The sequence below is a fragment of the Podarcis vaucheri genome (genome assembly GCF_965113315.1).
Source record: "Podarcis vaucheri genome assembly, chromosome: 2".
In the NCBI taxonomy this organism is placed as follows: domain Eukaryota; kingdom Metazoa; phylum Chordata; class Lepidosauria; order Squamata; family Lacertidae; genus Podarcis; species Podarcis vaucheri.
The window spans coordinates 54,809,005-55,063,861 of record NC_138760.1 but is presented as its reverse complement, the minus strand read 5'-3'; the positions used below and the strand labels follow the sequence as shown (position 1 = coordinate 55,063,861).

General features: G+C 44.4%; 4 protein-coding genes and 1 long non-coding RNA gene across 11 annotated transcripts; 3 read left to right on the top strand and 2 right to left on the bottom strand.

Annotated features, from left to right (window-relative positions):
* Positions 1-995: 995 nt before the first annotated feature.
* On the bottom strand, positions 996-5,833 carry LOC309526781 (uncharacterized protein). Its single transcript, XM_082213019.1, has one exon. The coding sequence runs from the start codon at positions 5,779-5,781 to the stop codon at positions 2,914-2,916; it is 2,868 nt and encodes a 955-aa protein (XP_082069145.1). The 5' UTR covers positions 5,782-5,833; the 3' UTR covers positions 996-2,913.
* A 697-nt stretch (positions 5,834-6,530) lies between these two features.
* Positions 6,531-50,429, top strand: ARHGEF37 (Rho guanine nucleotide exchange factor 37). Of its 6 annotated transcripts, none has more exons than XM_082213029.1 (13): positions 6,531-6,667; positions 29,388-29,596; positions 30,520-30,643; positions 33,200-33,347; positions 35,187-35,386; positions 37,209-37,339; positions 38,930-39,034; positions 41,796-41,906; positions 42,957-43,286; positions 44,402-44,530; positions 45,545-45,743; positions 46,922-47,097; positions 47,679-50,429. In XM_082213029.1, the coding sequence occupies exons 2-13, from the start codon at positions 29,396-29,398 to the stop codon at positions 47,910-47,912; spliced, it is 2,088 nt and encodes a 695-aa protein (XP_082069155.1). In that variant the 5' UTR covers positions 6,531-6,667; positions 29,388-29,395; the 3' UTR covers positions 47,913-50,429. The 6 variants fall into 6 exon arrangements, with proteins under 6 accessions (XP_082069155.1, XP_082069152.1, XP_082069153.1 ...); XM_082213026.1 differs by lacking the exon at positions 6,531-6,667 and adding an exon at positions 8,534-8,665; XM_082213027.1 differs by lacking the exon at positions 6,531-6,667 and adding an exon at positions 8,538-8,665 and having other exon boundaries at positions 45,548-45,743.
* Positions 50,430-82,095: 31,666 nt separating this feature from the next.
* Positions 82,096-122,615, bottom strand: LOC309526815. Its single transcript, XR_014216953.1, has 4 exons — positions 121,705-122,615; positions 100,048-100,099; positions 91,873-91,959; positions 82,096-82,293 (listed from the first exon to the last, which is right to left on the bottom strand). It is a non-coding gene; the product is annotated as an uncharacterized lncRNA (long non-coding RNA).
* Positions 122,616-122,720: 105 nt separating this feature from the next.
* On the top strand, positions 122,721-240,468 carry PPARGC1B (PPARG coactivator 1 beta). The gene is made up of 12 exons (XM_082213015.1): positions 122,721-122,853; positions 208,392-208,565; positions 217,537-217,749; positions 221,390-221,506; positions 224,636-225,794; positions 226,902-226,938; positions 227,615-227,679; positions 228,244-229,015; positions 229,914-229,983; positions 230,580-230,701; positions 231,421-231,575; positions 233,043-240,468. Exons 1-12 carry the CDS (start codon positions 122,770-122,772, stop codon positions 233,144-233,146), a joined length of 3,072 nt encoding a protein of 1,023 aa, XP_082069141.1. The 5' UTR covers positions 122,721-122,769; the 3' UTR covers positions 233,147-240,468.
* A 3,111-nt stretch (positions 240,469-243,579) lies between these two features.
* Positions 243,580-254,541, top strand: LOC309526795 (tripartite motif-containing protein 29-like). 2 transcript variants are annotated; one of them, XM_082213065.1, is made up of 9 exons: positions 243,590-244,233; positions 245,926-246,021; positions 248,061-248,294; positions 248,406-248,428; positions 249,386-249,522; positions 250,989-251,019; positions 252,087-252,118; positions 252,666-252,734; positions 253,331-254,541. In XM_082213065.1, the coding sequence occupies exons 1-9, from the start codon at positions 243,673-243,675 to the stop codon at positions 253,348-253,350; spliced, it is 1,203 nt and encodes a 400-aa protein (XP_082069191.1). In that variant the 5' UTR covers positions 243,590-243,672; the 3' UTR covers positions 253,351-254,541. The 2 variants fall into 2 exon arrangements, 1 of the variants encoding a protein (XP_082069191.1); XR_014216921.1 differs by lacking the exon at positions 250,989-251,019 and having other exon boundaries at positions 243,580-244,233.
* Positions 254,542-254,857: the final 316 nt, after the last annotated feature.

Here is a 254,857-nt window from a genome sequence, read left to right as displayed (position 1 = left end):
CCCCAGCTACTGCCTTGCTATGGCTACCAAATCGTACAGCATCTCTGCTCGGATTTCTAAGTTTCACATTTTGGAGCTGGCATAATAGGGTGAGATAATTATCAGTGCCACTGCAGGAACCTTAAAAAACACCACCACCATGCACATGCTTTTGCATGTGGGACCTTGTATTTCCCATGCTGCTTGCAGCTGAGTAGTTCTCTATAAAATTAGCTCTGGATGACTGCATTCACAGACTTTGCAGGATATTGCTTTCAGGACACCCATTCTGTGCTAGCATGCGCAAGCAACCTCTCCACTGCCCCCTCCCCCTTGCCATGCCATTATGTCAGCACTCTGCCCTTTATACAAGGGCACAGCCCCTACTAATAACTTCAATTCTGAAGTAGATCTGTGGCTTTCCTGTGACCTTGGCTGGTGCATTACTACAGGAGACAGGAGCTTGTTTATGAGGCTACTTTAGAGCTGCCTGTTGTGCTTTTGGCTGCAGATGAAGAGAAGGGTTTATGCTGTTAGAAGTCAAATGGTACACAGTGAAATGTAGGGACAGAATTCAGAGATAGCTAAATAGTAAACGATGGACTTCAAAATTTGCAGATCTCCATATTTTTTCAGTGCGGTCCTGCAATCGGCTAATCATGTGTACAAAAAGGCAAAAGTTTGCACAATTTCCATATATTAGTGGAAATAAAATTATGTTTAGGGAAATGGCTTGCATCCAAAAATGTGACCATTAGGAGAAATGAGCACTAGAATGCTGACAAATTTTCATGAGGACATAAAAATAATAATCTCATACTGTTGTGGAAATGTGACAACTGGCTTTAAGATTGAAAAAATGAGAAACAGAGAGAATCCAAAACTGTGTTTGAATGTCCTGCCCTCTGGTGATTTCTAGGATTCCCTCATGCCTGTCAGATGTTGTGCCAGAGATTCCCATTATGGTGTGCCCCAGCCCACAGTTTGGGAGTCACGTCTTAAAGAAAACAGACAAAGAGCCTCAAAACTTTAAAAATGCAGCAGCACAATATAAACAAAAAGCATTACACAGAAATGAAACTGGTAAAAGTTAATATGAAACAGCAAAACCGTTCAGCAGCACCAGTTGTTATTACCTGCCCTTCCCCCAGCAGGTCCCAGGGTGAGTTACAACAATTTAAAATTCAATATTAAAAAGAGTTGAAACAAATTACAGCCACAGGAATAGGCTGGGTGCTGAAAACACATATTTCAAGTGTCAGAGGCCAAGGTAAAGCAGTGCATCTTCAGCATAGATAGTTTCCAAACTATATAACGACTGTGCCAGATTCACCTTTGTGGGAAGCAAGGGTGCCAATTTGAACAAACTATTGGGGGGGAGGTAAGCCCTGCCTCACATAATTAGTCACATGATGGGCCACACCCACACCATTTGAATGGCAATGCCCATCAACTTGGGGGGTGCCCCCCTCAAATATTTTATGGGGGGGGCTGAAGGGACCTTGGCCCCTAGGAGTTGGTTCCTATGGTGCGTGGGGAATTCCATAGACCAGGAGCTGTGCAATCAGCTTGAATTTATCCCCAAAGCACTTTGGAATAAGTGCTTTGTAGTGCATATGGTTCAACTAGACCTACTTTCTGCCCCCAGAAACAACAGATTATATATCTACCCCAAATATGCAGAAAGTAGCATGAGATTTTCACCCCTCTCTCATCCCTGCTGATTAGGAATTATTGTTAGATCCAAACAGGTAGCTTTTATGACTCCTAGACAAAGTTTCTTTTTCCAATCAATATTGCCACCCCCCTTGTTTTGGAAGATCCCAGAGCAAAGGTTTGGTCACCTAACCATTTGCCCTTGTGATGTTTTACCTTTCTACCCCCGCTTGGATCTTCTGTATCACATTTACACCTGGGTGTTCCTTTTTCAGGATTGCTTCTACTCTAGAGCGCTTCATGGTGGATCCCATGCAATTACCTTTAAAGCAGGCGGCACTATAGCCATAGCTGGGGGGAAATGGCACTTATCTGAGATGACAAGAGGAGGGAAGGAGAACATGGTGGTATGCTTGAGAATTAATTGCACGGCACATTCATCTCTCAACAGAAGAGAACAACAAGAACAACAGCAGACTTTGGTAAATAAAGTTGTGTGCAGCCAAATATTTTTGAAGATACAACTTTAGTAAAAGGTTTATAAAAACCTGAAGTATATGCCCTCCTGTATATCATAATTCCATGCAGGAACAGAAAGGATTTTGTTAATTTTATTTTGGCATTGTCATGCTGGCTGGCAATGTGATTCTTTTGTAACTCTAGTTCCCATTTTATTCTACTTTCAATCTTTTGTGAGTATCTGTGGGTTGGTCTCCTTTTAGAACAAAATATGGTCTAGGAACATATGGTACGATGGCAGTTTAGGAGTGTCATTGTTTAGATATTATTTACCCACCACCTACAGTCGCCAGACTATTGCTACACATGTCCTTTCCTCGCCTGCCCACCCAGAGAGGTGGAGGTTTACTCAGAAGTAAGTCCCTCTGTGTTCATGGGGATTATACTCAGATGCACAGGATTGCAGCCTGTAATCCTATGCAAACTACTTGGGAGTAAGACCATTGAACATAGTGGCAATTGCTTCTAAGTAGTATGCATAGGATCAGATTGCAAGTTTGGATTTGCAGGAATCTCGTATCCTGCTCAAACCATTTCCCCACCACCACTGAATGCCACACTCTTCAGCTATATTTTTTCCACATCTATTATTCCATGAAAGAAAAAGTTTCATCGCAACTGGCCTTGTGAAACATACCTGATGGGGACAGAATGGTGGCTGTCAGTGCCAGTGGCTATTGTTGTTATCTGTTTGTAATGCCACTATATAAATGAGGTATAATATACATACAAGGCATTTCCCCCCACAGACTACTTCCTTTATGGCACTTCATCCGAAGCAAATCTAGGCAAAATGGGGTGTTCCTCTTCTTTTCCTTCACCTGTCTTCATAGCCATATCAAGCTTTTGCCAAAACAATGCAACTTTCTTCTCATCCTGGGGCCATTTGAGATATGTCTTCTTCCTAATAAGTTTTCTCATTCTATGGTAGGGTGATAAGTACTCGCTGGGAATGTCCTCCAGAAAAATGAGAATCAGGACATCCTTGTTTTCATCAAAAAGGCGAAAGCTGGCCACCTGGATCTCCTTGGAGCACCACTCACTTTCCAGGTAGTGGCGACTTATGATACAAATGGTTTTCCTGCTCATGTAGATGTTGTTTACAATATTTTCCAGGATGGACCGTCCTGGCTCAAAGTCTCGGTGATGAAGACAGAGCTTCCAGTGATACTGGTTTTCTAGCACTGGCAGAAGGTCATTTATCACCCACTCTTCATTGTGTGTGTTGTAAGAAAGGAAGGCGTCGTAAGCATAACCCATGACTCGCTCCTTCCTTTTTTCCCTTTTGTCAATGAAATATGCAAGTAGTAGGTGGTAACTGTAGATCATGTGCAACCTCCACTGATAAATGAAGCAGACGAGCATCAGTAAAATTGCTGCAGATGTGTTTGTGATATACAGGATAAACCCATAGTCAATTATGCAAGAAGACGTCTCAAAGGTCCACAATTTCTGCCCCTTTTGTGTTGAAGGGGAAGCACAGATGTACTGGTAGAAATGGAGCACCTGAGTTTTAGGATCCTTTAGTGACCAGTTGAGGAACATTTCATTACTACAGGAACAGGCAAACGTATTTTCCCTGAGATCTAGAAAACGAAGGGCAGGCAAAGCTCTTATTTGCTCTTTTGTGATAACGTCTATTTGGTTTTCAGCTCCTCTGAAAAGAGTTAACTTGGATAGGTTGCCATGGGAAACAAAGCTGAGTGAATTTAGTCCGTTTTTATTGAGGTGCAGTTCCCTCAGGTTTGGTACAGGCCAGAAGAGCATATTGCTGACATTGTTAAGAGAATTATCACTCAAATCAAGCTCTTCAAGCGTAGGGGTATATTTAAAAGTCTTGGGATCCAAAAAAGATATTGCCAAGTTGCCTGCGTGGATTTGCACAATGGACTCCAGTCCTTGTAAGAAGTTAACTGGAAAATTTTCAAGTCCGTTATGACGTTGGCTGTTTATATTAAATTTGTTTAAGGACCTTAGCAGTTTAAAGGGAGGATTGGCAAGCATTTTGGAGGACTTGTAACTGATATAATTGTTAAAAAGGTCTAGGTCTACTAAAGAGCTTAAACCTTGAAATAGCCCTTCCTGGAAAGTTTCTTTGGTGATCTTGTTGCTACCAAGAACAAGGCTCTGCAGGTTACTCAAACCTTCAAAGGCTCCAGGTTCTATAGCAGCAATCTGATTGTCTGCCAGGTTAAGAACCAGCAGAGAAGTAAGATTCTTGAAAACGTCTTTTTTTATCGAATCCAGTTTATTTTGCCTGAGTATCAGGGTTTCCAGATTCTTTAAGCTTCCTGGGAAAGGTTCGTTGATTTCTGTTAAAAGATTTATTTCAAGATTCAGTTCTTGCAAGCTGTGTAGGTCACCGAAGATATCTGAATGGACATGAGAGATACGGTTTCCAGTGGCATAGAGACTCTTCAAATTATTTAGATGGGCAAAGTCATCTGGAAGAATTCTATAGATCTTGTTAAAACTAAGATCCAGGCATTCTAATGATGGCATGTTAGAGGTAGCATTTGGCACCATAGTGAACTTGTTGTTTGCCAAAGAAAGAAGTTTCAAAGAATGCAAGGACTGAAACAGTGTCATTGGCAGCACTTTCAGCTTGTTAAATGCCATATTCAGATACCTTAGATGTGTGCAGTTTTCAAAGGCTCCTTCATTAACACTTGTGAACGAATTGTGCTGTAAGTTAAGAGTCTCAACATTTCCATGCCTTAGACATACCTGCTCTATAAGTCCATCTGTTTCAGTCAGGTGTAACTGGTTTAGGTGGATAGCCTCTAGCCAGGTGCAATTGATCATTTGGAGCACCTCTGAGATAGCTGGTGGTTTCATAGCTATACCTCCTAAAAATAATGTCTTTAAGCCTTTTAGGAAGCAAGGGTCTTGTATCAACCATACAATGGAGATATTAGGGATAGAGAAGGATAAATCAAGTGAAGAAAGGCTTTGTAAAACTGGAGTTGTGACATCAATGAGAGAAATTGGGTTATGAGATGCATCCAGTTCACGAAGCTGCTCAGGTACACTAATGATCTGTTTGGTTGAGAAATTCTGCAGATCATTGTCTTTGATGTGCAGTTCCTGCAAGGATTCCACTTTAAACACAGCATGCATAGCATTCATGGTATACAATCTGTTTGAAGATAAATCAATTACCTTTAATTTCTCCAAATGGGCAAAGGCATAAGGTTCAATCTTGAGTATTTGATTGCTGCCAAGCATCAAGACCGTGAGATTTGTAAGCCCATCAAACATGGAGCTGGAGAGAAGAGTCAGCCGGTTTGCAGTGAGGTTCAAGAACTCCAGGTAGCTTGTGTGTATGAAAGCACCTCCTTCGATGTGTTCTATTTTGTTCTGAGAAATGTTCAGAACTTGAAGGTGACCCAAGTTTCTGAAGTCAGTCCTCCACAGACTTCTGATTTTATTCTCAGACAAGTCCAAAGCATCAACTTTGCCAGGTAGGTGGGTTGGGACATTTTTCAAGTTCCTGTTGTAGCACAGAACTTTTGTTCTGTTCCCCAAGACTTCATGCACCTCACATTTCTCAAATGAGTAAGGTGTCACCTTTTGGTCTTGGCTGAAGAAAAGGAGCAGTGTTGATACAAGCCTCAGAGAAAACATCCTCCTTGTTGTGTAACTGCTCCCAGTGAGTTTGAGAGCAAAATGGGTAAATTGACACTGTGAAATATGTGCATTGCTGCATCGGAAATTCAGCTACTTACAAAATGAGAAGAAATGTTCCAAATGTGGAACATGAAAGTGCTGGCTCATTGGAGATGTGTACAGGAAGAAAACGGAACTGGTATGGCCAACTAGTTTCCAAGCCTTACTATAATTCAGTTGAAGCATGTACAACTGAATCATAGAATCATAGAGTTGGAAGTGACCATGAGGATCATCTAGTCCAACCCCCTGAAGTGCAGGAATCTTTTGCCCAAGGTGGGGTTCAAACCCACAACCCTGACATTAAGAGTCTCATGCTCTAACAATTATTGTTGTTTCCTTGTTTGCCAGAGCAATTTGTTTTACACATTTCTTAGTTGCTTGATGCTGTCATATGTAGATGTGTGGTGCGATCCTATGCATGCCTTCTCAAATTCAAGTTCTTGAGTTCAGTGGGGCTTACCTCCAAGCGTGTATAGCATTCTAACCCAAACAAAACATTTGGTTTAAGGTGCACCTTCCCAGCAAGAACCAATGATTTGTATGTACGGCAGGGACACAGCCTCTTAGGACACACGTAAACATCTTTAAATTGCATCAGCACAGGTGAGGGAATGTTTCCAGCAGAGCTTGTGCTCAAACAGGCTCAGCAAGATTTTCTCTCTCTCCTTCATAATGCGTTCTTTGCAAGCCTTCCATTCCAGACTTTTCAGCCAATCAGGAAAAGCAGAGATCAGATACCGCAAACTGAAAGCGACTCCCAGAGACTGGCGTCTTAGCAAATGTGGAGCAAAACATGGATGGTTAAACAGTGGAGATAACAGAAAAGAAGAGCACAACTAAGGTAAGCATCTGCCTGTATATATGTTTTCAAAGCTTTGGCTGTAAATAAAATGCTCCAAAGGCGCTTACAGACTGATGCTTTTTTGGGGTGGGATTCAGTCCATAGCTTTCAGCCTTCCCTTTTTTTGCTGGAAATTCCCTTATTCCAGTGCCGCTTCCCGCTGCTGTCCCAGATTGTTAGATATCCCGTAGACTGTCCCCAGGACAGGTGAGGCTGCTGATCCCTTATTTTCGAGGCTGCTGATCCCTTATTTTCAAATCTGAAAGTTGACAGCTATGATTCAGTCGCATACCAGCAAACTGAGGCTGTGTAGTAAAGTCTGACTGGGAGCTTTTGCACAACAAACCTGTTCCCCCCTAAAGATGGCAGTTTTTGCAATAATGAAAGTGATGCGAAGATGCACTCAAAAGTGTGGGATGGTGTCATCTAACTTCCCTGCAAACAAATCAGAATGAATGCTCAATAAGCAGGTTATCTGGAATTGACCCAAATTTCTGACACGTAGTGATGGAAATATTGACAGCTGCACAAATTAGAGGTAGGGGGTGAAATAATGTTTTCCAGGATCCGAGTTGAAGACAGGGATGTTCTATTAGCTCATTGCATTTCTTAAAACTTAAATCATTGAAGTTTGCCCCAACCACATTTTACCTTTTGCAGAATAGTCCTCTACGGTTTATTCAACACCAGTGGTGTATCATCCAGACATAAGGCCATGTTGTGTATTCTGCAAAATGTTCTTGACACCATTATTGGTGGGTTTGTTCTGCTTTAGTTTGTTCTGTGATACTTTTGTGATGCTATCACACAATTGCTGTGTGAAGCGGCTATTGTACAACAAAACTGGGATGAAAATAAGCCAAAACTTTTGTAGTACAGGACTTCAACAGGAAGTTATGGGATATGTACTGACTGGAAATGAAGCAGTGTGACTTCCCTAAAACAATTGCACGTGCAAGTAGTATGGAAAAAAGGATTGCCTTATGAATGCACATTAAAAAGGACTCGGGCCCATAACAGTTGAGGCAAGAGAGGCAGTCTTGCTATGGTGGAAGAATGTATGCTTCAAGCAAAGGTTGAGTAGATGCTTCCCGCCCCCGTCCCCCTGGAATCGGGAGTGTGGAGCTGCCAGAACACTTCCCACTTGCACATCCTGAAACAAGACCAAAGAAGAGGGGTGTCTCCAGACTATCAGACTTTTGCAGGAGGGATTCAAGTGCAAACTGGAACTAGGTTTGCACATTTAAAGTGCTCTGTCTCCCTAGCGCAACAAATCCACTTTTCAAAAGACCTGGGGTTTTTTTTTTTGCCGTTTGGAAAGTGGAGAGGAAATACATTGAAAAGCGTGCGATGAACTAATGGCAGATAAGACGTGTAAACACACCACGGCACATGTGAATGAGGACAAATGCAGGATGCCTGTTCATTGTCATATTACCACGCTTTAAGCAAATTGGAACGGATGCTCAATAAAGGTTGGATATAACCTAACCACCACTCCATGTAAGCTTTGTGCAAGTAAATCAGGATGAAGCTCAGTAAATAGGTTGGCTGGAGGTGGAATTAAAGCAAAATGCTGCTGAAGGAGGGGGCCTAGCCTTCATTTTTAATGGGTTACATGAGCATTCACCGTCTTAGGCAGCATGGTGAGAGAGCATTTAGTCTCCAAAAACTAAAGATGTTCAACCATCACTTGGGGGAAAAACAAAACCCTTTCAACATTAATGAGCAGAGCTGGGTAGTTATGCCACCGATGTCACTACAAAATAAATAGGCAATGAACTGGCCCAGCCACATACCATGCGGCAGTCACTATCCAAACACATCAGCTGGGGAGGGGACAAGACATTGCCAGTAACAAGATGTTGCCAGTTGAACAATGGGAAAATGTGATATATTTCCAAGAGAAGCATTACTTTCGGGGGCTATCTAATTTTAATGTATAAAATAATTACCTGAATCTTTGCAGCAAATGAGTGAGAATGCTTCATGGGCAAGGTAAGCATTAAATTGGCACTAGCCTAAGGAATGGTCTGCCGTTCTTCTACCACTGAAACTAAGCTTCGGTGGCAGGCAGGGGCGAAACATGACCACACATTTCACAGCGGGGATGATGGTGAAGTTTCCAAGAGTGCTATTTGCTGATTTCTTGCATATCAAATAAACAACATAGGAAGCGGCCTCCTATCAAGACAGACCGTTGGTACATCAGTCACAGTACTTTCTAAACTAGCTGGTGGAGACTGTCTGCGGTTTCAGGCAGGGTTTTCCCCAGCCCTATCTTGGGACACCAAGGTTTGAACCCAGGACCTTTGTTTGTTTGTTTGTTTAATTATTTTACAAAGTTGTTATTGTCATTCACCAGATCTTAACCTATTACAGTACAGTGGTACCTCAGGTTAAGAACTTAATTCGTTCTGGAGGTCCGTTCTTAAACTGAAACTGTTCTTAACCTGAAGCACCACTTTAGGTAATGCGGTCTCCTGCCGCCGCCACACAATTTCTGTTCTCATCCCGAAGCAAAGTTCTATTTCTGGGTTAGCAGAGTCTGTAACCTGAAGCGTCTGTAACCCAAGGCACCACTGTATTTGTAAGAATGGATTCCAAATATCATTGAATTTGTCCATGGCAAGTCTGTGTTTATATGCAAGTTGTTTGTATGTTGTGAGTTTTATAGGTCTTCCATCCAATCGTAGAAGGGAGCCGCATTTTTATTTTTCCAATTCACCAGTATTGGTTTTTGCTGTGGTAAGGGCATGAAGAGTCCACTCGTATTGCCCTTTTGTAAGGTTCCATGTGCTGGGTATATAATTCAAGAGGATAATTTCCTCTGTAAATGTAAGGTTGTTCCGTACAGTTCTGTTATTGGTTTCAGTTACCTTCTGCCAAAAATCTTTCAATATAGGACAATGGAAAAACATATGTTTTAGAGAAGTATTATCCCTATTACATCTCCAGCAGTTAGATACCTTAGATAGCCCTTATTTAAACAATCGTAATGGGGTCCAGTATATTCTAAATATTATTTTTTGTTGTATGGGCCTCAATTTAAGGTCCAAAGACACCCTTGTAATATCAGTTAAAACAGTTTCCCACTGTGTGGTGGAAACTGAGATCTCTAGTTCTTTATCCCAATCCTTTTTTGTGGAATATAAGATTTTCTCAGAAAGAAACTCACCAGACAAGCTGACCAGAGGAGGAGGAGCTTTCATGAGTGTGCACAGCTAAGTATTACACTGTTGCTTTTGTTTTGAAAAATTCCCAAACCCCTTTTATTATGACTATCCAAGAGTAGTGAGCAAGCTTTTGAGTACAACATACTGGTAAGTCTTTGATGTAAATGGTGTAGGGAGGATAGAGCGGTGAGGGATATGTTGCCTTGGTATTGAAGCCATACTGTCTGCCTTGGTCAAAAGTTCATTTTTATTGTATTGTCTTAGAAGAGGCATGACTATGGAGGTTGTCAGGAAGGATGCCTGCACTTTAGGATTTTCTCACTGTGCTACTGCGTAAAAGGCTGATCACTTGGGAACCATACTGCTCCTACTGTGAGCACTCTGGAGTCAGAACAGAGTATAAATCTGATACATTAAAAAAAAAAGTGGTAAAGCTATTACAAGTGGAGGAGGAATGTTAGATGCCAGATATGTGCAAATGTTTGTCCTGACTCAGGGAATTAATGTTGTTAGAAAGTTAGTGCTTTTTTAAAGAAGTACCAACTTTTGCATAAAGCAACATGGAGGTGGAACACTAATCAGGGGCAGGACTTGGAATAAGGCATGGGCTGCACAAGCAATTTGCTGAGCTTCAGCTATATACAGTATCATGCAATTGTTTGCTGATGCAGAGTGCAAACATACCTCAACTATCGCGCAAAATGTAAGGAGTGCTGTTGTAGAGATCAAAGTACAAGGGTGAACGCATGTCAGTTTGGAGATGGCAGCAACTTCCGGCAGATATCATTGAATGGTCTATGTACGGTGCTACATTTCCTTATTTACTTGCAAACAAGTCTCCATAAGCCAAGCGGGTTGGATTTGTTCCTTTCTTTACAGTAAATTTGCTTTACCCAACACATCCAAAGTACTTATACCCCAATCTGTGTCTCATATATAGAATAGTGTGTGTCATTCTTTTGAAGATCTCCATAAAAGTATTTAAATAGTTCACATCCTGTGGTATCTTGATTCCACCCTACCAGAAAGCACCAACAATCTGCTAGATAATCTGAGTATTTGCATCCTATAATTCTTTCTTGGATAGCTGAGGAAATTGTTCTCTGCTTTCCTGATGTTGTTATATATGTTGAGTAATGTGAATGATATTGTGCCATTTGCAATTAAGCATCATTCTTTCTAGCAGTGGCTGGAAGCAAGTGATTCAACAGGCGTGGTTGTTGGGTAGTGAGTGGATAGCATAGAAACCCCATTATGCTTTTTCCTTTGTGCATTCACCACAGAAAGCCGTGGAAAGTGTTGAAAGGAAGAAAGTGTATTTGGGGTACAAATCAACACACTAGGGGGACAGGAAGTGGAATGGCATGGTGGGGTCTGTGTAAAGCCCCAGATCAAAAAATAAGGCATTTTATTAAATAGACAGGAATCATGTTCACACATTTTAGCTGACAATATCCAACTTTGTACTTAGCATTATTATCCTGGCTTTTAAATATAAAAAAGATCATCACATGCAACAAGGAAATGTTGCATGGGTAGAATACTGCAGTGTTGAAATCTGTTCATCATGTTTATATGATACTGCACTTTGGCTTAGTGGTTAAAGCGTGTTGCTACACCTAGAGTTAATTGATGGAATATTTGAGTCATCATTTTCCACATGCCCAGCTCCAGCTGTTTTACAGTTTAGAGTGTTTTCATGAACAAAAAGGAGCAGTGGAATTGTTATTTTGGATGTGCAAAGGATACCTGTTATTACTGCCATTCTAAGCTGTCAAAGAATGCAAACTCTCAAGAATTTCTTGATCTTTTCTTTTTTGCAAAACTTTATGAAGTTGAGAGAAAGTGGGGGAAAGCTCATTCTCAACAGAATATTATTTCTTCTGTCAAACTATAAGCTGTCTGCATGACCACATACACAGAGAGAGAAATCTACCAATATACTGCAGGCCCTACTGCAGAGCCTTGTTTTTTCCATTTACTACTACTACTAAAGTTGTCACCAGGTGAGCCTCCCTAAGGAGGGCATTCCGTACACAGGGCACCACAACGGAAAAGGCCCCATCTGTAGTCAACACACACCTAAATTCAAATGGTGAGAGGATTCAGAGGAATTAAGCCCTCTTCATGAGAAGACCCTCCCCTGAAGAGGACGTCAGTGAGGGCAGAGGAAGCCCCAAAGAGACCAGAGGCGCAGCAGGACTTTGTTTAGGCTGCTCAGCCTCCCCACCTAACAGCTGGCATGCACGGGAGCACAGCAACAGCAGCCATTTTTCCATTTGTCCTCCAGCGTCCAGCTGGCCCCGAGCTTTCATTCTGGTTGTGAATGTTTATGAATACAGTGTTTTGGGCATGGATTGAAGAGAGAGTGGCAGAGAGGGTGTTTAGAGGTTTCTCCCTACTTGACGCAATTTCACTTATGGGGGGGGGGCAGAACTTAATGCCTGTATATCCAATTCTCCATTTCATGCAGAATGAAGGATACTTTAAAAAGCAATGTCCTCTATCCAACCAGGTTTGGATTGGAACCAGGGCTGTGAAGATGAAAGCCTCTACATATTTTTACCACTGTATCTTAACTGTCCAGTCTAGGCATCTTTTGGGGCTTTTTCTGTGGCTTAAAATGATTTCATAATATGAAAGCATGAATTAAAAGAAGGAACCCGTTTAACAATAGACGCACCTGCATCCTTTGCAATGCACAGTTAGCAATAAGAAGGGGAAGAAAAATAGCTATGTAATACTTTCATTGTTTAGCATCCTTTAAAATACGTGATTAAGAGGACGCTGAGAGCTCAGCGGAAGTTGCTAAAGAATAGACTTCTTGCTTTAAATAATGAGAGAGAAGCAAAACTTTCAAATGAAAAGGGAAGTGGGGAAAAGATTTATGCTTCTAGGTATTAATCATCAAGCTCTGCCTATAATTCCCAGGCTTTTTGCTCATCATTAAACTCAGACTGGTTCTAATTTAACTGGACGGGCTGTCTTCCTGCCTAATAATGCAAGGCTCCATGGACCTTTCCAGGTGATCATCATTTTGCAGTGCAATGAATGTGCACTTGTTACAACTAGCACCTGAGTTGTGGGGGAAATCAGGGTTTTCCAGCACCGAAACTGCTTTGCTTAAGAAACAGCATTTTTCACCCCAGCAAGTGCATCTACTGTGACAAATGTTACACTGATGTTGCAGGCTGCTTGAGTGTGGTGTTTATACCATCACAGACAGTAAACAGTAAAATGTCCCTCATCTATGCCTGTGCCATCTTGTTTTCTTTTTCTTTAAAAAATGGAATTTGAAAAAGAACTTTAAACACCATTTACTATTTCTACTGACAATACAATCCTTATCTACACAACTCATTTGACTCAGGAGCCAGTCAGAATAAAACACCAAGAACAGATATCTCAGATTTTATATATTAAGAGACATGGAGCAACACCACTCCCTGTACCCACAGATCTGTGAGCATTCAAATGTATAGGTAGGGCCTGCAAAGCAAAGGGATCCAGGCCCTTGGCTGGAGTGGAGAGACTAGCTGTGGATTTTACATGCAGATCTGCATACTGGTCTATGGAATAGGCTTGTTTATTCTCACTTGAATGGCACTTCCTCCCTCTCCGCCCCACCCTCCCCCTCTGGATCTGGCTTTGTCAAAGAGGTTTTCACCGAATCGATAAAATGTCCAGGAAAAGCCCAGAGTATGACAAATAGGGTGATTTTTTTAAAAGAGAAAAGCTGGTCAACAACTTTGCCCGGATTTTCACTTTTGGGAATGTGGCAACCCTGACTGTAGGAGGGGAGGGGGTTCAAGCCTCTTTCTAGGGAGCTCTCTGGAGCTTGTGGCAGCAAGCATCAGTTGCTGTATTGATACACACTGAGCCATGGGAGGATCTGATAGACAAGGTGCCGTGGGCTCTTCAAGGGAGTATGATCACCATGCATTAAGGTTTAGAGGTAATGTTTCCATGATGTCACCATACATTCCTGCGTGGGTAATTTGGGGGCAGTGTGCAGTGTTGTGATTGGTAGGTAATGGCGCAGTTGCCAGGGATGCTGTGGGAGTGACTCTCAGCGTTGCTGCATTATCTTATGTTCATACAGTATTGACATTGTTTACTATTTTTGGCTGCGTTAGCCAACACGGTGAGAGGCCAGGATTGTTTTCTATGTCCTCCTCCCCCATCCTTCTAGATGCGAGACTGCTTAAGGATAACCTTGGGGAAATTGCAGGGAGTAAAATAAATGGAAGGCACTGGATTGGGAGAGGAAGCTAATGGAAAACATAAGAGCCGGTGCTCTGTTCAGGAAGCAACAACCCATTGCAGTTACTGGCAACCTTAAGAGATGGTTTCCTATCAGTCTGATTAGCTGCATTTAAACTGCTCAATTGAGACCCTTCAAAGGATCAAGAGATGAAGGTTAATAGCAACCATTTCTGCCCCAGGAGAGAACAATTAGGTTTTCAGTGAAGATTTTCCATTCTTTTATAAAGTTCAAATGGGAGGAGAGAGATGTAGGACAGAGGATGCATTAGGACTAGATCGAATTGTGTGGGTGGTGGTGAAATTAGAGGGAAGGTTGCTTAAAATTCTGAAAGATAATGTTCTGCTGAGTGCAAGCCTGATCACCGAAGAGACCTTTATCCTATATTAAATGGGCAGACATCAGAACAGCCAAGCCTATTACAGGCTCCCAGCCCATAAATACACCTCTTGGAACTGAAATGCTGACATTTAATATGTTCTGCTCACCTCAGGTCCCCTATGCTGATATTCATTGACTTCTTATTTTTTTTTTCTTTTGCTGTTTATGCTGTGACCCACACAATTAAGGTGGTTAGATAGGCAGTACCACATGACACAGACTTTCCCCTAGTCTTTCAGTAATTTTTTATCTATGGAATGAGTGATAATTCTTTGCTATAACAGTGATTCTGTGTCTAGAGCCTTTATTGTGCATTAAATAATATTCATTGAAACAGAACAGTTATGTATATTTCTCAATTAGGGTTCTGTACGCATTCAGAATTCAGAAGCAGGTGTGAAAGCTCATTATGACTAAGTCAATAGATTAACCATTCTGCATCTCAGGCCATATGATGGCTTACTCAGGTGTAAGTCCCATTGAGTTCTGACGTGCTTACTCACAAGTGTGCACAGGGCAGTATTTGAAAGCGGGGAGCCCCCAGATGTTGTCAGCTCCAGCCAGCATGATCAGGAATAATGGGAGTTGCAGTCCAGCCACATCTGGAGAGCCACAGGTTAGTCACCAAAATTGAAAGCTTTAGCTAAATAGTAGGTGGAGAACATTTGTTGGGGCTGAAGGTTAAAGGCGAACTTTGCTTCTCAAACTATTTTGGTTTGGGTGTGGCACTGTAACAGGAAAAAGTAAGATGCCCTTTCCTCCCAATAATGAATGGTAAAGGTAAAGGGACCCCTGATCATTAGGTCCAGCCGTGGCAGACTCTGGGGTTGTGGTGCTCATCTCGCTTTATTGGTCAAGGGAGCTGGTGTACAGCTTCCGGGTCATGTGGCCAGCATAACTAAGCTGCTTCTGGCGAACCAGAGCAGCACACGGCAACACCGTTTACTTTCCTGCCGGAGCGGTACCTATTTATCTCCTTGCACTTTGACGTGCTTTCAAACTGCTACGTTGGCAGGACCAGGGACCAAGCAACAGGAGCTCACCCCGTCGCGGGGATTCAAACCGCCGACCTTCTGATCGGCAAGTCCTTGGCTCTGTAGTTTAGCCCACAGCGCCACCCACGTCCCACCAATAATGAATGGTAGGGTTTGCTTATTAAAATAAGAATAAGAAAATTGTAGAGTTGCAGGGGACCCAAGGGTCATCTAGTCCAACCCCATGCAATGCAGGAATCTCAGCTAAAGCATCCATGACAGATTGTTATGAAAATCCTCAAAGGAAGGAGAATCACCCCCCCCCCCGAGAGTACGTTCCACTGTCAAACAGTTCTTCCTGATGTTTAGTCAGAATCTGCTTTCTTGTAACTTGAAGCCATTGGTTCGGCTCCTAGCCTCTGGAGCAGGAGAAAACAAGGACCAAGTTACAATGAGTCTTGTGGTTTGCCATTAAGTGCAGCATTTTACTTTTATAAATAGCCAGCACAGACCAGGAGAGGGGAAGTTCTGGATCAGGACTGCAGCAGTGAGCAAAGGGTTAAGATCAGGGTTAAGAATCATAGAATCATAGAATCATAGAGTTGGAAGAGACCACAAGGGCCATCGAGTCCAACCCCCTGCCAAGCAGGAAACACCATCAGAGCACTCCTGACATATGGTTGTCAAGCCTCTGCTTAAAGACCTCCAAAGTAGGAGACTCCACCACACTCCTTGGCAGCAAATTCCACTGTCGAACAGCTCTTACTGTCAGGAAGTTCTTCCTAATGTTTAGGTGGAATCTTCTTTCTTGTAGTTTGGATCCATTGCTCCGTGTCCGCTTCTCTGGAGCAGCAGAAAACAACCTTTCTCCCTCCTCTATGTGACATTTTTATATATTTGAACATGGCTATCATATATTTTATATATTTGAACATGGCTATCATATCACCCCTTAACCTCCTCTTCTCCAGGCTAAACATGCCCAGCTCCCTTAGCCGTTCCTCATAAGGCATCGTTTCCAGGCCTTTGACCATTTTGGTTGCCCTCCTCTGGACACGTTCCAGTTTGTCAGTGTCCTTCTTGAACTGTGGTGCCCAGAACTGGACACAGTACTCCAGGTGTGGTCTGACCAGAGCAGAATACAGTGGCACTATTACTTCCCTTGATCTAGATGCTATACTCCTATTGATGCAGCCCAGAATTGCATTGGCTTTTTTAGCTGCCGCGTCACACTGTTGGCTCATGTCAAGTTTGTGGTCAACCAAGACTCCTAGATCCTTTTCACATGTACTGCTCTCAAGCCAGGTGTCACCCATCTTGTATTTGTGCCTCTCATTTTTTTTGCCCAAGTGAAGATCAGGCCCCCTATGCTGGGAAATCATGAAAGGAAGATTCTACACTGGGGCAACACCCAATTTCACAACAGATTACATTTTGCAGTACACACTAAACCTTAAAATCTACCACTTTCCTTAATATATCAGAAAAACTCAAAATAAGTTTTGGCTTTCTTGCTTGCTTATTTTGTTTGTTTGTTTGTTTTTTAAATACCGGTAGTTATTTTGATAAATAGAAGGTGACATGCTTAATCAACCAGAAGTTGGTGGACAGCTTTATTTAGAGGTTGATATCAACCACTATCTAAATGAACAAGGAATCTTAGGGTATTTCAGCTGCAGCTATGTCCCCTTGTTATCTATCTTATGGGTTTCATAAGCAGATAAAGGTAAAGGGACCCCTGACCATTAGGTCCAGTCGTGGCCGACTCTGGGGTTGCGGCGCTCATCTCACTTTATTGACTGAGGGAGCCGGTGTACAGCTTCCGGGTCTTGTGGCCAGCATGACTAAGCCGCTTCTGGAGAACCAGAGCAGCGCACGGAAACACCATTTACCTTCCCGCTGGAGTGGTATCTATTTATCTACTTGCACTGTGTGCTTTCGAACTGCTAGGTTGGCTGGAGCTGGAACTGAACAACGGGAGCTCACTCCATCGTGGGGATTCGAACCACCGACCTTCTGATCATTTCTGCAAATTCCATGGATCAGAAATAAGAAATGATGAATGAAAGGGGTTCTGGACTCAGAATCACTTCTGACAATCAAGTGCTTATGTCCCAAAAAACCCAAAAAGCTTTCTCTTGCAAGTAAAGTAGTCTAGTGTTGTAAGCAGTGCAACATAGAAAAAATGGACTTGAATGAAATTGTGACACAAAGTATCACATGAATTGGATCTCTGTTTCAACTCACTTGAACATACACAATATGTATCACCATTCTTACTAGGTGGTATTAAAACCTGTCTGAAAGTGAAGGGGAAATGGAAGTGTTATATCCTGCACCACTTTAATAACTCCACATCTGTGGCAAAAATGACCTGACTATTGGTGTATGTTATAGGCAACTGATTTTTGTCGCTACTTCCCGCTTACCTTTCGTTTGTTTTTATTCCTGAATCAGAACATGGGCTTGACAACAGATTGAATTTCCAGTCTCATAAAATTTGAGTGCATTGGAAATTGAGTACAGCAAGTGACCAAAGCCCCATGTGGTGGCATGGTATTCCATCATTAGGATGATGACACCAAATGAACGTTACAGTGGTACCTCAGGTTAAGTACTGTACTTAATTCGTTCCAGAGGTCTGTACTTAACCTGAAACTGTTCTTAACCTGAAGCAACACTTTAGCTAATGGGGCCTCCTACTGCCGCCACGCCACCAGAGCACGATTTCTGTTCTCATCCTGAAGCAAAGTTCTTAACCTGAAGCACTATTTCTGGGTTAGCGGAGTCTGTAACCTGAAGCGTATGTAACCTGAAGCATATGTAACCTGAGGTACCACTGTAAATGGAATATCACCTAAGAGATGTTAAGACCCTACTTACCTTGTCTGGGCACAGTGTGCTAATGACCTCGCTGCTGTGATTAGTTACTGCTCTTCTGTCACACTTCACATGTACTCATCTCTCTGTGAGGGAGGTCATTTGAAACGATAGCTTTCAGAGCAATCATTTTGCAAGACAAGTATCTCAAGATCTTGATGTTCTTTCAAATTGTTGGTTATTTTACCATTAGATCATGTGCATCGTAACAGTTTGAACAGCATGATTTACTGGAATAGAAGCAATTTAATGGAGACAAACAGACGGAATTGCTTAGATTCGTCCCTGTAACTTCTTTAAGAACCACGTCTTAAACATTTGCTGAATTGGGTGTGCATGAAATACTACATGCTCCCCTTGAAGCTTATATGGAAATAGTCTGAAACAAAACCATTGCTTTGTGCATAGAGGCAACCTGGTGCTGCAGGACTAAGGAGATCAGTGAAAGATATTAAGAATGTCAGTGCTAGAAAAATAATAAGATGATGTGTTAATGCTTTTGGAAAGCTCAAGAACATTTGAAATAACAGGAACAATCTCAGTAAAACTATAAAGGGAAAATATTCATTTGGTGTTGAGCCCAGTAATGCTGGGTTGATGAGAAAATGGGACAAAAAGATTGATCACAGAGATGGGCTAGTTGAACACATTAGGGGCAAGGTGACCAGATGGCACAAGCTATGAAATTAAATGGAAGGCCTGAGAATTCGAAGGAGGGTCAATAAATAACTCAACAAAGAGGACTACATTGATCTGGCCTCATAATGAGAATGGAGTGTCAAAAGACCGCAAACAAGAGTTTTTAGATTGCATTGTGTATTAATAAATGGAAAAAGGCCAAGACCAAGAAATATGTAGATTCTTGTGACTAAGGAGGCTTGCAAGTAAAATTGGATGGCAAGCAAAAGCCGTGAATATTACGACATTATATTGCTGTTCCTAATGTAATTGCTGGACAGCTGAATAGGATAGATAGCGGTGGGTGGTGATTAAAGAGGCAAAAAGTAACTTCAGCTGACCTGGAGGAAAAAGTGACAGTGATAGATTAGGCCTTCTGAGGAAATAGCACAAGCTTCGTAAGTTGGAAGGCTTAAAATGAGAGTCTTACCCAGCATACGGCCTGCATAGCCAAGGTCTCTTTCGAGCCCAAGAACATACAATAAGAAAATAGGACTGTGGGGCAACCTACATTCATATCCTGGCTATCCTAACTGACCTGTACTGACTATCCTGAGTTTTTTTGACCCAACTCTGGAGCCTCCTTTAATTGCTGGGCACTGTCAACCTTTGTAACCCGACCTGCCCTTCTCTTGGTTCTTTTATGTGACAAACAATTCTAGTATCATACCAGAGGTTAAATCACGATATCTTACTATTGCGGGTTCCTATGTTCAGTTACATTTGTCCACTGAGCATTCATTCAAGGATCTGTTGGCTAAAAACAGGTAAACTTGGAATCTAATCACCAGTGTGGGAGGCAATGCCTTGGGTGGGGAGGGGATGGCTGTACTATTCCTGCATGGAACATGGGAAGCTGCCTTATATTGAGTCAGACAATTGGGTGAGGGGTTTCTATACAATGACTGGCAGTGGTCCTCCAGAATTTCAGACAGGGTGTCTCCCACCTAACCCTATCTGGAGATGCCGGGGATTGAACCTGGGACTTCCTGCATGCAAAGCAGATGCTCTGCTGGGGAGTCACCTACCCCAGCTGATGAGGGTCATGCCTACAAGCATTTTGCAATCCTGTATGGGCTCGTCCACACTTCTGCTTGTCCCCTGCCTAGGAAGCATGGATCTGAGCAGTTTTCTGCTTGTTCCATGCTTTCCAGGCATGGGTCTGAGCAGTTTGGCCTTTCCCTCACTGCTTTCCCCTGGAAAACCTACTCTTTTGTGCTGAATCGGAACAAACAGCAATCCACAGAAAACCTGAGTGTCATTTGTGCCTATTCAGCACTAATGATTGGGTTTTCTGGGGGTCGGGTGGGCAGTGGGGCAAATGGAGGTGTGGATAAGTCCCATCTTTCTGCTTTTTTAGATGTGGAAGTCATTATGCCATGCTCACAGAGCAGACATTTTATGGCTAGCACCGACTGAACATTCTCAAAGTTCTATATGTGTCTACTGGTGGGAAAGAGTTGGTGATCTCTGCTTTAAAGTATGCCCTCCTGGTTGCCCAGTCCCCTTTTCAGCCCTTGGCTGTTTTTTTGTGTGTCCTGTTGACAGTGCTCCAGTGTCTCCTTCTGGGCCTGTTTTGGGATTTCCTCAGCAAATCTAATTTTTAATCTGCAGGCCTCCATTTGCATCATCCCAGAATACAAGGCTGCATCTAGTGCTAGAACTTTTAAAACATCAACATGTTCTTATAAGTTGCCTTTCTGTAGAAACCTTTTCGGATTTTTCCGGTAACAATCAAAATAAAATAAGCAAGCATAAGTAACAGCACAGCTGAAAACCAACAGCCTAAAAAGTAAAACAGCATACAGTAAAGAATTGTGTCAGGCTAGCAAATCCCACCCCTTAGAAACATGCAAGCTAAGCTTTGTTAAATGTTGTTGACATTAGATTTTTTAGCAACAGGAAGACAAATTTGGGAAGAAGATGCAAGGCAAATATGCTGAAGCCAGTGAATTAGATTCTACTGATCTGACTGATAGAACTGGGGGATATGCCGTTATGCCATTCCTTCTTCTCAACCTTCCCAGGTCACCTTGAGGAAACCTACCTACAGCCACACACACTATCACAAAACCGCCGAGAGAGCCAGCTAGGCCACGAGAAAGCCATGCCATCAAATCTGAGAAGCTTGGCTGGCTGGCTGGCTGCTGCTTTTTGGAGTCATCGCCTGTGCCGCCCCCGGCATGATTATAAAGATGTGAAATTTAATAAACATGAATTAAACATTAAACCTCCCTCCTCCGCTGGTACAATTTGTGCTCCTTCCCAATCAAATCTGTTTTGATTTGGGGCTATTATGGTGCAAAAACCTGTAATTACCAAATGCTCAGAAATCAGCCTCTAGGGAGAGCTTATGTCCCCACCTGTCAGGCATAGCGGCAGGAATACAGACCGCAGTTTATATACTTTCCGGGGCGTCTTTTCTTTTTAAAGCAAAGCCTGTTTGCTCATGGCTGTCATAAACCTCCAGACCATGCTTGTTAATAAGAGTAAATGAAGCTGCCCAAGGGACGTTGCGCTGATGCTGGAACATGCTGAGGGTTTGCCAGTTAGTAAACAGGCTTTGAGGGAGTGCCTTCGACTGAGAGGTGGCCTACAGCCAAAGCTCAGTCAGCTGAGTTGCTGTTTGTGGCCTGCACTGCTCTCTGCTCCCCACAGGATTTTCCCATTGTGTGTGAAGGTGTTTCTTTTTTCCTGCAGCTGGCCCCCCTGCCAGGCCGCAGGGCCCATTCATTTCCATCTAGAAATCTCTACAGCTGGCCTGCTGCCATCCTGGCAGGGGTTGCCGTGGATGCATATTCTCTTGTTTTGGAGCACTGTGAGCGAATACACTCATCTGACTCCCGCTTGGACTCGCACACAGCCTGTGTGGCTGCAGTAAACAGAGCAGCGGGAGAATGGCAGCGAGGGAACGGAGCCCGGCCTGGCTCACAGACACTTACTTGCACACAGCTGAGAGGGCCAGCCAGTCCTCTGCACACATAGACACAAACAAGCCTCTGCTTCTGCAGCTGGAACGCAGTGGGTTGATCATTAACTCAGAGGCGGCAGCGGCGGCAGCAGCAGCGAGGCAGCTTAAACAAGTCGAGAAGTCCCCGGCTAATTAGCAGGTAAGAATTAAGAGGCAAAAAAGCCAAGGAGAGCTGACAGCAAGCGCTTTGCTGATGGAGGAGATGTCCTCCGAAAGGGCAGGGGCCAAGTCCTTGGAATTGTGTGCGTCTCACAAAATCTCCCGGGCAGCCATTAATCAGGGACGGCTGTCTCTCCCTGCATGGATGAGTGGGAAGGTTGCATAACCACATTCCAGATCCTGCACATTCACTGACTTCTGCGGGGAAGAGCAGGTGCCTGTCACAGGAGGCGGGAAAAGGAAAAGCTGCTTTTTCCATAGTTTTTAGAGAACCAATATGTTTGCCACTTTTTTTGCTTTCTGGCAGCATCCCTGAGCATTTAACAGCTGCATGGCAAGTAGGGATTCTACAGGTGCGGTTGAGTTGTGGGAAGCATCGCATGTTTTTAAGCTCCCCCTCCCAATTATTAACAGTACAGAAGCCCTGCTTGGGGAAATGAACAACCCGAACTGGGTGGCAGCAGGACTCCTTCAGCAGGTACAGAAAGGGACTGTGGATGATGCAAGCTCCTGCCTGCCTGGTTTCTGTGTGGTGTTTGTACATGTTCAGAAAGTCCCTGCTGGGACTGTACCACTTCAGAGTGAAGGTGAGAGGTGGCATCTTTCTGCAGGGGCCTGCAAGACAGAGCTGTACCACCTGGCCTTTGGTTTAGACTCAGTCTGACCCTGATGTTTCCATCCCCTTATGGTTTTGATTTATGGGCTACTATTAAAATGAGGCTGCATTTTAAATTGTATTTTAGCCATATTTTAATTAACCTTTTTTTCCCTATTATGTTTTATTGTAATTTTATTGGTGTTAGCCGCCCTGAGCCCAGTTCTGGCCAGGAAGGGCAGGGCATTAAAAAAAAAATTATTATTATTATTATTATTATTATTATTATTATTATTATTACATACTTTCCAGCAGCATCTGGAAAAATAGTATGTGTGAGAGAAGGCTACATTCAGAGACCCAGACACGGCAGAATTTTGCAGGCAGGTGAGAGCCCTCAGTCATGGAATTCTCTGAAGTGGCATGTCCCAAAAGAGTCATACCACATGATTTTTCTGAAAATGCAGATAGCTTCTTCTATTGGGCAGAGTACTCAGCTTACTGTCATTATTCAGCGCTGTCACTTGCTTGCATTGGGCCTTCTCTCCATCATTTTTGCCATATGTTGATTGGAAAATTTGGGAGTTCTATAAAGCAGGCTGTTTCTCAGGTATATGTAGGGCCAGTGACTTGCCCAAAATAACAGACCAGTTCAGCAGGAAAGGTAGTATGAGTTCTTCCCTATTGACTAGCTTTTCATCCACCTCCAGTACTGTCAAAGTTATGCACTTTCAAGTCCATGTAGAAGCCTTCAGCCAAAGAATGGGCTGGTTAGTTCAGATCAGTAAGTGAAATTCAGCTTCCCAACATCGTTTTGCCCTTTGCTGCCCTCCCTATAGGGTTGCCATGTCACAATGTTCTGTTTTCACTGTCAGAGGCAGTATGCCTCTGAATACCAGTTGCTGTTGTGCTCAGGTCCTGCTTGTGGGATTTCCATAGCCATCTGGGCCTTTGGCCTGATCCAGCATCACTCTTAATGCTACAGTGACAGTAGAAGCCACAGCTGGATGCAGCAAGGATGCAGTTCTTTGTGTCCAGATTCCGGACCCAACAGCTCCTGTTTCACTGACCCAGAGTCTACCAGAACCATCATTATCTTTTCACTTTCTGTACCTGTTGTCTTTACATCAAACAAGAAATTTTGGCCCCGGCCTACTGTTCTCCTTATCTTCCTTCATTCTTCCTGTCCCATCACTTACAGTTTCCTCATGTGTAGGAAAGAGATGTCATTAGCTTCTTGAACCTTCTGTGGAGAGACTGCCATGAATCCTAATTAAAAGGAAAAAAACAGTTCTTCTTACAAACATTTTAAGAGTACAACTCCAGATTCCTACAAAAAAGAAGACCTCATAGTCTCCTCTCCAAAGGTCTCTTTGGCAGTCATCAAAATTACGGTATATCAGACATTTATGCAACCTGTAAACAAGCTCAAATTCAGTCACTTAATTCCACAACTAGATAGTTAAAATTCCTGCAGCATGTTCAAAATTTCCACTGTAATTTTCTTGTTTAGCCCAGAATGCTTTGACCTGCTTGATTACCCCCCTCTGTTCATTCTTCTTCTTCTTCTTCTTCAGCACACATCAGGTGGCCTCCTCAGGCCCAGCACTTGACGATTGCTTCAAAATCGATAGATGGTCCAGGGGAAAACAAACTCTTCCATACTGTGATGAGAGCTGACACAGGTTCAACTGTTATTTCTCTTGAAGATCTTCTTTCAGGGGTCTTGCCTTGTGATTCTGGTTGGAACATTTTGTCCGTGCCTCTCTCGCTTTCACTTGGAAACAAGCCTTACAGAGAGTTCAGGGAAGAAGCTATCAGTTTCATTTCCTTCAATTTTCTGCCAGCAGGAAAGAAATAAGACAAAGGGAGGAGGCAAGCTTCTTTCAATAAACAAGTGTTCCCCACTCTTTCTGTAACAAATGGCACATATTTTAAAATCAACCTCTTTCACCCTCAGAAATGTATTTCAGAAGGTCTGCTGCAAAGTTTGTAGAACTGAGGGAGGGCAGCCCTTGTATACTGGGGGTAAAATCCTTAGTAGCAAAAATATTATATTTTCAGATATTTGGACACATGAGTCTCTTCCACAGACCCAACTGCATATCTTTTTTGCTCACATAACAACAACAATGACAAAAGGCACAATCAAATTAAGCAATATCAGACTTGTAGATTTGACAATTCCTAACACACTATGTGCTGGAGGACTCCATATAGTGGCAGTGTTTGCACACTGCTTTAAAAAAAGAGTCAAACTTAGGTATGGTTTAAAGGTGACTGTGCAGCATGCTGGTACAGTGGTACCTCAGGTTACATATGCTTCAGGTTACACACTCCGCTAACCCAGAAATAGTGCTTCAGGTTAAGAACATTGCTTCCGGATAAGAACAGAAATCGTGCTCCAGTGGCGCGGCAGCAGCAGGAGGCCCCATTAGCTGAAGTGATGCTTCAGGTTAAGAACAGTTTCAGGTTAAGAACGGACCTCCGGAACGAATTAAGTACTTAACCCGAGGTACCACTGTACACAGAGCAGAAACTTGTGCTTGTTCACCCCTCCCCTCCCCTGCTCCTGCTGCTCTTGTGCTGCCAAGATGGGCCTATAGTCTCCCCCAAAGAGTGGGACCAACCTAGGTTATGTTCTTGTGTTTTTTTTGAGAGACACAAGACACAAGCCTAGGTTCAGACAGCACAGCAGGAGCAGGAGAGGAGTGAAGTGATTGTGATTGTGATTTTCACCCCATGCAGCAGCATGCAGCACATTCACCTTTCAGTCACAGTTGAGCTTAACTATGGTTTAAAGCAGGCATAGGCAAACTCGGCCCTCCAGATGTTTTGGGACTATAATTCCCATCATCCCTGACCACTGGTCCTGTTAGCTAGGGATGATGGGAGTTGTAGGCCAAAAACATCTGGAGGGCCGAGTTTGCCTATGCCTGGTTTAAAGTGAAGCCAGCATTCCCCAGAAATGCATCATTATTAATCCTTCCAGCTACAGCTAAACCTCTGCATCCACTGTAAGGCAAAAATGGCTGGCATCAAAACAGAAGGAATATTCAACAACCCCAAAAAAACAACAACCCCAAAAACAATAGGGTGAAAGCTTAGGGTGATAATGGAAAATAAAGGGGACTGTGTTTTGCCATCTGCCTTCATTACAATAGGAATATGCCTACCACGTCTGGCACCAACCTGTTTTGAAAGTTGATAGTATTAGTCACATATGTTGTCTTGTGTTATTACAGTGATGAGGATTATGCTACAGCAAATGTGAGGAACCTCTCGCACTCCAGATATTGCTGAACTTCAACTCCCATCATTCCTGGCCATTGGCCATGCTTACTGAGGCTGGTGGGAGTTGTATTTCAGCTACATCTGAAGTGCCAAAGATTCCCACCTGTGCTGTGGAATGCAACCATTTTTTTCCTAGCAGTTTTCTGTTTCTGTAATAACTTCAAGACAGGCAGTAATTGAATAGGTAAAGTTTCTCATCAACTTTACCTCCTGAACTTCCCTGTTGAACAGCTGTTAAAAGTACACAAACTCTGTCAATGTAGCAAACCTAGTTTATACCTAATAACCAGGGTCTTTATACTTTAAAAGGTACAGAGTTCCCCTTATGAGCCCTGATGAAGGGCAGCAGCAATCAGTTGATAGGTAGTTCTGTTGTCTCCATCACTAAAATACTGTATGGCCGGACTGCACCTTTGGAACTTTTACCTCCTTCAGAACCTTTAACTGAGACCCTGGACTCAGCTACCTTAGTAAAGAAAAAGCATTTTATATGTGTTTTAACACTCTGACACCAGATGGTGCTGTGGAGTCCCATCTTTCTCCAGCGTGATTTCCCGTTTACAACACGTTTTCCTGAAACGTTTTTTGGATGTGTCTAGATCCAGCCCCTTTGTAGTCACAGCACAGATTGGGAATTCTCAATTTTTGTGATAGTGGGTTATCTCATTACTTGTGCCTTCCCAGGAGCCTTTCTTCTGGTCCCAGGCCTAGGAACCCTGGACAGGATCTCAACTACATTAACCTATTTTAGAAATGGGCAGTCTCAGTCCATCCTTCTCTCTTTTTTTGCTTTTGCTTCTTTATTCCAATATCATCTCTCTAAAATGTCCATCAGCATAATGGCGTACAAACAGAACAAAAGGTTCCAGGCTTGACAAGTGCATCTGTTCTCAGGTAAAGCAGCCCCTTTGCAGTCAGAATCCAGGAGGGTAGAATAATGATGACCGGGGTTCCAGCTTTCTATTTGCTGCCTTTCTGTTGCATTAATAAATGGTGTTTGAATTATTCAAGGGAAAGGAAGCTTCTACATACGAGCCATCTGTGGTTCCCCTTGCTAGATTCAATAGATTTTAAAGTGTCTTTTGCAATAGCTAGCCTGCAGTGAATACAATTGATCAACAGCAGCAATCAGATAAAAATAACCCAGCACTATGGATGTATAGCACAGACTGGCACGCTGTTCAGAATATAATACTGTAGTGTAAAGACACGGTCTTGTGGTGTGCAGAAATCTTCTCTATGGTCTGTTTATTTATGTGGACCATTTCCATTCAGTTCTTAAGTCTTCTTCTTCTTCTATTTTAGGGGTGAGGATGCTATACACACAAAAATGTGCACGTTACTAATTTTCAGTAGGATATCCAGGGAACTTTTCTCAAGGTATACTGAAATTTTGTCAGCTTACAGAGAATGAATGTTTTGTCAAGTGAGAATATTGTTACACTTTTTTCAAGCAGTGAGAAATTCTAGGAGTACAATGCTTACGCAGGTTCGGTTTCTTTTGGAAGGAGATCACTGGAATCTTATGGGGTTCTGTATTATTCTGTATGGAAATCAGCCCTGAGTGTTCACTGGAAGGACAAATCATGAAGCTGAGGCTCCAATACTTTGGCCACCTCATGAGAAGAGGCGACTCCCTGGAAAAGACCCTGATGTTGGGAAAGATGGAGGGCAGAAGGAGAAGGGGACGACAGAGGACGAGATGGTTGGACGGTGTTCTTGAAGCTACCAGCAGGAGTTTGACCAAACTGTGGGAGGCAGTGGAAGGCAGAAGTGCCTGGCGTGCTCTGGTCCATGGGGTCACGAAGAGTCGGACACGATTAAAGACTAAACAACAACAACAATTATTCTGTATAATGCTGTACTTCTGTGTGATCATTTGGGAAATTGCCTTGGTCTAAATCAGTTGCTTCAGATCTATTTGGCTGTGTTTGGTTAGTTTGCAAATATTTTGGTTCCCTAGAAGGGTGACAGCCTACTGGTTAGGGAGTTGGGTTTGACTCTGGACTCCTTAACCTTGACAAGTCCTACCATGCAGGCAAAATCCCGGCTCTCCATCTGATTTACAGTCTTAAGAAAGTCCCAGCTCTGGGTGCAATCAACCAGAAATCGCCTTTAAAAAATGATTTACTTGGCAACTTTTGTCACTGACTTATTATTGATATTATTATTATTATTATTATTATTATTATTATTATTATTACTCCACCCATCTGGCCAGGTCTCCCCAGCCACTCTGGGCAGCTTCTAGCACATATAAAAACATATATTGGCAGTGCTGCTTTTGTGACCCATCTTAGATCAGCCCACGACCCAAGTAGTGGGTCCCAGCCCCCCAGCTGAAGTTCACAGCTTTACACTATTATTATTACTATTTATTGAATTTGTATATGGCCCTTAGTCAGAAGACCATAGGGCAGTTTACAACATACAACGCAAATATAACGTTGTATAGAAGTCCTTAGTAAAAGTCATACAACATGGGTGCTTTATGGGTAAGATGACACTTAAGCACTCCAAGAGCGTTTGGGTTGCCACTTTGGGCAACAGGATGTGGACGGCATAGTAAGGGAGTCCCTCACAAAACTTCTGGCTCCATTAACCCTCTGTCTAAATCTCCCAATTTTACATCAATATAATATTCTCCAAGATAGTGCATCTGTTTTTATTGAGAATAACATGCTGAATCCACCAATTTGTAAACTTTATTTTTGGGGTTTTTTAGAAACTTATTTGCAAGCTACACACTCCTCCTGTCCTGTCCTGAAGCACGTTTCCACATGCTAGTGAATGCTAAGTGGCTTACATGGGTGGCGGCAGAACCCAACCATCAAAATAGTCTGAAAGGCTATCTCACAATTCCAGGCCAACATCAAAATTTGCTCTTTAGTGATTTTATGTATATTATGTAGATATATATTGTAACTTGATTCAAGGGTGGAGATGTGTCATTGTAGCACAAACCACTTCAGGGGCATCTTAGGGGAACGTTATGCAATTCTCAGCTCAGGGTACCTGTTGTGTACTCATAAATGCTGGAATATAAATCTACTAATTCAATAAATTAAGACACCTAGTAACTTTCAGGGCACAGACAAGATTACAATAAGCAGCTTCCTGGTTCACAACTGAAATGTGATGGCATTGCTGCCCTACAGAAGCTCTCTGCCAATGGGTGGAGCAGCTAGCCTCATGGCAGAGCATAGGCAGTATGACATTTGCAAAATAATAAACCCAGCAGCATGTTCCCACTGAAGTGTAGAGTTAGAATGGGCCTGAAGATTATTAAGTGGATTATGTGCACTTATGGCCCGCCTTTTCCTCTTGTGTCTCCCTCTCTCTTTATAGCTCCCAATATGGCAAATGACAGCACAGATGAAGTGACAGCTGAGGAGACACCAGAGGCTGAACCCATATATGAAACTCTGACATTCCTGGACAAAACAGAGCAGAACCAACGGCTGGCTGTGGAGGAGCTCATCAACACAGAGACCAGTTATGTACAGAACCTTCAGCTGTGCATTTCAGATATCCGTAATCACCTCCAGAAGAAGCAGGTGAGGCAGATCCTCCACACCAGGGGGTGCCCACCCCAGACGATGATGCACATCAACTTCCATCATCGCCAGAATGATGGGAGTTGTAGTCCAGCATCATCTGGAGGGCACCAGGTTAGCTATCCCTCCTCTACACATTTCCATGGGAGTGAATCGTGCAGCAAAATGTTTTTAAAATCCACAACAGGCAATCTCAAATTCTGAAAACGACGACGCATTAAGGAACTTAAGAAAGCTAAGCATTTGTTCCTAGTAGTGAAATTCAGAACTTGGGGTAGGCTAAGGCCACGCTACATATTTAACAATGGATTAACAGTCAATCCCTCTTCACAGGGAACTCTGTGAATTGTAGCTTGGCAGGTGAGGGAAGGTTTCCTAACAGTTTGAAGCACCTTTCACAAACTACAGCTCCCAGAATTGTTTGGGGGAAGCCATGTCTGTTTAAAGTGGTATCATAGTACTTTAAATCTATGGTGTGAATGTAGTCTAAGAAGCTACCATGATAGTCGGTGTGTAGGCTGCAGTGTGAGATGCTTTGGGTAACAGTAACATCTTTGGGGAGATGCTGTACATTATAGACTAAGACAAGACAGTTCTTAAGCTGGTGCTATACCTTTCCCCAGTCCCTTCTATAGCAGTGCAGAATACCTGGCTATTTAGAGGTCTGTCTACAGATGGCCACTGGGTCCTGTTGCCAGCAAGTTTTCTCCTGCTAGATGGTGACAACTAAGCACCATCTTTGGTGCATCCGTTCTGCAAGGATGTGATCTCTGTTTCTGCAGTCCCAGAATGCATAGGTGTTTGATTCTAGATGTACCCTTAGAAGCAACATTCGGATTACTGTTCAAACAGTAATCATTTGCTCACTCATGGACACACAGAGAAAGAACTGATGCATTCTCCTAATCTATTATGCCTTTTAGCTACCTGAGATTGACCTGGAAGGACTTTTCTCCAATATAGATGATGTCCTGCACATCTCCAGACGTTTCCTGAAAGGACTTGAAGCTGCAATGAACCAGGAGCACGAGCAGCTCTCCCGTATCAGTGAGTGGGAATATAACAACCAGCCATCTGAGACAGATGTTATTAAATCAGTGATATGCTTTGTGTTACATTAACTTCTGTTTATTGCTAGCAATAATTGCTGTGATGCTGACCAGCCAGATGGATGGGATATAAAGATGATGATTATTATTATTAATTCCTCCTGTGTTTTCAATATTGATCCTACCATCTGTAGAAGCAGAAAATAATTACTCTGAAGGTGTTTACATGGCCAAGGAGCAAAACAAACTTTGGTAATTTGTGCTAAGATTCATAACCCCAAATCATGGACAGGACAAAGGTCATAGCACAGTTTCACTGGTAATGCTATTGCACTAATCCATTAAGAAAGGGGAACTATAACTACACTGCATAGGTTGCACTGCTAGAGCAGAAGAAGTGCTGGGAAATCATCAAGGTTGCAACCACTTAGCAGAACATAAAGAGGAGTCCTCAGGCAACTGCTACCTGAGCCAACCATGCATTGTTTTCTAAGCTACAGTTTTCCTGGGCTTCTAGGTCATTCTTTTGTGAAGATAAAACAGATGCCCTTTATACATTTCCCCAGCTGAATGGGAACTGCTTGTGTGTAAGGCATCCCCACAAAACTGGGTGAAAGTTGACATGGTTTCACCATATTTAAACGACTGATTGACTGCACCTTTCTCATGGAATTGGCACAATGCTGTGAAAGGGTTGCTAATTCTGGGAGTTGGGGTGGGCAGGAAAAAGGTGATCAAAACCTAGCCTTGTAGTAGGGTCCTAAACATTCTCACAGCTGCACAGGAGTTGCTCACGGACAAGTAACTCCCACATGTTTAGGGGAATGTCTAAAGGGCAGTATGGTCAGTACTAATTCTTTAGGTCATCACAACATGTTTTCATGTTAGCTCATTAATTATTATTATTATTATTATTATTATTATTATTATTATACCCCGCCCATCTGGCTGGGTTTCCCCAGTCACTCTGGGTGGCTCGTAACAGAGGACTAAAAACAGAATAAAATTTCAAACATCAACAATTCCCAAAAACAGGGCTGCCTTCAAACGTCTTCTAAAAGTCATGTAGTTGTTTATTTCCTTGACATCTGATGGGAGGGCGTTCCACAGAGTGGGTGCCACTACCAAAAAAGCGCCCTCTGCCTGGTTCCCTGTAACCTCACTTCTCGCAGTGAGGGAACCACCAGAAGGCCCTTAGCGCTGGACCTCAGTGTCAGGGCTGAACAATGGGGGTGGAGACGCTCCTTCAGGTATACTGGTCCGAGGCCGTTTAGGGCTTTAATGGTCAGCAGCAACAGTTTGAATTGTGCTTGGAAACATACTGGGAGCCAATGTAGGTCTTTAAGGACTGGCGTAATATGGTTTCGGCAGCCACTCCCAGACACCAGTCTGTTTGCTGCATTCTGGATTAGTTGTAGTTTCCAGGTCAACTTCAAAGGTACCTCCATGTAGAACTCATTGCAGTAATCCAAGCAGGAGCTAACTAGAGCATGCACCACTTGGGCCAGACAGTCTGTGGGAAGGTAGGGTCTCAGCCTGCATACTCAGCCTGGTAGACGCTGCCCTGGACACAGAATTGACCTGCACCTCAATGGACAGCTGTGATTCCAAAATGACTCCCAGGCTGTGCACCTTGTCTTTCAGGGGCACAGTTACCCCATTCAGGACCAGGGAGTCCCCCACACCTGCTCGCCCCCTGTCGCCCCAAAACAGTACTTCTGTCTTGCCAGGATTCAACCTCAATCTGTTAGCCACCATCCATCCTCCAACTGCCTCCAGGCACTCACACAGTACCTTCATTGCCTTCACTGGTTCTGATTTGAAAGAGAGGTAGAGCTGGGTTTCATCTGCATACTGATGAACACCCAGCCCAAAACCCCTGATGATGTCTCCCAGTGACTTCATATAGATGTTAAAAAGCATGGGGGGGAGGACGGAACCCTGAGTTCACCCCACTGAAAGCCCAGGGGTCTGAACACTCATCCCCCAACACCACTTTCTGGACATGGCACAGGAGGAAGGAGTGGAACCACTGTATAACATTGCCCCTTTCCTTTTTTAGCAGCATATCCTGTCAATGATTCCTTACTGGGAAAATGATGCTGATGGAATACAAAAGAGTTCTGCCATCTAATAGTTTGTAGAACAACTTCCGCGAGGGAAGAGAAAGTTGTCAGCTTGGCAGGGATTAAAACTTCCCACAGTGACAAGTTGAAGACTAGGAAGAGGACCCAGGTGGTAGGGAAGCTAAAGGTAGGGAGCCCAGAGCAAAGGAGATTGAAGGCAGTGGGTCAGCTTGGTAATTTAAACACTGGACTTATTGATGTTATGTTTCAATTTTAACTAACTTGCCGGCTCTGGATACAGGCTTTTAGTTTTTCATAAAAAGGAGAAGGGGGCCTCTTAAGTTCCATAGGTAAGGATCAAGGATTAATTGTTTAGAGGACAATTATTGCTGCTGTCACTTTGGTGGTTCTGAGGGTTTTCTTAGGCACCTGTCTCAGAGATGTGATCGGTGTGCTGCGGAATCAATATTGTACCTTTGCTATGGTAGGCACCTTATTCCAAGAGCTCAAAGAGGAGATGGAGAACGTCTATAAAATTTATTGTGGTGACTATGATCAAGCTCTTCTACTGCTGGAGATTTACAGGAATGAGCCAAGGCTGCAGAAAGAGATTGTGGATACCCTGACTGTCACAGTGTAAGTAGCTCCCTTGATAGTCAGAAACATGTGACCCAGACTTCAAATGTGAAATAGAAGTAGGCTTGTGAATGGTTGTCTACTTAAGAGGGAGCCAATGTGATGCTCTCCAGATGTTGTGGACTACAACTGCCATCATCCCTCGTTGTTAGCTATCCTGGCTGGGGCTGATGGGAGTTGTAGTCCAACAACATCCAGAGGGCACCACATTATTTCTGGTTTACTTGCCCTCCACAATGTATAGTTACTCCTCACATTCTTCTTGCTTCTGTTGCCTGTGTCATTGTTGGTGGTTAATCCGAAGGTCCACCAATGGCAATGAGGAACTGAACCAGGAACTTCTGTTTTTCAACCTATTCAGCACTGTGTTTCTGGATATGGCTAAAAAGATCATGGTCATGTTGTGATGCAGTGCCCACTCAGAGGCCCTGCTGCCTTTGTTACTTCTTCCCTCCATCTGTTGGAGAAGAATCAGTCCCAGGGTGAGTTCGTTAGCTAAACAAACATGACACTGTGTGTAATGAGGCAAGGACATCAGTCAGTGGCTGGCAGCATCTGTGTCCTTCGGGTCAGTCCATCACTTCAGCTGGCTGAGACTGTTATCTGAGTGACTGAGCACGGCTGTGAGAGGCGACAGTTCTCTTTTGCAAATGAGCAAGGACAAGCTCCCTAAACCAGAGAGTGGAAATCTGCCAAGGTCTACGCAGGTCAATGGAACAAAGCATACATTAGTTAACCCCAGCTAGTTTCTAGCCTTGAATCGGGGTGTGAGTGGAATCAGTAAGAGAATGAATCGAGAATAATGGGCAAGAGCAGAGTGCAAATATGGTCTATGTTACATCTTCCCACTGTTGTTCCATTAATTTCTTATAGTTCCCAGCATCCAGCATCCATGATGTGCCATGCATATGTGGCAGCATTCAGTGTTCAAGCCCGTACTGTGGCCTCCATTGCCAAGAACTAATGGCCTCCCCCCCCCCTGCAATTCTTCACATAACAACTGATTTATGGAATTCACTGCCATAAGGTGTTATGACCACCAGCTTAGGTGGTTTAAAGGATTGTACAAATTCATCATGTAGGAGATGTCTATCAATTGATATTGCTATGGGTAGCTATACTATCCCCATATTCAGAGGCAGTGTACTACTGAATACCAGTGGTTGGGGAGCAACAACAGGGGACGGCTCTTGCTTTTGTGCCCTGCTTGTGGTCTTCCTAAAAGTATCTGGTTGGGCACTGCTGAAACAAGATGCTGGAAGATGAAGCCTTGCACTGGTCACGGATGGCCTCATTCATAATGTCAATGTAACAGCAGCAAACGAATTCTCCAGGCCCTGCTGCATGGTGTAACCAGTTAACATGGCAATGATACAATCACCATGCACCATGACAGAATAACTAGGCACCAGGCAATGGTTCCAGTTTTCTTACAGGCTTCAATAAACAAACAAAATCAAACTAGTAGGGTACAATTACAGCATGGGCGTAGCCAGGATTTATGTTAATGGGGGGGGGGGGGGACCAAGCTACCTGTGACGTGATTAGTCAATTCATGGAAGTCAGGCCTATTGCTCAGTAGGGTTGCCAGCTGTGTCACTAGAATCCGCCACAGCATCATCCAAGTGACCTCAGCAAACATTTCAATTTCAAATATTCTGATTCTTTCTACTTTTAGTTAAGTATTTTTATATACTTGATCCCTTGGCTACGCCCATGAGCTTCTACCATAAGTAAAAGCACTAGTACTTGTACTACTAGAGAAACCTAGGGAATCACTAAGCTAGTAAGTTCTGAAGCCTGCTTAAATTTTGCTGTCCTTCTGCATCTCTTAAACAGGCCTCACATTGGGGCTTCAGACCTGAGCTTCTTCCTGGTGATGCCAGTGCAACGGGTCACAAAATACCCACTGCTGCTGCAGAAGATATTGGAAAATACCCCAGTCAGCGACAGTGCCTATGGAGCTCTCCAAGCTGCAGCTGCTGCTATGACAGACGTCAATGCCAATATCAATGAGTACAAAAGACGCAAGGAAGTAGGTGAGGGAAATGGATGCTCTCTGGACACCATCTGCTCTACTCCAGGAGCCCTGTACTGTGTGGGTGGTTTCAGTCACTTGGGCTTGTTTATTCTCCTGAAGCCACTCTGGGCATACGTTTGATGCCTCCTTGTGGGACTCTGAGGTCTACATTGAGTGGGTTACCAAGGATGGCTGTGTCTCAATAATGACAAGAAAAAATGCAGACAGCATAGAAAAGAATTTTTTTTTAAAAAAAAAGTTTGTATTGAGCTATGTTTTACTCTGAGTAAGCCCACTGAAATTAATAAACATTGCAAACTTACTTGTTTTATTTAATTATTTAATATAATTTATAAATAGTTTGAGTGTAAAAAAAAAAATCCTCACAGCAGTTTTCAGAAAGAGTGAAACAAATTTATCAGTAAAAGCAGTTTAAAACAGACATCTGAAACATTAAAATAATAATTAAAATCAGCAATAAGCTAAACACAGATTAAAATACATGCAAGCATTCTATATATCTTGGTAGGCTTGCCTAAACAAAAAGGTTTTCAGCAGGCACCAAAAAGAGTACAGTGGATGCGCTGATGTCAAACTTAGTTGAGTATCATTCAGTAACTCTAACGTCAGTTCCACCTCTGCACTGAGAGTAGTTTGCTAAACCAGCCCTAAGAAAATTAATAGGCTAAGAATCAGGAACCATATACTGACAATTGGATATGGATCTGAACCATCCAAATCCAAATCATTATTACGGTCATAGACCTCCATAAGTAAAAGCACCTCCATACATAAATGAAACATCCTAGATAGGCAATTGGCAACTGCAGAAGTAGAGGGTACATACACTCATTCTCTCAATTACAGTAGAACAGCATAAGATAAAGACACACAATAGACAGCATGGTCTCTTGATAGCTAATTTCTTGCTCAGTGTTATGGATGCCCACGCACACACAAACACAACCATGCAAACACATGAGGAAAGCACCCTTCCATTTTGCTTTGGAGCTGTTGCCCAGTTGCACCTGAGGAGTTGGGCTGAGTATCCCCTGTCGAGCTGGGAGCACTCAGCGGCAAAGTTAGCACTGAAGCAAAAGGGGCAGAGTGTGCCCCTTAACTGTGGTCTCAGAAGATGGGCACAGTACATGCTAAAAAAACCAAAGGCAGCCATTTTCTCTCATTAAAAAACCCCACAGTAGGGCAATTCCTTTTTTAGGCCAACCAAAATTTCACAAAACAGCGTGCAAGGTTTTGAGTCCTCTGCAACCCTTCACCAGGCTAGATGGTAAACAAAGCAGAGTTAAAGGGTAACAGGGAAGGGTAACAAAAAGAGACGAGAGGTGTGTGATAATCCCAATAATTAATTAATATGCTGCTTCCTTGAAAGCGGTCAACCCAATAAATATTTTTATTACCAATCCTTTTTGAATGCAACAGTTGTACTAATGTTGATGTACTAATGAAGAACTGTAACAGAGAAGCAAATAAAAATAAAATAAGAGAGAGAGAGAGAGAGAGAGAAAGAAAGAAAGGAAGGAAGGAAGGAAGGAAGGAAGGAAGGAAGGAAGGAAGGAAGGAAGGAAGGAAGGAAGAAAGAGGCCAACTCAGCAAATCCTTCATGGCAATCTCAGGGCCAGTTTTAATTGAAAGATAGCTGATACTTCAAAACAGAACAAGGTGCTTCTCCACCACCAAAGCAATGTCTCAGGAACTATAGTTTTCTTTTTGTATTGGGACAGTGTTCTGTATCACCAAATGCCCAGGGCATTCATTTCCACCTTGTGTAATGTGCTCCTTCCCTGTTTTCCTACCTTCTAACCCATGTGACATGAGAATAGCAAATAAATATAACAAGCCTGGGTATCTGACTCTGCGGGAACGCCTGGCTCGCCTCAACCCCCACTCCATTGCCAAGAAGACCACACGACTGAGCCGCCTCTTTATGCAGGAGGCTGGAATTGTGCCTAAGGTGAGTGCTCTGTGCTTGTCTTGTCTCCACTATCTCAGTTAAAGGGTGGGCTGGCAGCATCCTAGAGTGGCAAGGGAGGGTGAATTCAGGACACACACACAAACCAAGACTGGCTTTTGGAAAAGCATTCTTCTATGCCACCCACAGTTTCTATTTCATCAGACTGAACTCACTGACTTGGTGTCTTCAGGCTGCTTCATAGATAGCAATAAGCTATCACATATTAGCCTCTCTGAGCTCATGCAATCAGTTTTGGGATCATGACATCAACACTGAGGAGATCACATAACATGTGACCAGGCCCACATGTGACCTGGCCAGGGGTGTTTCTTTCATAGTTAAGGGCAACACCAGTAATTTGTGCAGTGTGGTAAGCGCGCAGAGCATTTTCCTGTCCTCATCGCATTCCTGCCGAGGTATCAAGCTCAAGGTGGTTCCTGTTTTACAGACGCTCAAGCCCTTTGACCCTGCTTAGGAACAGCCGATCAGTCATGAACCACAACGGGAAGCTGGGCTGGCAATCTGAAACGAAGTCATGGTTCTTTCCATCAGCAGAAAAATTAGCAGTGTCAGGGCACTGCAACCTGGTTTATGTGGTTTCTGAAGTGTGAGAATGAACTGAAAGAATCCGGGGGGGGGGGGGAATCCAGGAATTGCAATAAATCCTCTTGGCCTTTTTATTTCAATTTCTATCTGTATAGTTTTAAATTTAATCTCCTCTCTCCATGTCTAAGTAGTCATAGGAACATAAGAAGCTACTGTATACCGAGTCAGACCACTGGTTGGGTTAAGTCAGTATTGTCTACATTGAGTGGCAGCAGTTCTCCAGTTTTTCAGAGAAGGGTCTCTCCCAGGCCTGCCTGGAGATGCCAGGGACTGAACCAGAGACCTTCTGCACGGAAAGCAGATGCTCTGTCACTAAGCTACAGCCCTTCTCCATAATTCTTAATTTTTAATCTTTTTCTTTTTATTAGCATAATTTGAAAATAAAATGAAACCCTTCCTTTCAATATCCCAACTCTGCTGTTTATGCAGCAGGTATACAACAGGAAAATGTATTCAGGCACCAGGGCACTTCAGAGGTACAGAAGAAGAATTCACACAGCAAGTCTTGTATTAGGTATTTAGTTTCCTGCTGATCTAAGGTGTGCATATATCAGGAATGATGTTTAATTTCCTGGAAGACTCCAAAGGCGACAAGTGCTTGTTTTGTGTAAATAATAATAATTCGTTAATATTTTGTTCAACAGAACTTCCTCTCCTGTCCTTGTGCACCCCCAAAATCTGCTCCATGGCACCCCCAGCCCTCTTGAGCAGATTTTGGGGGTGGAGTTGCAGAGGACAGGAGAAGGAAGTTCCACTGAACAAGTAGAAGTCTGTCACATGAACAGAACGGCAGTACTGGATTCAACCCATTATTTGCAATATAAATGTAAAGCAATGATGCACAGGCACAGACATCACTATGTACTGTTGCTACCATGCCAACACATTTAGTGTCTCATCTTCTCCCCTAGCATTCTATAACTTAAGGCGAACCCTTTGCTGTCCATTGGAGCTATAATATAATTTCCTCTCTCTGGTCTTTAGACAAAGGACAAAGAGTTTGACACACTGGAAGAAAAGTTCCAAGAGTTGTCATCAGCTGTAGCCGATCTGAAGGAGAATGTGGCCTCTTTCCTGAGCAACACAGAGGTATTAATATTCATTTATCTCATGTTGAAGCTAGCTCATGGGATAAGTACACAGAGTACTCAGCAGGGATTTCTTAGAGTACCCTTGACAACCCATCATTGTCTCTGACAACGTTTCAGTAGCTGGTCAGAAAGTACTTGGAGAATCATGACTGAGGTCTGTCCATTTGTATCAGAGTTAAAACTTTTAGTTTGCATGTAAGTGCCTGGGCCCATTAGTTCTGATTTCCGCAAGCCACAGAGAAACAGCACTAATCCAAATTCAATTTGGGGAAATGAGTCTGCATGAGGGATCTAGCAGGAATATTTTTATGCTCTTAAAATGGCTGCAGATGCAGATCTTTACATTGGAGAACGTTTTCAGATGTGAGTCTGACATAAACACCTGGCTACACCTTTGGGGTCTTCCTTGCCATCTGTACATTTCAGGTTCATATCTGTGGATGGGATGCTCATCCACAATTCCTCCGGTATATTAACAGGTAATTGAAAGGAAAGGAGTAAGTATGAATAAATGCTTTTCTGGGAGGCAAGCTGTAATCTTCCTGCAGGAATTGAGATAGTTTCCACAAGTATAGATTTTGAAAGCAGATAGGGAACCAAACCTTAGGAAACACATCAATCTTTCTTCCGCTGAGCCTGAGAGATGGCCTGTGTCACAGTTTAACCTTTCATTGTAGTATTATTGCTTCATGCCCAGTCTGCTCTGGTGTTTTTGCTAGCAAGAAAATGAATCAGAAACAGTGTCCTCAAAGCTAACAGTGCTTGGCACATGCTGCAATCCCCTGCTCTTGAGATTCAGCATGTCAAACATACTCAGGCTCCATGCCCTGGGGGAGATCCTGTTGGAGGTGTGAATAAACTCCCAGGATTATATGAACCAAGGGCGGAAACAACCTGACCTCCAAATGCATTGTTTGGCAGGTTGACAACAGCTTTTAAATTGCTCTGCTTTTCTCTTCCTCATACATCTGCAAGTATCAGTCCTTGGCCACAAACAAAGAGCCCAGACTTCACCCTCAAGCAGTCTCAACATTACAGAGTTCAGAATGCACTTCTTGAAAGAGGTTAGACAGAGGGCTTAAACACACTTCCACTTGTCCCATGCCTGGAAAGCATGGGTCCAAACATTTTTTCCCTTGCCCCACTCCTTTCCCAGGGAGAATCCGCTCTTTAGCTGTAATTGGGAGCAAATAGCAATCCACAGAAAACTCAAATTGCCATTTGCTCCGATTGAGCTCTAAAGAGCAGTTTTCTCCAGAGGAAAGTTGCAGGACAAGAGGAAGTGTGGATGAGCCCAGAGTGACCAGAAAATCCTCCCACTTTCTTTATTCTCATAACTGATTCTGATGCCTTCTTTCACAAGACTCTATTTTCCTTAGGATAGATACATCCCCACACCAGATCTATCCCATAGGGGTACTTTGGAGCACAATGGCTGTGTACACATTGCCATCTTAAAGTGCAACTAGGCCATTCATTTTTCAATTTGGATCCACTGGGATAGCAGGGCCCAACTGCCTACTGAAACCCTTTTGAATGTAGTGAGCAGCATTTGGGTGGTGAATCTTTGCTGCAGTCACACACAGAGAGATGCTTGTAGGTGAGAAAATGATAATGTTATTTGTTTTAGGAAATACATAACATGGATGGGAAAGTTTCAAGTTCTGACCTAACTAATTAGCCTAGGAGGACAGGGCAGTCATGTCTGCTCCTTTGTTCTCTTAGAGGAAAGCAGGAAGATGACCCTCTTATCTTGAGGTTGAAGAGAGGAGTGTGAGGAGGAGCAGGAAGTTGTAAACAGGATGCAACATATCAGTCTAAGAAACAAGGGGATAGAGAAGTAGTAGGTTGACAGGTTAAAGGTACAGGGATAGTCTGGGAATATTTATGTTCCTCACTCTTCTTTGTCTTAACCCATGCAAATCCCTCTTCTGCAAATGCATCAAAATGCAATATTTCATTCAAAATGAAAGGGTAGATACAGAATAGATGTGGATTGTGGTTAACATTGTGTGTACACCACTTCCCAAAGCAGAAGTGGCAGCTCACTGGATGCAGAGGAAACAGAAGTGTGCCCATCTAAAAACACACTTGCCACTGAGAATTGGTGTGAACCACACAATAGGCTGCTTCACTCATTCTTGGAGTAGGTTACGTTTCTGAAGTAGGAGCTGGCTGAAATCAGAAAAATTTAAAATATGTTGACTTTGCTGTTAGTTACACAAAGTGGTGATTTGTGATCACAATTCGCTGCTTTGCAGATTCTATGGTTTTGGGACTCTGCGGAAGTTTTTATTGGTATACAATCAGCCTCAAAGTAATAAGTTATGAGACTTCAGAGCACCATCTAAAAATAGATTTGTTGGTACTAATGGCCCCATTCAGTCACATATTTCACTGATACTCTAAGCAGGTTATGTAACCAGAACAGAAAGGAGAAGAATGTTTGGACTTGAAGATGAAAGACCACCCAGTGCATTTTGAAGAAAGTCTCACGTCAGATCTTCCTTTACTGGATCAATGCCATAACTCATGGTTCCTCTCTCATAGCATTGTTAACTACCCAGTGTTTCGGAAAACCAGGATACAGATGGGTCAATTAATTGAAAATTAATTCCCTACTCTGGGACCGTAGGGAGCTGCTTTCTACCAGGTCAGAATACTGGTCCATCTAGTTCAGTATTGGCGACACTGCCTAGCAGCAAAAACATATCTTAATCACTTCTTCTTGTAATCAGGCTCTTTTCTTTGTCTCTTAGGCGTTCCTCAGCTATAAACCGCATGAGAACGAACTAGGAACAGAAGGAGGGACTATCCAACAATATTGCCAGCTTGCAGGAAAACTCCACAGCACTGTCTTTGCTGAGTTTGTAAGTAACGTCTTGGTTCTTTCTAGTTACAGCCTGGTTGTGGTGTAGGGAGGAAGAAAGTAGCAGATCTACCTTTCTCCATCCTGGCTGCTTCAGAGCTTTTCCATTTCCTGGTAGCATATTTGATGGCTGCTTATCTCTGAATCATCCAGAACACATGTTCTACTGCTCTACAACATCTGCCTTGATTCTACAAACACTGAAAGTTTGGCTGTTTACACACTCCTGCTTACTCTAAATCCAGTGCATCCCCACTGCTAGTTTAGGAAGCAGTGTGCACACAGCATTCACCACAAACCCATCTCTCTTCTATATCTACCCTGTTACTTCTTATGAAATACTGCATTCCCCACCACCACCAACTTCAATTCAAATTGCCAGGGGGGGGGGGAGAGACCTGGCTGTGTACATAGCCTTTGACTGTATTCTGACCCATGTTGCTCATTGTTGTAAAATGATTCCGCAAATCTTTGTTAGGAACTGGGTTCCTTTGGGCTTGGGCTGTTCGTGTTGCATAACAAGTGAGAAGGTGGAGTCTGGTGGTGGGACCCAGAGCATGTTCCTTCACCTTTTGGAGCAAGAATTCCTCAGCACTTCCCTAATGGAACCCCAAAGGGCCCCAATCCCCGATGCCCCTCATCTGCTGAGTGAGGGGAGGTCAAGATTTCAGAACTGTACAAGACAAAATTAATCCGTTCCGCGAGTCTCTTCGTCTAGCGGTTTTTTCGTCTTGCAAAGCAACCCTATTAGCGGCTTAGCGAATTAGCGCTATTAGCGGCTTAGCGGCTATTAAAGGCTTAGCGTCTATTAAAGGCTTAGCGGATTAGCGGCTAAAAGGCTATTAGCGGCTTAGCGGCTTAGAAAAAGGGGGGGAGTGGGGAAAAATCGGAACACTCGCAAGACGTTTTCGTCTTGCAAAGCAAGCCCATAGGGAAAATCGTCTTGCGAAGCAGCTCAGAAATGGAAAACCCTTTCGTCTAGCGGGTTTTCCGTCTTGCGAGGCATTCGTCTTGCTGGGCACCACTGTATTTGATTTTCCTTGCTTTGCAGAGGAGACGACTGGAGAACCTGGTGTACCTTCCGCTGGTCAACTTGTCAGAGACTCTGAAAGGGCCTCAAAAACTGATCAAGAAGCGCTTGGACAAGCAGCTGGACTATGAGGAATTTGAGGAGAAGAGGAATGAGACAGGCAGTGTGACATATGAAGAGGAGGCTGCCATGAATACCTATCTCGCCATGAATTCGCTGCTTGTGTCTGAGCTCCCAGTGTTCAACCAGGTGGCCCTGCAGTGGCTGGGGCATATTCTGCGTACTTTTGTGGCCCTTCTGAGGGATCTGGCCAAGCAAGTTCTCCAAGAGGCAGAACAGGAGGCTACCCAGGTAAAAAAATTGGAAGGGAGCATGAGGATGTGGGGTTATGGTGTTTGTGCCTAGAGACAACAGGTATGCTGAGGCAATGCACTATAATGTAAACCAGCAATAAAACTAACTAGTCTGTGCCCTTCTTTCACATGTTTAACTCACAAAACCGCTAAAACCAACTTGCGAAATACCTTATAAGGTATTACAGACAGCTGAAAACATGCAGTGTGGATGCTTGCTTGGGAGAGGTTCTTCCATAACATGGGCCCCACCATTGAGGAAGCCCTGCTGGATGCACTGGAAGAATGTACTACCTTAATAAATCAAAATACAGAAGAATAGCTCTTTTGGATCACACTGAAACTCTCATTTATTCTCCACAAGGAAACTGCACAAGCAGGTCATGAAGGCAATAGCCTTTCCCCAATTCGTACCCAAGCAACTGGCATTCAGAGGTATATTGCTTCTGAACATGGAGGTTCTGTATAGCCTTTGCAAGAAATAGCCATGGATAGCCCTAATCTCTAGAAATCTGACTAATCTTCTTTTAAAGCCATTTAAATCAGGAGTCTTTACGATTTCTGGGGGCAGGAGTGCATCATACATTAATGATGTGAAGAGGTGCATTCTTCACTGAGTGATACAGCACTCTTGGATTCTTCTGGGACAGGGAGAAATTATATATATATCTCCATCTCCGCACCATACATCATTTTATAAACCGGCTACTACAGAGAGCAGGACTTGCCTTGCAGTCCCAATGGCTATAGGAGATTACTTCCTTCTCACAACCTCATCCTTTCCAAACACAAAAGGATGCAATTCATCTCTGTCCCTCTTCCAGTGACTGTAAACAAAGAAGGAGCAAGGAAAATGCAAAGTAAGCGCTGGCAGAGACATATGCTGCACACAACAGGATGGACTTAGCTTGCAAACAGGATGGATATTTTGCTTGCTTTCAGAAACCTCTATCAAAATTTATATTTGTACATAAAATCCGCTATGAACCTCATCATTATCTTCTGTTATTATCTTATTTTTTTAACATAAAAAGTACATTTTCTCTGCTTTCCATAATCCACCCCCACCCACCCCCCAAAATCTCCAATTAATTATAAGATTCTTCTTTACAGCTGCCACACAGACACCTCCCTGCATCTGATTTTGGGAAGATGGTGAAGGACTCTTTAAGCCAGGCTGAAGCTCAGCTCTACTCCTACTGCAAGAAATTTGAGACTGTTATGCCAAGCTCTGTTGCAGAGGTAGGAGACTGATGAAGTTTAGAGGGTGTTCCTGCAACCTTTCTTCCCCCGCCTCTCCCACAACTCCCCAGACACAATGGCTGATTGATACATTAATATGTGGCATGGGCATAGGGGGGAAGTTACTCATACCAGTGGTGTTGTTGCTGCTATCCACCAGGTCCCCATGACACTTGCATAATCCTATTCTTCACTATATATGTCCTAGTTTCAGGCAGTAACTGGATTCCCACCCACCCCCACCCCCGTATGCTAATAAAATATTGGAATTTCAGTACTCAGGAACCACAATAATCCCAAGGCAAAATACCAAAACAAAAATGAAACAGAACCAACTCTTGGACAGGATCAGGCAGGCAGCAAAAGGCAGCAGGTTTCAGAATATCTTTACAGGGAAACAAACTGTCTGTTTGAACATTATAGTTTCTCACTCTTGCACACTAAAATATATTGTGGGCTGTCTCTCAGGCAAGGTGTTTGTATCCCCTGCATTCTGTGATTAACTACTGTGCATTTATTTTTCTTTAAGTAAACGTTTATAAAGGCCTTAGCATTAGCATTCCACAGCCACCCCCAGCCCAGAGGATCTCTGTGGAAGGAGTGCAGCTGTGAGTACAGAAGCAAATGCAAATAATTTCCTTCCCGTTTTCCCCTCAGAGTTTTTATTCACAGCTAAATTCTGCAACAGTATATCTCATCTTTAACCCACAAAATGTCTGCTTCCTCAGTGCTTCCCGGCTGTAATTTTAACTCTTATTTTCTTAAAAATAAAATAAATCTACCCCATAGGAAGCATATATCCTGTTAGGTTATCTGTACAAACCCACTGTTCAATGCAGTAAAATGTAAAGAATTGGTTCAATTTGCAGGATTTGTTTCATCATCTTCTAAGATATTTTGGTTCAGATGTGGCTGCACCCTACTTATGATGACTCATCCTCCAGTGCACTAATGTGGTCGCACAGCTGACTGCAGGAAGATGTTTCTGACCCACTTCTCCCTGTGTCTTTTCAGCAGCCTCTTAGCCCTGCAGAGGAGAGGAAAGTCCATTTGCTCATGAGCAAACATGGCCCAGAAAAGCTATATCAAGTGACAAGCAACACCAGCGGCAGCAAAAACATGGACTTAGTATTGCAGAGGGGGCAGATCGTGGCTCTCTTGCATGACAGAGACACCAAAGGCAACACTAACCGATGGCTGGTGGATAGTGGAGGTACGGTAAGGGTTGCAACTACACACCTAAACCTTTTATTTGCTACCAAGGACCTCACCAGGTCAGTACTTATGACACAGATCTCCCTGCCTTAGGGGGTGACAATTGCATCTGTCATGATGAACTCCTGCACTTCTAAATGGACCGCTACACTGCTGTTCATGGTCATGGGATGCCTAGGCACAGGGGTGCAGCTCATATAAAGTAAGGGAGCCCAGTGACCCATTGAACATACTGGAGGGGGGAAAGTCTTCAGGCACATGTGGGGTAGCTGGACTGAAGCATGCTTGATGCTCCCAGAAGGCTCCGTGTGTATCATCTAGCGCACACATTACTGCAGAAAAAGAAAGAGCAGCAAGTACATGGCCAACCCTGTCTCAGCAGCCACCCTGCTGCAATTGCCTGGGCCAGAACAACAACAAAAAAAGATAACTAGCTGAAATGTGGCAGGCCAGCTGCTAGTGGCAAGCCCATTAAGCTTAGGGGAATGGAGAGGATGGGCGGTGGCTGGCCTGCAAGCTGCCTGCTCCTTGTTTGAGCCTCATTGAGAACAGGGTCAGAGAATATCTACACCTTTTCCTTTCTTCCCAAACCCTCCTTTCCCTTTTTGCTTTGTGTCTTTTTCTGAATACTGCTCCTCTCTCCACCCCTTCCTCTTCCTGCACTGGTTTTCCTACCACTCTATTAATCTTTCTTTGTACTTTCCAAATTACTCCTTCCACCACTTGGACTCGATGGCCCTTGTGGTCTCTTCCAACTCTATGATTCTATGATTCACTTATTTCCCTCCCCCCCCCCCGCATTGCTTCCAAATCCTCCCCTTCTCACATCTTGTTCCAAGTTCCACCTTTCTCTGTCTTTGACTTCCTTTATTTAATTTGTTCCCGAGGTCAACATCCTGCACTTCTTTCTTATTCCTCCCCACCACTCTGTTCTTCTTTCCTTCCACTAGTACAAACCACACATCCTTTCTCTCTCCCACACAAGAGCAGTGCCTTTCTGCCTGCCTTTTCCCTCCCCGCCCATTACAAATCTTTCCAATAATGCCAAACCCTTTCATTCTCTTCACTGTATTTATAGTCCACCCATCAATCCAAATTATCAAAAAGAAAACTGCTGTACCTGATGAGAGGACCCTGCTGCTCAGCTTGACCATAATGGTTTTATGTGCCCTACAGGACCAAGAGGTTATGTATCACCTGGGAAACTCCAGCCATATCATCTAGTCCAAAACCAAAAACCCAGAATGCAGGTGTCAGTCCCAGGTGGTGGTGGTGGTGAACAGATGCATCACCCTTACAGCTTGCCCCAAGCTCCCAGCCCAGCACTTCATTTCAGGACACAGGCTTTACATGTGAGTAGAAAATTTCAGCAATGAATCTTCTTTTAATTCTTTTCATTCATTTATTCCCAGCATATTGTGGCATAGATACATGTGTTCATGGCTGGGCAGTGGTGGATGGAAGACATTTTGCGGTACTGTTGGGTAGATCTGTATTTCAGATATGCAAACTTGTGCAACCATCCCAATATAATGTGGGTATTATGTTTAAAAGATGATCTCGGCTGGTGTGACAGAAACTTGGAATAGCATAGCCTTGGAATAACCCAGCTACATGGTTTGTGGCCAAGGCATTTTGCTGCCTGAGGCAGAACAACCAGTGGTGAACCTGACCTCCTTGTGTGGGGTCCAAGTGGGCGCTGCTGTCCAACAACATCCAGAAAGCACCAGGCCAAGGAAGGCTGACCTGGCTACTGCTGTGCCATAAACTTCAATATGCCTGCCTACCTCTCCATGATATTCTCACAGCGGAGACATGCACCCCAGAGGGGTAGCCTAGTTTACCTCTGTTGCTGGGCAGCCCTTGTTTCTCCCTTCTCCTTTGTGTGGCATATGTATGCAGTGTTAACATTCAGTCTCTGTGCTTTCCTCAGGTAGTTGCTGGTTATCCATTCGCAGCCAGGAGCGGTCATGAGGTCAGCTTGCAAGCAGGTGAGCCAGTGACTGTGTTGGAGCCTCATGACAAGAAGGGATGCACAGAGTGGAGCCTGGTGGAAGTGAATGGCCAGAAGGGCTATGTGCCTTCCAGCTACTTGGTGACGGTGCCTATCCCAGAACCACCTGGATGGGGCTCACCTGCTTGGCCATATCCAGCGCCGCAGACATAGCCATAAGGAGGTGCTCAATTTCAGAAGTTAGCTGTGCTGTCACATACCTGCCCTTTCCATTTCCTCCATGAGACTTTTCATATTATGCAGTGAACAAAGAGGCAGGCAAAGGGACCAGCAGTTCTGTGGATTGACATGAGTATCAAGGAGGGATTCGTGTCCTGCACATATTGAAAAGGTGTGATTGGATATGGATGTGCGGCTGCTCATAGTGGCCTGATTTTTTGAAATTGTGTTTTCTTAACCTAACACTACTGATAAGATTCTTCCACAAGTACTTTGAGGGAATGTTCTCATACAGATGTAGCCTTAGGCTCATCACTGGCTTTATTTGATAAAGGGATGTTCACATGTGTCAAGTAAATTACAGGGACAACAGACTGATGTATTCATTCCAGGATAACCATCTCAATTGGCATCAGCAGGCCACCTAAACAAAGAGATCATGTGTCACAGGGCAATTGAGTGCCTTTTTTGCTTTTGTTGAAGTGATGTTCTCCTTTTGACACAACGTTAGTGGGGAAACAGCCAAAGAAACTGGCTCAGTGTTTTCCACTGATGTGCATGGTCTGCCACCTCCGAAGATGCTAAGCCCAGTCCTGATCTCTGATAATAAATCAGCTTTAATAAACTAGGCAAAGGTGCTGCAATATATGTTTGCTGGAGAGAGAATCATAATGTATTTAATATGTAGCCATCCTCTGATAGGCAAGGAGAAATATCTGGAGCAAAGTCAGATAACAAAGTCACAAGCAAGAAAGCATGTATGCTCTAGATAACTTTTATCTTTGGGTGTGGAGTAGTTGTCTACCTCTAGGAGAGAATACAAAGTATTATGGGGTTGTGGAGGAAGTAAGATGCCAGACCCTAAGGTCTGATTCGCACAAAACATTATGAATATGAGCTCTTTAATTCTTTTTAGTTTGGTTTGCTTCAGAAAGAGAAGTGAAGGCAAAAAGAAACATGAACTGAGGTCCTTCTCCAGGCTTATGAACAATATAACACAAGGAGCAGATGCAAATTGCTGCATGGGGCAGAGCTGCCAGACTAGCTTCCTGGGCAGGTGGGCCTGTTTCTTACTGAGGGAGAGAGAGAGCTGGCAGGGAGGTCAGTGTGGTGCAAACACACAGGCAGAAATCCTGGATTGGCTCCACAGGTGCATTTCTACTGTGCTGTTTTACCACAAGCATAGAAAAGAATAAACTAAGAATAATGATAAGAATATTGTCATCCATTCTCTGGTGCTGCTGCTGCTGCTGATTTCTTACTTGCCCTTCTCCATAAGGTCTCAGGGTGTGTTATAATATAGAAATGCAAGGGGTGGAATTCAGCTAACAAGCCCTGTAAAGTGGAAGTCCTGTGCAAGGACTTCTGCTTGTGCAATGGGGCTTTTCTCCCACTCCTCTCCCTTCATGCCCATGTGCCCCCCCAAAAAAATTGTCCCAGGAAGGATCTGGGAGAATCCCCCAGAACACTGTGCAAGGGGAGAAGAGGGGAGGAGTTGTTCTATCTGGCAAGCCAAAATGCTTGTCCTGATGGAATGATCACTTTGGTGCAGCGCTGAAGCGCTCTCAAGATTAAAATCGGTTAAAGCAATATACAGTCAGAAGAATAGGGTGAGTCTTTAAAATATATATCTCAAGTATCAAAGGCGTAATGAGGTGTGTCCTCAACATAGGCAGAAGAACTTGGAGCGAGGGAAGCCATACCTGTGAGATCACTGTGGCCTACAGGTATGCCTAAATATAGATGTACTTTCCATGCCGCCCGCCAAAATAATATGCTCATCCTTCCCACATCATGTCCTCACGATCATCTCAGAACGCTTTTGGCACCAGCATTGAAAACTGATGTCTTCATTGACCTGAGCGATCAAGACTATGTGAAACATTTAGATGTACTAATGCTCCTGTGTGTGGCTGATAATGCAGCTTATGCTGTTTAAAAATTTAGCAGGGGCTCTTCAGGTGTAGCTCTTGAAAAATGCATGGGATTGCTCTTTGATGTACAGCATTTTATGTGAGCTGGAGGACAAAGGAAGTGGAAAACATTATGTTGTAACTCACCCTTAATAGAAGATCCCTTGGGTTTGCACTGCACATCCCAGTGCATGGGCAGAAGTCGCTCCACTTTGTGAGAGGCTGGTGGGATGGCAGCCAAGCGTGGGTCTTCCTCCTCAAAGCTTCCCTTGGTTTTTTAAAACTCCAGTTGCTATTCTGTGTTCACGTGAACCTTGGCAGAAGAAGTAAGGTCCTCATCACAACACTAATGGGCTATCCAAGTCATATGAATTGAGTGTGAAATGTCTGAATCTTACATGCGGCAGCATCTGCAATCTGTGGATGCACCTAAATAAAGTGGTGGATGCACCAGTAACCATGGACGATGAGCCTGCTCCAATTCCTGTTTGTACGGGCCGTTTCCCTCCTGCAGTTATGTTTAAGGCACTTTATATTTACAATGTCTGTTTTGCACTGCATTGATTGCAAGAAGTAAAGAGTTGCTCCTCTACTCAAAGATGGCTTAGAGTTTTGTTTTTAAATTGTGAGTTCATATTACTTGTGTTGCATCCATGCTTACAAAACTGTTTCTTCCAGTAATCATGCCTGCTCCATGTACCAGCAAGTTCAGAGTTTCACCACCAGATGGCTCAGCTACCTCATTTGTCAAGTGAAAACGCCAGACAGTCCTAGAACTGGGTGCTTGCCTTATGCTTTGGGTGCTGATTTATAGAGGGCAAAATTTTCTGCTTGTTATCTATTTCTCCATAGGTAGGATTTTATTACTTCTTGAGAGAGTCTTATACTTGCTTCTAGTGAACCACCTCTTAGCGTAGCTTAAAGGCTGGTTTTCAGCTGTACAGTATCTAAATGGGAACAGAATATTGTGCTTCATCTACCTGCAAGCCCTAGGTAGTACCAATGCCTCTTGCAACAAAGCTGATGTAAATTCACTGAAAGGGGGAGCTGGGGGCTATGAGGGAAATCTAGTAGCCACTACTATTATAAGTAGTGTGAGAGAGCAGGATGGAGAAGAAGCAGAGAGGGAGGATGCTGCATCTGTAAAGCCACAGGTGGGTGTTTCTGATAATAGATGTGATAGATCAGCATGCAGTGTACATGCCTCTTCAGTTGTCCCTGAATCACTACAGCAGAACAGGGTGCAGTACAAAGTCATATGTAGAGTGACCCTGGGCCATGCAAGGAAAGAAGGAAGGAAGGGACAGACAGGAGAGGAAATCTGTTGTTCAGAACACTCCGCCATAAGTAACGTCATAACTCCCTTCCCAGATGCATGATATCAGGCTAGGATGCTTTATACTGTAATAAGATTCAGTTCAGGACTATTTTGCCATCTCTGCTGAGTCATTCTTGCAAAATGCCATTGCATTTACCATTAGGGTGAGCAGACACTCAAGATATATCTAGCATTATTGGCCAGTTCTGTGGATCAATCTACAGCTCCCAAAGTCAAGCAGATACTTGGACCCTTGCATAGGTATGAGTACCTTTCAGGCTTCTCACAAACAGGACAAGGGCTGCCAAAATGTAAGTGAGACTCAAATCTCATGTTTGTCTCAGGGCAGGGGCTGCATAACAAGTGTAGGGTTTAAGTCATCGTGCCCATTTGTCATTTTGGGGAATCTGTGATCGGGTCCCATACACACACACACAAACAGCTGTCTCTTCCACTCTGTCACCCACTTGTGTGTATCATACAGGGTTTCAAATGAAGTTGGCTCATTCTATAACTTATGATTAAAATGTATAGGGTGTTATTTATAAAAATGAATCCTACCTGACAGGAATGTTATGAAGATGGAAAATAAATACAAGTTACAATTCTCTTCCTATTGAAGGCAATGCAAAGGTTCCTTTTGTGTTTAATGGAGTAGGATTACAGCCCAAGAATGTCAAATGCACTATGTAAGTAGCCATATAAAATGGCTCGGCCACAAATGTCTGAAAGCTCCTCCTCCCACAGACCTGCCTGAGTTAAGGTCAGCAGGGAAGGGTCTGTGCATAGTGTCACCACCTGCTGTGCTTTGAGAGAAGGTGGCCATGAGAGTTCATTTCCTATGGAATGTGGAAGGGCCTCCCTTTTGAGTCTGATAATTGGCCAAGATGCACCTCTTTACCCAGGCCTTTGGTTAAGCAGGGGTTTTTTCAACCTTGATATATTGCTGTTCTGTGCTGCTCTTTTTACATTTTGCCCTTATCTTAGTTATCTTAATTGTGGATTGTTGTTTTTTTGTAACCCATCCTGGGACCATTTGGTGAAGGGCAAACCATAAGAAATAAAGCAAATGTGTCCAGGTTGCAAGCCAACAACCCTTAAAAATCATCACGGGAGAGCAGAGCTTTCAGCACCATTGACCATAATTTGGAAAACTGTTAGCAAAGTGCTCCCTAGGATACTGGCACCACTAGGTGTACAGTACAAACATTTCTGTGTCGTCATGCTGCACTGATGATAAATCTTGTAGATCCCCTTGGTCAAGAACATGATGACCACATGAGGCATATATTTTTTGCAGTTTCCTCAATAGGGACAGTATGCTGGGGAAGGAGCAGGAGGAGAATGGAAAGGGAGCCCTTTCAGGTCCCTCTCTGCATGTCCACCTCCTCCTGCCTTCTCTGTGCTGGTCACAGGACTCGGGTCTTTTCCAGTCCAGGCGGTTGGAAGAATAAAGGGCAGCATGCATGCCTTTAAATAGCTTGGCAAGGGCATACCCTTCCGTCAGGAATGCTCTGGCGGGCTTTACTGGAACGTGTTGTGTTTGTAATTTGGAGGGCAGGGGATGGTGCAAACAGCACTGGAGGCTGGGACAGAGCCTGGCCCAGCTGGTTCGTTCAGCTCACAGCCATCAGGACAAGGTTAAGAATCTCTTACTTCTTCACACTTAGCAGCATCTGTTGCTGCCCCCCACCCGGCTTCAGAGCAAGGTCGGGGCAAGGGTAGATCAACACTCCTTTCTGTCTCCCTCCAGCAATGTAGACTTTTAGCAGCCCAGAAGCTCTCCAAAGATACTACTAAGCTGCAAGAAGCCAAACTGTCTACTTGTCGGCTTAGGTTTGCTGCCTGACTCAAGGGCACAAGCAGAAAATTTAGCCTGATTTTGTGCTAATTAAAGGATGGCTTATAAGGCCTCACAAAGAAGAAGCCTGCAAGCTCATCATGGGTGAAAGGGACATAAGCAACCACCTGGGTGTGACATGGCATCTGACTGTGTAGATGGCACCTGGTCAAAGAGGGAGAATGGTGCAAGTGGTGCAATAAGGCTGAATTGCCAGTGCTAACTGCATATCCATCAAAGAAGGCAAGTATAGGCCTAGTAAATTTCTGACATGTTGGATTTGATGGACCATGAAGTCACTCAAAGTCATGTGGAGCCTACGAGCAAAAAAAGAACACACATCAGTTTCCAAGCATATGTGGTCTTTGCAGATGTTGTCCATGCATTATGGTTCACAATACAAATACAGTGTGTTTCTTCCACACAGGTGTTTATTGTGGGATGGGTGCTCCTTATGCGTGCCCACCTCCTTTGTTGGCCACTGGCATCCATCAGTCAAAGCAAAGCAAAATGCCATGCCACTGCCTCCTTTTTTAAATCCAGATCTACCCTTTCTGTCTCTCTCTTTTTAACTGCCAATGACCAGTTTGCAGTATCTGAATGACCCACTTGGAATATGAAGCCCCTGGCTGGAAGGACTCTTAATGTACTGAAGGGCACACAGGCTAAACCCAACATTCAGGGTCAGTATGAACAGTTGGCATAGCTGGACAACTGTTGCAGGCCATGGCTTGGCAAGGAGTATCCCACTGCTGCTCCTCTTCTCCCTGCTGCTTACTTCCTACCTACCCATAGTCGCCAAGTGAGTGAGCAGTTGGCAAGGGAAAGTACCACTGTCTGTCTACTCAGTTGTCTACTCACCCTAGATATGGCAGTGTCTATATATGTAGCTAAGTTATGGTTAAATGTAACCAAGACTCGTTTTTAAAACTGGAGATGGAGGGAGTCATGTTGGGTTTCCCCATCCATCATCTCTCTGCGCCCTTTTTTCATCTCCGTGTAATGTTTTTTCATGGCTGCCCTCACAAAGGCCTTAGCCGACCACCTTGGGTTTTGGTATCAGGCTGCGCTTGCACAAGCCAGGCAGCAGCTCACTTCACTGGGTGTCTGCCATTCTAGAAGAAGGCTGCCCTGGCTTTCCTTATTCAGAAAGTGTCCTCAGCACCTTGATGCTGACAGTGCTCGGAATGTAGCTGTGGGTAATGGCTGCAGCTATAGGGAAGAGTTTCTTTGCACTCCATGTTCTATCAATACGGATGCAACACTCCAATTACTTCTCCGGGAACCTGCTGCCCTAATCTTGTAGTTCAGTAAGCCAGCGCAAGAGGGAGTGAAGCCAAGGGAAAACAACAAATTTGTTGTAAAGAGTTAGGGTTAAGCCTGTAGCATCAAGAAGACAAAAAGTACTTTGGCACCTTAGAGACTAATTAGTTTATTGTAGCAATGTTGATTAGTGCATTCCAGGTACCAAACCGATGGCAGACTGTTTCAGATCCAGTCATTGCCTTTAGTCCTTGTATTTTTGCTTGTGCATTACCTGTGCACTTTATTTCCCCAATGCATTTATGGCATCAATAATTATGCAATAAATATGTCAAGGTATTGGCATCATATATTTTCTTTTTAAAAAATATTCCCACTACTTCCTCATACAACATCCCTCCAGCAAGGCAGGAACAGGAAAAGCAATGAAGACAATTCCAGTGAGCAGAAGCAGCCAGGCAATTCTGGCAAGCAACAGTGAAGAGAAGGTAAGGGGCCTCCTTAGCCTGGGCTGCTCAGAGTGAAGTTGAACAATAGGGCTTACTACATGCAAGGAAACAGGAAGCATGTACACATTATTGATGCTCCCTGATTGCCTGGGATCATGTGCTGAGGGGTGCGGGGAATGGTGTGAGATGGGCAACAGCGCGGGGGGGGGGGCAGAGACTGGAAGCCCATGTTCCAATACAAACTGTTCCTGTATTTTGAGATATATTGAATGTTCAGAAATATAACCAAAAAATAGCTTTTATCAACATATTGTAACAAAATTTCACCTTGGGTCCAATCCATACATGTATATTATTAGATGACACATACCTCAGTTACTCACAGCCGATCGTGTGAACGGCTTCCAATGAAAACTATTGATCCCCATTAAAATGAAGATGTATGTGCAATGTGTAGGTACTACGTAATCCAGGACAATGGCCTTAGGGGGATTCCAGACAGTTGCTATTTTAATGTGGGATTCAAATATGTCTTGGCAAATTCAGGTTCACAATTACTTGATTTGGAAGTCTTGCACAATGAACCTGCTTCCCCCGAAGACTGGACTTTTGTGATAAGGAAAGTGATAGGGAAATGCACTGGAAAGTGGGGGGGGGGATCACAGTTGCTTTGATGCAACATCATCTAACCTCCCCATGAACAAATCAGAATGAACGCTTATTAAATAACCATTACCTAATCAGGACTGATGCTCAATAAAAGGTCATCTGAAACCCTCCTCAGTTGCACACTGCCATATAGATACATCCCCATCCAGACAACATAGTCTTGAAAGGGATTGTATGTCGTTAATGTGAAAGTGATATAGGTGCACATCTGCATCCCATTTGCCCTCACCATGTGAATATGCTCCAGTAGTCAGCTACAGCAAAAGCAACAAAGAATCTCCTGGCATCCAGACTGGTGAACTGTGTGTAAACCACCCTGTGGCATGCACTGATCTCAATCCAGCAAGGAGATCTGTGTGCAGAAGTTTACTTCCACTTGTGAATTTTCCCTCCCAAATTGGGGTGGCCATGTTGCTTTGAAGTGAAATGAAATGAAAGAATTGTGCTAGATTTGTGAGAGCTGTTTTACACATCCAAGCTATCCCGATTTTGCAGTCATTTCTTCCACTATCTCTCCCTGCTATTCTTGGTATGGGACTGCATGGAGAAATATGAACTAGGCTGTACACAGATTCAGCCAGCAGAGGCCAGCAGCAATTCCCATGATTGTTGTGACTGAGAAAACTGTTGCCATAACCGAGGAACTGACCACCAGCCATTTGCTGCTTGTCTCCATGTACAGCCTAGTTTGTGCTGATTCTCCTTTTGCAAGGTGCTTGGGAGGAATCATGTGGAGAAGAAAAAGCAGCCAGCTTGTGTGTGTGAATTCCTATTTTGCAGTCGTAAGTAGAAGAAGGATGGACTTTGGGCTTTTGGAAGAAGCATTTAAAGCCTATGGATGGAGCAAAATTCAGAGAGCCAAAAAAATGGACACTGCTGCTTGCTCCATCTCTTACTTTACAGAGCAGAACAGTTCACTGATCCATGATTCCAAACATGGCCCAAAGTGTGTGTGTGCCCAGCATACATGTAACTGATAATTAAGGTAATCATTCCCATTATGTTCCAAACAAGCACTTATACCAAAGACTAGTGGTAAAATACCTTGTGTTAGTTCAACAAAGAGAGGGTTGTATGGGGCACATTAGTTCACCACAAGGTCTCTCTCGTCTCCTACCCACTCTTTCCTTTCCTTCTTAGTTCTTCCAACAATCTTTTCACTCCTTTTCTTCTCCCCACTTCCACTGTGGCTATTGAGACTCTCAATCCCCCCACCAACCACCACAGGGAAGATCAGTGTAAGAAGCAAGGCAGAAAGTGAAGAAGCTGATGCTGCCAAACCAGGATCTGGTAGGCAGCCCTTCAAGCCCGGCAAGCTAGGCTCAGCAGCAGAGCAAGCGTGCTTGTGGGTCAGCAGCATAGCTGCAGTAAAGATGGCATTAGGATGCAAGGGAAGCACCACGCTTTGAGCACAGACTACAAATGCTGATGTACTGGCCCTCAGCCAGGCAGCACATTAACTCAGCATTGCCGACTGATTTGTAAACCAAAGGTTCCCTTTTCCTCCTCTCTCTGTCTGTGGTTGGACATATATTCCTGCTCATCTAATTCCCCTTGCCATAAATGAGGCTCGAAGAAGCAAGGAACAGAGCCAGCATGGTAGAGTGTTTAGGACAGGGTTAGCCAATATGGTGCCCTCAATATGTGACTGAACAGTAAGTCCCATCACACCAGCCAGCATGGCCTGTGGCTAAGGATTATGGGTGGGTGTTGTAGGGGAGAGCCATAGCCCAGTGGCAGAGCATCTGTCTTCCTTGCAGAAAGTTCTGGATTCAATCTCTGACATCTCCAGATAGGGCTGAAACCCAGGAGAGCCACTGTGAGTCATTGTAGACAATACCCAGCTAGAGGGACTGATGGGAATGACTAAGTATAAGGTAGCTTCCTATGTTCCTATGCTCCAGCATTGATTTAGGGTGAAGGTTTTAGATGGGGTGACAGCTGGGTTTAAATCACTGCACAGCACTGAAGCACACTTTGACACTTGAGCATCAGCATAGGAAGGTATTTATTCCACTTTCACCTTCCTGAGGAATAGTGCATAAAATTTTTTGGAAGGCTGGTGTTACCAGTACTTGATCCAAGTGCTCCAAATTCCCTCCACATGGCACCCTTCTATCCAGGGCCATCACCCTTGGGGTCCCATTCAAGGCCCTGGCACCTAGAGGTCACACGCAACACCAAATCAACTGCTTGCCTAGCAGTCCAGCCTGCTTGCTGCATCCAGACTCACAAGAAACTTGTCCAAGGCAAACTGCTGCCTTATCTGCTGAGTGACAAAGCAGTAGGGTAAAAGCAACAATGTGGGGTGAGATTTATTATCCAGAAATGCATCCTGACTTTAATCCATCAAGTATTTGAACCATCTACTGTCTTTACTCAAGGAACATGACATCCAAGACGTGCACTCATTCAAGAAAGACTAGAGAAGCAATGTTTCCACTTAATACACTAGCCCACCATATCTGATTCCCCTTTCCACTAGCTATCTTCACCACTGCCAGCCTTTCACCTGGTCCTTTTCAATTGACTCCTGCAGCTCGCCTTCTCAGCTGACATTCCCCACCTGCCACTCACTCTGACTCCACCCACCAGTCCACCTCCCTCTCTTGCTCCACTTCTTCGCACTCACTCTTTATTCCATTGTGCCAGGGAGACTGGTCCTTGCTCAGCCTTGAAGCATCCTAGGTAAGCCTGAGTCAATCATTAGTTCTTAGTTAATTGTTTCTGCTACCTCACAGGGTTGTTGTATGGATCAGATGTGGAACACCCCAACTATGCTGCTTTCAGTTCCTTGGAGAAAGGGAATGATGGATGTGTTTGTTTAAAGCGTACGTATCTTACCCTTCAGGCAGAAAACGGTTTACAAAATATAACAGCATTACAGTCCCAGCCCTCAGGCATACAATGCAAAAGGCACAAGGAAAAGGGGATGGGGAGGGACAAAGCAAGCTCAGGCAAGTTATTGTTCTTATTTAAGGCAGTTACATAGTTCTGTTTATGCAAACTCCACCTGTCCTCCTAGAAAACTCTGCCCCTCCACTGCCGCCTGTTACCAGCAGGTAACACTGTCTAGGCTGGGTTGGCATGACTGTTCCTGTCAGACAGTTCTTCTCTGAGGCTTGACAGATGTGTGTTTATGGGTAATCTTTGGCGTATGTACCAAAGTCACAGACACTTTTGCAGGCAAAACACACATTAAGGCGTACAGCCTACAAAGACAGACACATCTCAAGTTTCCTATCAGTATGGCACGCTGAGATCCACTATGCCATGCAAGATAGTGGAACTCAGAGAAACTCCACCAAGAAGCTACATGTCCAAGACAATCCTAGAGAGGCATAATCAGAAGTCCCAACTGAGTTCAATGGGTAACCCTGGGTAACCTTGTGCAGGGTTGCAGCTTTACACCCTAAAACAAAACACAGAGTTAAGTGCACTTAAGTCCATGACTTCAACGGGTGTAAGCACTGTGGCCCTTAGGTGGAACTTGATCAAATGCATATTGATGAACCACTTGAGCTTCACAGCACATTGTTTCAAATCGGGACATTTGGCTGATAACGTTCTGGAAGTCTATTTCCCCTTAAAAAAGAATGACTCCAAATGTGCTCCCCCCCCCCGCCTCCGCCCAGCCCCTTTCCAGTCATTTTATATGCAGCAGCCAATTTATCACTGGATCCCATTTGGGAGTTAACTTCCTACAGATGAATTCTCAAGTACCCTTTAATGCCGAAATTTAACTACAGCGATAGTTATTTCATGCTGACGGTGTGCTAAGGCCAGGCTCTATATTCACGTTGGCTCTATATCTGTCCTGACTCCCTCTCTCTGTGCTCTTCACATGCTTCAGTTCTTTGCAGAAGCGATTAGTCTTCCTCCTCCCCCCCTTGCTCTCCCCCCCCAACTGCATTGACGTCTAGAAAGCTACCACACACACACACACACAGGTGGCTTTTCCCTCCAGGGTCATGCAATTATAGACAAAGAGATGTGCGAGCGATGAATTTCTGTCTGTGTGGATAGGACTAATTGGTCCCTACTGGGGGACCATCTACACGAGCTCGTGAGCAGAAAAGCACTGCAGGGGACACTCAAGTAGTGCTGGATGTACAATCATGGCAGAACTAGGAACGTTCCTCAAATTACACACAGCGTTAAAAGTGCAGAAACAGCTTTCTGTAAATGCAGCCTACATAGAAGAAGTAAGGTAAAGCCACGAGGACTGCAGGGATAAGCCTCCTGAAAGGAAAGAAGATCAAAGGGAAAGAGCAGAAAGGTCCATCACTTTAAGGTTTCTAACAAATGAAAAATTAGAGGCTGCTCTATATGCCGGCAGAACTGTCAATCAGTCCATGGAACACATAGTGTTAACTTTTATTGAGTACTTGGCCCAATTCTCATATCACAAGAATATGGGCAAACTGGTGTTTCTCCCACATACTACTTCTTTGCTTGACCCTTAGTCATTCCAGGGAGAAATAAGCACAGATCACTAAACACTGACATGATCTACGGTAAATCTAAGCAACATCACTATTGCTATGGATCCATAATTTGGTAGGCTCAAGGCTACAGCATGGAGGCCAACCCAGCCTTAGGTCTACCTCTGTGAAATGGGGAATGGGCATTCAGTTTTACAGAGCAATCCTGTGCATCCCTGAACCATGTCTCTGGTAACAAAATAGCATCGAAGGTCTGCAGATAACCACAGATAGCATTCCTATCTTGCCCCTTCCTTTGCCCCTTTAGAGCACTTTAGATTTGTGGTTGAACGACGTAGGTGGATTTATAGCTGGTTGACTGACCGAACCCAAAGAGTACTCATTAAAGGTTCCTCATCATCCTGGAAAAAAGTGACAAGTGGGGTGCCACAGGGTTCTGTCCTGGGCCCCTTGTTGTTCAATGTCTTTATAAATGACTTGGATGAAGGAATTGAGGGGGTGTTCATCAAATTTGCAATGACACCAAGATCCCAAGGATCCTCAGAACTCCATATGGTCTCATATCATTAGTGATCCCCCCCAACCCAATGGAAACCTTGCTCAGAGTTTGGTCCCCATTTCATCACAGGATCCCTCTGTCTTATTATACAGTTTCCCTTTGTCCTGACTACCTTCCTTCTCCTTGCTGCCTTCCTGGCTTGCCACTGGGCCTAACAGCCCCAGGTCCTCCATTTCTTCTCTCCTTTCTCTGTTCTGCTCTCTTCCCTTTCTCTCTTCTCTGTTCTGCTCATCGAGGCCAGGCAATCTCCTTCCCTCCTTCCTTCCCTATAGTTCCTTCATCTTCCTTCTCAGTACAGTGGTGCCTCGCAAGACGAAAATAATCCGTTCAGCGAGTCTCTTCGTCTAGCGGTTTTTTCGTCTTGCAAAGCAACCCTATTAGCGGCTTAGCGGATAGTAAAGGCTTAGCGGCTAAAAGGCTATTAGCGGCTTAGCGGCTTAGAAAAGGGGGGAGCGGGAAAAAATCGGAACACTCGCAAGACGTTTTCGTCTTGCGAAGCAAGCCCATAGGGAAATTCATCTTGCGAAGCAGCTCAAAAACGGAAAACCCTTTCGTCTAGCGGGTTTTCCGTCTTGCGACGCATTCGTCTTGCAGGGCACCACTGTATCTTTCTTCTCACCTTCCTTGCTGTCCTAGTTTCTTTGTCTACTTGCCTGGTGCCTATACTGGGTAAACAAAACAGGACACCCCTACACAAAAGTCCTTCCTGTCTCTTGCTTTCAGTGCAGAAGATTCAAGATATATGAAGAGGGATGAAGAAAGAATTCTATCCTACACTGTCTCCATTACTGAATATCAGCTGTGAAATTGTCCTCTTTGAGGAGCCACAGGGAGCAGAGATTCTTCTGTTAGCATATGTAAACAGACGTGACTTCAAAAATTAAATATCATTGTGCTGAGCAAATGGGCTTCTCTTCATTTCATTGATCGGTCTGCTCCTATTTGTACAGCAGTTGGATTGGAAGAAGGTTCAGCTTGCAGAATCATCTAGGGAAGGGAAAAGGCTGATATAATGATTATCTTCTTATGCCTCTTTGATTCAGGTCCTAAATAAAAGTCTCAGAAAAAATTCAAGGATAGAGAGCATATTCTTAGAACCCATCAGAGCACACCTTGTACAAGGTGAAGTACTTGCGACTTCATTCACCTTCTCAGGTTGGAAGGAATAATTGCTTCCATGCAATGACCCTCAAACTGCAATCCTATGCATATTTGCTTTAAAGTAGGGATTGGGAGACCTCAGGCCCAGGGGTGAAATGTGGTCCTCCAATGGGACTCTCCCCTCCAAGCCACACCTCTCACTGGCTCTGCTTTGCTCCTTGAGTGCTTTGAGTTGGTGGAAATATATTCAAGTCATTGTAAATTTCTTGTCCTTTTGCTCTCTTGACTTTTGAGACCTTTTTTGAGATCTCTGTGCTAGGATGGGTCACTGGTTCCTGAGCATGAGCCACATGGCCATGTGTTGGCTCCCCCATTCAAAGTTCAGTATCATTTGCATGAACTTGCCCAGAGGTGCTGTGAAAAGGGAAGCTGAGTAAGTATCCTTAAGAGGCTGGCCAGAATGAGGAAATATGTGGGGGTGGGGAGAGGATATTATTGTTTCAGGATTTGAGCAATTGGCACCTGAATTGGCTAATAAAGTGTGAAATTGGTTTCATGCTCTGCTACCTTCTTGGAGACATGCTGTCATTAGAGTTGCTCCCCATCTCCTCCCCTGTGGTGAGCCAGCTGCTTCCAACATCCTTTCTACTGTCAGGGACTGCCAGACGAACAGGTCAATCACTTGTGTCTCCTGGGCTGCTTTAAAACCGTTGCCAGGAGGCCGGCAAGGCTAAAGCGTCACTATCCCAGTGGATCATTCACTTCTACGCAGGTATACTTGGCCCGATTGTGCCTTCTTTGCTTGTTCTGGTAGCACTAGGCAGGAACTAGGAGCATGTCCCATACACACAGTTGTTTAACAATCTGTAGCAGAACATCATCCATGTGGCTTTTTGCTCATGAGCGTGGCTTTGCATTTCTCACTGTTGGCACTATAGCTGAGGGTGAACTGTGCTGAGTACAAGTTCTCTAGGCCAGCCTTCCCCAGCCTATCTCCCAGCACCCAGGCCATTGGACATGCTGATTGGGGTTGATGAGAGTTGCAGTTCAAAACATCCAGGAGAATAAGAAGCTGCCTTCTACTAAGCTGGTCCATTGGTCCATTTAGCCCAGTATTGTCTATACTGACTGGCAGTGGCACTCCAGGATTTTCAGACAGGAGTCTCTTCAATACCAGGAGAAGCCAGGGATTGAACCTGGAACTTCCTGCATGCAAAGCTGATGCTCTACCACTGAGATATGGCCCTTCCCCTGGAGGCCACCAGGTTGGAAAGCTGTTCTAGACTGAAGATAGTCACCCTGTAGCCTCACCTCACAGTGGAGTAGGTAGCAGAATAAGTCTTTTCTGCATTACATCAGGTCTTCCATTTTGTTTCTAGCTTTGTCTCTTCTACCAGCTTTATCAGTTTTAGCTGGAAAGAACCTGCTAGTGATTTCAATGGATCAGGAAAGGAAGTGGGTAAATTGCATATGGTCAATATATGAAATCACTGAAACTCAACGGAAGGTTGATCAACTTGCCTGTAAGTGGCTGTTGTGTGGCTTCAACAAACCTGCATCTCTCCCATACATCGGGCCAATAACCTTTAGTAAAATAAATGATTGATGTGAGATCCTTGCTTTCAGAGGTTCTACGTCCACTGCAGTTCACTGACTGCTGTTTGAAGGGGTAGAGGAAACTTGAACTTGATGATGTCACATCACATCCCCTTTGATGTCTAGCTAGGCCCTTATTCATGGGCACACTGGTCGGAATAATATATCATGCAGTAATCATCTCACAGAACCTTTCTTTAAGTAGCACATTTCCATATAATGTGTCCGTGAAGGGTATTGATTTCATGGTTGAATAGTTATGCTACAAGAGGAGACACTATTCTAATATTATGCTAAGCCAATTAAAAAACAACAACCCTGACATTCTTCAAATTGGCTTCTCCAAACCTTCAATAGTCAGACTGAGCACATACAGGCCACATATGCCTCTTTCATTAAGGACTCCTCACTTATAATAGGGATTAATTCCCAATGGTTCAATTTGTCTCCCTCTTCAAATAGGGTCAGAAACCATGTGGCCAACAGAGGAGGCACTTATTCTGTTTTATATTAGTGAACAAGCAAAGAGAGGAGCAAGGAGAAACAGAAGTAACGTCTGCATGCCTTGCCCTCAACCTCTGATGGAGACTGGAACTAGAGGTAGACACAAATGAATGGTGAGTGCAGCAGTGGTGGCAGTAAAGTGGAGGTAAACCTACCAGTGGCATCTTACTCAGGGGATACCCCAAAACTGAAACAATCACAGGCTATTTCATTCTGGCAGCAATCTAACTGATCTATTTAGGAATTTATACCACACTCCTACCAACCCCTGCTAGGATGGCTAATGGAGCAGGAGTCCAACAACATCTGGAGGTAGACCACAAGTTCTACATCTCTGGACTAAGGGAATGAAGAACAAAGCAGCAGTGAGTGCCTTTTACCTTTCATTCTTAGGCAACTGCTAGGGAAGCGATGAACCTTGCCTCTAACAGTGTTGTGGTGGTGGTTTCACATTTTGACCAGATAAGAGCTTTGGGAAACTTCATGAATCTTATATCTGGATCCAGACATGGGGTGGTATAATGAGACTTAGCATTTTGTGAGTGGCATTGACTGGAGCCAGTGGGACAGGAAAACCCTAAACTAGGGGTAGGAATCCATGCCCCCTCCAAATGTAGCTGGACTCCATCTCCCACTAGCCCCAGCCACCATGGCCAATGGTCAGGGATCTTTAAGTATTGGCAGGGAAGGAGGGCCCAGAGTGAGAGAATATGGCTCACCCCAAATCACACACAGAGAGAGCCAGAGAGGAAGCAATCTCCTCTTCTCTAGGCTTCCTGCCATTTTATCCACTGAACTGGTTGAGCTCCTTAGGTGGGCAGCCATCACCTTCATTGCTGTGTCATTTGTATGCTGCCTTTCCACTAAAAGAATCATGCTTACAATCAACCACTGCAAGAACCATTTCATAATAACATAAAACAACAATGTAGTAATAGCAAATATAACTACATACAAAAACAATAATGTTTCAGTACTGTAGATATAACAAGAGTACATGAATAACATTACACCTCTTGGCAATAAGCAGAGATAATGAGGGAGCTTGACAGTTTCACTCTTCTCATGGTGTCGCTCACAGCGACTCTCCTGCAGCAACTTGCAAGAGGCCAGAGGTGGAGCACCTCCTCCCATGATGTTGCGCCTGTGATGCAATCAGATCTTGGGATTATGAACCCTAAGGCAAATTGTTGAAAACAGGAAAAGTATAACCAGACTCAAATTCAATCCAATGAAACAAGTCCCACGTTTGGCATTTGCTTTTAATTCAGTTCAACTTGTAGACTTGAACTTTGGATTGTGGATCTGAAGCACGCACTTCTAAGCCAACCTCAGTTTGGTCACTCTGAGTTCCTGTGACGTTTCAAAGTGGCAAAACAACCCCACAACAGACCAAATTGCAGCAACATTTCTTTGAACGTGAAAACAATGTTCCTTGGCAGCCAAGAGTAACTTTATGCACGAGGCTGTCAGGCCTGTTCTCTTTTCTCTGCTGGCTTTGCAATCCCTATCTAGGGCAAAGATCAGATCGAGGGATCACTCAAGGACAACTTTGCAGCAGGCAGCAAAAAGCACCAAGCAGGTACTTGGGACAAAAATCTCAGTTGCCCTGCAGGTGGGCTAGCTTTTCAAGCAGCTAGAACTGCCGGACCTGGCTTGTTAATATAAGGGCTTTGTTACTATTGTCCCCATCCAATAGGTTCTACATTCATGTAGAGAACTGAATGCAGTGGTTTTTAAACTTTTTGAGTCCACAGCTCCCTTGACCAACTACATTCTTTCTGTGACTCCCTTGTGGGATACCTGGTAGAAACTGTGTTATTTTGGCATTCAGCGGTAATCTGGAAAATAATCAATAACATGAAAAAAATACCAACGAAAAGAAAATACAAAGTGCACCTTGAAACACTTTAGAGCTCTTCCCCCCACTAGGTGGTCAACTCCTCATCCATATGGAAATGCAGGTGACTAGGAAAATGTGGGTATAGAAGAGGGGAAAGTGGAGATAAATTAGTATTTATTTGGATTGGGGCAGGCAGAAACCAGTCTAAGGCCCAAAGGAAGAACAATTAAACCACAACCAGGGGAGAACTTCTCTCCCTCTCAACCCTCCATCTCTACTCGCTCCACTTAAGGAAGCCCCCAACCCCAACAGGTCCCCTGCTAGATCCCCATTTTTTTAAGAGTTTACCAAAAAACTCTCACTTCCCACAAAAAAATACTAGATGCCCCTTTCACCCTCTTTTTACTTGCAACCCTCGCTCTGTTTTCCTCTCAATTTTCCCCTTCAACCCACACACGCTATCTTTTATAATCTCCCAAATTGAACAAAGGGGCCTCCTTCTTTTTCCAGCAGGTAGAAAGAGATAGAAGTTGGGGGTGGGCAGGAATCAGGTAGCAGGAAAAGGCTCCTCCTACCTTCTTCCTCTCTGCTCAGCCCCCTCCCCCCACAACCAAGCCTCACACGTCTCAGTCCCCCAGAAGCCTTGCAGGGAAGGACGATCAATGAACATGTGCCAGTTCCACACGAAGTCTGGTTCATTTTAGGGATTTGTTTGTTTGGCTGTGGTGCACTTGGCTGTAGTAACAATCAGGAGGAAAAGGATTGGGAGGAAAGGAAAGGAGGCAGGGAAGAAAAATGCTCACTGCAGAATGAAATGTAGCCAAGCGGCGGGGATATCATGGGAGGTTTAGTTACCCCTTTCAGAAGACTTGGAGGGCTAGATCTATCTGTTAAGAGGAGCAAGGGAGAGAGTGATGGAGGCCAGGCCAGTGCTGCCCGCAGCTTCCCCCACCCATGGCTCCCCAGGGAGTCGCAGTTCACCTGGTGGAAACTGCTCCGTGGATGTAGCGTGTAATTTCAGTGATCTTTTCCCAGCTGCCATAGAAATGACTTGTCTGTGCCCTGTCTTCTGAGTTCATATGGTGCCAAAGTTTTTCAGCCTATGTGGGCCCCTCCAATATTTCTGCAGTAAAGATGGCATTGACCCGAGTACCTGCACAGGTGACAGAGGCCGCACCACCACAGAAGAAATGCTGGGATAAAATTGCAGTTGCGATGTGGAATCTTCCTGTTCAGGATGCTCCTTCAGTTCCCCTTAGCATCTGTTTCCCCCACTCCCACCCCTGCAGTCAGTAAGCATTCTGTCACTACTGAGCACGCTCAGTCTTCACTGGCCTGTTATTTGGGCATTCCATAGTTCCCTCTCAAATACTTGTCCTGAGAAGCCTTGGGGCCATTTTGACTATGTAAGGAGTGTAGCTTAGAACACTGAGGTTGCTTTTAGTATATATGAGGCTACCCTTTGTTCTCAGGGAGTGGTTTTGTGTTTTTCCAGCTCTCTGTAACAGTAAACCTTTGATCTGGTTATAGGCTAAAAGTCCACCATTAAGTACTGCTTTGTTTGAACAAATGATCGAAAAGGAAGATCTCCCTCTTCCACCACCCACTCTCCATTATGCATCAAGGCACCACAGAGACTGTGTATCATATTATAAACCAATAAACAGTTAATAATAATAATAAAAAAGAGGAGGACGACTGAGTCCACCAGGATTTTGGGCAGGCTGGAACGACAAAGCTGTTAGTGCTGCATAATTGAACACACTTGCCTAGGCAGAAGCTGCTGGCAAGTCCTACCTCCTGATCAAGCTGTCTCCAGGAAGACACATAAGACAGGAAGCTTCCATTTGCATCTGATCGAATGGGCCAAGCAACACCAGTTCCTCCGGGGAAATTGTATATTCTTTGGTGTAGGGATTAACTACATGTTGCTTGTATAAAGGTATGGAACATTTTAAAAGAACAGAAGCTGGCTGGGGTGGGGAATTTTAAACTGAAAAATGGCAAAGGGCAGGGGTACTTTATCCTTTCCTTCCATCATTTCTCTGCTCCCGTCTGGTTCAAACAGCAGGAAAGCTATGTCACCTGTACTGAAGAAATGGTGGGCAGGGAAAATATTATGTATCATCACCCTCTTTTCTCCCCTCCCGCTGCCCTGTTAATTACAGTTGCATGGAACATGCAGTAGTTAGAGTGTTGGGTTTAGACCAACAAGACCTCAGTTCAAGTCCTTGCTTGGGCATGAGCTTCTTTTTGTCACTACAGATGGGGAGAATCCTGGTTAAATATAAAAATTCCTGCACACAGTAATGAACAGTCCAAGGAAAAAATTAACCTAGAGCACTTCTCCTTGAGATGAGAGTTTTCCATGTGCAGGACAAAGGGGTTCTTGGGGTGTGTGGGAAGGTATGGAGAAGCTTTCAGCCATGTGACTTATTCCAGCCAGCTGTTGCACACAGTTCCAGACATAAGCTTGGGAGTCTGTGGGAGACATCTGTGGGAGAACAAGTGTAACAAATGTTAAAACTGGATGCAAAAATTCATGTGGGCACTATGTTTGACCTATGATTACAGATAATCATTAAGGAGGAGAGACCTTATGTATGACCCTGGGCTTGGATGACACACTAAGCCAAACTTGGACTTAGCTGCCATGCTGCATTGCGCTAGCATAAGTGAAGAGGAACAAGGCAGAGAAGAACTCCCCTCTGAGAGCTGGCACATACCTGCAGCCCTGGTAAGCCATAGTTGGGCTTCCCATGAAGTGCAAACAAAACCTTAGGCATCTCAGTAAGAAGTCTAAGAAACTGTTCTTACTAATTTGCTTGTTTTCTATGGCAGAAACTTTGGTTTTTTTAAAAAAAACTTGAGTGAGTATTGAATCATGTGATCGCTCACCTGTATTCTGACATGGTATCAGTCCCAAGAGGGAAGTTGTACCATGTGCTTTTTCTCAGCACAGCTAGAGTTGCCATATTTTGAAGAACAAAAATGAGGACACATTTTTTGACATCTATTTTTAACTATAGATCTCTATGATGACTCTACCCATGAAAAAGAGGGTGCGTCCTGGAAAAGGAGGACATATGGCAACCCTACGAAATGAATAGTCATGGATGAATTTGTCAATATCAGATTTTCTTGGTGGCTTGTTTGTCCAGTCTTAAGTTCAGTTCTGGACATTTCTGCATCTGTTTTGCAATTTTAAACAAAAGCCCTCGCAAAAATTCACCAGTATTTTAGTATGAATTTCTCCTAATACACATCTGTGTATACAATGTTATCCTAAATACACATTTTTATGCAATTTCCCCTAATATAATGCATTTTGGTCTATTGTTTTTGCATATATGCACTGATATGCACATTTTATTCTAATATACACTTTTTGTACACTTTTCTTGGGGGGGCTGGGGAACAGCATCATGAAATTCAGAGAAGTGCAAATTTCGCAGGAGAGCTGAGTTTTGGTTCTTGAATCATTTAGGGGGGATTCAGATTAGGCAGGACCACATAAAAATGTGAACCTAAGCGAATTTCTTCCCATCCCTGGAACTGAATTGTCGGCTGTGTCTCTGAAAAGCCTGCAGTCGGCAATGAAACGAAATCCAATCCCTGGACATCCAATTCTTCTGACAGATCATGTAATCCAACCCGAAGTTCCTGTGCTGCTCAGCTCACGTTTCTCACCTTTCTCCTAGACAGAGTTTTTCCTAGTCAGAGTAAATGCATTAAGAATGTTTCTGCTCCAAGGCATACCCATCTCCCTTACCATTACTTCCCACTTGTGTGTATGCTCTCCTCTGGATGGTGCACATGGGTGGCTGTAGGACAGTGGGCAGTTGGTGTATTTACTTCTCCCCTCTCCCCCCCAAATAATTCCAAGAGGATGCACATGGGGAAGTTTATCCCTCAGTGTAATGTACATATTACGTTGGAGAGGCTGTCCTTAAAAAGGTAAAGGTAAAGGTACCCCTGCCCGAAGGCCAGTCGTGTCCGACTCTAGGGTTGTGCGCTCATCTCACTCTAGAGGCCGGGAGCCGGCGCCGTCCGAGGACACTTCCGGGTCACGTGGCCAGCGTGACGAAGCTGCTCTGGTGAGCCTGCAGCAGCGCAGCACACGGAAACGCCGTTTACCTTCCCGCTATAAAGCGGTACCTATTTATCTACTTGCACTTAGGGGTGCTTTCAAACTGATCGGCAAGTCCTAGGCACTGCGGTTTTACCCACAGCGCCACCCGCGTCCCATGCTGTCCTTATGTACAGCATATCTTGTAGAATGTTTACTCCATGAAGTTCAGCAGGGCTTGCACCAGGGGTGGAAAACCTGTGGTCCTCCAGATGTTGCTGGATGATGACATCTGTCACCCCAACCATAAATATGTTTAGGAATGCAGTGGGAACAACAGTGACAATCAGGTGGAAATAGTTCCAAAACAAGGGGAGAGTATTGAAAAGGTGAAAGTCTTATTTGTACTGCCTTTTAGCAATCTTTGCATGGCTTAAAAAGGCGACTGGGGCTTGGGCTGTCATATACCCACAGGAGAGCTGGGAGTGGAGCTGAAGGGCAGCACAGCGGAGGCAGACATTAGTCAACCCAACACACACACCCTCAGTTCAAGAGTAAGATGAGTGATTACTACAGCTCCAGTTGAATTACAGAACAACAACAGGAAAAGGTCAGGAAGTTCGCCCACAAGGGAAAATGATTATGAGTTGGGGACTAAATCAGCATATCCATGAACTGTTAAAAGAAAATAATATATCTGATCTTCAAGGTTTGCATGCCTTGATGTTCAGCTTTGTGTTGCTGGGAATGGGACAGCACCCTTTCCCCAGATATTATGCTGGCTGTATGTGTTGCCTCAGCTCCATAGGTCCACTGTGCAACTAAATTGAGGTCAGTGACGGGGGGGGGGGAGGGTGCTCAGTCCCATAGGTCCACAGTGACCTTTCCAAACCGCCCTGCTGTTTGAAGTATATGCCGATGCAAAGGGTGGAGTTACGATGGAGACTTGCCAACTCTTAGAATATCTGAGAGGACTGTGCAAGAGAAGGAGAAGGATGACCAGACTCACCCTTTCACTATAGCTGTTCCATTATGTCATGGCTCTTAAAAGGAATTGGCAGTGGCAGTGGCAGGGGGGACGTGTCAGACACTATGGATTTTGCAGGACAGCTTTCTTTGCTTGCTTTCAAAAAGCACCAGCATTTTATTCAAAACCATTTAGTGCTTGAAAAAAATAGATAGCCATGTGGTTGCCTCTCACTGATGACCCTGCAAGAACCACAGTAGCATCTCTGCACTACAAACCGTTATCTGTGCAAGCCATTTCCTAACAAAAAATGGTGAGCTCTGGTCTAATGTTGTGCTTTATGATGACAAATAATGTGCTTGCAAACCATCTCAATGGAACAAGCTCCCTCCTTGCATTAGGGAGGCATGATGGGCTCTACTCTTGAGCTTGCCTCATGTCTGCTATGGGCTGCATTGGAAAACTAAAGAATATTGCAGCTGCTTTTCTTCTTTTGCTACATGAGAACGTAAGGAGTGCCTTGCTGGATCAGAACAAAGTTACATCTTTTCCTGCCTTCTGATTTTAACAATTGCCAGTTAGATGCTGGTGGGGTGACCACATGTAGGACATGAAGGGAACAACCCTTTAGTTTGTCCTTAGCACCTGGCATTCAAGGTCATTGTGCCTTGGAACATGGAGGTTCTATTTAGCTGTTAGGTAAAGGTAAAGGTACCCCTGCCTGTACGGGCCAGTCGTGTCCAACTCTAGGGTTGTGCGCCCATCTCACTTAAGAGGCCGGGGGCCAGCGCTGTCCGGAGACACTTCCGGGTCATGTGGCCAGCGTGACAAACTGCATCTGGTGAGCCAGCGCAACACACGGAAATGCCGTTTACCTTCCCACTAGTAAGTGGTCCCTATTTATCTACTTGCACCCAGGGGTGCTTTCGAACTGCTAGGTTGGCAGGCGCTGGGACCGAGCAACGGGAGCGCACCCCGCCGCGGGGATTCGAACCATCGACCTGTCGATCGGCAAGTCCTAGGCGCTGAGGTTTTACCCACAGCGCCACCCGCGTCCCTATTTAGCTGTTACATCCCCTTAAAAACTCTAAGCATGCATCTAAGAGATGCTTCCCACAATAAACATGGTATTTAGCCTGTACATTTCCCCTATTCTGCATGTAGTGGAAGGACAATATAAAAGCTCATGTACATAGTCATTAGAGAAGGGTCTATTTTATCATAATAAGACAGAACACAAGAAGATCCCTCCTGGATCAGGCCAGTGGCTCATCTAGTCTAGCGTATCCTATTCTCACTGGGGCCAACCAGATGCCTGTGGGAAATTTGCAAGCAGGACCTGTGTATTGCTCTCCCCACTTGCAGTTCCCAGCAACTGGCATTCAGAAGCATAATTGCCTTCTGACACTGGAGGCAGAACATGGGACTATTTATTTACTGATAAGATACCTTACTCATCCTTCACCACAAGGTCCCAAGGCAAGCTACAGCAGTAGAAAATGCAATTATAAAAACAGATAAAATCATTACAATTTCAAAAACACAAAATCGTTCCAAATGGAACAGAGAAGTGTAAACTCAGCAAAAGAGCGGGGTCTTACAAAACCAAGAATCTGAACCATCCAAGGTCATCTTCCTACAACTGGAGTGGGGTACCTGAAGCCCTCCAGGTGTTGTTGAACCCCAGCTTCCATCAGCCCCAGTCACTGTGGTCTATGGTAAAGGACGGTGGGAGTTGTAGTCCAGCCCCAGCTAGAGGATGCCAGGTTCCTTGTCCCTGCCTTATCAGGAACTATAGTGTGTGATGCAGCTTTACTTTACTATGTGACTAAGCACAGACCACTGATTTGACATGAACCAAACAAACCAGTTTTGCAATGAGAGCAACAAAAGCAGCAATGATGTGGGTCTGTAAGCCTCCTTCAGCATATTCCACATTGCCCCAATTCTCTTCTCTTCTCTCTCTCATTTGCATTCTTTGCATCTGGACTTGAAGAACCAGTTTTGAGCACTATGGATGCAAAGTAAATTGCTTTTTGCACCTTCAGGCAATGCAACATCTGCATGCTTCACTTTTCCTGGGAACTTTTGTTCCTAGCAGGCACATTACTCATTGCTTTCCTCTTTTAGAGAAGAGCCAGATGCACAGAGAGGGAGGAAAAAGAACACCATGATCAAGCTTTAGGCAGCTAGGCTGGTGTTTGGTAGCAAATGGCAGTCACATGAATTTGTGCTTGGGATGAAATTGCAATCATGCAACGAAACATGTAAATCAGGAACTTGGGAATCTGTGAATCAGCCATGGGACTTCTAAGGTTTGTAAAAATGAGGAAGACTGTGTCAACATTTGGAAATGCCCTTCTCTTTCCAAACCAATGGGACAGCCCATTTCCTGTCTCTGATTGCTTCAAGCTGTCAATGAATGTCTTAAGAAGTTAGTCAGCTTGGTAGGCGGGCCTGGACTTGCATTATGCCAAAATTAATTAATATGGATCAATACCAGGAAAGCTACCCTTCCCAGGAGTAACAAGTGTGCATGCACACGAAAGCTCATACCAAGAACTAACTTAGTTGGTCTTTAAGGTGCTACAGGAAGGAATTTTTTTATTTTGACTATGGCAGACCAACACGGCTACCTATCTGTAACTGGAACCCTGCCATTTAGTTAATGTTCTTTTTAAAAAACAACAACAACACAACCCTTTGTTTTATTCAACAAGATTTATATATCACTCAACAGAAGACCTCTAAGCAGTTTAACACAGAATCTGTGTGCTCCCCTCCTCCAGCACTATGGAGCACATCTGCCCTGACCGCTTGAAGAAGAAAAAAGGCTATAGAAGACATTGCCATGACCCTCACTGCAGCAGTGCCATTTCCCCGGTGGCAGGGCTATCTCAACTCCTATGCATTGGGATATTGTGTCAGGGATGCTGAAACCTTGTTAACACAATTTGAACAATTGCCAACCAATCTCCCCATGCGCTTTTCCAGAACTCCTCAGGAAAAGACATTCTTCCATGGAAGCGATTTTTGTAACTTCCTCCTGGTGGTAGTGAGAGTCTGGTTTCTCCACTCTGAATAGGTCAGGGTGCAAACGTTACCAAAACCCTATGAATGAGGCTTACAGGGTCTTACAAAGGACATAGTTCTCCTGCCTTGTTTACACTGTAAGCAGACTGAGCTCTTGTTTGAATTGTGCAAAAGGAGAAGTGCATTGTAACAATGCAGACGAAGCCTCTGCCTTACTTCCTGCTTTCAGTTTCTTTGCTTTTTAAAAATCCTGCCACTCCATCAAAGCATCCAAAATCTATTTGTCGATTCCACTTACTGTTTCTCTTTCTTGGGACTTTAAGAGAATAAAAAAACTAGGTCATTTAATATTTATTTTTAATGACTGAAACAGTAACCCTTCGACTGCAAATTGCTTGGCTCAGATCCCCATGGAATTTCACAAAAGCAAAACCAAGCAGTCGGGGAAGAGTTGTGCCCCATTTACTGCATCATGTTGATGGTACACAGGACATCAGATTTTGGTGACTGGACCAGACACGTGACTAAGTGCCTGGCTCTCCCCACCTCTGTGAATTTCTAATGTGAGTGATGCCCCTGGATCCATAGAGCCTCCAAAGAAATTATCTACAGAATTACAGAGAGGAACTGTGGAGGTCCTGTAGACCAACCCCTAGTTCAATGCAGGATGCAATTAAAGCATCACTGACAGAGGACAACCAAATCTCATTTTAAACACCTCCAGAAAAGAGGAGTGTGCCACCTCCTTGCACAGTCTGCTTCACTGTAAAACAGCACTTACCACTGAGGTCACACACTAGATTTAAATGCATGGTTTCTCCCCAAAGGATCATGGGAACTGCCGTTTCCCCTCCCACAGAGCTACAACTCCCAGTGCCCTTAACAATCTACAGTTCCCAGGATTCTTTGGGAGAAGCCATGTCCTTTAAATTCATGGGTCCATTTAGGTCTGAAAATGTTGAAGTTTTCCGTCATAGATCATGAGGAACCATTTCATATGGAGTCCAACCAATGGTTATTCTAACTCAGTACTACTGAACTGCCCCCATAATCCAGATCTTCAGGTTTTCCGAGCCAGGAGTATTTCCCAGCTGTGGAGATGCTAGATGGAGATGTGAAGGTTCAGATCTGGGGCTTCCTCTACTTTTAGCTCCACTTGATCTTTTTAGCAAGAAGCTAGGGAAACATGCACAGCAGCACAAATCTAGCATTTCTGCAAGTGACAGTGTGTTTTCTTGAGAAAATAAAAATATAACTGTAAATATAAACTCCAAGCTAAAAAAAGCTAGGCAAGAGCTTTATTTTGCCCCATAAGTTAACATTTTCCAGTTCTTGTGAAAATTCATCTGTTTTTAGCAATGTCTTGTGTGAGCCTATCATCCTGCAGCTGTTTGGGGCCCCATGCATCTGACTCAGTGCTTGCCACAAGAAGCTGCATATTTGATGGATGAGTTGAATGATAGAGAAATCAGGGACAAAGTAAGTCCTCTGTTAAAATGCTGCTGCTCTTCACCAGCAGCTAGGAAGCATGCATGGTTGTTATTGCCTGGCTGATATAGGAAGCCCACCCCAACTCTTGTGCTGCAATCCAAACCATTCATACTGACACTGTCTATTTGTTCCTTGTGATGGCAACATGCAGCCATCAAAGTCTAAATAGCTCCATGATTGATTAACTCTCACTGTCATTATTCCCTGATTAATCACTGCTTTTTTAACTGATCACCATCACCTATAATCTCACAACAAAACCAGGACCCAGTAGAGAAACAGATGATGATGAAGAATTCCCTCAGATGAGAGGTTGTGATGGCAATTGCGAATCTTCACTTTCCAATAAAAGTAGGCAGTTAATGGGCTATGATAGTCAAAGAGAACCTGTGGCCCTCCTGATATTGCCGGATTACAACTCCCACCGTCCTTCCCATTATGTTGGTAGGAGCTGATGGGAATTGGAGTCCAACAACATCGGGGAGGGGGACAGGTTCCTCAGTCTATGACAGTCCTTATTCTCCTGCACCAGGTTACACCTGCAAAAATTAAGAAAATATGAGAATTGGTTCAAGTGCATTGCTGCATAATGGTGGTATAAGTACTTGAAAAACACATAAATAGATACATTTGAAAAGGGAAGGTATTTGATTCTCATTTTTTAAAACAAACAAACCACAACTTTTCATCCAGATGAACTGACCTGCCCACCCTATCTCCTCAGGTGGAGAACCTCAGAGCCCAAGCAATGAGACCTAATAAGCCAGGCTCCAAAGAGTGTAACCAAAGAAACCGAAGTCTGGTGAGAAAGACTGAGCGATACTGGAATAAGAGAGTACAGGATGGTACAAGGATGCCCACAAGCCCATCACAGGATGGCATGGAGTATCCCTCTATTGGGTCAATAGCAATATAGTGAGAGGTTTGAAAAGCAAAGCCAGTACTAGAAAGAAAGAAAGAAAGAAAGAAAGAAAGAAAGAAAGAAAGAAAGAAAGAGTACAAATGGCACTAAGTGTTCTTTAAAGACGGAAGTAGATGCCATTTGCCTCTTCCTGAAATATTTGCTATGTAGCCATGGGCATTTATTGCAGCATTTCTCAGAAGATTTTTTGAATACCCATCTCATAAAAAGTGCTATCTTGGGAGCACAGCCAATGAACTTGTCGTGTCAGGGCTGTGCAGAGAAGCTAATATTTGTATTTGTTGTCAGGTTGCTGTAGCACAGAGTGTGGGGGTGGAGCTGGTGGGAAGCTAGTAGTTCTTCTGCCCTTTCCCCAGCTTCCACTCCCTGCTGCCCAGCTTCTGCACATACTGCTGCTTCTGTTCCTGCTGCCTCTGCAACATCAAGTTTTCTGGTGCACATGGAATGCTGGTGCACATGGAACTCTGGCAGTGTCAGTGGCTTGCCCACCCCAGGAGCCGGCAACCCATGCTATGCCACTGAGTGCAGCAGATTCCTGCTGACAGTGGCCCATAGGAACCAACCGCTAGCAGCTGAGGTCCTTTTGGCCCCCACCCAATAATATATTTGAGGGGGCTGCCCCCCCAAGGTTGATGGGCATTGCCATTCCAATGGTGTTCATGTACAGTGTCATGTGATTGATTATGCGGGGCACGGCTTACCTGGACCCCCCTCCCAATATTTTATTCAAGTTGGCACTCCTGCCAGTGTTTATCAGCTGGCCATCTTGATCCTGGAGTAAAAAGAAAGAGGTGAAAAAAATGGGAGTGCACTTAGAACATGGTCCTGACTCTTTGCTTTGAAGTTGGGTCATAAGAACATAAGAAGAGCCAGTTGAATCAGTCCAGCATCCTGTTCTCACAGTGGTCAGCCAGATAGCTAAGAGAAGCTGATAAGCAGGATTCATAGGCAGCTCTCTTGATGGCATGGCAACATCAAGTGATTGATATGTGGGTGGCCCCACCCAAGTGTCAAAGTGGCTCATGCCAGTCCCTGATCCTATTCTTCACCCCTGCCCTAAATATTCTAAACATAATTAGTGAGGAATCAAAATTCCAGCCAAAATCATCTGGAAGGGCTCCAGGACACTGATGTTGAAAAGACACCAGGAACCCTCTGGCAAGGAATCAGCAAGGGACAAAAATATCAAATCAGAAATAACACCATTACCTGTCAGAGAGAACTTGTGAAAAATTATCCTGTGTCAAATTACCCTGTGTCAAAACCAAATCTCAGGCCCCTCTGCCTTAAACACTTCTTAGGTGTCCTACATTGCATATGACAGTCCTCAGTTTGAAGGATCGTCAGAGAACCAGTCAGAGACTGGTTTAAAGATAAGATAACAATTTGGGACCAGGATACCTCATAACAAATCACTACCTGCAGTACAGACCAAGCAGATCTTATAAGATTTTCCATGGAGACCCTGGTGGCCATTCCACAACCACTGGACTGTCAATTCTCATTTTGTGACAAAGTGGAAGCAGGCCTTTTTGGTGATAGCATCCATGCCCCAGTATGCCCTCCCTTCAGTAATTCATGAAGTAGTGACAGTTGTTGTTTAGTCGTTTAGTCGTGTCCGACTCTTCGTGACCCCATGGACCAGAGCATGCCAGGCACTCCTGTCTTCCACTGCCTCCTGCAGCTTGGTCAAATCATGCTGGTAGCTTCGAGAACACTGTCCAACCATCTTGTCCTCTGTTGTCCCCTTCTCCTTGTGCCCTCAGTCTTTCACAACATCAGGGTCTTTTCCAGGGAGTCTTCACTTCTCATAAGGTGGGCAAGGTACTGGAGCTTCAGCTTCAGGATCTGTCCTTCCAGTGAGCACTCAGAGCTGATTTCCTTCAGAATGGATAGGTTTGATCATCTTGCAGTCCATGGTGACAGTAGTAACTTTTAAATACCACTTAAGACCCAATAGAAGGGATTCACCTAACCAGTTCCATCAGTGGAAACCCTCCACAAGGATTTCTGCTTGCACAATGTGGATTCCCCCAACTCTTCTCCCCACGCTTCCCGTGTCCCCCAAAATTGGCTTGGGTGGGGGGAGTCAGGAGAATCCCAGATCAGTGCTTTGCTTGCACAGACAGAATAATTGGAAGATCACAATGCTGAGTTTCATCTTCTATGTTTGCCCTTGCTTTCCTGGTCTTCAACTCTTAATTTTTTATTTTCATTTTGTTTTGTATACTGCTCGGTTTTATTTGTGATATGCAGTTTGAAAAATGAACCAGTGAGGCATTACAATAAAAGCCAAACAACAACATATTGGTTGTTCTTTCTCCACCAGATAAAAATGATCCTCCACTGCACCAGATTTGCCATCCTCCTCCTGCCCAGCTTCCCCAATCTAACTCAGCATGCACACTTGTATTTCTGTATCTTTTCCTTTATTACGATGCCTTGGTCAATATATTTCTTCATCCGTATGCCCTATCACCTGTTTCCACAGTCCTGGTCTTCTGTGACTGAATGGTGACAATCTGTGCAGTGGTTTCATTTTTTTTAACATGGTAACAAATGGGAATTAAATTGAGGCCAGCAAGCTCATTTTCGATCTCAGTCGCCGCCGTAATAAGATTTCAGAGGGCGTCTCACCCATCGGCTCTTCACAGCAGCTGTCTGTTTCCACTTGGAAAACGCTGTCCACTCTCTCTCCTCCTGCTGCTGTCTCTCCTGCATGCTTTTGCTGGCCTATTTGAAAGAGCCTTTGTATTTTCAAAGTCCTTATGGAAAAGCACAGACAGATAGCTACTTGAGTGTTCTCTTTTCTTGTTTATCTGAATCCATCAGGCAGAGAGGCTTGATTCTGCATGCAGTACCCCCTGGCAGTGGAAGGTGGCTGTCTGCTAATTTGTGCCAGCAAACTAAAGATCAGGATCCGGCCCCAAGCACTCATTCTGCACCAGCTTCTCAGAGGAGTAACAGCACAGCCCATAGCAGCCAGCCTGCATTTCTTCACTGATGCTTTAGTGCCAGGTCAGCTGCTGCAGCAGGGGCTGATATGTCCTCCAAACTCACACTAATATTATAAACTTTGCGGTGTAAGGGAGAAGCATTAGTGGCACCAGAGAGATTAAAGCAAGCTCAGAAATAGTATTTGGAGACCGGGACAGGCTGGACACCTGAGAGAAGACAGTGGTGTCCATGTGCTGAAAGAAAGGGATCCCATAGCAGAGCAGAGGGAGGAAAGCAATTTTTGGCAATTTTCCCTATCCACTGAAGCCACAAGTGCATTTCCTAAATCAGTTTCACTGGACTGGGAGACCCAATGGAACAGATCCAAAATTGTCTGGAGGAAGCAGGAGGTATCACCAACTATTTTAATTCTGCTTTCAATTCTGATGATGGATTTTTCCCAGAAGTGGATTGACACCATGAGATACCACCCAGTGAGCTGAAAGACTCATCCAGTGGAAGCTGAGGGCCTCTCTCTGCATCCTTTTTATGAGGATTTGTGCTTCTAATGGCATTGGGGTGGTTATACGTGATCCTTCTTACAACAGTGTTGCATCTGCAAAAGTTTCAGGACAGACATACTGATTTGCTTTGTCCCATAGCTTCCTGCTGAAATCATGTAACTTTTCATATCACAAAAGTTCTGGTTTCTGTTTTTGTGTTGTTCTGTTTTTGTTGTGCTATACCCTTCCAGACAGCAATGGTGCAATAACATCAGCGAAGCATCACAGAACAACTAAATAAATTTGTGGATACTCCAGCATAAATCCACCACTCATACACTATGCTTGCATCAATGGCATGTTGCAGAATACATCTGCAAAACAACAGCAGTCCAGCAATCTGGAGGGCCCCAGAATTTAGACATTTACTTGGCCCAATAATGTAAGTTCAATTCTAGTCTCTTGAGTCAGTGCAAGAGAACCACAGCAATTGCAGTACTCCTTGTCTGGGCAGTTTATCCTGTACCTGATTTACCAAGAAGCACTGAGGCTTAGCCACTCAGGACCTTTACAAATACATAATTAAAGTGAAACAAATGCACAACTGTCGCTCATTTGTTGTATGACATTCTGATGTCTTTTTTCAATGAAGTTTTTGCCTTTCAATGATTCCTTCCCCGTCCCAATTCCACCATCCTTCGCATGCTGCAAACAGCAAAATATTTTGTTACTGGGACAATGCAATTCTCTCCTAGAAAGCAGGATCACTGCAATGTGGAACGGTTGCTCCAGTGTCATGGACACCTTTTGAAGAGCACCATGATGTCATTGATAACAAATAAGGCAACTTCCAAATCCCAAACTTCCCCATGACACCAGACTTGCACTGGAGCTAAAATTGACCAATTTCACAGCAAAGTGAAAACGAAGTCTCTTGTCAGGTTCATCATCTTCATCTGTATTGCTCTATGTATTTTTATTTATGCAGAAGCATACTACTCTCAAGGCAGGATTTCCTGGCTGGGATGAGATCCTGCCTTCTAGTTCCCACTTTGGAAAGTAAGTTTTCTCCCTTTCATCGACTGCCAAATATCTGGTGTGTGTGTATCTGTGAAATAGCATGGCTATCACCACTGTAGCAAGCTGACTCCACATCTGCTATACATAGGGCTGGATACTGCCCCCTTGACTGTGAATTATGGCTTGCAGGGCTATCCTGAAAAGCCTACACAGCTGTTGTTGAGAGCATGTTTTGAACTGATCATTTGGATAAGCCCTTGGTCAGTGGCTGCACTGCATTACTTAACAGAAGTCATTTGGAGCTGGGGCTCTCGCAAGCTAAGATTGGTTCTTCATGGGAAATTATTTCTCAGGCCCCAGCAAGATGTGAACAATTTTTGGGGCAAGTTAGATGATTCAGCTGGAAGTTCTGACTGATGCCAGCTCATTAGCTCTCTCCCCTTTAGCTGTTCCACAGATATAGACCCGCAGTGGGGTAATGTTATACAAATAATATGAGTCTCAGTGTGTAAGATGTGCTATTAGGAAAAACATTTTCCTTTAAGGTAGCTTTTGTCTGATGGTACAACAGATTGTACCAAGACTAGGAAGAGTAAATGTTGTAGGAACTCAATTGCCCCCCTCTATTTTTTTTAAGTTGACTTCCAAAATACAGTGGAACCTCGGTTGTCGAACGCTTCAGAAGTCAAATGTTTTGGCTTTTGAACACCAACAACCCCGAAGTGAATGCTTCCGTTTTAGAACGCTCCTCAGAAGTTGAATGGCTTCCAAGGTGGATTACTCAATTTTCTCCATTGCAATTGCTGACTGGCAATTGTGCCTTGGTTGTTGAAAGTTTCAGAAGTCGAACGGTTTTCCGGAATGGATTATGTTCAACAACTGAGATTCCACTGTATAGGCCAGGTACTATAATCATATGGAGAAAGATCAGTGCAAAATGAGCTGTACACTTTCCCCAGCAGCCATAAACTCAAAGATGGAATGTCATGCACAATGACCCCATTCATCCACTAACCTTTCTCCCTGTGGTCATGTACGTGTGCACAGGCTCAAATGGAGTGTCTGAAATGGCATGGAATTAAAGTGCAGAGCCAAACACCAGAGGACGTGCAAAGGTGAATTTTATCAAGTTCAGTCACTTTTAAAGTAGTCTCATTTTAATGCATGTGAAAATGGGGTGTGTATATGTGAGAGAATAGGGATTATGGCCTTTGGTTCCACCCCACCAACCACTTTCTCTGGAGGGAATGCAGGGGGAAATCCTCCATCTCTGAAGTAGAGGATACGTGCTGTATTATTTCTCTGCAAAGAGGATCCAAGTTGTCCTAAGAAATAAAACCCTACATTGACTAGAATATATGTTTGTTTTAAAAATGAGTGATTTTCTATACCACATCCATAATAAAGTATTCATAAGTGGCATGTAGAAGAATAAAATAGGTACTTAATGTCAGTTGTGAAAATACCTTCTGAAGTTGGTGCACCTCAAAAACAATATTGTCGAATTTAAAAAGCTGCTGAAAAAGGCACCCAAAACAATCCAGGGACTGGAGAAACTCCCCTAGGAGGAAAAGTAACAACATTTGGGGGGGGGGGGTGCTGGACTCAGGTCCTGCTTGCAGGCTTCTCATAGGCTTCTGGTTGGAGGCTGGACAAGGTGGACTTCTGGTCTCATCCAGCAAGGTTGTTCTTAAGTTTTATGTTACACAAAAATTCAAGGGAACACACCATAATAAATGTTCTTTTATTGTGCCTTGCTGCCTAATTAACTAGTCATTTATACAATTTTGATTGTTTGCACATAAAGTTGCTGAATTTTACAAAAGTACTGTTTATGCTCTTATAACAGCTGTCTGAATAGCTGGACTCTCTGGTGAACGGATGTTTTAGGAAAAAATATTTTGTTGTTGTTACATCTGCTGGTGGTGGAAACCTAGAGTATTAAAATCTTAGATCATTGTTTGATTAAACCATCTCACTTTATTTACACCAAAGATCTTTGGGAAGCTAATTCTGCTTCATAATTTATTTACTGCTCATTGGATATGGATTTATTCAGACTATCAACAACATGAAATGTTTGATTTCTTTTTAAAGCAACAGCTGTACATAAAACCAATCTGGGTGTTAATCAGGGAAGAAAACAAAGTTCTGCTCTCTAGGTTGTACAGGGATTTATGTCCCCAGCAGTTCCTTGGGTCTGTTTTGGAAAGGATGAATTGTTCAAAAGGAGAAGCATTTCATAAGAACAAATGAAGAGCCTCATCTAGTCCAGCATCCTCTTCTCGCAGTGGCCAACAAGATGCCCATGGGAAACCCACAAGCAGGATCCGAGCACAAGAGCACTCTCCTCTCCTGGGTTTTCTAGCAACTGGTATTCAGAAACATTACTGCATCTGACTGTGGAAGCTGAGAATGGCCTTCATGTCTTGTAGCCACTGATAAGGCCTGGAAACGATGCTAAGGGAGCTGGGCATGTTTAGCCTGGAGAAGAGGAGGTTAAGGGGTGATATGATAGCCATGTTCAAATATATAAAAGGATGTCACATAGAGGAGGGAGAAAGGTTGTTTTCTGCTGCTCCGGAGAAGTGGACACGGAGCAGTGGATCCAAACTACAAGAAAGAAGATTCCACCTAAACATTAGGAAGAACTTCCTGACAGTAAGAGCTGTTCGACTGTGGAATTTGCTGCCAAGGAGTGTGGTGGAGTCTCCTTCTTTGGAGGTCTTTAAGCAGAGGCTTGACAACCATATGTCAGGAGTGCGCTGATGGTGTTTCCTGCTTGGCAGGGGGTTGGATTCGATGGCCCTTGTGGTCTCTTCCAACTCTATGATTCTATGATTCTATGATCCTTACTCTCTATGAATTTGACTAATCCTCTTTCAAGGCTTTTTTTATTTCCACCTATAAAAAAGTCTGGGTCTACAAGTAGACTGCCACACAAGATAATGCATCAATTCCACTATATGTAGAAGCATAGGAGAGCTGCAACTAGTGTCATGGCTTTACAGGATGTTTCATGTAGCAAAACATGATATATCCAAATTGGTAGGCATCAGTTTTCTGCAATATCCCCCCTTTTTTAGTACACCCGTTCCTATTATCTTTGCACCACGTTCTTTCTCCAAGAAGCTTAGGATGCCATACGTTGGGTTATCCCATCTTATTTTCAGCCCTGTGAAGTAGGTTAGGCTAAGGAGTTGTGGTTGGCCCAAGGTCACCTAGTGAGTATCGTGGGTGAACTGGGATTAGCCTTTTCCTGTATGGAAGGAAAATTCCATGTAGGAAACTGGCAATGGCTGAAGCAGTCCAGAATGGCCTCTCGTTAAAGCCCTGACAATTCTGTGCCTCTCCTACTGTTTTAAGCAATTTGGCTCTGGGAGGTGAAAATAGATGGGTTACTTTCACATTTTCACTTCACCTTCATATGCCAGTGATCTGACACCAATCTAGAGCTGTTATATTTGGGTTCCCACTTCAGGAGAACATTGTACATTCTTGAAAGATGCTTCTCTTACATGGTTTTCTTTTGTTGTGAGCATCATCAAGACACTGGCTTGGGTCCAAAGTTCCTGCTGTGCAAGCAACCCCCCCCCCAGCTCCCCTCTGTTCCACCCACTTCCACTTGCACAGAAGGAATTGCTTGTTTCCTAGTTTTCCTCCATCTGTTGCCCTCTCGAATCTGCAAACTGGCTCTAGAAAGTCAGGGAACCCTCTGAACATGAATACCCAAGTCCTATAGGGAGGGTCAAGCTGGTTGTCAACAAGAATCTTCAACAGTAATGCCAACAAGCTGTGAAGGAAGCGTAAGAAATTCATGTGGAGATGTAGCAGAAGATTCTGTGCATGTCTGTGAGAGAGAAAAGTAATTGAAAAGCCTGTGGGTGGAAAAGCTGGAAGTGAATTCAGCTCTTGATGCTGTTCAAAACTGAATTACTATTTTCCCACTCAAATTTATTATTGAAACTCACTTGTTTGTCATGTCTCTATTACAACTCTTTTGGATGACCATCTGATCAGTTATATATACATGAAATTTACAAACCAATGGGCACTTAATGTACATTGAAACATTCAGGTGCCTTGTTTTTGTTTTGTTTTTTAATAAGTTGCAAGCAACAAACAGCATTGCTTTTTACAATGGAAGGGCAGGGTATCAACGCTCTTGTGAACATTGGGGGAGGGAGGGAATTGCTAATACACAGTCACATATGCATCAGCAAGAAGTGCCTTTTACTTGTGCAGTAGGATGTTTGGATCCAAGCCAATGCTAAATCTTTCTAAAGCCCAGCATGAATTTGGCATCAAAGAAGTACAAGCAAATAACCTGAACCAGACTATAGATTTACAAGCTATCTAGACCTGGATGCATGCACAGCTTTGCCTTACAATTTAATTTAGAGATAATGTGATATTTGGGGATGGGGGAGTGAATAAAGGCTAGAGACTGGAAGACAGATAATAGTTCTCAAGTTACTGCTGTTTCTTGTTACAGGCTGCCTGAAGCTGCATTCAGTGTGGAGTTCCTAATCCCAAATGCTCCCAATTCAAAATGCTTCCAGGGTGCTTCTGGATGGGTGTTTATTGTGTGGTCAGCACCACTTGGAGATTTTGTTACATTAAGAGGCATATAAGTTATTAAAATGAAAAATAAAGTATGCTTATGCATGCAAGATTTCTGCTGTCTGCACACAATGTCAGGTGCATAAAAATGGCTGTCAGTCTCCTGTCCCACCCCGTCGCATTTAAACTGGGTTTACCCTCTCAAGAAGAAATCTGTTAATTAAAAAAAAAAAACAGCTGCTGCCAATGAACCATTTGTGATATCTGAACAACCAGCATGTGACATTAAGCCTCCATTTAGAAGCACCCCTAGTCCTTGATCATTTGCTCATGTCCGGCCACAAATTAATGTTGAATGCATTCGGAGCTTCTGCTAAACAATCCAGCACCTGTTGATTTCCAGAGCAGTTCTTTTGCACAGCAAACTCCAGAAAGCAGAACCAATGAATTCAATCACAAATTCATAATCACTGCACCCTCATTTCTTCCCCAGTTATTTTTCCTTGGCACCATCAGCTAAGAAGTCTGACTGTAACCATGTTTAGAAGTTCATGTACTTTGCTGCTGCTACTAAATGGTGATACTGCTGCCATCTGGGACTTTGGGCTGTATCCAATGCAGCACAGGTGGACCTCTCCTCTCCTCTCCTCTTCCTGTACACCCCAAAAATATACTCCAGAGGGTTCCCCAACCCTCTGAAGTAGATGCTGAGGGTGCATATGGGGCTGCAGGGGAGAGGAAAGGAAAGTCCTGCTGCAGGAGACGAATGGCTCGCTTCCATTTGATTGGTAACTTCTAGGCTTTCCTGGGGAAAAATGGCAGGATGAAAGAAAAACCTAATGGATCCATGCCTACATGCCACACACCAAATGGAAGAAATCATGGGATAAAGGGAAGTGTGGATGAGCCTGAAGTCAACTTCGCAAACAAAACAGCAGCACTGGACACAACTCTTTGTTCTTATAGTCCAGCATCTTGCATACATGGAATTTTTTGCACCATTGCATCAGATGTGCATACAAATAAGAAAACAGGCCATGCTGTCTGGCTCTAGGAAACTCCTAACTGTTCCCACACTTTCAGTTATGGATATGCTATGGAGGCGCTGTGGAACAAAAAAGGCTTCACTTGATTTTGCCCAGGAATGTAGGCAAGGAGGCTGCCTGTGCTCCCTCCCTCCCTTGCCAGAGCAATGCAAGGGCAGAGTGGCACATCTGTGCCATGCAAGAGGAATGCACAGTCCTGCCAAGGACACCTGCTGGTGCTGAGCCCTGGTGATCCCCTTATCTGGACCCTGTGAACTGCTGCACTGAAGCACAGCATCGTCCTGGGAGCTTCAGCAAAACGTCTAAAGCAAGTCTGCACAACCACCAAGCCAAGCGCAGCTATGGAAATTGGCCCACTGAAGACTCCACATTCCATTTTTGACTGCTAGTTTGGGAGTTCAAAACAGGGGTTTTATATCAAGCACCTGGCAGGCTAAATTACATGGCCACGTTTCACTTATAGTGTCACAAGTTAGACAGGCCTCACTTAAAGAATCTTATATGGATGGGAATTGCTACTCTTCACCTCCACAAACACCCCACCTGCCCCCGGCTGGCCTTCCATCCCACCTGTAGCTTACAGGCTTGGCTTTTGCTTTCTGCTGCTTCTCTGGGGAAATAAGGTAGTTTCTCAGCCTTCACGAAAGATAGGCAAAACAGGAGGTGAAAATCAGGACTGGTGATATCTGCAGAAAATGTGAACAGCACAGCAGAGCAGACCAGTTTGGAAGAGAGTAGATTCAACAACTTCATCTGGCACAGAAAGCAGCAGTTCATCTTTTGACAGGTGCTGAGAAGGCATATAACACCACTTCTCACATCCATTTGGACTGGTTTCTGTTTTGCTTCTGGGCATGGTTCAAGGTGCTGGTGGTTCTTTAGACACTCAGCCTGGTATAACTGAGGAAACAGCCTCTTCCCTATGAGCCTTCTCACCCACTGAGGTCATCAGAAGGTTATCTTATTGATGCCTCCTCTACTTTAGAGCTGAGATTAACAGGAGCACAGAGAAAAATAGTAGTAGTAGTAGTAGTAAATAATTCTATGATTATTTTTTATTACTAATCATTAGATTTATATCCTGCCCTTTCTCCCAAAGAAGTCAAGGGCAGCAAATACACAAACAATAAAATCATCTTAAAAACCATTCCAATACAGATGCAGTCTGGGAAAGATCTTTACTTAAAATGCTTGTTGAAAGAAGGAGGTCTTCAGCAGGTCCAGCTAAGGACTCTGGTCTGGCACCATTTCTCTACATTTTCAGGAGTACAGAGAAGGCCTACCCTATATCATCAGGCTTCCAGTTACGGCTACTTGTTGTTCTTGGCTGGCACTAGCAAGTGAGCATGGAGGTTGTTTTGTTTCCTTTAGAACTATCAGGGCTGGCCCAAGACATTTTGTGGCCTGAGGCAAAAAACAAGATGACGCCAACCAGCTGAATCTTACTTCAACAATGGGCATAGGTAGGGATAGGGGAGAAATCAGTCTCTTTTCACATTCAAAGGCAAACATACCAAATTCACCAGTTTCCAAAAAAATATGGGAACCGAAATCAGCCATCCTTTGAAATTTGCAGTTCTTTGAATTTTGCAATGCAGTTCTCCAGTCAACTAATATGTACAAAAATGAATATACTGGGGTAAAGTATGTATACAAATGCATGTATTAGTGGGGGGGGGGAATACCAATTGTATCACATAAGAGGAAAGTGCTTTGCAGAAATGAGTATACTAGCAACACTGCACAGAAAAATGTGTAGTTTAGGAGACATTCACACTAAAATGCTGATGAATTCTTGTTAATTGAAGTAAAACCACAAACTGAAGTAGAACTATGGGAGAATTGTACTTAATATTGGGAAAATGAGGCCTCCATTGTGCCTGTGGGCAGAAGCCTAACTTAATGGTGCAAGTCTGTTTCAGGGGCAGACGCCAGCCACATGGCACACACAGCTCTGTCCTCCAATATCACATTCCCTGCTCACTCACCGCTCAGCCTGGCACTTGCTTGCTCAGACAACTGCTGCAGTGCAGCAGGGACAGCACACGCCATGGGAACAGAGAAATGGTTGTGATGCTAGCAGGAGGGCATGGCCTGTTCTGGCTGCCTCTCTGCTTGCTCAATTCAGTCAAGGGCTTTCCCCAACAGCACTGCCTGTGATGAGCTCGGAGGAGACAACTAGGAGAGACCACCAGCTCATCTAGTCCACCAGCAAGCAAGCACTGCCACTGCCAGGGACTCAACTCAGGAAGATGGGAGCAGGCAGGAGTAACTGCGCCTAGGCAAGAGTGACCACTGCTCTCCAGTATCCACCACCTTATGGTGGATTTTTAGTTTCAAGACTAATTTTAAGATTTGTTTTTAAAATTTCAGTTTTTAACATCAATCAAATCTTAAAGGTAAAGGTAAAGGTACCCCTGCCCGAACGGGCCAGTCTTGACAGACTCTGGGGTTTGTGCGCCCATCTCACATCTATAGGCCGGGGGCCAGCGCTGTCCGGAGACACTTCCAGGTCACGTGGCCAGCGTGACAAAGCTGCATCTGGCGAGCCAGCGCAGCACACGGAACGCCGTTTACCTTCCCGCTGGTAAGCGGTACCTATTTATCTACTTGCACCCGGGGGTGCTTTCGAACTGCTAGGTTGGCAGGCGCTGGGACCGAGCAGCAGGAGCGCACCCCGCTGCAGGGATTCGAACCGCCGACCTTTCGATCGGCAAGCCCTAGGCGCTGAGGCTTTTACCCACAGCGCTACCCGCGTCCCTAATCAAATCTTACTTTTAGATTATTTTCTGCTGTAAAATAGAAGTAGTGTTGAGTTTATACTCTGTGTATCATTCTGGCAGTTAGTGGGTAGGCCAGTTTGGGAGGTTGCTTCTTTCATTTGCAATAAATACTTTTGCTCTGGGGATGTGTGAAGAACATCACTAATCTAGTACTTTTATTTCTGCCTGGTGCCAGCAGCTGGCCAGGTTGGGCCCTGGTTAAGGACCCAGGAGGGTGGAAGGGCCCCTCACCAGCCTGATCACATCACCACCCACAGATGCTTTTGAGAGGGAAATGGCAGTGCTGCTTTTGAATGGGAGCCAAACTGAGCTCCCCTCTGTGGGGGCTGCCTGCCATTTTAACTTACCCAAACTGTAATGTCTCCGACCATAGATCTATGAAATGCATCGATTTCCGGGTAGCTATATGGGCTGGGGCACTGCATTTTGAGTAATTCATAATGGTGGGTGGCACTATAGATGGGAGCCAACCATGGGTTCCTATTCAAAAGTGCTGCCACCTGCCACGGCTGAAATGTATCCAGGGGCCCAGTGTTCAGCAGTGGTGGCAGCAGAGAAAGTACATGGCAGCTACCACTGCAGCCACCATAATCAGAACTGGGTCCTGCCCCTAGTTGTGATGTATGTGTTGGGGGCTCATAATCGGCACTGTGCCAAAGGCTTCCCAAAGTCTGGCGCCTGCCCTGCTTTAACTGCTGACTGCTAGTGCATTGTGTAGTCAAAAGGTGCTTGCCTATATACCCTATATACCCTAATCCTGTGAAAATATTGAATGTCTCCAGAGGCTGCCAAAGATTGTGAAAATTCCTGGAATCACAGAACATGCAAGGCTATGATCTAGCAGGCGTACGGAGCTGATGCAAGAGCGGAGGGGCGACAGCTCTTTTGGGCTGATTACTGTAGTAAAGAGCAACTCCTAAAATAGAAACAGAATTAAAGCACACACACAAAAGAGGATGAGGGCCTCACTTATTTTGTCCCAGAATCATCTCCTCTGAACAGCTTGCGGTGCCAAGCGGCCTCCCTGGAAGATTCTGGTAGAAAAGATGGCTTTATAACATATAAGAAGAGGCAATGATACTCAGCAGCTGTAACAAAACAGTCTCAAAGCCCATTTTCCTAGACTGATATAAGAGAAGTTCCTCTGAAGATGCCTGGAGTGAGTTCTTAGTTCTCCCAAGAGAAGAAACAGAAGCCTTATCAACTGTGTCATCTAAAAGTGGACTGGACAAAGCCCTAGAATAATATCCTGTAGTAAACAACCCTGCCTTGACTCCCAGGAGATTGACAGCATGAGAGCTTTAGTTGCTCTTTTAATTCCATATCCTAAAAATAGCAAAAAGCCCTGTAAACTTCAAGCCAGGAACCAACTTTAAGAACTATGGAAGAGCTGAGTAGGGCTAGAAAAAGGAAGATACGCTATGAAATCACAAGGTTTGGGTTTCTGTTGTTGTTGTTGTAGCAGGGCCAAGGTAATGAATCACAGAAATGAAGAATAATACACTGACCACTCAGGCAAATGAGTAATATTCCCTAGAATGCTGGATAAAAAATATTTTTTAAAAACCCAAATCCATCTCTCACAGCCAAATCCATCTCTCACAGCAGTGAATTCTAAACACTACAAGTAAAAACCAAAACCAAACCAGTGCTCATTTTATATTACAGAATCTGCATAATTATATATATGTATCTTAATTTGGAAATAACATTTTAACACTTGTATGGCACATTTAGATGGTCAGAGCACTTCATACACATTATATACTCATAATTCTTACAACAACCCTGTATGGTAAATCAGTATTATTATTCCCCATACTGCAGAAGGGGAGACTGAGACTCAAAGAGAATGACTTTCCTCCATAGGGAAAAGGTCAACTAGTGAGTTGGCAGAACTGAGATTTGTACCAGGAACCACCTGATTTGCAGCTGAGTTGCTTAGCCACTAGGCTGCACTACCTTGATACCAGTATATGATTGATGCGCCAGAGGACAGGAATTCTGTATAGGGTGGTGGTGATTAGGTACAGAGCAATGGGGGCGAGTGCTGAAATATCATGCCTGACCCGCCTATGAAGGCTGTTTTAGAGTCGAAGCATTTATAGCAGCAGCGAAACAGAAGCTTCTTTGAATTGGTCCATGAGCAGGTTGCCATTATGTCCTAGTAGGAGCCATTCAAGAACAGCTGCTCACCATGTGAGTCTAAAGATGCTTACAAGCAGCGAAACCAAAAACACAGAAGGTCTGCATAGGGAACTGCATTATGACCCATTGCACACGAATGCCATGTGAAGTAATATGAGGCAAAATTCATGCACTGGCCTTGATGCTTCTGCTGGTGTTTTGAAAAGTAGGTGTGTTCTTATTTAGCATTGCGATTATTCTGCAACAGTCACTGGTATCTTCCTCAAGAGTTTCCCATGACAGTCATCCTATGTTACTAATTCGAAATGCTGCTAAATAATTCAGACTGCAGTTGTGCTTGTTGTCCTGCTTGTGGGTTTCCCAAAGGCATTTGACTGGTGACTTTGAGAATTGGATGCTGGGCTAGATGGGCCTTTGGTCTGAACCAATGGAGCTCCTCTTGCGCTCCAAGACAATGGAACTCTTCCATGAAGGTTGAAAATCAGTCATAGAAAACTGCATGATTAATGCATAGTTAGAATATTCTGACCATGAGCCCCTAGGTAAGACACAGGTGGGGGCCAATAGGACTCAGTTGCTGCATTTGTCTGATCCCTATCATGGAAAAGTGCTGTGGATGCATATTCTCCTCTCACCTCTTTCCTCCCCATCTCCTGTTTTACTTTGGCACAATAATCTTGACTTGCATTAAACCTGAGTTCTCAAACCATGCAACAGAAGGGATGAAGGGGTCAGGGAGACTGCATGTCCATACCCATCTTTCACAGCTTCATTAACCATAAAAATCGACAATCGTACAAATGTGGCTATTGGATAGACATTATGGCAGATGTTTATATTCTTCCTAGTATGATGCTCATTCTTACATGACAAAGAGTAATCTTGTCAATATTTAATAGCCCTTTTGCTACATGTGGTTTGAAAACGTTGAGCATGGAAATGTACTGTCAGAAGTGATCTGCTCTTTGTTACCTTCCGGCTCTAAATAGAAGTTATTAGTCACGGTTCAAACTTGAAGCATGGCTCAAATCTCAGGTTTCCTCTTGCCTGACATAACACCTAGAATGAAATGACAAGGATCCTGTGTGATGAAGCCAAGGGCCTAGATAAACTGTGCAACTAATTCTGCACACACCCCAAGAGAGGTTTGAACTTACATTTATACTTTTATGTTTATATCCCATCTTTCCTCCAAGCTTCTCAAGGTGGTGTATACAGCACCTTTACCTCTTCCATTTTGTACTCACAACAATTATGTGAGGTAGGTTAGGCTGAGAGATGGAGATTGTCCCAAGGTCACTCAATGAGCTGCATGGCTGAGGGGGGATTTGAACCTTGATCTCTCTCAGGTCCTAAGGATGCGGGTGGCGCTATGGGTTAAACCACAGAGCCTAGGACTTGCTGATCAGAAGGTCGGCGGTTCGAATCTCCGCAACGGGGTGAGCTCCCGTTGCTCAGTCCCTGCTCCTGCCAACCTAGCAGTTCGAAAGGACGTCAAAATGCAAGTAGATAAATAGGTACCGCTCCAGTGGGAAGGTAAACTGCGCTGCTCTGGTTTGCCAGAAGAGGCTTAGTCATGCTGGCCACATGACCCGGAAGCTGTACGCCAGCTCCCTCGGCCAATAAAGCGAGATGAGCGCCGCAACCCCAGAGTCAGCCATGACTGGACCTAATGGCCAGGAGTCCCTTTACCTTTACTCTCTCAGGTCCTAGTCCAAAACAGAGCACCCTCTGTGCCCTGACCCCACCCCTGCCCACGAGCACCCGCCCCCATCCTGGGTGCCAGAAAACAGTGCCACACCCCTGGCTGGATCCAACATTTTTAGGAGTGCATTTGGAGCTGACTGTCCACACCTTTGGTCACATGTCACTGTTACTAGAGACAGTGACTGGAGGGTTCTCCTTTCCACACTAATGGTAGGGGGCACAGTCAAATTGAGAAAAGCTCCATGAGTGTAGTCATAGCCCTTATATACTCTCATTCCTCCAGCCCAGGCTTCCTCAACCTCGGCCCTCCAGATGTTTTGAGACTACAATTCCCATCATACCTGACCACTGGTCCTGCTAGCTAGGGATCATGGGAGTTGTAGGCCAAAAACATCTGGAGGGCCAAGGTTGAGGAAGCCTGCTCCAGCCAGTAAATGTTATGAGCATGCAACTGGGGATAGCCCTTTGTAGGGGGGATATAATGCATAGGATTCTAGAATTCTAATATTGAGGGAGCCTAGAAGATTAGAAGAGGTCAGACAAGAAGGATTACAGGTGTCTGTCTGAGCTATGGCTTATCCCAGAACTCCCATTGCTGCCTGCCATTTTCCCCTCCAAACAGCACCCAGCCCAAATTGGCAGCTTGCCCTGGTCAAGGTGCAACAGTACAACAGACGCCTCCCAAACCACACCTACCAATCCCCAACCCTTCCACATAGAAAGCACATTCCACACAAATGAAAATATTGACAATGCATTCCAGATCTTTCACAAATGTTGAGGGTTTTTTGCAGTAAAGGAAAAAGGTGTTGTTGGTTTTAGTATATTGTTCCGGAACAGCAGATGAATCATGGCAACAACATGTGGAAGAATGCCGAACAAATCCCCCCAAAAGCCAGCAATTATGTCCCTATAAAAGGTAAATGCAGAAAGACCCTCCACTAAGGACTCCAGCATACAAGGAACTTTGCATTGCTTTGTATTTATAAGAACACCAGATGGGTGTTTGAAATGGGAAGGCCACCAGAAAGTCCTTGCCTATGCAGTAACTTCTAAAAAACAGAAGCAATAACATTTAAATGTTCCTTAGTTTGTGTGTTGCTCAATGACACACGAAGTATGAATGCCAACATCATCACTGCCAAGGACATGCCAGAGCTGGTGCACATACTCTGAATGTGATTGAGAGATGCACAGTTTAAAAAACCCATTAAAAAACCCTCTCGTTTCTGGAAGAGCTGATAATGGGATTAGTTTCAATGTGCCCACCTTGTGTTTGAGTTCTGGCAAAAAAAAAAGTTCGTTTTGAAACAGAGTGGAGTACTGGCCATCAGTTTTTCCAGCTATCTTAGAGTTGTTGTTGCTTTCCAGTCTAGTGATAGGAGTTAATCAGGATGTAGTTGAGGATTAAAGTTTCACTGAAAAAACATCTTTCATATGGGCTTCATGACCAGTGGCGTAGCGTGGGTTCTCAGCACCCGGGGCAAAGCAAGTAATTTGCGCCCCCTAACCCGTGGATTTTAGCACTCGAGTCACTTCCGCGCCCCCCCAGATGTTGCGCCAAGTGCGGCAGGCCCCCCCTGCACCCCCCACGCTACGCCACTGCTCCCACCACAAGTCTTCAGGACAGCCATCCGAAGGCTGGCGCAGGGAGAAGGTCTCTCCGCCCCCACCGCCAGGCTTCGGAGCAGCCTTCCGAAGGCTGGCGCGGGGAGAAGGTCTCTCCGCCCCACCGCCAGGCTTCGGAGCAGCCTTCCGAAGGCTGGCGCGGGGAGGAGGTCTCTCCGCCCCACCGCCAGCCTTCGGAGGAGGTCCGAGGACAGTGGGGTTCCTGCTTCCTCGAGGAGGGCCGGCCAAACGCGCCCCCCCAAATGTTGCACCCGGTGCGGCCGGCACCCCTGGCACCCCCCACGCTACGCCACTGTTCATGACCACCATTTCAACTGTAAGTGTCCACACCTTCCACCTTGTATCATTTCAGATATAGTGTACACATTGTCCATACACTTACCTGATTTTTTAGTCAACATCAGAAATTAGGTAATCTAAACCCTTTCCCACACTAACCCAGTCATCATTTCATTAGTGCTAAATTAGCAATTCCATTCTGGTCATGCCTTTGATCTGGAGGTCAATTTTTGACAATCTGCCCAAGGAGACAAAGGGCACCAATAGGATTCCATTATTTTCTGAAAATGTACACAGTTCAGCCATCAGACTACTTTGTTATCTCTCTAAGTATTGTAATAACCTATTCATCAAAAGCATTGGAGTGATTCTAGGCTTTAGGATACACCTGGATTTTTAGAAGGTAGCTTTTGTTTCAAGATAATCCCTGCCCATTTCTATTTCTGCAGAGATAGTGGCTTTCAGTCTCAGACACAGAGTATGCATAGATGCTCATTTCCTTATAACTATAATATTGAAATGCAAGCTATTTGGAACTACCCTTACAGACAGTAGTGATGGTAGTAGTAGTAGTAGTAGTAGTAGGGAGGAGGAGGAGGAGGAGGAGGGTGGTTTTATTTATACCCCATGTACCTGTCTGGGTTTCCCAGCCACTTTGGGTGGCTTATAGCACATACAAAATTTGTAAAACATTAGACATAAAAAAAATTTCCTGATACAGGGTTGCTTTTAGATGTTTTCTAAAAGTCAGGTAGACAATTTGGAAGCTACAGCTGGTACCAACTACAGCAGCTCAGATCATGAAAGACATCAACTCAGAAGGAACAACATTTCAGCATTAGCTTCCAGGCTGTTTTAAGATGCTTTACCTACAATGCCCTTGGAAACTGCTGAATTTAAAAACAAACTCATCCTGTATTACAGGAGTTAAGTTGGGATGGAACACTCTTGCTAATGGGACAAAAAATGCAGTGTGTTCTACAGAGGGTTAATATATCTCAAACTCTATGCCAGCCTGGAACCATTTTTTCCCATTCTACTGAACCTCAGGGAGTGATGCAAAACACGATTCTTGGGGGGGGGGGGTTAGGTTGCTTCACGCTCATGCCCCTCCTAACATTGCAGTGTAGGAACATTTTGCAGTCATGTCTATTGAGAAGTTTCTCTAAGGATCTGCAGAGTGTCCAGCAACTTTCTAATAAACCAACTGTTGTATGAAGTCTTCCAGTGTTGTGACAGTAGTAACAAAGCTCTCTCGTTAGAGCAATTCCATCTCTTGAACTTGCCCCATAGAGTATATCTTGTGTGTCTGAGGTTTTAATTCTTGTGGATGGGAACATTTGGTCTGTCAAACAGCTTTTAATTAACAACCACTGCATTTAGAGGGAAAAGCCACTAAAGGGTCAGTGTACCTAGGAACAGAAAGCTAGGTGGCTTTCCTGAGCTGTCTGTTTAGTTCCTTTCCCCCTTTTCTTGTTTGCTTCTTTTGTATCCAGAAATCTATTTTGTTGTTAAGTAAAATATCCAGTTTAAAGTTTATTGCCATGCCAGTCTTCAGCATGGTGAGATGAAACCTGCTCTGTAATAAATTATTCATTGTGTGCACGAACTAGTCAAAGTTATAACGTACTTAAGTTCCATTGATCTCATGGAAGAGATTTAAGTCAGTGCTCAAATATTCTGTTAAAACCACTTTAAAAGTGGTTGGACTATGCCCTGGACATATGTATATATTCTATGTGCCATCTGAAACCTTTGAACAGTGGGCCTTACAATTTTCCAATCTTTGAAGAGAAACAATAGCTGAAATAGAACAAAACCTCATTTTTAAAAAACCCCATGCAAATTAGAAAGACAACTTAGCTCATGTTACGTTTAAGGATGACCAAAGAATTCATGAATTTTCCTAAGGAAGTGGTTGTTACGGATATCAGATACCATGCCAATCACTTAATCAGGTACCTTATCCATTTCTTACTGTCACCTCTGCAAAGCTGAACACATAATAAAGATAACTAAAAAGTTTTGTCATTCCTGTATAGATTCTAAATGTCACAGCTCAGTTTGTAAAATTTGCTTTTGCTTCTTGCAGGTATCATACATTTTTGCATGATTCACATTTGTGGCCACACAGCAAATGCATGGAATCCTTCCATGCGTGGAAAAAAGCCTCCCCTCCTTTTTTCTATGTGATCTCTAAGCATTTCTGTGTCGGTATCAAGCCACTTTTACAGATTGCAGGCTTTCTGCTTACAGAAACACTTTTGTCTGTGTGCATATTCATTGGCAATTATCCATGCAAATTAGGTGTGGAATTATCTAACGTTTTGATAACCTGGTGCAGCATCAACAAGGAAAAACATGGGCTATTATATAGACATGGCCACATACTGCAGTGATGCTGTTTCTGGAACAAAACACTGCATTTGGATGAGTCATCCACAACAATTCCACCCTAACCCACAGTGCCAGTGAGCACCCACTCATGCTGTTTTGTGTTGAATGGCAGAATGAGATTGCTTAGAAGCTAACTTCTGACACAGTGTTGTGTTATACAGTAAAATATTTATAAATGTCTAAGAAGTGGGGAGTTTGATGGAATAAATCAGACAAGGAGGATATCTGGGGATATCAACAAAGAGGAACCGGAGAGGTGAAGAGAGTGGGATGGAAGCTGAGGTGTGAACACTATAGGAGTTGTGTTTGTGTAGAACTCTGAAATATTAATAATCTTGGACATTACAGTGTGAAAAGGACACTCCAAATCATTGGTATAATACACTGCTGTAAAGGCTAGTTATCTGTAAAATATTCAAGGTCTCATCATAAGGTGGCCCCCACTTTCCCCAAGTGGTAAGAAAACAGGGGCTGTGATCCAGTTTCCTCTCCTATGGATGAGAGAGCACTGGAGGCTTATGGATTCTTTATGACCCATTGGAAGCAATTAAGTAAACTCCTAAAGCCAGGCAACATGAATACCAATCTTGCTTAAGATTTGCAGGGCAACTGCTTGCCCCCACAATAATGCTTCAGTTTTGGTCAGCTCCAGCTAAAACTCTCTGTTAGCTTCTAGGTTCATAGTGCAGGGTTTGACCAATAAAGGCTTATGTTACTTATGTACCTCAAGGATCTGCAGCCTGGACTCTGTGGTCCTTATTTTATTTCTTTATTAAGTTTGTATACTGCCCTTTATTCAAAGATTACAAGGCAGTTCACAACATAAATGTACAAAATGAGAACAGGAAATACATAATAAAAACAGAAACAAAAACAAACCAATAACACCCCCCCTCACAAAAACATTTAAAAGGACATAGAAGGTTAATCAGCCAAATAAAGAGAAACGTGGTGATGGCACCTTCACCAGAAGCCTATAGCCATGTGCCTCAGCTGAGGCTGGTATGAAGGGGATCTACACAATAATGGGCTTTTTCTTTGCCCATGGAAGGCTCTCCTCATAGAAGCACACTCGGCATCACCTCTGTCAGTTCTTAAGTGCCAGGTTAATATATTTTTATTTACCAAGGCCTTTGGTAGTTAAGCTAGTCTCCACTCTAGTGCTCATCTTTTGGTGGGGTGGTGGTTGGACTAATCCTTTTTATTGTATTGCTGGATGAGAATTTTATATTGCATGCTGCTTTAAAATTTACTTTTAATTGATTTTATCTGCTTGTATTTTATTCTATTGTTAAATTGCTTTGAAGCTAACAAATGCAATCAAATGTAAACAAGGCAGCAGAACTCATAATGATATAAAATTTTTAGCAGTAGCTTTGGATTTGGTATCTGATATCTTTTTAAAACACATTTAACCACAATTATCTGATATGGGAACTTCAGGGTGATTATTTATATTCTATATTTGACTTATTCCACATTAATAATTGTATAAATGTGACTAAAGGCTAAAATAATTCCAAGCACTAATAAACAGCTAGTTCCTGTTTCCGATTCCTTGAACATATACTAGGATTTTTAAAAAGAACACCAGCACAGCCATTGCCATGTCACACAATGCATGCATCCTTGTACATTCGTGAGGGGCCCTTATATACTAAATGCAATGAAGAAACCGGCCCTGAAAGATTCTAGCCATGGGTCCCCCCATGGAGCCAACTCCTAGGGGCAGGGTCCCTTCATGCCCCCCCCCTGTATAAAAATCTCCTTCAAAGTTGATGGGCATTGCCATTCAAATAGTATGTGTGATCGTATCATGTATCATGTGATCGATTATGTGGGGTGGGACTTACCTGCCCTCCCCCAATATTTTATTCAAGTTGGCACCCCTGGTCCCCACTAGTGAAGCTCCTATGCCTTTCATTCTTCACCACCAGAGCACTGTATCCACTGAAAGTCTAGCAGAGTGAGCTCTGAGGTTCAAGGGCACTATCTAGACTGCAGTGCCAACCCGACAAAGAATTCAGTCAGCTGACCCCATGGCCAATTCTTCAGTCCACTGGCTTGGCGTTATAAAAAGCCTTAGCCACCAGAGTTTCTGTCTATGTCTCTACAACTTTGCATCATAGAATTGTAGAGCTGGAAGGGACCCTGAGGATCACCTACTCCAACTCCTTGCAATACAGGAATATGCAGCTATCCCATATGGGGATAGAACCTACAACCTTGGCATTACCAGCACCACACTCTAACCAACTGAGCTATCCACTTGTCTCTGGTGTAAGGATGCTTTTAACTGCTGTCTGGTTTAAACTACTACACACCTGACTGGCTGCTGTGGTCCTTGCTTGTTGCTCTTTAACTTAACTCCTGGCTGGCTCCTACATACTTACTTCTGGCCCACTTGGCTGCCAGCCAGCTCCTAGAGCCCAATTGCCTACAACTGGTATAGGGGATCTGTGGCTCTCCAGGCAATGCTGGACTACAACTCCCATCATCCATGACTATTGGTCATGCTGGCTGAGGCTGATGGGCACGGAGTCCAAGTACAACTGGAGGGCCACAGGCTCCTTAGCCCAGAGCCTGTCTCTTACTGAGGCTTAACAGAGGAAAAGAGAAGTTAGATGGAAAGGTTCATTTGTTCTCTCTGTACAGCGCTGGGGCAGCTTGCCAGTTAATGAACTGCAGACAATCACATGTAATCAATGGGTTTTGTAGCCTCACACATATACAATTAATCAACCAGAAAACTCACAGACACTGGTGACAACAAATATCTAGTCAAGAGGCTATTCAACCTGCCCCCGCCTTATGCATTTGAATTGCAACTACAACTTGAGTTTTTGGAGGCGGAAGAGAGTTATGAAGCAAAGGCATGGCCTTTGAATTTTGAAATCTTTATAGGTTTCAGCCATTTTCTATTAGATTGAGAACATGGAATCAACTCAAAGTTTCTGTAGCTTTGTGTGTCAGTGTTAGCTTGATTTGCATGTAGGGGCAGGCCATGGGCGCGTTCTCTATGGAACCCCCTCCTTGCCACTGTCACCACTCCCATTTGCTTGCCCAATCTGATTTAATGGGCCAAAGCCGCACCAGACTGCCTGGCTGAGGATAAAGGAAGTAGAGGCTCCTTACCTTTGCTCTTGCCAGTTTGCCCACTTGGAGAGGGCGAAGGAGCAGGCAGCATCTGTGAGGAATAGGCACAGAGAGGCAGAGAGTTATGAGATTCAGCAGTGTGCCCCCTGCTGGCCCCCATGTGCCATTCCTGTACTGGTACTGGAATGCTAGGGAGGTTCAGTGGAAATGAACCTCATGGTGGTGAGGTTTAGGTCAGGATTGTTTACACTGGGATTATTTGTAGAGCAAGAAGAAAGCCCAGTGAATGATTGGTAATGTATGTGGATGTCTGTGTATATGCATGACACACACAAACACACAAACACACACACACACACCAGGTTTTGTGTTTGAAGCATGGTGGAGAAAAGGGAATTATAAAAAAAAAATCTATGTAAGAAATGGGAAAGATCTGGAACAGTCAATACTATATTGCAAGATACATAATACATCATAGACTTGTTAGGAGTCCAGAATTCCCCCCCCCTTTTTTTTTTGCCCAAAAATCCATACTTGGGTTGTGCTAAGTGAAGAATGTGCAGCAGGTGGGGAGCAGCACACAGCAGAGGAAGGCCTTGATGGCTCTAGGCTCGGTTGTCTGCTGAGTTCACATATCAAAAGGAAGAAAAATCAATCCAGAAAAACCATTTACTAGGAGAGGAGTGGCTTTATTTAGGGAGGCAACTTCTATCCAGTCATATCAATTCCACTCTGCATGAGTTAGCTGTAGGAGGGGTTTTTTTTGGGGGGCAGGGTCTGTCCATACACGGCAATACACCACTGTAACATACACTTGTGTTGAAACACCACATATTTTTTCAAAACCTGCTGCACAATCTTAATACTGCTTGCATTGGACAGATGCCATGGAATGAGGCTTGAACTTCTGCTCAGAACCGCCTAAAACCAAGTCAGGTGAGAACATAAGTTTGCAACCATCCATTGTTACATGGTCTTCCGAAAATCATTTCACAAGATACAATCTGGCATTACAAATGTCCCTGAAGTGCATTGTCATTTACAACTGTGCCCTCCCTCAGAAAAAAAAAAACCCAGGGCATGCCAATTATGATGATGGTGCAGCATAGTAGCTAAGAGTATATGCTGTGGGTAGGGAAGTATTCAGTTCAAATCTCATTTCTGCTACTATCTCTGAGATGGAGACAGAGTCCCTCTCTGCAATATGGGAATAGTACTGTAATACTTATTTACCTAGCAGGGTTGTTGAAATGATAAAACTTTGTATTCAATGAAGTCACTGCATGAGCAGAACGTCTGCTTTCATAAGAGAACTCCCCTCCATCCTCCCATATGCTCCTCACCCCCTCCTGATCTGTGTTGGGGATTCCCCCCAAACCTCCAGACAGATTAGGGGGCATGTGGGCATGTGGGAGGAAACTGAGGAGAAGTTCCATGGCACAAGCAGAACATCTGCTCACACAACCACATTGTTGGATTGGATGCAATGCATGACAAATTGTTTGAACACTTAAACAACTGGACACAACTCATTTATTATAGTAATATTATTTATTAATAAATACGTGTATAAATTTGTGGGTATTTAATCTGAGTCCAGAGAACACAGAGTTCCGTAAGTGGATTTTCCTGCTGCCACTGTGCCAACTTGTTCTACCTCCTAAAAAGCCACTTCTAGGTAAAAGGGTGTTGTGTACTTTGGAATGGCAGTGTTGTACAGGAGGATGCAGTGGGGATGGTGGGGTGTAAGTAGGGGAACAGCAAGTATTAGAAATACTCCCATTTGTATGTATGGAAGTAACTTCTACTGGTGGTAGGAGTTCCTTGGATTCAAGTCGGTATTCAAAAATTATTAGATTTATTTATTATTTGGAGCTTTCATGAGATGCTAGAATCTATTTTGTGGTGAGTGTCAGTACTGTGACATCACTGTTGTCCACAGCTGTGTTCATGTAGACAGCAATCAAGTGGTTGTATTAATCTCTCCCATGGTAATACACACTCCCCTTTCCCCCCAAAATGGCAACAGGGAACTCTGCATGCTAGCATGATTACATGGGATCTGTTGGGTGTACAAGTGCATCCATGACTGAAAATTCAGATCATGTAATCATTTATAAAGGGCTCCAGGAGTGGGCAAATCTTGGGGCAAATCTTGTACCTGGAGTTGTGTTCTAAAATACAATGCTTAATGTGACAGAAGGGGGAGGTTGGAAGACCAATGTCATAAACCTGTGTGTCCAAACTGGCCTCTGTTATTGCTCCTTATGGCAAGGCATGGCATTCAAATGACATTCCTGCAGCTGGTGCCTAGAAACTGCAGTGATTGCTGTTGCTAAGAAGCACTTTGAGCTGGAAAGCAATTATCCAAGCATGGTGTATTCATTTAAATAAATGGGATGGAATTCTTGGGAGCACACGACAGATTGCAGAAGGCCTCGTAGATGGAGCTGCTGGATAGGCCACCTTTTGCTGGTCACCCAGAGGACGGGAAATCACATGCCAAAGTGAACTGGCTATTTGCATTAATGTAAAAGCGTTAATCTGGTTATTTGCCAGTAAATCCCAATAGATGGTGGTAGGATATGCTTATGTGATTGTCAGCGCGCACACCTCTTAGTAGTATTGTTATGGTAAGAATCCAAACTACCTCTCTCCTACCTGGAGAGCTATAGACTTCATTTTACATCAAGCTCCTGCAGTTTAATACAATGACATTACACAAGATGTCTACAATCCACGGCTTTATTTGAATGAGGAAGAGAGAGGGTGTCCAGCTGTTGCAATGTCAACTATTGCAACTTCAAGATTTCTTATTAAACTCTAGTTTGGCATTTTAACTCAATCTACTGCTGCTCAGCTTATTTTCCTTGCTCATCTGACAAGCTGAGTATACTGAGAAGGGATCAAGGGCACCTGCTCTTATGTATTCATATCCCATAAAAAAAACACAGATAAACAGAGAGGTTAAAAGCAAAATAGTGATCTCAGCATTTGGGAGGGAGGAAGGTTGACACCAAAACAACATCACTTTCTCATTGAGAGATGTGTGTTTTTATTTTATTCAACAAAATTTATATACTGCTTGATTGTAAAAGCAACAACCTCAAAGCAGTTTACATTGTAGAATAAGACATTAAAATTATTTACAAAAAGTTGAAAACAAGTATTAAAATATTTATACAAAATCAACACTAGCTAAAAGAAAAGGGAAAAAACCCCACGTTTCTATAGATCTGGATAGGCATGCCTCAACAAAAATGTTTTAAGCAGGTGCCAAAAGGAATACAGAGAAGGCAGCTGCCTGGTGTCAGTAGGCAAGCAGATTGATTTCTTACGATTGTGGAATGAGCATAATGTGGCACTTGTAATAGTGCCAGTTTCGCAGATTGAAGCGCTCGAGTGGGCATACATGGGGCAAGGGGATTCTGCAAGTAAACTGGTCCCAAGCTGTTAGGGTTTTTAATACACTAATAGTAGCACCTTGAGCCTGGTCCAGCAGGTCTTTACCTCACTATGTTCTTGACATCATGGGTACTGCTATTATAACACTTGAAAAAGAAATCTAGTTCAAGTTCAGTCTAACAAGTAGTAACACTAGCAAAAGGGATGCACAAAACCCCAGATGCATCTAGTTAGTTCAGTGGGGCAAGACGGATGCACATCTAGGTGTGAATGTGCATCATCTACAGAAACCTCCTTTTCCACATGGGTCCCCCAGCTGGACTGAAATAACCACAACAATCCAGGTTATTTACATGCACACTTTACAGATGGAAAGCTGATGGATGAAGGGAGTGCTGCTTGCCCAATAAGATACAGCCACAGAGGTTATGCCTAAGCAGGTGTTTAAACCCAAGTCATCCACAAAACAGCATTTGACTGTCACATAATTGTGTGTCTGATTTTGTAACTAACAAGGCTTTCTTGATCATCCCAGTAAAGTGAAATAATTTGTGTTTAACAGAAAATTCACCTTAAGGCGAAATTTGCTAATTACATTTCAAAATATGTGCCATATGACTAAACATACCTATGCTGTTTTTATGCCTATTATGTTAATTGCATATGAATATCTAGAAGTCAGAGAATTAGTAATATAATACTTTTTATTAGGATCAACTTATTCTCATTATACATATGGTTGAAGTGGTTAGAACATGGGACGAGGTTGTTGGAGAGCAGGGTTCATATCCTACTCAGACACACAGCTCACTGCGTAACCTTTGGCCAGTTAAGAGCTCTCAGCCAACCTATATTATAGGGCTGTTGTGAGGATAAAATAGGAAAAGGAAAAACAATGTCTGCCACCTGGAGTTCCTTGGAGGAAAGGTGGGATATAAATGTACTAAAAAGCACACAAAACAAGCATGATGAATTAATCATTAGATTTATTCATTATTCATTACATTAGATTTAGACATGTATAATATTCAAATTTACCTGCAGATATCAAACTCTTGATAAGTTTCCAGGATGGTTGCATCATCCGGGTTAAAAGAGGGCAGCCACTTCAAACTAAAAGGTCTTTATCATCTAATTCACAAGTACAGTGGTACCTCGGGTTAAGAACTTAATTCGTTCTGGAGGTCCATTCTTAACCTGAAATTGTTCTTAACCTGAAGCACTGCTTTAGCTAATGGGGCCTCCTGCTGCTGCCGTGCCGCTGCTATGTGATTTCTGTTCTCATCCTGAAGCAAAGTTCTTAACCCGAGGTACTACTTCTGGGTTAGCGGAGTCTGTAACCTGAAGTGTCTGTAACCTAAAGCGTCTGTAACCCGAGGTACCACTGTACAGTGCTTAAACATTTATATTATGGTTAAATCATTTATTGTTCCTGTCTTTCTGCAGCAGAAACTCATGGCTCAAACTGCGTCCATATGATAGTTAATTCCTGTTTTTCATGTTCCTGGTTTGGTGAAGCAGCACTCAACTGGGATTTTTGGAAGATCATTTCTAGAACAATACCATAGGAGCCAACTCCTAGGGGCTGAAGCTCCTTCACCCCCTACAAAATATTTGAGGGGGCTGAGCCAAAGTTGATGGACTTGTCATTCAAATGCCCCCCCCCAATATTTTATTCAAGTTGGCACCTCTGTACAAGACCACCATAGGCTGAAACACCATGTCAACGTGGTTCTTCTGCAGAATCTTCGGATGTACTGAAATTAGGTGGATGTGAAAGATGAGATTTTGATAAAAACATGAAAAAATATTGTTGGATCTGGTCAAAGCTCCATCTAGTCTTGTACACTTGCCTCACCAGCTGATCCCAAAAACTGAGCTGTGATGGATACCCCCACCCTCTGCTATTTGCATTCAGCACAGCCTCTAAACATACCCATGATTCCTGACAATAGAACCAATTCATAGTCCTAATCCAGGAAATGTTACTTTTGAGGTAGGGATGTGGACTATTGAACCTACGTGAGCTCCTTAAATACTATAAATAATTTTTATTAACAGACCAATCATATCAAATCAAATCACATAAATTCCGAATTACAGAGCCTAATTTTAAATTTTGTTGGGGATACCCATATTTCAAGTTCTGAAAGGGGTCCAGTCCTCTTATTGCTACTACTTTAAAAGTCCACAAATCTGTCCAAATAATGTTCAAAATTCTGTCCAATCCTTTCTTGCTCTTTTCCACATCTCTTCTAGTTGTTTTCATATATTTTTCCTCTCTCTCTGTCTTTGTGGCCTCTGATTCTCTCCATAAACAGGTTCAAACAAATTTGTATTCCTGTGTGGGTTTTTTCATTCGTCCAAGAGTTGTATTTCAGACAGCCGCCATATTTCATCGCTTCCATAAAGAAAAGCATTCTTGCTGTCTACTTATTCACTTTTCACAGGTCTGTCCCTCTTTCTCAGTCCTCAAGGAGGTTCTACCAGGAATCCAGTATGAAAACAAAGCTTCCTCCTCCCAATAAATCTTTCGACAAGACCTGTCAAAATGGCGACTCGCTTTTTGTTGCTGCGCCATCAAAAGCCCTTGTTCTTTTTCTCGATCTCACATGTCAAGTTTTTGGTAGTAAATTATTTCCACACAGTTTTTAATCATCCTGCTTAGGTCGGTTATGCAGCGGTTCTTTTTGAGAAGGGGTTATTGATTAATCACATAGAAGAAAAGAAAAAAAGTCCCCCCCCATCCAGTCCCGCTCCAGCATACTGAACCTGATGTAATTTCTTCATGTTGTATTCCGTTAAATCCAAACCCGTTGCTCTCGTTTCACAGAGTCACTTCAGTTAGCAGTTTTCACTCCCGTTCTTCACTTGAAATATGTGCATTTGCTTCATTTCCAATTAAATATCTCGAGCTTATGCAAACCAGTGCACGATCAGAGACAGCGTCCGGGAGAGCCAGACTCCACCCGAGGGCTTTATGCCTAGTGCCCTCACCCCCTTCTTTTGAATCTGGGGGTGAATTATGGGCACAGCAGGCAAGGCAGTCCCCCCATTCCCTTGGGGGGGGGCAAGGGAGGCTGCATACTCCCATCACAGCCTCTTAATTACCTCGTGTGGGTCGGAGAGATGTTACTGTCGGCCATCTTCCAATGCGCCCCCTGGTTGCCCCCCACTTTTGAGGTAGGGATGTGGACTATTGAACCTACGTGAGCTCCTTAAATACTAAGCCATCCTATTCCTCATGTTCCACCTAGGCATGTCCAAAGTCTGTTTCAGGGGCATAATCTGGCCCGCCGGTCAGTTTAATCCGGCCCCTGTGGCAGTTCATTTTCTGGGGTGAAATCCTAAAAAGGCTCAACAACTTTGGTTGGCCCTCACGGCCCTTCACTTCATCAAATCTGGCCCTCTTTGAAAAAAGTTCGGACACCACTGTAACATATATAATAAAGCCATCATTCTTCAGAGGGAAAATACTCCTATGCACTTCAGGATTACAAAACAAACAAAAAGCCCTTGTGAAGAAAGCAGACTTTACAGAGTAATGTTATAGCCTCAGGGCAGTCTGTTTGCATATGGGGTGCACCTTGGAATCTTAATGCATGTGGATAGAAATAACATCAAAGACGAGAGCATCAAGGCATCCCTCACGGATGTCAGTGCACACAGAGATGGGATTGGAAGCAATCTGATATAGCTGTAATACAACATGGTTACAAAGAAGCCCTATGATTATTCTTATAACTAGAGGCCAACAGCCAAATATTTGTTTGGTTATTTCAGCTTTGCAGCTTCAGGGCACGCTAGTTCTCTCTGCTGTCTCTCCCAGTTTTCCTACTCTCCTCTCCTCCTTCAGGCCTTCTACCCTTTTCATGTCATTTCTCTGGACTACTCCACGTCACTCACCACCCTCAGCCTTTTGTCTTCTCCAGCCCATACCTTTAAGTCCCAGTTTCTTTGGCTTCTCCTTTTTACCCTTCTTCACATTGGTCCTTCTGCCTGCCCCACACCTCCGCTGGATCACAACAGTCCTCCCATCCTATGGCAGCTCAGACTATCATTGTCAGGATCTTCACTAGTATCTCCACCATTTAATGCACTGCAACACAGACATGGTTGGAACATGGCTGACAAAAGCCCTTTCAGAAAAATGTGAAAAACAAGCTCATTTCTAATCCTTTAGTGCAGGGGTCAGCAACATTTTTCAGCCATGAGCTGGTCCACCGTCCTTCAGACCATGTGTGGGCCAGACTATATTTTGGAAAAAGAGAAAGAATTCCTATGCCCCACAAACAACTCAGAGATGCATTTTAAATAAAAGCACACATTCTACTCATGTAAAAACACACTGATTCCTGGACTGTCTGCGGGCCAGATTGAGAAGGCGATTGGGTCGCATCCGGTCCCCGGGCCTTAGGTTGCCTACCCCTGCTTTAGTGATTTCAGTCTGTATCCCCAAGTGATAGTCCACATCAGCAAATACCACTCTTGCTCTGTTGAAATGGGGTGGGGGAGAAGAAACACCTCAGAATTTCTCAGCGTGACCCAGAGAGCTGTTATTTGAGCATGACAGAACACTGTTTATATATACTTGGTATATTCTCCAAACAGATATATGCATGACCCATTCCCTGCTGTGGACACCTGCACTGAGAATGCAAAGCTAAGCATGCAGAAAAGGAGAGGAATTATATTTGCATTACTCTTGTTAGTTAATGTTTGTAGAGCGCTCAACAGGGATCTTGGTGCTGAACAATTTATATATGAATCATGAAACCAACATCCTGGCATGGAATAATAAAGTTTTGAAGTCTGATCTAAGGAGGTTTTGAACATAATGGCACTAAGCGATACGGAGTCCTGTTGACTTTGGCATTCTGTGAATGGTTTCAGTGCTACATGTGATCATTTCAAAAGAGAAGACAATATTTACATTAGGAAAATAATAGCAAAACTCCCTAATATGAGTAGCAATGTACAGGGAGGTGAGATGGTAAATTCCAATTTGAGTTTTTATCTCTGGAGCTGGAAACCAAAGGAAGAGATAGTGTTCTTGTGCCTCAATCTGCTTATGGGTTTCCCACAGGCATATGGCTGGACATTGTGAGAAAAGGATGCTGGACTAGATGGATGATGGGCTTGATCCAGCGGTCTCTTCTTATGTTCTTAAGTGCAAATAGTCATGCAGCAGAGTAGCTTCTTGCCCTAGTGGCACTCATGGACAGCTGCCACTGCCCCCTTACTTTGCTTCCACCATTTTATTTTAACAGCAGCACTGCATATGTCTAAGTCATGAGTACAGAGTTAATTAAAATGAATTTTGTTGAAAAACAACCACACACTACTACGTGGTTGTAAAATAATGCCAATAATGCATATCATTATAGACAAGGCACTCCTCTCATAATCTTCCATTTACTACACACTTTTTTCAAGAGGAACTTAAGCCTTGCATACAATGAACACATAAAATGGGGCACTGAAAACTCAGTGGATGTCTCAGGTACAACTTCTCTTTGCCCTGCATCAGTCACAATAGGCCTTTAAATACATTCTGTCTTGAACTCACTCAACCCGTTGAAGTTGCCCTCTACCAACATTGATTTTACTTCACAGGGAACCCAGTAATACCCTCTTCAAACTCAAATCACGTTTAGTTACATTGGGGGGGGGAATCCAAAAACTGCTGTCTTTGAATCTCCCCCAAGCTCATCAGTTTGCCTCAGTATCCTGCCTTAAATGCCACACAACCATTTCACATCCAATTATAGAAAGCCCAAGAAGAGCATACAGGAAGAGGATAGAAATCAGAAAGACAGATGGATGGGGGAAAGAGCTATGGAAAACTACAAAGCAAAATGAAATGAGAATGTGGATCCCATCCAATACTGGATCCCTGGCCTAAAGATTGCTAAGTGACCTTCTGATTTGACCAGTCTGTTGGTGATTGAGGCCATGGAGTTACTTTTGGGGGGATTTTTTTTCTTGGGGAAATTATAAGACATACTTCCAATCTGGTTCAAACAATCTCTGCATTTCCCCCAGGAATGATTAGTTTGGTCCCATTCACAGATTGTGGTTTGGACAAAGACTGCATTCTTCATTTTCATAGATCAAGTCCTAGCTGGCTGAGAATTATAGTAGAAAGGTTTCCCAGGGCAGGCCACAGTGCAGCAATTTTTTTTTTAAAATAATGTTTTGCATTCCAAGCTCAATATCTGGCATCTCAAAATAAAGTCTCAGATAGCAAAGCTTAGAAAGACCTTGGAGAGTTGTTGTTAGGCAGGGGACAAGAACAGGACCAGATAGGAATACCAAGTCAGACTATTGGTCCAGGTAGTTCTATATTGCCTACACGGACTGGCAGTGGCTCTCCAGGGTTTCATGCAGGGAACATTTCCAGTCCTATCTGGGAATTGAACACCAGGGACCTTCTGCATGCAAAGCAGACGCTGTGCCACTGAACTATGGCCTTCTACCAAAGAACCAATAGCTTGACTCAGTATAAATGCAGCTTCCTAAGTTCATATGATTTGTTTGGTCAAGTTACTGGTTGGCTGGATTTGGCTCCTGGGAAACTACTGTTCTTGGGTAATAGTAATTAATGCAGATAGCCCTGGGAGCATTATATTGATAATCACATTTCTGTTTCCGCCAAAAAATGTCCCCACTTTAATCATATATTGTACCCGGCACTACTCTCAGGAAAAAGAGAATGGGAGCTGCCAACTCTGTGATGAAGACAAATGCAAAGTATGTAAGAGCAAGACATCTGTAAAAGATAGCATGCACACAGACAATGCCAAAAGAGCATTATATTATATTAGCCACTAAGCTCAGATGGTGGGTGAAGTAAACTGATTGCATGAGAAGCCAAGGACCAGTGCCGGGAGGAAAGAGGACAGGCAGCAGGATCAAATACAGCAAGGCAGCACATTTAGCAGTACAACACAGTGACATCAATACAATATGACAGACAACGTAAGCTGAGTGTAATAGCCTGCAGTGGTACAGTGCAGCAGAGTAAGCAGAGTTCATTTGGAGGGTGAGAGACTGAATGAAATGTGTGGCAAGGTATTATGGGATGCAGCTATGTCTGGTCACTTAAAAAGTAAATAGCTTTCTAGCTCTATCTACCTAGATCTCCTTCAAAGGAACAAATCACTTTAGAGGGGGATTAGGTGAGAGATAGAAATAGGAATGAAAGAGAAGGGTCAGTGCCTCAGAGTCAGACAAGGACACAGCAAACTCCTGCAATGAAGCCACGAGTCTCCCCCTAATTAGAGGTAACATAAGCCTTCTGATTTCATCTCAGATTTAAAGAAATACATAGCAAGGAGCTAAATACTTTTATGGCCTCTTTGGCCCTGGGACAATGCACAGAGCGAAACAAATCATGGAAAAGAACCAGACAGTGTCTGATTCCCCTGATATCAGCACTGAGGCCTTGCAAGTTAAAAGGAGATAGCAGTGAGCCTGGCCACCCTGCATTGTCATTACTTGCCCCTTGTACCATTTCCTTCAGTTGGCTCTACTACAAATACCCAAACTCCAGATTAAATATGCAGTATTGATCTGGCCTTTGGCTGGGAATGTATCCTTCAAGAGCCCATTGTATATTTTATACAATTTACTAGCACAGCTATACCTGCTGCCTATAAGCTACTGGAAACAGCTCATCAGCAAACAGAAAAAAACTACATCTAAATGCAATAAAATAAACTCTTGCTTATATGTGTTGACACTGAATGTTCAAAATTCATGATTTCCTGAAAAGTCAAAGTCCAAAAACCAAAATATGATCGTCAACATTCTCTGGTATGTGTTAAAAGGTAGGGAAAGATCTATACCGACTGGCAACAGCTTTCCATTATTTCAGACAGGAAGTCTCCCAGCCCTGCCTGGAGATGCTGGGAACTGAACGTGGGGGTTTTTTGCATGCAAAACAGATGCTCTATCAGTACCACTGAGCTACGCCCTCCTTCCCTGTGTTAGTTTCCCTCTGTAAATCACATTGTGGCATTACCTGAAATAAAAGTATTCTGCAAAGTTTAAGTTTCCAATTCTGATGCAGTTTATATAGAATGGAGAAAGGGGCAATTTTTGCCAGTGAGCACAATCTGCCCCACATAGAGCAATCTGGTAGACCTAGAGTACTGTATATGCAAAACTCACCCACTAATTTGAATGTGCCCATCTCCATGCCACTCACCATTCTGCTCATGGGTAGCTGGAGAAGAATGGGGGCTAGAGAAATCCCTTGTGAAATCAACTGATGTTCTACCAGAATATGTGGAATATGTGCCCCAAATATTGACAGATTTCTAACATCTAATGAATCAGCGATATGCCACTTGATGTCATGGACTGGCTGCATGCAAAGGAGTAACTGGAGTAACCAGCTGGAGAACCTCCAAGGGGAAAAGGTTCAGATCCAGGGGATTGGTGGTGGGACGACCATGCATGGGCAGAGGGAGAAGAGGGAGCAGGCCAGGAGGAGTCGGAAGTTGAAGAGGCAACAGGGGTTAGTGAGCAGGAAGAGGCTGAGGCAGAGAGCAGTCCAGGCTCAGAGGTAGTCAAGGAGGCTGGGAGGAGCGGGGGGGGGGAGCAGAATCCAGAAAGTCTCCCTCTCCAGCTGTGAACAGCTCCCCTTCCAACACAGAGAGAAATGAAAAGGACAAAGCAACGAGATACAAGGCGATGGAGCCTTAACCTGCTGAGGAAAGAACTGGGGGTGGCGCCTTAGAGAGCAGTAGAAAGGCAGGGATCTTCTGTCCTTGCAACTGCCTCATTGGGGCAAGACCTACTGGGAAGAGTTGCTGGGATCACTAGGCCTGCACTGTTTTGGTTTCTCTGTCACTGGTGACACTGACACTGGTGGTGTTATTGCTGACCTACTCCTGATTCTGGCTCCTGACACTTAATTATACACAGAACAGGCTATAGAACACGACAGTGGCATCTACTTAAATGTCCCTGGTCAATAGTAGGCACTCCCCAGCATCAGAAACTCAGCTGCAAATATGCATAAGTGAAAACACTATGTTGGTAAGGGAATGCAATTTTTTAGAGAAACTGGTATTCAGACAACAAAGTGTGTTGGGGGGCGAACAGATTTTGTAACTGGTAATTTCAGCAATAATGATAATATATAAAAGTTTGGACAAGTATGGATAAGGGCAAAAGAGGATGTTGTAATTTTGGATAGGCACCTAAACATTTCTGCCTTTCACCACATGTCATCTCTGTTGTTACAACATCTACTTTACAAGTACCAGAGGCATCTGAAATCTGAAACCAGAGCCGCTAAGTTTACACAGCATTTGGGGTGTCTCCTGCTCAGCTACTTTCCATTGGCTCTCTTTTCTGTGTCACACACTCAGCAGTTGGTAGGCGAAGGGTAGAGATAAACTTTGCAACTCCTCCTGACCAGTGGCCTAGTGACACTAGTTGGTCTCTGAACTGTGCTATTTTGAAAGGACACTGGCAGACTTTTCCTGTTACACTTAAAATTGGTAACTTTATACACAGTCTCCCTGGACCTAGATCACATCACAGCAGCTGGCTGTAAAGCCATTTAATCTCTTGGAAATTGCTCTGGTTATAATCCATGACTCACAACCATATAAAATTATGGCCAAGCAAGATGCTTTGAACGTTTTCGATAAAGCACAAATACCAGTTGACACCTAAGTCAGAATGTCCTGCAGACTTCTCAGTACTGCGGCATAGTGTCCACACACCTCAAAGATCACTGGGCCATTATCAGAAATCTCTTTTCATATCATTCAGTTGCCAGGACATAGGCTGGCACTTTCACCAAGACAGAAGACAAAACTCTTAGAATGCCTTCCTTATTTTACTGGCACTTCTGTACCTTATGCATATAGGGTTGCATTCAACTACATAGTTGCACTGGTGGGTGCAGTGAGTCCTGTGAGAGTCCAATGAGCCAGTCCAATGAGTCCTGAAAGCAACTGCCCTCCCTCCCTCTGCTCCCCATGCACCTTCCCAAATATGCTTGGGAGGTTCAGGAAAAACTACGGTGGGAGAGGGAGGTGAAATTGTTCTGTGTGGCCTGCAGAAATGCTTGTGTTGATGGAACAATCGTAATAGTGCAACACTGAATTCCTCTCATAGCCACACACCAAGCGCACCACCTTAATTCTCTGAGTTTTGCACAATTCTTAGCCTGAAATGCAATTTAATTTAAAAGAATTTTTTAAAAAACAACAACCCAAAGCATCTTCCCAGTAAATTTCTGAAATCAGTCTGACCATTTTTGCAAGTTACATAAAGCTGTGAAACAAAGGGTTGATAATAATCAGGTGCTCCTTGCTGCTCACATTTCAATGAGTTGTGGCAAGGAAGCAATTAAAAAGGTAATTGTGCAATTATACATGAAATAACTACGTATCATTCTCCTGTCTCCTAACTGAAATCTCTGTCCTCACCTACCCAGTTCAGGGAGTTTAAGATGGATAAATTCAAATTAATTTCCCTAGAAAGGCCAGTTAGCAAAAGTAACAAGATGATTCAGAAAGAAAATGGAAAATAAATTAGGTGGGGCAGGGGGCAGATTTTCAATAGGAGCATTGTGCATGGGGAAAGAATTAACCTCTTCCCCAAGTTTCCAGCCCTGATCACTCTTCTGATATCTGAAGTGGGGAAAAACATGTGGATTAAACACACTGACTAAGACATGGGGAGGAAACATGTGGGAAAACCTAGCCTTGACTCTTGCTGCATCATGAGATTTAAAAGATATATGGATGATTTTCAGGGTATACGGTAACCTGACAACCTTTTCTCTGAGCACTGGCTTTTCCTCCTTTAATGTACAATATATTTCACACTTGTGGTACCTGAATGAAGTGTAGTGATGGTTGATTATGGCCTCCAGAGCACTATCTGGCTGTCAAATACTATTGCTCTTTTCTAGATTACAACTGTTTTGGAAAACAATCCCGTCCTTCTGCTGTTGAAGAACATTATGTTATTTTATTTTTTTGGCCAATGATTACATTTACTTTAAAGCACCTTGCACATTTTTAGTTCAGGGTAAAAATAACAGCAGAGAGAAGCTCAGTAGCTGGGTACAGTCCTTTGGGAGCATTCTTCTCAGCTTCCCCCCCACTGCTTATATATGTGGCCACAGTGAACTTCAGTTTTATGAGCCATTTACAACTCCTGAGCCTTTTGTGTTTGGCCCACAGACAGTATTACCACAATAGTAATGTGGCTTATAAAGGCTTCTCTCTTCCTCCTTGTTTTTGGCTAGAACAAAAATAGAAAGAGAAAAATCAAACCATTCCATATTATTAGTGAAAGGGCTGGTTTTGTCATATTTCTGCATGTGAAGTCTAGAGAAATTTGGCAGCATATGGGCTTTGTCGACAGTGGGATCGTGGTTCAGTATGGTGACCAAAAAATATTTATTGTAATATTTTAACTTTTCCTTTTGGCCCTAAAGGGTATACAATTTAATTCTAAGAATACAAATTAAAGCAATCATGAAAAGATGTTTAGTACAACAAATATGAACAGCAAAAAACATATCCAAAGCTCAAGTATGGTTTGCTGAAGACAAGGCTGGCCCAAGAAATGTTGTTGCCTGAGGCAAAGGACAAAGTAGCCTTCCCTGTTCCATATACAAATGAAGATTGGCAGTTGAATCTTGCTTGAACACTAGTGATGGGATAGCATCCTCTGGATCTAAGAAAAACAGACTATCAGGGGTATAAGTAGGGGGTGAAGGATATACCAGTTTGCTTCCTCAATTTCTCATTTTTTTCAATCTCAAATTCAGTTCTCCACACTTCTACATCAGTTAGCAATTTTAAAAAAGTCCTCACAAAAATCAACCAGCCTGCTAATGCAAATTTCTCCTAATACAGTGGTACCTCGGGTTAAGTACTTAATTCGTTCTGGAGGTCCGTACTTAACCTGAAACTGTTCTTAACCTGAATCACCACTTTAGCTAATGGGGCCTCTTGCTGCTGCTGCACCGCTGGAGCCCGACTTCTGTTCTCATCCTGAAGCAAAGTTCTTGAGAGCCAGTGTGGTGTAGTGGTTAAGAGTGGTAGTCTTGTAATCTGGGGAACCGGGTTCGTGTCTCCGCTCCTCCACATGCAGCTGCTGGGTGACCTTGGGCTAGTCACACTTCTTTGAAGTCTCTCAGCCCCACTCACCTCACATAGTGTTTGTTGTGGGGGAGGAAGGGAAAGGAGAATTTAGCCGCTTTGAGACTCCTGAAGGGGAGTGAAATCCAAACTCTTCTTAACCTGAAGCACTATTTCTGGGTTAGTGGAGTCTGTAACCTGAAGCGTATGTAACCTGAAGCGTATGTAACCCGAGGTACCACTGTGTGTGTGTGTGTGTGTGTGTGTGTGTGTGTGTGTGTGTGTTGTATGCAATTTTGCCTCATTGACATACTTTTGCAAAGCAGTTTTCATAATATAATGTGTTTTGTGCATTATTTTAATTAATATATACATTTATATGCACACTCTACCGTAGCATATGCATTTTTGTACACATTCCTTGAATGGATAACTTCACTGAAAAATTCAAATAAGTGTGAATGTATTGGGATGGCTGTGCTTCCAGTTTATGTGTCATTTCAGAAAGTGTGAATTGGGTAGGTTCACATTGAATTGCAAAGTGAATCAATTTCCTCCCACATCCCTAGGTGTACCTACCACCTGCGGCAATAACCACAAACTGCATTATGGAAGAAGGGTCAGCCCAACCTAAAACTATCTCTTGAGCTCTCTTATTGTTTAATTCTGTGAAACTGTTTGCTTGGGTTTTGACATTAACTAACAATTTAAAAACCAGGCAGAAAGTAGTGGAACTCTCCCATGAAAAGGAGTTTACAAGCTTAGGGTTACTGCCAAAATGGCCTCACCTCAGGTCACCATAGTGAGAAATGGATTCTGCGGATAATCTTACATTTTAAATAAAAGCATGCATTCTACTCATATAAGAACACCAGGAAGGCCCCACAAATAACCCAGAGACGCCTTTTAAATAAATGGACACATTCTATTCATGTAAAAACATGCTGATTCCCGGACCGTCCACAAGCCAGATTGAGAAGGTGATTGGGCCGGATCCTGCCCCCGGACCTTAGTTTGCCTACCTCATCCATAGCTAGCAGGGCCAGTGATCAGGGATGATGGGAGTTGTAGTCCCAAAAACAGCTGGAGGCCCAAGGTTGAGAAACACTGCCTTGAGGTATCATGCTGAGCCAATACCATTTATTGCAGAAGTTGTTGATCTTCTTGTGCACGTGGGGGCATTTGAATTTTTGATTGAATACAGTGGGCATCACCCACTGGCCACTTCTCTCCTCTGTGACCCAGATCAGCCTTCTCCCCATGCCCCATGGAGACAGAAAGTTCATGCACACCCACTTTGCTTTTCAAAAGTTTGGACAAAGATCACCTCCAGAAAAATTAACCTGAGTCTTGAAAAGCACATAATTTGGTTCTTCAGCTAGGGTCTGTTTAAAAGGATTCTCCCCTGCACTTTGCATGATCAGAGATGCAGATATTTGGCATGGCCATCTTTCATTAAAGGGTCAGTTATTTGGTAATTTACAGTAATATATTAGTCCACTCAGAAGCACCACTCAGAAGTCTCAATGTCAGCAGGGCTTAAATCCTCATCTGTATACGACTGTAGCCTTAGTGGATGGGTTTTTCTTTCTGCTGCCTCTCACCACCATAGGAATTTTCCTTTTGGATCAGATTATCTAGGCATCTTGGTGGGTTAATTGTCTTCTCTTGTATCACGTTGAACACCTCACTCTGGATTGTTTTACTAAACCATTAAAAATGGTGGGTCTCTCTGCGGTGCATTGCACCCTGGGTTAATTTGTAGACCAGAATGTTAACATGTGGTATATATGTGTTTACTTTAGAACAGAGGACTGGACTAGAAGAAGTTCCCTTAAAATCCTATGATCATAATGGTAGATCTACAGTAGTACATTAAAATGAAATATAATGTACAGGTTATGCCTATATTATTTTAGAAAACACAAAAAGTAAAGAAAGCCATGTTACTCTATTAGAAAAAGAAGAACCCATTGTTAAGTGTTTCTTTTTAGGGCCAAGCAAAGTAAGCCACAAAATAGTGAGCAAGCTTTCGGGTTCTGAAGAACTCCTCATCAGGCTGGATTGTTTTAATCTCCAACTTGATGATGAGTTCTGGAGAATTTTTAAAACCTGCTTACTATTTTGTGACATTTTGGTTGATCCTAAAACTATTGCCTGGCTGAGTTTTTAAAATGTGGTCTATAAAGATTCTAAAAACAACAACTGGAGACTGGCCTAAAACAGTCAAGGACAGAGCAGATAAATGACACAATTCTATTGTTACTAGACTTCAGTACACACCCCATGAAGAAACCCTAAGCACAATGCAAGTAATTACGTATCTCTCAGCAGCATAATCCTTTTATGCAGGTCAGTATCATATAGACAGTTTGATGGGCTTGTAGGGAGATCTAGCTTGCATGTGCTTCTGCTCAGAGCAATTATATATTGACTAATTAAATTATTCAGCTGCCTGCATTGTCAAAAGCTGCCCTTTCCCTTTTATTTGCTTTGGGTAAGCAAACAGGTACGACATAAAGAGGATTTCAGTCTGATTGTTAATTTTTTCAGAAGAAACATTTAATCTATGTGCAATAAGACATGAAAGTATACCCTGCACTACAAAGAGCAACCAGTCAGTAAAACAAAGCTCCATGTAAAGAGAAAGATTTTTATTTTATTTATTTATTTTGCATTCTTCAATTTAGCTCAGTATGTATTCTGCTCAGGTGTACAGAATATCCAGCAACCATGTCTCCTGCGCTTGTCAACACAACCCAGTATACTGTAAAATAAAGTCTAATGACTATGTGCATTTATATGTCAACAAGGAGCAAGCTTTGGACTTCTGGCTCACTGCCAACTTAGCCCAAGGTGCTGTAAAATCTGGCCTCTTCAGAATTAAGGACCAACTCTGTCAGCATTTATTGCCCTACCCATTATTTACTGCTCTGTACAATGAACAGAGTCAGTGGAATTAGAGAGATGTCTTGGAAAGTTTTCCAGAACAACCAATAGTAAGAAGCACGCTCCTTAGCAGCAAACACAAGCAGCATAGGGCTTTAATGGTGGTAGCAGTGAAGAGCAACATTAGGCAAAAGTTCAAAATTTTGGCTGTTCCCTGACAAGGTTGGATATGTTACTATTTGGTACTAGTATGCCCAGCAAAAACTAGAAGTACAGTGGTACCTCGTGCTACATACTCCTCAGGTTACATACGCTTCAGGTTACAGTCTCTGCTAACCCAGAAATATTACCTTGGGTTAAGAACTTTGCTTCAGGAAGAGAACAGAAATTGTGCTCCAGTGGCACGGCAGCAGCAGGAGGCCCCATTAGCTAAAGTGGTGCTTCAGGTTAAGAACAGTTTCAGGTTAAGAACAGACCTCCAGAACAAATTAAGTACTTAACCCGAGGTACCACTGTATATGCAAAAAGAAAAAATAGAAAATCACAAAAAGGGGAAAGAATGTCCATGGGTGCAGAAAGAAAGAAAAGAAAAATGTGTTAATCATTATTTTAAAGAAGAAAATAAATTCAGTATGCACACATTTCTAGTTATGCTCTTCAAGAAACTTTAAACCAATAAAATATTTTTTTTAAACTTGACTTCTTTTGGAGAATGACCTTAGGACTGTATATTTAACTTAATAGCCTTTTCATTAGCAAAAGCAGGAAGAATATATACGCATATATCCTTACCAAGCATTCAACCAAGTTCTTCTGAATTCCTCTTTGTAATTTTATAGCAGCAGGAATAAAAACAAACACCTGTTCAATTAATTATGTTTTCCTGTACCTGTGGTGGATTCTCCTTTGCCACCACCACTTTTTCATGCAGGAGTAAATATGAGCCAGCATTCTTTCCCTTCCTTGGCTGCTATACTTAGTAGGTTGGCCTGGAAACAAGACTTGTGGGCCACTGGAATAAAGAGTGAGTTAAGCTGGGTGCACCTGGGAGTGAGAACAGGAACAAGTCCCAAGAATTTCAATGTGACTATCTCCAGGTTAGGGACGCGGGTGGCGCTGTGGGCTAAAGCCTCAACGCCTAGGGCTTGCCGATCGAAAGGTCGGCGGTTCGAATCCCCGCGGCGGGGTGCGCTCCCGCTGCTCGGTCCCAGCGCCTGCCAACCTAGCAGTTCGAAAGCACCCCCGGGTGCAAGTAGATAAATAGGTACCGCTTACCAGCGGGAAGGTAAACGGCGTTCCGTGTGCGGCTCTGGCTCGCCAGAGCAGCGTTGTCACGCTGGCCACGTGACCCGGAAGTGTCCCCCGGACAGCGCTGGCCCCCGGCCAATAGATGTGAGATGGGCGCACAAACCCCAGAGTCTGTCAAGACTGGCCCGTTCGGGCAGGGGTACCTTTACCTTTACCTTTATCTCCAGGTTAAGTGAGTGTAGCATTGCAGTCCTAGAGAGGTCTTGGTCAAAGAGAGATCTGAATCTGCTGAATTCTCTCAGCTGCTATCCTATGCTAGTTCTCATAGCTGCCCGGACGGTGATGAGGACCCATGACAGAGCCTTCTCAGTGGTGGTTCCCTGTTTGTGGAATGCCTTCCCTGGTCAGATGCATCTGCCTCCCTCATGGTTAGCATTACTGCAGAATTTTAAAGCATTCCTTTTCACACAAGCATTTTGTGGCTAATACTGTTCCTAGTAACCTTAAAAGTATTAGCTCAGAGGGGTATGCAAGTACTTTTAAAATATTTTAAATTGGTTATTATTTTGTTTTTAATGGTGTTGTTTACTACTTTGTTATTTGCTGCCCTTAGCTCCTATGGGGAGAAGGGAAAAAATATAAGAAATAAATAATGATATAGCATTGAGTAGTATAACTCAGTTCTGAGGCTACTGAAATGCCACATAGGACAAGGCCGGGGAGAAGGTAGATGCAGGTCTCCTGTTAGATCTCTGAGTGATTTGCTGTACATCAGTAAGCGTTTCCAACTCTTAGTTGTCCAAGAGCAAGGAAAAACCCTTTCCTCCTAAATTAGGCTACAAATATGAATGGACTTGGATGAAAGGACTGTGAGCGCAAAAGAGTCAGATGCATCAGGCAAGTGGCCCACTTAGTCCAGCATCCTGTTCTCACAGTGGCCAACCAGACACCTATGGAAAACCCATAAGCAGCACCAAGCGAAAGAGCACTCTTGCCTCCTGCAGTTTCCAGCTGCTGTATTCAGAAGCATACTGCTTCCAACAGCAGAGATGGAACACAGCCTTTAGGGTTGGGAGCCACTGCTAACCTCCATGAAGTTTAATCCTCTTTTAAAATCGCCCAACTTGGTGGCCACCCACCACTGCCTTTAGTCAGAGTGAATTCTAAAGTTCAACTACAGGCAACCCCCGCATGTTGGTGGAGAGGGTGGAAGCCCACCTCGTCCTGCCCCCTTTCCCGGCCGCTTCTGGGTTGCAGCGATGCAGGCCTGCTGAACAAGTGTAAAATGGTTGTTGCCTGTATGTGCTTTTGTCTGTCCTGAATCTCCCAACTTTCAATTTCATTGGATGCCCATGAGTTCTAATGTTATGAGACAGATTTCTTTTCTTTATCAACTTTCTCCACGCCACGTCTATCATGTTGCCTTGGTTCAATTTTGGTTCTGTAAACAAATCTGTAAGGTTTAGAGGCACTCAGTAGTTTGTTTTTAATTCTAAATATATGTCTTTTGCACCTGGCTCTGGCTGATAGATCCTGGAGTTCTAGAACAAAACAAAACTTATCAGACAAGCTTGAAACCTGTCTATCCCTGGTCCAGGACATTCAAATTACATGTTTTGCACCTTTCAGTGGAGTGGCTGCTGGCTGGCTCAAAGCTGCACGTATGATTTCTCTCTCTCTTTGACCATTGTGTTCTCTTTTCATGTTCTTGTCTAACATATTGATTGAGAGGAGCGAATGACAGCTGCTGTGCAAATTCCACCCCTAAGAACCACAATGTGTCAGCTCGGCAAGCCTTTCAAAAGGAGTTAGCGGGCCGGGAAGTGGGGTGGGTGGGCAGAAGGCATTGTGCTGAGGTAATGGGAGAGTCTGTAGAGCAGCATTACCTGCAGATTTAGCTTTCACATCAACTTCGAGAACAATGTGCCCAGCAGGTCTACCCAAATGTTCCATTTCCCCATGAACATGGAGCTCTTCTGTTCATAGCGCACAGCAAGCCGACTAATATCACACCTGATTGCTTTTGACTTACCCTGAGTAACAGATGCTTGTTCCTGGCCAAGTGAGCCGGCGGGACGCGAACCCCCACTTGGAAGAGTAGATTGGCTGGTTTAGCTCTCACATCTCTGGTGTGTAGGTGGGGATTACTACCTCATCTGGAGGGGGGGGCTGTCAAGGGGTTGCAAGAACCAAGCAAAGGCTTTAATATTTGAATGTGCATTCTGAGCCAACCTGTTCAGCCAAAGTGAAGGAAATGTTGACGAAAAAGTACCTCAAACTGCCAAAGCGCCATTAACGTGGTTATAAAGCATAGCATTATTTCTGCTCCCTTATTTCTGTCAAGTCAAAAGGGAGGGGGGGGAGGATGCCAAAGGAAGTCCTTGGGAAGGGGCAGCACTTTAAAGGCCGCACACTGAATGAGCCTGAAGGGGAAGCTGAGGTAAAAGGGGGGGTGTTCTCCTCCTCGAGTTTCTCTCCGCGCCAATTACAGCTGTACTCTGGAATACACGAAGCAGTAAGAAGCGGGAGCGAGTTCTCTTTGGTGGAGGGGTGCATGCGCAGAATCCCCCCCCCCCAGCAACAGGTAACCACCACAAGCTCCGGATCAGGTAGCATGATTCGTGGTTTAAGCCCCGCCATGTCTCCTTTTAGAAGTGAGGGCTGAGGGAAGAAGGATATAGAAATGGAAGTCCGCCCCCCGCCACCGAACAAAATGTAAAAGGAAAGGCCTTCGTTGCTTAATGCTTAATACAGGTCACGGCGGGCGGCGAGCCTTTTAAGCGAGCTCAGCGCACCGCCTCACTTGCGCGCGCGCCTCTGGGCCCGGAAAGCGCGGGCCGCGCGAACCCTTCCTCCCCCTCGGCGTCTCTCCCAGGACGAAGCCCGCCAAAGCGGCGGCGGCCGCTCCCCTCCTCTTCCTGCGCCGCGCCTCCGCCGAAGCCCAACCCAGCCGAGCCTCCCGCTGCCGGGGCTCCTCCCAGTCCCAACCGGCGGGCTCCAGGCCCCGCCCCGCCGCCCGGCTCGGCTGGCTCCTGACTGCTGCTCGTGGTGGCTGTTGCCGCATGCTGTTTCGTGCCGTTGCCGGAGGAGCTGGAAGATGGCGGAGCCGGGGCCGGACTGCAGCGCGCTTCTGGACGAAGAGCTCTCCTCCTTCGTCTTCAACTATCTCACCGACAGCCAGGTACGGGCTCCGGGCGCTGCAGCCCAGCCTCCTCCAGGCGCACTCCCGGCCGGCCGGCACGTCTGGTTCTCGCAATCTCCGATCAGGGGCCGCGGGGGCTCCTGTGCACGGCGGGGACGGGGGACAACTGAGTCTGGAGCGGAGGGAGACTGGGGTCTCGGCGTGCAGGGACCCCAGAGCCACCGTGCACCGGCACCTCTCTCTCTCTCCCCTCCCCCCCGGGGAATGCCGTGTAAATGGGACTCAGATCTGTTACATGTCGAGGAATCGCGGGGGTGGTGGGGTATGGATCCCGGATCTGTCATGCACCACGAAATATGGGGGGCGCGGGACCCAGACCTGTCATGTACCGGGGAGCTCGGAACGCAAGGATTTCCGTTCTGACATGCACTTGGGTTTGGGGCTCACAAGGACGCCGCATCCACTCTGCATAGAATTTAAGGCTCCGGGAAGGAACCGGTGTGTGTGTGCGCGCTCGCTCGCGCTCAGACCCAACTTGGAAGCCTGAGGCATAAGACCCCACAGAAAAGCCGTGCACAGGAGTGGGGAGGCGGGCGGGATCTACGAGGCACCTTGCATATTTCAGAGAGCGGGAAGTGCGTGTGTGTAGGGACTTTTGATTTCTCTGTAGCGGATCCCTTCCTTGTTCCTCTTCATGCCCCGACAGCGGAAAATGAAAGAGAGCTAGATGTACGGCTGTTCTGACAGATTCCAGGGCGCGGAGCCTGGATCTGTGCGGCTCTATGAGCCGGGATTCCTCCAGACACCAGACAGAATGGAGGAACGTGGGGAGGGAGCTTGCATGCTTGTGCAGACGGAGCACAGCCCCGGCTGAGTAGCAAAAGCAGCCGACTGCCCTGGAGGCCGGCGTGTGCTGCTCCTCTCCATGCAGCACTTACAGAGGATCCGGCGGAAGGAAGACGTAGTGTGTTCCTACGGCGAAGCTTCAGTTGCGGGTAGCGCACCCCCAACCCCCGCTTATTGCTGGGGAATGAACAGAAGAAACTCGAGTAGCCCGAACACTTTTCAGCACCACTCGCACGTGGACTAGTGGGTCACGCTGCTCTGCCGCTGCCCCAGATAACAAGCGAGCTGCCTTGCTTTTGCAGCGTCTCCCGGTTGGAGCTGCAGAGCCTCCCTCCCCTCTCCGCAAAATAAAAATAAAGACTCTGCCTACAATTCTCTCTTCGGGGTTATCTTTTTCTCCTGGATGTTGTTAGGATGAGAGAGGTTGGGGTGCAATGGACGGGACAGTAAATAGAGCCGTTATTCTTTCCAGTGTGTATTTAATTCACACACCCCTCTTCCTCCGGGCATGTTCTCTCTGGAAGCGCGGCTGTTGCTTTCCTCCCCTTTCTACAATGTATGAAGGCAGGACTGGCAGCAGTTCAGCTTGACTGTGGGGCAGCTGGAATAAATGGGTGCTGGATTTCCCCCCCCCCCCTCGTCGCGCTGTCCTAGAGATTTGCTGGTGGGAGCTCTAATTTCTTGGTTGTGCGCGTGAGTCATGCGGGCTGCTCGCTATATACCTGCAGCTTTGGAGAGGGGGCGAGAGAAGAAGAGCGCGCGCGCGCGCTGGAGTGGGGGGGGGGGTCTGAGTTGCTACAAATAAGCAACTTTGCAGATCTCTCTCTCTTTGGACTGGGCTACATGTTAAAATCAGATTAAGGGTTTCTTGGCAGCCGTCGGCTGATCACGAGCGGGTGCCTGCTGGAAAGGCAGCCGGCTGCATTCTTTTCCATGGGGAGGAGTGAGTGGGGGACTGTGGAGCCGATATGCTGCGAGACCATCATGCATCTCTCAAGCCAGGAGCCTGTTGCAATCTCAAAGAGTTTTCCATGGTTACGATTCCAGTATACCTCCCGTTGCCCTCCCGTTTTTCGTTTTGCTCTCTCCTCATAAACAGAGATTACTAAACTGCTTTGATTTGGGACATGGCACATTCCTCCCCCACTCCCTTCGCTTTCTTGAGTTTATTCATTTACTTACTTATAGGAGAACAGAGCGAAGTCTGCTGTGTTTGGGCTCCAAACAAGCAGCGGTGCCCTGCTCTCGATCATCCTGATTTGTCCCTAGCGTCTTGTGTGTTTATGTGCCAGACAGAACTAGGCTGGACCTGCTCCAGCCCAGACTCGTGTAGTCTGAGCACCTCCGTTCCAGAGCCAGTGCTAGAGCTTACCGGTTTGTCATGGGACATGTTGGCAAGGGGAATTTTTTCAGAGAATCAAGTAGGAGATGCTGGCAGCTTGTTTAAAGAACTGAGGGCAGAATATTTTGTAAGCAGGGTCTGTCTGCTCCACCACAACCGTGCAAAAAATTATTTATGGGATGTTGGGGGGGGGCGGATTAGGAAACTCTGCTGGATCAATAAAACACTTGTTTGCTTTTGAGAGGAGTGGGGAAGAACCCTTTGGGATAAAAGTATTATGGGGAGTGCATCAAATACTCTGGTTGCCTTTCTATATATTTCTCCATACTGAAAAAGCAGAACCTAAAGTATTGCCTACTTTGTGGGGGTCAGGAGAAGTGAGACATCTTGCCTCATAAAAAATATTTGCAAATGTAATTGGAGGGAGGCATGCCCTTGTGTATTGGGCATGAATAGACATGCGAGTGAAAATGTCCAGAAATATCTTCACCAACTCTGTTATGTGAGCAGCTATCCATACATAGGCAGCATTGTTGCTAATATATGATATAGAAACTGATTACATTCATAATACTTGTGGTGGGCTGATTTTGCTTGCTGCTGTTAGTCCCACTGTATTGGTTGGAAGTGCATTAATCTTTGGATTACACTTTCTCCTCTGCATGTGTGTGAGGGTTAAAGTCTGGAGTAAATCAGAGTGGCATGTGATTGCCCTGAAAAGGAAAAACTTGTAAGTGTGCTTTGTACTTCTACCTTAACCTCTGATGAAACAGCAGTGAAGGCTCCAGCCTTGGCTTCTGTCACATGCTTCTTTTGTAACTATAAGCGGGAGGTGGTTCCTAGGCTTGCCTCTGACGTCTCTCCCCATTACTACTCTACAGTACTAGCCTCTTCTTACAGCTGGGCTGCTGAGTTCTCAATGAAATCTGAAAGCTGATTCTGCAAAGCCCCCTATGTTCCAGTACAGGATCAGATTATTCTTAAGAGGCTAAAATGTCAGGAGGCTATGGGATAATGAATATTATCCATTTCTTTCAGAGACCCTGAAGGATTTCAGCTTTTGTCATCATATATTATGGAGAACCCCCTTCCCCCTTCCTCTGTTTGCAGCAGCATTGCAGAAATTCGTGTCATGATGCTATGAATTTCATAGTACAGGTGAACCAGAGCCCGGTCCAAGCACAACTAAAGGCATCTTGAGAAAAAGGTGCAATGAAATGTTAACCTGATTTGCCTTGGTTTTATATTCACATTGATAGCTTTATGTATTGAGGGAAAGGATGTTTCACAAAATGACTGCATTGCAACAGATAGATATTAAAGGCCTTTTCTTCTGCAGTCTGATTTTTCATCAAAATGGAGTTATTGTGCAGCAGTATGAAATGTATGATTTATGTGCAAGGCAGCATGATGCATTCTGAGCTACTCGTTTCAAGTTTGTGGCCATTGTTGTTAATTCACCAGGCGTTGGAAGGTATCAGGAATTACTAGCATATACTTTTCTGCCTCTGTAGAAGAGCAAGAAAGCAGTTCGACTTTTCTGTTTTTCATTTGTTGAAGGAAAAATAACCATCATGATAACACAGGCCGCTGGCTTCAAGCTTCCCGGGGCAATATTTCCTCTTGATTTTCTCAGCATCTTGTTAACAGCTCAATTAATTAATGGTTCGAGATGCAAACTGTTATTGACCAAAACAAAATGGTTTGTCTTCTTTCAGACACATGAATACTTCCATCTATTTAATAGATCTGCATAATGATCCTTTTGGCTGACAAGAGCTATTGCTTTGAATGCCCGTTTCTCTACCCGTTAAATAGGGCAAAAGCATGGGTATTGCTTTCATTGACAGTGCAAGGGAGATGTTTCTTGGGAGAACAACATGCAAGCGTCCTTTGAGTACCTGGCCAGCACACACTGTTTGAAGAGGTGAACTCTATATTTTGCCCTGCTGTGCTTCCACTGTCTTGTGAACCTCAGTGGCGTAATGGAGAGAAGAGGAGTGGTAGGATAGTTCTCACTTACCTGATTCAGGTTTTACAACCTTGAATGGGCATTTGGTGAAGCCATCATACCACCTCCTCAGGGGTGCACAAATGCTGCACAGACTTGTTCACACCAACATTTGTGACCAACATACATGACCCTGGTCATTTGTGGGTGATGATGGTAGCCTTGTTTGTTTTTGTTGTTTGCATATTTATTTCACATGGAAATGATAAGCTTCTTTTTTATTAACACTGCTTTATTTGCTTTTGCAAGTGTCAGCAATGGATTGAAACAGAAAGATGAATTATATACTCAGAAGAATTGTGCATTTAGAGTCCTTTCTAGACTGTAGAGTCCTTTCTAGACTCTAGATTGCAGGCAGTGGGTCGCATATTTGAATATCCCTCATTCCAAAAATGCTCTGCCTGCAAAAAAGGGGGGGGAAACAGGGGGGGGGAACAGGCATGTCAATGTTTTCTCATAGCCTTCTCCCTGACTAACATACTTTGGACAAAGTGGGGAACTTTCCATCCTCACCTGCGTTCTGAAATGGTATAATGAACCACATGAGCCCTTTGAGTGGCCTAAGGAAACAATTCTACACAGATTTACATAGAAGTGTATTCTTGTGCAATCAAAGGGATTTGTTTCCAATTGTATGTGTGTAGGCTTTGAGTGTATGGCAGAAATCATGTTGATATGGGAAGGCAAGAGGTTAGGATACATAAGCTCTGGAAATAATGTCTTTTTGTGGCATTATATTGTAAGTGAAACTTGATCTAAATTGCTTTTCCAGTGTAGATCCCACTCAAAGAAGTGTGAATTTAGTGCCAGACAGCTGTGTAGACTGGACTCCCGGCTTATTCACAGTGTAGGCAGCAGCCAGGAGTAGTTTTTCACCATAGACACAGCCATTCCAGACCTTTCTGAACCATGATTCCCCAGAGGAATAATACTGGGTAGTTTTCATGGAGTTTTTGCTCCTAGACCTTTCTGCTGAGAGAAAAGCACCAAATATGGCACATAGTCCAGATAGCTTTTGGCTAAGAGCTGATTGACACAGATGACATATTTATAGTCTGGAGTATGCAACTACAGTGACTGACAGTTTCATAGACTCATAGATCCAGAAGCACATCGTGAGTAACCTCTTGAAATCTGGACAGTGATGCACACAGTTGTACTTGACTGCCTGCATTAGTGTCTATCAACTGGCAACTATTCTCTAGGGTGTCGCAGACACATTGACACATTGACCAATACATGGGGCTGCATAGGGGGAAAGCGAAGCACAAGGCACATTCACATAAGGTAGCTGGCCACAGACAACAGCTCTGGAGTGGGGAAAATCCACCTGCATGTTTTTGATTCTGTGGCTTTAATCCACACAGTGGCAACTCTCCTATAGCACTTAAATTCCTTGTGTTTGCCTGGCAAAATAGGGTGGTTTTTCTGGCAGTTGTGGGTGTGTGGAGAAGCATTCTAAGCTACTCAAAATGTCAGCCAGCCAGCCAGTTCCAGAGTTGGCTCATGGCACTGCTGTTTGTGGCAGACATTCATGGCAATGAATGGCTTTCCCCTTATTCTTGGCAAACTGGGTTCTCTACGAAATATGTGACACCTGCTTGAAGGGACTGTTGGGGGTATGGTGTAGTGCTGCTAACGCTGACGAGGATCCATTAGTTCTTCTGCAGCTTTATAAGCAGGTGATTCTGAGTACAGTATTTTCCATTGACAAAACACGTCACTTCCAAGATTGTATTGAGCCAAATCCATCTTAATATTTTTGTACAGGTAGTTGATTTTCAGCAGTCATCTCATGAACTCATACATGTGGACCACATATGTCAGAGCTGGTCATCAGAGATGAAAAGGGCCTTGAATATTTGGCCCAGGAGTGAATAAAATTGATCATGAACATTGCCTTACTCAAGGTCTAAAGTTTATTTCAATTCACCTTCATATTGCCACAAGAGTAGGGCCCGGATGTATTTATTCATGTGTTGCACAGCTGTCTACCCTTTCATAGGTCCCTTTATTTCATGATTTAGTGTATTTCTAAACATAGACCAGTTTTTTTCCACATGCTGCAGATGATGGAGGAATAGGTAAGAAGCAAGAGGAGTCGGGACGCGGGTGGCGCTGTGGGCTAAAGCCTCAACGCCTAGGGCTTGCCGATCGAAAGGTCGGCGGTTCGAATCCCCGCGGCGGGGTGCGCTCCCGCTGTTCGGTCCCAGCGCCTGCCCACCTAGCAGTTCGAAAGCACCCCCGGGTGCAAGTAGATAAATAGGTACCGCTTACCAGCGGGAAGGTAAACGGCGTTCCGTGTGCGGCTCTGGCTCGCCAGAGCAGCGATGTCACGCTGGCCACGTGACCCGGAAGTGTCCCCGGACAGCGCTGGCCCCCGGCCAATAAATGTGAGATGGGCGCACAAACCCCACAGTCTGTCAAGACTGGCCCGTTCGGGCAGGGGTACCTTTACCTTTACCTTTAAGAGGAGTCGGAGGCTATGTTGTGCAAAGGCCTTGTTACTGTGTTGCAGAATCATGATATATTTGGCAGAATCCCAGACTACATTTTAATGAATGCTCTGTAAATTTAAGATAGGAATGCTTGTATTTCTCTAAAGTAGGGCCTCCAGGTCTATTTGACCTTTGAATGCTATCGGACTGTCAACTCTCTCCAGTCATCATGACCAGTGATGATGGGGGTTGTAGCTCTGCAACATCTGGAGGGTCACAGATCTTCACCCTCTCCTCTATTTTAGTGAAAGTCTACTACTTTCCATGTACTGGGTTGGGAAGCTGAAGGAGCTGAGCATGCTCTCAAAACTGCTGTACCAAACCATTGTTAAGAGATGCATGGAGTAAGAGGTGGTGTGTAGCAGGAAGATTTGTCAGCTCCCTGTGTATTATATTGGGAAGAGGTAAAGCATTGACAATGTTGAAATGATATCTCTCCTACATTCCTGTTGAGACTGGACAGTGCTTTGTGTTTTTATTTTGGTGCTCAGGGGAGCAATAAAAGATGGCTTAATGTAAAATATGAGCCTCCAGCCTTGGCAGTAAGATGAGTGGAGGGCCATTTTCTTTTAATTAAGATATTTTTCCATTTCCTCCCTATCCCCCCACCCACCATGTTGCCTCTGAAAATTATGAATGTGCTGCCTGCAGTTCAGCCAATGAGCAGCCTGGGAAAGGAGACTTTCTTGCAAGTAAACCCCCTAGATTAGACAATTCAGATCCTCTTTCAGATTCTGTGTGTGAGAGAGATGTTATACAGCTACTGCCACTTCATCTTTCTTTGTTGTAAAGCTTCATTCCTAAGCCTGTTCACTAAAAAGCAAATCCCACTGAAATCAGTTGGACCTATGTCTGAGTAAACACAGTCAGGAATAGAGTACAAGAGTTCAGAATTGCAGTTATGTAGGACAGGATCCATTGGGAAACCGCCATTAATAGCAAAATGAAAGAATTACACTGAAGTGGATTATGTTGCATGGAATAAAATTATATTTACTTCAGGTAAATATAGTGGAACCTTGGTTCTCAAACTTAATCCGTTCCGGAAGTCTGTTCCAAATCCAAAGCGTTCCAAAACCAAGGCGGTCTTCCTCATAGAAAGTAATGCAAAATGGATTAATCCGTTCCAAACTTTTAAAAACAACCCCTAAAATAGCAATTTAATATGAATTTTACTATCTAACGAGGCCATTGAGCCATAAAATGAAAGCAATAATCAATGTACTGTACTATAAAATAAATAAGACAGTATTGTAGATGATGAAAATTTAAGTTATTTTTTTTCTTACCTGCACTGATGATAGTCATTGTTTGGATGGGAGGGTTTTATCCATTTCCGCAGTCAGTCAGTCACTCAATCAATCAATAGCTTTTTTTATATATAAAAAATGATATTTATTGAAAGTTTAAGATTACAGAAAAAAGTAAGAAAAAGAGAGAAATAAGAAATTAAACAATGCAAATCAATACATATAAAAAAGAACAAAGCACACAATACATCAAAGCAAAAACAAAAACAATTAAAAACACATCCAATATTTCCATATCTTTATCTTTCATTAACTTGTTTCATCGACCTCCTCACACCTCCCTTTTTTGTATTCTAGTTATTAATTATTTCAGCAAATCCTTTCCATCTTTCACTATTTTCTGTCATTTAATTGTCTTAATTTATTTTAACCTTATCTTACCATAAAAAATCCTAAAACTTACTTGTACATAACTCCTTATAACATTTCTACTAAAGCTGTATAGTTTCATTCCCACATTTTTCTAACACTCATTAATTTTACAATATTTCTCTAAATAAATTTTTAAACTTTCTTCCAATCGTCATCCACCGTCTCTTCTCCCTGGTCTCGGGTTCTGTCAGTCCTTTCTGTCTATTCCATATAGTCCATCAACCTGGTGATCTTCTATCTGAGGCTCTTAACTCTTTTCCATGTCCCTTCTGCAGATCTTCTTCATATTTATACCTGAACTTTACTTTGTCTTCTGCTGATCTTGTTCTTAATTTCCTTCCTTCCTCAGTGCTAGAGGAGTAGATCTCGGGGAGACTCCAACCTAACAATGTCTTTATCCCTTCTCGACAGGTCAGCCCATTCTCCATAGTCAGAACTAAAATCCAAAGAATGTTTCAAAGCATGTTTCAAAATCCCTCCAAAGTTAAAGGCCCCCCACCACTCCAATCTCCCCCTGGCCCAAAACCAGATCCCAAAAGCCAGAACATCCCTGCATAAGGGGATCTATCCAACTTTCCTTCTCCAATCCAAGTGGGACTCCATCTTTCCAAATCTGGCTTTCTCCAGATTCGGTCATCAAGAACAACAGCCTATGTTCATACAAGGCCGAGGCTCTCTCCATTTGTATTACTTGAGGTTCAACAACAACCTCCTCCTTTATCTTCTCCACAGCTTGCCATGTCAAAACAGATTCCTGGGTCGGTTCCTGAGTAATTTCTGTATAAGTGTTCACTTTTTGTCCCAAATCAGTCATTTTTTTGTCCAAAATTGTCAATTTTAGTAATCATCACATCCGTCTTCTCATGAAGCTGTTCCAATAAAGCACTTGTCTTGCAAAAAGCAATCACTAAGGCTTCTTCTGTCCACATTCTTGTCCAAGGTCAATGTCTAATTCTCACGGTCTTTAATCTCTGCAGCTGGAGAATTCCCCAGCTCCACTCCTGCAACAGTTTCAAAAGCACCCTCTAGGGGAAACAATTTCTATTTGTATCTGTCCTTTTAAAAGCAGGTCCAGCAACAAAGTTATTTTCGATTTTCAGATATTTTGCTCCTTTTAAGTGCAAAAGGAAAGATTGGAATCAATATGTTTCTCTTATTTAACTATTTGTCAACATACGTTTTATTCACAGTCAATGAACTTTCCCAAAACGTCGGTCTTCCTGGCAGCCCGTTCCCAGGTTCAAAGCGGTGGTAATTTATCTTTCTTCACTCTCTCTCCTGCAGGCTTAAACGATCTAACATTTTCCCCCTCTTCTCCTGCTTCCAAGGGGGGTTTAGTAATTTTAGCTGATGGAGATTTAATCCTTTACAAAAGACTTTCCAGACTTTAGCTTGCAATGTCTTTGCTTCAATCTATTTACAAAAGCGGAAGGCGGACTTCCTGTTTGGAACCTTCCCGCTTCAGTGCCAAATTAAGATGTTTAATAATCCAATTTTCCGTTCTACTCACGGGTAGTTGTTTAAAGTCCAATTGTCCACAGGAAAAAGTCAGCGCTCTCCGGCAATAGCAATGTGGCTTCACTCCGTGAAAAGAGCAGTCGATTCGAAACACCGCACCGCTCACCCCACGTTGATCCGGATCGCCGAAACCAGGTTTCCCCGCAAGTAGGGGAGGCGCAAAAGGTGCCAGCCGAATCCCAGGTCCATAGGCTTCTCCCGCCTGTGGTTTTTAATGGGTCTCCGCCTCGCCGTGGCGGTCCAGACCCTGATTTCCATGAAGCGGATTCCTCCCGATCAGAGGAAATCCGCCATTGCCGGAGGCGCTAACCCGGAAGTCCCAATCAATCAATAGCTTAACTGGGTTCCACACAGTCATAAAAACAAATTAATTGAAAAAGCCTCAAAAGCGCAAAAGAAATAGCAAAAACAAAAGCACCAAACTTAATCTGTTCTGGAAGTCTTTTTGACTTCCGAAATGTTCAAAAACCAAGGCGCAGCTTCTGATTGGTGCAGAAGCCCCAGAAACAATAGCCAACAGCCACATCGGATGTTCAGCTTCCGAAAAACATTAAAAAACCGGAACAAATACTTCTGGGTATTCAGTGTTTGGGAACCAAGGTGTTTGAGAACCAAGGTATGCACAAGTTCAAGCTAGGCAGGCTCTCAAGGTGGCCTTGTGTCTCTGCCACCAAGGGCACCCTTTTTACTTGCCAACCGTCAATGGTGTTTCTTATCAGGTACCCTTTTGAAGTCTCTAGGACTATATGCAAGTATGTGAGAGAGTGTGCTATTGTTGACCAAAAAATATACTTGCCAGGGAGAGGTAACCACTACTGAACTCATGTTGCTTCCTTCTGGGTAAACATGCCAGAGGGGATTGGGCTGTAAAGCCCTGAAGGGCACCTTCAAATATTTTGCAGATATGTACGGAGCCTCCAGGAAATGCCTGGTTGCCATTATTGTCTCTGTGTGATTAAGAAAGGATTGTAACTTTTTGTATAACAGCTCCCCTTCTGTCTAGTGAATCCCTTTGCACTGGAGTAACGATGGTGTGTGAGAATTCATTTCTTGTCTTCTCCTTTTTTGAAATAATTTTCTTGGGTTTTTTTAATAGGATAAATAAATACATAAGCAGAGGAAGTTATCTGTTCAATAAAATATGATGATACAATTGTATCACACCATTATCCTTCCCTCACTCAGCAAGCAAACATTCTAATTAATTCAAGTGGGCCCCCACAGATAAAATGAGGCATCCAATGCATTTCATCAAATTGTTTCTTTTCAGTGACCATCATCTAGCTTTCATTGCCCAGGCCAAGAGGAAAGCCAAACAAACACATGACCCCCAAAAAATCGGAGATGTTCTTGTAACTCACTCTCTCTCTCTCTCTATATATATATATTCCAAATAAACTGGAAGTGAATTTTCTAAATATTTTCCCCTGTTAACTCAAATAACATAACTCAAGTAAATGGTTAAAAATACCTGGACCCCCAACATCGTAATAACAACAACTAGATAGACTGCCCTCCCGCCTCCACAATTTTACCCTTGTAACCTGCTTCTGCCACATACCACCATTGCTCCAGCAAGAGGACTTAGAACTAATACCTGAGAACTAATACCATTTTGACTGTACAGTAAGTGGCCTAGATACACTTTAAAATATATAGGGAAAAATTATAGGTATGCATCAAGTCTCAAAATTAGCCCCAAAATCTTATCAGAGCAGTGTGGGTGGAGAAGGTGAAGGGTCATTCTTCCCTTGTCCTATGGTATCTAGCAGTGCCTCATTTCAGCAAGTGGATTGCCTCCATGTGCATCATATAAGCATCCTGGTGAGGTTGTCTTAACTTCTAATCCAGCCCAACTAGAATGGCGTGAAAGCCATAAACAATGGAGCAACAGTTAGACATGTAGTAACATAGCAGGATATAAGGAAAAGAGCTGCTGTAAGCCACCACAGAGGATAAAACTCCCTTCTGAGAGACAGACAGACACCAACTGGTTGCATCAAACAGTAGATGATACTGGACTGGATGGACCACTGGGACTAACAATATATGACAGCTTCATATGTTCTTGATTATCCTTTTAAGTGTGGAGTTAAATGTGGTTAACACCAGAAATTCCATGGGAGAATAAAATAGCTCCATGAATTGGCCTTCAGCTGGGTCCCTTTCTGCTGATCAAGAGAGATTTCAGCTGCAACTAGGCTAAATTTCAAATTTTATCTTTTTCTGGGTGGCAGCTGTTGATTCTCTGGAATTCAAGCTATTCACAATGAAAGGGAAAGGGAAATAGATCCTCCAGCCACGCTGGAAACTTACTAGGTGAATGTACTCTAGGCATGAGGACAGATTCCTTTTGGTTAATCATTGTGGTCTTGATTAGCTGACTTGCCAAGGGCAAATGATCACTTCTATAGGAAGGCTGAAGTCACCTGCCTAGGCAAAAGTCACTTACAGTGCCCTTTCATGGCTCCTATTCATTTCAGTGGGGCTTGTGCAGGAGAACTGTCTGGTGGATTATGCCCTAGGAGAACAACTGTGGAAGGTCTTTCCATGAACTGATTGGAATGTGTCGCCTTTCCTTTATGCACAGCTTAATCTTGTGCTGCCAATCTCAGTACACCACCAGCAGCATTTACAAAAGAAAGAAAGAAATTAATTTAAGATATTAATAGTCAGATAACAAAGTGCCAGATTAACTATCCTGGTCCTCAAAGGCTTTCTCATGGCACTGCCATTCTTGACTGACCACAGTTATTGCAAGGAGGTAGAGATGATTGGTAGGTTCTTTTGTGTGAAATCATTTGCAGCTTCCCTGTCAAACTCAGCACATGGGAATTGCTCTGTGAAGTAACAGAGACCCCAGGGGTAATGTTGCAGGGTGTTCCCAACTGCCTGCACTTGACAGAAAATGAGCCACCACAGACTCTGCCAACTATGGCTTCAGACAACAGATTCAAATCCCAAAGAATGGACTGCAGGGTTTCTTGTCTGATGGAGTGGTTGGTGAAACCACTCCTAGCTTTTGACTCTAAATGATATCCTGGGCACACAGTGATAAGCTCTGAAGCATCTCAAGTCCGTAAATGTAAATGATTAATGGAGACTGAAATTCATCAATGGATGCATACTTCTTTCCTGTCTTCCCCCCTGCTCCAACCACAGGGACATACTAGATATTTTAAGAAACACAAAGCTGATTGACAATTGCCCCTCTAGCTTATTTGTTTTAAAACGTTCCAGTGATGGAGATTCCTTTTCTCCTCAGCAAAATTGGTGCCAACACACATTCAACTGCTGTGACATCTATACAAGCAGGGTGAGATTCGGTGTCAGAATCAGAAAATGAACTTTGTATTTTCTTATACGGTAGATAAGTTTCTGAGTGTTTGCAGGTGGGCAGAAGTTAAATCACTGGGAGACTTGCAGCAGAACGACAAGAGTTTCCAACATAGTAGCAACTACAACATGACTTTCCCTTGCTGAAATGAAGAAAAGTAACTGTGGGGTGAGGGTGGGGGACATGTATGTGGAAGGGCTGTGTGCCTAGTCACTTCTGGCACTGAAAACCGATTCCTGGACTCTGGATGTTCTTAAAGGCACCCACTTCTTTATTTCTAATTATATGTCTTTTGCATGTGACTCTGGTTCTACTAAAAACAAAATAGATCTAACAGTCATGAAGTCAGCCTACCCTTATTCTAAGCTGTCTCTTACTTTCAGTCAGCAGTAAACAATCTGACCAGTCAGGTGAATGATGTAGTGCCTGGTACAGGTATCTGTATTGGTGCTCAAAAAAGCAACATCTGAAGAGTTCTATCTTGGGGCTTTAAGAACGTTAATGCCATGTCCAAGTCAATACAAGACTGTCAGGTTTCAGAAAGCTAACATACAGGTGTGTCTGGAACTGCAAGAAAACCACTTATTTTTCAACTTCACTCCCCTTTCCCCTCCCAAAGTGTGGCTTAGAGATAGGATGATCGCTAGCTGGAGAATCCATTTCTGAAGTGGGTTTAGCAAAGAAGAAGCTGGTGAAACAAGAGTGTGAATGAGGGTTGTTTGGCTAACATCCAAGCTAGCTTGGATGGACTTTGTCCCAGTTCAGAATCTGAATAAATCAGCAACCACCAAAGTAGAAGTGGATGGTTGACTGTGGGTTGATTGGATTTCTTCTCTGCTAGCAGTTCTTGTGGTATAAATGCTAGGAAGTGGCACCACTTATCTAAGTTAGTGATAACATGCAGGAGACATTAGTGTTGATTCACCTGCACCCCACCCCTTTTGCAAACCTTAGCTCTAGATTGATTTCATTATGTGTTGCATTTATATTTCATTTAATGTTGGGGCATATGATGGAATGGTGGTGGGACAGGTATGCACATTGAAAGCTAGCCAACTGCTCATCTACAAGGATGTAAAAAAAGCCCTGCTGGATAAGACCAAAGGCCTATCTAGTCCAGCATCCTGCTTCCCTAGTGGTCAACCTTTGAAAAGCCCACAAGCAAGGCATGGGTGCAAAAGCCTTCTCTCCATGTAGCTCCCCAATAATTTGGGTATTCAGAGATATGGTGCCTCTGTTCCATCTGTTCCATCTGTTCCATCATGACTAGTCCCCATTAGCAACCTCACCCTCTATGAATTTCTAATCCCCCTTTAAAAAGCCATCTAGGTATGTGGCAATCACCACATATTGGAGAAGTGAATTCTGTTGTTTATCTGTTATGAACTGTTTGTTTGCAGTGGAGTCTTTCCCAGTGGCAGCCATGGTTTAAATTATTATGGGTGGTTGAGACAACAGCCCCACTATCACCACCACCATCAGTGCATTAGAACAGAGAATAAGACTGTTTCATTTATAAGGAAAACATGCTTGTAGAAGAATAGGAATGCCCTGAAGCAATTTGAGTATCACCCGGAAAGGTCTAAAAGGAAGCTTATCAAACATTCCGACTGATTCCTTGTGGTTTAGCTTTCTCCTCTGTCTGCATGTATTACAATAAATTATTCATTACTGTTCCCCTTCCCCTTCAGTCCATTCCTCGTTCAGGTATGTTTGGAGACCTGAACTGAAAGCATCTTCATCTGTTCATTGCTCCTGCTTCCGGGACAAGGTTTTAGAGATGTTGGCGTCTCTCTTCCCAATAGCTGCTATGGATATACTTATTTCACTAGTGATATCATGTTTGAATTTAGTGTTGCCAGAGGGCTCTGCATTACCACAAATTGGTGTGTGTGCCTGAGAGGATCTATTTACTCACATAGCAAGAGGCAGGGACACATGGCATAGGCTGTCCAGTAAGCTAACTGCAGCTTCAGGTACACAGTCACTAACTCTCAATCTGATTATGGCATTTGTACCTGGATTCAGCTGTTGTAGCTCCATCAGTGTTACGTTGCAGTATATTGGCTATTTGTTGGAGACACACACACACACACACACACAGAGAGAGAGAGAGAGAGAGAGAGAGAGAGAGAGAGACTGCTCACCAAACTGAGGAACTGAATTCAAGACCATTAGACTTGAAGGAGAACTGGATTAGATTTCCACCTCCATTATTAACTTGGTGTGCCACCAAAGGGCAAGCTGACTGCAATATTATTAATTTATCTAGGTAGCATGTAGTTACCCTATATTTGCAGTACAGGTTCTCAGTATATGGGTTGATGTCAGTGATATTTGTATTCTTTCACTTGGAGGTCCGTTAGGTGACCCCTGAATCAAGTATAACCAGCCTTCTCCCTATGCCGCAGATCTTTGCACTAGTTCCTTCAAACCATCTTTTTTCTTTTCTTTTTATGGTCTGGATTTCTCTAGGACACATCTTTCAGTTGTTTTGGTTTTCAATCCAAAACTCTTCTTCAATCAGCCCTTGAAAGCAAAGTTGCCATCTGGCTTTTATATTACACTACACCTAATTTGAGCAGTGCTCATTTTGGGTTTTGAACCTTAAAGGTACATATTATATATATATTTTTAAAAAAACACCTTTGCAGGATTTTGTTGGCATATCTCCTTTTGTCATCCAAGTGTCACAGGCGCTTTGGTTTACCAGAGAGCACGACGATCCACCTTCACTTTAGAATGCCTGGCCTTGATTTACCTGGAATTGTTCTCTTTATTCTTTTTACCCTACACTGATTAGCATTCACAGATAGGACTGAAATGAATATGATAATGAAACAAGACTGTTAGAAAGGTGAAATGCAGTTCTGTGCAGCCCCCATCCTCCCAGAAAATCTACATGTATTTGGAGTCCCATAAGCAGCAGTTGCTTTTGTGAACATAAAATAATCATGTTAAATAATACACATTGCACAACTCTGCCATGTGATTAAAAGCATCCTGCCTTCTTGTGAGCAGGTTCTGTATTCAGCCAGGGTTGCAAAGGGAAGAGTTGTGGTGACACCTCAGAATGATGAATTCCAGGGTACACAGCAGGTGTGACATTTGGGGATGGGAGAAAAACAAGGCAAGGCGAGTGCCCTTCACTGCCCTGATATTTGGTACACCGAGTACATTAAGAATACATCCAGCTCATTTAATGGAGGGGAGGGAGGGAAATCTGCAGTTTGCCCTTTAAAAGCCTGCAATAGAAAGGCAAACCAATGGGTGCTATTTCCATTAGTTAGGGATGGCTTCCCAAGGCTGCTTGTGGCCGTTACGTCCTTCAGCTGTTTGGCTGAATAGTTTAGTGGTAGCAGCAACCGAAATATGCCAGGGAAGGCATACCTGTGAGTGAATGGAGAGTTCCTCTGCTGGTTGGTTGTGACACTGATTATCGTATTATTTGTACCCAAGCAGCATCACATACCAGTACTGTTGAACTACATTGATGTGTTTGCAAAGCATGCAGCTGATTTCATGCAAATATGTATACACTCAAAGTCTGCAACAGGGCAGTATAAGCCCACATCCAGATTACGAAGGTATGTGTGGAGGGGCTTCTCCATCAGTAGCTGAAGCGGGTATGCTGACACTTGAAGTAGGAAGTGCATAACTCATGAAATGGGGAAAGATTCCTGAGTGATAATCATTAAAGTATTTGAAAATGCTTGTGTGGTTTCAGCTGTAGTCTTTCTCTGTGATAGCATTTCTGTTTGAAGAAATGGCATTTACCCAGTATTCAGAAGTGCCATATTTGTTGCTGGAAAAATGCAGTCGTTCCCACCCACCCCAGTTCCTTCCTTAGTGAGCACATTGATTGCGATACAGATCATTGAGTAGTTGAAGTAGTTACCAAATCTCTATGATAAGACAACCCACTGCACCAGGGTGAAACTCACTCTGACTTGCCCCATGTGCTCTCAGTTTTTGTCCAGAACCTGCTAACTAGCAATTCTCTCTCTCTCTCTCTCTCTCTCTCTCTCTCTCTCTCTCTCTGTGTGTGTGTGTGTGTTGAGAGAGAGAGATACCCTCCTTTGTGGTTTAGATACTCTGGCTGAGTCTTTCCTGATTTAGACTCTGTTATTCAGCCAAGCTGCTTGAAGTGCGAGCTGATCGGTCTTGTGATTTGGTCTCTGGCTGACTGGAACGTGCACAGGATAAGGTTTGCTCTATATTTTCCACAGGGATGCAGAGGATCCCTTGGTTACTTAGACTGTTTAGCTCTGTGGTTTTCCCGTTGTTGCCTTTTAAAGGCATCAGTCTGTTAATAAAGGAAAATATGCTCAGAGTTTTGATTCTGCATGTTCTGTTGGCCCCTTGTGGAGCATTCTCTCTCTCTCTCTCTCTCTCTCTCTCTCTCTCTCTCTCTCTCTCACACACACACACACACACACACACACACACACACACTAGCTCCTTCTTTCTTCCCCACCCCCCAAATAAAGTATTGCTACATCAGACGTATGAAGTTCTGCCTTTATGTTAAGATTCCTCAGTTGCTAGTTCCCCCATTTATTCATACCCAGCAGCATCACATACCAGTACTATTGAACTACATCGATGTGTTTACAAAGTATGCAGCTGATTTCATGCAAATATGTACACACTCAAAGCCAATGAATGCTCAGAACTATCAGGAGAGTTAACCTATGGGAAGGCAGGTTGTACTTCTTTCTTTTGCTTGCTTGCATACTTGCTTTTTTTGTGAATGACATTTGTATTAGCTTTTCCCCAGGCTCTTCTCCTTACCCCCAGTGGTCCTGCACTGAGGAACAGACTGCCACAACTTTATTACCCTTATGATTCCAGAGCTTGAAAGTAAAATTGCTGTGGTACAAGCACTCTGTCCACCCACAAATGAGGTTTTGTCCCCTTTTTCTTGTGAACACATGTGAACAATCTAAAGTATTCCATATTTAAAAAAAACATGAAGTTACAGGTTCTACTTTATCCCAGACTTAGCCGTTTTTAATGCCAGGAACCAAGCTTGCAACATGAAGGGAAAATAGAGGGAAGTGCCCCTGCCCTGGGCAGGTACAGAGTGTATTCATTTCCCCAATGAGTAATTAGAGAGTATCTTCACATAGCATGAATTAAGGGGGAAGGTTACCAGGCAAGAGGGTGGTATGTCTAGACAGACTTCAGTCCTGGCATCAAGATCCCCGGGTTTTAAAAAAAACAAAAAACTCTGGGAGCCATGAACTCTTAGATCCTGCTTTCCTATCTTTTTCTTTCTCCCTTTAGCGCCTAGTGTTGACTGTGACAGACAAATGCTGGGAGTGTACCACTTTTTTCTTCTAGCCACCTGGTCTCTGTCTGGTCATGGAGGCCGAGAAAGTAAGCCTCTGCAGCATTATTCCATGCCATCAGAACCCATCATGCGTACAATGCAATAAATAGGGCCATAAGCCTTTTACGAAGTCTATTTCCACTCTTGGATCCGGGATTTAATGCATGGCTGCTTAGAGAGGCTGAGGATTTCAGAGGTCAGTGGGGCTAATTGCAAGACTGAGAGCTGGTCAGGACAAGCAGGGCTGCAGGTTACCACACATACTAGAGAGGGAAACCAATCAGCAGAAGAACCAGTTGAAGTTCATCGTGCAGGGATCTGGCATGACCATACAGAAAACAGGCATAACTATGTTGAATCATTTTGTTGTGCCAGTTGTGTTCTTCAGAGGATTATGAAGAGCATAGGCTTGGAGAGAAAGCCCAAGTGGCTTAGCTGGGTGCAGCAAATTATGTTTTGGTGAGGGACTGTGCCACTTTCTAAAGTTCTGCCTTGTGAGGAGAAAGCAATGCAGTTTGGTGCGTGTCCTTCAGCAAGTATGTATGTAAACGTCTGTTTGATATGGGTTTGTGATTCTATTGATGGGGCCTTCCCATGGGCCTTTCTCCTTGGTTGCTTCCAGGTTGCTTTCATCAGGGCTAATTCTGTTGTTTGATTTTCCTGTTTTGTCTGCCAGTAAAAATACACACACAACAATTCCTGATTTAACCCTCATGTTGAGGATTCTGTTATCCTCTCTAAGACTCCAGATAGGCAGGTGGACATTAGGACTGGCGTATCATCATTATCTGTGTGGTGCCAAAAAACCATCTGGGTGATTTACAGACTGTAAAAAAATACGTGGTCTTCCTTGTCCCGAGGTGCTTGTTCATCTGCCAGAGAAAACACAAATGGAAAGAGCATGTAGAAGAGCAAATGGCTCAGCATCACTCATCCGGCTGGTTCCATGATGTTCATGGCGGTGAATTAAGGTGCAGCTGTGGTGGCCATTTTCCTGAGGGCAGGTCTCTGGTTTGTGGGGGAAAGGACTGCATGAAAAATACAAGCAAAACAAACAAAACCCTTGGTCCTGTATGAAACACAGCAGGTGGTTTAATTTCTTTTGGAAAGGAAAAGTGTTTGCTATCCTGAAGTAATACCTGAGGATTCTGTATCTTTAGGGCAGGGGTGAAGAACCTATGGTCCTCCAGATGTTGTTGGACAACGTCTCTCCACATCTCTGACTATTGGCCATGCCGTCTGGGGCCTGATGAGTCCCAACAACATCTGGTGGACCACAGGTTTCTCAGCCTTATTTTAGAGGGAATTTCCTAGAGGGTATGGGCTATAAGAAACACTTTTCACTGTGTATACACCAGCTGGGGCTGATCTCTGCTGAGACTTAGCTCAGTAGCTGCATTAAAACATTTTGCCTGTTATACACTGACTGATGGTTCCCTGTGCTGTGCTGTGCTGCTTCTGCTTTCCCTCAGGGCACAAAGGTCCTACATAGCCTCAGGGAAGGTAGAGAAGAGGCTGCCCCAACAGTCCTCTCAGGTCCTTGGCTCTTAATTTAGCCCAGCTGAATACTGAGGATGGCATATCTGCAGGTAGAATCTGAGGCCTGTCAGTAAAACTAGCAGGGATGAGACTCTCACAGCTCACCTGAGCTTCAAGTTCCTTCTCCGTGAAGACTTTTAAAAAATTCTGAACTGTTTCCACTGCAGGCAGTTTGATCTGAAATAGATTGGTATGTAGATAACTCAATGTAGGCTCAGGTGACTCCTAGGCACCTTCCTTTCCCAATCCCTGCTCCTTTTGCTTACTTTCCTTGACAATCCTCTGTCGTCGTCTTGTGAAGAAGTGATGATGTTGTCATGGTAACCAGTATGGCTGCAGTCTCGTGGTGCAGCTCCCATGCAAGACGCACTAGTAATCTAAAAATAATAAGGCCCCTGCTCATTTCTGTGAGAAGCTGATCTGGGTTTTGTTTTGAGACAGGAGGAGCAGATGTTTATAAGTTGGGAAATGCCTTTACACCAGAAGAAAAAAGAAAAGAAAGTTCTGTCAGTTCCAATGCTAGGGTTCATAGTTGGCTTTTTGCTCCCAACCTTGTCAGTGCTTTGAGGTGTCAACTTTACCTTGTGACAAAGTGGCAGGGAAAATACACTACTGTTCAGTGACAGTTTAGCAGCATTTCATCTTCTTCGCTGAAGACATCACCACCTATACAAGGAAGCCCAAGAAAGCATACCATTCCTCTGGGGATGATTACAGTAGGAACCAGATTGAAAGCTGCTACACTCTGCTGCATGGTGGAGTAAATGTAGGAAATACGCAGTTCAGCTGTGATGATGCATCAAGTTGCCCTCTGTCTCATAGGGCAACCTGCATAAAGCTTGTTTTCTTTGTCACAGTGTCTGCTGCTCTTGTACTGGGAATTTCAATGCCTTCTCATAAGATGCAGACAGGTAGTGTAGCAATTTAAACACTGCCCCTCATTTTTATCTTCAGAGTGCCCGGTTTTGTAGTTATGGTGGGGAGTAAATCTCAAGCAACTCCCCTAAAGTCTCTGGAATTTGCAAAAGTGAGGTCTTTCTTGCCTTCCATCCCACTTGCCAGACAATGTTCACTTCAGTGGCTTGCCAACTTCTCCGTTTAAGCGTGGGAAGAAAATGCTTTTAAAGACCTCTTTATCAAAGAGGAAGCAAAATTGTGTTTTCCATGGTGGCTTTCCTGAAAGCAATTAATCACATGACTTTGCTTTATCCTTCTTTTCCCCCTGGGGTGCCATCTTTACCAGACTGCACCAGAGACTTTTATTATTATTTTCCTCTGAACATCTCTGAGGAAAACAGGTTGGCATTTTTAAAACTCAGTGCCAGGAGCAGTCTCTGAACTGGTAGGAAGATGGATCTGCATAACTGAGATAGGATATGAATTTTGGAGCATTGTGTTAGTGTCTTCACGAGACTTGAACTTCCCTGACCCTGCAAGTCCTTTTATTTCAGGACACCTGAAAGCAAAATGGTGGACCTTTTGACTTGAGAGCATCTGCAGATTCAGTCAAAGGAGCAACCCAATTCTGGGATCAAGGTGAAGAATCTCAGTGTTTTTTCAAAATCATGAGCTAACCTCCCTCCGCCCTGGTTAATTTTTAGCTTGCTGTGACAATTTTTTCTTAAAGAAGGAAAGCGGTAGATTCTGGTGTCTTCTGCATTATTGTGTACTTTATTGTTTTCAACTGTAATTAAAAAGACAGTGCAGTCTCATGTTTATAAAACTCTTCTTTTTCTGCAAGCATGCAGTGCAAACACTTCTCATTCCTAAGAATTCTTTGGAATGGTAAGATTTGCAATAAACTGAGTATACTTGGTTCGTCACTGTGTCTTTTTACCTCTTTGTGGTACATATGAAGACGATTCTTCCACATTCTGGTTTGTGCTCATTTGAGGATTACCAAGGCAGCTCCGGGAGCCTGTTTAGACAACAGTTTTAGTGCACATCCACCCACTGCATGAAGCCTGGTAAATTCCTCTTTAATCACTTGGCAGGTTTGTTTGGTTGTCTGTATGTATAACAGTCTTTGATTTAGCATCTAAACTTTAAAAGTGTGGAATAGCACTGCAACATGTTCATAGCAAGGTTAACATCAGTGTTACAATGCTCAGCTCAAGCACACAAAACTAATTTCATGGGACTGGCAAAGTGGGGCAGATGGGTGGAAACATAGGTAGCAGAGAGGAGGAGAGGGGTGGTGGTGTCCTGCCCATCTCTGACACGTGACCCTGACAGATTACCTCCCAATGGAATTCAGCACCAGAGAGAGAAATGCTCCCCCCCACACACAACCTGACAAGCAGCACCTGACAAAGCTGTGTTTTCCACACACAGCACAGTCCTAAACCCATTTAGCCAGAAGTGAGTTCTACCAATTTCAGTGAGATTTCTTCCCATTTAAGGATTGCAATGCTGAAAGTATAGGAGTTCTGTCTGGTCACAATGCCACTAGATGTTCCAGAGGAAGTATTTCCCAATTTTGAAGCACACAAATGCCTTTGTTATAGTAATATGAGAAAAGCCACCATGTTTTATAGAAAAGGGATGAGAGGAAAAGTATAGCTAAAGGTGTAAATGAATGATTTCCTTAGGAAAGAAAGTGCATGTTATATGTGAGCATGAGATCTGCCACTTGGAAACATTGTAATATGATACCTGCGAGCTGAGAATGTAAGCACACCACCTTTACACCGTTAAAACATCAGGCACGCCATGTCTCATTTTAGCAAAGCTACCTGCAAAATATGTATGTGGAAGTATTTGTATTTATGCAAAAGTGTATGTGTTTGAATTTAAGGGTGTGCTAATGAACATTTTTCCTGTAGAAAGACGTGTGCCCACAGATTTGCATGCAGCAGCGTGTATGCACATTTCTCCGTTTCTGTGTGTAGTAACGTTCTTGGACGTTGCCAGTAGGAGTTAGCAGCATGATTTAATGGACAGTTTTGGGAATCAGTTCCAATTCCATCTTCAATCTGACATTGTAATTGGTGCCACCTGCTTTCTTTCTCATTCTCCTTCTATTATTCAGCAGTGCAACAGGGAGGGAAGGGCATGGGTGATTCTCGCAGGTCTATGGAATAAAGCGTGATTGTTGGTGTAACCCCTACGTACAGTCCTGGTATGAGGTTTAGTGATGAAATGAACATGCTGCATGAAAACAGAGCTAATGGTCTGAAGACAAATTTGCTCTTCTTAAGTACCCATTGCTATTCCCTTTTGATGAGCCTGGTTCAGTGTTGGAGTTGTGTTTGAAGGAAGATGTTCTCCTTAGAACAGGGGTGACAAAGTGGTGCTTTCCAGATGTTGCTGGACTCCCAACTCCCATCACCCCCAGCCATCCTGGCCAAATTCCAGGCATGATGGCAGCTGAAGTTCAACAAAACTGGAGGGTCACACATCCATGGTCTAGGAGGTGCTGGAAATTCCAGCAGCCAAACATTTCTGGATGTGGGGGTGCTATTAAAAGGCACAGGAACAAGGCTTTGCCTGATGGCATCTGGCCATCATACCAGCTTTGGTGCAAATGAAATATGCTTCTGCTGGAAATGATGGATGTACAGAACTAAACAGCCAATCAGCTCACTAGCACAGTAATCATAACCCTATTTAAATCTGTGGAAAGCTTATGTTGTTATTGGTGGGTAAAGACGGCATGGTCATGTTGCAATCCTGTCTGTACTTACTCAGGAAGCAGTCTCATTCAACTTAGTGGGACTTAATTCTGAGTCAGCTTGCACAGGAACAGGCAACATGTCTCATCCCTATTGCATTGTGACAGGACCTGTTGGATATCAATCATTCCTGACATATGCTCCTCCATTCTTTCTGTCATTTAAACTTGCCCTGAGATCTCATAATTTTCCTAGCAACATTTCCACTAGTTAAGATGGTAATATTTTCACACCTTTCAGCCAGGTCTACACTGTGGCATTTTAACCCTTTGTACCCAACCTTTTCAGTGGAAGACAATTATTGTATAGTTTCCATTACATCTGTTGGTTAAGATGGTGTTTATTGTTTGTTCCACATGCCCCATTTTAGCCCATAGCTCTAACTGATCTTGGATTTGACATCAAATCTAGAATCCTTGTTATCTCTGATGATGATTTGCCTGACCATTGGCCAGCTGTAGCATAGTGGAAGACAGGATATTAGACTGAGCTAGAGATTATGGGCTTCATGTTAAATGAAGCATGGCCCTACCTAATTATATGTTGGATGGGATGCCATCTTCTCTGGCTAATAAAAAAGTTGAATGGGTCTGAGGGATTGTTTTTGTTTGGCGCTAGATTGCTATGTTTTTCCTGACCAGTTGCATGTCATGCAGAAATCCAACTGGTAGTTTCTGCACAACAGAAAGAAAACCTTCACCTGTGTATCTCCTGCCTGTCATACATTTGCCAAAAGGCACAGGAAGTATTCTATGGAAAAACTGGCAATTTGAATAGTACCTTGTCATGTATATCACAGATCTTTAATATACAAGGAGCAGGTGGAATTGCTGAGATTTTAATTTGAGCTTTTGCAACTCACTCATTTGTTGTATTGTAGAAATCTTTTCCAGCGTAACCGTAGGAGATTTATCTTCTGCTTGATGGTAGCAGGGCAGACAGAGCAGGCAGTGAACAAAATGAAGTCTCTCTGGAGCTATGACTTAGTAAAAAGTAGTTCTACCAGTTTCCTCTCCTTTCCCATTTCCTTCTCACTGGAAATGTTTGGAAGTTTGGGTGTGTAAATATGAATGAGTGAGGGCGGGCAGGGACAAGGTCAGACAGGCACTGAACAAGCTAATCACGTGAGGCCATTTGCTGCTGTGTTACAACCTAGTAAAATATTACCACTGTGCATAACAATGCAAAACTCCTGAACTTTCACCTCGAACCTGCTGCTCTTAGCTCTGTAGAATCAAGCAGGAACTCAAAAGCCATTGCAGAATTTGAAAGGCAGGTTAATGCAGACTAAAGGTGAAAGATTTGCATACAGGGAGACGATCTTCCTTGTACTGGTTGCTGTTCCTCCCATGACTGACATCTTGGCACTCAATAAGAGTTGCTGAGAATTTGAAAACAGTGAATGAAAAAGCAGGCAGGATTATGCTTTTGCTTATCCCATATACATCTGAAGTTAAGTCAGTGTGGCGCTGATTTGAGTGTATGCACTGATTTTGCAAGAGTAGTTGGCTTTTGCCTCCCTTCCCTCAGCCTGCCAACTCTCTCCTTCTGGAGCACTGGGTGGATCAAGTATCCTCAGTTCTACCCCATTTGCATCCTATGGCATGAATACTCAGTTTCCTCTTTTTCATGCATGGCTCTGGGCCTTGCTCCCAGTCTGAATCTGTCAGGTGGGCAGTGATGATTCCTTGGAGACTGCTCCAAGTGTTGAATGATGCAGAGATTTTGAATGTTGTCTGGGACCGTTCCTTGAGTCTTCCTTGTTTTGTAGGCAAATTAGAACTGACAGCTTCTCTTCAAAGAGTGGTTGGGATGAGGGGTGGTCCTAGTAACTATTTATCCATCCTTACAAATGGCCCCTCTGGTTGTCCCAGGACCTGTCCAAAATGTTTGGTCTCCCTTTGCCCTCCTCTCTCTTTTTCTGTCTCTCATCCCCTGCTTGCAGATTCACAGCCATTTTAACACAGCCAGAGCTCAGCCGTTCAGTCTTGTTTCCCTTTCCTTTTACAGTATGGGCTGCTTGCCTTAGGAAGCCCAATAATCTCCTCTGTCCTGCTTCTTTCCTTCTTTGGTTGTCCTGACTGCTCTGTGCCCTGGCACCCATTCCTTCTTTCCAGAGCCTGAATCTAAGGCTATCCCATCCAGTTCAAACAGAAATAAAATCAAGTAGGAGAGGAAATGGCCCCTGACAAATGTTTATCAATAGTGTAGTTCTGCAGGTCTCTTGGGGTATGGATGGAGACCAGCAAGGAAGAGAGAGGATTCCTTTTTTATTGATATAAGCTTGCCTTTGCCAGCACTTGAAGATGAATGCCAACTGGCTGCTTCATTGGCGTCTCAGCTTCACAAAGTGGAAGTGTTTTTACAGTAGCAAATCCCCGCTCACAGCCATTAACTAATTTGCACTGGGACAACTGAGATTGGGCCAGGAGATCGTCTTTTTATAGGGTCACAAACTGGGGAAATGACCCGATGGTCCATGTGATATCAGCATAGACTAGGAATAGGGGCTGAGGTATTATTCTTTGGCAAATCTGTGTTTAGAATTTTATGCACAATCCAGCAGTTACTGGAGAATCAAGCAGCTGGTTAAGAAATCTAAGAATATAGGAAGCTGTCTTATATGGAGTCTGTATTATTTGATACTTGATTTGGTACGATGTTTTGTGTACCACTTTTCCAGCAATTGTTGAGTGCAAAGCGGCTCACAATAATCACAATATTATTTACTCTAGACTGACCGGCAGTCACTTTTCAGCATTCCAAGACATAGGTCTTTCCCAGCTGTACCTGGAGATGCAAAGAAATGAACCTATGGCTTCTACCACCAAGTTATGGCCCCTTTCCCTGAGAATAAGGAGGGCCAGGGGTGTTTCTTGTGTTTGAAATGGCCATTCTTATGAGAGACCAAAAGTACAACACCATATAATTTTATCTGGACAGAGATACGTGACCAATCTGTGTGGCTCATGTTGTGCTACCATTCATTGCACATCCATTGTGCCTCCAAGCTTCAAGGTCTGCACTGCAATCCACAATTATCTGTTGTGTTGCTGGCATCCTAGAATCTGCACAACCTGGACAGTAGAATCAGTGCTAGGTTTTAAATGTCAATAATAAGATATCATTCCTCCAAACTTTTCCTTCCCAAGGGTGACCTTGGGCCAGTCACACTTCTTTGAAGTCTCTCAGCCCCACTCACCTCACAGAGTGTTTGTTGTCGGGGAGGAAGGGAAAGGAGAATGTTAGCCGCTTTGAGACTCCTTAAAGGGAGTGAAAGGCGGGATATCAAATCCAAACTCCTCCCCCTCCTCCTCCCCTCCTCCTCCTCCTCCTCCTCCTCCTTCTCCTCCTCCTCCTTCCTCCTTCTTCTTCTTCTTCTTCTTCTTCTTCTTCTTCTTCTTCTTCTTCTTCCTTTTCTCGTCTTGCTGTGTTTGGGCAGAGAGTGCAGATGCAACCATAACTTTGAGGAAATGTTCAGGCAGAAGGCTCCAGCTTCAGAGACTGCTTGACTGCTCCATGTACTCCAGTTACGTTTCCCCAACACACATATTTCTTCTGCCCTTAGGAATGTAGGAAGCTGCCTGATATCAAGTCAGACAATTTCCTTATCTAGGAAAGGGTGGGAAGCGTGTGGCCTTGCAGATGTTGCTGGACTACAGCTGCTATCATCCCATTTGACACACTGGCTGGGGCTGATTGCAGCTGGAGGCCGACCACATTTGGAAGGCTGGTTCCCCAACCTGGCCTTCTCTGAGTGGCAATGGCCCTTCACATCTGCTGCCCGATCCTTTTAACTGGAGGTGCCAGGGATTGGCCGAGAAAAAAGAAAAGAAGTTTCTCCATAAGATGGAAAGTAGATGTCTGTGCTGTTTGGTTAATAGAGTCATAAATATTCATGCATCATTTGAGAACTTGAGCACATTGCATAACTCAGGTAATTGGAGGGCTTAAGCTAGGCATATAAGGTAAGCGATCTAGGCTTAATGATTTCTTTTTTATCTGTTGCATTTATATCCTACCTTTCCCTTCAGGAGACCAAGGCAGCATAATCCTCACAACAACTCTGTGAGGCAGGTTAGGCAGACTGACCCAAGATCACCTACTGCATAAGTCCATGGCTGGGTGGGGATTTGAACCATTGTGCCAAACTGGTTCCCATGATCCTGGTGATAGGATGGCATTCAGATCCTGGCACCTCTGAGGCCAGCTCACAAACAATAAACACAATGCAAATCTTATTGTGCAATTTTTTTCATTACTATTCAGAAGCAAATTGCATCGGAACTTACTCCCTAGGTCAGGGTGTTCAGGATTTCAACATTATTGTATCTTTCATAACGTCTCAGAAGACGAGAGATGTAATCTGGGCCTTTAACTCATTTTGTTTGATAGTCATGTTTCAGTTTCAAGAAACTTGCAAGTGTGGGCTTCAACATGTTAGACTGTATCTCATTCAGACTCAGGTCGTTTTGTTTTAAAATAGATGATGTAATGTTGTTGACCCCCCCCCCCCATAAAAATATTTTGTTGCTTTTCAAAAGAAAGAAAGATTTAAAAAATAAATTATTATTATTATTATCCAGCCTGGATAACAGGTTACAAGTGTCATGGAAGTAGACATGTTGCTGCCTAATGGAACCACGATATGAGCTCCAAGCAGTGCAGGAGTGTGGCGCCCAGCAGGGAGTCTGTAGCCTAGAGAGAACCTTTCCAAAGCACCTCCTCCCCCTGAGTTGACCTATGCCTGAAACAAACTAGTAGTGTGAAACCAGCATGAACTCCAGGGTAAAAGGCTGCTTAAGTCACTGCAAAGGGGTCACTTCGAGCTCAAGCAGTTCTGTATAACGGGGTCTCTAAGGGGGTTTCATTTCAGCTGAGGAGGAAAATAACTTGTCTTCATATTTCAGCCTTGAAATGTCAACATCTGAAATAAAAGAAGGTCAGGCTCCATTTCAGGCAGAACTGAGACCCCTCTTGGTGAGGCCCAAATTCCACCACACCCCATATTGCACCCTCCAGTGTGAACACAAATATGTGGGAGAAATGGTTTTTGGTGCACATTTGTTGAGTTCTTGGGCGTTTGTTTTCAGGACAGGAGAACATGTGCCCAAACCCCCTGCACCATACTTGGAATCGCTGCCTGTTTACCCATAGAATAATTAGCATCAAATGAGTGACTCTGCAGAGGTCAGTCGTTAGTGTGGATCAGGTCACAGGATGGTTATAACTGCAGAATCGCAGTGGGAGTGTGGTGCTTTTGCATACAAGTAAACAAACACACGCTTCCCACCTGCTCCGTTTGCTCTCCCCAGGCCCTGCACTGCCGCCTTCCCTCTCAAGACATCTGGATCCCTGAGTGTCCCAGGATGTTTATTTGCAACCGTGGGAGAGTTTTTGGAGCATGCGTGGCTGTTTCTTTGCTGTGAGGAAGGAGGGAAGGTGCCAGACGAGATGTGAAGGATCCACAGCTGTTCTGCTGATTACAGCCTGGTTTCCACTGTAGTCTGAATTTGCCAGCTCCGCAAAGTATTATTTATACTTGGGAGCCTTCTTCCAAACCAGAGTCGGGTGAATATTGTGTGTTGCTGCTGCTGCTTGGAAAAGGGAGGGCCTCTGGAGTATTGGTTGCAGTCGGGAGCAAGATCCTGCACACATCACAATGAGATCCTTCCCTATGGAGATGGGGCAGCTGAGGTGGAGCTGGCAGCACCACATATTTTCATTGTCATTCATGAGAGCCAAAAGGTTGTTCCTCTGCCCTCCTCTCCTTCCCTATGCTTTCAGAATCCTGAGTTGCTGAAGATCCAGGGACTCCTCTTGCCAGCACTTATTTTAGCCTATTGTCTCCCTGCCAATGTTGGCTGGCATATATGATGCTTTCAAAGCTCAGTGGTCTGCTACCAACTGTAAGAGGTAAAAGGTCCCCTCCCCAATCCCAGTGTCTAACCCTGTATTCCCCCTCTGGTGCTCAGGGTTTGTAAGAAGTGCTGGCCATGTGTCCAGCTACAGGGATGCCCTCCCCACTCTCTATATTCAGTCTTGTGCTGATTTCATGAGTATCTTTTATTCTGGATTAGTATTCCTCTGTTTTCCTCTGTTTTCCTTAACTCCCTTGGCTTTATTTCCTGTACAGAATTACCCATTTTGTCACATGCATACCAAGGTACCTAATATGACTGATGATAACCGAAGGTGATTAGCATTCACCTATCTGCAGATTTTTTTAAAAAATAGAAGTGTGGAAATAATTCTTTCATTTCTATGCCTTTCCACTCCTTTCACTAAAGCAAGTGGTTGATTAAAATGTGCTAAGTGATTAATATTTTGAAGATCAGTCTTTTAAATAATACCACCCGCTTCATTGCATTACAAAGAAAGGGAACAAGCGAACTCTGCTAGTTAAGAGTGTGGGTGCTGATACTGCCAAGGTTGCAGGTTCAATCCCTGTATGGGACAGCTGCGTATTCCTGCATGGCAGGGGTTTGGACTACATGATCCTTAGGATTCCTTCCATAGAAGTATGATTCTATGCTTCTATGAAAACCCCAGAGTGCAAGCCAGTGGGGAGTTCAGGGGTGCCTTGTGGTGAATTCAGGCACACTGACTGAATCTGCACATCACAACAAACCAGAGTTAATGGTTTACCATGAGCCATTAGCAATCAGTGGGGCTGCGCTGTTCTCCCACCTTCTGAATGTGCCAGGTCACTGCCACTTACCGAGACAGAGGGAAGGCAGTGGGAACTCGGTGTGCTGTGGAGCCAAGTTGATGCCACATCCATGTTGTGCCATGCTAAGCTCCCGCTACCTTTCATCTCCCCTTCTTGGCATATGGCAATGACCCAGCAAATTAAGAAGGTGAGAGAGCTTCACTGCTCCTTCAGCAAGAGCAGGAGCTACAAACCACGATTCCTGACTTGACGCTACATCCAACCTGGGTATTGCAGTTTGCGTCACTCCAGATAAGCTACGATATGAAGCCAAGGTTTGTTCTTGGCTTCCTCATTGTAGTTTGAGTGAAATCAACCATGATCCCCAGTTCAGATGTAGCAGTAAGCCAAGGGTCATGATTTGCCGCTCTCACTAGGAGAGGAATGAAATGAGTGATCTCTGCATTCATGCTTTTAGCCAAAGGGCCACGTATCCTTCTGGGTAATCTTCTGGGGTCTGTGTGCCAGTGGTCAGTGGGGCCAGAGCAAAAGCAGGCAGAGCAATGAGTGTAAATTTTACCTTTTACAGTATACTAATTTCTACACACATGCCCCACACCCCTCTGTTCTCTGCCTAGAAAAGCAAGAGGCATTGCCAGAGTTCAAGGACACATTCCAGCCAGGGGAAAAAAACACTGGGGGGGGGGGGACTGGAGAGAGTTGGAAGGGATAGATGGAGAAGCCTGGAGGGCTTCATTTAGCCCCCAGGCCTGAGGGTCTCCACCCCTATGGTAAACCATTAATTGTGGCTTGCAGTGACATGCATACTGGGCGAGTGAGCTTTCTTTTCAGGGTTATGCTCTGTTATTGCTTCCTGGGTGTAAAATGCCTCAAGAATTCAGGAGTGTTATAAAAGCAGGTATTCCTTTGGAGATGAGGACTGTTGATAGAGCCATATTTACTGAAGGGATGGGCCAGCAGTATAGTAGTCCCACGTTATTTTAAAGGTCCCGAGCACCTCACTTATTGGTGCTGGTAGATGAAAAACTACATTTCGTCATCAACTTTCTTAAGGCTATGTAGTTGGTAAATGAAGTGTGCTCGCAGAAGCCAGACAGGTGAAGATCCCCCCCCCTTACTGTATTTCTGTGCAGCTTTGCATACTGAATTTGCACTTTTCATGCAGGTGTTAAAGGCAAAGGAGTCCCGTCCCCCCGCAGAAAACATAGCTAGCAGCTGTGGATGAATGTAGTCCATGAGCGACTCACTTATTTTGATGCATGCAGACCGAGGCCTGTAATTATTACTACAATGAATTAATAGAAGAACTAATCTCTTGCAGATATGTGATGTAAAATCAAAACAAATAATTAGGAAGCTCAAGCTCCCCAGGGGCCTGTGTTGTCTTTGCATCATCTCTGAAGCAGTTCTTTCCCATAAGCACCCTTCCACTAGGAAATGTAGGCTTCCTGTTTTGCACTGTGATTATTTTAACTTTTCTCCTTCCTTTTTTAATCTGTGTGGAATGTTAAACTTTTTTTCACACAATATGCTATATGACATAAAAGCAGATACCTGACTGATTGGCGCTGCTGCTTCTGTCTTGTGGGAATCTGGAGCTTGTGCATCTCTACCCGGTAAAGTGTAGCAAGCTTTGTGTGAGTTCCATTTCCAGCAAAGACAACACATGGCAGAAAGTAGAAGCATAATACACATGCTCGCTCACTCACTCTCTGTCTCTCTCTCACACACACACAAACAAACAAACACACCTGTGCTTTTCTGTCACATATTGTAATGGGGAAATCCACCCATATGCCCAAGAAAGCAGATTTTGCTGATGGTTTCACTGCTCATTCATTTAATACCTTAAAAAATGTGTTCTTAAAAACATAAACAGTAACCAGGACCTGTTTGATGATTTCCAGAATTGTTGAAGCTTGATTGTTGCACAATTACGGGAGTGATCCAGCCATCATAAAGTGGCTTTTAAGTCCCACTGAGTTCAGTGGGAGAGTTAAGCTCTTAAATCTCTCCCAACAGATCAGTGGGGAAAATATGGCCGGGTTGTTTTGTGCTTTCAGGTATTTCTTTGCATGCCCACCAATAGGTTGTCCTTTGCTTCATTCTTGATTCTTCTTCTTCCCCACTCTCAGTTCTCCTTTTCATTTGTTCCATGAGGTCAGAGGAAGAGGAGTTGTCTATGTGTATCTCTGGCACACCAGTTGACTGGCGTCAGAAGTCACGAGGTGAGAGCATTCAGAGCAAAGATGTCACCATGGGATAGTAGCAATGCTATGCACAACCAGCCAATTAGAATGCAGCCTCCCTCTGGCCTGTGGTGTAGCAGGTGTCCTAAACTGAACCAATGTGCTGGAAGTGTTGGCACTATGAGGCAGTTTGCCTGGAGTTCCCATCCTCCTTGGCCCTGTCTCAATGGGATTCCATGCCAAGAGCAAAGAAGTGTTTGCTCTAAACATTCAGCAAAGCCTCTTCCCACCCAGAGTTTTGCAGCTGAAATGCGCAGAGGCAGCTGCTGATTCTCAGCAGTGTTCCCTGTTTCAGCCTGTTTTAACCCAATACTCCAGAGGGGAAGGAAGAGGTCAGCCAAGTTTTGATCAGGGTTCTGAAGTTGCTTTGGAGGAAGATGCAAACTGCTGTACATATGAATTTGATGCAAAAGACTCTGCTCTCTTTGGCAGTGGTGGATGACAAATGGAGCACAAGAAACTTAGTGGAGACCCCTGTGTGCCGTTAGGTCCAGTTGCGGACGACTCTGGGGTTGCACGCTCATCTCGCTTTATAAGCTGAGGGAGCTGGCGTTTGTCCACAGATAGCTTCCGGGTCATGTGGCCAGCATGACTAAGCTGCTTCTGGCGAACCAGAGCAGTACACGGAAACACCGTTTACCTTCCCGTCGGAGCAGTACCTATTTACTTGCACTTTGACGTGCTTTTAAACTGCTAGGTGGGCAGGAGCTGGGCCCGAACAACGGGAGCTCACCCCATCACGGGGATTCGAACTGCCAACCTTCTTATCGGCAAGCCCTAGGCTCTGTGGTTTAGACCACAGCGCCACCCACCTAGGGTTGGTTTATTGCCTGATATATAATAAGAGGAAACTTCTCGCAACATTCTGAAAATCCCTTTTTCTTGTACCATCCTTGGGAAATCATTAATTTGGCTGACGGAAAACTCAGAGTTAGAAACCACAATACAGACCATATCCCTAGTTAAGATGCACTCCTGTGCAACCATGTACACATGCACTGAGAAAGTAGCTGGAGATGTGCATTCCCATCCACATTGAAGTACAGATGGAAAGACATGCTTCCACCCACACTGTAATACAAATGGGGAACCCATAATGAATTTCTTACATCTTATAAGCATTGCAATGCAGATGTGTATCTGGATTCATTCTGTTTGTGAAGTTCTTGATCAAGCAAGGAAATCTGAAGCTGTGTGCTTAACACCTTGGCTGGGTTGATGTGCATATCTCTAAGAGATGAGCAATTATCTCTTACACCTTTTCCTTCTCTCTCCCCGCACCCTCCCTCCCCCCCCCCCAGTCTGCCATAACTTTACACATCTAGCTTGGAGGTGCCACTAAGTTAGACTATTTCAGAGATGGAATGAATTACGCAGGAGGAGTTTTTTGTCCTGAGTTGACATTCCTGTCTATTCTTCTCACTGTTCACAGGAGCTTGTTAAAGACCTTTTACTGGTTCCAAATGGCCAGCTGGACAAATTAAACATGTGCCAGTGACCAAAGACTGTAGCTGGGGAGAGAGGGGTCCTTCTCTGAGCAAACTCACTTTGTATTTTGAGTTCTGGTTCAGTTTTCCCAGTACAACATATACCAAATCACCTTTTTTATATCCCCTACTATTTAATCAGAAAAACTACCACCCCAGGACTTAAGATCATAATCACTCAACCAGATTAGAACCCCCAATGGAAAATCCACCATTTTTTTACAACTCCTCAGTAACCAGGGATGGGATGGAATTCACCTAACCAAGTCCCATAAATAGAAACCCTGTGTAAGGATTTCCACTTGTGCAACATGTCTTTCACCCCCATCTGTGCCCCCGAGATTGACTCAGGGGGGTGATGGGAGAACCCCCAGAGCAGCACATGGAGTGAGGAGAGGGGAGGTTGTTCCTTCTGGGAAACTGAAATGTTTGTGCAAGTGAAACGATTGGAAGAGCATGATGTTGAATTCCACACCAAGATTGTGTCATAGACCAATTGAAAGGTATTAGAATGATCACTAATGCATGTTAGCTGACCATGAATATGTGCCTCAAGTATTAAAACTGTTTCCAGACCATCTATCCCAAGAAATCACAATCCCAAGAAATCCACAGTTAGAGGCTTCTACCAGCTTTTTTGTCATCAGAACTGTTGTGTGATTTACGTAGCTATTGTTTTTGAACCAAAACACTTAAGAACATGGGGCAGTGTACAACTAACTCATTCCGTCAGTGCAAGGATTTCAACTTGTGCAGTAGAAATCCCCCCAATCTGTTCCCCCTGTGCATGTCCCCTAAATCTGTTCTGGGGACTTCCCCAACTCTCTGGAGCAGATTTGGGGAGGGCACGGGGTATGTGCAGGGCAAGGAGAAGGGGGGAAGTTTTAATGTTTGCGCAGAAATCTTGGCAGTGACAGAACAAGTTAGTTGGACTCTACATCACTTTCACAGGGTCTGCAGAAGACCCTTTGAGGGCTTCTAAATTCAGCTTCTGATTCTTAAGTGAGAAGAACTCTGTTTTGAAGGGTTCAAGACTCAGGCCTTACTATTACACAAAACCTTCAGAGAATTATCGTACCCCCTCCTACTCCATCCTGCTGAAATAAGAGCTTACCCAGCCCACACCTCCATTTTAAGACTATTGTTGTTAAGCAGATTTGTCTTGGTATTCCATAATGCTGGCATTGTTCAACACTGGTGGCCCATTCTTGCAGTCTTCCTTGATTTATAAACTGGGTAGTTTCCCTTGAGCTTACAAAAACAGCAGAGCCCTGTGGTGGTTGTGAAACCCACTATACTACTTAATCCGTACCTTTGAGGCAAAGGGCCTCAAGAGCTGGCACAGCTTCATGAGAGATTCGTGGGCATAGACCAGAGCTAACAACCCAGGTTCCAAAGGCCTGGCCTCCGCGTGGAAGATATTTGCTCATTGCAAAGTCTACTGTGAAAGGGCCGCTCCCATTAAATCACGGTCAGAGCAGGTTTAAGGTAACTACTCTGTATTTCCAGCTTCAGTTGAGAAGGAAGTGTTGATGCTCATGTCTGTGCAGCGGGTGAAGACAATAGCATTCTTTATGTCCACTATTACATACCCAATTGCTGCAGCAATTCTCAGAGCACTGAAAAGCCTATTCTTGCATGCCGAGTAGATTGCTTTAGTCTATAGGAGAGACTGTAGAACAGATGAAACTTCAGAGGTTTGTTTTGTTTCTGCAAACACAACAAAGAGTCATGTGTGGCACCTCAAGAACTAGTGACTTTACTGTGGCATAAACTTTTGTGTGTGTGTCAGCACCCACTTCATCAGATGCAAGATGTCATCACCTGAATGGATGATGCCACATAACAGTATTTCCTCTAGTCCAGGGATGGCGAACCTTTTCTGCTCTGCAGGCCAGGTGCTTGTTGGATTCTAGCTTCTGCCAAACTTGGAGTGGGCTCTTGTCAGGGAACTGACATCGGAGGAAAGGGAAGTGGTAGGGCTCCCAGAGACTGGGAGAGAGTCAACAGCCAAAGCAGGGACCAGCAGGGGGAGCGCGGGGTCTCTGGAGGAGGATCTCAGTAATGCTGAGAGAGACGCAGCAGCCCAGGCAGGAAGCAGAAGGGGAGAGAAAGGGGTGAGAGACACTTCGAGCGAAAATAGCGGGGAGGTGTCAGAAGCAACTGCAGGGAGACCTATGCTTCGCCGGAAGCTGTCACGTCGTGAGTCCAGGAGACGCGTTTCCGTTAAGGAACTTCTTTGCTGGAAGCGCTTCCGCAGACAGCCACTGTCGGACTCTACAAGTGACTAGAGCAGACATGTCTGAGGAGCTCTGTCACACACAGAGGTTTGTGGGGTCGCACAAACTCTGAAGGGGCACTATTTTAAGCACAAGCAGCTAATCATCCCCTGACAGCAGTCCGACAGTCTCTGTACGCTGCCTGTGCAGGAGAAGGCATCATGAGCGACCCAGCAGGAGCCGGAGCCGCAGGGGGTGGAGCTGGTCCAAGCTTGGAAGACAGATACCGAGCATTGGAGGTCCAACTTGCGCTGCAGACGGCGAGGCTCGAGGAGAGGAGGGCTCAAGATGCAGACAAGAAGGGGAGAACCACTCAGTTCCCCAGAAAGGTACCAGGATTAGTGCAGAAGTTTGGGGGGGACCCCAAGGATTACCATGCCTTTAGGACGGAAATGCAATATGCCCTGAATGTGCAGTTTGATGAGTTCCCTGATGAGGAATCCCGAGTTGCTTTCGTAATTGGGCATCTTGAGAAGGAGGCGCGAGATTGGGTTCGACCCCTGATGGCAACGCACAACGATATCCTGAAGGACACTATGAAATTCTTTCGTGCAATGGATATCATGTTCTCCAGCGATATTGAGGAGGGGGTAGTGCGCAGACAGCTAATGGCTTGCAAGCAGGGAAGCAGATCTGTCCGTGAGTACTGGACTGAATTTACCATGCTGATTCACAGATTGGGGTGGGATTTATCGGCAGCACCCATTCAGATGCTATTTGAAGAAGGTCTTTCTTCAGCTGTGAAAGACGAGCTGGCCAGGAGCCCCAGGGCGGTGTCTATGGATCAGCTGACCAAATCTGCGCTGACCATTGGAGCGCGCCAGGAGGCAAGAGCCTTGGAGAGGCGGGAAGGGAGAGGGGAACGTTGGAAGGAGTTACGCATTCCAGACATTCCTGAGCCAGCTTTCCCGCCGGCAGAGCCGATGGAAATCGGAACAGCCCGCGCGCGCGCAGTTTCAAAGCCCAGTGAGGGGGCGAAGAAGGAGGGAAAGGGACCCCGGAAATGCTATCTCTGCCAACAGCCAGGCCACTTTGCCAGAGTCTGCCCCCAGAGGAAGGAATGGCAAGGGATGGTGGGAACTGTTGAGGGGGAAGAGCAGGGAGAAACGGAGCAGGTAAAAGCCAACGCCTGGTTGCCAGCAGGGCACTGCAGCCAGGCCAAAGAGCAGTGAAAGTGCCCCTTCCCCAAGTGCCAGTGCCAGAAGCTCCTCGACCTGCTCTAGTGATTGAAGTGTCGCTAGAGTTGCAAAATGGACACCCCCTAAAAATAAAGGCGCTGTTGGACTCAGGCAGCTCCTGCAATTTCATGAGCAAGGAGTTTGCTGCTGAACACCAGATACAGACTATCCCCTTAAGCAACCCCCTGCAGGTGACCACGATCGATGGCAGAGAACTGTTGGGAGGAGGCGTCAGCTTGCAGACCATCCCAATGATAATGAGGGTGGCAAGGCACACAGAACTGATAGCGTTTAATGTGGCCACCTTGGGAGGCGCTCCCATTATTTTGGGAATGAGCTGGCTAGCCCTACATGATCCGCTGGTGGGCTGGCATCAAAGAGTGGTTTCCTTCGGTTCCGCACATTGCTTAGAACACTGCAGGGGGGAAAAGGGGTCAGCAGGGGCCCAAGCCACCCTAGCAGGGACGGAAGTGATGGAGAAGGGGAAGGTGCCATCACAGTATGCTGATCTCAGCGACGTGTTCAGCGAGAAGGAAGCTGACCAACTACCCCCGCATAGGCCCTTTGATTGCCAGATCAATTTACTCCCTGGAGCACAGCTTCCTGTAGGCAGGTTGTATGCCATGTCAGACAGGGAGATGCAGGAGTTGCGAGCGTTCATTGACAAGAACCTGAAGAGAGGCTTCATCAGAGAGTCCAAGGCAGCGGGGGGTAGCCCAGTGTTTTTTGTGGATAAAAAGAACACGGACAAGCCGAGACTGGTATGTGACTTTCGGGCCCTAAATGCAGTGACAGAGCCGGTGGCTTTTCCTATGCCCAGGATTGATGATATTTTGACCAGGGTGCGAAAAGGAAAGATTTTTACAAAGCTGGACCTAAGGGGGGCGTACAACCTGATACGTATAAGGAAAGGGGATGAATGGAAGACCACCATGTTCACCCCTTTGGGGGCATTTGAATATCTCGTTATGCCTTTTGGATTACAAGCAGGCTCCGCGTGTTTTCAAGCCTTTATGAACCATGTACTGGGGCCTTTGCTCTACAAGAATTGCGTGGCCTTCTTAGATGACGTGTTGGTGTATTCGGAGAATGAGGAGCAACATGTGAGAGACGTCAGAGAAGTGTTGAGCAGGCTGCAAGCCAACAGACTGTGGGTGAAACTGGAGAAGTGTCAGTTTCATACCAAGGAGGTGGAATTCCTGGGGTACCGCTTGTCAGACAAGGGGTTGGCCATGGACCCCGGCAAGGTTCAAGCGGTGCTGGAATGGAAAACCCCCAAGACTAAGAAGGATGTGCAGAGGTTCCTAGGGTTTGGAAACTTTTATCGTAAGTTCATCCGAAACTTCGCTCACCTGACGGCGCCCATCACGGACTGTCTCAGCAGCAAAAAGAAGTTTGTTTGGACGGGGGAGGCGGAGCGAGCGTTTGAGGAACTGAAAAAGGCCTTCGCCTCTGACGAACAACTTCTACATGTGGATTTACAAAAAAAGCTGAGGGTCGAAACAGACGCTTCTGACAGAGCCATAGGGGCGGTGCTTCTTCTGCAGCCGGGGAAGGAGGGGTCCGAGTGGCGACCGTGTGCCTTCTTTTCGCGAAAGCTGAACAAATCTGAGAGAAACTACACGGTGTACGACCGGGAACTTCTTGCGATTTATGAGGCCTTCCGGAGATGGAGGCACCTACTAATTGGTGCACAACAGAAGGTGCAAGTGCGCACGGACCATAAGAATCTAGAGTATTGGAGAACTGCGCGAGTGCTCAACCAACGGCAGTTGAGATGGGCCCAGGAGTTCTCCAAATTTAACTTTGAGATTTGTTACGTACCAGGCCAGGAGAACGTTAGGGCGGACGCTCTCTCACGCAAACCTGAATATTTGGAGGGAGAGGGTGCACCCGAAGAGACCCATGTCATTCCCGAGGATCGCTGGGTGTGTGGGGCGGCATTGGTGGGGCTAAGGGAACTGATAGAGGGAACGGTGCAGGATGAATATGCCCAGGACAAACTCAGGGGTCTCAGGAGGGAGGGAGACAAACCCGGGGGTTTTGAGGAGAGAAACGGGGCGTTGTACTACAAGGGAGCGTTATACGTACCTGAAGGAGAATTGAGGGAAAAGGTACTCAAGCAACTGCACGATAGCCCCACAGCAGGGCATTTTGGGCAACACAAAACCATGTGGCTGGTTACCAGGGAATTCTGGTGGCCCAAGGTCAGGGAAGATGTGCGGGAGTATGTGAGAGGGTGTGACCGATGTCAACGAGCCAAGGGGGAGAGGCGGGCACCGGCAGGTTTATTAGAACCACTACCCACGCCGGAAAGACCATGGGAGGCAGTGGCAATAGATTTTATGACTGATCTGCCCAGGTCCAAAGGGAAGACAGCCATTATGGTTGTGGTAGACCTGTTAACCAAGATGGCCCACTTTATAGCCTGCTCACATGCGGTCACAGCAGAAGAAACCGCTAAATTGTTTGTGGAAAATGTGTTTAGATTGCATGGTGCCCCCTTGAGGGTGGTTTCGGACCGAGGAAAACAATTTACTTCCAGGTTCTGGAGGAAGCTCATGAGCTTATTGCATGTAGAGGTGAATTTTTCCACTGCCCGCCATCCAGAAACCAACGGGCAGGCGGAAAGAGCTAATGGTGTCCTCCAGCAATATTTGAGGTGTTATGTGAATGACAGAGAGAATGATTGGGTGGAGAAGCTGGCGTTGGCAGAATTTGCCTATAACAATGCGGAGAACGTGTCCACGGGAATGAGCCCTTTTTTGGCCAATCACGGGTGTCATCCCCGAGCCTTCCCAGGGGGGGAGGGGGAGAACTGGAGCGTTCCAGCCGCAGAACAGTTCGTTGAAGAAATGGAAGCGATCCATCGCCAGCTCCAACTTAATTTAAACAGGGCGAAGGAGGAATATAAGAGGCAGGCAGACAAAACCAGAAGGGAAGGAGAAAGCATTAGGGTGGGGGACCAGGTGTGGTTGTCCACCCAAGGGTTACCATTTAAAGGAGGTTGTAAGAAGTTAAGACCCAAAAGGCTGGGCCCATTTGAAGTCACGCAACAGGTCAACCCAGTGGCTTTCAGACTCCGGTTACCTAACCACATGAAGTTGCACCCAGTGTTCCACAGATCATTGCTGTCACCGTATATAGGGGACAGAGAGGGGAGGGTCAATAGGGGACCAGCTATGGAGGAAAAAGAACACAGCTACCATGTAGCGGAGATTCTCGATTCCAGGTGGAAGGGAGAGCAAGTAGAGTATTTGGTAATGTGGGAAGGGGAGCCGGAGTCGGAAAACACCTGGGTCAGGGCAGAGGATGTAGATGACGAGGTTTTGATTGAAACTTTTCATCAGAGATTCCCTCGGAAACCCCAGCCAGTGGCGAGGTTCCGGAGGGAATACTTCGCCGCCACCGACGAAGAAGAAGAGTTGGAGGGGTTCGCTGATTCCGAGGTGGAGGAGGATTCAGCGAGTCGGAACGAAGACCGATGGAGGGAAATGTTCGAGACGTCGGAAGATGAAGAGGATTCTTTTAGGGGTTTCAGCTCCTCACCGCCCAGAGGAGAGAGTAGGGGCGGGGGAGAGGGGGGCCCTGGAGGGGAGGTGGATGTCAGGGAACTGACATCGGAGGAAAGGGAAGTGGTAGGGCTCCCAGAGACTGGGAGAGAGTCAACAGCCAAAGCAGGGACCAGCAGGGGGAGCGCGGGGTCTCTGGAGGAGGATCTCAGTAATGCTGAGAGAGACGCAGCAGCCCAGGCAGGAAGCAGAAGGGGAGAGAAAGGGGTGAGAGACACTTCGAGCGAAAATAGCGGGGAGGTGTCAGAAGCAACTGCAGGGAGACCTATGCTTCGCCGGAAGCTGTCACGTCGTGAGTCCAGGAGACGCGTTTCCGTTAAGGAACTTCTTTGCTGGAAGCGCTTCCGCAGACAGCCACTGTCGGACTCTACAAGTGACTAGAGCAGACATGTCTGAGGAGCTCTGTCACACACAGAGGTTTGTGGGGTCGCACAAACTCTGAAGGGGCACTATTTTAAGCACAAGCAGCTAATCATCCCCTGACAGCTCTGAAGCACAAAATCTGGATGTCAGAATAAATTCATTGGCCTTTAAAGATCCTGCAGGATTCTGTTGTCTTGTTGCAAGACATTTTCATAGCTGCCCTTCTGGAACAGCTTACACAATTCCCCCCCCCTTCTTTTACCTGCTGTCTAGGTATAATTAAGGTATCCTACCCACATTGTTGAGCACTTCATGCATCTGATGAAATTGGTTCTGTGGGAGCTTGCAGTGCGGTGGTGGGTTAGGTTACAATAGCAGTGTTGATGCATTGGCAGACCAGGGTCTAGAGAGAACAAATAAATTGGAAGCCATGGATATCAATGTAGCAGTTTATTGGCAAGAGCTTAAGCTGGTAGTGGGACCAAGGGAAGGTAACAGATCTGTGCAGGTAGTCAGAATAGGACTAGCAGTTTTCCAGTTATAAGTATTTGCATGTGGTAAACTCAAAGAACATCTCATTTTGCTGCCTTAACACATCAATCTCCCACACCCTTTCACCCAACGTGTTTGTTGCATGTGAGGACATGGAGCAAACAGCAAGCCAGTTTCTGGCTTGGGGTTTTCCCATTTGTTGCTTCAGGGAGCCAGTTCCTAGCAGTATTCGTTGCTGTAATGATGGTATTGCACAAGTGCGCATAGACAGGAAGTTGTCCCTTTATTTGGCCCTTCCCGTAGCATGTGAAAGACACACCCCCTGAATTTTTTTTCCAGGGATTTTCTTAGAACCCAAATAATGCCTTTGAGCAACATTTGTTATAGTTCTGCAAGCTGTTAGAAGGTTTTAAATATCTGATGGGGATGAATCTTATGATATATCATATGTATGCACATGCTTCTTACAATTCCAGCCTAGTATTGTGCTTTCCAAATGCAAATCTCTAGGTGAGCCACCTGGTATGTGGAAGGAATCTCCCAGGGGAAAACTGTTGATACAAATTGTGCCCTGCTGCTTATGATGATGTGTGCAAAAAACTTGCACATTATAATCAATATTTTCTCGGACATTTCTTTAGTTGTTTCTCTATGTTTAAAGGGGTTGAGGGAAACCTCAGTAGATGCAGGCTTCCTACTGGGGTCAGGAAGGATGGTTCTGTCTCCCATTGTTCAACTTCCAGACTCGCTGGGAGCATTGACAATGACTGAGCTAGCTCATTAACATTCCAAAAGTCGCACCTAATAATTTGTTTGGGCCTTGGATGGCAAAATATATCTTATGCAAGAGGATGCAATTTGAGCTGTTATTGGTATTGGTATTCTAACGGGGTGGGGGGGGCAGGTTTTTGGGATCTGTCTCATTTTTGTTTTACTAGAACCTCAAGATCTACCAAACAACCAGGTGCAAAAGACATGTGGTTAGAATTAAAGGAGAAGGTGCATGTGGTTAGAATTAAAGGAGAAGGCTCAGCTTCTAAATTGCACTGAGGGCTCATCCAAACTTCCTTTCGTGCTGTGTTTTTAGGCACAGGCCTGCGCTTTAAAGCACTTTGTTCGGGTGCTTTTTTTCTTTTTTGCCACAACACTTTTCCTGCAAAAACATGCTCTTTCCTGCTGAATCGGAGCAAACAGCAATCCACCGAAAACCCAAATTTCAGTTTGTTCCTATTCAGTGTTAAATAGGTCTTCCTGGATAAAGCAATGGGACAAGTCCCTCCCCCCCCCCCCAATAAACACTGAGACATGGAGCTTTATAGCGCAGACCTATGCCTAGAAAGTGCAGGGCAAAAGGTAAGTTGTAGATAAGCCCCGAGTGCTCAATTTTTATTCTTTTCTTATTTGCTGTGCTGGTTTCTCCTTCCTTTTCAAAACAAATGTTCATCCATTTAAGTTCAAGCATGCTTTATTCTTGGGACTGTCCTCTCTGTCTACCTGTCTGTCTGAAAAGACTGGTTGGCTGCTTGATTCATGCCTTGGAAGAGATGCAGTCTGGGTTCTGAAGAACTCTGGACTAGAAAGAACATTGGTTTGATCACAGGCTTAGATTCTATCAACTGCATTTTTCTAGAACTCTGATAGTAGCAGCGAAACCTTCTTCTAGGTTAATTGATAGATTCTGTGCCAGTTTAGACTGTTTGTGCAACTAATATGAGCCTTAGAAAACAAAACAAAAAACCTTTTGCAATAGGCTCCCTCCTTTCTGGGGTTTGGTACAGCCTGTATTGTGGAATGTGCCTCCTGCTAAGCTAAAGCAGGAGAGTGCCCAAAGTATGCTCAGTTGGTGGGAGAACACAATTAGGGCTGACTTGAGAATATTTCTATGCAGCAGCCTAAAAAACAACATCCACTCTTAACCCCTGCTGACCAGAGGAGGCCCTTTGAGGGTCTTTTTGGAAAGATGTTGAAGAGCTTTGGGCTGTATGGGATAAATATATTGTAGCCAGTTTTTGCTTAATCTAATTAATTCACTGTAGTGGTTGGCCACCTTGATGCAAGTTCATGCATGTGCTGTTGCTTGGTGCTGTTTCCTACTTCCATGTTCAGCATCTCTTCCCTTCCTCCCTCTTGCCCCCCCCCCCCAACACTAGCATAGGGCACTCTGTGCTGGGGTGTCCCTCATGCACTTGAGGAAGAGCCTCTGGTGCTAGGAAGCACAGCACGCTTCTCCCTCCCTCTCTCAACCTCGCCAGACAATGAAATCATGCTCGCTTCTCATTCATCATGGAGATTGCTGGCTGAAGTGGGTTCAGTGACACTGGCCGTGAGCAAGCAGCTCAGAGCGAGCCGAGTGCTTTGTGCATGCAATTAGCACAATTATCTGCATTCAGTGCTTTTTGATCTCTCTCTCTCTCTCTCTCTCTATATATATATATATATATATATAGCTTGGCCAAAATAATGCTGAAAATCATTCCCAGGACACAGCTGAGGCTTCTCTAAGGGGGCCTCACCTTCTTTTATTCTTATCTTTTCCTCCTAACAACAAGAAGGCTCTGAAATTCGGAAAGAACACAAAGGAAACGTCTCTAGGCTGTTAACTGGGACTGGCCCAAGGGAACGTGTCTTGCCAGTTTTGGAACAGTTCTGTACAATTCAAGGTGCTGGTACTTAACTTTAGAGCTCCACAGGGTTTGGGAGCTGGTTACCTAAAAGACTGCCTTTTCCCACATGTACATGCCTGCCTGTGAAGATAAGCATCAGAGGCTTTTCTCTAGTTGCCCTCGCCTTCTGAAGTTAGGTGTGTGTCAACTAAGGGAGAGGGTCTTCCTGCCTGTGGCACCACATCATGGACTTAGCTGGCACCTACTTTTATGTGTCTTTTTAATGCTGCCTTCTTAATTTTCCAGGTTCTTTCAAAACATTAGCTAAATTGGGCGTTATACTGCTGCAAGATTTGCATGTGTGGTTTGTTTGTTTTTAACTGCTTCTGCTAATTAAATTTTCTTTTAATAAAAAACTTCTGCTATGTTAATCGCTTTTATCTGAGCGCTAGCTGCCCTGAGAGCATATGGCTGTAGGGCTGGGATATTCAGATTTAAAACCGCTAACTAACTTCAACTGAATGAAATCTCCTGTGTTGTAGATGCCACATCAATCTGACATGGTGCCTTGTAGCATTTATGTGTTCTTGGTGGGTTAAGTAGCCCTACTGCTGACATTTGCTTCAACAACTTTGCATAATCTAACCAAGGGCTCAGAATTCCTTCTCTGTTAGCCTTGGATGTAAGAACAACTCCAGTTGGGAGTCTGGGTACCGCGGTGAAAGAGGTTGGGGTCTACATTAGTCTACAAATGGCCATTGCCACTATTCATAGAATAATATATCCTGAAAAAGAACTTTGCAAACAAGGGCATGGACAAGAACTCCTCTTCTGTTCTGAGGGCATGTATGTGGGTGGTTGGCACAGAAATCACTACCCCTAAGTCATGGGTTTTCAGACTTGTGTTCAGGAAAACTAGGGTTTTTCCCCCAGAAGGGGTAAGGAACAAAGGAAGCTTCCTGATACCTATTCAAACCACTGGTCCATCTAACTCAGTACAGTATTGTCTGTGCTGACTTTCCAGGGTTTCAGGTGTTCTGTATCACTGAGCTAGGGCTCTTCTTCGCTGTTCTACCATGGGAAAGGTTCCAGAAAGATGGCCAAGCTTTCTCTACAGGCACTCTGCCCACAATTCCAAATCTTCCCTTGTAATGCGCAGCTACAGGAGACAATTAGGTGTGTTCTCACTCTTAACAGGAGGCAATCATGAAAGCCTGCAGACAAGCTAACATGGGAAAGAGGCTGCTGAAACTAGGAAGTTAAGAGACCATTGCTATAGACTAGTGTTTACCATACCAGACTTGACTCACTGTTGGAGTTGTGGCTTCTGAAACCTATCAAAGTAGCAGAACTCCAGAAGAAAGTGAAAAATCTAGATAAAGCTGTGGGTGGGGAAGTTGCTCAGGTTACACAGAATTGCCTTCCCTGTTATACTGTTATATTATTTTTGTTTAAGGAAGGGGAGTAATTATTTTATAAATGCTCCTGAATGTACAGTGTCTGGTATCACTTTCATTCTATCAGGATCTAGTTGTTGAGCTCAGTGTGAAAGGCAAACTGCATTTGTACAAAAGTACAAAAGTCCTATCTTTGCTCTCTTAGATCCAATTCTCATGACTATTCTCATCACTAAGGTAATGTTTACAATGGGTTGTATATGGAGGGTCATCTTGTTAGCAATCGCTAGCACAGGATGGGTCATCTTACTGCCATCCACCATGGAGACCTTGGCAATGGACTTCAAGGAGAGACAGCAATGAAAAAAATGACACAGAGTGAGAAACTAGATTAGAGACTGGGGCCAGGAAATCACCAGGATCATTTAAACTTCAATCCTGGGAGCAAATCCCATTGGACTCAACTTGTATTTCTTGTGAGCAAAAATTAAGTGGAATGGTTTTATTTCACATGAGGCCAGGCTATTTCCCTTTGGTCTGAAATTTGTTCATTCACATTTATGGAGAATCCAGACAACTTCTGTGGAAAGCAGTTGTATTCCAGTGTTTTCTGTGTTAGACTATGCCTCCTCCTTTTTCCCCAGACCTGATCTATGGCATTAAAAAATATTACAAAGACAGTTGCAGTGCTGGCCTGTCCAGTGTGAACAGGCAAAGTGCTGTTGAGGCTTTTCAGAACTCCTGCACCTTTAATTAAAACTTTCCTACATACTGGTTCTACCCTTTTATTGCTTTCTGATGAGCAGGGCAATGGGATTAATGAAGGATGGCCCATTAACTTCCCCTATTAGCTTCCTTAATCACCCCTTAATGTAAGTTTCTATTCTTGCTGGGGGTGGGGAACTGGCTGTAATTACTGCTTTCTTGTAGTTTTGAATAGTGAAATATTTGCTTACCTACCGTATTTTATTTTAAATATTTTTTTATCCTATTCTTCAGTCCAAAAAGGCTCCTAGAGCTGAGAAGCTGCAGCACCTGCTGCCTTCTGCACTGGCTCCTTCTTCTTTGCCCCAGGTAAGTGGGGGCAAGGGCAGGTGGAGGTGGTGAAGCTGCTCAAAGGTCAAGTCAAGCTGGCCTAGTTCATAGCCTACTTGTCTCAGGCCACAAACCAGGCTCTGCTCAACCTGCATTTCTTGTGGATGTCCAACAAGGGTGGCTTTTATAAGCACTCCTTTTCATCTTCTTTAAACACCTCTGTATCTTGGATCAGGGGTTCCCGAACTGTGGTTCATGGGCCATCAGTGGGCTGCGAGCTTCATTGAGGTGGTCCTTGGTGCACCCATGGATTTGTGGTTGAAGACTGGAAATGGCACATCCATCACATATTAAATATTCATGTTGAATTACAATTGTAATTCAAATCATATGGGACTCAAAGTGTAATACAATAAAATACAGTATATAAGAATCAGTAATCAATAAAAATGCAATTAAAAATCATATAGCACCTGGCACTGCACACTACAATTGCTACAATAGGCAGAAAAAATATCAAGTGGTCCTCCAAGACCTTCATCAATTTTCAAGTGGTCTGCAAGGTGGGGGGGGGGAGCCATTGTGTTAAATACACTCTGGCAGCTAGATTCTGTGTCAGGTTACCCTGCTGATTGGAATCATGGTGGGAATGCCCAAAGCAAGTAGTAAAGATCCTACCTCCAGATAAGTCTTTTAACATGCATACTTGAAACCTAGTTACTAAGGTTTTGTCTCACTGGCTTTTCAAAATCATGCTTGCACCTCTATCCTTTGTTGCCCAGGAGCTCCTGCAGTCCATGGAAATTTGGCATCCTGTTTGTCTCTTGTCTCTATTACTTAAAGGATGCCAAGGCGCGTATTGAGGGTGTTGTTGCAGGCAGAACAATCTGGTGGTGTTTTTTTTCTTCAGCTGTGACTAATGTTTGACTTTTTAAAAAGAAAAGAAAAGAAAATGTATATAATTGGGGAATAAGAAGATTTCTCATGCTACTGCTGCAGTTCAGATTCACTAGCAATTGTCATGACAAGCATTGTTGCCCATTGGCTGTGTGTGTGTGTTTGTGTTTAAAAGCACAAACACTCCAGTTAAATTCTGCATATCTTGGGGTGTGTTGATTGAAGCTATTGTCAACAAGAGATGGAAACTAATTTTTTCTCATTGTGCTTGAAAATCTTTTTGAGGACCAGCTAACAAGCCTTTGAAATGGCCCCTGTGTTGGGTTTTGTGCTGTAAGATGCTTGTTTTGCTCAGCCACTTATACACTGTGTACTCAGTAAGCTAGGATCTGTACAGCTTGCTAACACAATCTTGCAAGTACACATCAAGGTCTAAAGATGTGCTCAAAGCCAGAAAACTGGAATTTTCCTTGCTGGATTCCTTGTAGTATTTCCCACTACAGACAAGCTGTTTCTCAACTGAAGAGTGTCTTGCCTCTTTAGCTGTGGGAAATGCCATGAGCAAAGCAAAAGGTATGTGGTTCTCTCTCCCACAAGTGTGTGGCCCTTCTTTGGAGCCTAGCATAGTATTTTCAGGCGATACTGCATGGTAGCTTCTTGTAATTCCAGTTGGGCCTCTTGTTAGACCCCAGCAAGGAGTCAAGACCCAGGCCAGGGGTCAGCAAACTTTTTCAGCAGGGGGCTGGTCCACTGTCCCTCAGACCTTGTGGGGGGCCGGACTATATTTTGAAAAAAAATATGAACGAATTGCTTTGCCCCACAAATAATCCAGAGATGTATTTTAAATAAAACCACACAATCTACTCATGTAAAAACACGCTGATTCCTGGACTGTCCGCAGGCCGGATTTAGAAAGTGATTGGGTCAGATCTGGCCCCCGGGCCTTAGTTTGCCTACCCATGACCTAGGCTATTGGGTTCCAGGATGCAGGGGCCAGAAGCTCCACCACTGTGCAAAAGTCCTTTCCAGAAGCTGCAATTCAGAGAACCAGGCTACATTAATAGGAGCTAGTAATGGATACAGCAGCAACCCTTCCATTATAGTGCTACAGCTCATTTATGGGCTCATCCACACTTAACCTTTCTAATGTGTGCAGTGAAATCCTCTACATGTTTATTTGAAGAAGAAAAAAGTTCAATGGAGAATAGTCTCTAATAACTTTGTTTAGGATTGCAAATTTAAAATGTGAGCAGATGCAGGTTTTTCACCATGCAAAATACTCTTCTATTTATGCTTTTTGGACCACAACCTGTTTGTATTAAATTTAGACAATGCAAACTGAGCAATTTTTAGAAAGACTCACTATAAATGGGTGTTGTTGTTTAAATCCTATTTATATTCCACTTTAAAAAGAGAGAGGACATCACCTTTTATCCCCTCCTGCAGCTTATTCTCTGCCTGCAGATGGATATGACGGTACCTAGTGGGGGACCCATTCAGATTTTTCCTCCTGGCTTGTGTACAGCGTAGCCCATGCATGTTTAAAGTCTTGATGGAAGAAAGATTTTTTGTGGGTTGCAAACTCCTTCTCCTTTCCCCTGTTGTGGCTATTGTCTGAGGTGTCCTCGCCAGCCGCTTGCATCCATCTCTGCATATTCATTTCTGCATTATTGCTGGGAACATGGGGAGTCTTATCAGAAGCATCCTGGCTCATCTAGAACCAAGCCCAGCAGTAGGCATGGCAATAACTTCGGATGCTGTATTTAGATGCACAGACCAAAGGAGTGTCGCAGCACAACCACTGGATTTTGCTACACAATACTGATGATTTTCACTGCTTCCTTTTCTTGTCTTCCTTGGCGCCACTACTGGAGGAAGCTTTTAGAGAAGATCCAGCATAGGCCACAAAAACACACTGGGAGTTTGGCACTCAGCGAAGGAGGGTCAGAGGAGAGTCAGCTCCAAGAAATCCAAGGAGTTTGGCTGTCAGCTCATTTGGTTTGGCAAAGCTTTCATGTAGTTGCAAGGAAATTTGTAGTAACATTTGTAGTAAATACCGCACATGTATTTCTGGGACATCTCCATTTTCTGCATTACTTTTGCTGGGGATTGGGGGCGTCCTGCTTTATTGCATGAGTCTGCCCACTGACCTGCAATGACCCTCCCTGCACCGTCCTTGAGAGGAACAGTGTGAAACACCTGACTTGCTTAGCAAACACCCCAAACTGGGCTAAGATCTCTGAACTAGTGAACTTCTGTAACTTTTTTTTTGTTAAAAACACCCAACAAATTGCTGAACATGGATTATCCCCATCCCTTGGATTTACTGAAAGTAGAAGTTCTAGTTCAGCTGGGCTTCTGACTTTCAGTAACTTCACAACACAACATCACAGCCAACATGGCTCAGAGCCACTCTCCATTCGTACCGAACTCAGGATGCCAAAAATGGTGGCCCATTAGCATTTTTCCTGATGCAGCAGGGATGGTCAGCTAGGGTTAGTAAGAGTGCCAGATTTCTCTAGCAGCACTTGACTGGGGTAGAGCAGCACCTATAAGAACTGAAAAGCGATCATAGTGCAATCCACTTAATAAAGTAGTTCATGTATTGGGAGGGTGAGGAGAGGAGAGCAAAACGAGTCATGGGTAGGAAGTCCACTGCACACACCCTGCGTTCAACAAAGTTCCTGTTCATTCCTTGTGATATGTGATATATTCTATTAGAGGGTCTGATGACTTATGATTCAGAGCCATGATATAACATGCTACAAATGTTCCTGCGGCGACTTATTGCTGGTTTGTTCCGCGCCATCACATCATTTTGCTAGTCTTAAATCCAGCCTGAACAATCGTGTGGACAGATGTTCTACTGCCCTGTTCTGTTTAGGATGTTGTGTTGAGAAGATCAATGCCATTTGCTGGATTTTTATGATCTCTAGAGAAGAATGTGGTTGACATCTGGTAGAGAACGTGACACATCCCTGCCTTCTTTTATCCTAAGATATATATTGATAGGCCAATCGCCACAACCACTCCTGAACAAAAATAAAAACACCCCCCTTCAGCAAACACACACACGTATTGCATAGGAAGAACTGGTTCCTTCTTACACTGGTATAGTAAAGGTGTGATGGGGAGATAAATATTCCCATTTTGCAGTGGGCATGTCAATCATGTCAATCATGACTGCTGTGGGAAAAGCTGGTATAGAGTTGATTGGGTGGCAGGAGTTGTGAGCCTGCTCTTTGTCCTCATGCTTGAGCACAGACCATACATAGCATAATGTGTAAATCAGATTGGAAGCCCCTTGCCTAAGTCTCTGATTTGCTCACTAGCAATTATTTCTCTCTTGTGGATTCAGCCCAGATGAGAATTTGGTTCCTTAGAGATGAAGGCAGTGCAGAGTAACAGACGTGGTGTCCGGGATCTGTCATCAGATCTCCTGATTTTTCTCCTTTTCTTGAAAACATCTGTGAGGAGAAGTGAGGGAGGGTGTGTGTGTGCTAATTTAATCTGGGAAGTGGGGCTGCTGGAGGATGTGTTTTAACCCTTCCAACCCCCCTACTCTTACTGTCAACCAGACACCCTCCCACCCCATGGAGAGAGAAAAATGCAAGCACCTTAAAGATAACTGCATTTTGCTCCTTGTTCAGCTAATGTTGACTCTGGGCAGAGGGGAGGGTTCAGTACAGGGAAATGGTGCCAGTTTGAAAGGGTTAAACATCCCCTCCACTGGCGCCACTTCCCAAATCAAATTAGCACACACCCCTCCCCTCTCAGCTGCCTTGAAGATGTCGGAAGATCTAATCACAAATCTTCCCATATCACATTTGTTTTGGCCCAATTTTACCACTCCTCTAGTTCCCTTGGTTCTGCAGAAAGCAAGAGCTACTTGGAAGTAGCTAGTTTTATATTGGCACAGGTGCTGTTCTTTTTCTTTTGGTATTAAAAGGCGTTCCCCCTCCCTCCTTTCCGTTCTCTCTGTTTCCATTGCACATGACTTTGCCGCTCCTGGCTTGCGTCGCTAGCAGCAGTGTAAGGAAAGTGAGTCGATATCAGCTGTCTGTGTGTACGAAGCCGGTTTTTCCTCCAACCACCCTTGGCGGCACCTGCCTCGCATCATCAATACGGTAGCTTTTGAGGACACTTCAAGGTCTGAGAAAGCTGCTGACGGGGACAGTTACCAGGCACTCCACTGTGTGCCTTGTTCTCTTTGTAATACCAAGGAAAGGAAGGTATCGATGATCCAGCTCCTGCCCACAGGAAATTGCCACAGCAAAGAACCTCTCCTCTGTGCCCCAGAGTTCTGTGCTGGCGTGAAGGTGATTTGGAGCAACTGGAAAAACTAGCACAATGACAATTAAAAGGCGTCTCTAGGAGATCCGTTCAGTACCAAGTAGCGGCAGTGTGCCGGGAGTGGCTGTACCTGTCATGAGTAGCAGAGACTAATATACCTAGTTTCAACCATCTCTGTTTGCTTATATATATTCATGAGCCAATTTAGCATATCTTTAGGTAACATTCTGCATCTGCTGGGTCATTTGGAAAAGCAGGATTGCAGAACTATGGAACCAGATGCCAGCCTAGGGTGCCAAGGTTAGGTTATCTGCTCTTTGCTGAAAGAAATGTAGTTTGCTTTGCATTCTCTGTGGTTGGTGGGGTGGGGGTGTCTGCAATGGTGTTTGGTGCAAAGGGCGTAGGGCATGAAGTCTGCAGGTGGTTAGCAAGGTGGGGATGCAACAGGCACCGTCTGTCCAGGCTCCTGTACTGACTTATTTTTATTTCACATAGCCTTATTTGGCAGGCCAGTGGGCGCAGATGGAGCAGAGATCTTGTGCAGTGGCGATCCCTGATTCCCATTCTCTATGACTCTTTCTCCTTTCTCAAGCAGAGTCACAGTGCCGCCTTTATCTGTTTCCTGCTTTCTTCTCCTGCCCCCCTTCCAAAGTTTGAGCTGCAGCATTTCTTGCCAAGGTGACATTGGAGGCGTTGGAGTCCGCTTAAGGGCACCAGCTGCATTCAGAGTCCAGCAGCTCCTAGCCACCGAAAGCAACAGTATCAAGGAGTGGATGATGGTCTGCTCCCAAGCAGGGAGATGGATCAAATAAAAGCAAGGTAGAGATGTGGCACAGTTGGGCCCCGGGTAACTGGAGCTGCCGCTCACATGACGTTTGCAAGCTGCTTTCCCTGCTGCTGGAGAGCTGGAGCCATTCAAAGTTTATGAAGGGGGCAGCTACCTTGAAATGCTATTGTGTGCTGTGCCAGGCATGTAAGCCCATTTTAGCAAATAGCCTCCTCCAGAGATGAAGCTGCACCTTGGGTTTCATCCTCTGGCTGCAGTTCTTTTGACCAGAAGCCCCAAGAGAGAGAAGGGGGGGTGAATTCAGATTTAAGTTCTTTCAGAACTTTCTAGGCAAAGGGTCACGTCCCAGTCTTCCCCCAAATACAGGTTTCCAACATCAGTTTTCCTCTGTGGCAAATAGCATATCAGGCACTGGTTCCAGGAGATCTATAGATTTGAATGGGAGTGGAGGGACTGGTCAAACAAACCTAAATTAATGTAAGTATTTTTTTCTAGTAACAAGGATAAGAAGGCAAGATGATGGGGAAATGTCATACCCTCATCTATCTATCTTTTTACCAAGAACATTTTGGTTCTGGTTGCCTGGAGAATAAGCAGTGCAGGGTAGAGAACAGCACTACCTGACTCCTGCGGAATTCTAGATTCCCCTGGAGAAAGGGTTTGTGGGCTATGCTTTCTGCAAACAGTTTCCCTTCATTTGTACCTTGGCAAACACAATACAAAATGCTTCCTAATTAATAGATCTATTGTGCCCAGTAGTCAGGCACTGGCTGCTTGTCATTTTGAATATACGCTCCAGGCTCACAGGGTCCTGGAGATGATATCTCCCTCACGTCCTCCTCATGACCCAGAAAATGAGGTTTCTGGAAATGAGATTTCTCAAGGCAAGTCACTTGCAAGGAGACAGTGAGGTGAATGTGGGGTCCCAGGCAACTCTAGCAATAAAATAGGTATGGCTTGGCTAGACCAGGCTGGTGAAGGGACATATGATTTAGTCATCTCCTCCTGAGTGGATGGTTGTGCTTGAGGACAGATTTGAGCTACAGGGTGAGTGGGTACATGTGTTGATATGTACATACGCATACCGGGTCAACCTTCTGAAAAATATTCAAAATTATTATTTATTACTCAGTTCTTGGCACCTTCTTGCCATATGTTATCCTGAACTATTGTAGTGCACTCAAGGGGGAATAACATGATCTATGGTAATATGATAATTGTTACCCTTCATAATCGAATGAATAATTGCCCTTTCTAAATTATTGCTTTTTTAAAAAAAAACAATAGCACGCAACTCACACTTGTATGCCAAGCCCAGGTCTGAGTCGGGTACGTCCTGATCTAGCAGGCTAGTTGTGCCCTGCACCCGTCTTCTAAAGATTCATCTTCTGATATTAAAAACGACTCAAAGAATGTGATTTCCATATTTGCTGATATTTTGAAAGTAAATTATATCGAGACGTGATAGTTTGGCCCATATTCCTGCAAAAGCTTTGCTCCAGTTAAATATTTTCTCAGAGTGGCTAGAGACTTGCATAACACAACTCTTTAAATCAAGTGCAGTTCTGGATTTAATGGCTCTGCATTGAGAAAGATGGGGGGGAGGCACTCTCTTCTTAGCAAAGCTTGCAATGAGATTGGCTGTGGTGCTCTCACACATATGGACAACTTCACATCAAAACCCACAGCCACATGGCCTTACCATTGCCAGCACCAGTGCGGGTACTAAGTGTTGATACATCCATGGAATGCAACTGAGACATCACAAGTGATAACACTTCACCTTTGAATGGATATCCTCCTTGGTCGCATAGGTAGATTTTTAGCTGATGGTTGGGAGAATAATGCTTGGCACTGAAAGAGGAGAGTTTGAACGGATCTTGGTGAGAGAGCCATCCTGCTTCTCAGCCCATTCTTCCACTTTCTTTATCTGCTGCCCAAAATTTCCTCCCAACAAGAGGAACCTGTGGCTATTGAGATATTGTTGCTGGACCACACAACCTGTCATTTATTACCATTGGCCATCCTGGACAGCCAGTCCAATAGGCTTCTATGATTGGTGATTGAGGAAGAGGAGAATCTGTAGTACAGAACTTTAATTCAGAGTCTGGAAAGTATGTTTTCCCCTTATTGTAGCTTTCATTTCTTCAGTGTAGTTGCACGTATAGGTGATGTGAAGATTCTAGACCTCTGGCTGATATACGGATGGTTTCAACCCATGAGAACATGATATATGGCAGTGCAGTCCTGCACCTAATTCACACTCTGTTCATACTTTTTCCGGTGTTGTGGATTATTAACCTTCAGTCTGGAGTGTCTTGTCGTAGAAGTACCATGAAATAAAGGGCAAATAAAAGGTTTTCCGGCAGAACAGGAATTGTCAAACAGGCAAACCAATGAAAAAGGGTAATATTTGGGCAGTGCAGACAAATGTCTGAATCTTGGAGGGTGTGTGTGGAATATTTGCTTAAATCCAGACAGATTCTATTGCTCTTCCCTCCCCACCCATCTTCATTCATTCATTCACCTCTGGACATTAACACTCTGAGGACATGAGGACAGTATTTCTGGAGTCCCTAGATAGCCCATTTCCTCTGTGTCTTCACAACAAATTTGTACTCCGGATCCCTGTGACCTAAATAAATGTCATAACTTTGCACTGTGTGCGGACCATTAATACCAATGAGTTAATCAGATGCATGAATAATAGAAGTTTTTCTCATCTGCTGTTAGCTTTTAAGCTCAGGGTGACTATATCTCTGAGCCTGCCAGATGTCAATACACTGGTGCCTTGTTGGTAACTCAAATACTGTAGTGAGGGAAGAGTATTAGAGGAACCCATATAGGACAGAATGGAAAATATGGGTGCTGCTTTAAGGCTGCAGCCATTCATTTTGTGCTGACTCCAGTTTATACTCTCCAGCAGTGCTGAGAGAAAAACTGCAAAAATGTTGGCCTTCAAGAAAGAGTGTCTCTACCCTATGCATGCCCTTGGCTATGTTTCCCAAAAAATCTTATAATAACAGGGATTGTAGTTGAGCAGAGATAATTGTTGCCATGATGGGGGATGTGCCTGGTCATGCCACAACATCTTCAGAAATTTTCCACCGGGAAGGGATGGACCCTAATAAGATATGTTGCAATGATGTGTTAATAGACGGAAGTAAAGAAGAAACATGGGAGCCCTCCTTTGATGGCAATGTAGAAAGTGTGTAAGGTGCAAACAAATTGCAGGACAATGGGGGTTAGGAAAGTGTCACAATGGCCCCAGGAGTGGATGAAATATTTATAAACTAAAAAAAATCTGGAATGGTTCCTTCCCATATGACAGTTTTGCAGAGTTGCAGTTGCAGAGTGGTGGTTTTTTTTTAGTGTTTTTTTTTTTTTAATGAGCGCTCTAGAGATAATATTAGTTCTCACACAGCATTGTTAAATTATCATAGCTAATTATTGGAGCTCTTTATAAGTGGACTTTTTTCCATTCATCTGTTAGGCTGAAAGGTTGGAAGGGCCAACCTAAAATTCATTTGTGATTGTAAAAAATGCACCCTTGATCAAAAGCGTAACAAGGGGTCAAAAGAGGAAAAAGACCCACCCTCCATGTATTAAAAGGATGAGAAAAATCAGTGTGGACAAAAATAGCTGACTATATTAACATTTAAGGGTGGGTTTGTTAGCAATTATAATCGTATCATTGGGGGGGGGGAATTATTCTGGATGAATTATCTGAGCTGAGTGTATGATGCTGAGAATGCTTACTGAAAAGCAGGAGGCTACAGGGGGTTCGAATGTGATATCTGGCCTCACTGTTTGCTTCCAGCACTGGGGGCCCAGAACCATGAGAGTCTCACACAACTGTGAACCGTGGAGAAGGGGGGAGACATCATAAAATTGCTGGAAGGTGTACCCCATTGAGTAGGGTAGACTGGAAAAAAACCTGTAGGGTTGCCAAATAGACAACAAAATATATTCAGAGCTTTTGCCTCTCGCACACAGTGCCTAGATCATGATAATAAAATATACTGCATGGGACCCCACCAGACATCTTTTCTATTGTGGCTTCGATGGCATCATGGTGGTTATATGTGATCTAACTTTCAATAAGTTTTGCACCTGCTTTATTTCCAATTGGTGGATGTCTTGTAACTTCCTGCAGAAATCCTGTAACTTTTTGTACCACATACATTCTGGGGCATTTTTTATTTGTCCTCCTTTTGTTGCAAGAGGGGCCTCCCAGACAGCAGTAATGCAGTAACATGGGGGAAGCCTCACAGAACAAGAAATAAAGGTGAAGGATGTGTGGAAGGTCGAGTAAAAATCCAACACTAACACACTATTGTTGCATCAATGATATGTTGCATCATGCACCTGGAAAAAAACAAACCACCAATCTGGAAGGACTCTGTATTCTGTGGCTATCTAGTTACAGCTTTCTCCTGAAGCGCAAACTTTCATTTCAGAACTATAAATTTCAGGCCCCTCCAATTCTTGAGCACAGGGGCAGTTCTATTGTTGGGAACCTGGCCATGTCTTGTTGCTTGTCTTAAAACAATACCTGTTTTTTAAGGCTTACATATTTGTCCTGAGAAACTGACTGCTCTTTATTTCCTGGTATTTTTCTCAGAACTGCAGAAGGCACTGTGAGACTTGAGCAGGTTCAGAAGTGAGAGCAGAAATCTGAACATTAGGAAGGTACCTGCCAAGTCCTACAGTCTCTTAAGGTGGGACAGTTGCCACAACCTGGTTTCATTCTTAATGCTGCTCATCACTTCACTTGCAGAATTTTGGTGTTTACTCTTTTCTGCTAGTTGAAGTATTTCTGTGCTGCTCGTCTCCAAGTTGCCTGCCATTAATGGATGCTTCTGGACCAATTTGACACGGGGTAGTCATTTTTATGACTCCCCATGTAGAAGCTGAGGTAGTACATTCAAGTGAGTGGGCTGTACATCCTTAATAGCTGAACATTTGAATTGGCCCTTGGGGGATCCTGGTTAATAGCAAGTTAGGGACAGACCAGCGACTCCGTGGAAGGATTGCATTGGGCTCGACAGAGCAGTGAACTGTAGCTTGTTGATCTGATAAGAAACTGGTGTTGACCACTTTTATAATACAAAAGCAGCTTTTGACCCATTGGAAGAATTGAGATAGAAAAAACAGCTATTCTTACCCTTTTCACCTTTAATTTTCTACCTCCTTCCATCCATGTAATAGAATAGGTCCCTTTTTTGTCGAGGGAGAGGTAACTGCAGCAGCAGAGATGAAGTTTGTTCTCAGGCTGGTAGGATGGTTTTAAGTCTGTTTGGATTTCTTGCCATTTGTGAGCTGCCTTTTAAGTCAGGTGTGGTACACCTTTGGCCCTTCAGATGTTGCTGAACTGCAGTTCCCGTCATCTGAGGCCCATGCTTGCTGGGTCTGATGGGAGTCGTAGCACAGTGACATCTGGAGGGCCAACGGTGTTCCCCCCACCTGCTGTAAGTGCTCTCAGGGCCTGGTGTGATAGGCTGTGGAGCTTGCTGGCCTGATCTTGGGGCCTTCAAGAGGATTGTGATCTTCTGTAGATATGTCAAGACCTTTGTCTCCATTCACTGGGGCTTGGTCTCAGTCGTCGCTTTTCTCTTGACTGCAAAGATCATCTGGCACTCCAGATACACTTATTGCACCAGGTACAACAGGACTTTGATTCCTTAGCAAGGTCATGCTTAATGCTCAAGGAGGACACAGGATACTAATAGCTTTCTTGTGCCTTCTTAACCTGAGCTTGAACTTTTCTGTCACCTTGCTAGTCTTTGAGTTAGTACTGAGGTTCTTCACACTTCCATGGTGCCATGGTTTGAACCATGCTTGCTGTTTGTTAAGTGAATATCTGCACACTTAAGTACTTGGGAGCTTGCACTGCATTCACACTCACCCAATACTTAACGTTTTCTGCGACTCCCTGCCATGCATCTACAGGAGACATGTTTCTTGCTTTACATGTTTTCCTCATCAAATGCTGGGCAAATAACTGAGCTACAGTGCAAAGTTTGATTCTATAATTGCATCTGTCAAAAGCTGCTGGGGTTAGAAATGGGAGCCTTTGGGTTTGTTTGCAGGTGTCCACAGAGTGAGCTGCTGAATTGCAAGTTGCAGTCTCTGCATAAGCAGTTTACTACCTTCTGGCTCTGAACTGACCCTGCCCACACAGACAAGCTGTGAAATCCCCTTGGGTAGGAAGGACTATAAGAGGGCTTCCTCCTGCAGCTAAGCTTTGCTCAAACAGCAAGGTCCTCTTGAGATCTTCTGGGCCTCTGTATCTTTTGGTTGTCCTACCGTGTTCACCAATCCTGACTCCTGTTACATCCTTTATTCCTGATTCATTTTTTAGTATTACGGATAGTGAAATTTTGCATTAGCCAGTGGTTGGCAACCTTTGTAAATGTGAGTAGGCTAGATTTCATTTGATTTGGAGGGCACAGAAGACAGTTCCGCTCCTTATTTGAAAGCAATGGAAAGATCTTTGTGAATAAACCCCCCACCTCTAAATCCAACCCATATGTATTTAGAGAGAGAGAGAGAGAGAGAGAGAGAGAGAGAGAGAGTGGTGGAGGAGTTGTAAGCATTGGCAATCTTCTTTGAATTTGGGAATAAGCTATAATAGACATGCACCATGATACTTGAGCACATATTTCCCAAGCCTATGTAGACGCTCCATGTGAAATCACAGCCACATACAATTCTGTCTCCCAACTCTCTAGTCTAAAGATGGAAAGCCCAAGTATCATACATGCTGTTTTTAGAATTTGTTTCCCCTCCTTGGAGTGAGAAAACTAGACAGGATATGAAATTGTTGGGCTTTCAGACACAGTTTTCCCAGCCTTTCTTTGGAATGGGATTTCAGGGGACTGGGAAGAGATCACACGGCAGGATAAAAATAATCTGGACGTTGAGCAAAGGCCCTTGAGCTCAGTACATGCTTGGGAGCCTGACCTTGCTGCTAGCTTTACTTCCTGACTTTTCACCCTATATGTTCAAGATGTTCCTTCAAATCACAGACATTTCACATGGTTTTGCTGAGATCTGAAAAGCAAATACACCTGAGAAGGCTTAGAATGATCACTGGATTTCAGCTACTGGATTGGGACTCACTACCAGGTACCTGTAGCCTGACCTAAAATGGGTTTCAGCAACAGCATTACCACCAGACAAGCATATGGTAAAAAAATAAAAAGCAGAAGTGGGTCCCCCAGCACATGTTTGGACTAAAGGTGAGTCTGCTTACAGGTATTGAAAAGTTGAAGATAGCTGGCTAGATCCATAGCAACATTCCCACAGATTCTTGTCCTGACTGCACCCACACTGGAATACCACTTTAAGAGTTATAGCTTTCCCGAAAGAATCCTGGGAACTGTCATTTGTTAAGGGTTCTTAGGGTTGTTAGGAGTCCCCTATTTTCCTCACAAAGCTACAGTTTCCAGAAGGGGTTAATAGTCTGTTTTCCCAGGGGACTCCAGATGTTTTGGACTCCCATCATCCTTGTCTTGGCCATCCTACCTGATGGGAGTTGGTGTCTAAAACACCAGGCTGGGGAAACGTATGCTATGGGCAGACGTACCATATAATAGGTGGTGTTAGAGATAGCATGAAATCAGCAGAACTGGACTACTGGTGTGTTTTTTTCCGGTGCTAACTATGATTTTTTGTTTTAGTGCATTTCCTTACTGGCTTTCTGATGAATGCTCCTGCCATTTCTCAAGTTGCATGTAATTTTTTAAAACTATTAATTTATTTCATAAGAAAAACAAATCACAGCCATACAAATTACACAGACGCTTGCATGCAGTTCAGGGTAAGAATAGCAGGCATTCCAGTTTTGCAGGGAAGTGTGCATTCTCTCAACAAGCTTCTGAAAAACAGAAGTGTGTGCTATCTTTTTAAAAGATGCCTAGATCTGAAGAGAGGAAAGACCAGAGGCCACCCCAGGTCATAGCACAGGGGAAAGTGTTTCCCCAAGAAAGTAATGCAACGAGGAGTGTGGGCAAAAAAAGCAAAGAGGTTACCTTCCTCTGCAGGTTAGCTATGCCCTTGAAGCATCCCTTTTAGTATCCCTGAAAGCTCAGATCTGTTGTTTTGCTGTGCACCCCTAGAACAATCAGTGGAATGACATTTTTAACAAATATTTGCCCAAACACTTGTTCCATTTGACACTGCAGATTTGCCAGCCCAAGGAGTTTTGTGACCAACAAATGAGCTAGGAGTCATCCTGACAATTGAGGAAGCATCTTTGCTCCATCCCTCCCCACCCATATTCTCAGCTTCTGAGAGCCACTTCCTTTCTCACAGCTTGGGAGTTGTGGTTGTGGAGAGGGGGGCGTGGAGAGCAGGCGTAGGTTGCTTAGTTATTTTGCTTATTTGATTCATCACCTGCTTAATCTAAAATCTCTCCGCAAGCTTCCTTGCTTTTATTTCTTTCTAGTCTGCTGCAAGTGCTCCAGTTGGAGCCCTCCCTGCAGCTTCCCCAGCGTGTTGGCTAGACCTGCAAATGGGGACAGAGCCATCCATCATTCATGCAGGTGCAAGGAGAAGAGGGAGGGAAAGAGGGGAGAGGAGGGAGGGGCTGGGAAACCAGAGGAGAAATGTCCTTGTGAAATGTGAGAGCTGCCTTCTCTGTGCCTTAGAGCAGCTAAGCCATTTTCAGACACCCGTTTTCTCCCCATGACTTTTGCTCTTCTGTGGGTGACCAGTACACTGACATGTCAGTAGGTTTCGCCTCTCAGGTGACAGGTGTGCTTATCTTTAGGCTGATCACTTCTTGGTATGTCACAATGTGCTAGTGGTGTTGGCACAGGACTAAAATCTAGGAAATTTCCTCTTTGGTTATTTATTGATGTGGAAGCGTGGCCTTTATCTTACTATGTTTTCTAGAGACCCATGGGTTAGTTATGTTTATTTTTTTCTAATTGTTTTAATAAACCATTGTTACTTTTAGTTAGCCTCTGCATTCTGTGTAGTGAACTCAGATTGTGTTTCATAGAGGGTTCATTTGGGGAAGGGCAAGTTATAAAGTGCAAGAAACTTTTAAAAATTGGATCGTGATTTCCCTGTCTGCCCACACAGCTGCTATTTCCAAAGAGGGGCAGCCTGGGAGAGTTTGTTACACCTGGATCCTATTTCCCGCTCACATTTTTGTGCCATGCCCAACACATACTTCATCTTATTGCTATTCATTTATCCTAGTCTTTGTTCCTGTGTGGCAGGAGATAACACCAAGTTTATTAGAAAATATTGCTAGGGCTTAGAGGCGCCTCTGGGATCTCAGCTGTGTGATCTTAAACCATCCTTTTCCTTTGCATTCACTTGCTTGTTTTCCCTCCATAGACTCTCTGCACAATAAAGCTGCAATGGTAGGATATGGAGCTTGCTATTAGTTGCTGCCTTCTGCAGGAGCACAAGCCCAGCTGCAGGTCATATGGGTAGTTCAAAATTGCATAACAACATGCCATCACACTAACATTCTACGCATTTGTGTGGGAAAGGATCTCATCTTCGCTATGGTAGCACCATGCCTGAAAAGCGGCTCGATACATTTCAGTGTATGTGTGCTTGCTCATGTGTTCTACTAGTGGAGTTGTGTGGCAAGCACAACCTGTGTGTGGAACACATGAAAAGCATTGCTTGACTGAGATGAGTGTGGGGAGTCTGTGAACCTCCAGGTGTTGTTGGGCGGATGCTGGGAGTCCTAGTTCAACAGTGCCTGGTTCTCCACCCCTGATTTGGACCGAACTCAACATTGTGAAACTTCATTGACTATAATGCTTGTAGCATCTTCTTAGATGCTGCACTTGTCCATGTTGTTGGATGGATGACTCTTATGGCCAGAAACATGATTGCATTTAAGCCAGGAGCACGATCCAGCTTCTGTGTCATTGAACTCCAAATTTTGCACCAATAAAGCACAAATGCTGCAATCAAAATTATACCCCCCCCCCCGTAAAATGTTTATTTTTAAAAAATGTGCTGTGCATACACTACTATGGGGTTTCCCAAACTTGGGTCTCTTGCTGTTTTTGGACTACAATTCCTATCATCCCTAGCTAGCAGGACCAGTGGGATGATGGGAATTATATTCCAAAAGCAGCTAGAGACCAAAATTTGTGAAACCCTGCACTAGAGCAATGTGCATTACAGTGGTACCTCGGGTTAAGAACTTAATTCGTTCCAGAGGTCCGTTCTTAACCTGAAACTGGAAGACACAAGACCTACCCACTCTGGAAGAATGGCAGATGAAGGTGATGGACTATATGGAATTGGCGGAAATGACTGGCAGAATCTGAGATCAGGGAGAAGAGTCGGTGGAAGAAGACTGGAAAAAGTTTAAAGACTATTTACAGAAATATTGCAAAATTAATGAATGTTAGAATGATGTTGGATAGAAATTAAGTGGTTTTTAGCTGTAATATTATAAGGGAATATGAAAAATGGATTATTAACAGGTAAAAATTTAATGTCACAATATTTTAAGATTAAAGACTAGGATAAACAAAGAGGGGAAGGATTTGCTGAACTAACAAACTGAATTGGAATACAAAAAAGGGAGGCGTGAGGAGGTCCGGGAAACAAGCAAATGAAAGATAAGTAACGGAAAGATTGAGTTGTTTTTAACTACTTTTATTTTGTATTTTTGTTTTTTGTTTTTTCATTTTGTAATATTTTGAAAATCTTAATAAATATATTTTTTTTTTAAAAAAAGAAACTGTTCTTAACCTGAGTTACCACTTTAGCTAATGGGGCTTCCTGCCGCCGCACAATTTCTGTTCTCATCCTGAAGCAAAGTTCTTAACCCGAGGTATTATTTCTGGGTTAGCGGAGTCTGTAACCTGAAGTGTCTGTAACCTGAGGTACCACTGTATTGCCTTTTTTACCCATGGATTGTTTCCATAAAAGACTCGGGATTGTTTGCAGGGAATAACTGGTGACAAAATAATTGGAGAAGGTCAGTTAGCAGCACAGGTATTCGAAACCCTGTATCTACTACCCCAGAACTTTTTTTCAGGTTTGGCCTGTGTAAGTTTTCAGTTATCTTTGCATTTAAGCACTCACTTGGTAACCATAGGTGTCAAGGAATTGTGCACAGGCAAGTGAACAGGCTGCTCAACAACTGACAGCATCTTCCCCTATGCCTGTTGAAGAACCCAAGTGGGCTGCCAGAGAAGGGAAGCCCCATCTTCTGCACCCGGGATGCAAATGTCACAAGGCGCTGTGAGAAAGACAGCACTTTCCTTCCCTCCTCTGCCAGTCATCCAGCGACCTTCTTGGGTGAGTGAGGATTTTCACATGGAAGAATTCAAGAGCACCACATACATTTGTCAGGGCTGAACCAGTGGTCTAGTCTGGCTCCCATTCACACAAGTCCTGCTTGCACGTTGTAGTCCCAGGAAGGCCCTACCATGAGAGACAGTGTCTAAGTTTCCCATCATTAAGTCAAGGCTTATTCCCACACTCTGGATATAATTGCTGGCTACCTTGGTTGGTCTTCTTAGAGAGAGGCATTTTTAAAAGCACAAAACACTATGATTATGTTCCATTTTATGAAAGGCCAAACATAGTGATGGTCTGCTTCTAGAATGAATCATGATAAGCAGTGACTCAATAGTTATGCAATTATCTTAATCGCCTCTCAATTCTAATGGCTTTGTGATAGATGTATAGGCAGGTATAGGGTTGCATGCAACGCAGCACTCCGTGAACATTCTGTAAGCCCAGGAACATCTGCTTGAGCAACAGAACGTTCTCCCACCCTCCATGCACCTCCTGAATCTGTTCCGGAGCAGATTTGTGGAAGGTGTGTGGTGAGTGCAAGTGGAGGAGAGGCGGGAAAGTCCAATTGCACTGATGGGACATGGTTTTATACCACTGCAGGGCCATGGGTCAGCTGTCGCATCAGTTTCCTATCTGTGAAATGGGACACATCGTGATCTACTGCATAGGATTGTTATGAGGTCAAGTGAATAAAAGATTTGAAAATTAAGTGCACTATGTATAAGATTACTACCAGTAGTAATACGTTACAATATGGGGAAGGAGACAGAAACCTTGTCTGTAGAAAGGTGGGGGGAGAGGTCACATCACTTTTGCCCCCACTGTACTTCCAGAGTACCAGCTTCGTTATTGATCATTTCTGTGGCCAAAAGCTAATCTCGGTGGAGGACTTAATGAGAGCTCTGACTGCAACAACCTACCTGTTTTTTAAATTCCTTACCCCCCACCCTTTATGGAGGGCTTCTTGGCACAGACTCTAGGTGGAACGTCCGCATTCTGCAAGGACAAACAAACAGTGGGGAGGTCCCATGCAGGGGGCTCAGCTTGGCACCCTGGGAGCCCTTGCCTTTCCTTAGCTCAGCGGGACATCGTTCCTCTTCTCTCCTTCCACCATGTCAAATATTTATGTTTGCCAGTGCAAGCTGGTCCGCCTCCCCGTTCGTAACTCCCTGGGAGTACCAGTCATCTCTTCCGAGGCCTCAGCTATAAATATCACACTGTCAAGAGGAGCAGCCTGACAAAAGACACGAGTCAGCACTACACTTACCCATTTAAAATGACATTTTGTCAAATGCCATCGCAGGGGTTGGCATATCTCCTGGCAGCACCGGCCTTCATGCTGACTGCCAGATGCCTGCCTGCCTTTCTTTCTTTCTTTCTTTCTTTCTTTCTTTCTTTCTTTCTTTCTTTCTTTCTTTCTCTGTGTTTGTTTATACAATCCCTTCATGGGGTTTGCATCCCATTTGCTGGTGAGATCCAGCCTCAGTGCAAAAGGAAAGCTTCCACTTTTTGATTTCTGATTTCCATCAACCTAGGCCAAGTAAGGATGGTTACCTGGGAAGAACTGCAGAAGAAAGCGAAACATACACCAGAGCCGTAGCTACAAGGGGGACTATCCAGGTTTTTTGCCTCAGGTGAAGCCTACAGAGGGGCGTCATTGAGGCTCCTTCTGTGTGTCTGTGTGTGTGTGTGTGCGTGTGTGTGCAAATGACCCGAGTAAAATAAAGCCAGTGCTCAGAAAGCAGGGAAGTCCCTATCTTTCCCTGGAACCCCAGCAGACTCCATTGGATTTGGGGCCTGAAGGTAGTGAAAAGTAGCTATAGCCTGGAATGCAGGAGATTACCAATCCTGGAGGGCTGCTACCAAGAATGCAGGAGACAAAACAAAAAATAATGGAAGGATTTGCCCTCCCTTCAAACCCCCATCTCCCTGAACTGCATCTTAAGAGTGTGGCCTTTCTCTTGATATCAGGTAGCTTTTATGCAAAGAGGTTTGTTCTCAGAGGTGGAAAAGCTTATCAAGGAGGAAGGCCGATGCCTATATAGATAGCACAGCGATGCTACTTCCCAGCAAGCAGCTGCATTCCCAGCAACCAGCTCCTTTCCTCGTTAAGGCTCTTAGGACATAGGTGCAAACATATATAAAAGCCTATTAGCTCTTCAGCTTGGACTGCCTTAAAGCACCAAAACCAGAGCAAGCCAGATTCCTTCAGTCCCCTTTGCTGTGTTGTAAGTAGAGGCTCTTGAGTCCTGTGCTGCAGTGAGAGTTAATGTTTGACTGGGAATGATCATGTTAATTACTCTGCTGCGACAAATGTTACCTATTCAGCCAAAAGCATGTGATACAGCCTGCCGTGGACCATGCCACTTCAGAATGCAGGTGGGGTGATCTCTCACCTCAGTACCTCACAAAAACGTAACACACACACACACACACACACACACACACGTTCAGCATACTGCACATATAAAATTAAAAGAACACAATTTTGGAGGAAAGGATTTGAAGAAGGAAATCTTGTTGTCTCACATAGTACCAGATCAGGGTCAAGCCAATAACTCACTACTAGCTTGATCAATACCCAAATAAGGACATGGTTCTGTAGATTAACTTACAAAATGTGGCAATTGCCACTCATTTGGTTGGATATTTAAAGCAAATTCATAGTACAGATAGTTAAATGGAAATTCCATGTTGTAAGGAAGGATACTTGAGTACCAGTACTTGGACCCAATCAAAATGGGATGGTTCTAACCATTATACCCTGTTTGTGATGTTCCAGAGGTATTTGGTTGGCTACTGTTGAAGACGATGCAGGAATAGATGGAACTTTGCTCCAATCCAGAAAACCCCCCGCTACTTTTTATGTTCTTCCTCTGCAGAGCTCTTACTGCGTTATGGAAGTTGGATCTCAGAACACTTTCTTTCTTTCTTTCTTTCTTTCTTTCTTTCTTTCTTTCTTTCTTTCTTTCTTTCTTTCTTTCTTTCTTTCCTTCCTTCCTTCCTTCCTTCCTTCTTTCTTATATATGCTGCCTTTTTGCCAAGGGACCCAAGGTTGTTTACAGTTTACAATATTAACACAAAAAGGTACAAAATATTCTTAGGCTGGCTTCAGGAGCTGCTGGCAGTGGTGGGATGTTGATCAGAGGGAGCCGAGGGGGCAGACTGGGAGGAGCTGAGTCAGAGATTGGAGAGGAAGGGGTCCAGGAGACAGCGAGGCAGGCTGCTGAAGAAGCCAGGGAGTCTCCCCCTCCTGCTGCAAGCTGGTCTTCTCTCCCCCCCCCCACCCCCTGTCTCCCAGAACATGCAGAGGAATGAAAAGAGAAGTGGAGAGACTTATTGCAAGCAGACACAGTCTCTGCTTGGGGAAAAACCCTGGAGAGGAGGGGACTTAGGCTTTTGTGGGAAGGCAGGGACCTTCAGTCCTCATAACTCCCTCATGGCAGCAAAACTTACAAGGAAGAGCTGCTGGTTTCTTTTGATAAAGTTAACTTCACTGACACCTGTGGGGGTTGTTGTGGGTTTTTGTTTTTTTTTTTAAAAAGAAGAAATAGTAAGTAGCCCCCGGAAAGCTGGGGCTGCCCCTACTTCTTGCTAGGTCCCTTCAGGTGCTGGTAGTTATGTGGTCTCTGGCCTGGGCTTTCTTGCTTCTACCTTTCCTTGGGGCTTGTCTAGTTGCATATAATCTGGTTCAGTGCCAAGAAAATTGTAAATTAAAGGGGAACACTGAGAGAGGTATCTGCATCTTAGGGGAAACCCCAAGGTTCCAAGAAGTAGAAAAAAAATAAGCCAATGAGGACTGATCATTGGCACAGAATATAAAGTGCTTGTTGGGTGGGGCATAGAAAACAGGGAGGGGTGTAGAATGGAGCTGAGTGTGGTGCCCTCCAGATAATGTTGGATTCCACCAGCCCCAGCCAGTATGGTTAGTGATCAGGCTGATGGGAGTTGTAGTTCAGTAGCATGGCAATGGCTCCACATTGGCTTCCCCTGGGATGGAGTATCGTAAAAGGGTAGGTGGCTGTTACCTTGGACAGGAGCTGCTCCACTTTGCCACATTATATAATATATTAACTTGGATTGTTGACTTATGCTTCATCTATTGACTGTGCTCTTTTGAATATGGCAGACACAATAAAAGGGTCCATTCACAATTTCAGGTGCAGTCTGCTTTTTAACTTCCTTTCCACCAGCTTCCTTCCACTTTTGTATAGCTGGGCAATAACATTAAATGAGTTCCAGTTTTTGTACTGTCTTTTGTAATAACGTTAGCTCTAACAAGCCATTCTGGTTCAAAAGGGAACTCTTGGCTACACGTCTGGGCACCCTATAATCCCACTGGTTATCTCCACTGGATGTAAATAATGTGTCCCTCAAGTGGTTGAAATATCCCTAATTGCGCTGATGCAGTCTCCAAAGAGAATGTCCCGTCTGAGAGGTCAACAGTTCATGGTAATAAAAAATCTCTCTCTCCTCCCAGCTTGTCCATAATCCACATTGCCTGCAGTATGTAATTACGGATTTCCGTGATAAGTCCAGACGGCTCTCACAAAATCTCCTTGCATGAGGATTTTCTTTCATTTTTAAAGGGTGGGTGGGAAGAGAGGCAGAATCAGGGAACCAAACAATTTCCCCCTATCTTTCGAAAGATTTGTGGACACTTTCATTTGCCTGTCCGGTTGCCTTCTGTCACCAATGTCTGAAGTTCTTCCCTGCATTAGAAACGCTGCTATCTTCCTCGCCGAAGCCTGTTTGTAAATTATCTCACCTTGTGCTGCTTTGCGACCCATCTACCTAAATGCTACGCGCTAATTTGGATGCTGGTGCTGAAGTTATATTTATCTCTTAATGCCATGCGTAGGGACTTACTCATGAGTGGGAGGCTCTGAATCAAACTGAATGAGTCACTGGCAGAAGCCACAGCTTCTTTTGTGAGGAGCCTAGCTGGTCGTTTTGTTGCAGATGCTCCTTCTGGGGCCATTGCCCCCTTAGACTCCCAAGTGGAACCGTCGTGACTCCACCTTCGCAAATGGAGAGCAGGGGAAGAAGGTGCTTGAATGACAAGGCCCTTGCAAAGCGTCCCGCCGGCGTTTATGCAAATGACAACATAAATCTGGCCTTCCAGGCTTAAAACGGGATTAGGTTATTGAGAAGCCGCTGCAGCCTGTCCATCCGGCGGCATTTTTAGCTGTTGCTGCAGCAGCTGTTAGGTAGAAGCTTACCGCTTCGCAAACCAGCATGTGATGTCTTATGCTGTATTTTCTGCTGCACTGCTAAAAAAAGGGGGAGGGGGAAGGGGGAGAAGTTAGTCATCCTTTTAAGATGCTTTAATAACTAAGGGCCATTTTTTGCACAACTGCAAACTGAGCTTACTCCTCCCCCCACCCCCATCAGCACAGTCTTCTTTTTCAGATCCACACAGGTCACTTGCTTGCACTTTGCGTTTCTGGTGATCCACCTATCCTGTGATAAGGACCATCAGGTATGCATTCAGTACCATTTAGTGTGGTTTGCCTGCAATGTTTGAAAAGCAAACGCTTTTATACCAATGGGAATCATCCTTCATACGTAAGTGTGTGTGTTTATATGAAAAATAAGATTTTTTTGCAAGTGTAATTTGTACCCATTTTAATGTATTCAGCTCTGTGCTAAAAACAACAGCAACCCAGTTCCGTGTTCATACTGCATCAAGAAAAACTATCTGACTTGGATACATTGTGCAAACAAAATAATTTCATAATGCCTCATATTTTTACGAAGTTAATCTGCAATTGTAACTTTTCTGGACAATTTGCTCCTCTCCCCACCGAAGTTTTGCTTGTCATCAATTGTGGCAATGTTGAAAAAGGGCAGTGAAGCTTCATCCTCAGCCAATAGAGCTCCTAGCCCATTGGCTTCTCAGGACCAAAAGGAATGTTCCTTTAATAGCATAGTTAGAATAACAGAATCACAGAATTGTAGAACTGGAAGGGACCACAAGGCAATGCCAAACGTGGGGCTTGAACCCACAACCCTGAGATTAAGAGTCTCATGCTCCACCGACTGAACCACTATGGCCATGCTTGTGTTTGGGCACAGATGAGGGGGTGCAGGTTTTCATTGGGATCCTATCACACAGGTAGGAACATGGAAAACTGCCTTATGCTGAGTCCGACCATTGGCTCATCTTGTCCAGTCGTGTCTGTCCTGACTGGAGTGGCTCTCCAGGGTGTCAGGCAGTTTTTACCACCTGCCCCTGAAGACACCAGAGGTTGGACCTGGACCTTCTGCATGCAGGGCAGATCCCATGTACTGGTCTGCACTCGTGGGGACATTTAACCCCAGCTGCACATCCCAGCTGCAATCCTGATAAAAATTCTCTCCTCCATCTCCAACACAGCAGTGTGAGAGTGAGAAAGAAGTTCCTATAAGAAACCACAGCATATGGAGTCAGGCCAGTGGCCCATCCAGTCTAGTCCTGTCTAGCAATGCTTTCTCCTTCAGGGTTATTTCCCAAAGCCTGCTGTTTCAAGCTTTCTTTTAACCATAGATGTCAGTTCATTGGCGTTCATAGAAGCGTGCCTGGGTTTCTCCTTGGATATTCACCAGGACCATTTTACTGATACACTTTACCCTAGTAGATCTGTGAGAAATGAGATGTGGGGCTTATGTCACTTTAGTTTTCCCGCCCCATCCAATGCAAGCCAGGAAGGGAAAACACATTATAGAAGCCCATCAAAAGAGAAAGCTAGTTACTACTACAGTAGAAAAACAAACCCATTCAGCAAGCACTACTCCTCTGGCTCCTTTAGATTTCGACAGGCACTGCTTGCAGGTTTTGTGAAATGGCACTTTTGCTACCAGTTGGCAGAACCTTCTGTTTCCCCCCTCAGCAGACTTGCCAACTCAGGCTGTGCCTCACGTCGAAGTTTATGGAGAAGGAAACTGCAAGCATCCCACTTGGGGTCTGTCATCTCAGCACGTGGCTCAGGGGTGTTGTTCAGAGAAGGCTGCAATGATTTAGCTTCTTCAGTCTGTCTCCATTCAGCCTCTGGACCTCTTGGCAGCACCAGCCGTCTGGTTGAATAAGGTCTGCTTTAAAGAAGGAGGGAAAGACGTAGATTGTCCCAGGATCTTGAGTAGTAGAGCTGGATCTTGAGAAAAAGGTCTGGAATGGCCATACAGACAAATCCGCCAGCACAAACTTAATTCAGAAAAGAAAGCAATCGCTGATAAGTTTTTAGTGAGTTTGTTTTATGTTTTGTGTATTGATTCATTCCATGTTGATGACTGCTTTTAACCATTCTGTATGTTTTAAAACTTTACTGTAGGCCACCTAGAGATGCTCTCCGTGTGGCACATCAAATTAAATAAATAATGATAATAAAACTTCTCAGTTTCTCGTTTCCATTTACCCAGTGCATGCGTTCCTGAGATGTATGTTCTGAAAGGGCCAGAGGATAATAGAGTGGATTCAACAAAGTTGTTGCGCTCGTAGAAGCCAGTGCAAAAAGTCTCGCTAGCACTGTGGTACTTCCCGCCCACCTGTTCCATCTGGCAAGCAAAAATTCTGTTGGAGATGGAATGATCTCCTTGGAGCAACCCATTGCTTTCCTACAGAAACAAAGCAAGCCTGCAAGAGAGCAGAGCAAAAAGTAGGATAGACTCTTCCTATCCTGTTTTTGTATGCTATGGGATATTATATATCTATATCTATATGGCAAGCATTTGAATACTTGAACCCCATCAACAATACAGCCCAACAACAGATGCATTATGGTTTTATTTTATTTGCAGCTGTATAACTTGTTTCACAACCAAAAGATACTGAAGCGGTATAAAATAAGACAAAATACAAAGGTTTATAAATTTGATAAATTAAAAGCAACCAATCAATTTACACATTTGTACGCTTCATCTTCCATAAAATGACTGGGTCACCCTTCAGGGAAAGTCATCTTAAATTAAAAAAAAAAGTCTTCAACAGCTGCCTAAATATCAAGACACTCAATACCATCTGAGCCCCCGGACTTGTGTCTCTTAGACCAGTTGTCTAGGATGTATGGCAATCTTCTAACTGTTCTTAAGACTCTTAACCAAACCAGAGCAGAGTTCAAGGAGACAGTTCTATTGCTGGTGCCAGATGACTGTATGTCTTTCACCCATGTGCTTGAATGCTGTGTGCTGGCTCAGAATTTGGTCTTCTCTCCCAAGCTGATGAGAGAGGATGACAGGCTAAAATTCCACTTCTGCAATTATCTAGCTGTCCGTCTATCATTGTGGAGGCCTGGATGCCAGTGCCTTAGCACACTGTGTTAGTTATCCTTTGAAGGTAACTCTGCGCGAGTTGTGAGTGACCAATTTAGAGCAAGTATCATCACAGCTCTTTATGTCGCACATACAAGACTCGTCGTGTTGAGCAAGCTCCTGTTTTTCAGATCTTATCCCAGGGCTCCTAATTGCCATCCTACATCTGTTAATAAGGTGTCACCCATCGGTTTGTAATGAAGACATCAAAAAAGAAAAAGCTCCCAAGAAGGAGGCCTTCCCAACAGCCTGACGGTTCATTCTGCACTTTATGTTTAGATTACGGATTTCCCATGACAGGGAACTTGTGTCAATACTTTAAAAATAATAATAGAATAAAATAGTGGTTTCAGTGCTGCATCCAGCCAGTCATTGTCTGTCTGTTGACTGTGGATTTGCACCACACAAAAATCTATCTGTTGGCTGCTCTCTCTTGGTTTTGTTTTCATCAAGGATTGCAATGTCTCTTTGCCGGTTTGTACATTTACAGGAAATTCACATTTTTAAAAGAAGACTCGGGGGCGATGTGGAAATAGGCGCCTCCAAGATGGATTGCCTGACTGTTCTGCAAATCTAGGTGTCTGTGTGACCTAATTAACAAATCACAGTTTGAGACCCAAAATGCTTCCATCATGCATCTGACAAGGGCAAATCCAACCTTTCTGCTTTCAAAACAACATCTTTCAGAAGCACCATGTATCCCCATAATAGTATGTGAAATCCCACTCCTCTCTTAGAAGCTCAGAGCCTATCTTCTTGGCAGAGCTCCAGGGCAGCCTGCCGGGGCACACTTTTCCATTTGCTGTCCCTGTAAGGATGAAAACATGAAGCTCCCGACAAGTTAGATCATTGGTCCATCTAGACCAGGATTGTTTACTGTTACTGGCAGGAACTCTCCAAAGATTGAGAGGTTTTTCTAGCACATCTACTTGAGATCCTTTTAAATGGAGATAAGGGGACTCAAACAGGGAAAGCGATGGCTCTGCTACTTACCCATGGCGCTTCCCCATTTTCTGGGTTTCCTGAAATGTATATTCTTAGGGCCTACCTTATTTTTGTGATTCTAAGTTGTTTTGAATTGTTTTTAAACATTGTGTTTTAATTGGGACATTAGAGTAAAGGGTGAGCAATTAATAATATTAATCCTATTTCTAAATCAAAGTAACGTGAGGGCTCACTGTTGGACCAGTTAGGCTCCCCTGGTAGATTAAAAGCGGGCAGGGAATGGGCTTATTCCACAGAGCTCCTGGGCTAGTTTTTATGTTTTGCTCTGCTCCACCGCACTTGAATGAGGTGTCTGGAATGAAAGATGGTTCAGAATTCCCAGCCATTTTGCTGGCTGCCTTCCAAGGTCCAATGGCTGCTTCCCTTACAATCTCCTGGGTAAAATTAGAACAAAGTTCACTTCTTTCACAAGCACAAAAAGGAAATGCAGAAAAGGAGAACACTGCAACAGCCAAGATCCATTACCCACTCGTAAGTGCTGGGCCTATCAAAGAAGAGCCCTGTACCATCCACCTGCCCACCACTGTGGGTGGAAAGAAGACTCGGAAATATCATCAGATGTTCTGCCTTCTGTTAAGTGCTTCAGTTCTTCTTCTTCCAAGGCATGCAGCCAAAGATGTGTATTTCTTCTTGTTTCCAAAGCAATGGAGGAAGGAAACTGGTATTTAGATATCCTTCCAGCAACTGAAACATACCTCATTGACAGAACTAACCAGTCCAGTTCTTGGCTATGCTGCCCCAGCTGAATGGCACTCACTATTAGCTTGGAGAGAATCCCTTTATTTAACTCTGAAGGTCTAAGATGCAGAAACTGAGGACCTCAAGGCATTGCTAGCATTCTGCTCTTATCATCCCCAACTAGCATGTAGTTCAGCCCATAGGGGAAGAGGACTCTCAAGTAGGCCTTGCCTTTACCTCAAGTGGTCCCATCAGTGGTGCCAACACCATTTAACTTTACCCCCCCCCCCCCGATGTTCAAATTATATTAAGAGGAAAGAGGTATACTACTGTATACAGATGTATACAGTAGTAGCAGTAGGAACAACAACAATATAGAAAAGTGGGTTGTGTATCACAGGACATGGTTAAAGTGGGTTCTGGTTCTCAAGAGAGCTATTGTGATATCAACAGATTTAGGTGGCTGTTTCCTGTGATGATTTATGTCACTTATCCACTCATAACCGAAACATTAATCTTTCCTCCAGAGTCAATCAGTCAGACAGTTGTTTGGAAGATTTGGGATGGATTCATACATGCACTGAGGAGTATGCTGCCCTATTGCTTGTCTCCCAGGTGACCCTTGAGCTGGACTTGAACAACATGGCATTGCCAGGGCACCATCTGAATCTTGCTGCTGAACTCAGCATGCCATGTAGGCAGCCCAAAGAGGCATTGGATTGCAGGAGTTTATTTATACCCAATTCTGTTGGCAGTGGGGAGGTGTCACGTCTGTAGAGATTATCAAAAGACATCCCAAGTGCTAGCGTCAGCTGCACCTTGTGATTGCAGAGCTGGGATCTCTTCCCTAGTGACATATCAAAGACAACTGAGGAATCTGAGTGTTTTGCAGAAGTTCGTGTATGAATTGCAAATGCATATTCAAAGTTTTTCTAAAAATAAATATGTCTACCTCTACTCCCTGAGAAAGATTTGAAGAAAAACACAGCATTTGATGAAAACATACATTTGCTGGGGGCCTGGACAATCAGATATATTGATGGAAATCGGAATCTAACTGGGGGCTGGATTAACCATTAAGCCAGGCAAATTACTGAACAGTTTCTCATAGCCAAAATGGGCCATGGTGGTATTGTTCCTGGGTGAGAGGTCCCCAATAGGAAATAGGTGAGTAACCCAATTTGTACTAGGGGATTGTGGACAAATGGAGCAAGGGAGAGCAACAAAGGGTTCGGAACAAAGCTACAAGATACAGATCTGTCAGCATGCATCTCCTGCAAATCCCTTGGGGTTTATATGAGAGTTTCATCATGAGCACATTGTGTTAGACTGTAAATTGAAACAATATGATAACAATTCCATCTCAATCCAAGATGGGTTAAAGGCAATTATTTTTAAGGGCTGCGCAGATTCTAAACCGCACTTCCTTCAGAAAATAACAGTGCTAAAATGTGTGTTGCATGCACAATGCAGTAAGGGAAGTGTGTGAAAAGGTAGCAGATTAGAAAAAGTCTCCGGATCCACCAGCTTCCCCACACACCCCTCCAGTAGCCACCTTTTCAAATAGTCACTGAAGTGCTTTTAGCAGCTGCTTTTTATGCAGATGTTAGTTGGCAATGATGTGTGTCTCCATAACGTGAAAAGTCCCTATCCGCTCATTTTTCCATGTGGCTTGGTAGAAGCTTGCCCTGCCCTGGACAGGTTGGGCGGAGGTCAGCTTGCAACCTTCTTCCATTGCGATTTTCTCTTTCTGCCAGTCTCCAGGCCTCTTCCTTGCCCCAAGACTGACCCTTCCCTACAGCCTTTGCTTCGTAACCTGAGGTCCATTTGCCCTTTCTTTCACCTAGTACAGAAGGTGCGGGAGGACCCACCATTTACTGTTAGTGGAGACTGTGTCCTAAATTAAATTGGAAAACGCAGAGAAGACATAAAGTCCCATTCCTGCGGGAAACAAGCCCTATAATCTGAGATTATCCAGTTAATAAAGACAGAACGAAGGGGGTGGAGAGGGGGAGATGCTGTCTCTTTCGTTTCTGTAACTTCTTGTGAAAATTGATTGTTAAGTCCTAGAGAGACTATTTGGAAAACTTCAAAGCAGTGCCTTGGATGTTATTCTCTCATTACGGCTTCTCAAATGCTCAGTTGATCTTGTGAGTTGAGAGCTAAATGCAAAACAAATATATTTGCTCTCCCCATTGTTAGGAAGCTCCCAAAGATCAGCAGGTCTTCACATAAAAGGGCTTCATGAATTTTCATTTATCTGGTGGTTGTTTTGAATGCTAGTCTTGGTCATTATGAGGACAAAGGCTTTTATCATCTACCAGCTCCATGGTGGCTTGCCTGGAATGGGTTTGTTGGCTCAGAAAGGCAGGACTGAGTGCTGACCCTACTCGCTGAATTCAGTGAACACTGTAAACGTACTGATGCCAGCAAAATTGGGATCAAAAATTTCCCAGTCGGTGCTGTACTTTGCTAGATAAAAAGCATTTGTGGAGAAGCAGGAAATCTTGGTGTTCAAGTCTGTCCAATTCAGCTAATGGAGTCTAGCTGGTGAACTGAGGAACTCTGGATTCAAATCTCCGCTCAGCCATGAGAGTGTTACTCAGTTTTAACATTCCTCACAAGGTTGACTTGAAGATTGCAAGAGATGATAGTGCCATGTATGCTGGCCTGAATGTCTTGGAGGAAGAGCAGCATTCAAATATGAACAATAAAATCACATGTCACATGTCACTGAAACAAATTGGAGTCATAACGTTGGCAAAATTCTTATACATCAGATAGAGTTTCTTCCTTACACTGAGCATGGTATAGATGTCAGTAGTGCCCGATGGCACAATTTTGCAGAAACCTTTGCTTGAGCTAGGTGTCAGGGGATGGTTAGCTGCTTGTGCTTAAAATTGTGCCCCTTCAGAGTTTGTGCGACCCCACAAACCTCTGTGTGTGACAGAGCTCCTCAGACATGTCTGCTCTAGTCACTAGTAGAGTCTGACAGTGGCTGTCTGCGGAAGCGCTTCCAGCAAAGAAGTTCCTTAACGGAAACGCGTCTCCTGGACTCACGACGTGGCAGCTTCCGGCGAAGCATGGGTCTCCCGGCAGTTGCTTCTGACACCTCCCCGCTATTTTCGCTCGAAGTGTCTCTCACCCCTTTCTCTCCCCTGCTGCTTCCTGCCTGGGCTGCTGCGTCTCTCTCAGCATTACTGAGATCCTCCTCCAGAGACCCCGCGCTCCCCCTGCTGGTCCCTGCTTTGGCTGTTGACTCTCTCCCAGTCTCTGGGAGCCTTACCACTTCCCTTTCCTCCGATGTCAGTTCCCTGACATCCACCTCCCCTCCAGGGCCCCCCTCTCCCCCGCCCCTACTTTCTCCTCTGGGCGGTGAGGAGCTGAAACCCCTAAAAGAATCCTCTTCATCTTCAGACGTCTCGAACAATTCCCTCCATCGGTCTTCGTTCCGACTCGCTGAATCCTCCTCCACCTCGGAATCAGCGAACCCCTCCAACTCTTCTTCGTCGTCGGTGGTGGCGAAGTATTCCCTCCGGAACCTTGCCACTGGCTGGGGTTTTCTAGGGAATCTCTGATGAAAAGTTTCAATCAAAACCTCGTCATCTACATCCTCTGCCCTGACCCAGGTGTTTTCCGACTCCGGCTCCCCTTCCCACATTACCAAATACTCTACTTGCTCTCCCCTCCACCTGGAATCGAGAATCTCCGCTACATGGTAGCTGTGTTCTTTTTCCTCCATAGCTGGTCCCCTATTGACCCTCCCCTCTCTGTCCCCTATATACGGTGACAGCAATGATCTGTGGAACACTGGGTGCAACTTCATGTGGTTCGGTAACCGGAGTCTGAAAGCCACTGGGTTGACCTGTTGCGTGACTTCAAATGGGCCCAGTCTTTTGGGTCTTAACTTCTTACAACCTCCTTTAAATGGTAACCCTTGGGTGGACAGCCACACCTGGTCCCCCACCCTAATGCTTTCCCCTTCCCTTCTGGTTTTGTCTGCCTGCCTCTTATATTCCTCCTTCGCCCTGTTTAAATTAAGTTGGAGCTGGCGATGGATCGCTTCCATTTCTTCAACGAACTGTTCTGCGGCAGGAACGCTCCAGTTCTCCCCCTCCCCCCCTGGGAAGGCTCGGGGATGACACCCGTGATTGGCCAAAAAAGGGCTCATCCCCGTGGACACGTTCTCTGCATTGTTATAGGCAAATTCTGCCAACGCCAGCTTCTCCACCCAATCATTCTCTCTGTCATTCACATAACACCTCAAATATTGCTGGAGGACACCATTAGTTCTTTCCGCCTGCCCATTGGTTTCTGGATGACGGGCAGTGGAAAAATTCACCTCTACATGCAATAAGCTCATGAGCTTCCTCCAGAACCTGGAAGTAAATTGTTTCCCTCGGTCCGAAACCACCCTCAAGGGGGCACCATGCAACCTAAACACATTTTCCACAAACAATTTAGCGGTTTCTTCTGCTGTGACCGCATGTGAGCAGGCTATAAAGTGGGCCATCTTGGTTAACAGGTCTACCACAACCATAATGGCTGTCTTCCCTTTGGACCTGGGCAGATCAGTCATGAAATCTATTGCCACTGCCTCCCATGGTCTTTCCGGCGTGGGTAGTGGTTCTAATAAACCTGCCGGTGCCCGCCTCTCCCCCTTGGCTCGTTGACATCGGTCACACCCTCTCACATATTCACGCACATCTTCCCTGACCTTGGGCCACCAGAATTCCCTGGTAACCAGCCACATGGTTTTGTGTTGCCCAAAATGCCCTGCTGTGGGGCTATCGTGCAGTTGCTTGAGTACCTTTTCCCTCAATTCCCCTTCAGGTATGTATAACACTCCCTTGTAGTACAACGCCCCGTTTCTCTCCTCAAAACCCCCGGGTTTGTCTCCCTCCCTCCTGAGACCCCTGAGTTTGTCCTGGGCGTATTCATCCTGCACCGTTCCCTCTACCAGTTCCCTTTGCCCCACCAAAGCCGCCCCACACACCCAGCGGTCCTCGGGAATAACATGGGTCTCTTCGGGTGCACCCTCTCCCTCCAAATATTCAGGTTTGCGTGAGAGAGCGTCCGCCCTAACGTTCTCCGGGCCTGGTACGTAACAAATCTCAAAGTTAAATTTGGAGAACTCCTGGGCCCATCTCAACTGCCTTTGGTTGAGCACTCGCGCAGTTCTCCAATACTCTAGATTCTTATGGTCCGTGCACACTTGCACCTTCTGTTGTGCACCAATTAGTAGGTGCCTCCATCTCCGGAAGGCCTCATAAATCGCAAGAAGTTCCCGGTCGTGCACCGTGTAGTTTCTCTCAGATTTGTTCAGCTTTCGCGAAAAGAAGGCACACGGTCGCCACTCTGACCCCTCCTTCCCCGGCTGCAGAAGAAGCACCGCCCCTATGGCTCTGTCAGAAGCGTCTGTTTCGACCCTCAGCTTTTTTTGTAAATCCACATGTAGAAGTTGTTCGTCAGAGGCGAAGGCCCTTTTCAGTTCCTCAAACGCTCGCTCCGCCTCCCCCGTCCAAACAAACTTCTTTTTGCTGCTGAGACAGTCCGTGATGGGCGCCGTCAGGTGGGCGAAGTTTCGGATGAACTTACGATAAAAGTTTCCAAACCCTAGGAACCTCTGCACATCCTTCTTGGTCTTGGGTGTTTTCCATTCCAGCACCGCTTGAACCTTGCCGGGGTCCATGGCCAACCCCTTGTCTGACAAGCGGTACCCCAGGAATTCCACCTCCTTGGTATGAAACTGACACTTCTCCAGTTTCACCCACAGTCTGTTGGCTTGCAGCCTGCTCAACACTTCTCTGACGTCTCTCACATGTTGCTCCTCATTCTCCGAATACACCAACACGTCATCTAAGAAGGCCACGCAATTCTTGTAGAGCAAAGGCCCCAGTACATGGTTCATAAAGGCTTGAAAACACGCGGAGCCTGTTTGTAATCCAAAAGGCATAACGAGGTATTCAAATGCCCCCAAAGGGGTGAACATGGTGGTCTTCCATTCATCCCCTTTCCTTATACGTATCAGGTTGTACGCCCCCCTTAGGTCCAGCTTTGTAAAAATCTTTCCTTTTCGCACCCTGGTCAAAATATCATCAATCCTGGGCATAGGAAAAGCCGCCGGCTCTGTCACTGCATTTAGGGCCCGAAAGTCACATACCAGCCTCGGCTTGTCCGTGTTTTTTTTATCCACAAAAAACACTGGGCTACCCCCCGCTGCCTTGGACTCTCTGATGAAGCCTCTCTTCAGGTTCTTGTCAATGAACGCTCGCAACTCCTGCATCTCCCTGTCTGACATGGCATACAACTTGCCTACAGGAAGCTGTGCTCCAGGGAGTAAATTGATCTGGCAATCAAAGGGCCTATGCGGGGGTAGTTGGTCCGCTTCCTTCTCGCTGAACACGTCGCTGAGATCAGCATACTGTGGTGGCACCTTCCCCTTCTCCATCACTTCCGTCCCTGCTAGGGTGGCTTGGGCCCCTGCTGACCCCTTTTCCGCCCTGCAGTGTTCTAAGCAGTGTGCGGAACCGAAGGAAACCACTCTTTGATGCCAGCCCACCAGCGGATCATGTAGGGCTAGCCAGCTCATTCCCAAAATAATGGGAGCGCCTCCCAAGGTGGCCACATTAAACGCTATCAGTTCTGTGTGCCTTGCCACCCTCATTATCATTGGGACGGTCTGCAAGCTGACGCCTCCTCCCAACAGTTCCCTGCCATCAATCGTGGTCACCTGCAGGGGGTTGCTTAAAGGGATAGTCTGTATCTGGTGCTCAGCAGCAAACTCCTTGCTCATGAAATTGCAGGAGCTGCCTGAGTCCAACAGCGCCTTTATTTTTAGGGGGTGTCCATTTTGCAGCTCTAGAGACACTTCAATCACTAGAGCAGGTCGAGGAGCTTCTGGCACTGGCACTTGGGGAAGGGGCACTTTCACTGCTCTTTGGCCTGGCTGCAGTGCCCTGCTGGCAACCAGGCGTTGGCTTTTACCTGCTCCGTTTCTCCCTGCTCTTCCCCCTCAACAGCTCCCACCATCCCTTGCCATTCCTTCCTCTGGGGGCAGACTCTGGCAAAGTGGCCTGGCTGTTGGCAGAGATAGCATTTCCGGGCTCCCTTTCCCTCCTTCTTCGCCCCCTCACTGGGCTTTGAAACTGCGCGCGCGCGGGCTGTTCCGATTTCCATCGGCTCTGCCGGCGGGAAAGCTGGCTCAGGAATGTCTGGAATGCGTAACTCCTTCCAACGTTCCCCTCTCCCTTCCCGCCTCTCCAAGGCTCTTGCCTCCTGGCGCGCTCCAATGGTCAGCGCAGATTTGGTCAGCTGATCCATAGACCCCGCCCTGGGGCTCCTGGCCAGCTCGTCTTTCACAGCTGAAGAAAGACCTTCTTCAAATAGCATCTGAATGGGTGCCGCCGATAAATCCCACCCCAATCTGTGAATCAGCATGGTAAATTCAGTCCAGTACTCACGGACAGATCTGCTTCCCTGCTTGCAAGCCATTAGCTGTCTGCGTACCACCCCTTCCTCAATATCGCTGGAAAACATGATATCCATTGCACGAAAGAATTTCATAGTGTCCTTTAGGATATCGTTGTGCGTTGCCATCAGGGGTCGAACCCAGTCCCGCGCCCCCTTCTCAAGATGCCCAATTACGAACGCAACTCGCGATTCCTCATCAGGGAACTCATCAAACTGCACATTCAGAGCATATTGCATCTCAGTCCTAAAGGCATGGTAATCCTTGGGGTCCCCCCCAAACTTCTGCACCAGTCCTGGTACCTTTCTGGGGAACTGAGTGGTTCTCCCCTTTTTGTCAGCATCCTGAGCCCTTCTCTCCTCGAGCCTCGCCGTCTGCAGCGCAAGTTGGACCTCCAGAGCTTGATACCTTTCTTCCAAGCTTGGACCAGCTCCAACCCCTGCGTCTCCGGTTCCGACTGGGTTGCTCATGATGCTTTCTCCTGCACAGGCAGCGTACAGAGACTGTCAGACTGCTGTCAGGGGATGGTTAGCTGCTTGTGCTTAAAATTGTGCCCCTTCAGAGTTTGTGCGACCCCACAAACCTCTGTGTGTGACAGAGCTCCTCAGACATGTCTGCTCTAGTCACTAGTAGAGTCTGACAGTGGCTGTCTGCGGAAGCGCTTCCAGCAAAGAAGTTCCTTAACGGAAACGCGTCTCCTGGACTCACGACGTGGCAGCTTCCGGCGAAGCATGGGTCTCCCGGCAGTTGCTTCTGACACCTCCCCGCTATTTTCGCTCGAAGTGTCTCTCACCCCTTTCTCTCCCCTGCTGCTTCCTGCCTGGGCTGCTGCGTGTCTCTCAGCATTACTGAGATCCTCCTCCAGAGACCCCGCGCTCCCCCTGCTGGTCCCTGCTTTGGCTGTTGACTCTCTCCCAGTCTCTGGGAGCCTTACCACTTCCCTTTCCTCCGATGTCAGTTCCCTGACACTAGGGATGGGCCCATATGTCAATTTCAGGTTTCTCATTTTTCCAATCTTATGTTTTGTTCCCCACATTTGTACATCAGTTTGTGATGATGGTGATTTTTAAAAGGGTTTCATAAAGATTCACCAGCATTTCTGTGCAAATTTCAACTAGTAGACACATTTTTGTAAGTGGTTTTGCCTAAGAGACAGGTTTTTTGCAAAGGAATTTTCCTAGTACAATGGATTCCCCCCCCCACACACACACACCTGCCATCACCACCCATGTCAGTTCTACTAATATATACATTTTTGTATATATTAAGTACATGTTACTTGGCTGCAGAACTGCACTGGAAAATTCGGAGAGTGCAGATTTTCGAGGATAACTGTGCTTCTGTCTTGTGTACTGCTTTGGGGAAGTGCAAAGTAGGGAGGTTCACCTTTCAGCCCAGACAGCCTACCTTCTCCCTCATCCATCCCTAATCTGAGCAGGCCTTGTCTTCTGTATCACAGTCCTCCCCCTCCCCCGCCTTTGTGCATCGTGGACCTTCGAAAGCCGCATCCCCCAGCATATCTGTGACCTTTGGTAGGCTTAGCAGTAATGGTGCAGTGCAGCATTACTGTGTCCTTCTTGGTCACTCGCTTTCGCCGACCGTGTTGGGAGTTTAATGCAATTGCGTATGCCTTGAGAATGTGGTGGAAATGGGGCCGGGTCTCAGCTGCTCTGTGTGATTGACTGGATATTTTTAGCTCAGTTCTTAGAGCTTAGATTGCCTTACATGCGCCAGCCATTGATTCTGCTCTATTATACTCTCGTTTTGGCTGGGCTTGAGGAGCAGGGGAAGAATACAATGGATTGTTAGAGCTGTTATTGAATTGGTGTCTGGAGAAACTTGTTTCTATAAGGAGAGATTGCCACGGGTATGAGGAAATATTGAAGCTCCAAGGCCTGCTTGCCACTGCCAAGAGCGTGGCGGAGCTAAGTTTAGCTGATGAATGGAGCTGGGGCTGGAAGGCCTGAGAAAGAAAGGGGAGGTTAGGGGTGGTCAGGACCCAGAATGCACAGCAGGCCAAAAGTGCCACCTTCAGATGCACACAGGCCTCTGTTACAGAGCCTTACCTGATTCGTGACTGTCTGGTGTACCCTATAAGCCTCTTCCTTTCCTTCCTAATTGCTGGCTATCAGGGCACTAGTATAAGCCTTGGATGTCCGCATTACGTCACTAAAGGCTGGAGTAGCTTAAGTGTCCCTTAAGAAGCCATGCAGCTGCTCTGGTGGTGTACGGGGGCGTCTGTGTGTGTGTGTCTGACTGTCTGTCTTGCCTGAGGAGATCACCAGTGGTTGAACTGGTCTTCTGCTATTTTTATAACTCTCCTTAGCTGTTTTTAGTATAATTTGTACACCACCTTGAGATGGACGTGGAAGGCTAGCAATGGATCATGGTGATGATCCATGAGCAAGGGAACTGTCCCAAGAAAAGTTGAAAATGTCTGTTTCCTCTGAACTTGAAAAACAAAACAAAGCAAACCACCACAAGCACATCTTTGTAATTATACATCAAACGGGCATTATTCATTTTGAAAGATTGTCCCTCGAAATGCAGCCATTTAATCTGAGTGATCTGCTGGTAGGTGGGTGGGTGTTTTCCTGTTCCTTTGAACAGAGACAGACTTGAAAGATGCATATTGTCAGTCACCCACCAGTAACCTCCTCCTCCTTTTTTGCCATGGGGAAACAAAGCATCTGGGCTGTCCTCCAGGGGGCTTGGCCTCTCGCACACTAGAAGGTAGCGGGAGTGATATTTCCAAGAGCACAGAAATGTTAATCTTAGAATCTGCATAATAGGGTATTATCATGTTGGTACTAGAAATACAAAACCCAAGCATTTCTTGCGAAGCTGGCCAAGGTTGCAGCATCATTCCCAAATGGAAATACTAGATGTTGAGTGTGGAGAAAGTGCTCTGTTTTGCTTTATCCTTCAGTTTCTTTTGAATGGCATTGATGCACATATTCAAAGTCGGCAAAAATAATAATCACAATCAGGTACAAGTTGTCACTTCTAATTTAAGAAGGGGGATGAGAAGAATAGACCTAAATTCTGATCTTGCAGACAAGCCAGTAAGACATAATTATAATTCACCAGCAGGTAATAATGCGGAAAAGAAAAATAATCTCAGGATTTTTAGTTTTAATACATTGGAGGAGGGGCAGGAAATGCCTCATTTTACAGCATTCATGTCCTTCAGTACATGCTTGCTTCAGAGGCACAACTCTTACTACACACTGCTCTCAGTTGTATTTTCCCAGTAATTTTATGTATTTATTTAAAACATTTCTGTATCCCCTTTCATCAGTAATACCAGGTCAGGTCAGAAAAAGAGCCACTGGGAGTCATTTAGAACTATATCTGCCATCTTTAATTTGCTTTTTTTAGTTTCAGTGTGGTTATTTTATAAAATTTTGTTTTGTTGTAAAAGGAATTCTTTTGAAGAACAGGCTAAAAATACCTCAGTAAATAAACAAAATGTGGAACTGTTGCCTTTTTCGAGCTTGAAGGCTTTCTACAGGTGGCAGCCTGCCTTCAAGTGGTTTTAAATCCTCTTTGTTTTAGGAAGGTTTGGACTTTGGTTTCTTAGCTCCACGTTAGTGTGGCTTTTTATTGTGTACCATTTGGACACCCCTTAAAGACACCAGTGATCTGATCTACACCTTGTGAAGGCATGTGTGATTATATTTGACGTCATTTGGTTTTTCCGAGGATTCACAAGCCAGCCAAGCTCACCATCCTTTTCTCTTTTACATCCACAGTATGAAGTGTCTGGTGAGGAACACCTCTACTCTGATTTCCCGGAGATAGATTTGTCCCAGTTGGATGCCGGTGACTTTGACTCAGCCAGTTGCTTCAATGAGCTGCAGTGGTGTTGCGAGCACTCTGAAACAGAGTCCAGCCAGTACAGTACAGATGACTCCGAGCTTTTTCAGGTACACTTTGCCGTGGGATTCTCTGTGTCACTGTGGGAAATTTACTCTGGGTCACAACTTCCAAATTGTGCATGTATCTTTCTCCAACTATAATACTGTCATTGGCAATATGTTGGTTCTGGGAGCCCACTGCAGAGAGGAAACACAATTCTAGAGGAAATAAGTGTATTCTATGGCCATTATTCTTCATGAGAAGGAGAACAGTGAAGGAATCCATGTAGCACATGTGGATTGTGCTGGAATGATCCCTAGGTAGGAGGGAAGAATGTAGTTTTCTGTTTACAGGTCTTCTGACAAAACATTTCTAGTCAGCAGCAGACAGTGTGGTGGGATGGAGGCCATTACCTGACCTCTTGGCAGGTGAGTTGCCGCTGCTTACTTGGAGAGGGAGGGACAAGGAAGGGCAATACCATGCAAATGCACTGGGAGGAGTTCCAAACTGAACTCCACTGGTGTTTTTGCAGCTCACCACCACTGTGCCCCTCCCAATAAGTAGCAGTGACTCACTAGCCAAGCCCCACCACAACATCAGTTTGTTTCCTTCATGATTCTGTGAAGGAAGAACACATATAAATCTGGCCTTCATTTGTCCAAGGAAAGGTGAAGGGTGATCTCTTGTTATTCTAAGGTGGTCCCCAAATATTGTTGGACCACATCTCCCATCATTTGTGACCATTGGATAAACTGGCTGGGGATAATGGGATGCATGTCTGAACAGTTCAGACCTAAAGTACTAATATATGGCCTGCTACCTGCAAGAGCAGTTGTTTTGGGCTACAGTTGGGATTTGTGGCTTCTTCCTTTGGCTTCCTGTGCAAAGTGCAGCCAGGAACATATGAAGCCACCTTATAGAATCATAGAATCATAGAGTTGGAAGAGACCACAAGGGCCATCGAGTCCAACCCCTGCCAAGCAGGAAACACCATCAGAGCACTCCTGACATATGGTTGTCAAGCCTCTGCTTAAAGACCTCCAAAGTAGGAAACTCCACCACACTCCTAGGCAGCAAATTCCACTGTCAAACAGCTCTTACTGTCAGGAAGTTCTTCCTAATGTTTAGGTGGAATCTTCTTTCTTGTAGTTTGGATCCATTGCTCCGTGTCCGCTTCTCTGGAGCAGCAGAAAACAACCTTTCTCCTTCCTCTATATGACATCCTTTTATATATTTGAACATGGCTATCATATCACCCCTTAACCTCCTCTTCTCCAGGCTAAACATGCCCAGCTCCCTTAGCCATTCCTCATAAGGCATCATTTCCAGGCCTTTGACCATTTTGGTTGCCCTCCTCTGGACACGTTCCAGTTAGTCAGTGTCCTTCTTGAACTGTGATGCCCAACTCTGGACCCAGTATTCCAGGTGAGGTCTGACCAGAGCAGAATACAGTGGCACTATTACTTCCCTTGATCTAGATGCTATACTCCTATTGATGCAGCCCAGAATTGCATTGGCTTTTTTAGCTGCCGCGTCACACTGTTGGCTCATGTCAAGTTTGTGGTCAACCAAGACTCCTAGATCCTTTTCACATGTACTGCTCTCTATGCTGTACTGCTCTCTATGCTGAAGGCCAAATAGATAATACGTTAGGGCTGCACTCTTATATCCACTTACCTGAGAGTAAGCTCCATTGAATTACACAGAATTTAATTCAGACAGAGTAGAAATGTGTAGGACCACAAAGTAAATGTGTGGTCACAGTTGCACATCTTTCAACTTTTTTAAAATAGAAAAATAGCACCTGTGGGAGCCTTAGCCTAGATCAGGACTCTGGTACAGTGGAGGGGAACTAATCCTTCTCTCACCCCAGCACAGTTTTGCTGATAAAATAATTCATCCCAAACTGTGATTTGCCCCAAGAAGTGTTTTGGGGGCCACTCCCTATATAATAAATAGGTTTTTTGTTGTTGTTATTTGTTATTTTGCACCCCCTTCGCACAGCGCCCTGTGCGGGGGAACCACCCTAAATCCAGCGCTGATAATAGTGAGGGGGGGTGGAGAAAAATTGCAAGAGTTAACACCCTCATGCTTTTCAGTTCTAATTGGGATTGGGGGCTCCTGTAGCTGTTTCTTTCTTTTTCACATTTTTCTTCTTAAAATGAAAGATATGTAAATGGCAACCACACACTGAAGGCTTCACGTTTGGTCCTCCATCCTATCAGTGGCTGAATAGTATCTCCCCTGACTAACAGCCACTCTCCAGAGTTTCAGCTGATGCTCTTTTTCAGCCTCAGCGCTTAGAGTCTCTAACTAGAGATACTGAAAATTGAACGTGGGACCGTGTTCTTCTGCACAGGAAACATGTGGTCTGCCACAGAAAGTACAAAACTAATATAGCAACTGTCTCAAAGTGAAGAAGCTACAGTACATCAATAATTCTTGCAGACAATCACACGCACACCAATAATCTCCTTTGCCTGCCCCTGCCTACCTGGTGCTTTGCCCCTTACGGCAGATGCAAAACAGGCCCAGGATGTTCCGTATCCTGCCAGCACTCACCTGTTAATTCCTCCACACAGAGGAGGCTCGTTTCCCCCCTTTTCTGGAACAGCTTGGTGAAAGCTGAGGAAAGGTGTCTGTGGGTGAGGAGGGGGGTCCACACTATTAATATCTCTTCTGCAGATGATTAGTGCTCCATTAATTTGCGCTTGGTTTCTAAATGGAGCAAGTGTAGTAAAGCTAATGAGGAGGCAGAAGAGCAGGCGAAGGCTGCTGAGCCCATCCTCCTGTGATCTATTATTAAAAGGAAATTACAGGATGGTGCCTTGTGCCATCCAGCCTGATTTCCAAACCTGATGGATTGTTCAGCAGTGGGTGGGAGGGAGGCAGCAAGCCAGGGAGGGGGGTGGCGATGGGAGGGGAAAGCTCATAGGAAGCCGCACACAAAGTGACGTGGCCCTGGAATGTTAATTTTCCAGCGCACAGAAAGCTTCCCTTTTATCTGACTCTCCAGCTTCGGCGTCACCTTTGCATCTCTCTGTGCACATGGATATTTTTAGCTGAGGCTCCCTCTCAGTGTGTTGCTCGTGCTCTCTAAATATATGTGGTTCCATTATACCAATCGGCGAGCTGAGACGCGGTGCAGGTGGATGGAGCCGTGAGCCCGCGAGGAAGATTAAAGGCGCACAGATTACCTGCGGGTGACACAGCTCCCTTGGCGCCCCCCACGCCGCCTCCCCCTCCTTGCTCTTGGCTTTCCACAAAATACAAACCATCTCCCAACAGGGCACAAGGTATTCATGGTGGTGTTTCCATGATCAGGATATGTTGTGAACAGTTCTTGGCTTCAGTTCCCCCCCTGTTAATTTAGGAAGACAGGAAGCTGCCTTGTGGCATATCAGACCATTGCCCTACCTAGTTCAGTATTGCCTACACTGACCGGTAGGTAGCAGCCCTTCAACATTTCGGACAGGGAGTCTTTCCCAGCCTTACCTGGAGATGTCAGGGATTGAAGTTGCAACTGTCTGCTTACAAGACAGATGCTCTACCACTGAGCTAGAGCCCTTCCCATTGTGTTCACATGCACACGATATGCCTGCTCTTGCCTCTTATGTCGAATGCCAGTAGCATTTCCAAGAGTCTAGAGCTAGTTCACATGATGGTGCCTCACCCGCCACCCCTGCTCCCTTCTTAACCCCATCATAGCCTTCCAGGTAACCTTTGCTTCCTCTGAAGGCTGAGCAACAAAGCAGCTTGGCTCCATTTCTGCATCCTGCCTTGCAGACTGGTCTGGCTGCTGCAGGCTCTGTCGGCTGACTGACTCAGCAGGAACCAGGATGTTGGGAGAGTCCTGCACATTATGCAAAAACCTAATATTATTGCCGTTTAGTTCCTGTAATAAAAGAATAGTTCATCATTTTATACACTCGATTCCCGTGATGATCTTTGGCCGGGGTGGAGGATGTCTGAAGAGGTTCTTTGAAGTGCCTCGCCAGAGTAATTGAGAAAGGAAATCAAGGAGGCAGGAGGAGTGGGGAGAGAACAGTGTGGGGTATGAGTTTATACCTGGCCTGATGTAGTATCAGGAATTTGGCAGAAAAAAGCCATTCTCCTCTTGCCTCTCCTCCATTAAATACCTGCTGCTTCAGGGGGAACAGATTGTTTGCTGTATATGAAGAGAAGGTGTTCTTTCTTTTTTTCTTTTCTTTTCCTTTTGTCTTTAGCATAAGGTTGATTTTGGATTCCAGATTACAACTGCCTGCCAGCTCGCATTTTGTAGTGGAATTATCCACTCATGATGAACTTTTAAAGAATTCCTTCCCCACAGTGACACCTTCACATGCCAGCTTTACACTGTTCTTGCAAAAGGTCGAGAGTGACTGACAGGCCGTCATTGCGGGATGCATATTTTCCACTGAACTTCCTGAGGAAAAGATAAACAGAGCTGAAAAGTAAAAGGCAGGTCTTTTAGGAATGAGCAGAGCCCGATGAAACATACCCTGCTGATGTCCTCCTGCCTGCAGAAGTATCTCACCAATGCTGGAAGGAAAATAAATTTGTCCGGAGAACACAGCTCCCTTTGCTGCCCTTCCTTCTGAGTGCTGCTGTTTCCGCCATAGTTTCTCGTAGTGCTGACATGAATATTTGGGGTTAATGGTGGCTGTAGTCAAATCCAAATAAGCACATACTCACAGTCAGTGGGGATTCTTCGTTTCTTCAAAGTTAGGCACATCTCTTTGTGTCCGAGAGCCAATTCAAATGTTCATGCAAATGCCTGATGCAGAACTCTGTCATGAGAATGCAGATGGGGGGGGGGGAGTTAGGAAACAAGCAGTACCAGCATAAGAGGCAGCAAAGGAGTGTGGGAGACTGTGCCACATTACCCCAGTAAAGCCTGAATTGCCTCCAGTGAAGGTTCCCTGTGCCTGCTTCTAATCAAGATAGACTGGCATTCCTAGGTGATTGCAGCTGGCTCTGGCTCAACACCTCCCTGTTCTGGAATGCCCCCTTTGGGGGCCTTGGTTGACACTGGAGTGTGTAGGGATCCTGCTGGCATCACCTGCACCCTCCCACATCTTTGGCAGGCAAAAGAGGTGGCTCTCTGGTGTCCCTCCACAGGTGAAAGCTGGCAGGGCTGGACAAAGGAGCACCTCCACCTAGTTCACACACCTCCACCTAGTTCAGCTGTGTACACACAAGTACACAGCTCGCGACAAAGGGCATTTACATTGCACGCTTAGCCAATAAGGCATCATCAGGGCAAGGTTCTCAATAAGATGTCAGTAAGAGTCGGGCACGACTAAACAACTAAACAACAACAACAACAACAAAGTCTAATGAAATTCTACAGCCAGGCTTGGGCACCTTACCTCCTGCGCCACCAATGCGCAGTTTTCACTGCGAACCTGGCAGAGTGAGCACTGTGCTTCAAAGGTACCCTCTAAGCTGCAGCACCAGCTGACTCCAAGGGCCAATCCCTGTCCACCAAGCCCTAGCTTTAGAGCTGGCACCTATGTTTTGTGTAACCCATCTCTAGCATGAGGACACTTTCTAAGTGCTGTTAAAATTTCCGGGGGGGGGGGGAAGGTGGGTTGGAAGGAGGGAGCTTTCTCCCACCCCAGCCTCCAAAATTTCTCTCTTCCTTCAGGCCCTTAGAACCCTGCCCTGCTCCCTCCCCTGTTTTCTGCTGTGGAAATAGACACCTTTTTTTATTTGGGCTTCACTTGCTTTGGAGTGACAGGCAGCTCCTGCAGGTCCCAGGAGCCCGTATACTGGAAGTTGGACCTTGCCAAGTCCTGACACTTTCAGACTCATAGCATGCATTGTCTTTATCAAGCTGTTGTTCTAGAAAGGAAGGAAGGAAGGAAAGAAAGAACTTTGTTTTTGAAACAAGTTCCTTCTTTCTTTCTTTTCAGCAACTCTTTATAACCTCAGGTACAGAGAAGTGATACTGTGCTCCATTATGTTGGGAGGAATGCTAAAGCAAATAATAACATTGAAATTGTCAAGAGCAAAATGCTGCATGACTGTATTTCAGTTAACATTTAGAGTCCTGCAGTCTCAGACCTGATTTTTGCAAAGTTTAAACATATTGGCTGTGACAGGTCAGAATCAAAGAACTGTAAAATAGCTGCATGGGAAATTCAGCTTGGGAAATTAGGAATAGCAGCAAAACGTTTGTTATTCAAAACATCTGGTTGTTAAAATCCACTGGCTCTCACCCTCCCCTGAACCATTTAGCTATAATCTGAACTCAACAGTGTTCTTTTTTATCTACCCTTTGGATTTCCAGGAATGATTCCAGTGTTCATCATACTCAGATATCTGCAACTGTGCAGTTTAGGGAACTGCTTGATTTGAGTACATAAAAAGTGGGATGCAAGATTACATGGCCCTGTGTACTGTCATGTTCCAAATGAATCATCCTGAAATTAACCACTAGAAAAACTGGCACCCTCAGCCGGTTTTCCTAGTGGTTTTCCTAGCGGTTACCAGTGATGTCCAATAGCTTTCGGGCCACTGCAGCACCTCTGCTTGAGTTGTCAGAGGTGATTTGCTAAACCATGCCTTAAACTGTACAGGCACTTTGCTGGTTCTACCTCATTGCAGCATAGAGTCAATTCTAGACCTCAAGGATGAATCTGCAAGATGTGGTGGGGTGTGGCAAAGTGCATGGAGAAACACATTTTAAAACAGAGGGTTAGGTTCCATTATCATCTGCTAACTTCCAGTTCTAAGATTGTAATCGCACCAAGGGTTGTATTCATCATATTGCTAAGGGGATCCTTTCATCAGCGGAAGCATTTCTGCTTGTCCGACAGAGCAGCCTCCCCTCTCCTTCTCCCCACATTCTGTTCTGGCTGTTTCCCTGACCCTGTGGAGCAAATTTGAGGAGGGCACAGGGGGAAGAAAGAGGGGAAGTCCCGTTGCACTAGGAGTAATCCCTGCACTGGCTTCCACTAGCGCAGCAAGTTAGTTGACTGTGACCCGAAGCTTCTCACAGATGCAGGATGGATGAGAGTTTTCCCCATAGGCTCTGTCTGCTCATGGTCCACCCTCTATTGAGTTCTTTCTTCACTGGACACTCAAATTCACCAATTCCATCATTCATTGGTATGGAGCCCAAGCCAAAGTAAGGCCAGTTTCTACTACAACCTTTACAGCGTGATTGTCACCGGGAAGGTAAATCACGTGGGAAGCTGCTTCTGTGATAAACCTGTGTGCTTCAGGCTGATTATAAACATACCAGTAAAACCCAGTAAGACAGTGGGGACACCCCAGCTGAAGTTAAGCAATTTTAAAGCCCCACTGATTGAAGGGGCAGAGTTTTGTGCATGTGCATATAATTCTTTCATTGAAATCAAGATTTTACAATACCTGCCTGTGGTTGGGTCGTGTCCACTGATTCCAACTGAGCACTTCAGTTGCCTGTGATTTTTATTGCTAAAAGATAACTTTGTCATCAAGTGCAAAATAGATGACAAAATAGATGACAAAATAGATATGGATATAAACTGGGAGGAAAAGCTGGATGTAAGTTGTTGGGTTTTTCTCTATCAAATTTAGTACAGAGAAGAGGGGAATAGCTATGCATGTGCAATCTGTGTGAAGTTTGTACCCTTCAGCCTCAGACCCAGCAGCTAATGGAGGGGCAAATTTTAATCTGAGATCAAAGCTGTACAGTATGGTCCTACACATATTTACTTAGAACTGAATCCCATTGAGTTCAATGGGCCTTAGCCTGTGCAAGTGGGCTAGTTGATCAATTCTCTCATTAAACTTACAGCCTTCCTTTAGTGTGCCATTTGTATCGGTTGAAACATTTCTAAGGCTGCAATCCTAGGCATATCTTCCTGAGAGTAAGTCTTACTGAACTCAGTGTGACTTGCTTCCAAGGAAACCTCCGCAGAATTGGGATGCAAAGTAGGCCAGAAACAACAAAGATGGGGAAATGTCTGCAGGAAAATCAGGGAATCCTCACTGACATCTGTTATTTTAAGATAGGGATTTGTAGTTTATTTTTTTCTTTTAAGAACAATGTGCATCAGCCGTAAGTCAGACAGCAAAATCCTTCCAACATAAACCCTTTTCGGAAGCAGAAATATAGCTAGAGATAAGATCTCCAGCTCTTGCAGAAATAAAGCTCACCTCCAAATCAAATCATATCTCAACAAACCTAGGTGAATGCTGTTAAAAAATAAAACCTTTAATCGTGGAAATTATATTCATGGATGGGTTGCACTGTTAAAGGCTTCTCAGAACTTTCTTTGCCTGCTTTCACAGGGAGGGAGGGAGGGAGGGAGGGAGGGAGGGAGGGAGGGAAGAAAGAAAGAAAGAAAGAAAGAAAGAAAGAAAGAAAGAAAGAAAGAAAGAAAGAAAACCGTAGCAGAGGGATTACATATGGATGCTATATGATGATGTACAAATGGAAGTGTGTTATTACATTTTGGATTCTAATAAACTCCATGTGGGTTCTATCCAATTAAAGGATGCTCAGAATAGACAAATTCAAGTTGGTGGGTGAAAGTCAGTCATGTCCATGATCTGCTCTGAGTAGACTACAACCCTATGTATCTTAGGGTTCATAGATTGTTTTTGCAATACAGAGGTACCTCAGTTTATGAACTTAATCGGTTCCGGAAGTCTGTTCTTAAACGGAAATCCTTCTTAAACCGAGGCGCGCTTTCCCTAATGAGGCCTCCCGCCGCCGGTGCCCTTCCACCGCTTGGATTCCATTCTTAGACCGAGGTAAAGTTCGCAAACCGGGACCCTACTTCCAATTTTGCAGTTTGTAAACCGAATAGTTCGTAAACAGGGCTGTTCTTAAACCTAGGTACCCACTGTATAGTGGTATATTCAGCCTCAGTGGTTTCGTCTGCATGGTGTTTCCTTTCCTGCGCAAATCCCTTTAATGTGATGTCATTTGAGTTGTTCTCCTGTAGGAAGCATTTTGATTGGGTAACACCCTCTCTCTCTCTCTCTCTCTCTCTCTCTCTCTCTCTCTCTCTTTCTCATTCTTCTGACTCCTCCCACCAGATTATTGACAGCGAGAATGAAGCGCTGCTGGCGGCTCTCACCGAGACACTGGATGACATCCAGGGAGACGACATGGGCCTGGCCGCCTTCAGACCTATGGACGAGGGGGACATGCCCAACAGCGGCTGCACGTCACTCACCCCCTCTCCCAAACCTGCCGCCCCTCTCCCGAGGGGGCCTCCTCTGGCCCCAGAGGTTGATGAGCTGTCTCTAGTAAGAACCCACTTCCTACTGTTTAAGGTGGATTTGGATGCGCCTCTGATAAGCCGGCTGCATGGGTATGATAGGAAGCAAAGGTCTGAATTTTTTCATTATAGGCTTACAATTATAACAATACAAAAAGCATATACCTGTTATTGTATACGTATACATGTGCTGCACCATTGCTCTCACTCCGGTTTGCTCCATTGCCATCCTCGTGGGGGAAAGAGTGTGACCGTTGCGGGGAGGGGGAATCGAGTGCGGGTCAGGCGTGTGAATGGCATCAGATGCATTCCAGAGCTGCAATCATCTTTAAACAAGCCCCACTCCAGTGGTGCCTCATTGTCTGCTGTTTCTTTCTCTTTTTTGATATATCTCATTTCCCAACATTTCCCCCCCCCTCCGTCCCTCCTCGCCCACTCCCACCCTCCACTCTCTGTCTCCAAGGGCCGATCCCTCGCATGATCAGAGGCGTGAGAAAAGCTCCCTCCCCGCTATGAGGTTGGCTAGTGTGGCTGATCTGCTGTATCCCCTTATGGTCAGGGCTGAATGTATCTGCACCACCTTGCTGAAGCTTAGGCAGGTCTGGGTCTGGTCAGTGCCTGGGGGGGGGGGACACACACACAAAGACAGCACTCCATGGCTGGGTCGCCCTGGGTCGTCCGTAATAGAAGAACACGAGAAAATGAGCAAATAAATATCTCTGCATGTATAGCAAATTGAAAGCTTAGCCCAGGTTTTCCAAATAAATAGCTGAAAATCTGGAGTCTGTGACCACTATGCATTATGCAAATCAAGCAGACTGCGTATTTTTCCTTTGGCGTAATTTTATTCTGCTTTGGCTAGTCTTAGGAACTAGGACTACCACCACTCCTACCCAGCCAACAACCAGAAGTTTAGTTACTTCCCACACTTTTGAGATTTCATCTGGTATTGCCTACACACTTTCAAGAACCTGAAGCTTGCCTTTACACTGAAGAGGTTCTCTGGAAAGCCAAATTCTGTGCCTAGAGCCATATTCCAGCCCCTGCCCTGCTCTCTGCTCCCTTGAGGATACATAGAAGTGAAGAATGCACAACGCCCTTTTTGTGACTCCTGGATTTTGGGGGCTTGGTGAAGCTTGAAGTCCTAGCTATTCTATGGCTTCTGTCAGAGATCCCTTCTTAGCAAACTTGCAAGGAGTGGTGGAAGGGGAAGAGGGCACTGTGGATGGCGTCTTCACGGAGAACGCCACATTTTCAGAACCTGTTTTCACTTAGCACATGCCTAGAGCTGGAGGCTACAGAGCCTTCGACCCTCCACCCTTCTGTTACTTGGCCATGCTCTAAATCATCCTACAAGAGTGTTGGTTTTAGAGGACTCCATATGTTCCCACAGGCTCCTGCCTATCATTCTCTATTCCCCCTCCTCCCCCTTCCCTTATCTGTCATTAATGAATGTCATGATTTCTAAAAGTGTTCTGGCGGCATCTAGTGGTGAAATATATGGCATTTTCACTTCACACAAAAGTGTGCATGTGTGTGGGTGTATAATATTTATATATTTATAGATATATATATCACACAAATCCATATGTGTATATATAGGATGTATACGTTGCAGGAGAGAAGGAAATAAACTTTTCATTTATATATATTACATATATATATATATATATATATATATTATATCAGACAGCAGAAATTTTCACTTAATATTGTGATGGAGAAAGCAGGCATTTGACCGTGGGAAATGACTGATTGAATCTCCATCGTACACTTAATTGTTAAAGAGCTTTTTTGAGTTTCCAGACTGCCTTTGAAGATTTCCCCCGACTGCCACGTTCCCACAAGAGTCAAATCTGGCATTAATGTTAATGGATCCCATGTTGCCTTCAACGTGAGAGTGTGGAATGTGAAACCTCGCCTCCCCCCCTTTTTTAAAAAAAACAAAACTGAAATATTCTAGCCATGTAATCAGGAACATTTGGGTCATGATACCAGATACCCCAAGATAATTTTTCAGTCTGCTGTTTTGCCCACAACTTCCTTGATGGGGTTAAAATAGCACTCGTCCAAAGGTTCATATTTTTATTTATTTATTTTTAAAAAAGAACCTTGTAAATACTTGGTATTTGGACAGAACGTGCATCTTCAAAAGACTTTCGAGCTGATGAATCAATTAGTTAATCAATCAATCAATCAATCAATCAATCAAAGACCATGTTGGAATGTTACATCCCACTGATTGATTTTCAGGCGCTGATGCACTTGCTTCCTTGAGTGGGGGTTTAAAGGATGGGTGGGAATTAACCTCACTATCCAGAAGCCAGTTCAACAACAACACCCATGATTCTTCAAACTGCAAAGAGCTATCTCTCTCCCCCTCCAACTTTTTACTTAAAAGAGCCTGGGGTGGAGGTGCCTGAATCTCTGCTGCCAATATTCTTAAAGCACCATGAAGGCAGCATGCTTGCAGAATCCAGGACTTGCCAATTTTTAAGATTAGGCAGGATAATTTTCACACACACACACATATGTCTTCCTCTGTACCTAGGGAGTTTCTGCCATCGAGGGACACTTAACTCCACAAATGGTGTCCCACCGTTTAATTATGGCAACAGAATGTTCATTTTGCACAATCAGACTTGATTTGATTATTCAGTGCCATGACAGGTCTGGTCCTCCTTAGAGAAGGCGACAGAGGTAGCAGCAGTTGGCAGAGCAGCACCGCACAACTGACTTCCTGACACTGAGCTAAGATGGAGAGGGGTGGGCAGGGCAGGCAGAGCTCAGCATGGTGTAGGCATGGTGGCTGGAGCTCCCGCCACTGCACCCACACCAGACTCAGCTCTCTGTGCAAACCCCCCCCCCATGGTAAGCAGCAGTGACATTAGGCATTGCCTGTGCCACCCTGCCAACCACTGCTAGTAGTAAGTGACACACACCTTGGTTTCCCTGAAAGATACTCCAAAGACGTTAAGGAGGAGTACCCAGAGAAGGATTGTGAAATGTTTTGTATAACATGCGATGAGTATTGTTGATAAGCCATTGTCCCTCCCCTATGCAGTAACTTTTGAACTTTTGATACCTGCAGCCAAAGAGCTCTCCAGAAAGATGTTTGGTTTTTTGCAAAAATGATTTGTTTTTTGTGCGGCTCTTTCAGGAATTCTTCATATGCTATATAATTGCTATATGAACAGCACCTCCATGTAGGAAAATGGCACAAAACCTGCAGGCAGATCCTCATATGTGGTGGTCACGCATGCAGGCTTTTTCGCTGCACGTAGCTATGAATGAATTTTTGTCATCACCTTGATGAGCTTTAACAACAAGGCAGTGAGCTTCCATGGAGCTGGGTCTTGGTAAGTATCCAATGCCAGTTGGAACTGCAAGCCAGACCCAACTCAGGTGGCAATAAATTCGGAAACGGTCTTTTCCAAGCCCCTGTTTGCTTTCAGTCTCAGCGTGTGTTGGAGCCTCCCCATGACCCTGATTCATGTGACTCTTCGAACATCTTTGGCTGCCAAAACTCATGTTGTGGGGGTGGGAGGGCTGGATCTCCACTCCTGCTTAGAGGAGAGCAGGAGGGTTGACCTGGGATAATTTAAGCAGACGTGGCTGTTCATTCATGTAGGAATTCCGACTCTTTCTTTCACCGCTTCCCTTTCCAGCTGAAGAAGTTGCTCCTTTCTCCATCCAATGTGCCTCCAAGCTATGAGGTTCAGAGAGAGGGGAGCACATGGCGTCAAGGAACTCCCAAATCCAGACCCCAGCGACCCTGTACAAAGGTATTGTTTGGCCTTAGCAACCCTAACCTTTGCCCTAAGATAGCACACCGCACTATATTTACCCAAGATTAAATCCAAGTTGTACATTACAGCTCACCTCCCATTTTAAACAGAAGAAGTATGGTCAGGAGGGCCTAGTAAGCACTGGCACACTCCCATCAGTACTGTTAGAAGTGTTTTGTAAATTTTTATTTATTTCTTAAATGACTTCTGTCTTGCCTCTCCTCAAAACACTTGAGGTTGCTTGCAGTAATGGCTTAACTTCACCAATAAAACCAGAAAGTGGTGACAACGTTTTCACCAACAAAAAAGGTTGTAGCAGGCAAAAATAGTTCCAATGGCCACTCTTATCAGTGTAATCATGGTGATGTCTGCTCAGAAAGTGGGATTTACTTCCAGATGAGTGGAAGCAGCCTTAAACAGCTCACAACCTTTCCTGAATAAGCCCGGGGTTGGTTGTGTGCCAGGAGGTGAGCAGTGAGGTAGACAAGCAGGCCTTTTGTGCAACTAAGGTGCCACAGTCAAAAAGGCCCTCTTGTGCATGTTTGGCCACAGTGCTTCAATCACATCAGAGCCTCCATCGATCATTTAATTGAGATGCATTCAGAAGTTGGGGCTTGAAAGCCCATGACATGCTGCCCAAAGTGAGGGTGGCATTGATTTCACATTGAATGCATGTGGAACTTAGGCTGAGATGGCCGTGCCCTATGTGTGTCATCTGAGCAGTTTGAACTAATGGCAGCTGTTGGGGCAGTGGCACCAGAGGGCCAGCAGGTGACTCAGTTGCATCTTGCACTACCTGGAGCATCCAAGTGAGCCATTGGAGTAGCCCTACTTAGGGTGCATGATGGGACCCTGGCCTAGCTAAGCAAGACCTTTGCTTACTACTTTAAGCAAAAACAATGCATCTTGGTCATGTTGACTTAAATCTGGTTTTTTAATGTCACTGTTGTCCTTTAAAATTGAGGTGGTACCCTGGATCTTCAAATCTTTATTACTTAGCCAAAGGTCATCCATTGACAGGCCATCACGCATTTTTATGCAGTCCCTTGTGAACATACCAAATGTTAATCAAGGGATGGTTTAAAAAAGCTTGCCCTAATCTCACTCATAGAGATTTTATTTTTCTTTCTAAATTTATCAAGAGGCAAGGGATTTTTTTAAAAAAACTTTTCATTATTTATATCTCTCTGTGGGGATTTGAAGAAAGCAGCTAGGGCAGCTAGATGCAAAAGAAATCTGGGCTCCTGTGCCCTTTAATGGTGGTGTTGGAGAGGGAATTTCAGCCAGTGTAGCTTGTCATGCACATTTATGGATGTTGCAGGAGCCCTGTCCTCTTGCATCGGGCCACTCTAGTAGTGCCCTAGCCACGGTGCCCAGGCACACATGCTCCATAAACTGTGAGACCAGTACTGACAGGTGGAATCCACTGTAGTGTACAGTTTGTCTACCCTTGAGGAATTTGGGTTGCGTAGCAGGAATAAAGAGCCATGAATACAGAAGCTGGCCATACCTGGGTTAACGGAGAGATGAGAGAGAAAAAACAGGACACTGGTAGTGATATCAGAGTGAGCCTTCTCAAAACAAGAAGGCTTTCATCTGCGTGCCCTTTGGAGTGCGGTATACAAAGAGCCTCTTTATTTTCCCCAGATTCCCTTCGTCTTTAAATTTTGTCATGATGATCTTTCCCCTCTTCTCTCTCACTCTCATCCTTGACCCCAAATTAGAATGGAGCTTCCCAGCAGCTGACTGAACTGACTTTAGCTGGGCAAAGAGCTACACGTAAAGTTGCAGAACCAGTCCAGTCATTTAAACTAATCCCCTGAAATCCACACAAGATGCCATTAAAGATTTTCCACTTGGGTGATGGAAATTGTGCAGTGCATTAGGCAAGTGGATTTAGATTGCATGGGAAAGGCAGGGCTAAGTGAGGGGGGGAGAAAGAGAGAGACAGTGACCCTTCCATGCCAACTGGAAGAAAGGGGAGGCAAATCAATACTATTTGCCACATACAGCAGCTAGAAAGAAATTTGATGCAAGGGGTGTGAAGAATCCCTTTGATCTCTCTTGCTCTGTGTAGTTCTTGAAAGGAGCTGTTGAAAGTGTACATACATCCTCTCCTTTCTCATCTCTCCTGCCCAGTTCTTTAAACCCTGTATTAGCTTCCAGCAGCTTCCCCAAATCTTCATTTGATTTCTCCTACCCAGGGCATTCACTAAGGAACAAGGCTCTGCATCTCAACAGGTTATATCCCTCCTATTCTTCTGTTATATTTACACATACACAAACATAGGAGGATAAGAATGGAATCAATTTAAACTTCCACCCAGCTTTTATTGTTTCTCTTCAAGTTGTGCCCAGATGACTCTTATATATGATTCTTAAAGAACGGGCATGTCCTCCCATTACTTAGCTTGTGTACACATGCCACAGGCTTTGTGCTGAGAGATAGCAGAGATCCATGCATAGGTAGATAAGTTTTCATCATCCATTTTCTTCTCTGATTCAGGCAGGGCAGGGGCCTCCTTGACCATGGTGGTAACGAATGCTCCCCTCATTATTAGTGGTGTCAAAGGCATCATCTGATAAATGCCCACAGTATTTGCTCAGTCAGTGTAACAGGAATTGAAACACAGGGCAGAGTGAGGCTTGCATTAAGCAGCAACCTTTACTGGAAAGTAGTATTGCTGCTTGCTACCAAAAAACTGGCTGCTGAGGAAGAAGAAGAAGACGACGACAAATACAGTTTAGTGGCTTGGATGCAAGGCCCTTCATTTACTACCTTAGAATCTGACACGAAAAAGCCAGATTCTGCAAGTTCTCTGAAAGTAGATGAGAACAAATAAGTTACACAAAGGGTACAAGTAGTTGCTTTATAAAATTACATCAGACAGATCCTATAGGCATTAATGAAATGTAACCGGTAAATTGCCAGGGTAACCACAGAAGAGGCTGAATAGTTCTTCATATACAGTAGATTATTGGTTCCATAAAATCTTCTGGGGTTTAAACATTTCTACAGAAATCTGCTGCAGTTGCTTACTGTAACCACCAAACATGGAATGTGATGAGGAGATGAGGAAACTCATTCTTGGTTAGCCTAACTTCATTTTCCCTCTGCTCTTGAAGGTGGACGGTGTCCGAGACCGAAAGCCGAGTTTTCTCCAGGCTCAGAGCCGGAGCTGCACCGAGCTTCATAAGCACCTCACCTCCATCACAGCCCACTGCCCACACACAAAGGACAACTGGCCACCGGACGAGTGCCACAGTGGCGGCACGGAGCCCCAGAGTTATTGTGCCCACCATGGAGAGGACAGCGACTCCGGTGAAGAGTTGCTGCCCTGCGGCAACATGGCAGCGACTCCGCCTTCTTCCTCCGAGGAAGGCACCGGAGAGAAGGAGCTGCACGCTACTGTGGAGCTCATCCGCTACATGCACACTTACTGCCTTCCCCCCAGAAAGCTGCCCCCCACAGACCTTGCCGATGCGAGACACCAGCATTTCCACAGCCCCTCCAAGAGGGCCAAGCCGGATTGCCCCCTGCAGCGGCCTCCGCTCTGCAGCAAGGACAGTTGCTCGACCAGCTCTTGGCACCTCTCAGCGGGCTGCAAGCAGCCCAGAGCCCCCGCAGCCAGTTTCTCCATCCTGAAGGAGCTTCTTGCCAGGGACCTCCCTTGTGATGTGAGCAAGCCATACCGGTTGGCCAAGCCTGCATACGCCTCCTTGACCAGGTTGCAGCCACCCAAGGCTCCAGGAGCGCCTCCGCCCGAGGCTGCTGGGGGATCCACAGAGGCGTGTAAGTCCGCGGGCAGAATGCCACCAGAGGTGAAAACGGAGCCCAGGCAGGGCCTCAAAGCGGAGCCCGAGGTGAAGGAAGAGACTGGCAGCCCTGCAGAGGAGGAGGAGGACTGCGCAAAGCGGCCCCAGCTGGCCTTTGGGAAGGCAGGCCGCAAGCAGGAGAGCTTTATTTATGCCGTGCGGCGCTCCAAAAGACTCAACCCCGAGCTCAGTCTCTGGCTTTCCTTCCTTGACGACTCTCCCCCTGATCCGGCCACACCCCCTCAAAACAAAGTGGCCTCCCCAGAACTGTCCCTGTGCTCCACCACTCTGCAGAACTTTGACAGGGAAGCACCAGCAGCAGAGGTTGAAGTGAGCGGTGCAGGAGAGGCAGAGGACAGGTATCAGAGTCTCCCGATGGAGCTGCAAACCCCCTCACCAGAGAGCTCCGGGGAGAGCGAAGCATGTGAGATAAGCGAGAGCCAGTGCTGCGCCCTTTTGCATCAGACAGGTACCCTAAGTAAGAGTCTGAACATTTGGGGAACTTGGGAAGGGATATACCTTATACTGAGCCAGACCAATGGTCCATGCAGCTCAGGGTTGTCCACAGTGTCTGGCAGTGGCTCTCCAGGTCTTTCCCAAGCCTACTTGGAGATACTGTGGGTTAGCTCCTTCTGCAAGCAAGGCACATGCTCTTCGGTTGAGCTCTGTCCCTTCCTGTAAGGGAAGGCCTGTGCTTTGAGTCAGACACAGGGAACATATCCTGTAAAAGCTCATTGAGCACAGAGAGGGTGGGTTGTGGCAGTGTTGTGGTAAAGGAGGAATTCAGTACATTGGACGCTCGGGTTGCGAACGAGATCCATGCAGGATGCACGTTCGCAACCCGCAGCGTTCACAAGCCGCAGCATTCCGGTATCCGGGTTTCAGCAGGTCCGTAACCTGAAAAAACACAACCTGAAGCGTCTGTAACCCGAGGTATGACTGTACTGGCAAAGTTTGATGGGAGTATCTTTAGAAGTTACACACACTCTGTGGAGGGACTCTTAGACTGTCAGAGCTGCAGAGGACACTAGAACTCTGAGCTTCCAGCTTCTTACAACCCAGGTGACTAAGGAGCAAACCAGGCGTGGTGTGGGAAACCCAGGATCAGACCCTCAGTGTCTCTCCTTTTACATCTTAAAACAACAGTAGAGAGTCCTGAATTGGATCAGAGCTTCAGTATTGGGGGGGGGGGTAGCCCTTTTCCCTGTGGCAATTCTCTAATTTAACTCTCCCCCCCCCCAATGGCTGCTATTGATTATTGAGGGCAGGGGTTAAAGGCAGGCATTACAGGCCCCTCTCTTTTTCCCAATAGCAGCTTGTGGGGGGGGCAGATTTAAATCAGGGAAACTGCACAGGCAGGTAGGACTAATCCCTGCTTTCCCAGCCCTGCAATCCTGATCCAATTATCTCCCTGCTGCCTTTTAAGTGTTAAAAAAATAATAATGTCAGATTCAGAAGATCCAATCTTGCTTTGTTTGGTCTTAATCTGCTTTCTCATGAGCAACCTAGTCCAGTTCAAAGGCACGGATGTGTCTCACTGAGTCATTCTGCTTTTTCCTGTTTGTTTTTCTTTCAGAAGCACCAAGGTGTCTGTCGCTGCCCTTGGCAACAACGTAAGTGAAATACCAAAAATACATATTATTGGTGGAGGAGGATAGCCTCAGGTGTCAGGAACCTGGTACATGGCTGTCTCAGAACTTTGCTGCCCTTCTTCTTCTTTGGCGATCACTCGTAGCCGAGTAAGATTGTCTTCCATAAACACAGTTTTAACAATGAGTCCGTAAATGACTGTGGAGGCCAATTCTGGATCCACAAGTCCTTCCACAGTGGGGACATTGGTTTCCGGGCGGGAGTTGATCACGGTGTGGGTTTGTCAAGTGTGCCTTCCTATAGCACGTTTCTCTTTTGTGCCCTAATGCATGCTTGAAGATATAACATAATTGTGTGCAAATAAGTCCGCAAATGGTATTAGCCCATATACACTTTTTACTAGCATATGCTGGTCATTTGTGACTGTAGTAGCCTATAAGGGTGGTCATGGAGAGCAGTTTTCTTCTGGTTTGCCAAACTTTCACTGCATAGTTACCTGGAACTATTCCCTGCTCTCTGGTCCTTAACAGTTGCATGGCCATTTAGAAACCTGTTCGACATGGCAACTGACCCTTGAAGGTTTGGCCAGAGTCCTTTATCTTTACAGCTTCCTTGTTTCTGGTTTAGTATGTGAATTGTGATGTCTCCATCCATGTCTCTTCCATGACCTCTACACACTCCTTTTCTCCCCATCTTTAGAGAACCAACATTTGGAAAGCGCAATTTTGAGCAAGTTCTGACCGTAGAGCTGTGTGGCACCGCAGGTAAGGGTGGAATTCGCTTTAAGAGTCTGCCACATCCTGCAAAATGTGAAGAGAAGATGGGGCAGTGCCGAGAACCTCATGGTCAGCTAGTGACTTCAGGATGTTAATTCTGCATAAAGCCATTGACTTGAAGGAAAGGGATCCCTTTCATCTGAAATGGCAGCTATCTAACATAAGTGCCTGTGTCCTCACCAACTCCTTGAGAACTGCTATTACCATTTCCCCAAGACAAGAAGCTAGCTGTAAACAGAAGTGCAGCTGGCCCAGAATCAATTATTCAGCAAGGTTTAAAGCAGGGTTCCCCAAACTTGGGTCTACAGCTGGTTTTGGATTATAATTCCCATCATCCTGGACCACTTGTACTGCTAGCTAGGGTTGATGGGAGTTGTAGTCCAGCAACAGCTGGAGACCCAAGTTTGGGAAACTCTGGTTTGATAGATGTGGCGGTGTACAATGAGGGAACAAGTCTAACTCCCCTTGTCAAGGCAGCTTTCTTGTTTGTTTTAACTTTCATGCTTCTGTACTGAAAGACCTTTATCCTTTTGCTTCCTTGGGGGAGATAAGGTCTCACACCACCAACTACTCCACCATACAAGCCTTCAGAGGAGGACCTGTATAAGCCAGACATTCACCAGAGGCCAGCCAAGGAGACTGCCATCATCACCAGCTCTGAGCCACAGCCAATGATGGGGGACAGGGCAGCCTCCGGGAAGAAGCAGAAGAAGCACCCGGTGCGGACAGAGCTGTACGCACACCTGAGTCGGTCCACCCCCCACCTGCCCCACCCCGAGCCACATGGGGTGCTGAAGCGCCCTTTCTCACGCTCTTTCGGCGACCACGACTATTGCCAGGTCTTGAAGCCTGAGGCCTCTCTCCAGAGGAAGGTGCTGAAATCCTGGGAGCCCCTGAGCCATGTGGAAAACAAACACAAGCGGAGAGCCCCTGATGTGCACTACCAGCACGAGAGTCAGGAGGGCGTCAAGGGGACCTCAGTGAAGGAGGGAAGCCAGCAGCTGAGGGACCAGGAGATCAGGGCCAGCTTGACCAAACACTTTGGCCTCTTGGACAGTGCCCTCGATGCCGGGGAGGCAGCCTCCTGCAAGACGCCTGAATATGACACTGTCTTTGAGGACAGCTGCAGTGAGATTGGTTCCCTGCTGGAGGAAGAGGAGGAGGAGGAGGAAGAGGAGGAGGAGGAAGAGTGCTGCACAAGTCCATTGGAATCCAAGATGTGCCCCTACAAGAACCCTCTTTCCAGGGCCAGTTTGCACTATTGCTCCCGAAGCAGGTCCGATTCTGAGTCTTCGTGCTGCAGGTCCAGGTCTCCAGCAAGCAGGTGGGCTTCCCTGCACAATTGTGAGTTCACAGGGTCTTTGGCGAAAGGGCTCAGGGAGACCAGTAGTGAGCAAAGTTGTAGTGGGTTGCATTGGCTGGTCTTTACTGGCTCCCTCACAAAGGTACCTACTGATTTACAGGTGGCCCTCTGGCAGAGGTGCTGACTTTTTGCTTACGTTTCTCCAGGAGGTGCCGTGCACATCCATGCTGCTTTATAGATAATACGATTACTCTGAAAGAGACTGGGTTGGGTGGGTCCAGAGATCCCTGTGAGCGAAGTTTCACTCACAGGACCTCTCACTTACAGAAGTAGCAGAAGCAATTTTTGCCAGTTCTCCTCTGTATCCCCTGAATATCTGTTTTGGAAAGTTGGAGAACCCTCGGGAACAGCCTGGGCAGTAGCAGAAGAGACTGAAGGAAGCAATCTCCTTCCCCCTTCCATTAGCAGTTTGCTCCACTAGATTGCCAGCCCCTTGTGTGAATGTCTCAAGCCTTTCCCTTTGCAGAAGAAATACTCTTGATAGAAGGGGAAAAAGAGGGAAGAAGCATCCAGGTGGGCAGAAATAAGTTTTAAGACCTTTTGCATCAGAATTGGAAGCCAAAGACTCAAATTGGTTGTACCTAAGCATGGTGAAGAATTTTGAAGCATATTAGGCTCTGCAAATTTATTTCTGTCCACCCTTTCCCCCCTGTATTTGATGCCTTGCCGTTTCTCCTTTTTATGATGGATTCTGGCATTTGTCTTTGAAAGCCTGCTGTTGCAGACACAGCATTCTTTGTGCTGTGAGCCTGTCCCTGCAAGCAACAAGTGTGCCTCTACTTCCTTGTGATTTCTAGCGCTCAGACCAGCCAGAGTCCATTCAGGACTAAATTCATGTGCCTTCTTGTTTATCAAACAGATACGAAAATGGCAAGCCGTGTCAAGATGGAACTGTTGGACAGATGGAGAAGAGGAGAGAAAAAGCCATTGTAAGTGACCTGTTTGCTATGTGGGAGCTTCTGTAATAAATCAAGTGGGAATGGTGCCAGATCGGTTGACTCCCTCTTTTGAAAATTCATCTGAATTTAGGGACAAAGCAATTTTGGTTTGACTCCCACTCCAAGTTGGAGTGGCACAGTACATGTTGCAGTATCTCCTGGCCCAACACCAGTTTAAGATGATGAATTAGAAAGAAATAAAGTAAACATAACCGGCAACAGATTCAGTTCTTGACCCAGGAGAAACTTGGTGCCGAATTCATCAACAGGCACTTACAGAGAGCAGTGGGAATTGTGATTCCATGGCAACTTTGTAGTGAAGCTGAAATGGGGGAAAGCTGCAACTTTTGAAAGGGAGGCATAAAATAAGACGATAAAGGGTGCACGATAGGCAAGCTAGCCGTGAAGCGCTAGCAGGCAGCTACTCCTCAAAGAGCCATTTCAGCAGATAGAATTTGTGCATTTGTTACACAACGTCATACTGCCTTGTTGTTAAAGCAGGTTGGGGGATAGAAAGAGTTCAGTCGGAAGAAGAAGAAAGAGTTGTATCAGGACAGGCCTAAGCAATTATTCTCATCCCTGAACAGGGAGAAGGCCGCGTAGTGTACATCAGAAACCTTGCCAGCAGTATGAGCTCCACTGAACTGAAGAAGCGCTTTGAGGTGTTTGGAGAGATTGTTGAGTGTTGCGTTTTGACCAGGAATAAAAGGTGGGTCAAAGCTATGCTTCCCCCTCCCTCGCTGCTAGAACCAGCAGGAACTTTTGGAGATCTAAGCACCGGGAACCTAGCCTGTCTCTCCTGTGAGACATGAGATGCAGGACTTCGGTCTTATTTGGGGATTGAAAGCTGGAGAGTGTTTTTTGTGGGGGCGACTCTGGAGATGTCTGTTCTTTGGGAAAGTGTCTGCTGCTGTGGTACAATGGTGATCTGAAGAGATGCTTCTTCACAGGAGTTTAAAGAGACATAATGCTTTCTCCAGTGTTATTTCATGGGACTGTTGCCCTCTGAAATCCTTTTTGTTCTAGGGATCTGCTTGATTATAAAATAACGAGTCCCCCTTTCTCCTAAATAAAGAGAAATGTGGAGGCCTATATATTTGGACTCAAGGGTTCTAATGACCTACAAAGTGTGGCATGCAAGGAGAACTAGAGGGTGGTATTCAGCTAAGCCTTACTCAGAGTAAATCTGTTGAAACTATTGGACCTCACTTAGTCATGTCCATTCATTTCAATGAGACCAGTGTAGGCCCCTGGCTTCTAATCCCTGGCTAACCACAAAGGCTCACCGGGATGTCTATTACCTTCCAGCTCTATCTACCTTCTTTGAGGAGAAAACGATGTGTCCTTTTGGAGGTTTACAAAAAACGTAACACAAATAAATGGCAGTAAATTGTTGCCTATGCTTAAGTTCTTCATTTTGTTTCTCAGGGGAGATAAATATGGCTTCATCACGTATCGGTGTTCAGAACATGCCGCCTTATCCTTGAAGAATGGTGCCTCGCTAAGGAAAAGAAATGAGCCCTTGTTCCAGCTGAGCTACGGTGGCTTTGGGCACTTCTTCTGGACCAGATACACCGACTTGGGTAAGCCACCCCCATGTCACTCCAAAGCGGTCCACGCCCTCCTCCATCCCTTGTTTCAGTGGTGATGATTTCTTTGCTGTGCTGTCTCCCGTTGTGTTTGTTATCATTTGTACATAATGCTCATTGACGGCCCAATAGGTTCACTTCTATTTATTATCATTGATGGTTTGTTTTAGCTAATAGGGGAATACCTTGAGTTATTACAGACATTCGATGGAGCTTCAGCTTGCTCACTTTCTCTGGCTTGTCACTATTTTGTTGTAGTTGTTTATATTCCAATTTATAGGCCTTTTTATTTTACTGGAAGGGCCTCCAAAGCAGTATACAGCAGCTATATAATACAATAAAAGTATTTTATGGTTGTATGAAAAGGCAAACCAACCCCAAACACATCCCAGATTAAGAATATAATAGGGAAAATAAAAAGTACCGCAATATTTAGGAACTACCTTATTTGTATTGACAAACACACAAAAACCAGCTAGGAGAACTGATGTCTTGCATTATTATAGACACTGTAAAATGTTACTCAAAATATTGGAAAAAACATTCAAATCCTAGGAAAAGAAGGGAAGGGACTATGAGGGTCATGTTGTCCAACCCCCTGCAATGCAGGAATCTTTTGCCCATGACCCTGAGATTATGCTCCTGCTCCAACTGAGAATGGGAGGCAAAAATGTATTGAATTTGCAGGAATAACTAAGCTTACAAGCTATATAACAATGAAAGAATGTAGGCCGAAACCTAACAGAACTGGAGCTTATTCATTGACTAATGGAATGGTAGAGTGCATTCATCAGGCAATCATAGGTCCTTATACAATGTGTTATTTTAGGATTAGGAAAGACTGTATTTAATACAATAACACAATTATATACTGAAATATATATTGTGTATGTATTTCTTATTTATCTTAATATATGCTATGAAGCTGAACCTTGTATGGCGTTTTACTTTTTTAAAAAAATACTATTTTTCTAAAAAGAACACAATAAATAAACAGTGACAAAAACAAAAGTTTCAGCAGCACAAAAATGAATTGCAAAACACAATCAGCAGGAATAAATCAGGAATCGAATTTCCTATTCCTCACTTGTATTTTAAAAAGTATTTTTGAAAAGTATTTTTTAAAAAAACAACAACACACATTTTGGTGTTTTACTGAGCTGGGAATTGTAACCTGAAGGATAATTGAACTACAGTCCACATTATTAGTCCAGAAGGTGTGTATTTGACTAACCCACTTAAAAATGTGGGCCAAAGGGAATTCTCCTTCCTCCTTAGTTCCTGTTGTGTAGTAATTACGTAATTCCTCCACACCAAATATCTGAGGAATGCTAATACTAAAAAAAAACCAAGAGAGAGAGAATGCATAGTATGGCTCTTCTCTGCCTCTTTTGGGGGGTGCTTAACAGGTTTTGCTTTTTCCTTTGACCAACATGTGTACTTCTTCTCTCGTGGCACCAGATTCCAACACAGAAGAGTCCTCCCCAGCTCTGATAAAAAGCAAATATGAGACCATGGATTTCGACAGCCTGCTGCAGGAGGCCCAGGAAAGCCTACATCGGTAACAGCCTTAACCTTTGAGGAATACCTCAATACCTCAGTCAAGGCACTTCCAATATGTTTACGTTTTCAAAGAAATGATTAAGTATACAACGAGAGAGAGAGAGAAACTGCTGTCCCTTTAAATCGATGTTTACATTGAACAAGCTGCTTCTGTCTGTGAGTCCCCATGGTGTTGATGTTCCACTGCCACACATTAGTATCTTTGCTTCTGACTGGTTGTGTTAGGATGAGCCTGCAAAAGCCTCCTGTCCCCTTCTTGTCTGGCCCCTTTCTCTGCCCCACCGTTACCCCACTTCCGCCGTGGATTTGCAGCTGTGTTCACCATAACTTTTTTTTTGTCTGTAGTGTGTGATGATGAAATTGTTAATTGTGAATAGAATCAGGATTGTAAACTAATTTTTAATAGAAGAAAGAAATATATACTTATAATGTATTTATGGCTCAGATGTACTGTAATTCAGATTTATTGTACCGCTTCCTTGATTTTTAACTATGCACTGTAATGAGGCACTTGCCTGTCAGCAGATGTGGCCCTCCCCAAAGGGTGCCCTCCAATTGGCCACTCAGTTGAAATTGGCTTCAGCCCTGTCCATGGCGAACCAAGGGGTGACCGACTGATGTTGTGCTCTTGCTATATAAGCCATTTGTTCCGTTTCGTTTGGGCTGAATTCTGGGATCACCACTGCCCTGTTGGTTGATGGCACAAGGGACATTGTGATTCCTCAGTCCAGAGCTGGCTCTGGGTGGATAGGAATGGCGTTCTCAGGTGGTGCATTTTTGAGGAAGGGGAGGGAGGAAAAAGGTACAAGGGGAGAGTGTGTGTTTTCCCGCTGTCTATGATGGATTGGCAGTGGTCACAAGGTAGTGAAGCCCCACCTGCCAGGGAAATGGTATGTAATAAAAGCTCCCCTGGATCAGAACAAAGAAAAGCTCCTCTGGATCAGAACAAATGCCTATCTAGTCAAGCATTCTGTTTTGTGCCATGGGCGACTAGATTCCTACAAGGTAATAGTCCTCTCCTTTTGATGCTCTCCAGCAATGTATGAAGGCAGTAGTCATTTTGTTTGCTCTCCAGCAACTGTTACTCAAGAGGCATTCTGTCTTTAAACTTGAAAGCTCTGTATAGCCATCGTGACCAGTAGTGCAGGAGCACAAGTCTACAGCAAGACTGAGAAAGTCTGAGAGCCAATCCCAGAACAATTATGCCCAGAGGTTTCTTTGCATTATATCTACCATCTAATGATAGCAGCTGCAGTTTCGCCAGGTCCATGTGGGAGTTTGAGGTAGAGGAACGTGGAGCAATTCATTTAAGGCCATACATGACATCACCAGTAGCCTCAGGAATAGTTTTTTACCCATCTGGTCATCTAACCAAAGCAAAATCTCCTGCCTGGTGGGCAACACCCAACAGAAAAAAAGTTCAAAGGAATTCTCACACCTTGGGCTGAGTGAGTTCACAGTGCTTACAGCTGGCACATAGCACATGGCTCATCAGCAGTCCCTGCTCCATTTTGAACACTACTCTCCTTATGAGTGGAATAAGCCATAAAACATAGTGTCATTGCTATGAAGCCTTGTGAAGCGACTTCCCCTCTCTCTCTTTCTCCCGCTCCCTGTCAAGAAAGGCATGGATGTCACTGCCTATTTGATGTTCCTTTTGACTTCCTCTTGGCGGCGATCTTGTGCCCTCCTTTATTTCTTCCCTGGCTTCTCTCATATTCAGACGTTTGAGGAGTCATTACAAAGGAAGTCTTAGAGTGATTTAAGCAACTAGTTTAGGGGCCCTTTGATACGAACCGGGGTGCTGGGACAGAGGCAGTGTAGAAGCCTCTAGCTCAGAAGACCAAGTAGTGGGAAGGAGTCGCTATCTAACTTCCGCAATTGTTTCACTCCAACATAGCTCGGACTTGCCACAATATACTGTGCTAATGCCTCATGCAGTATTGCTGTTCTCGTGCTATACTTGGAAGCAATGTCCAGGGACATGAGAGGCAGACCAAGAAACCAGCAGGTGCATCAAGAGATAGCATTTTCGAGTGGGGACCAAATAACCTTGCTAATACCTTCATCAGCCACCATGTCTTTGGTTTATTTTTCACAAAGGATCTCTGGCATTTAGCCACCCCATGTATACAGAATGCAACAACCTTAATTCGGCCAGCAGGTATTTAATCTGAATCAAAAGGTACAAATTGCCAAAGACCTTGGCAATTGCCTGGCTTAGGTCTAACTCATGGTTGCCTGCCTTGAGTAATTCCATTGACCCAGTAAGGACCACACGCATCAGAAACACCATGAATGAGGTCAAGGCGTCAGCTCATGTGTTATCCCATTCTAATTATGTGATCGTTTCTGTCTTTTAATGTGGAGCTTTAATAACAACAGTGCTTATTTTATATAGTAATTGATGTCACAATTTCACGTGTTGTTGGCCAAAAATAATAATAATAAACCTCACGATATTGGCTGCTTCAATGTTGCTTGCACCACCTCCATTCGAGAACTTACTGATGGATTGCAAGATCCTCTCATGATCAGCCCAGAGCAAAATCTGGCCCAGACAAAGCATCTGCTGTTGACAAGTGCCTCATTGTAGCTCTGCCTTTTTCTGTCCTAGTATTTCCTCACCACAATGATGTTTACATGTGATTGCTATAGAGCTTACTGTAGAATGTACATAGCGACACATTTAGGGTGGGTAGGACTGTCCTGTCCTGTCCTGTGCTGTGCTGATGTTTTCAGAGAACAATCGAACAGAAGAAGAAGAAAAATAAGTAACCACCCCTACAACCGTTAAGTGGAATTCTTCCATCTCCTGGCTTGGTTACAAGGGTAGATCAAAGTTCACTGCTGGCTTTGGTCAGAGAGATGGAAAATGCATCAAATTTCTGAGCATGCTGAAAGTGTTGAATGCAGCTGCAGAGGAGAAGGAAGAGTCCTTCTGCTCTCCAGAAAGAGCTGCCTTCAGTGCAGATCGCTTGCAAACATGGGTTTGTATTTAATCAGTTTTTTTTTATTATTATTATTATCTCAAGTTTCTTTTAAGAGGCTGGACTTACCAATGATGTTAGAGCATGCACATGCATGCTCTTTTGAGGAGGGAAGAAGGTCCTGTAACGCACATGGCCTCTCAATCCTAGATATAGGGAGAGGTGCAATAAGTGGTCTTTGTGTTGCCTGAAGCCTATAAAAATATTTATTTTAATTTTTTGTGAGAAATTTCACTAGGACTTTATGCAATATGCACACATGTGCACAAACGCACACATGTATAGGGAAAAGGTAGTGGCGGGGCATTGAGCCCCTCTGACTGCTGCTGGGTACAGCAGCAGCAGCTGTAAATCCACCACTGTTGAATGTAGAGCCTGAGTGGTATGGTTTGAAAAGCACGGACATCTAACGCTGGTTGTGGCACACTAGTAACCTGTGGCTTATTTTAATGGCTATTGGAAGCACAACTAAGTTTGTATCAGCCACAGGGATACAAAAAGTGCAAAAACCCTTGGCTATCAGAAGCTTGGAAAGTTGCTCTATATGCGATGGGAGAATTTTAGGCAGCAAGCCTGTATTCAGGGTATATTCCAGGAGAGTCCTCTGTTTCGTAGAGCAGCAAGCTGCTGTGCTCCACATGCACGGCAAGAAGTAGTCTGAGCTTCTGGTGGTGAAAAAAACAAACCCCAAAACTCAGTTCAGAATGGCACAGGAATCGGAAGGACCACTTTGATATAGTGGATGTCCTAGTTCATCCCCATCAATCAGAGCAACTGAGTGGATACCTTTTTAACAGACCTACAGAACTTGTGGCTTGCCAAACTACCAGCCTGCCAGAGGCCTGGTCAGGGGTCAAAGTGTCCTGCAGGCCTCCATAGATGGTTGGCATACTGTGATGGGCATGGTGGGTTCCACAGTCCTGGCCTATAATACAATAGGCGTTTTGCTCATACTGCGAGGACAGTGGTAGGGTAGCAGTGCTCCCCTGACATCCCGCCAGCTGAGTGGCTTGCTGCTTTCAGGAGGGTTGAGGCAGTAATGGGTCAGTGTGGTGTACAAGGGAACCAGCAAAGCCATCAGCAGTTGAGTGTCACCACCACTAGTGTGTGAGGAGCTAGTTCTCTTAGTGTCCAAAAACCACAGTGCAGTCCCTCACAGGGCTCACTTGCTGAGCCTGAAGCCCCTAGCTTGCTGCGTTCAAAGCACAGGTTGGAGATGAGAAGGGGGAAAGGAAGTTTATTCCTTATTTAGGTTGGGGGAATTAAAATGAGCTTTACACATTGCTATAGCCATCACTGCCGCCAACATGTTTGGGCAGATTTAAACCTTGGTGCAGTTCAGCTCATTTTGACTTCCCAAGGTGGCCGCACGTTGAGGCTAAGAAGAGTAGCCGAGGGTCCCCTGCCCCCATTAGCTAAAGAAGGGCCTTAATTACCTTTACGGTTACTTCCTCTGCCCTGTTTAGAAAGAGCTTGCGCTCTTGTGCTTTCCATATACTTCTGCAAAGTCTGCCTAACTTTCTCCCGTATTCTTTCTCTTAATAATATGCATAAAGCCAAGGACCCCGTACTCAAGGGGTAGGCCTAGCCATAACAACAATTAGCAGCAGAAACAAACCAAGCCTTTGCAAGATCAGGTGAGAAACCAAATAAACAAATTAAAAGAATTCAATTTTCCAGGGTGTTTCGGAATAAGAGGGTGTGTTGAGAAAGGCAATCATGAGGGAGACATTTATTTTTTTAAATAAACAGAACTTTCTCTATATTATATGTAGGGGTGTGCGTGTGGGTATGTGTGAGTGAAAAAGAAGTCCCTCCTAACTGCTTCTTAATTAGGAAAAATACCTTAACGATAGGAATAAGTCATAAGCCATTTCCTTGCCCTTGGTCCTTTAAATAACCATGCTTTTATGTGAAACGCAAATGGTTCCTGCTAAATTCAGCTCCCAGACAAAGGAGCGAATGCAGGCATCAGAAAAAGAAGATGCATGCAAAAGAACTGGGTTCCCAAACGTCACTTTCATTGTCAGTCGATGGAAATGTTCATCCCACTTTCCCTCTTAGAGTGACTGTCTTGAGCTTTGCTACCTCCATGAAACTTTCATGTCAGCTTGGTCATGTGTTTCCATGATTAGCATCCAATTTTCTCAGTAGCCCATGTCAAAAAGCCTTAGAGGAATCAGAGAGCAAGGACACATTTTCATTTGCCAGATGAAAATAGCAAGTCCTTAATCTGTAGCTGAGCATTTCCTCCATTTGTTCTTACAGCAGGGTAGTCTATTTGTGACACACTTTAGCAATATGAGCATTCAAAGCCTTCTGCTTTCCCATCAAGGTTCTGCAAATAATTGTTTGTTTAGGCCTCATTCTCATTTGTGTGCTTTTCGACAATTTCCCCTGGCATCATTTCCCCCACATCACTGATGCCCATGCATCATTTTAACGTGACTTTTGGCCCAACCATAACATTTTCATGTACGTGTGATTGCAGGTACCTCCTTGCACTTAAGGGGGCAGTGTGCCCCCTCCCCCAAAGTAACCTGGGGGCTTATGCATTTTGCATTTTATAGCTGGAAGTCTACCGTTAATAGTGGACAACAGAAATGCACTAGAGGTGAGCACCTATGATGCTCTAACAAATTAATGTGTTGTAGGATAGATGCTACAAAAACAAGTACACAAGCATTGCTGCATGTCATGCAGCTTAGGGATGGGATCTCTATGACTGAGGTTGTCACTAACAGTCTGCAAGTGAGCTTGCCACCTGACTGCAGGTGGGGGGCTCACATGATTGAACGCATCTCCGTATGCTCCCTGCACATGAAAAATGAGCATGTCGTGGGAAAAGGTTATGTGCAGAATCTCAGTGAAAACTCGGCTATGCCCTAGTGTTAAGGAGCAAGCTATCCAATCTGGCTTGGGTGAATTTATCACGGTATCGTGCTGTCACCCTAAACTTTGTGACAGTGAGGCAGACTAAAGCAAATGCATCAGCCTCGCTTAGGTTCTCTGTCCTTGGAATGCATAGCACATGTCATTGATGGGGGAGCCTGTGTTGTTAGATGTTATTGGGGTACAGCTCCCATAATCCATGACCATGGTTCATGCTGGCTGGGGCTGATGGGAGCTGGAGCCCAACAACATTCAAAAGGTCACAGGTTTCCCCAATCCATTACCTAGGCTGTGATCCAATGAGCAAACGGAGCTCAAAAAAAAGAGAAAGAAATCAGGTTGCTCCATATTCTTCATTATGGCAGAATTCTGTCTTTCAAAGCTTTACACAACATTGAAGAGAATGGGTAGGCCAGTTTTCACAGAGCTTCACATGCATAAAAAATGCATCTGTACTACTAGATTAGCCTATTACATTTTTGAAGGGTCAATTTACACTGAAGGTTTTGGTCCCTGCCCCCCCAAAAAAGTCAAAACGTTTCCCATTTCCTCATGGAGGAAACTATGTTTGGTGTGGATAGCAAGGCAAACCCCTGGAGAGTCTGGTTTTAATGCAGCCACTGGTGCTTTAGGTGGCATTATTCATTGGAAAAGTGAAAAAGAGTGAATTAATACCACTGTTTGCAGCGTGTGTTTATGAGTGTATGTGAGCCAGAGAGAGTGAAGGAGACTAAATTGATGCATTTCTTAAGAAAGGTGTAAGAATTTCACCTAAAAGAGGGGCACATTTGCTATGTTATTTATAATAAAAACTAGATTTTACTTTTTTTGTTTTTTGAAGAGGACACTGCTAATAATTAGAAGGGGCCAATTCTGCTTCTCTTTTACATGTATTAACTAAGTGATAATTTATTTCTTGGTAAGTAAAAGCAGCAGGATTGACCCCTTTTGTAATCAATAAAATCAAGTTTTTAGTTCACTGTTTTAAAAAAAATAGTAGAAGATTTTTATATTTCACTTAATTTCCCCCCAGTTGTGTTCTGTTGTGTCCTTATTTATGTAATATACTTTAACCTTAATTGGCATAGATTCTTATGCCTTTCCTTTGTTATTGTCATTTTTTAAAAGAAATATTTCTTTCTAGTGTGATTTCAATGTCTACCTTCTAAATGAGAGAACGTTTTCTTGTATTTTTACATTGTCAGATTCTATAGTTTCGTAGATGATTTAACCAAATTGCTCAATGTATTCTCTATATCTATCTGGTAGGTATATAAAAGTTCTATTTTAAATTGTGTAAATACTTCAGAACTGGCTTCTTTTTGAAACTCCCCTGCCGTGGAGTTACTTGTTTACATCACAAAGACTGTAGAATCTCTACATTCATGTACTGTAAATAGTGAAGTGATCTGCCTATAAATAAATAAATCATAACAAATATACTATGAAGTCCAACACGTCCTGCTTGCTTGCAACTCTGTGTGGAATTGTGTGTACATTTTTGGGAGGCTTTCTGCTCCTAAATTGCACCCATGTCCTCTCTATGAATCGGCTGGAGTCTGGTGATCCTCACACCTATCGTAGGCCTTGTTTACAGCTATAGAAGACAGAGGTGTCTTCTGAAAGATGCCAGCTTATGGAACAGCTGTAGTCTTTGATTTCTAATAGAGATCAAGATTAAGTGCCCCGTGCAGAAGCTCTGACACTGCTTTGAAGAGGTCCACAAGAAGTAAGGTTACAGGGAACCAGGCAGAGGGGCTTCTCGGTAGTAGTGCCCACCCTGTGGAACACCCTCCCACCAGATGTGAAAGAGAAAAACAACTACCAGACTTTTAGAAGACATCTGAAGGCAGCCCTGTTTAGGAAAGTTTCTAATGTTTGATGTTTTGTCGTCGTCTTCTTCTTCTTCTTCTTCTTCTTCTTCTTCTTCTTCTTCTTCTTCTTCTTCTTCTTCTTCTTCTGGAGCCACCCAGAGTGGCTGGGAAAACCCAGCCAGATGGGCGGGGTATAAATAATATATTATTATTATTATTAGGATGATTTTACATTATTCACATGCTTCATTGGCAAAGATAACACTCTGTGACAAAAGGGGCAATGGATGCAGCATGCAACCCTTGGATCCCCATAATGCTCTTTGGGGATCTTTCCCTTGACCCCCAAGTATTAACTGATCTCCCAAGTAACACAAGAGGCAGGGCCAGGTGTTTAAAAAACTTATCATTAATGAGGAAAGCAACAGACACCAAACATAGCTCATTTTAATTCAAAAGTGCCAAGACAACTGCTCCATCTCCAGTTGTTTCATCCTCCTCCTACCACTTCAGGGTCATTGCTTCTCCCTGACCCAGCCATAATTCAGCAGTCTGGGTTTTCTGATTAATTGCTTTCAGGTTTTTGTGGGGAAAGTGCTGCAGGGCGGGGAGCGCTTGGACATGGACTTGGAAAGCCGGGACCTGTGTCCAAAAATGCAGAGCAAAGGTAAGTGTAGATGAGCCCAGAGTCAGGTTTCATTCCACTGCAAAAGTGCAAGCATTGCAATTATGCTTCAGTCATGCCACAAAGCCCCAGGGGGATGGGATTGTCACTGTACGCACACAACCCTCAGAACACTTTCTCCACGCAGCCTTGGAACTTGGTGTGTTTATTATTCTGCTAACAGGACGAAAGAGTACTTTGGAGGTTTGTGGGCATGGGAAGAAGAGCCAATTGTTATTTGCAGAATAAAAGTGTTTGAGCAGAAAGGAAAAGGAAAATGTAGCAGAAAGCTTAAAGAGACCCCCAGGTGAGTAAGTAACATTGGGTAGAAAGGAAATGATATAATCATTCAAATGTGTGAAATTGTATCTTGCAAGTGTCCCTATTTACCAGGACTCTCTTTATGTTCTGGTCCCTGCCCTTATCTGCGATTGTGAGAGATGTTTTCAGAAATGCCATTCATGTGCATAAATCCGTCATTTCAGACCCCTCTGCTCTCTAGGCATTAAGGATCAGAATAAAATACTTTGGTGTGCTAGCAGAAGCCAGCATAAGGACTCTTGCTTGTACAGCAGGGTGCCACTGCACAAATCCTTGGAGTCTGGCAAATATATTGCAGCGATGTGCAGAAAGGAATAGCCCATTAAGGCTGCTGATTATTAACCGTGGCAAACAAAGCCATTCTAAGTACTGTATAGGTTTTGCATGCGGACAAGATGGAGCCAGGAAGTGAACACTACCACCCGCTAGCTCATACTCAAAACAAGCTTGAATTGGGAGAAGCAGGGAGGAAGTAAAGCCTGAAAGGAAGGGATCTACTTTGCCAGCATGTAGTTACTAAAGAGAAGGAGTCAGAAAGGGGGGAAATGGATTGCCTTTCTATTTCCCACCCACCCCAGTTCAGGAAGCTTATTGCAAGCACTGTATGATTTTCAATTATATTTTCAATTGTATTTTTACAGACATACTATGGACTACCTGAATGAAGCTCACAGACCACGGTTTGGGAACCTCTGCTCTCTCATATAGTGTATGTTTTTTTTAAAAAAACAGAGCAAAACAAATGCAGTATGCAGCATGGGAATTGCATATGCACTTCTCATGTTTTACAGGTGTGCACACCTCTGCAGTCTCTGGGTGAAGCTCCCACAGGCTCTGCTAGGCATGATGCTTCCTAATCAGGATTTCTGGGACAAGGTTATTAGCATTCAGATGAGGGTGGCTGGTTTCGCCTTACTCTATATGGGCAGACACATTAAAATAAGGGCATCCAGGAAAGCAGCCTGGGCAATGATCCAAAGGTAGAGGCAGTCTTCTACACTTTACTTCACACAGAGGGAGGGCCCAAGGACTACTCTGTTTTGCCATGTCTGGCTGTAAGCACTTGACGTCACGAAGTGCCAACCCTCAATTTTCTGCTTTGTATAGCAATTTAGTCACTTTAGTCACTTTTATTTTGTGATCTGCCTTTGAGCATGCTATTGGAAAAGTGGGATACAAATTTAACAAGCAGATAGATAGATAGATGATAGATAGATAGATAGATAGATAGATAGATAGATAGATAGATGCTGTAACACACCTCGGGATCTTACAGTGAAGGGAGGGCCACAGTACAATGCAATACAATTATAATTAATAATATTTGGTCAAAAATGAGGTTCTGATACTCCTATCTTGATAAAAGGACCATAGGTGCCCGCACAAAGTATTATTTTTCAAAACATGCATAGGATTCTCTACTCTGTAGCACCACACAATGAGAAAACTGGATCCTTTAAAATCTACCTCTTCACTTTGATTTTAATGAAGGGTCTTAGATGCAAGGTTTCCTGCATTTGTTTTGTATGCTGCCTTATGGCTTGAGTGCCTTATGCTTTCTTCTATTTTCTATTGTATTTAAGTTGGTTTTCTTGGAGATTGTAAGTCACTTGTGGAGGAAGTTCCACAAAAAGCGGAGTATAAATCTTTAATTTTTTTTTTAAAAACCCACCAAATAAATAAAATAGTAGACATCTTCATTGGAAGAGCTGAGTCTATTGTGCCAAATGCCTGGAAATGTTTTGTTTTGTTTTTAATAAAAATAAAAATCCTGCAAGTTTCCTTTCATTGAACTGGAGCTTAGCTAGTCTGCATGGATTTTGGATCCATGGCAGAGAGAGACAGCAATGGAATTTGAAACAACCACCTGCTGGAGCATGGTGACACACGGCATACATGGCCGTCCTGTGTCCCTGAGCTGGGGCTGCAGGAGTTCTCTTAGGACTCTGCCCAGGGCATACCGAACACAGTGCAGGAGTCCAAAGCCAGCACCTCCTACCCTGTGTTCAAGGTTCATGCCAGGTTGTCAACAGAGAGCTGCCAGTTCCTCGCTGCCTCCTCAGAAGGAAAAGCCTCCTTGGAAGCTCAAAGGAAAGAGAATCATGATTCCCTGCGATTTCTGCCTAGGGAAACCTCACTCAGCGGAGAAGAAGTGTCTGACCTGTGAGGCGTCCCTGTGCCGAGACCACCTGAGGAAACACAATTCGAAGGCCACCCAGAAGAACCATGCTTTGGTGGCTCTTGGGACCGCTGGAGCCCAGGAGGAGGAGAAATGCCCAGAGCATGCCATGCTGCTGGAATGCTTCTGTCAAGACGACTTGGCGTGTGTTTGCAAGGCCTGCTCCACCACTGGCTCCCACAGCGGCCACAGCGTCGTCGCCCTTAAGGACGAGTATGACAAGCAGATGGTAAGGGGCTTCAACCAGGCATGGAGTGTTCCAAAAAGGTCCTCCAATTAAATGTAACAGAGAGAGATGTTTTAAATAGAATGTCAGAATGTGGAAGTAAAGAAAGGGATCCTGCAAGACTTTGAAACAAATAGTATTGGGGGGAGAAAACGAAGCAAAAAACATCAAGCATCAAGTAGCATTCAATGCCTGATAACTAAGGAGTAGCAAATTATACTTGCGGGGTGTTTTTCTAATGGTGAGGCATATATTTATACAAATATGTAGTCAGGGGAAGGGCTGTAGCTCACTGTGATAGAGCATGCGCTTTTCACCCAGAAGGTCCCATTGAGAAATGACACCAAACCAACAGTGGAGACTACCTATAGACCTTGCTTAGCCTCAGCACTTTCTGCAGGTATCTTCATTTCCGTGCTTGACAATGTGTTTGTGCATTACAGTTCCTGGCATTGATCATTGACTTTTTCTCCCCCTCTGAGCATGGCAGTATGCCAGCCAAGATTAACAAACACCCCACTGTGTGTTAACAGCCCTTCCCAGGGAACACCTGATAGATTAGAGCACAATTTTGCAAAAAAGTTAGTGGTAACTAATGCCATTGCTTTTAATTTATGACCTTCTGTAAGAACCTGCAGCCTGTTTCTGGAAGAACAAATTTTCTGTTTGCTTGTTGTTTGCCGCCCTAGGCTCCTTCAGGTGGAAGGGCAGGAGATAAATTACACAAAAAATTACAAAATTTAATAAATTACATAAAAAAATAAAAGTTCTGCTGAGGCTAGTGGGACTTTGACCAGGATATGGGGACAGAAGAGCATTGGAACACCTCTGTGTACTTAATTGCATACTTGATTGTGCTTTAAATCATTAGCAGTCTAGCTACTTGGGAAGAAGACCCAACATATTATTTGAAAAGACAAATAAAGCAGAAATTCACCATCATGGCAGCCCAAACATACAAATGGAGTTCAATGGGGGTTATTTCCAAGTCAATGTGCATTCCATTCTCAAAATGCAACCACAAGCATCCTTGCCAGGATGCATGGCAGCCACCTGAGAGTTCTCAAGGAACTCAAATGTGAAATTGCTGGTCTTCAAAACAGAAATATGTCCCTCGGATCAATCTCCATACCAGAAGACTGGGAAGTAGCTAATGCAACGGCAGTTTTAAAAAAGGAATTAGGGGGGTGGTCCTGGAAATTACAGGCCAGTTAGCTTAACGTCAGTCTCTGGAAAGCTGGTGAAAAGTATTGTTAAAGATGAACTAACCAAGCACATAAAAGAACAAGCCCTGCTGAAGCAGAGCTAGCATGGCTTCTGCAAGGGAAAATCCTGTCTCACAAACCCATGAGGGTGTCAACAAGAGTGTCAGCAAGCATATACACAGAGGTGATCTGGTTGACATAGCATTCCTGGACTTTCTAAAAATGTTTGATGAAGTATCTCACCGAAGATTCTTGAGTCAAGAAATAAGCAGTCAAGAAATAAGAGAAGTCCTCTTGTGGGTCAGGAATTGGTTAAGTTGCAAGAAGCAAAGAATAGGAATAAATGGACAGTTCTTCAAATGGAAAGAAGTAGAAAGTAGAGTCCCCCAAGGATCAGTATTGGAACCTCTGCTGTAGTTGATTAATCTACCAAATAAACTTACTGAAATGTACAGTTCTGTGATTTCCCTTCTGTTCTTCTCTTAATCAGGCAATTCTCTCACGGATTATGAAATCAATGCAGGAATACAAAACTGCCACAAAGAAGACACTCCTACAGCTTCAGAAAAGTGAGGATCAGATAAAGGTTTGTGCTGTAACTTCATGATGCCATGCATCACTCTCAGGTCCCAGGTGGAAAATAATGAATGTGTCTCCAATATGCTTCTCCATCCAGCTCCCCAATCTTTTCATTTTAACTATGCAGCACTTTTGGCCAGTGACTCTTTTCACCCGAAGGTTTATCTATCATCTATCTATCTATCTATCTATCTATCTATCTATCTATCTATCATCTATCTATATCTATCTATCTATCATCTATATCTATCTATCTATCATCTATCTATCTATCTATCTATCTATCTATCTATCTATCATCTATCTATATCTATCTATCATCTATCTATCTATCATCTATCTATCTATCTATCATCTATCTATCTATCTATCATCTATCTATATCTATCTATCATCTATCTATCATCTATCTATCATCTATCTATCTATCATCTATATCTATCTATCTATATCTATCATCTATCTATCTATCTATCTATCTATCTATCTATCTATCATCTATCTATCTATCTATCATCTATCTATCATCTATCTATCTACCTATCTATCATCTCTGTCTGTCTGTCTGTCTCTCTGTCTGTCTGTCATCTATCACACATGGACACAGATTTAGTTAGTGCACCTTCTATTTACTGTCTGGACAGGCATGTGTTTCTACACCCTCTTCAGATACTTAACCTCAGAGGAAGGACTGGGTTTTTTAAAAATGGCAACTCTAGTGTATGTGTATGTGCACTTTCAGGCATCCCTAAAACCTACCTAACAGCCAAGGTAGGGACAAAAGAAAGACAGTAGTTTACCAGGGACAAGTACCCGAAAACATGGGCTCTCCCTGGTTAAGAGTGTGTGACCACTAACAGATACTAGGGGGCTTCCAAGGCAGCACTTCATATCACAGACCCACCCAGAGCTTGTCTGAGGCCTGGGGTGGGAGTCTTGTTAGAATAAAGTTAAAAACTCAAACAGAAAAGCAGCTGGGCCCAGTGGCGGAGCTTCATGCTCCGGCACCGGGGGTGGGGTGGTGGAGGATAGGTGGGGGCGGGGCTGGCGTGTGTCCTGGGGGCGTGGCACGCTGCCTGCGGTGGTGTGGTGCCCAGCACAGGCGGGGGCAGCCGTGATGGCACCCCACCAGGAACACGCTGCCAGGGGCGATGCGCTCCCCCCGCACTCCTCTTCCTCTGCCAGTGGCTGGGCCCTGACAGGGGGCCCTGGCCAGCTTAGCTCTCCAAGGCCCAGGACAAGGGCTACCCCCTGCCTCTGCACAGCCCTGCATATCAGGCAACCTTTTCTGCCACAACAGAAGACTGGTGAGATGTGAGCTTCTGGTCCTACTTTGGTGCATGTGCTTCAGTTGCTGGGAAACCAGCAGGGCATGAGAAAAAGAGCACCCAATGGTAAGGAAGCCAAAGTCAAGCCAGGGAACAAGCAAGAGATCCCAGCCAAGGTGTCAGTGGGTAAACCATTACAACTGAACTACAACTCCCAGCAGCACCAGACAGGAGAGATAGGCTAGCTGAGGCTGATGACACCCGGTTGGGGGAGGTTGTATTAGGATCTGAGAATTAAAAAGCTCTGTTGACATTCAAGCTGAAGTCCTATGCACACTCATATGGGACTTACTGTTGAGTATATATGCATAAGTTTGCACTGCACATTACTCAGTGGTGGCAGCCACAGGATAACTGAGGCAAGAATACTTTGGTGTGATCTTCGGAGGGGCTGATGCCCACAGTGCTTTTCAGAGTGACTGGCAACATACTTGGGAGGTTGCTGAGAGCTATATACTTGATAGCTTGGTGGCCTGTTTTGCGGAAGCGATATGTCATTTTTCACTATAAAAATGTTATCTGACATATATAGTCCCCACACCTTTTAAAATAATGTTTTTTTCCTACTGGAGTTTTATGAACAGGGGAGGGACTGTGACCACGGAGCTAACAATCCTTTTTAGCCCAGATAGGGAAGTATTGCTCAAGACACCCCGGGTTTATGCCCTAAGTCCAACAATTCAACTGTAATAAAAAGTTGCCATCTTTCTTTCCTTAGAACAATAAGAAAACGTTGACAGATCAGCTCTCCAGAATCTTCCAAGAGATCAAGTCTCAGGTAGATCAGAAGGAGAAGCAGATCCTAGGTGACATCCAGTCCAGTGAGAAAAAGCAGCTGGCTGACATGGCGGCTCTGAAGAAGCAAGTGGCAGACAAGAGGGACATGGCTGCCCAGGGCCTTCGGGAGCTACAAGCACTAACAGAGAAAACAGATGCTTGCCTCTTCCTCAAGGTGAGCAGCTTTTTCTCCCCTTCAAGTTAGCAAAGTCTCATTTGCTGGATGCCCCCCCTTTCTCTGCGTGCAATAAAAACAATTTCTTGTTTTCTTTTTGTCTTTCTGTAGGATTTTCAGCTAGCCCAAGAGAGGTAAGTTGCACATCACACATTCCCCTTCGTTTGCCTGTCACATAGACTACGCTGCTCTCCACATGTACGTGGTTTCATATGGTGGTCCACTGAATGGACTCATTGCCAGGTAATGAGAAGCTTGGCATGATGGGAGTCTTTTCTCTTCCTCCTACATCTTCTGAAAGTATTAGCTTCCCTACCTTCAGGAATGTGCTTTTGCCTCTACAGTAGCAATAACGGGACCATTTTGGATAATTGTGCTAATGATATGTGGCATCTAGTTCCTAGATTATTGGTATAGGAACTCAAGATTAGCTGGTGAGAGCCGTGCGGTTGGACTGGAGCAACCAGTTCAAGCCTCTTCACACTTTGAGCTTCTCGTGTAGGGGAGGGGGACAATAGGCTCAATTACCTATTTCCTCCCAAGGTAAGGAAAATGACATAACTAAGCCTGGCAGGACAGCTTACTCTGTGGTATTAACCCCTTCATGCATTAATTGGACAAGCATGTTGGGTATATGAGTCCAGTTAACCCACACCCCACGCTCAGAAGATGGAACGGGGACTGACTCAGACGGTCCCAATTCCCTTTCTGTGGTGTCTGGAAACTATGGGGCAAAAGACTCATCCAAGTCAGTGCTTGAGCTTTCCCTACCCCCAATCTCCGCACCCTGTCAGCTCTGCCCCATCCTGGTTGGCATTAGAGGGCCCCTGACAGGGGAAATCAGCAAAAATTTCCTCCCCACTTCTTCCACTAGTGGACAACTCTGCCGAAACAGACCCCTTCCTGTGAGTGCAAGGGCACCATTGGAATTTCACTCAAAAGCAACAACATACACAACCTCTTCTATCTGTACACTATCCATAGGTTAACTTAGTATTTGCCCTTAGGAGTGACAGACATTACAATCAGGGGTGATGTTTGGTAGGTTGTTTGGTTGCGTGGTTGGTGGAATGACCTCTTGTACATGCTAGGATTAAGAAACAGAATTTCAGCAATGACAGTGTGGAAGTGCTGACAGTGCATCTGGATCAGTCAGACATTCAGGATGTCAGAAGTCACACAGCCATGTATATCACCAACCTAGACGCCCTGATGCAAGTAGTACATGGTAAGTGAACGTACCAAAGAACACCTCTCCCAGCAGTGTTAAGTAAGCTATATAAATTACAGTGAATATGCTGATATGTGAGTAATAACTAGAGATTATGCACTTTGATATATGTGCACAAGCAGTATGCACATTCTCCTGCTAGATACACATCTGCTATATATAGCAACTTGAATTACCCTATTTCCATGCTGCACATTTTTCATTGACTTGATTATAGGGCATAGTCTAATTTCATCTGCTTACTCAAAGATACAAAATATAATATAGGTTAAATACCCTTTGCAATTTATCTAAAAAGATTTTGATGATCGGTCACAGCAGTATAACAACTAAGGGACTCATGGGACAGATTTTCTTTACCTTGTTTGTTTTTGGATATTTCATCCCTTCCAAATGTTTGGTGATGCAGAATCCCTATTAGACATTTCATTTATCCTCATAGCTGACTGCATATGAAGGTTCTGTCTGCTGGTATGTGGGTCAGATCCTGGGCTGGTGTGGAACTATTTAACTCCTAAGCGACAGAGACTATTAGACACTCCTGCCGCCACCTTTATGGGACTAAACCTAGCTATTATTAACCACACAAACTGGAAATATTAAGACATAGGTGAGTGCTAGAGAATTATCTTCTCAAAGGAGTCAGCCTCACTTTTTCTCCAGGACCTTATGGCAAACTCTCCAAAAGCAAACAGCTTCACTCAAATGTCTGCTTCAGATTCCACACTTCTCTGGATTTTGCAGTACTGTTCTTGGCTCAAACATGTACCAAAATGCATTTAGGACACCTCTTTCAGATTAAGATACATACAGAAATACATTCACTGAGATAAAATACTCATTTTGTGACAAAATACTATTTAATTATGTATTTAAATTATTTAACTCTGTATTTAATAATTATGTACTGGGTTTAAATATGCATTTAAATTCAAACTTTAGAGTGGAGTTTTAAAAACATATTCAAATATTAATTTAGAAATGACTCAGAATAAACTTGTGAATGAACACATGCAAAATCATGGACCAGAAACAGACTGATCCATCCCTTAACTGTGTGTGCTGTTGGGTTCCTTAAAGCAGAGGTAGGCAACGTGATGCCAGTACAGCTCCCATCTGCCCATCCCACACTGCCAGTGACCAGGGATGGTGGAAATTGTAACCCAAGAACAACTCAAGGGCACCATGTTGGCTACCCCTGCTTTAGAACAAGGAGAACATCCAAGTCTTACCTGCCTTGAACTTGCATCATCTCCTGGTGTTATGATTCATTACCTTGTTCTGAATGTAATTTCACAAATGACATGCTGAATCACACCTATGGGATCTCTTGAGGCGGTTTGCTTCCGAAGCCTCATCATGCCAAATCTGTCCTGGAAATGGGTCTTGCAGAAACAGTTCCTGATTACAAGAGTGGTTTTGCATGAATCAGCTGTCTTGTCCTGTTTTCTTACTCTTCATAGGTAAAATCATTAGCCAAACACAGTGGAGCAGGTAAATCCCTTTTTGTCTTTCAGTCTGTGCCTCACATCCAGCACTGGGTTTTCCATTCATTTGTGCTTCAGTTTAGGAAATGAACAGCACAGGAATTAATACTTCAGATGACTGTCATGGGTTCCCCATACCTTTCTTCACAAAAGAAGAACCTAGTTGATTATTTCCTGATAAAACACATGAAGAAGGATCACAAAACACAGTGCAATCCACATTTTTTTTAAAAAAAAAAAACAAAGACCAAGAGTGGGACAGGATTCCTGCAATTCATGTAACTCTATTTAGTGTTGAAATAAGCTAAGCATTCAATAGACACTAGCCGAGCAAGTCCAAGACATTTTTGCACCTGAGACAAGCTGCAAAATGGTGTCCCCTTCCCTGTCAGGGAAGAAGGGCTGAGTGAAGATCTACACCAGGAGCAAGGAGTTAAGAAATGCAGCTTAGATGGGATTTGCATGATCTGTGTACACAGTGTGTATCATGCCTACATACATGTGCAAGCTTCTTTATGTATGTTATTCTGTCCACATGGACACTGGGCTCATGCAGAGAGTGCAACCCCCCCAGCCCATCAACCAAGAATGACAACGGCTTTGTGTGAACCACCTCTGTTGAATTGCATTGTGTTTTAAGTCGATGCTGCAATGCTGTTGAATTCAATGGGACATATGTCTAGAGCAACTTTGCTTAGCAAAGAGGTGAATAATGTGTGTTGTAGGGGTATTAAAATTGCATTTTGCATGTGGGCAGGTTACGTTTCCCCTTTAAAGCAATTATTGAAGCCTTTTTAAAATCTGAATTAAGTCAGCAGAATGCCCTTTTCACAAGATACAATGCAACGGGACGGTAAAAAGCTATAACCAAAGTGCAATGAAATCCTATGCATTCTACTCAGAAGTCAATCTCATTTAACTCAATGGGACTTACTCTCAGGTAAGTGCAGAAAGCATTGCGGGTGTAGTGTTACGATTTCTAGGATGTTTTCCCACCTTTGTGTGACTTTTCATCTGCTGCTTCCTCTTATGTTTTTCTTTCCACTGATACCCATTATTCTCTTTTCTCACAAGGACAATCCCAGCTGCTGAGTTCTCTCTTGATGGTAAGTGTTTGAAACATTACTAATAATTTTCAAGATGCTAGTCTATGTCACCTCACCTTCTCCAAAATTATGCTGCCAACACCTTATAAAATGTAGTTCGGACAATGAATCCTGTGTGATGATGATAGAGCAGGTAGGAAACTTATTAAATGGGGGTTGCAATTGTTTCAAAACTAGTAGCAAACTGTAGACCTACCTACAATTTTATAAAAGCATTTGCCGCTATTCATACTGAAGCAAATATGCCTGCTTTTTCTGTATCTTCCAAAAATTCCATGATGTACTGCAGCTTTGAAATGTGCTCATGGCTCTTACACCAAACTTCATGCACAGTTACTTTTAGAGTTACACCAAACAAGGCAGATACACTCCTAATATTATGGAACATTGATAATGATAGAATAAATGTAACACTTACTTGAATTAAATGAGAAGTGTGTTTGATCAGGCTAGGTGCGAATAGCTGTACATGGATGGGTTTATGGCGTTCATTGTCCTCTGCTAATGATAAACACGTTCAACTAGCTATTCCTTTTGTTTCAATCAGATGTGATTTGCAAAGTCTTCCCATCATCACCACCACCACTCACTAGGGATATATCTGGAGAAAACCCAGGTAAGCAAAACAGAATAAACCATGAACTATGAACAACTGACCACTGAATTGTCTGTCCAAGGTCCCCACTATTTCAATGTTTTGACATCTTTTTAGTGATAAAAACCTCAAGGAACAATATTTTCAAAATTGTAGGCTGCAACCTTATGGCTTATTCTGGTACTGTCTGCCCTGCAGATACTTGGAATCACAGCTTTGTCTCCTTTTGTGTCTCCTTAAGTGATCTTTATGGAATACTTCCAGCTGGAATGTAGCTAGATCTGGTGTAGTTATTTATCTTGTTTAGAGCACCATGCAGGGCCCTTTCAAAGGTTTGTCCAAGTTAAGACTCCAAACTGTCTTTCTCTCATTACCATAAAAGTCAATCTGCTTCTGATCAGAAATTAGCCAGTGGCCCACCAACTGCCTTCTGCCCACCCTGGCAGTAGCAGGTTACTGATCCCTATCTTATGATGAGCTGAAGACTTGGTTTAGAAGAAAGAAGAAAAATGTGGAAAGTTCTGGGCTTGGTTTTTTTAAAAAGTGTTGATAATGAGCAGCTAGAAATGATGATGATGATGATGATGATGATAGCAGCCTTTCTTCCTCTTCTAAAGGTCCAGACGTTCAGAAATGATGAAACTACTGTAATAAGAAACAAGATCTCACCCAGGTTCACTGGCTATAGAAACAGGAAGATACAAAACAGGAGGAATGCTTTGGAGCTGTCTGGTGGAACTGAGTTGCAAAAGAAATCTAGTGGGATTTGATGATGTCTCAGTTCAGAAAAAGCACTCTGTGGGTGCTCATTTAGGTAGAGTAGGCACACTCTACCTGCTGGCTTTAGTGTTTGAAGGGGGCGGGATCTGTTTGATAGTTTTTTGTTTGGAAAATGTCTGGACTACTTTTGTTTCCCGTTCCCTGTATTTTGATATGTGTAATAATAATGGAACTACAAAATGTTGAACAAAACATATAAGCAGCCAATCAAAATCCTTTGTGCCGTCCTGTCAAAACATTTTCTTTGAAGGGCTCCAAACTCTGTTATCATGTGCTGTACAACTCCCCTTAGATTCTGTTTTGCAGCCCTCTTGGTAAGCAATTGTTTGTATTGAGTATAGTTGTGTTAATTTGTTTGACAGCATGAAAAGCTAAAAGTGCTGGGTGATTCTTTTTGCTTTTATTGTTCGCTTGAAGCAAATCAAATGGAATCCATTGCCTTGCAAACATAACTCCTGCATAATTAAGCCAATCTCTGGTGATGGAAATAAAGCTTGGGTGGTGATTAGCATAGCATTAAGTCCTTTGAAGGAGAAGATGTGTATTGCTGATCTGCTGGGTTCACATTTAGCTCTCTGCAGTTTAAAATATGCTCTGTTGACTTCTGATGTGCTTTTTCTGCATTGGCTTCCCATTCCCATCAAAACAGAACCCGTCCCAGATCAGTGGATATGCAGATCTGCCACTCTCCTCCATTCAGAAGTAAAAGGGGGCACCTTCTGGGAGTGGAAACTCTGGAAGATCTTAGGAACTTCTGTGTCCACAGCAAGTCACTGTGCCGGGGGTTTCAGAACAGGGTTCTTGGGGACAGAAGGGTTTGGTGTCCTCTGAAGAAACCCAAATATGAAACCCTTTCTAAGCATAGGGTTGATGGTCATTGTCTGTCAGGGTTTTAAAAAAAATGTTCCATTAAAATTGACTGATATGGCCATTTCAATTTAGAGGGCTGGTTAGACTGTGATTGCAAAAGTTGCCCTAATGAAAACAAGTGCTGAAATTATGTACATGGTGAACAATCTGTGAATAAAAGCCCCAGTGAACAAATCCTAACAAGTCTTAAATCCTTAAAGGGAGCGGGGGGAATGTTGCTGGAGAAATGTAATACTTAAAATCAGCAGAACCTTGTGGTCAGTGAATAAGTGGAGCAAGGAGCCTATATTTCTGTGGTGAATAAACATCCTTCAAGAAGAACTAATATTTTAAGCATTTCATCTCATCTCTTCATATGCATGAGTTCCCTTATGCATGAGGCCAGCTGGAAAGCTCCTGTTTCCTAGTTCCACAAGCTACGTGTATGCCAAGAGGTTTACAGGGTCCAGAGATCTAGCTGAACTGTACCCTGAGCTAAGCACTACCTGTGCCAT

Bases quoted from the DNA above. Each gene is read 5' to 3' on its own strand.
- LOC309526781 (XM_082213019.1), bottom strand. From the start codon at position 5,781: ATGTTTTCTCTGAGGCTTGTATCAACACTGCTCCTTTTCTTCAGCCAA.
- ARHGEF37 (XM_082213026.1), top strand. The intron at 29,597-30,519 runs GTGAGGCAGATC...TATGCCTTTTAG, and splicing joins ATCACCTCCAGAAGAAGCAG to CTACCTGAGATTGACCTGGA. The intron at 37,340-38,929 runs GTGAGTGCTCTG...TCTGGTCTTTAG, and splicing joins AGGCTGGAATTGTGCCTAAG to ACAAAGGACAAAGAGTTTGA.
- PPARGC1B (XM_082213015.1), top strand. From the start codon at position 122,770: ATGGCGGAGCCGGGGCCGGACTGCAGCGCGCTTCTGGACGAAGAGCTC. The intron at 225,795-226,901 runs GTACCCTAAGTA...TTTTTCTTTCAG, and splicing joins CGCCCTTTTGCATCAGACAG to AAGCACCAAGGTGTCTGTCG. The intron at 231,576-233,042 runs GTAAGCCACCCC...TCGTGGCACCAG, and splicing joins GACCAGATACACCGACTTGG to ATTCCAACACAGAAGAGTCC.
- LOC309526795 (XM_082213065.1), top strand. From the start codon at position 243,673: ATGGAATTTGAAACAACCACCTGCTGGAGCATGGTGACACACGGCATA. The intron at 248,295-248,405 runs GTGAGCAGCTTT...GTCTTTCTGTAG, and splicing joins ATGCTTGCCTCTTCCTCAAG to GATTTTCAGCTAGCCCAAGA. The intron at 252,735-253,330 runs GTAAGCAAAACA...CCTCTTCTAAAG, and splicing joins TATATCTGGAGAAAACCCAG to GTCCAGACGTTCAGAAATGA.